The sequence below is a fragment of the Halichoerus grypus genome, chromosome X, assembly GCF_964656455.1.
Source record: "Halichoerus grypus chromosome X, mHalGry1.hap1.1, whole genome shotgun sequence".
Classification (NCBI taxonomy): domain Eukaryota; kingdom Metazoa; phylum Chordata; class Mammalia; order Carnivora; family Phocidae; genus Halichoerus; species Halichoerus grypus.
Genome location: NC_135727.1, coordinates 130,833,902 through 131,122,259, shown reverse-complemented (window position 1 = coordinate 131,122,259; position 288,358 = coordinate 130,833,902). Strand labels below are relative to the sequence as shown.

The 288,358-nt window shown below is 46.9% G+C and overlaps 2 protein-coding genes and 1 long non-coding RNA gene across 5 annotated transcripts; all 3 read right to left on the bottom strand.

Moving 5' to 3' along the window:
* Window positions 1–56,250: 56,250 nt before the first annotated feature.
* Window positions 56,251–81,026, bottom strand: LOC118545117 (uncharacterized). Its single transcript, XR_013444552.1, has 3 exons — window positions 80,911–81,026; window positions 68,527–68,585; window positions 56,251–60,805 (listed from the first exon to the last, which is right to left on the bottom strand). It is a non-coding gene; the product is annotated as an uncharacterized LOC118545117 (long non-coding RNA).
* Window positions 81,027–134,580: 53,554 nt separating this feature from the next.
* On the bottom strand, window positions 134,581–283,413 carry DHRSX (dehydrogenase/reductase X-linked). The gene is made up of 7 exons (XM_078064186.1): window positions 283,280–283,413; window positions 254,435–254,542; window positions 248,129–248,197; window positions 173,158–173,259; window positions 162,110–162,317; window positions 151,803–152,010; window positions 134,581–135,039 (listed from the first exon to the last, which is right to left on the bottom strand). The coding sequence occupies exons 1-7, from the start codon at window positions 283,386–283,388 to the stop codon at window positions 134,836–134,838; spliced, it is 1,008 nt and encodes a 335-aa protein (XP_077920312.1). The 5' UTR covers window positions 283,389–283,413; the 3' UTR covers window positions 134,581–134,835.
* Window positions 273,973–283,421, bottom strand: ZBED1 (zinc finger BED-type containing 1). Of its 3 annotated transcripts, XM_036097777.2 has the most exons (3): window positions 279,541–282,514; window positions 279,102–279,263; window positions 273,973–277,360 (listed from the first exon to the last, which is right to left on the bottom strand). In XM_036097777.2, the coding sequence occupies exon 3, from the start codon at window positions 277,305–277,307 to the stop codon at window positions 275,217–275,219; it is 2,091 nt and encodes a 696-aa protein (XP_035953670.1). In that variant the 5' UTR covers window positions 277,308–277,360; window positions 279,102–279,263; window positions 279,541–282,514; the 3' UTR covers window positions 273,973–275,216. The 3 variants fall into 3 exon arrangements, with proteins under 3 accessions (XP_035953670.1, XP_035953669.1, XP_035953671.1); XM_036097776.2 differs by lacking the exons at window positions 279,102–279,263; window positions 279,541–282,514 and adding an exon at window positions 283,280–283,421; XM_036097778.2 differs by lacking the exon at window positions 279,541–282,514 and having other exon boundaries at window positions 279,102–279,518.
* Window positions 283,422–288,358: the final 4,937 nt, after the last annotated feature.

Genomic DNA, 288,358 nt, shown 5'->3' with positions numbered 1-288,358 from the left:
GTGGATAGAACTGGAGGGTGTTATGCTGAGTGAAATAAGTCAATCAGAGAAAGACATGTATCATATGACCTCACTGATATGAGGAATTCTTAATCTCAGGGAAATGATTTGAAATGCATTCACTCTTCTCACTGTTAAATGTGCTGTACCCATCACATCGCAGAAAGGGTGGTGTTTTAAGAAACCTGCTCTAGTTCAGTGACCCTGTAGGTCGATATTGTTATAATGATGAGCAGCGGTTTACTCAGTGGCAGAAAATGACTTAAAGCTGTTATTCTAGGCAAAATGACGCACGTACATCCCAATGTGTGAAACACACAAATATGTTATCTTTGGAAACACCCTGTTTCCAAACAGGCCCCATGCACATGTTAGGGGGCATTAAGATGTGGATGTACTTTTTAGAGACCATCACTCAGCCCACTCCGGTAAGGAAGGACCCAGACAGAAGCCACTTCTCTCGAGTTCTCAGGCAAATGCCTTCCTCCCCTCGTCCTGGTTTATCTTCCTGATCTCTTCTTCCCCCGTGCCCCCAGAGCGAGCGCTTTGATATTAGCAACACGATCTACAGTGGACATCCCTGCTTACCCCTACGAACTCTCCCTTCTCCTGACGACTTCCCACACATTGGCAGTTCCTTCTCCATGTGTGTGCCCATGGCAGTGCTGCTATTTTCTCTGAGACGGACCAAGGGCTGTGTTGATTTTGTGTTGGAGGGATCGTGTGCCCTGAGCGGGGGTTTGGGGAAACATTCAATATTTGTTGATCAACGTGTGAACTTCAGGGAGTCCCTCATTGTAGCCGCCTTCCAGGCATGCTTACCATGTGTCTGGCTCTCTGCTGAGTGATCGTCACAAAAAGTCTGGGAAGACTTTGTCTTTCCCTGTGAACGTGCCCCCTGACAATGCAAATGAAATATCCCTGACGGTTGCGTCTTCAGCCACAGAGCTCACACTCCCTTGCCTCCTTCTACAGATGTCAGAGAAATGAGGCTTGTGGGAAAGAGAAATTGAGGACAACGGGCTGTAGGGCAGGGTAGAGGGGCAGCAACAGCTCTGCATGGTTGAACGGTTTCCTGAAGTGACATGCTCTCCCTGGCAGGGGGCACTTTGAGGCTGCTCGCTGCTTGCTATGGGCTGAATCATGTCTTCCCGGATGTGCATGTTGGAACCCTCATCCCCAGGTCTTCAGAATGTTGCTCTATTTGGAAGTGGGGTCTTTAAAGAGGGGATTAAGGTAAAATGAGGTCAGTAGGGTGGGCTCTGATCCCATAGGACTGGGGTCCTTATAAGAAGAGGGAATGAGAACAGAGATATACACAGAGGGATGACCACATGAGGACATGGGGAGAACACAAGGTCTACATGTCAAGCAGAGAGATCTCAGGAGGAACCAGTCATGGCCCCATCTGGATCTCAGACAACCAGCCTCAGCCCTGCCTGGATCTCAGACTCCCAGCATCAGTCCCGCCTGGATCTCAGACTCCCAGCCTCTAGGACCGGGAGAGAATGCATGTCTACTTAAGCCAGGGCCATTCTGTGGTGCGTTGTTATGACCGCCACGGGATGGTAATACACTCCTCTACAGCTCCTTTGCTCAGTTGGAGATTTTTGGGGTGCCCTCGGAAATCCGGACCCCAATTCTTTTATATTTCTATTTAAAGGAAGACGGGGACTGTGCTAATTTGCAAGGCACCTACCATTCCTTAAATGAATGCCATCATTCTCAAGCATGTGTCTTTGTGCCAGGATCCGTTTTGCGACCGTGGATCTAAGTGCTAGGCATTTTTATGAGGCTGGTTTAATTAAAAATTCATGTCCCTTTGACAGTTTTTAGTTTAAGAACATTAAAATATGGGGCATTAAAATTTTTAATGGCTTGGCATTTTGAGGAAGGGTGTTTTGTTGTACTATTAACATCTGTTCGGTTCAGCTATTATGGGTTTATTTTATCGCAGAAATGTGATGGGGAATTCGTTTGGACTACATTTATTACCTCAGATTTCATGTCATATGCAGACTGGAATGTTTTTATTCCCCCAAGCCCCATAAAAGCCAGAGATTGAAATTTCATTTCAAGGGCATAAAGTTGCCCTTGAAAATTCTGGATCAAGAGCCCATTATTTTCTTGTTACTGGATTCATCCCAAGAGGTTCCACCTTGTATTTCTGCTAGTGGGATTCGGTGAGTAGTAGAGTATTCCTCATGTTTGGGGGCATTTCCGTTCTTCAACCATTTACAGATATAGCTGCCCTGGCTGAGGAAGATCACGCTTTCCCACTGCCCTGACCTCACGCACCTCAGCGAATTTGAAGTAAGGTGTGTCACTACCTATCTGAAGCTTGAGGACCTGGCACCTGGTTCCCTACACGTCTTGTTCTCTCTCCTTGGAGATTTGCAATGTTCCAGAACTGTGCCGGTCCATCATCCTGGGTCCTGGTCTTCAGATGACATGGACTGGAGCACCCATTGATGAGCAGGTGCATGCATGAGAAACAGATTTTGGTCACATGTGGGCCACTGAGATTTCAGGGCTGTTTGTTACAGCAGCACTGCCTAGTCTATCCTGACCGATACACTCATTGATGGCTCACTTTCCACTGGGTTGCTTTGCTCAGCTGTCTATTCATAAGGAGGGAAATGTCCCCTTTGTGCAGAAAGACTAGCCAAGGAGATGGACCCTTAGGTTTCGATGTTCTTTGTACCATTCATTCTTTGATACATTGAGTTGCTGAATCATTTGCTACTTGCATGAAGGACATTGGTGTAAGGAGGCAATAGCTCCGTATCCTGTGCTTCTCAAGCATCCTGGTCAGGGTGTCTAGAAGGCCATACACCCCAGTGAAACAATTATCAAACATGTGTTTCCTGGGTGTGCTGCAGGGAAGTGACCACATTTAAGTCTAGCAAGAAGAGAGACCAGAGCTAAAAACCACCAGGACTTGAGGGTCCCCCAAATGATTCCAGTTTGAAAACGTCCCATGAAGGGAGCCAGGGTTCTGCCCCATGAGCTAAAATGCATCTTCTTTGGAGGGGATTGGATTAAGCAGCTCATTTGAAGATGTTTCTTTGCGGGCTGTTTGTATGGAAGACTTTGTGATGGAATGCTTGAGTGGAGCTGGTAGTTAAAGGGGAGAAGTTCCCAGGGACAGCCACCCGAGGGCAGGCCTTGCTGGGCACCATGGCGACAGATCTGGTGGCCGGGACTGACGTTTTTAGAACCACAGCGATGTGGTGGAATACAGACTGGGGTGAGGCAAGGACAGTCCAATCTGGTGTCTGCCCCGCAGTTTGGTCAAGCACCAGTCTGAGGTGCTGATCACCTTTGTGGTGACATCAGCTTAGATGGAGGAGGCCCCTCAGTTTTACGGTTCAGAGTGGCTTGGGGAGCTGGCAGCAGAGTCTGTTCTCACTAATAACTGAAAGAATAACAGCGGTGGTTGCCATTTACCGAGCTCTTGCAGTGCCTGAGGGGCCATTCCAAGAGTTTAATTTAGGTGCACCGCCTTGTTTAATTTTACAGCCTCCCCATAATGGCGACACTGTTATTATCCAAAGTTGCAAGTGTGCAAACAGGCCTGGGGAGCTTCATCACTAGCTGTGCGACCCTGAAAAAGTTAACAACACAGCTGGAATTTAGCTTCGGTCTGCTTGGCTGGGAGCTCGTAACCATTTGGGGCTCTGCCCGTCCAGAGGAAACACAGAGCTTTCCCTTGGACTGCAGGAAGAGAATAAACCCGGCTTCATGATAATCTCAATTCCGTGTCTTCAGGGACAATTAAACCAGCCTCTGGCCAAGATGTAGCTTTCATACCCTTTGTAGGGTCAGCTTTTTAGCCATGTTTCTGCCGCCCTTGGAATAGATTGTGTTGTACGAAGCCCTGAGTCACCACCTCTGAGGCAGTCAGCAAAGACCTTCAGAGCTGCTCTGGGGAGCGCAGACAGAGAGGTGGAGTTTGTTTACCTCCTGGAAATGTCAGATTTGGAGGTTCAGTGCATTTGTCAGGGGAAGCTATGTGTCTCTGTTAGATTGCACCTCCTGCCGGCAGACCGCGGTGCTTCTCTTCTCTGTTCTCCAGAGCCTCAGAGACCTAGGCCCTGGTGCAAGTACCACCCCTTAATTTCAGCAGACAGGTTGCCTTCCCATGTCAGGGAAGGACCCGGCTTTCAGAGATGCGTGAACTCTAGGCTGCCAAGGAAGAATTTGGGCTTTGCCAAGTTTTAAGGTCACAACAGATGGAAGCCTCCAGTCTCATTCTACATCATGTTTTAATTATGACTTCAAGGCAAAAGTCACACATTGAAGTATGTGACGGGTGTAAACTCCGTCACTCCATCTACACTGGAGGGTGACTTGTTCTGCAGCAGTTTTATGAGGGGCAATCCCCAAACCTGTATTAACACATTCTACATCAGGATATAGAATTTACCATCTCCAGTACCAGGAGTGTGTGTGTGTGCGCGCGTGCGTGCGTGTGTGCCCTGGTGATCAAGGCTATTGTTAGCATTGTAAGAGAGAAGACATCATCTCAGAATGCAAACTGGGATTGGCACTGAGTGGGTTGGGTGTGGGGGACAGAGAATGAACCTCCATCCTTTATCTGTCTTCACTGCCTGCAAGACCAGCTCATCCTGTTTTCCCCAAGTGGATCGAGCACAGAAAGCAAAGTCTACCCATCGTGACTTGGGTGGGCTTCCCTGTCGGGCTAACATGGATATCAGATGTGCTCTAACTGGGTGTGCAGATGTAGAAGGCAGGGCTGGGGGCAAGCCCCCTTGCTTGGAAGATCACACAGGTCTCTGGTGTAGTTTATTTAATTGCACAATAGGGTCATCCGACCCCTGGATATAGGAATTGTCCTTCATTTTGTGCAAACCAATGGTAACCCATTGGAAGGGATGCACAGAGAGCTCTTTCATAATTTATCAGTGCACCACACATGCAGGAAAAGTTCTTCGGTCCTAAGAGCATGTAAGGTTATTTGTAGAAATAACCTTGAACATAGGGGAAATATTATCCCATTCTGGTGTCTGCATTTTGGAGGGCTTACACTAACATACCAATTTTTTCTAAGTTCTATTATGTTACTTGTTCTAATAAATATAAAATAATACTAATTTTAAATGGCATGGATGCACCAAGATGGGTTATTATTTCCTAGATTATTTCCACACACAGAAGCTACCCACAAACTGACCAGCTCCCAGATGGACACAAAGACCACTGGTTTCCCCTGTGGTTCCAATCACCCCCAAGGACAGTCACTGCCCCCACCCCCCAACCACCATTCTGACTCGTAACATCGCTGATGGTTTTGCCCATTTTCATACTTTACATGAATAAATCATAGAAGATGTGATTTTTAGGGGGTGGGTGGGAGGCTGGCTTCTTCTGACCAACATTGTGCTCTTGAGATTGTGGGTCATTGTGGGGCATTCATCGACATGAACGATGAGCATCCCCTCTAATGTTTATCTCCTCTACTGTTGATGGGTCTTTGGGAAGTTTCCCACTTGGGAATATGGCAGACAAGTGGCCATGAGCGTTCTAGCTCACGCCTTTTGTCGTGCTGGTGTAGGTGTTTTTGTGGGGGGTGTCTACCCAGTGGTTGTGGGGTGTGTGTGCCCTCATGTGTCACTGGGACACTAATCTGAGAAGGGTATTGTAGACTTGTTGAGCAGAGCACACGGTTAATCAGGAACACTCACCTCAGGTTTAGCAGCTGGTGCCTCCATCTGAGACAACTCCTGCCCCCATTCCAACCCCAGGAAACTTGAGAGAAACTTGGAGAAGAATCCTCTTGCCCATGGTCATGCAAACAGGAACCTGAGACCCCTCCTGTTCCCCCCATGCCACATGTTCTAATGGAAGCTCAGGCGAATTCCTGAATAAACAGATTGGGGATTTGATGGGAATGTATTGTGACATGACTGGTGAGTTGTGAAGAATACTAATTCACCTGGGGTCATTTGTTGCCCTAAAATTCTGTCAGGGGCATCTTCAGAGAGCTGGGAGCCATCTGTGGAGGAGGTCATGCAGCCGGAGCATGCTAAGGGTGCCCACTGTGGTGTATCAGCACGTGGGGCAGCAGAGGGCCGCTGGTGGTGTGGACTTGCATGCAAGGACAGACAGTGATGGTTTAGGGCCATGTTCCGTTAGCACCATCTCCTATGTAGTGCGACAATGAGCACCATGGCATTTTCAGAAATTGGGGTGTTGGTCTGGGTGCCCCTAAAGCTAGGCACTGAGCTGGGATGGACTGTGTCATGGGTGTACTGGGGAGGGGCCATCTCTGGGGACAGTAAGTGGTCGGGGGGACTTGGGGGAGCCATCTAATTGAAACGCACATCTGCTCTGACCCTGGGAAGACTCATTGGAGAGAGAAACTGATGGATCAGAAGTTCTGAGCTTGGAAACAGGGCAGGAAGGCCAGTTCCGCTTGCTGTTCTCAGAACAAGCCGGCCACTCTGCCAGGTGGTCCCAGAACCAAAGGTCAGGGGTCCTGTGTGCCCCAGGAGTGGCCCTGCCTCAGTATCCCTCTGGAGTCTGTCATGGAAGAGGTGTGGCCTCTCAGGACGGTGCAGTGATGGGTTTCAGGAGGGCAGCTGGACTACCTGTGATAACCCCTCAGTCTGAGATCAGAGAAGGATCTTCTAGAGCCACCACAATGTGACATGTTTTTCTTTAGAAAATAACCCTTTTTCTTCTTTTGTTAAAAAAAAGACAATGTTTTCCCTCTACGCGTGACTTTGGCAACCTACACTCACAAGGCATGGATTACAAATGGTCATCCTGTTGGTCAACATGCCACACAATCAGAGAAACACAAAATTTAAGAAGACCCCATACTCACTCATAAGTTTGAGACCATACAAAGAAGACGGAAAACAGTGCCAGGTTCAAGGGAATTAGGAGAAACAGTTCTCTATTGAGGACGTAAGCTGCTATAACCCATTCCACACTCTTTCAATGAAATTAAAAATGCACAAATCGGTTGAACCAGCAATTCAATTTTGTAGGAGTCTAGCCTATAGCTCACACACACACACACACACATCAGGGGAATTCACTGCAAGAAGTATTTATTCGCAAATTGCTGGAAACATGTCAAAATCCCATTTATAGGGTGGTGATTAATGATCTGGTTCTTGGTTGCAAGCAACAGAAATAGAGCTGAGCTAATAAGCAGTACACTTCATCATCTATGAGACCAAAACATGGGAATTTGGGGGGCCAGGGAGGTCCCACCTTGTCCTGCATAAACAGTGGGGGAGCATCCCCAAATCTCACCTGAGTCACATGGGAAAGGGGATTCTTTGCAAGAAGACATTTCCTGGAACAGAAAAAGGTTGAGAAAATCATGTCCCACCCTTCACCATTTCTAGGGGTGTGGGGCTCAGGTGAAGTTCAGCAATGTCATGGGCGAGGTGCTTATATCATTTGGGGGCCTTTTTAGTAAAGGAAAAGGAAATTATGCATACATGCTTAGGAAAGTGAATTTCTTTTCTTTAGAATTAATTTATAATAAATTTCAAATTTAAAAAGCTGACAAGTATCCCAAGCATCACGGAATTCAGAGAGGTATCATTTTTATTAATTCACTTCTCAATACTGTTGCACATTCTCTACAGTTTCTGGTGGTGCGTTCTTTGATCTGATCTTGTGTGAAAGAGGATTTGTCTGATCTACACAGGTGTCTCCTCTATATAGGTGTCTGGTCTACACAGATGTGTCACCTACACAGGTGTTTGATCTATATTCTTTCATATTATCTTTATGTGAAAATGAATTTGATCCACACAGGTGTGTCATCTACACAGGTGTCTGATCCACACAGGTGTGTCATCTACACAGGTGTCTCATCTACACTGGTGTCTGATCTACACAGGTGTCTCATCTACACTGGTGTCTGATCTACACAGGTGTCTCATCTACACAGGTGTCTGATCTACACAGGTGTCTCATCTACACAGGTGTCTCATCTACACAGGTGTCTCATCTACAAAGGTGCTAGGAAGATAATATAGTCTTTCCTCTATCCCACATGATTCCTGGTTTATGACTGAGGTTTGGACATGTTTTCTCAAGTGTCATAATGCCTTATTCGTAATGTCACACACCTGTCTCACGATTGCTTTCAGTGTTGGGAAAATCTCCATCCTCTTTCTCTCATATAAGAACCGTAAGATTTCAGAATATTTCAGAATATGATTTCAGAATCATACCAATATTTGCTCCAGAAGATTTCAGAAATATTTCAGAATATTTCGGGGTTTTTTCCTCATGCGATTACTCACCTCGATCCACTTTGAACTGACGGCACTCATTAACCAGTTTGTTTGCGACATTCTCCGAGTGACAGTAATTCATACATTTCACATTATCTGCACCGACGGTGGCGCTTTGTGTTAACATCAGCGGGAAGTGACAGCCATCAGCCAGTGTAATCCTATGACTCTATGACTCATTTTTCATTTACCAGATTATCAAACAACCCAAGGACCTACTAATGACTTCTATTTTAAACATGATTCTTCCCCCAAGTGCATTACTCCTTTTGGGATGACCAGAGCAATTCCAGCTACAGTTTGCTAATCGATGTGAGAGCAATTTCATCGGATTTCCCGGCTCATCTTTATCACTTTATCTTTATATGTATCTTCCTTTTTTTAATATAAACTGAATTTACTCTCAGTTCCTTGGTAAATAGATCTCAAGTTGTAAAAGAAGGTAAGTCCCCGATGCTCAAATGACATGTCATTTCTCACTGTTTTTATCTATGTGCTTCCAAACATCTTTCCGAGTTGTGATAAAATGGCCTGCTTCTGATTCAATATTCCTTTACCTGGACTCCCAAGAAGCCAACGGCCACACAAGGAAATGTGACAGAGGGGTGGTCCTTCCCTAAAGTATGGGCCTGGATAACGCAATGACTAGGACCCCCTGTCCCCACCTTAGATCTTGGTGGGAGGAGGAGGGTGGGCAGAAGGGGACTCTGCATTTCTGGGGATTACCACCTACCTGTTTTGTTGAGCGTTCCTAACTTCTAAGTCTGGCCTTGGGATGCCTCCCCCAATAGTCTGAGGAACTCACCTGCACACACTTGCTCACTGCCACCTCTGTGTCAGTCTGTCTAGAGCAAGAATTAAGAGACAAGGGTCTCTGAGGATGAAGGAGGTGAAGGAACCCATCTGTGCTGTAGTTCCGAAATCTGGAAACCAAAGGGTTTGCTCCAGATCAGGACAGTGCACTTACTGCTACCCATTCTCTGTTTGCTCAGCATCTGGATGCCATCCTTTGTGGGGGGACCCATCCCCATGAGGCTGAGACCCTCCCCCTTTGGAGATGGAAAGTAGCAAAGTTCACTTTTCCAAAGATTCTTGCAGCTAGAGCACAGATGGGGACTATAGTGGGTGAAAGAGTGTCCGCCCCAAAAGATATGTGCACATCCTCACAGCTGGAATGTGTGAAGGGGACCTCATTTGGGAATATGGTCTTTGCAGATGTGACAAAGTGAAGGATCTGAGATGAGCTTATCCTGGATCAGGGTGGCCCTAAATCCAATGACAGGTGTCCTTATAAGAGACAGAAGAGGAGACACAGACACAGAGGAGAAGCCACGAGAAGATGAAGGCAGAGATTGGAGGGACGTGGCCACGAGCCCAGAGACACCTGGAGCCCCAGAAGCTGGCAGACACAGGAAGACCCTCCCCTGGAGCCTCAGGAGGGAGCACAGCTCTGCCCCACCTGGATCTCAGTGGTCCTGCCCCACCTGGATCTCAGACTTCTGGTCTCCAGAGCTACAGTGTTAAGCACCCCAGTATGCAGTCATTTGCTACAGCAGCAACAGAATCTAACACATGCTCTAGAATTAGGACATTGGTATTTGAGTGTCTAGAACTGCCCTGTCTCTCACAGGACCCTCGTGTCTTTGGTGCTCCTGGGAGAAATAGGGCATCAGTCACAGAACATCCCTAGATAAGCATCTTTCAATACACCTGCAGCCCTCAGGTCATCAAGGACCACCCAGAGGATGATAAACCACAGGGCAAAAGGGAACTAACCAGTCACCGATGATGGTTTGGTTTGATGAAAATAATTCTTGATTTGACATTTTATAAAATAGGGCATTTTGGTCTCTATAGACCTGCAGACAAATTCCTACTCTTTCCCGTGTATCATCCACGTCCCCTCTCCTTGACTGACCCAGAGCTCAGAGATGGCTGATTGGCTGATCTCCCCGGCAATATCATAATGGTTTTATGCAATTTAACATCTGTGTGCTTACTTTACTCACTTATGAAATTACTTCAAAATAACAAAATTAAACAGGATCTTCCATTACAGGCTGGCACTGTATGAACAGCAGAGAACGGCGTGTTCCCGTTCATAATAGCTAAGGATGTTTGACTCGACTTTGCCAATGGACGGGAAGACTGGGTTTACCAAGTGATCCAGAAAATGTCCTTTCTGGTGAGGATATGTCTCAAGGGAAAAAAAGAAAAGGCAAAACAAAACAAGAAAGTACTGGGGGAGTCTTGTCCTGATGATATTCTTTTTGCATTTGGCAAAATCCTGCAGTATCGGGAAGGTAGCCCAAGACGCACCTTACATAACTTATCCACAAAGGGGATGATTGCTCCTCAAGGGCAGGGGCACAGGTAAGTATATCGGAGCATGAACATTTGTTCCTAGATGCAGCCCAGCACAGGTCCTTCTGCAGAACATAGACTCAGAGGATCTCAGAGATGGGCAGAGCCTTGGGCACCATCCAGCTCAGCCTCGTTTGTTTAAGAACCTGGGATATCACAGTGGGGAGCATCACTCAAGGTGGCGTGCTCCCTCATGGCATGAGAACCGAAGTCAGCGGTAGAAGGAGCAGCCCCACAAGACGGCGTTAGCCCTGGGGTCTTGCTTCTTCTCCAGGCGTGGCCCAGGTGATGCTTTATTGAAAGCACTGAGGTTTTGCACGGGTCTATAGGAAGGGGTCACATCTGCAGGCGTGCGTAGCTCGAACTCAGCATGTTCCCCACAAGGGTCTGTTTTCACGAGTGGCTCTTGACCGGATCCTGGAAGGTTATGATTTGTTCATCCTTGAGCCACGCTGAACGGGTTTTCCCTAGGAGTTTGGGCTCACGACATGGTTTGTGGTGAGCACCAGCTTTCCTCTGAGGGGTCTCAGTATTGGTAACTGAACCTTGCCCCCAATACCTTGGGATGCCAGGCTCTGGTGAGTGTCCCTGTGGTTGGCATCATTTCCAACATGCTGTCCCAAGTTGATGGCGGAGGAATTAAGTGTGTCCTGGGTGTGTACACTGGCAGAGGGCCATGAACAACTTGTATGAGGTTTTCACTGGACTTTCCCCCAAGCACATTTTCTCTGCTGATTTTGCTCTGTGTCCTATTTTTGGGATGAGCCATAGTTACGTGTACAACAACTTCTGGGTCTCATGTGTCCTTCTAGTGAATCATCAAGCCTGAGGATGGTCTTGGGCCCCCCCCAACACATTGGGGGTCATATGATTTTGAGCCAAGTTAGAAAAAGAGAATACAGAGGACATGGCCTTCTATGCACCCAGAAAAGCCAGGTCTGGAGCTCTTTAAGGGCTGAGGGAAAGGGACATATTGATGGTTCACAGGTGGTTTCTAAACAGTAGGGCTGTGTTCCCTCCTGAGGCTCCAGGGAGGGTCCTTCCTGCCTCTTCCAGCTTCTGGGGCTCCAGGTGTCCCTGGGTTTGTGGCCACGTCCCTCCCATCTCTGCCTCTTTCCTCACGTGGCTTCTCCTCTGTGTCTGTGTCTCCTCTTCTGTCTCTTGTAAGGACAACTGTCATTGGATTTAGGGCCACCCTGATCCAGGATGAGCTCATCTCAGACCCTGTACTTACTACATCTGCAAAGACCCTGTATCCAAACAAGATCCCATTTGAGTTTCCGGATGGAGATGAATTAGGGGGATACTATTCAACCCCATATCTGGAGAATAGGATTTTCTCCAATGTCAGATTCTCAAACCTCCTTATTTACTTGTTTGCATTTTTTCCACTTGTTTTGCTATATAACTGACATGAAACTGCCCTATTTCAACTGTGGAAGAACCCGAGGGGTGATGCACATTCCATGCAGGTGTCAGGCAAATGATTTCCAGGCACAGGACAGAGCCCGGTGAGGGATCAGGAGTGAACCTGAGGTGCATCAGGATCAGTGCAGAGACCTCTAGGGCAGCACCAAAGCGAGCAAGAGGGCAGTGGTGGGCGTCCCAGCAGGGAGGACGTGTGGGGTGCAGCTGCTCCCCAGTCCCTGGTGGGGACTGTACCTGTGGGTACGGTGTGTTGTGTTTCTCATGCAGAGTGAACGCCGGAGCACATGTGTGATGTGATGTGTGTTTTGAAATGGCTCCTTCTGGCTGGTGTTCGGATTGCGGGCTGTATGCCAAGGACCCAGGCAGGGTCTGCAGAGAGGGGTCTGCGGCGCATCCCAGGCCAGAGGGGTCAACAGCTTGGGCCAGGTTGGTGTGGTACAGAGGATGTGACATGCTGGATTCTGCACGGATCGTGAAGGTGGATGTGCTACAAGGTGCAGATGGATTGCCTGTCGGTGTTTGAGGAAGGCAGGGATGGAGGGTGGCTCCAGGTCTTGTCTGGGAAGAAGGAAAGACAGAGCTGGTGTCCCCTATTGGGGCAGGCTCTGGGCGGTGCAGGGGTGCAGAGGAATGTCCCATGTTCAGATGCAACTGTGTCTGGGTCTGACTCGTGTGCTGTGGCATCAAGAGGAGGCTGTCAGGTCGACAGACAGGTCTTTGTGTGCCAAGCGATAGAAAAAGCCTTCACGTACACTGGCTGGGGTATTGTCCACAAATGTCACCATCACATTACCTTTAGGAATAGACATTCTCATGATGCCCATTCCACGGAGGTGCTGGAAGGCCACATGGCCGGGCTTGGCTCATCCTGGCCCAGAAGCAGGTTCTCACAGCCCTGTCATGGGCAGTGGGGTCTGGATGAGGAGCTTGGTCTCGTGACTCGATACCTCCGTCAGGCTTTATGCAGCGTACACTGACCTGTGGCCAATCTCTTGTGTCTTGGTCAGCCACCCGGTTTGTATGGCTCTGTTGTGGCCGCCCCGGGAATTGCATACAGGGTGGTTCATTAACACGCACCTCCTGTTAGAGAGCAGCTGAGCAGAGGTCCCCACACCGGGCACATTGGAGACATTTGTCCAGACAGGAGGGGCCACCACCACCGAGTGTGTTGGGAGACCCCATCCTGCGGGCAGTGAGCAATCACATGTGTGCCGTCATCATGGAGCAAATACTGGAGAAGAGCGGAGCTGCCCCATGTGCCCCTCCCACAGGACACCTTATATTCCAATCCTCCCATGTGGCAATGAGTCCAAACCTCGAAAGGGTGTCCATGCCTTTGGGATAAGACCCACAGGCTTCAGGGATGCATTTTACATTTATGCTGAGGCTCCTCCTGAATCGGGGAGTCCATACGTCCACAGAGGTGGGACTGTGCCCTTGGGGGAGCAATCTGTCTGACCACCCAGGAGCACGGTTTCCCGATCTGGTGGGAGACACAGGGTAGCCGTGGGAATCTGCATGCGGGCTCCGCGGTGCCTCCAGGCCGCGGTGCTTGTGCATCACGAAGCGTCCACGCACTTGTGCACCAACGAACGGAGACCTGCTGCATCCTGCCGCTGGCCCCTGCCTGGCGCTCTTGCCGGGGGAGGCGTGAAATGCCGCGTCTGCAGAGCCCGGCTGGAGGGGAATGACGGGTAAACAGCTGGAAAGGTCACTGCGTAAGCACCTGTGAGCTGAGCAAAGCGCCAGAGGCAGGGGGAGATTTTGAGCAGAGGGACTTTCCCAAGAAAGAGAAATGGTGTTTCCGGTTGTTGCTTGGCGGCATGGATGGACCAGCCACGCTGCCCTGGGCAGCCTGACACGCACAACACGTACAGCCAGGTGGTCCCCTTCTTCAAGACCAGCGAAGCCAAATGCTGGTTTTGTCCCACTGCGCTCAGGGGATACAGGAACCTTGCTGCACCAAGAGCTCACCTCCCCTGCAGGCACTTCTGATTCTCCTGCTGTTGAACCTGGGGTGGGGGGGAGGGTTGCACTTCTCTGAGCCGTGATCCTTGACCCCTCACTTGGGAACGGATAACGATCCCTCCTTTCCCTAACGGAGCAGTGCCCACGAGGCAGACTTTACACCACGCATTATCACCTTGAACGCACATTACCAGCAGGAGCTAGGACATCCGCTGACCCATCTTTCGGGTCAGTGCTTCCATGTGGGGTTGTCTTACGGGGTTCAGAGGCATGCGGGGGGCAGAGGGGCTTTGACCTCATGTGCCTCAGCTAACGGGGAGGCTTGATAACGGACTCCAGCATGTATCCGAATGACTTACAATTATTTATTTGCAGCGGGCTGAGTGGAAGTCGGGTCTGCAGGAATTTCCCGCGTGTCTGCACAGCGTTTTTGTAAACGTGTTTCTGTTTTCTGTTCAGTGATTACTTACTGAAAACAGAAACGCGGTGGGGAGGGGCTATAAAGAGAAAGTCAAATGAACCCCCCTCCCCCGAAAACACCTGTTCTCATAAGATAAGAGCTCTGTTCTTGCACTGGAAACATAATCGTAGTCTGCATGATCCTCATTTAAATAAAAACAGCCAGCTAGGCGGCTCGTTCTCATTGAAATTCCTGAGATCTTCATTCTTTCTTGGTATTTGGTTGAAAACAGACAAAGTTTATCTCCTGCTTTTCCCAGAGGATCAGCCAGGATTAAGTGCCTATATGCATGCACGATGAGAGCCTTTTAGTTCTGGTGGGAATGTCCTCCAGTCTGACTTGATGTCATTATTGCCTCTACTTGCAACGCAGAAGCAGACCTTGGGTCCTCCCAGGTGGAGCAGGAACTCGGGTCTCTCTCAGCTTTCAAATGCAGCAAACACCTGGCTGTACCCAGCCGTTCTTGTGTAAAGCTTTGCTTTGTCCTCAAGTTGCTCAAAAAGTGCCACTCTTTAAAAAATAAATACATAAAACAAAACCCTGCCCGCTCCAACCCTGTTGCAAAGAGGAGAGAGACCTCATTTTACAAGGCTGGGTGCTGGACGCAGGGTCCTCACAGAGGTACTGATCTTAACGCGGTAGGCTCTCCTGTCACCAAGGACACAACCTGTGTCCTTTTGGGTTCACCTGCCAGGAACAGGTGCAGGGCTGCGAACTGAACATGGTTTTGGGAATGGTAGCTTTCTGGAAGCTGCTAAGATACCTCAAGGGGTATTCTTAAATAGGATGCATAGTTAATACCAAAATTGCTTCTGGAACGGTACACGGAAAGCCCCTTGTGTATGGGAACCCTGTCCTCGTGCTCAGCAGCTCTCAGGCGCAGTGAGTCGGGGGTCAGAGTTTCGTTTATTTTTAAGTTTTAGTAAAATACGCATAACGTAGAATGTAGCATCAGTGATATTTGGAACATTCACAGTGCTGTGCAACCATCACCACCAGCTACTTCCAAAACATTTTCACCAGCCCAGATGGAAACCCTGTCCCCGTGAGGCGATCCTTCCCAATTCTCTGCTCTCCCAGCCCCTGGCAGCCCTAGTCTGCTCTGTGTCTCTATGACTTATGTATTCTGGAGACTTTTATATAAACACGGTCACACAATATGTGACCTTTTCCGACTGTCCTCTCTCACTGGGCACCATGTTGTGGCAGGAGTTCTGAATTTCTTGGAAATTCAGTGCCTTGTTCCTTTTTATAGTTGAGTCATGTTCCACTGTATGGACACACCACCTTCTGTGTGGTGCATTCATGCAAAGTGTCAGGAGTGACCACTCTCAGGAGGATGTGTATGCATAATGCAAAGTCCAAGAGGCCACAGTGCCTTTGCTAAGCATTCTCTCTATAACACTGGGGGAAGTTTGGGTGCAGAGGGTTTGGAGGCCTCCCCAAATCGCATCTGGGGGTGCCCCCTGAGCTCACCTACACATGAGGGCAGATCCCTGGCATTGGCTGGGCTCCCAGTGGGGAGGACTGGGTGTCTGGACCTGTGTTTTGAGTCTGTTTGATGGAGCACAGACTCTGGGTGCGGCACAGAGATGAATAAGGCAGAGCGTGGTCTAGGGGACCCATCAGGAGAGTTGGGGGCAGAGCTCAAACCCAGGCGCTGGGAAGTGGACCCAGCCTGGCAGGGGATTGAAGAGTAGTTCTGTACCACAGAGCAAAAACAGCTCAGGTTCACAGGCTGCTCATACTTTTGTGCCTTTCGCATTTATAGAATGATTCTGGGGTGAAATTCATTTCAATTGCAAACAGGTGTACAGAGGCCAGGGGGCCTCGAAGGCATCCCCAGGCCCGGGCAGCGATTTGCTTCATTGCTGACCAGGGCAGCCCCAGCTGTGTAAGTGAATTGGTGGGAGTCTGCATCCCGATCCACTGCTCTTTATGGAGGGTCTGAACCTCCAGGGCCTGACCTGAGGCTGGAGCTCCCTCCCCCGGCATCCACACTGCTGGCCGTGATTTGTAATCCGGTGTTTTCTGGGACGTGTTTCTGAAACACAGTCTCTGGGTGTCTTCTGCCTTCAGGGGCAAGTACGGCTTTTCTTCCCACGTGTGTTTTAAGGTTAATGTGAGCTCTGACCAAGGGATGGGGTGTGTGTGTGTGTGTGTGTGTGTGTAGAGAGAGAGATGATAAAGATACAGATATGAATTAGATTAGGTAGATGATAAATAATAGGTAGGTAGGTAGATTAGATGGATGGATAGATGATAGATATCATCTCTTTATTTATCTATTATCCATCCATCCATCCATGCATCCATCCATCGTATATCTATGTATCTATGTATATATGTATCTATCCATCTGTCTATCCATCTATCATCTATCTACCTGTGCATCTACCTACCTATCATATCTATCTACCGATATGTCTATGTATCTATCATCCATCCGTCCATCTGTCCATCTATCCCTATATCCTCTATCTATCTATCCATCCATCCATTCATTCATCTATCCATCACCTATATACCTATGTATCTACCTACCTACCTCTCATATCTATCTATCTATCTATCTATCTATTATCTATCCATCCATCCATCATATCTATCATCTATCCATCCATCCATCCATCCATCCATCATTTATCAATCAATATGTCATCTATTGATCTACCATTTAGTGTATATGGCTCTCTGTTTATAGATGAGGTAGGCAGATATACGTGTGTGTGTGTGTGTGTGTGTGTGTGACTGTGTGTGTAGGCATATAGTGAGTGTCACAGAAAAAACTGGAAAATACTGCTCTTGATCTAATTATTCAGCATCATTACTTTTTCCTAAGGGAACCCTAAGAGAATTGCCCCCAAATGATGAAGTGCTTTCTGTGTGACTGTAACCATATCTTAGGGAAATACGTGAAAACGGCAATCACTGCATTGCATTTCCTTGTTTGCACTAATACCCGTAAGTAATGAGTATTTCTCCAAGGTCTGGGAATCCTGAGAGCTTATGTGCACTGGGCTGTTACCCAGTGTGGGTTATAACTACGTTTCTCTTCTGTCTTTGCAATAAAACACATCTGTGCATATAAAATTGGTACCGTGCACATATACAACATGTAAGAAGTACGCTCACCGTTGCCCCTCACCTACCTGCCATTTCTGTTATCGATACAGATGTAGGTTGGGATGGTGACCACAGGATAAGGTACAGAGTTATCACATCCCTGTGATGTACATTTGAGACAAATGTAACAGTGTGTGTCAGCTACACTTTAATTTAAAACAGAAATAAAAAAGAAAACAAAACATATGTATGTTCTATATATTATACATATAAATACATATAGGGGTTCAGCATTTTAAATACATGTCTATAATATAAATACATATAGGGATGCCTGGGTGACTCAGTCAGTTAAGCATCTGCCTTCAGCTAAAGTCGTGATCCCAAGGTCCTGGGCTCAAGATTCGTCTTGGGCTCCCTGTTCAGCAGGAAGCCTGCTTGTCCCTCTGCCTGCCACTCCCCCTGCTTGTGCTTTCTCTGTCTCTGACAAAAAAAATACATATAGGGGTTCAGCATTTTAAATATATATAATATAAATACATATAGGGGTTCAGCATTACATATATATAATATAAATACATACAGGGGTTCAGAATTTTAAATATATATATAATATACAGATGCTCTGAGAAACGAACTGAGGGTTGTGGAAAGGGAGGTGAGTGTGGGGATGGGGTAACATGGTGATGGGAATTAAGGGGGGCACATGATGTGATGAGCACTGGGTGTTATATGCAATTAATAAATCATTGAACACTACATCAAAAACTAATGATGTATTATATGTTGGCTAATTGAATTTAAATGTAAAAAGATATAAATAAATACATATAAGGGTTCAGCATTTTAAATATATATAATTATAGAAATACATATGTGGTTTCCAAATTTTAAATATATATGATACAAATGCATATAGGTGTTCAGAATTTTAAATATATATATAATATAAATGTGTATAAGGGTTGAACATGTTAAATATATATATATAATGTATATACATACATATGTGGGTTCAGAATTTTAAATAGATATATAATATAAATGCATATAGGGGTTCAGTATTTTAAATATATATACAATATATAAATACATATATGGCTTCAGAATTTTAAATATATAATATAAATGTATGTATGGGTTCAGAATCTTATATATATATAATATATAAATACACATGTGGGTTCAGAATTTTAAATATATATATAATATAAATGCATATATGAGTCAGCATTTTAAATATATGTAATATATAAATACACATGTGGTTTCAGAATTTTAAATATATATATAATATAAATATTATATGGGTTCAAAATTTTTAATATATATAGCAATATACATATGGGTTCAGAATTTTAAATGGAACGGATTTGAAGGCATGTCGGAAATTCAAAGGGAATTCTCCCTGGGGCCGGTTTCAGAATTTGAAAGCGATTTCAGGAGAGCCGGGACCTCACACAGTAGATCAATCAGCCAGTGGAGGAGCTCGTCTGCGCACGACCCCGGTAGATGGTCCAGAAGGCTGCAGGTGTAATGTTGACTTGGGCGTGAAATATCAATGACTGTTTCATTGAAACCTTTTCAGGGTCTTGAACACCTGACTTATTCATATGGGGGCCTAATTCCCATTATTTTCCATTTATGAAGGTTCTCTCTCGGAGCCACTCATAGGTCTGTTTCTTCTGTTATCGTGCAAAACCAGTTTTCCAAACCTTTTCATCAGCAGATTACTGTACATACTTATTTCTCTTCCCCCTGCGTGCTTCCAACGATGTTCAAAAGAGCCGTGGGTACATGTTGATCCTTTTAATCGTCGTTTTGGGGTGAATCATCGAGCCACCTGGTTCCTTTGGTTTTTCAATGTGTCGGGACTCCGTCTTCTGCCCTTTATGATTGCTCTCTCTCATTCTGTGAAGCCAAGCGGAGTCCGGGGAGATCTGCTCCTTCCGTGCCCGCGTCCAGCTCCTCTTGCAGCCAGCTAAACTCCCAGGAACGTGTGCTTGTCGAAAATGTTCAATTCAGCCTCTGGGGCTCTGCTGTTTCTCAAGCCGGCTTTATGGAAGGAGAGTGAACTGTCATTTATAGGTACATAGTTGTGTGCATTTTGACAACAAATATATAGGGCCGTGTGGCCACCATGATGGAAAGACAATTTCCTTTCCTCTTTTTTTTTTTTTTTTTTTAATTTTCTCTGTTAATTGTGCTGCTTGGGACACCTGCTCTAATTCTGCACAAATAGGGATGAGAGTGTGGGCTTCCTTGGCTGGCTCCTGACCCTATAAGGAAAGCATCCAGTCTTCCCTGCTCCACCTGTAAATATACTATATGCCAGTTTTTGCAGAAGCTCTCTGTAAGGTGATAGAAGTTTTCTCTATTCCTGGTTTGAGAAAACAGTATATATTTTTTTAACATAAATGAATGGTGACATTTCTCAGATGTCTTTTTTTTTTTTTTGCATCTATTGAGACTCTATGCTTTTTAAAAATTTTTTAAAAATTTTATTTTATTATGTTATGTTAATCACCATACATGACATCATTAGTTTTGATGTAGTGTTCCATGCTTTTTTAAAAAGATTCTTTATTTAAATTCAATTTAGTTAACATATAGTGTATTATTAGTTTCAGAGGTAGAATTTAGTCATTCATCAGTTGCATATAATACCCAGTGCTCATTCCATCACGTGCCCTCCTTAATGCCCATCGCCCAGATTCTATGCTTTTCCATGTTTTTGTTCTGTTGTCCTGGCATGTTACTTTGATTTACTTCAAATACGCAACCCACACCTCACTTGTGGGCGACGATCCTTCCTCTTTCTGCTCCTGGTTATGACAATGGATCTCCTTTGTGCCGATGGTTTTGTTTGCCTGGCATATTAGGAAATCATACCCGGACTTAAGAAACACACTGAGACATACCTGGAAACAAAAACTCTTGGCAGAAGTTGCTGATCCTCAAATATGTGCAAATCCTTTGCAAAAAGAACCGAGAAGCATTTCCTCCATTTCTGTTTTCTCAAAGTGTTTATACCACATAGAGATTTTTCTACCATATATATTTGGTAGAATTTGCCTGCAAAGTAATTCGGGCTGGGGGTTTTCTTTGTCTAAAGTACTTACTACAAATTCAATTATGTTAGTCGATATCTGACAATTACATGTACTTATTTCTTCTTGAGTGAACTTTGGCAATTTGTGTCATTTGAGGAATTTGACCATACAATCTAAATAGTCACATTAGTTGGCATGAACGTGTTTATAATGTCTCCTTGTTAATCTTTTAACACAATCAATAGGATCTTAGCGATGTCCTGCCTTCTTCATTCCAGATATGGTTAAGCTATTTATTCTTTTATTTTCTTGAGCAGTTTGGGTAGAGTTTTGTAAATTTTATGGAGAAGTCAGAGAACCAACTTTTGGCTTGATTGATTATCTCTATTGCTTCTGTGTTTTCAATTATACTGATTTATGCTCTTCCGTATTTCCTTCCTTCTGTGTGCTATTTAGTATGCTTTTCTTCATCGAATTTCTTAAGAAGGTGAGAGCACAAAATACTGATTCAAAACCTTTCTTTCCTTGTAAGGATTGGAAGCTGTATGGAAGTCCTTTAAACACTGCTTACAGGGCATCCACAAATTCGTGTTGTATTTCCATAGTCATCCAGTACATAGTATTTCCTGATTTGCTTTGTCATTCCTCTTTGTCCATGGGTCATTTTGAAGTGTGCTGTTGAATTGACCAATATTGGGCTTTTTAGATGACTTCCGATTATTGGTCTCCACTTTAGTCCTGTCCTGGTCTGAGAACATACCTTGCAAAATTCCAATTATTTAAGATTCATTGGACTTTGCTTCATGGCTCAGAACTGGGTCGACCTCGGTGAATGTTCATGGGCACTTGGAAAGAATGTTATTCCATGCTTGTTGGGTGCCATGATTTGTAGACATCGGTTGGGTCAAGTTGGTTGCTGGGGTTGGCACAGAAGCTGTGGAGTTCTTGTGCCAGTAGCACTATGGCAGGTCTTCCGAATGTGGCACTTAGTGAACGGGGAGAGAAAGAGTAACAGATTGAGATGAAGGACACGATCCCCTTCCTGGGCCCTAAAACCCATTTCTGGACCCTAAAACCCACACACCTGTTAACCAGCACAGCTCAGTTTCAAAGGACACAAACAAAAAATGCACAGTGGACCCACTCCAATGGCAACCCATCGGGGGAGGGTGGAGAATGGGCTGGGATAGGGAGATTAGCTTGAAAGAATGAAGCAAGAAGATGGCCTTCGGCAAATTGGGGATACCAACGTGTTCCACTAAAGTACATGCTCAGCTTGATCTAACCAAGATTCACACACCCGTGTGATGATGTTTCCCATGTGTGTAATTCGCGGGGTGAGTCTGGGAGGGTGATACAGAACAGGCATTTTTGTCGCTGGAAACTCCTCTTTCCCTTCCTTGCCCATCAGTAGGACGTGGTCTAGTTCACTAAACACTGATGGGAATGCCCTCCCGGATTGGAAATGCAGTTATTCCGGTCAATGGGATACTCACGTGCACCTGTCACGTCTGATTGGAAATACACAGAAATGAACCACACATGGTCCTGGTGGGTCAATATTGGTTGCATCTGGGTGGTAAGCATGAGGATGTCTCGTGTGGTCATCTGTTTTCCCGCAGAGCATTTAGCTTTTGTGCTGGTTCAATACCATTTCAAGACTAGATGATGGAATTCTTTTTGAAGGGGGTTAAACTATTCATTTCAACAGATTGGCATTTCCCATTTCACAAAAACAACATGTGCAGTTTTTCATCCTAAGAGCATATGGTATGTGCTATGAACGGAGGTTCCCTCCTACCTCCAAATTCATAATTCTAATCCTTAGTGTGACTGTATGTGGAGAGAGGGCTTTTAGGAGGTAATTAAATTTCCATGAGGTCATAAGGCTGAGGCCCTCATCCCATAGGACAGGTGTCCTTGTAAGAAGAAGAAAAAGCAGGAGGAGGAGGAGGAGAAAAGGAAGAAGAAGAAGAAAGAAGAAGAAGAAGAAGAAGAAGAAAAAGAAGAAGAAGAAGAAGAAGAAGAAGAAGAAGAAGAAGAAGAAGAAAAAGAAGAAGGAAGAGGAGGAGGAGGAAGAAGAAGAAGAAGAAGAAGAAGAAGAAGAAGAAGAAGAAGAAAGAAGAAGAAGAAGAAGAAGAAGAAGAAGAAGAAGAAGAAGAAGAAGAAGAAGAAGAAGAAGAAAGAAGAAGAAGAAGAAAAAGAAGAAGAAGAAGAAGGAGAAAAAGAAGAAAGAAGAAGAAAGAAAGAAAAAGAAGAAGAAGAAGAAGAAGAAGAAGAAGAAGAAGAAGAAGAAGAAGAAGAAGAAGAAAGACGAAGACGAAGACGAAGACGAAGACGAAGAAGAAGAAGAAGAAGAAGAAGAAGAAGAAGAAGAAGAGATTCCCTCTCTCTGCTCACAGGAAAAGCCATGTAAGGAATTCAAGCCAGGAAGGCAGTTTTCATGCCTGGATCCCAGACTTCCAGCCCCCAGGACTGTGAAGAAAAGTGTCTGTTGTTTAAGCCGCCCTGACTGACCGTGGCATTTCACTATGGACACCCCCAGCTTGCTAAGACACTGTCTTAAGGAGGCGTGTAGGGTGAAAATGTGCTTATCCAGATTCTGAGGGAAATGTCTCTTTCTGCAATTTTGTGAAAAGCTAGTCAGGGAGGGGCTGTCCCTATTCCAAACCCTGAACCCTAAGTGATGCCAAGACTGAGCCCCCAGCTGGGGATGCTGGCTCAGGGTCACCCGAAGCTCAAGAACAGGCTTCACAGTGAGGAAGCGCCCCTTTCAATCTGTGTGTACAGTGGGACATTTCTACGTTTTCATTTCACTGTTCCGTGTGTTTATAACCGTGAGCTGGAAGGATGCCTTCAAATTCCAGGGGAAGCACAGGATCCAGAAGTTTAAGGCAAGAGAGGGACGCTTTCTCTCATCCTCTTGGAAGATAATGGCATTTTCCATGGTCTTTACATCAAACTTATCTTCCCTGAAACATACTGCTGCAATGGTTTTTCGGGGCCTGTGCTCATGACTCAGATGCCTTGCCCAGTGCCTAACACCCAATTAATATTTTCCAAGCGCCCCATGAGTTGTAAGCTGGCCACACGGCACAGCCCTTTGTGCAAGTGTCCAGAGCCACGTGAAATGCCTGTTGCCCTCATTTGGAGACTTCGTGACACTCCTGACACATGTTTCCAGCATTCGGAGACCCTGCTCCTTCTCATTTCTGTTCAACTCCAAAGCATGAAACGTGTTGCTTCACTGGGCAAATAAATCCATTTCGGCTGCTCGGATTTTGTCCTTTTTCGAGAGACAGCATTAGGACACTTTCCTTGGTGAAGCGAAGACAAAGGAGCACAGTTTTGGGTCTGGTCTTGAGTCATCTCTCCCAGAGATTCTTGATTCCCTGTGGGATGACCCATGAATCTGAAGGTGTAAGGAAAATATGACATGTATGTTGGGCCTCAGAGTCTTGTTCCTCCAGACTCACCTTCCTCACCTACTTAGGTGTGTGTGAAGCGAACGGGGCAAATCTGACACCAGCAGCTAACTCCAAACTTGTCAGTAGGGCTGCCCACAGCTTTTTTTTTTTTTTTAATTTTTATTGTTATGTTAATCACCATACATTACATCATTAGTTAGATGTAGTGTTCCATGATTCATTGTTTGTGCATAACACCCAGTGCTCCATGCAGAACGTGCCCTCCTCAATACCCATCACCAGGCTAACCCATCCTCCCACCCCCCTCCCCTCTAGAACCCTCAGTTTGTTTTTCAGAGTCCATCGTCTCTCATGGTTCTTCTCCCCTTCCGATTTCCCCCCCTTCATTCTTCCCCTCCTGCTACATTCTTCTTCTTTTTTTCTTTCTTAACATATATTGCATTATTTGTTTCAGAGGTACAGATCTGAGATTCAACAGTCTTGCACAATTCACAGCGCTTACCAGAGCACATACCCTCCCCAGTGTCCAATGTGAGACAGGAGTCCATCAAAATCCTAAAGGAGAACACAGGCAGCAACCTCTTCAACCTCAGCTGCCCACAGCTTTTGCACCACATTGTTAGGATGCAATCATTTTAGAGCCCGGGGAAACTTCCAATACATCTACTGCAAGTCTTTTGTTTTGTTCTCCGGAGTTCACACGTCGCCTCCAGCATCTCTTTGCCCTGGCTCATCCCTACCAAAGAGGTGGGGATGCTCCAAGTGGGGGCCAATGGAATCCCCGATAAAAAAGACTGGTCTAAGCCAGTAGTTCTCAGTCTAGGGCAGTTCTGCACCCCAGGGGATACCTGACCATGTGTGGGGACATTTTTGTTGTCACGACTCAGGGTGGAAAGTGGTACTTGCCTCGGCTGGGCTGGGACCAGGGATGCTACTCATTGCCCTATAGTGCACAGAATGGCCCCGTAGAGCATAGAATGAGCCAACTCCAAATGTCAGTTGTGCAGAGGACAAGAAACTGGGTGAAGGTATGGACTGATTACTCAGGCTGGTCCACAGACCTTCTGAGAATATTTTTTTTGGAATTTTTATCAGTCCAGGTTCTATCAGAGAAACAGACTTATACATACATATATATATATATATATATATATATATATATATATATATATATGGTTATATATACAGTTATGTAGTTATATATAGTTACATATGTTATATATATAGTTACATGTATGTTTATATATATTTATATAGTTATAGTTATATTCATGTTATATATAATTATAGCTGTATAGTTATATATATAGTTACATAGTTGTGTATATAGTTACATATGTTATATACATAGTTATATACATAATTTTATATAGTTATACAGTTAGAGTTATATATAGTTATAGTTATATGGTTATGTAGTTATATATATAGTTATGTAGTTATATATGGTTAGGTAGTTATATATAGTTACATATATGCTATATACATGGTTACATATAGTTATATAGTTAGTTATATACATATGTTATATATAGTTATATATACAGTCATAGATATAGTTATACAGTTATATATAGTTACATTATTATATATAGTTATATAGATATATATAATTAATATATAGCTACATATAGATGGTTATATATGGCTATATATAGTTATATATAATACAGTTATATATAACATATTGTATATATTATATAATAATAATGTATTAAACCTATTTATATGTAACTATATATAAAGTGATTTATTTTTAATTGTAGGAATAGCACCTCTGTCACATCACATAATTATCCTTTCTTTTTGTGGTGGGAATAATGAAGATCTAGTCTCTTAGCAAGTTGGAGGATTATAATACAATATCGCTGTCTATATTCACTGTACTGTGCATCAGGTCTCCAGAATTTGCCTATGAGTTGCAGCAAGAGATGTATGAAGATTCTTATTTCAAGGAATTAGCTCATCTGGGTGTGCAGCTGGGGAGCTTTCCAGGACAAGAACAGGGACCCCAGAAGACACTTCTGACTCATCTCCACTTGCTGATGCAGGTGGAATTTGTCCTGGGCAGGAGGCTGGGCATGCCCGTAGGGACCCAGGAAACACTGAAGTTGCCCACCCCCTCCCAGAGCCTGATACGTCAGACTTCGAGGATCCATACTCACGACCTCCAAACTGGCAGGGAAACCTTCATGGATGGGACAGCCTCACCAGCAGCAATGGGACAGCTCCCGGATCTCGTCCCCTTGTTCGCCGGGTTTGGAGAGTGATCATTTCATATGGAAGCTCCTGCCACCACCACCTCCCCATGACTCCTTGTTTGCAACAAGCAGGGGGGCACGTGGATGGCATCAGTGTGGGGCTGCACTTGGAGCCCCTCGTGCAACTTGGAGCTGCACAGATGAGAGAGAGCTCTCTTTCTGAGCAACACGGGTGAGTTCCTGAGACTGGTATTTGTGGTCAGGCTCATCTGCATTTTTTCAATTACGGGGAAACCCATCAGGGGAACCCAAAGGGATTTAAATAATTAACAAACCGAGACACAGGCAGAGCCAAGCTTGGCAGGAATCATAATGCTTGGATGAACTGTGCAATTAATACATTTCTCATCAGGCTGCGGTGTGCCAGGGAAACACAATGTCACTTGTCTGTCACAGGCTTGGCTGGAATGGGTTATTTGCATATCAGATGGTATTGCAGGAAAATTAAATTTAGGGAAGTTCGCCCTGACTTTGGATTATTAAACAGCACTTGTGGATAGCCCCACATTGATGAAAATAGGTTAAAAAATGATAAGATAGAAATAATTGAAAGTAGGGACTTGAACAGATAATTGCACAGCCGTGTTCACAGCAGCCAAGAGGTGGAAGCAACGCGAGTGTCCGTGGATGGATGGATGGATGGACAATGGGTAGACAGGTAGGTGGGTGGAAGGGTGGATGGATGGTGCATGGTTGGGTGGATGGATGGATGGACAATGGGTGGACAGGGGGACAGGTGGATGGGTGGAAGGATGGTTGGGTTCAGGGATGGACAAATGGATGGATAGATAGATGGATGGACAGATGGATAAACGGAACATGGTCCATGCACACGGTAGAATATGACTCAGCCTTGAAAAAGAAGGACATTCTGCACCTGTTACGACATGGATGGACCTTGAGGACATGGTGCTGAGAGACATGAGCCAGATGCACCTGTGATTCCACATATACAGAGACCCTAGAGGAGTCCCATCCATAGAGACAGAGAGTAGATGGTGGGGCCAGGGGCTGTGGGAGGGGGATGGGGACAGACTTTCAGATTGGGAAGATAGAAAGTTCTAGAGATGATGGTGGGGATGCCTACAAGGTAAGGCAAATGTTCCCCTGGGAGGATGCGATTAGCCATTTGAATAAAACTTCCATGGGCCAGCAGGCATAAGCAGGTACCGTGCCCAGTCCCTAGGATTATGAGGTTATTCGGCTATGGGACCTTATCTGCAAGAGCAGAGTAGGGAGAACTTGAGGTTCGAGGCAATGGGGACCTCCTGATCTCCAGGTGTCAGGAAGTATGTGATATTGGGTCTTAATTTTGTGTCTCCTACACCAATGCTCCAGCCCAATCACAGATGCGGAGGATGTGATTCAGGGAGGCGGCCCCACAGCCCCTCAGTCCTGGGCAGTCCTGGTGGATCCATGTCTGAGTTGTGAGGCCAGCTTTGTGGCAGGAGAAAATGGGAGAAAGCTCTTGGAGGAGGTAAGGGCAGGGGATGCACGCAGAAGGATGGCTAGCACGCTACCAGTACCTTTCCCAGGGGCACAGGGAATAAACTACCACATCATCTCTGCTACCTGCTTTGGGAAAAGTCCCCAAATCACTGAAAACCCCTTGTTTCTCATATACATACCCCAATGCACCCACCAATTATTCGCCTTCATTATATACAGAATCCGAGCATGTCTCCCCACACCTAGCAGTGACCTTGCCTGGAGTCTCCGTGGCAATGACCGCCCTGCTTCCACGCATGTGGCTGGTATCAGTCAGGGCAGGAGAGTCCACACCACAATGACAAGCAGCACAAATGTCTTGGTGCCTCAGGCTAGTGGTTTGTAGGTGTTTGTTTCCAGCTGGGGGCTTTGCTCCATGTCATCGCCATGATCCCAGACACATGCTGGGTGAGTAGCTGTCAGCTGGAACCACAGGAAGGAAAAACGGTGTCCTGAGTGTCTCCACGTGGCTTTTAAATGCTCTAGCTCAAAAGAAATGCACATCATTTCCACTCACAACCTGCTATTGAAAATGGAGCATAAGTCCACCCAAGCAGACGTGGGTGGAGATGGACAGTCCTTCCATGCGTGCCATGACTCCAATCCAACCAGACATGGGTGGTGATGGACAGTCCTTCCACGTGTGCCATGACTCCACCCAACCACGCATGGGTAGTGATGGACAATCCTTCCATGTGCGCCATGACTCCATCCCACCAGACATGGGTGGTGAAGCACAGTCTTTCCACCTGTGCCATGACTCCATCCAACCGGACATGGGTGGTAATGCACAGTCCTTCCACATGCCCAGATGGAGGGACGACAGCTGTGTCTTCTCCAAGTGCCATTACACCAATGACATGAGGTGAACCCTTTATTTGTGCCAGCCATACAGAAACTATTTATAATAGCTACAATCAATGCTGCTGTGATTGTCTTTTTTTATTATTATTTCTTGAGTTGGTCATTGGTGATGATTACCTGAAATCATTAAAAATTCTAGTAAGCCAATGGTGTTAGATATTTGAGAAAGATTTCTGCCAGAAAGCCCTGCAGTTAAAATATATAATTAGGTTTTGGTGATCTCTGAAAGATTTATCTCTCAAGGTTGCAATGCTAGTACATTTTACCCAGAAGTTGGGGGCAGGTACACAACCCTATAATACCCTAAGCATCATCCAATATAATTGAAATACTCTCTTCTCATTAGCTTCCATGAGTGTGATTTAAATGATTTGCTGCAGTGTAAATATTTGTCAAATTCTCGGGTTTTGCCCCTTCTACGTCCTCCCATGTACTAACTTAGAGGAACACACGCACACAAACTCATGCACTTTCTTCTCTCTTTCTCTCTCATACATGCATGCACACATGCTCGCGCGCGTGCACACACACACACACACACACGCATGCATGCGCTTTCCCTCATCGGCATCTGCTCTTCTAATTCCTTCATGGATACGTTAGTGACGCTCTTTTCATGATTTAACTGAGCTGCTTAAAATAACTTCGGATATGGAGTTGCTTACCGTCTTATGCAGAGAGCCCTTAAAATAGCTGTAAACCCTCATTATCCACAACGGCAATAACATCAACACGCCTAGGGGTCAGCTCCTTGTCGGGTTAGTGCAGTAATCCATGGTTACTAAATGGACCAGTTGAAAAAAAACCTTTCAAAATAGCCTTACCCCACTGGGTGGCCACTTCATATCCATGCTATTTTGAGACATCTTGTGCAGTGTGGCGGGTTGGCCCACATGTTTTAATTCACATGTCGACTTAATCAGATGCTTTTGTATATAAGAGACAGAGGCCCTAATCTGAACTTACTGGTTTCTCTCTAAGAAGAGGGGATGAGGACTCAGATATGCACAGAGGGATGACCACGTGAGGACACAGGGAAAACATGGGGTATACACGCCAAGGAGAGAGGCCTCAGGAGGAACCAGGTTTGGTCCCACCTGGATCTCAGACCTCCAGCCTCAGCCCCACATGAATCTCAGACTCCCAGCCTCCCAGACTGTGATAATAAATGTGTGTTGTCTAAACCACCCAGTCTGGGGTATTTTCTATGGCCACCTTCATACAGGGAGCTCCAGGGAGTAGTTGACTTTGGGACTTTTCTCTCCCCTCCTATTTGGGGTCTGTTCTCTCTTAGAGCATCACACACCCTGGCTGCCTACTATGAGCTTCCTATAAAATCCTCATGCACTGACCCTGCAGGTCCGAGGGAGCTGTGGGCCTCACGTTTCCAGCCCAGAACATATTTCAAACCTGGATAAACATCTAATTAAAAGAGCCAAAGGTCCTGTTGCACTGGCCTCAGTGTTGGGGGGAAATCTAATGATATTTAGATGCTACACTGCACAGAATACACTGTGCATATTTATTCACCTGGACAAATTGGCTGGATCTTAGCAATGTCTTGACATGACAATCATGTTGCGGTTGGCCGTTCACAGAATGCAGGCGGGAGTTATGTTGTGCTGTGTGGAAATGCCTGTCCTGGGCATAAGTCTATGTGCAGGGTCATTTCTGGATCCTCTGGGACTGCCAGCGAATCTCGGAAGAAACGAGCCACGTTCACACCATGTGGATGTGTGATTATTCTTTCTAAAGTGGATCTGGGTCCTTCCCAGAAATCTCCATTGCTTTTTTTTTTTTAGAGAGAGATTTTATTTATTTATTTGACAGAGAGCGAGTGAGCACGAGCAAGGGGAGTAGCAGAGGCAGAGGGAGAAGCAAGCTTCCTGCTGAGCAGGGAGCCCGATGCGGGACTCGATCCCAGGACCAGATTCTATGTTGGAGGCAAGTGGAGATGGGTTAATAGTGCATGGCCCCAAACAGGACTGGCATAGCCGCTCCGGGAGCTAAAATGGAGCAGCACCATGGACAAGGCTTCCTCCTCTTTTAGTGACCTCTGAAAATGAAGCCACCCCCTAAGGAGCCTTCCGACACCCTGGTCCTCAGCTCACCGTCCCGTGTGCAGACTGGGTGTTGGGCACGTTTGCTGTGTTGTGGGGTCCAGCCTGCCATGCGTTGTGAGCAGAGCATTGAGAGTCATCCTACTTGACATTGCAGAAAAATCCCACCCCATATGCCGGGCGTTGGGATTTGAGCACATGAGGACTGTGGGACTTCGTTGTGGTCACCCCAGAAACCTAATGCCCGTGACTTCAAAGTCTTGGTGCGATTTATTCCTGCACCGAGGAATTGGGACTCAGTTGTGGGTGGCTTTGTGCGTGGCATGCAGCTGTTCTTCCGAGAGTCATCCCCGTCTCTACTGTGGATATGACATCTGTCTGCCTTGTGCGTTCCTCCGGGGAAGCTCATCACAATTTTATAGCCATGCTTTCCAAAAACTGAATGATAAGAGGATCCTCGAGAAAAAGAAACAAGGGAAGTTGGAGCTCAGAAGACACTGAAATGGTCTGGATTTATCAAATGTGCACACAGTCATCCTGCTCCCCTGTGTGCTGGGAATATCTGGTGGGCTTGGTAGGACCACATGGAAAACGCCGCCATTTTGTCATGGAGGTCAGTGAAGTGATGGGTGCCTTTGGGGCCAGGAATGATATGTTCTACTGCCGAGATGTTGCTGAAAGTCATGACTTTTCATAATCGGTGTGCATTTGCATTGTTGGGAGGTGGGGAGGAAGAATATCGTCGCCATTTATAGCTACCTGGCTTTACGGAGCCGCGTGGAGTAATCTGTCCGTTAACTGCGTTAAGTTTTTACATTGAGACAGAAACTGTTGAGAAACAGCGCAATCTCCCACCTTCTCTGCTTCTTTAAATGTGAAGGCACAGTAAAGAAATAAAGAACATGCAAGACTGTGATGCAACCATATCCGATCCTTGGCAGGGGGCATGGAAGAATGGTGTTCATTTCAGCAATCTGTAATAGCAGCTTTATTAACTAGAAAACGCATTCACCCGAGAATGATCTTTTGTGTGGTGCACGAAGGGAGACACTTCTGATGTCATGAAACCCTCTGGAACGAGACAGAGCAGTATGCAACAGAAACGGGGAGAGCAGTAGATCATCACAGTGCTGACACCTTGCAATCCTATCTACATCATGAGGCCACGTGCTTGCACACCACAGAGCACCCGGTGGTGGGTCACCCTGGGGTGCAGCACAAGTGTTGCATGGGTGTTGGAGATGAGGTCTGTTTTCTCATGCACCCTACACAAACAATGGGAAGACTCGGTCACTAGAAATGCCTCTGCATATTTCTTCTTGTGCAAATGTATACGTGGACTTTATTTGGAAGTAGTAAGACCTTATGTGCAAAAAAGATAATTTTGCAGATGTAGCCTCTGATGACATAGGGAGGAATAAAGACTCACTTAATTAACTAGCCCTCCGAAGTGGGTCCTACTGAGATGCCTGAGTGGGAGCCAGCTGGGTCCCGGAGTGGGTGGGATGGCATGGGACGGCTTTGTCAGACCTCGAGGGATGGAACCTATTGTCGGTCCATTCGCAGCCCCCAGCACGTGACGAACTAGTTTGCCACTGTGAGGGTTCCAAGGATGATAAAAAGACCGTGTTTGGACAGGTACCATGTTCAAAGTCAGCATGGCAGAAATACATAAAGGAGAAGGAAGAGCGATGCATGGGACCCAGGGGGAGATGGAGCAAGGAAGCGTGTGCTGGACCTTGTAATGGCCCCTTGCAGTCTGCGTTGGCAGGAGAGACTCTCTGTGACCCCAGTCGCTTGCATACAGGCTGTGAGGGAGCACAGAGGCCTTTTGGCACAGAGACGTTGAGAAGGAATTGGGTGGCTGACGTCTGCAGACATCGCAAGCTAAGGATGTACAGCGGCAGTCCTTGTTTCTGAGAGGTTTTTCTTAGACTTGTCCCCTGTTGTGGCCACAAAGCCTGCCTGCAAATGGACAATAAGCCAGCACCCAAGGCAGTCCCTGGGCCAGGAAAGGCATTTAAGCTCTGGGCGCTTTTCGGCAGTCTTGGCCACGCTGTAATTGCTGCATGCCCTGGGCTGTCATGGGTTGGAATGAATTTGGGAAGGCGGCATTCAAGAACTTTATTGAACTGTGCAACTGGAGATGGTAAAGCTCCAATGGTCATGCACATCGCCCTCCCGACACAACAGATGTTGTGGGAGGTGTTGGAGCCCGTGTCCCCCAGTTTAATTTCAGTGTCGCTGGGGGGTTGTCAGAATCTTTTCCTCTGAAGCCTTCAAGGAATAGGAGATAAGCCAATCTGTGTGCATCACTTAGGTGCTAATTAGGCATTGCAATCCATCTTCCACCTTGCAAAGGAGGTGGGAATGTGCTGCTTTTCTCATGAGGTACAAATGGAAGGTAAGGACAAATTCACCAAAAGATGGACTTTTAAAGCTTTTTGATATGGTTTCAAACTCAGCTATGAAATGTCTTTACATACGGTTTTTGTTTTTTTCAATTACAACAGTTTCTATGAGAGGCTGCACCAGACAGATAAAACCTCAGAAATGTACTCGTGAAAATAAAACTTAGCGTATGGAGATCATAATGGAAGGCATCTACACACGTTTTGCATACTCAGGGCAGGCTTTGTCTTAGAGGCTGCACCAGACAGATAAAACCTCAGAAATGTACTCGTGAAAATAAAACTTAGCGTATGGAGATCATAATGGAAGGCATCTACACACATTTTGCATACTCAGGGCAGGCTTTGTCTTATTTTTTTTGATGATAAGGCCACGGGACAGAAGTGCATTTTTAATCTTGCCACGCTCCATTGACGAAGATTATATGAGTAAATGTAAAAACATGTCAGCATAGATATGGGTTATAGGAACAAGGATATACGATGTGATTAAAAAGCACAAGCAGGGAAGAAAACTAGGAAAATGGTAATTTAACCAGTATCTGATTACTCGGTGCAAAAATGGGGCAGTAGACCGTGTATGCGTCAGCAAAGGGAAAATGGCGGAGGCATCAAGCTTCCTGTTTTCCTTCTTCCTCCCTCCCTCCCTGAAACCAGCACCAACCAAACAGATAAGGTTGTTCCAAGGAAGAAATATCTTTCCCCCGCAACTTCCCACTTCCTTCCACGGTCTTCTGTCATTGAACTCACCGGGGAGCCCAGGACTGAATGATGCAGACCATGTCCATCAGCCCCTTGGGGGAAGGAAATGATGGGCTTTGAATATGAAGGGGGACTTGGGAAATACATCCCCTCCCACCAGGCTTGAGGTTAGGAGGTGTGGTAGGCTGCATTAATTGCTCACAATGTCTTTCTTCTTTCCATGACTTGGCCCTGGCTAATCCTTGGTGCAAAGACCATGCATCCCTAGTCCATTGACTTTGGACTTTGCATCTGGTTCATTTTGGCATGTCGAACACTAGAAGAAATGCTTGAAGCTGAGGTGTGCCTGCGTGGTTTGGCTTGTCCTCTGAATATCCACTCTCTGCCATTACAGGAATATCCCTGGGTTCCAAAATAATGAAATCAAAATCAAGCGGAGCAGACATGAATCTATGCTGACACATTGGGTTCAGCTTAGCCTAGGGCAACACAATCTAGATCAGCCACCAAACACCCACAAACCCACAGGTGTGAAAAATAAGTATTTATCATTGCAGGGAACTGAGATTGAGGGTTGTTTGTTATGCAGCCTCATTCGATGTAGAGCTGACTGATGCAGAAAACAAGCATCTTCCTGTGTGTGGGAAGGTTCGTGGCATAATCCGTACCTTTTAAGAAAATTTCCAAAACCTTGCATAGATTCCTTCATATTTTCAAAGGGGTGTGTGTGAATGTGTGAAAAATCATGGAACTGGTTCCTATCTTTTAATTTTCTTTGTAAATTTGCAAGTGATGATGTGTTACTTCACCCTGAAGTCTCAAATCTACCGTATCATGGTGCCTACTGGAAAATTCAATTTTAACATTCTGTTACAAAAGATATTTTGATGGATGGGATAAGAATGGGGGTGTGTATTTAGAACCCCAAATTACCCTTGACCCCTCTTGTCACCACACATCATTACTACTGTGAAGTTGGGGTGTAGCCTTCGCATCCACGTGTTGACTCTTTCTTTATATATGTGCGTACCGATAAAAATATAATCTAAAATATGTTTCACAGAGAATCCAACCAATATGGCAACCCATTCTTGGATCTATTGACTTGATGTCACAAATAATAACTCAAAATCTTTTTGCCATCCCTGAAACTGCCGTTACGATTCCCACACTTCCTAAATGCCTACTTGATAAATTACATTTTTATCTGCTGAAAGAAAAGTAGGCTAAATTTACCACAACATCCATTTTCATGTGGCAAATTGGAGGCATTTATTTCTCCTCAACTGATGACAATTTTCCAACCCTAGAACTAAGTTCTTTTCCAAAATGATGTTTTTCCTACTAAAGCCAAACTTCCACTAATTAAAACCAAACAAGCGGCTTGATTTAGACGCTGTGTTGACACAGTCAAAACTGTGCATACAGCTCCACTTGTTTATTTTCGACTGGTTGGATGGCTGGATGGCGGAAAGAAACGAGGAGCTTCAAGTGTAAATCCTGTTGCGTACACTTGTAATTAAGCTCTGAAGAAATGCTTTTGTAAATGAGATTGATACCTAAATGTGTTGAAAGAATCCAATTAGATGGGCATTTGGAAACGGTTTAGTGAATGCCGACGTCTCTGTTTCACGAAGGCTCGGGGTGGGGAAAGAAGCTTCACCATCAGGGGTGAAGCTTCTTTGTTTCATGCATGAAGAAGTATGATGAAGCCCTCTATCTCTGTAGAGGGGCATTGCTGGTTGTCTTTGGAGTCGACCCCGGTCTTAGCAGATGTGCCGCCAGAAGGTCTCATGCTTTCAATCTTTGACTTCGTCTTCCGCCCTCTGTAAGTGGAAAGCTCTGATTTTTAGAGCTCATGTGCTTGCATGGGCTCAGCCTGGGTAATCCGGGGGTAATCTCAGCAAGCAGGAACCTTAATTACACCTGCAGAGTACCTGTGCCGTGTAACGTAACACGTTCTCAGGTGTGAGTCCCGAGAGCTGAGGTGAGGTTCGGGGGAGACCACGTTCTGCAGACCATGTAAGGAGATGAATACATGAAGGAGTAAGTGGGCAGCAGGGCCATGAAGAGAGTTGAGAAGAAAAGATGGGGAGATGGATGGATGGATGGATGGATGGAGGTTTGATGTTGGTGTGGGTGTAGGGTTTTCCTTCTGGCTTAACCCAAGAGGAATGCACATCCCGAGTCCACACTGAGGGCGGCCCACAAAGCACAGAAGCAGATGTGCACATCCTATTCAGAGAGGAGGCACGGGGTGGCCGTGGTAGAACCAGTTGTGGGCAGAGCCTGCCTGGGGGGTAGCCAGGCTCCACCACTTCCCAGCTGGGGGACCTGGGGAAAGGTATTGAGTTCCCTGTGCCACAGCATCTCAGTGCAAATGAGGGTGAGTGTAGGGAATGCCTCTCTGGGCTTTGAGAGCCTGAAGTGGGTTACTACCCACAGAACACCTGCAGCCGTGTCTGGTGCGGTGTCTGCTGGTGTCCATGCCGTGTCAGCCTCTGACGCCGTGACAGTACTCACAGTACTCCTACCATGATACCGTAACGATAGTGCTATTGTGTCCGGAGAGGGAGCAGTAGGAGGCTAATCCTGCTATCACGGGAGTAAGACCGCTACCATGACAGGAGTAATGCTGCCTCTGTGATCATGATGGTGATATAATGGTACCATGCCCCTGAGAACGACGGTACCACTCCGTGCCCGTGAGAACGACGGTACCACTCTGTGCCCGTGAGAATGACGGTACTGCTCCTATGCCCATGACAACGATGGTACCGCTCCTGTGCCCAGGAGAACGATGGTACCGCTCCGTGCCCGTGAGAACGACGGTACCGCTCTGTGCCCGTGAGAAGGACGGTACCGCTCCCATGCCCGTGACAATGATGGTACCGCTCCTGTGCCCGTGAGAACGACGGCACTGCTCCTGTGCCCGTGAGGACGACGGTACCGCCACTGTGATTGTAACAATAATTACAGTAATACTGCCACCGTGAGAGTAAAGTAATACCGTTACCATGAGAGTAATCATCATGATACTGCCTCCATGACGACGACATCGCTACCATGATCACAGTACTAGCAATCGTAATAACAGCGTTGCTGCCGAGAGGAAGATGAGAATCATAATGATAATATAGTAGTCCCACAATGATAGTAATTTGTATCATTTAATTTTAATTATTAATTATTAAGTAATTTTATTTAATTATTTAAGTTTATGTTAGTATATGCTACATATTATTTCTTATAAGTATAAATGATTTATTTATGTGAAATGAATATGATTTGTTTATAATGAGTAAAATACCCTTTTATTAACAGCGTGTATGAATGCAATTAGTAATGTGCTTATTACTAATGTAATAATAAATAATTATTATAAGTAATAATTAATAATAAGCAACAATTATTAATAATTATATAATAAATTAATTAATAAGCCACAAGTAATAATAATTATATAATAAATTAGTTAATAAGTAATAAGTAATAATTATATAATAAATTAGTTAATAGGTAATAAGCAATGATAATTAACAATTATATGTAATAAATTAAGTAATAATAATTAATAATCACATATAATAAATTAGTTAATAAGTAATAACAATTAATAATCACATATAATAAATTAGTTAATAAGTAATAATTATTAATAATTATACATAATAAATTAGTTAATAAGTAATAAGTAATAATTATATATAATAAATTAATTAATAAGTAATAAGCAATAGTGATGAATAATTATATGTAATAAATTAATTAATAAGTAATAACGATTAATAATCATATAATAAATTAGTTAATAAGTAATAATTATTAATAATTATATAATAAATTAATTGATAAGTAATAATAATTAATAATCATATATAATAAATTAGTTAATAAGAAATAAGTAATAATTATTAATAATTAAACATAATAGATTAATTAATAAGTAATGAGCAATAATAATTAACATATGTAAAAATTAATTAATAAGTAATAAGCAATAATTAATACTTATATATAACAAATTAATTAATAAGTAATAATTATTAATAATTACATGACATTACTAACGAGACATCTATCCGGAACAGAAAGCGGAGCTTTTCAGAGACGGCGGTGACAAGAAGGGAACCTGGTAATGATGAGGGTGGGGGACGGGCACATGTGTGAGCACGTGGACATGTGCGTAGTGTGAGAACGGGTGTGGATGCACACGCATGTGTGAGAGGTATGCGTCTCATGTGTGTGCGTGCAACACGCGTGTGTTGGATCAGGGCGGGGGGTTGGTGAGTGATGTAGACGCAGGTCCCACACCCAGCGCCTCCCCCACGTCCCCCACGTCCGCCACGGTGAGGAGGAGTAAACCCTCAGCTGGAGTCCCAGGCGCTCACACACCTGGGTGGTGTGACTTCCTCACCGTGCTACGTGGAGGCGTGACTTGTGCAGGTGCCGAGTGTCTCATCTGCGGCACGGACCGCGGCCCTCGTCCTTCTCGAGCTCAGGAAGGGCAAGCGTGCTCATCCTGGCCACCCAGCTCCTGCTCCCGACACCTGGCATCGCCACACGTCTCCGGGGAGTCAGGACCCAGGGGAGACGGGGCCGTGCTCCTCACAGCAGGACAGTGGACATAGGGCTTCGATATGGAGGCGGCAGTGGACAGCAGTGGGGCCAGCCCGCCGTGAGTGTGTCTGGAGTCTTCCAGAACCCGGAGCTTTGTGCAAGCTGAGCGAGCTCCTGTGTCCACCCCGGAGCTGCACCATGCGGGTCTCCACAGGAGTGCACACCGCCCAGCTCAGACACACCCTCTCTGTTCACTGTTGGCCATCCTGGGAGGGCCTTCCGTGGACTGGTGACTGTGTCCACGCTCCCTGTGCATCATCCAGCACCAGGACACCCAGGCTGTGACCTGAGGGTGACTTAAGTCTCGTCCAAAGTGCCCTGTGTGCTCTACCTGCCTCGGTCCCCTGCCCAGGTTGTCAGCGAGGCCGCGGTGGGCATCTCCGAGAATCCACGTGGCTCCGTATCAGCGTGCTGTGGCCGAATCACTCAGCAGCCCTCCGAGAGAGCAGATGGTATAGATGGGCTTGGGGACATGCCGCCGCTGTAGCTCGACGTGCGCCTCATTTGGAGATACGGTCTTTGCAGATGTAATTAGTGAAGATGAGGTTGTGCTAGGATAGGGCGGGCCCCCAATCCAGTGCCTGGTGTCCTTTCAAGAAGAGGGGGATTTGGACAGACACACATTTCTTTTCTCTGTTGTCTCCTGGAATTCACCCGAACAGGTGGCATTTGGCAACTGGGAAGATTCTGATATTTTCCCCTCTTTCTCTGGCTCTGGCTCAGCCCCAAGGCCAACTTCATCACAGATCTTGCAGAAAGTGATACGATAGTAAGAAAATAATAACAAAAAACGTATACCTATCAGTTAAACAGTTTACATAAAATAGAGCAATTCCTCACATCCTCAGAAAACCATGCAAGACGAGATAGGTAACTTGAGTTGTCCTGTATTGATGAAATCAATCAAATTGTTAGCTAAAAGCATTTTTTTTTTTTTAAAGAAAACTCCAGGTCCAAACGGTTTTACTGATGAATTCTCTGACACATTTAGTGATAACATATCACAGATTGTACAAAAATTATCAAGAAAACTGGACTTACAAGTCATTTTATGAGAGCAGACTTATCTAGATGCAAAAACAAAGAGAAGACAAGAAAGGTAAACAACAGATGGATCTCCTTTGTGGGCAAAGATGCAAAAACCCTCAACAAAATATCAGCAAATCACATTTAGAAATACATTTTTAAAGGATTTTATTTATTTATTTGTCAGAGAGAGAGAGCGAGCATGAGCGGGTAGGAGAGGGAGAAGCAGGGTCCCTTGTAAGCAGGGACCCCGATGCAGGACTCGATCCCAGGACCCTGAGATCATGAGCTGAGCTGAAGGCAGACGCTTCACCAACTGAGCCACCCAGACGCCCCCATCACATGTAGAAAAAGCATGACAGATCCTGACCAAGCATGGCTTATGGTGGACATTATTCCAGGCTCCTTCATGACAAGGAATCCAGGTACCCACCTGGTATCAGGTACCCACCCTTTTAACAGGTGGGAGAAAGAAAAACCCACAGGGTCATCTTGATTTGGCAGAGGAAGCCTTTGACAAAATCCACCTGGCACTGACGACCTTCAGCAAGCTCGGAATTGAGGGGGGTTTCTGAATCCCGGGGAGAACACACGCTTTCCCAGCCAGGTGTGCGGACGAGGGAAAGGCGTCTGATCTCATCGGTGCAATTCTGCACCGTACGGGGAGTCCTAACCGGGGCTGTGTGATTGTTAGAGAGATAAACACACAGCATTCAGGTTGAAAGGGGAGGAGTAAACAGGGTACGGGGGGGCACCTGGGTGGCACAGTCGGTTAAGCATCTAACTCTTGGTTTCAGCTCAGGTCATGATCTCAGGGTCCTGGGATCGAGCCCCACATCCAGCTCGTCACTCAACACGGAGTCTGCTTGAGATTGTCTCTTTGTCCCTCGGCTCCTCTACCTGCTCTCTGTCTCAAATAAATAATTAAATATTTTTTTAAGAAAGAAGTAAACATGGACGTAGGTGGCACCCTCAGAAAGGCAAGGCGGTACCACCCGAATAAAAATTGTATTGTGTGCACGTGTGTGCATGTGTGTGTGTTGGGGGGGGGGTCAGGCACCTGCCCGTCCCTCACCGGGACCAGCTCACTGCCTTCCACTGGCCGTCAAACTCTCGGCACCAACACGGGGAGCCCCAGGTTAAAGGACCCGCGGGGACTTGTCCCACCCGTGATTGTATGGCTTGAAATAATAGGTCTTCGAATCAAGGACGAGTAGCTACGCAGCAGAAAGCACCCGAGGGGGGGAGCGGATCCCATGTCCGACTTTAAAATCAGGTCAGCAATCAACGGTGGCGAGACATCCATGCCAAGCTCTCTTCCCGGCCCCACTTCCTTTATTTTTTCTCCTACATTGGAGCGTGCTTGGGACCTAACTGCTCTGTTAAGGTCGTCCGCGCAGAAACGGTTAACAGTGCTTCTAATCCAGAATTGAATCCGACAGCGAGGAGCTGGTTTTTGATATGTCATCTTAAATGCCAGTCATTAAAAAAAAAAACAGTAAGAAAGCTTCAGACATTAGTCCCAAATTTCAGCATGATGTCCTATTACCACTGTGAGGAGCGGCCATAGGTGGAGAAATTAGGAAGAAAATGGTGTCTTCAAAATCTACAGCAAGAGGAGACATTCCCAATTCAAGGGCGCTCATATTAATTAAAAAAAAAAGAAAGAAAGCCCTTATAGGATCTTATAGGATGGCAAGTTCTCTTCTTGCATTTGGAGAGGGTAGCGGTTTTAGAGGTGGAGGGCGGGGCCTGTTTGCAGGGGAGAGAGGGGACATAGTTTGGAAGAGCCAAAGTCCAAAGGCTCTATCATGTTCTCAGCAACACAAAGAGGCTGGTCGTCCCCCCCCAAGAGGGGACAGATTCCTGGTAAGGCGCCCACCCCAGGACGGCTCGTCCCCGTTGTGCCCAAAGCAAAGATCTTCACCAATGACATTGCCGTGGGCAGATCCTTGCACACACAGGAGCTGACTTTGCCGGGCACCATGCGGGCCAATACCTACAGGGGTGAAACCAGAGATTTAAAAAGTCCCCCCTAGGATCCAGCCTAGTAGCTCCCGCCAGGTTAGGAGCCACCTGAACCCCTCATCCCGGTCCCTCCACGTCTTGGCTGGTTCCAGTTGGTCACAAGGATGGCCAGGTCACCGCTTGGCTGTGCATAAGCCGGTCGACACAAAACGTGGGCTGCCCGTGATGGGTTTTCCCAGTGGGCAATGCTCCCGAGACTCATCTTCCGGAGCAGGTGCACAGAAGACTTCTTGTTTCGCTTTAAACTTTACCATCTGAGAGTCCCCGGAAATCCATCCCGCTGTGGTCTGAACAGGGAAATGCACCAGGGAAACGGATGGCCCTGGGTTTGTAAGGGAGTAACGGGCTCGTCGGGCACCGTCCCTGCCCGAGCAAACAATGTGAAAACGATGACTCTGAGTCTAGCACGGTGGGTACCCAGTCTGGTCCGGGTGCTTTCTGTCCAACACGGAGCGTTGTGTTTGCTGCAGCCCACGGAGCATCCTCGTCCACTGCGATTGAAAAACACCGATCACGGGCATGAGCCTTCTCTTTTACGATGAGCCCAGGGATGCAGCTGATACAGTTTTACGAACATAATAAAGTCATCGCGCGTTGGGCAGATTCATGAGGACGTTCAAAATTTTTGGCTTGCAAAAGCAGACAGAATGCCTCAAGAAGCCATAAAAAAAGAAAGAGTAATTTTTCTTTTTTTTATTTTAATCTCTCTCCGTACCCGTCATAGTTTACTGAGGACGGTCAGCACGGCGATATACATCACTGTCTGTTTACAGCAATAAAAATCAGATTACGTGGAGCGTGCCCTCACAAACAGAAACCCGTGGAAATTTGGGAAAGGCAGGAACAGTCAGAGGAGATTTAGGATCTTAGGATAAATTACCTTAATCTTCCACTGCGTTCCCCTCGGACCAACAGATTTTTCAGTTTCCCTTCAAAGTACTTTCATGTGTATTCTTGCTGTTTTGTTGTTTTAATCTTCCTGGAAGGTAAACACGAAGCAAAACGAAACAGATTTTTAAAGACACCCTCCCAAAAAATAAATAAATAAAAAATTTCCCCAGCTTGGTCAAGTGTTTTTTTTGTTTTTTAAGTAAAGCATTTTTTTTTCCCCTTGGAAGTATGTATTGGATCAAGGACATGCATCAAGAATATAGAGAGAGTTCGGGGCGCCTGGGTGGCTCAGTCGTTAAGCGTCTGCCTTCGGCTCAGGTCATGATCCCAGCGTCCTGGGATCGAGCCCCACATCGGGCTCTCTGCTCCGCGGGAAGCCTGCTTCTCCTTCTCCCACTCCCCCTGCTTGTGTTCCCTCTCTCGCTGTGTCTCTCTCTGTCAAATAAATAAATAAAATCTTTAAAAAAAAAAAAAAAAAAAAGAATATAGAGAGAGTTCTTGTGACTCCATAATACAACAAATAATCCCATTTTTTAAAAAACTGGGCAAAAGATAGGGAGAAATATTGTCCCAAAGTAGAGCTCCAAATGGCCCAGAAGCAGGTAAGAAGATGCTGCACCGCAGTAGTCATGGGGGAAAATGCGAATTAAAACCCTTTGCCCCAGGGGGCTGACCGGAGGGGCTTCTGCCTGATTAGAAATCCCCACAAGCTCTCCTTGTGCCCCCGGAAGCCCAGACAGCCTGTGGCTGTTTTAGGGGAAATCAGAACCACCCAGCCTCAAGCAATGGGGTCTCAGAACCAATGAAAATATCTCAGAGCTGGCTTGCAACTTTTCTTTTTTGAGAGCTCATTTATTTATTAAAAAATAATATTGCGTTCATATAATTTGAAGGCATTGAATCAAACACTGGGAATAAGGTGGTAGACAAGAAAGACATGGTTCTTGTCCCATGGGTTGCAACTTTGTATCCAATTCTCTTTAAATGCACTGCTCGATAGGTTGACGAATCGAATTTAAATTTTAAAAAAATATTGAGAAAAATAATAAAATGTGCACAGAGGCTTTTCTGCACAACGATGCTGGGACCTTGAAACACGAGAAGCCAGAGCCCCAGGGTTCTTGCTGGGAAGCAGGATCTGCGTTTGAAGTCTCTGGGCTCCAAGTGTGATGAGTGGGGGGCAAGGCCAGGGGTAGGCAGAGGCGGAGATGGGGGGGGTGTCCACCAGCCAGGGGACGCCGAGGATGGCCAGCAGCCCCACGTACCTGGGACAGAAGCCCGGCCACAGAGGTGCCCTCGGAGTCTCCGGGAGGACCCAGCTCTGCCCACACGGTGGTTTTGGGCGTCCAGCCTCCGGAGCTGGGAGAGAACACACTTCCATCGTGCTGAGCCACCGAGCGCGGGGACATTCATTACAGCCGCCCCAGGGCACCGAAGAAGCAGGTGCAATGCACTCAGGTGTTATCGGCACACGGCACGGTCTGGCCGCGTCCATGTTCACAGCCACCTGATGGCCACGGAAGAGCATCCAACGAGGGACGCCACGCAATTGCCTCGTGTCCTCCGAGACACTGCGCTTCGTGTCTTCATTCAGCTCTGGGCTTATTCCGCTCGCTGAAGCCTTACCCGCGTTCTGGGACCTCTGCAGCGTCTGCCTTCGGCTCAGGTCATGGTCCCAGGGTCCGGGGATCGAGTCCCTGCATCGGGCTCCCTGCTCTGCGGGAAGCCTGCTTCTCTCTCTGCCTCCTGATCATGCTCTCTCTCTCTCTCTCAAATAAATAAAATCTTTAAAAAAAAATTAAGAAGAATTGCAGCTATATGGTTATGGTGAAGGTTCCATGTCTAAGGCTGAAACTGCATGTGTGCGCAGGTTGCGTGTATGTGTGTGTGTGATTTCATAAGCTCCCTGTGTCCTTCCGTGAGGTCCATCCGGATGGATGACTTTGCCGCCCTCTATGCCTCAGTTTCCCCGCTAACTTGGGTCCCTGCGAGTCGTGATTTCCCTCACGTCCCCTGTGTTTGCTATGGGTGCCGCCCCCAGACTCGGGGAGGTGGTGGGTGCCCGCGTCTAGATCACAGAAGCCGCGGGAGAGGGAACTGGAGAGCCAGGCGGCTCCGCCATGGACGCCTCTTCCCAGCTGGCTTTGGACACTTGGGTTTCGGTGACCACGATGGAGTTCACGAACCCCCGTGCCCCCCCACCCATGCACGGTTCAGATGCCAGCATCCACGGCACATTACCGCGGGTAATTGTGCAAAGCGCGTGCACACACACATGGCGACTTCCACACGAGAAAGGACCTTTCCCCATGCAAGGCGATGGTTGCCCATCAGCTGCTGAACCCCAGAGCCCCTGAGCTTGCCACGCCCCAGAACGATCTCCCTCCGAGGGCCGAGAGCTTTCCCACACGATTTGAGAGTTTGAGCGGATTGCTTGGTTCCCAGAACTCCCTGAAGGGGAGATGAATGTTTGCATCCGCCCATTATCTTTAAAGGTAACGCCTGGGCTCTGTGAGATTTCTGGTAAATCCTTGGTAAACGGACCGGAATTTCCAGATGGGCCCCCGTGGACCGAGAGCGACAAGCATGCATCCTGCAGACCCAGCGTAATGAGCCCCACCCCGGACACGGCTTTGGGGACAAGATCGTTGTCAAGCCTGCGTCCTCCTTGACTTGGAGCTGGGGCAAATCCAAGTGGAAATCGAGGCAGGGAGCTGTGGACAAAGACCGGGGGCTGCAACCACGCCGGTGGGTAAGCCCCTACTAACCATTTCACGCATGCTTGGGGACGCTCATGGACCCACCACAAGCCCCCGACGTGTTCCTGAAAAGAAGGCATGATTGGGGCTGCTGATGGAGCCAACCCAGGACATCTCAACCCGTAGACGCCCAACCTGGAACCAGCCTGCTCCATGCACATCCCCATACTGCTGCCCACCCCCCGATTCCCCGACACACGCACCTGCCATCAGAGACCACCCTCCAGGGAAGCTCCTTCTGCTGCTTCTGGAGATGGTGGCCCAATCTTGGAAGCCAAGACCTACGGACGAGGGACATGCTCCTGTGAGCAGAAGGGAAATGCACGGCTCCTGTGGGCATCCCCACTGCACCAAGCCCATGTAGCTTTTTTTAAAAAATAAGCTTTAAAATTAAAAAAAAAAATTCTGTTTTTAGAGTAGTCGGGCTAAGCAGGATGAGAAAAAGGTTGTGAAGATAATTGGATTTCCTGTGACCCCACACTCATTTCCCCTTCCCGTTAACATCTTACACGACTTTAATGCATTTTTTACCATTAATGGACGGACACGGATACATCACTAGTAACTAAAGCCCACACATTATTCACATTTTCTTGGTTTCCCCCAGATATGTCTGTTGTGTCCCAGGTCTCCATCCAGAATCCCATATTACAATGGGTTGTCTCATGTCCTTGGGCTCCTCTGGGCTGGGACGGTCTCTCTGGCCATCCTTGTATTTGACGACCTTGAGAGTTTTGAGGAGTGCTGGTCAGGGAGTTTGTAGGATGCCCCTCAATTGGGGTTTCTGTGATGTTTTCCTCCTGGTTTGGCCGGGTTTATAGGTTCTTGGATAGGAAATCATTGAGATGAAGTGTCCTTCACATCACCTCGTATCCAGATGCATCCATCAACCTGACTCATCACTGTTGGCGTTGATCACCTGGTTGAGGTGTGTTGATCAGGTTTCTCTGCCATAAGGTTATTCTCTGGAAGGAAGTTACTTTGCCCAGTGCACACGGAAGGTGTGGGGAGATTTGCTCCACCGCCCTGAGTCCCGACTATTTAGGTGAATTATTTGGAATTCTTCTCCATGGGAGATATGCCTCTTCTCCCCTGTGTGTTTATCCATTTAACCAACAACCTATATCAGTACGGATTCGTGGTTATTCATTTTACGCTTTGGGTGATAACCTGCTAGCACCTCATTTATTTTGTGCTCAAAATCAAGAGTTTCCAAAGATAGAACCGGATGCCTCAGTCCAAGGCTTGAGGGAGACCAGTCAGATGGAGCGCAGCGTTGCATGAGCCCGGCATCTTGGCACGCTGCATGTCCCATCTGTTCCCAGGGATGGATAAAGTCATCAGTCCCATGGGGACAGCTCTGTGTCTGCGTGGAAAACCTCATCCACCACGTGGCTGTTTCTCATGGTGCCACGGAGAGACAGATATTCCCGACCTTCCGCAGACGAGCAGGTGGGTTGAACACCATCCCGTGTGCATGTCACAGCGGTTTGGGATGACATTCTGGGGCATGTGATACCGGACGAGAGGAGTGGGGTTTTAATTGTGTCTAGGGAATGTCAGCGCTCTGGAGTTCTCATGACTCGACACGGTATGGAAACACCACGTCTTCAGTACCGTTGGGTGGCCGTGTTACCTACAGAATTCAGACGGTGTCACCTGGCCTTCTCAAGGATCTGCCTGTTCCCTTGTCCCAGGCCCCCTCTGTTGGTCACGTCATTCTGTTGTACCCTCAGGGCTGTTTTGAGGGTGCGGAAGAGTGGATGTGCAGGGAGCTGGGCATCATCGGTCGCTGCCCCACCTGGACACCCACCCAGAGGGGAGGAGCGGGCTGGCAGCTGTGTTTCCAAGTGCACACCTGAACACTTTCTGTCTTTCGTTTCATCTACAGATACTTTGTTTAATATGCAAGGTAGGGGACAAATGAAGGAAGGTAAAGGGGTGCATTTATGCTCACCTTCCATGTGCACTAAAACTCTCGAGAACGGCAATCAGTAGGATCACAAGGGATGCCACACCCCACATACTGTCTCCAAAGAAAGTGCTCATTCAGATAAAATCCACAACAAGACTAATTTTTTTAAAGATTTTATTTATTTATTTGACAGAGAGAGACACAGCGAGAGAGGGAACACAAGCAGGGGGAGTGGGAGAGGGAGAAGCAGGCTTCCCGCGGAGCAGGGAGCCCGATGCAGGGCTCGATCCCAGGACCCTGGGACCATGACCTGAGCCAAAGGCAGACGCTTAATGATTGAGCCACCCAGGCGCCTGACAACGAGATTAATTTCAACACCGTCTTACAAGCATAACATTTCTGTATAGAAATGAAAGCACTACTTGGGCTTATCTTTAATGCTTCTTACTTGACTTCGTTTTGCTAACGGATAGAAGGGATAAACACTATCAGGCTCCTTCTTTTGCAGTTCACGTTTAATGAGACGTAATTTACACTCAAGAAGAGCCACCCTTTCCGGGGTACAGGTGGGTGGTTTTGAATGGCGTGGACAGATGCATAACCAGCGCCATGACTGTTACATTTCTATCCCTAGTGTCTTGTGGTTGACAATTTTATTCCTCTACTCTTGGCCACTTTGTATATATAGTATATATACTCAGGTATCTATCTATGTATCTATCTATCTATACATACCCATACTAGAGTATACATTTTATATAAATATAATTCAGACAGTTATATATGTATGTATATGTATATATAGTTGTATATATGTGTATATATACATATACAATTATGTTATGTATTTTATATATACATAATTGGGTATACATTATATATATATATATATATTTGGGCATGTATATAGGAAATAGACATATATACATACATACACATAGCATAACTATAACTTAATGTGTTCACAAAACACCCTAGACAGGTTGACTCAAACAACAGACATATATTATTATCTGGGTTCTGGAGGCTGGGAGTCTGAGATCCAGGCGGGGCTGAGGCTGGTTCCTCCTGAGGACTCTCTCCTTGGTGTGTAGACCCCGTGTTCTCCCCATGCCCTCACATGGTCGTCCCTCTGTGCATGTCTGTGTCCTCATCCCCTCTTCTTCTAAGGACCCCCTTCCTATGGGATCAGGGCCCACCTCTGTGATCTCATTTTACCTTAATCCCCTCTCTAGAGACCCCACCTCTAAATACAGCCCTATTCTGTGATCCTGGGGAATGGCGCTTCAACACATGAATTTTGGGGGTGCATAATTCAGCTCACGGCACTCACATCTTCAAGAGAAAAAGTAATATCATCGTTTCTTAGGAGATGCATGACTTGCACAAGGGCCCTGGCGTTCAGAAGCACGGCTGACCGGCTCCAAGGTCAGAGCAGCTGACTGGCTCCAAGATCAGAGCAGCTGCCCAGCTCCAAGGTCAGTGGTTTTTCTCTTGGGCTGGAAAGGCTGCCGGTTGAGCTGCCTCTCCTGTGACCACAGAGATTTGAAGGTTGGATGTGGAAACTGCATTCATATTGTAGAAACTCCATAAGGATATAGATGTTGGACTGGAATTAAAAAACAAAACAAAACAAGACCACATTGCCTGGGCTCATGATGAATTCAGTGTCGGCTGCCTCGAAATTCACACAGCACTACTTTGGCATGCATTCGCTATCTATTCAGTAATTATTTATCGAGTGCCTGCCTGGATAGGTGAAGGAGAGCCAAAGGTGACCAGAAGAGGCAGTTTGGGAAGCTTGCACTCAGGATGAAGGGAGGGAATTCCTCCACCGGAGTGTATCATCTGTGGAAGAGAAAACCACATGCTCCATGGACGGGCTTAAAACATCTGCTTTACGGGTATAAAGCGGCTCTGGATCCAATCAAATTAGATCATAATTGATAAATAGGCAGCTTATGATGTCCCAGGAAATATGGCCATAATGCATCGCAGTCCACGCGTTGGGTTGCACTGAGCTGTTGGCGATGGGACGTGAACGTGAGAGAGGCGTGGGTTGCCGTGTGCCCTGACGTTTCAACCTTCCTCCAGAGGGCTTTCATGGAGCACCTAAGCATGCCAGGCGGGGCAGGCGGTGCACAAAAACAGCTCAGCCAATAGACTTCAGTCCCGCCTTCACGGAGCTGAGTGTCCTATGCAGGTGCACGCCCAATGGTCAAGCAAATCAGAACAGGAAAAACTCGATATTTTCCCCCACAGCTTCTACTACTGCCTCTAATCTGTCCTGTTCATCAGATCTTCATGAGTGCTCATATCCATTCGAGTGTCAGCAACGCCCCCCCCACCGCCTCCGCCGTCCTCAACACTCTCGGGCTCTCTATGAATTTCCGATGGCTGCTGTCACAATGCACCACAAACCTAGTGGCTTCAAATGACACAAATTTACCACGCAGCAAGGAAGCGGCCATCCGCGAGCCCGGGATGAAACCGAAGCTGCCGACCGCTTCACCGTGCATTTCTAGCCTCCAGGGCAGCAAGAGATAAATTCCCACTGTTTAAGCTCCCAGCCTGTGCTATCTTGTTACAGCAGCCCACGCCGACCGATATGCATGTCTTTATGTTCCGTGGGCTATTGCAAAACCGGACGTACTCATAGAGAACGGGGATCACTGATTGATGACAGAGCAGACAGCGATATTAATTTAAGAATGAGATTATACTGAAAATGGTATTTCATGAGTTGTATGAATTTTCTTAGAAGTGGAGTGTGTATTAGGCTCCCCAGAGTGCTCACCACCAAGCCCTGTGATTACTTTTCTTCTCTACCTTCTGCACACACACACATACACACATGCACACACACACACAAATATACTCATGCATGTACAAACCCACATACATGTACATGCACATACACCCATGCATACACACATGCATGCACAAGTTTGCACACGCTCACATGCACACATGTAGAGATACACATACACAAATATGCACATGCATGCACAAACACACATACGCGGACACACAGACACGCACAAACACACATACATACATACACATACATGTGCACATACAAATATACATATGCATGCACATACACACATGCTCACACAAATATATACATGCACGCACACACACATACATGCACACACATACACACATGCACACACAAATATACACATGCATGCACAAACACATATGTGCATATGCGCATACACACATGCATGCACAAGTGTGCACACGCACACATGCACACATGTAGAGACACACATACACAAATATGCACATGCATGCACAAACATACGTGGACACACAGACACGCACACACAAATACACACACATACATACACATACACGTGCACATACAAATATACATATGCATGCACATACACACATGCTCACACAAATATATACATGCACGCACACACATACACACATGCACACACAAATATACACATGTATGCACAAACACATATGTGCATATGCACATACACCCATGTACACACACAAATACATACATGCACACACATACACACATGCAGAGGCACACATACACAAGCACACACGTGTGTGCACACACAGACACACACACTGATAGACATCTTCTGTTACACTCTCATAAGCCTATCTGTAAAAACAATTGCACTACGCCTTCTGGAATTTTCAGTAGCATCTTCTGAAATCCTTTCCCCCAGTTCCCTTTTCTTTGAACTGGATTAAACTCTTGCTCTTTGCAGGACTAATTTAAATGTTTGGCATGAAAAACCCAGATGTCTCTCTTTGGTAAATGCTGAGACTGTTCTGCTCACAGCACTGTTGGAAACCAGCTCACAGCCGGCTCTTTGTGCTTTTCGAAGATGCGTGTCCCAGCCCATTGGCAGGTCCATGGCAGAGCTCACCCCACGTATTTCCCAGATATCTGTGCAGAAGAAACATTCTATTGAGGAGCGTCTCATGTATCCAGGATCAGCCCTGCCCTTTTCTCAGAGCTCCTGGGATTTATTCTGGTCCTCACACAGCTTGCGGAACAGCTTACTGCCAATCAAGACCCCCGCTCCCTCAGACACGAGCTGTCATCAAGCCCCAAACCTCACTGCCTGCGACCACTGGAATTTCATTGTGTCAAGAAAGCACCCTAAGCCATTGATCCCCTTCCAAGGATCGGCCGTGCCACATGCAAGGACCATGCAGTGGCAGAAGGGCAAGGCTGAGATGCTATAATGCCCAGTTGGGCTCTGAGCTGACCACTCCATTGCCAGGTGGGCTCTGAAGGTGGGCTGACATTCCCTTTCCCAGGGAGCTTTGCAGGATGATGGTCTGAAAGCGTTTATAACTCATTTAGTGGCGACAATCACGGGATGGCATGGGATGAGGGGTAAAGGATACCACAAGCCAAAGATCTCTTTTCTTCGCTGGACTGACCCAAACCGGAGATGGAAAATGTGCATTTTAGAGCAACGTTGGATTTTTAAATACATTTTAACAGCTTTCTCAGACACCCCTCATGATGAGCCAGCTCTTTCCAAACAAATGCTTATCCCCAGTGTTTTCAGCTGGTGCAAAAGAATAGTTTTCATTCAGGTCTATTCTTGAAGGTCACTGCTTTTATCCCCTCCAAAATGGATTAAAAGCAAATCAGATTATGGAAATAGCTGAGCTGCCTTTGGAGGAGTTGGGATGGAGGGTTTAACGTGTGTGCAGGGATGGGGGGTGAGCGGGTAGTTTGCACAGTATGTGGAGCTTGAATGCTACACCGGGATTAGGTTGGGCAGGCACTGAAACCCTAAAACAGGAGTGCTTAAAAAGGACATAAGTTTGATTCTCTCAAGTAAAGGTGACCCTGTGGTACATGGTCCAGAGTTGGTGTGCTGGCTGCGTGTCAGGCTCCTCTGAAGCTAGGCTTTTTGCACCTTTCTGCTTCTCCAGCTGTAATAATGGCCCCTGACCTCATGGTCCGGGGTGACGGTCCCCACATTCGAGGAAGCAAATGGGAGGAAGGGAAGTAGGGTAGGGAAGAAAGGGCCAGCTGTGTATGTCTTTGAAGGAAGGTTTCCAGCATGTTGTAGGGCTAGTAGGCAGAGGGGGAAAAAGCTTTGTATTGGGAGGTACTGGGCATGAATGATGGTGCTGTTAATTATTGGTTTTGTGACACTGGGCGAGGCTGGACTTCTGTGAAGCTTAGTTTTCTCTCTTGTAACATGGCAATGATGATGGTGATGATGGTGGGGATGATGATGGTAATGATGATTGTGATGATGATGATGATGGCAGTGGTGATGAGGATGATGATGATGATCTTAGTGGTGGTGATGATGATGATGATGGTGGTGGTGATGATAGTGGGGATGATGGTGGTGATGATGATGGGGATGATGGTGATGATGATGGTGATGGTGCTGGGGATGATCATGATGATGATGATGGTAATGGTGGTGGTGGTGGTAGGGATGGTGATGAAGGTGATGATGGTGATGATGCTGGGGATGATGATGATGATGGTGATGGTGGTGGTAGGGATGGTGATGAAGGTGATGATGGTGATGATGATGGTGGTGGTGGTGGGGATGATGATGATGATGGGGATGATGGTGATGATGCTGGGGATGATGATGATGATGATGATGGTGATGGTGGTGGGGGGGGATGGTGATGAAGGTGATGGTGGTGATGATGATGGTGATGGTGATGATGGTGATGTGGCCTGCCTCACAGGACTGTCATAAGAGACAAATGAACTAAAGTATGCAGGACCTTGAACATTAGAATGTGTCATACAAATCATACTTGTTTTATTCCTGACCCACTTCTGATGAAAACCATTGTCTTCTTGAAGCCTCACATTACAAAACAACCAGCTCCAATGAATTAAAAGGCAATTATTTACTACATATGTGTTTGTTTATGTGAGTATTTATGCATCAGAAGAGAAATAAATGAATACACACTGAATGAATTTTATAAGAAAGACGGATTTATAAACACCACTCAGGAAACACAAACAAGATTTATTTTCCTAACATGTCCTCACATTAGACAGACTTGGTGAGACTTTATACTATATTATGTGTCCCTCTGTCTATCACACCTTGGACGAGAAGCAGTAATTGCTGTCTCCCTGGTACCTGGCTCAGTGTCCAACACCTCCAGCCCACTCTACCGAAGACTTGACATGAATTACATTCGGATCTGATCTGACCCAGATCAAAGGGAGGGCTGAGAGGAAGAGCTGGACATGGCAAGGTGAAGGAGGGAGAAGAGGCAGGACGATCAAGAAGGGATCAATGAAGACACAAAGGTCAGAGGAGTAGCCTTAGTGAGGAAGCCTGGACAAGCACATCGGTTCTCTTGACTGATTCACGCAGTTCATCAGTAAGTCCCTGATGTGTGTGCTTCTCATCACGCCACCTCTGTGTCCAGTGTGGTCCATGCTGCCATCTCTCCCTGGACACTAGCCTCTACCTGCCCCTACTTCTCTCAACATCCGTTCCTGCGTCATAACCTCAGCACAGAAGTCAGATTGATGATTTTCTTACCTAGGTCAGGGATCACAATGGGGCTTCTCCCAGAAGTGACCTGGGGTTGAAGATTGAATACAGGGTGGGGCAGGGGCTCTGGTAGGGGCGTGGGGAGGTGATACAAGGAAGTAAATTAGCCAACCAAAGGAGACTTATCAAGCCGGCCACACAGAGGTGATTGGAGCTTATCCCACAGTGATGCTCTGGCAAATAGCATAAAATACCCACCTGGGGACTCCTGGTGGAGAATGAAGGAGGCATTATTTATACCCTATGACTATCAGTACCAGGTGGGGGTATGTGAGTTTCTCAGACTTCCAGCCTGCTACTCAAATGGGGATCATGGGATCCAGCAACGAGTATAGCCCTCCAACAGAGAGGCAGGGCTTGCGTTGGAAGTCAGGTCGCTGTTCTCAGAAACAGCAAGGACTTCCTTGGGGGTGTGAGTGGAGCACCCCCACAAGAATCAGCCCCATCAGAGAAAAACCTCCACTGGTCTGTCATTTCAATGAGAATGAAACCCAAAGTCCGCATAAGACAGAAAGATCTGCCCCATCCCTGTGGTCTCCAAACTCATCCCCCAGCCTCCTGCCCACACACACGCATAGCCACTTGAGCTGTATCCATCCAGGCTGGCCCGTAACTGTGCCACCATCCACACCATCTGCTCCCAGCTGGGGCACACATGTCCTTTCCCCCTCAGCTCATCCAGGTATCTGGGCAAACGTCACCCCTCACAGAGGCCACAACGGTGCAAGGGCACCTCTTCTGCTGGCTCTTCTTTGGAGGACTCACGACCACGTTGTATAACACAAGATGAGATGAGTTTCGTCCGTTTATTTGCATCTTGCTTCATGGTCTGCTTCTCCCACTGGGATGGACGCTGAGCAGGAAGCTTGCCTGGCTTGTTGGTGGGAACCAGAATGGCACTTGGCATACAGAAGCGTGTGATTCATAAACACTTGCTGAATTAATGCAAGAAGAGGTCGAATGAAAGAAGGGAGGAAGAGAAGGCGTGTGGGTCCTCAGGAGTCACAGAGTTGATTCTTCCATGCCCCATCTTTGATTTGCAGGCAGGTGGGCTCAGGCTCTTCATTCTTGGGCCGTGGTCACCAGGTGAACGCACAAGGTGATGGTGGCGTCTTCCAGGTCGGAGGAGAAGGTCTACCGTCAACCAGCCAAGAGACTTGACCTGGTTCCTTATTTAATACTCTGAATTTCAGTCCCTTCACCTGTGGAATGGGTTACACATCGTGCTGTCCTCAATGGAGGGTCCTGAGAGTTTAATGCATCCACGGTACTCAGTGGGCACTCAATCCACACTGGTTCTTGTTTCTATAATCCTCCTTGTTGGCCTGCTCATCCATGACCTTCTCATGCCGCTATCTAAGAGGACCACCGAGGGAGCACCGAGAATGGGACACACAAAGCAAGCAGGGAGTGTGCTTTGAGCCAACTTCCAGGCACTGTCTGGTGGGAGCTGGTCTGGGCCTTCTCCCTTTCCTGAGCTGCTTAGTAGTTAACACATAGAAAGTCAGGTGGATCTGGTTCTCATCAGCTGCTTGCAAACCACACCAGAAACTCTTCCAAAGCAAATTCACCCCGACATGCCCATCCTCCCACGCCTTCCACGGACACAGTTCCCAGGGAACACAGACAGGCTCGCACGTGTGTGTGCTCACACTCATCACGAATGTGCCTCCCGGATCTTTCTCACCGGCATTTAATCACCAGGTTATATGCTAGCATGCAGCTATGCCAGTATTGATTTGATATTTCCATCTTCTAAGACATTGAGGATATACATGGATGGATGGATATATATACACACACATATATGAATGTATATGTTATGATATACATTATAGTGTGTGTATTATATGTACTATTACATTTATATTTATATAATATATAACATGCTTATATATGATGTATAGTATACAACACATATATAATGTATATAAAATATATAATTATATATTTGAATTTATGTATGTATATATTACATAATGTATATATAATTATATATTTGCAAATATATGTGTATATATTATATAACATATAATTATATAATTTCTATGTATATAATTTGTATGTATATATTATATAATGTATATATAATTATGTATTTGTATATTTGTATGTATATTTCTATATATGTGTATATATGTATATATTATGTAATGTATATGTAATTATATATTTGCATATATGTTTATATTATATAACATGCATAATTATATAATATATAGTTTGTATGTGTATATTATATAATATGTATAATACATATATAACCCATATATAATTATATATTTGCATGTATATATGTGAATATATGTATACATATTATGTCATATAATTATATAATGAAGCCCTAGACCATACATACATCATATGCAATTTTATATACATAATTATATGATAATATATTACATATACTATATGATATATAATATATAATGCATAATACAATATATAATGCATACATAAATATATAAAATTTATATTATGTATTCTATATGTAATATGTATATTATATATTGCATCATATATATTGTAATATATATATAAATATATATTATATATCTAAGTGAATTTATATTATGTATATATTATATACATAGTATCATATGCATTATCATGTATATGTAAATATATATATCTAAGTGATAGCTAATATACTTATTATGTGCACTGTTATGGAATCCAGAGAAATAGAAATTGGGGTAAACTTTAGGGGTCTTCAAGTCATCGGTGCCAGGTATATGGGCTCAGAGCTGGGCGACTAGCCATGGCCTGGTCCATACAACAAAGGTACATTTGCACACAACACACCAAAGTCTGATTTTGTTACTTGCCCTTCTTTAAATGTGATCACGGGCCAGTGCGATCGGCCATACGTCTGGTTTCTGTCTTCCACGCACCCTCTTCAAGATGAATGCACCGAAACATTCCTGCACGGGCAGGAATGGAAGGCAGGCGTGCACACCACAGGCCCTGTGGTTGGTTCTAGACAATGTCTCGTGAGCACGGGTGAGGGGGTAGCTGGGCGTCATGAACGGATTTGTGTACCCGGACTTTACAAGCAGGTAGGAGTTACTGACTCAAGTTGTCTCTGTTCCCTGGTGGCTTGCTCATTGCCTCTTTTTATGCTGCACTGTGAGAGCATTTTAATAGGGGTGGATGTTTGGGTTGAAGCCTTGGGAATGTGTACATGCTGGCCAAAATGTTATCTCCTGTGGTTGATGAGCCATGCTTCTTGCCTGATTGCACAAAACTAACAGGCAGAAGACTTCCCGGGTGGCCGCCTCCTCCAGCACACCTGACCTCCAGGTTGTAGGCAACACCTTGCTTGGATGATACTCCAGGACTTACAGAAACTCACCTACGGAGATCCCATAGAGACTAGAAATCAAGAAACCTATTCATGCCTGGTTCTGTGTTGTCCTGGATTTCAGAGGATGAAGGTCTATCCACTGATGCCCAGGGGGTGTCCTATGCACCTGCACCAATGACCTCACCTGGGGGCTTGTTAGCAACGCCAAGATCTCAGCTCTGCCCCACACCTGCTACATTAGAATCTGCACTTTTGCAAGATTCCTGGAAACTGTGTGCCCATGAATGTCTGAGAAGCCGTGATGTGCACTCTGACATCTGGTATGATTTCTGCAAAAGTGATCCACAGGGAAAAAAATAATTCTTTGCCACAAAACACACCAAGGCATCATCATATTCTTCAGACTTTCTGTGCAAGGCTATCGATGTGTACAGGGGGACAAAGAACAGATAGTGATGTTTGTATCTTCTGGCAGCTATAATATGCCAGGCCCATGAGGTAGGGAGACATGGGAGTTTTACCAATTCACGTATTTTGCGTGGCAAGTGAATATTTGATTAATGGGGATTAGCCCCTGCTGGTATGGAAAATTTCTGTTTGAAACGTTATGGAGCCTGTCACTGGCTCCCGGTCCTGGCCAGGTCTCCAGTCATCTTGTCACGGATGTCTTCCTGAACGGTGAGATCTGTGATGGTCAATGTTACGTGTCAACGTGGCCCAGCCACAGAGATGTGGTCAAATATTATTCTGGATGTTTCTTTTAAAGGTGTTTTATTTGTATGTATTTTTTGGTATGAGATTAACATTTCAAGCAGTGGACTCTGGATGAAGCGGATTGCTGCCCACAATGCAGGTGGGCCTCGTCTAATCAGTTGAAGGCTTTAAAAGCATAAGCAGTGACTTCCCCTGAGCAAGAAGGAATTCTGCTCGCACAGGGCCTGCACAGCTCAGCTGCAACACCAGCTCTTTCCTGCATGTCTAGCGTGCTAGTCTACTCTGAAGATTTTGGACCACTCAGCTCTGAGTATGGCATGAGCCAATTCCTTAAAAAAAAAAAAAAAATCTGTCTGTATACGTGTACACATCCTACCAGTTCTATTTCTCTGGAGAACCCTGATGAATGCAAGATCTGACCCTACTTAGGGCTGACCTTAGCGCCATCGAGAGGGTGATAGGTATTCCAGCTCATATACAAGCACAGAATAAATCCACCCAAGATTTATGAGCTCTTGCAGGAAAGGAAAAAAAAATACATGGAAACATAAGAAAGCATCCCAGGTGGCTGGGAGCAGGTGTCCGGGGTAAAGGCAGAGAAATGGGTGGTACATTCAAAATGCTTCTGAAGACAAGAATCTAGCTGTTTGGGGGACTTGCAATCGTACATGATTCTTTCAATTATAAATAACAAATCACTTGCAATAATAATAATAATAATAATAATAATAATAATAATAAAGAAGTCCCCATTGCTATGTCTGAACGACGGAGAAAAAACTTTTTGATGGCACCTGCCAGGGTGGAAGGTTTTACATCATTGATATTGCAAAATACGTTGTGGCAAATTGTACGTAGTAGTTTGTAAAGTATGTTGGTGTGTGTGTGTCTGTGCAGGTATGTGCGTGTATATACGTGATGGGTGTGTGTGCGTGTGGGGATGAAGACATATTTATATGTATGTACGGACGTGTGTCTTATACCCACGTAAACACACGTATCCACTAAGGACTCCAAGCATCATGCAGGTGCGCTGATGCAAGCCGAACGATAACTGAGACATAATCGGAGGTGCAAACGCTCAGATGCGTTCCTATCACCCAAATCTGCCATGTTGCTGTCGACACTTGGGTTTCTCAGTCTGAACACGCAGGTCCCCAAAGTCCCTTCCCGGTCAGACCACCTGTCATCCTGGCGGGAAGCCGGAAACAGGATTTAAGTCACGAGCAATCTGCCACGGGAAGGAGCAAACTCCCTGAGGCGCCACCTCCGGGAAAACATAGAGCGAGGCATCGCGGAGCCTAACGAGAGGCGACAAGGCACGCCAGGCAGAGTTACCGCCAAATGCGGGGCATGGGATGCGGCTGGTGGGAGGTAATGGACTGGGCTGCCTGCGCGCATCACTCCTCCTCATGATGCAAAGTGGTCTGTAATCAGCTCCCGAGAGGAGCTCAGACGCGGGGAACAGCCCCGTCCCGGCCACCGCTGACACTCATCCTAGTTGCAAACCTCTCCGGCGCTCCGTTACCGGGGCTGCCGCGGGTGTGTTCTCTGGACCCGTCCAGCTTTGAGGAAAAGAAATTCAGAGGTGCACTGAGATCCCGTCTGGACAAGAGTGCGCTCCAAATGAGCTTTCTCACGAGTGTCCCTTTGCCTCTCAAGAGCGGCAGAGGCACGGCGTGGGGCGGCAAGTCCCCATCTTTTTAACCACTGCCTTGATGCTCTTTACAAGCCTGGATTCAAAGATCTCGTTCACAGTGAACAAAAACTCTGCACACTCTTCCTAGAGTAGGTGCACACATAGACTTACACTTTATGCATAATTGTGAAGGTGCACCTTTTTTGAGGTTCTTTCTTGCACCAACTCTCCCTGGACATCCAAGGACCTCACATTCAAACGTCAAGGTTGGGGAACCCTTCGTGGACAAGGAGCGTGCCTCCCATTTGGGGGGAAGTGCCTTTTTATTCCTTACACCTGCTATGCCTGGAAATGCACGGAAGATTTAGGGATTCCAACATGAGTCTGCCATCTCCCCGCCTGCCATGTAAGCTTGGGCTCAGGGGAGCCTTGCAGGGTCTGGTTGGGGAGACCACTGGGTTGCTAGCATGACCAGCCCTTACCGAAGCTCAACTACCACAAGTGGGACTACCAACCCTTGGACGCTGATTTCTCGGAGGAAAATCCCAAGAATCACACACCAGTGACGTGACAGCCATGGCCACTACATAGATTCCTGTGAGCTCATCCCTGGGCGCTTCCAAGCAGAAGCCAGAGCGCTTCTGGGCAAATCCATTTCCACCCTGGAAGGAAGGTCCTTCTGCCTCTGAACTTCTGAGCCATCTGGGTTTTCCGACAGATGGCAAGCATGTTTTGAAATGGACTCTCGGCCCCGGCACGCCGCTCATTTCTTCTTCGTGCCCCTGACGCTCTGACTGTGTATCCGGGCTCTTCCTCATGAGCTAACCGTGTGAACTTAGGGGAGGTTGACTCGAATGCCATGTCTCAATGTTCTTATTTTTTTAAAAAGTGGCCGGAAGAGTGTCTTCCTCCCAGGGCCCTTGTGGAGATCAAGCAACTTGTTCTAGACATCTTATCTACCACTCATGGATGGCGCATGTCCAGCAGACCCGCCAGGGGCTGACGGAGCTGTTGTCAGCCCAGCTATGACTCGGAACCAATCGGGCTCCAGGTGGCCCAGGTGCATGGTACCCTCTCTCCTGGGTCCAACTGCCAGGGGCCCCCATGAGAGCGTGCTGTAACAAAGTGCTGACTTCAATCTCCATCTCCTGATCTTCAATCTCCGAAAAAAATGGTGTGATGTAGAGGATAAAGATGTCACTGTAGGATTCCTTCATGCAGGATCCACCACAGACGGTGCTCAATATGATTAGCACAGCAGGGGGGCCCCTCTTATGTCCCCCACAAACACCTGTAGGACAAGGTCAACGTCCAGGATCTGATTTTGCAGCAAGTAGCTTATAGAATGCACACGGTACTCACTCCCGAGGAAGTGTGCATGCTCACCAGATTTTCCAGCTCACCTTGAGCATGGATGGTGCAGGCGTAGGTCTCTGAGAGTTTGGTTCACGCCAATGCCATGTCCTACGTGTCAGGTGGGGTCCTCGGTAAAGTAAAAGGAGCATCCCGAATTTCTGAAATTATAAAGGATAACGATGTCAGCACAATCATAGATGCTCGGTTCTTAAAATACCCCAGCTTGTCTTTCCCAAACAAATGTATTTTTTTTTTTTTTTGGTAGCACATGACATTTGAGGGGATTTCAGAAAATACATAAATTCTTAAAAAGGTTTTTCATTCTAAATTTTAATGTGGGAATACTTTCCCCCCACTTGAAGGGGGCACTAAGCTACAGAGGGAAGTATTGAAACCATTAAAATCACCAATTCTGGTTTTGTCCCTCACCAAGGAAAATGCAAATATATTTGGTCATAGTCAGAAAATCCTGTTAAGGGTATTTTGTTCCTGTCCCATGGCTTTGTAGATGTGAGGGCACGGATACGTTCTCTGCACCCTAGTTTTAGCAAGACATTTGTAAATCATCATCTGTTTTGCCTTTTTTCTTTTTTTTTTTTTGAAGCATGGATTAAGAATGAAACCCTCTTTCTGTGTTCTAAGTATTTCGGATGCAATAATCAACTGTGACAAAAACTGTCTGTTTTAGGGGATAAAGATTTCACTGTAGGACTCCTTAACACAGATCCCTGTATGCAACACAGCTTTGCAGCACTGCACAATTACTGAGTGAAATGCCATGGATTGCATAAACTGTATTTGAAATTATTGTAATGGTATTTGGGGAGAAATGGCTCATTCCCCAAAAGTCCCTCTGTGGAATTAATAATGATTTTTTTTTTTTTTTGCCCCCTATCAATGCCAGGCAATCCAATACCACTGTGTCATTTCTAATGTCCGAGATGAAATGAAGCTAGACCAGTTTGACTCTTTTGTTGTTTTATTTTTATTCCCCTGTAGACCCTTGGAGAGTTTTCTTTATTTTATCTGGTTTGAGAAATCCATTAGAGTATGTCTAGGATTGGTTCCATTTTTTTTTGGTCTTGTTTTGTTTTGTTTTGTTTTCAGTTGAGACCTCCAATGTCATAATTTTTTTCTGACAATGTGTTTGGCAGACTACATTTGTCTCCTGTCATTTCTATAATTATTGCTTCTGATCCATCTCTTGGATGCAGGAAGGACTGAGGGGGTCCAAAGAGCCCAGGGAAGTGTGGTGTGCCTGATGCAGCCGGGCAGGTGACAGGTAGGGAGACATGGGGAGGCTGAAGCATGAGATCATCGGGTCTTGGAGGGTGCAGTGCGGTGATGTACAGTTGCTCAGAGCCCGCGGCATTCAAGCGAGTCCCTGCAGATGGAGTCATGGAGGCTCCATCTACATCAGTGCTTGGAGAATGATAAGAAAGAGAGAGTGAACACAGCAGTAGATTGTGATCATGGTCCAGGTTGATGGTGGTGGCTGTGTCTGAGATGGTGGACGCCATGATGGAGACTATGGGGCAGACTGGAAGTATATGCCTTGACAAAGCCTGAAAATGTACTGAATGTGGGGGATGAGGAGAAGGAAGAGTCAGGCATCCACTCCATGATTCTGGTTTGAGCGTCTGGATGATGCTGTTTATCACAACAGGAAGGCTGGGAGCATGGAGAGAATCATGTCTCCCCCCAGCCCCCCAGAATTCACATGTGCAAGGCTTACTCCCCCAATGGGGTGGTTTTAGGAGGTGGGGCCCTTGGGAAGTCATCAGGGTCAGATGAGGGTGGGGCTCCACAATGGGATTACTCTCCTTACAAGAAAAGAGCTCAATCTGTCCGTCGTATGAAGAGACACAAGATGGTCGTGTACAAGCCAGCAAGAGCATCTTCCCCAAAATCCAACCTTGCTGGCACCTGGATCTCACACCTCCAGCCTCCAGAACTGCACGGAAATAAATTTGTGCTGTTAAGCCCTCTGGTCTATGGTATGTTGTCACAGCAGCCTGACCTAAGACACCAAGTGTGGTAGACTGGTTGTTTTTGGGTTTCTTTTAAGGAGTTACTCTTTCTCTCAGAAGCTTCCTTCATCCTTAATAATGCTGGTTATGTAGGATTTACAGTTGGTTACTCAAGCATTCTGACCACCTTTTATCCCAATTAAGTCTGTCTAAATCTATTAAAATAATTGCACCGATGTGCTGGGCACCAGAAGGTATTTGGTGCCTGATGCTTCTCATATTATAACTAGACACAGGTGAGGACAAGACATAGGATGTAGACATGAACTGGCAGGAGGATGATTTGTCACCAGCAGACCCCAACTGGAGAGGACGTGGAGATTTGTTGAAGATGCCTCATTGCCATCAGGATTCATCTTCTGAGTCACCTACATATGAGTTGTCATATTTGAATGTTGAAGAGTCAACTACTAGGATCCAGTTGGCTGGTCATCATCCATTATTCCCCCTGAAAAGCTGCCCTTGCTCTGTGGACAGGAGGTGTTGGGAAATTTTCCCAATATTCCTCTACTGTGAAATATTCTTGCCCCGAGACAGAGACAGAGAATCTCAGTGGGGCTGGACCCGGAATCATTTTCTCCAGCCCGGTGAGATTTATACTCGGTAATGGGTGTTTGAAATAATTATCTGGGGGCACTAACCTGTCCTCTTGTCATATTGAATAGATACACTGGTAAGCGCTGTGTGATTTGGACCAATTTGCACACAACTGTGTTGAATGTTGCACCTACTGGCTATTTGGCTGAAATTCCCTTGAACAGAGATCATGCTTGATATCCAAATCCTTTGTTCAGACGGGTATTCGTTTCCCAGGGCCGCCATGACAAAACACCAAACTGGGTGTCTTTGAATCACAGATATGTATTCTCTCAGTTCCGGGAACTAGAAATCCGAGGGCAAGGTTGGTTCCGTGTGGATTCTCTGATGGAGAGTCTGTTTCAGGACTCGGTGGTTTTTCCAGGGATCCTTGCCATCTCTTGGCTTGTGGATGCATCCTTCCAATCTGCTTGCTGTCTTTGGTTTTCTGTGGTTTTCTTATAAGGACACTACTCATATTGGATCCAATCCCACAATCTCATCCTAACTAATCACGTCTGCATGAGCAGAGGGTCCACCGCATTCTCTTCTGTGCTCCGAGTTCCTGCTGATGTGATGTGTTCTCAATCCAAGGAGCCCCTATGAGTCAGAAGTGATGTCTCTCACAAGGCCATGGACATGGAAAGCTCTGCCCTGGTTAGTTCTGATTACTTTCTACCCTACAGTTCCTAGGAAATGAGCAATTTATGAGTACTGAGCCCAGGTATGAAATGCCCAGCCACCCCATCCTTTATAGAGACCCCAAGAAATGTTCTCTGGTCATCCCCTGCATCCTCCTCCACCTCAGCTCTGCCAATCCTCAGCTGCCGTATTAGCTGTTGCCGTGTAACAAATGTCCCCCAAATTTAGCAGCTTAGAACAATACAGATGCATTATATCACAATGGCAATGGGTCAGGATTCCAGGCATGAGTCACCTGGGTCCTCTGCTCAGGGTTTAAAAAAAAAAAAAAAAAAAATTCAATAAGGAAACAGCTGGGGCTGCATTCTCATCTGAAGACTAAATTTCTCTTATGGTTCATTCTTGTTGTTGGCAGAATTCACCTTCTCTTGAAGGGATCCTCTGATTAGGTCAGGCCTACCTAGGATAATCTCCCTCTGATGAAGTCACAGTTACCTGATTAGTAACATCAGCAGGGGAGGGACATCTGTCATGTCCATGGGTCCTGCTCATACTCCAGGGGAGGGGATGATACAGGGTTGTGCACTAGGGCACAGAAATCTCGAGACCACCTCAGAATCCTGCTTACCATAGCTCCTTCCCACCCAGTCTGTGCCTCTGAGGTCCCAGTGTGCCTCCCAATAGGCTCACCTGTATATCTGGCAGGTGCCTTGCCAAGTTTCTGGGATGTCCAGATCTATGAACTGGGGTGCCCTCCATGCTCTATAAAGGGATTTGATGGGCCCAAGGCTCAAGCAAGATTGCAGAAATTAATTGCATTTTCATGCAATTGGATCTCTCTACTTTTTAAAAGGCACACATAAGCCTTGTTTGCAAGAGGAAGAGTTCTCAAAATATCCCTTAAAATGTTGCACAAATACACACGAGGCTTAAGAAAGCACATTCCTTCCTCTGCCCCTGTCTGAGCCATCTCAGACATTTCTTGTACTCTCTGTTCACGACCATCTGCCCATCTGTCCCCTCCAAATGAGGACACTTATCCTTAGTTTTCCCAAGCTAAAAGAGTGATAATCAATTCACTTGTCTGACGGACACATCACAAGCCTCAATTTAGCCACCATGGCTTTGCGCACCGTATGTGGCTGAGTGTCTGGTGGCCGTGTGACCTTGTCTCCAGCCCCTCAGACAGACTCACAGGGGCTGGGACAGAACACGGGGTCCACTCAGGGCTGCACTGTCTATGGAGGGACTGGGTTTCTACCTTCCAAGGACTAAGTGGTAAATGAAAAACAGCCTTATATACTTGTATTGGGGCTCTCCGATTCCTTGTAACTGAATTAAGACATTTATAACAAAAAAATTGGCCATTTTAATCATGTGGCAATATGCTGTTAGGGGCATGAAGCATATTCACTGTTGTGCAACCATCCCCACCATCATGCCCAGAACTTTCCATCTCCCCAAACTGAAGCTCTGTCCCCATCAAACACTAAGTCCTCATCCCCCCTCCTTCAGCCCTTGGCCCCACCACCTACTCTCCCTCTGTGGATGGGACTCCTCTAGGGACCCCGTATATGTGGAATCACACAGGATTTGTCCTTCTGTGTCTGGTTTATGTCACGCTGCACCATGTCCTTGAGGTCCATCTACGTCATAGCAGGTGCAGAACATCCTTCCTTTCCAAGGCTGCGTCATATTCCACCATGTGCATGGACCCACATTTTGCTCATCCACTCATCTGTTGATGGACACTTGAGTTGCTTCCACATTCCTGTTATTGTGAATAATGCTGCTATGAACATGGGTGTGCAAATGTCTCTCCAAGACATTTGCTTTCAGTTATTTCTGGTATACACCCAGATCTGGATCACGGGATTGTTCTATTTTTAATTCTTGAGGCACCGCCATAACTGTTTTCCACAGCAGTTGCGCCATTTTACATTCCCACTAACAATGCACAAGGGTTCCCATCTCTCTACATCCCTGATAACACTTGTTATATCCTGTTCTTTGTTGTTTGTTTGTTGTGATGGCCGCCATCCTCACGGGGGTGCCTAATTCCAGCCATCGTCCATACTGCCTGGAATCTGCACTGACCAAGGACTACACTGATACCTTCCTTGGTATCTTCACATCTACCTGACATCTACCATTGTGCTCTGTAGAGCTGTTGGCCTGAAATTCCTATACAACATCTGGACTTCTCCCAGGATGAGGACAGAATTAGTATTTACGAGCATTTGTTTTGGTGTTTGGCTGCAGTCAGGGGATCTGAGTTCTGAGAGTTTGGGGCAGAGACTGGTGCCCACTGACAGCTCCATCTGCTCCCCACACTTTCCAGCATGCCTTGCAGGGAAATGCCACGTGAGTGGTCCTGCCTGGTGCAATGTTGGTGTGTGCGAACACGCACGGTGTGTGGCCCACACGTGACTCCCCAGTGTCTTTCTCTGCTCATGTTAACTAAGGAGGGCGGCGTTTTACATAGTGTAGCCACCGTGTCAGCTTGGATCCCTATGTCAGCGTGTAGAGAACATGCATGTCCTGGGGACACATACACTTTTGTTGGACTAAGATCCTGGGGTTGCTATTTGGACCCTGGGATCACGACCCGAGCCGAAGGCAGATGCCCAATGACTGAGCCACCCAGGGGGCCCCCCTGGGGTCGTTATTAAAACTGGCCTCCTCCAACTGATTTAGGGGAAGAACACCGAGCCTAGTTGATTTGTGTTACGTTTTGACCCCTTTGAGGGCTAGCAAATGGTGTGTTAGCCTAATCCAACCCAGCGATGGGAGGACAATGCCTGTGGGTTCACACTGCAATTCTCCCAAATCGAACTCAGCGAACATGCTCTTCTCTAGCTGCCGATCAAGAGTCGGAAGACCTGCTGCCTGATTTTTCAGAGGAGATTATTTTCATGCTCTTTAGAAAGCAGAATAAATTAGTGAATTCTGAGAACGAGTGGGGTAGATACTCCTTGGAATTGTCCATTTCTGTGGCATGTGCAGGTGGTCCACTTTATGCTTGTGTTTTGCCCACTATTTGTGCTCTTATTTATTTAATTCTTTAATTCTACCTAAAATGGAATATACCATTGGCACTGAAATTAGGTTGGGGTTGGCTCACTGGAGAACAGTTACGAACCCAGGATGGGATCACGAGAAATGAGAAAACCCACCCACTTCTTGCATTGGGTCCTTCCACTACCCATGGTGGCATACCAAGTCTGAACTACTAAGATATCCTGAACGGACTCGCATTTAGGATTGTCCCAGGAACATACAGTTCATGGCATATTTCAAGCTTTTCTACTGAGTTACAAAATCTGCTGGGGAAGTACGAAAGATCTCACAGAATTAATTCCATTTACGTCAACATCAAATCTTTAATACAGTGTGCCTGCTTTTCGTGGCGGGAACTGATTCTTTCATCTGCTGTTGCTTGTATCTTAAAAATGTATAAATTGACTTATCTTTATATACATTTCCCTACTTGTCATTGGTCCTATTTTGAGGTCCAAAAGGAGGCCAAAAATAATTGGTTTGAGAAGGGGATGACTGTAGGAAAATGCCTGACCTGACATCCGTGTCTCTCATCAAAAGGAGGCAGCATCACTAGCCTGATTTTTCCATTTGAAAATCAGAAATTGTAGGGCGCCTGGGTGGCTCAGTCGTTAAGCGTCTGCCTTCGGCTCAGGTCATGATCCCAGGGTCCTGGGATCGAGCCCCGCATCGGGCTCCCTGCTCCGCAGGAAGCCTGCTTCTCCTTCTCCCACTCCCCCTGCTTGTGTTCCCTCTGTCACGCGCTCTCTCTCTCTGTCAAATAAATAAATAAAATCTTAAAAAAAAAAAAAAGAAAATCAGAAATTGTAATGTTTCTAAGCAAACTGGAATGGATGAGCTGGGCTCTGTAGGTCAAGACCATAAAAAGTCAAAGCATTTGTTAAAGCTTGAACACAGAGTCATAATTCTGAGCATGCCTCTTCTGAGTTCAATGTACAATTTCCAATCTTTAAGCTCAATTTTTTTTGGAAGAGTGGCCTTCTCTTTCCCAAACAACATACTACCAATTGCACATTCATAGACTTGGCAGGAAATGCCAGGCTAGTTTGATTAATGCTAGCAACCAAAATGGAGTCTCCATTATGTATGGGAATTTTGTGCATGCATTTAATCATCTGGACCTATGCTCAATCCCTGTTGTCTCTCTGTGGTGCCCAGACGGGAACGTCGGAAGAAGAGGGAGCCTTCGTCCTGCTGTGGAGCCGGCGGGGTGCAGGTTTGTGTTGATGGCTCTCCAGTTTTGTTCTGGCTCAGTGCAAAGCTACAGCTGTTTGCTTTATCACCCCAGAAAAGTGAACTTTGAGTCTACCACCCTCATTTACAACCAAAACGAGGCATGGGATTCCCTCCTGGACGATCTCCAAGTGTGAACTTGGTGCAGGAAGATACACGTGTTTGGAGAATTTTCAAAGATATTTGATGAAAAGCAAAAGAACCACTGAGTGCCCACAGATGGTTCTCAGAAACACAGAATCCAATTTGTGAGGCTCAGGGAGCCACTCGGGGAAGCTGGGAGGTTTGCGTCAAGAGTGCTGAGCATTATGCAGCCGACAAAGGACGGATGGACTTACCCATCAGGAGCACAAATGTGAAGGGTCCTCCATAGAATCAATGAAATGCCACCAACCACCTGGAAAATCAAGAGAGAGAGAGAGAGAGAGAGAGAGAGAGAGAGAGAGAGACTTCTTTATTCCCCAGGGAGACTAGAAACCACATAATACAGTAACAGTAACACCGAGTGAATCTGTTTGCATCCTTAGGATAAATTGGTGGATTTTTACAGATAAATCAGAATTAAGAACTCTTACCATAAAGCAAATACTCACAATCTATTTTGGGTAGTGGCTGGGTTTTTTTTTTTTTTTTTTTTTTTTTTTTTTTTTTTTTTTTTTAAGGTGGTCTACCATGCCCCAAATACAAGCTCTGTAGGATCAGATACGTGATTTGCAAATATTTCCTCCCATTCTAAAGATCGTGTCTTTCCTCTGGTGATCATTCCTTTTGCTGTGTAACGTTTTTCTTCGAGGCAACAGTCCTTCTGTTTTTGCTTTTGTTGCCTGTCCTTTCGGTGTCCCACCTGCGAAATCATTACTGAGACGAGCATCAGAAAGCCCTTCCCCTGTGTGTTCCTCTGAGTTTAAAGGTTTCGGATTGCAGGTTTGAGTCTTTAATGCATCTTGAGCTAATTTGTGTGTGTGTGGGGGGGGGCGGTCAGACAAGGGTCCAATTTCATTATTTCGCACGTGAATATCCAATTTGCCCAACAGTGCGTGTTGAAGGGAACCACGCATTCCCCACTGTGCATTCATGGCTCCCTTGTTGAAGACCAGAGGACCACATGACACGGGATCCAAGATGGGGCGATTGCCAGATCATTCTCCGGTGGCCCAAACACATCCAGGCAAGGGAACGCCCAGATGTTTCCGCACGGTCCTTGAACCTACGTCTGTAACTGGAACTCATTAAGTTCTGTCCCCACACCCTCTTCTCCACCTTTCCGGGTCTGGCCCTGGGCAATTCCAGGCTAATGGCTGACTTTGAGTTAACTCCCTGCTGTTTCGAAACCCACACTCATTCCCACAGTCCTGGTTTTATCTCCGTAACACCATTCTCTTCTCTCCACTGACCCTGTGCACTCCCCTAATGCAGGCTTTCCAGAGCCTACGAGTGGTCTCCCACCTAACCCCCTTTCTGAAGGACTGCCAGAGCAGTCTGCCCAGAACGCGCCCCACCCCAACCCAAGAGAGTCCCTCTCCTCGAAAAAACACACAACAACCAAAACATATTTTTTTGAGCAATAAAACAATATTTTTAAAGCAATAAGACAAAACAAAAAATGCCAAATCTCCCTAGTGAGGGGCGCCTGGCTGGCTCAGTCCGTGGAGTATGAGACTCTTGATCTCACTGTTGTGAGTTCGAGACCCATGTTGGGTATAGAGATTACTTAAAAACAGAACTTTTTAAGAAAAGCCTCCCTCCGCCAAAAGAAAACCTTTCTAGTTAGTCCAGCTTCTAAAATTGTTTGTACAGATAATTCCCTTCATTCCATATGGATGGCTAAAGAATCAGCTTTTAAATTGTGCATCAAGAGTGATGGTTTCCCTTAAAATCTTTGTGAAATGTGACGGGGATGTCACTACAAATAGACACGGGAGACACTGAGTCCCCATATTAGGAGGTCGGACTTGGATGTCCAAACCCTGAGTGCCTGCACATCGCTGTTAATTACAGATGAAGGACTCAAGCCTGCAGAGCTGCAAACACTGGAGAGCCAATGAGCAGAGCAGTGGATGGTAGAGGTGCACGAGCCCAGAGCGTGGTTCACGTCTCCCAGGCATCCATGGACAGACCCAGAGGCTCAGAACCGAGGGAGTCATCCTCTGTCATCCCCCGAAATCTATAGCCTCCTTTTTCTCTTGCACAGTGATCTTGCCTTAAATATACCCCAGCCTCTCAGAGCTCCTCCTGCTTCAGAACCAGGCACGGATCTGTGTGTCAGGGGACGATTATCCCCTTGGTAATGCCATCCTCTGGGTCCCTTCCCTCAATGTTTCAAAGGTCTTTCTATTGTGGAGCACCATGCTCACTTGCAAAGCTAGCCGATCGGTCCAGCACTACTGACCTGAAATGAAGAAGGAATCCGGCCATTCCATGGGGCACTCTACAGCCCGGAAATGGCCTCACCACGGTCTGGGTGTTTTGCACAGCACCTCTCGACTGAGCGGGGAAGCTTCACATGACGGTGTGTGCATGTGCGTGTGTGCGGGATGAGAACTCTGTGCGTGGCAAGTGCAGAACGGGGCCATGCCTTTCAACCCCCAGGGTTGCAGGACCTGAGGAGAACCTAGCTCTGGTGGCCCAAAGCCACAAGACCCTCACCAGACGTAGGGGTCTCTAGAAACCTGACATCCGTGCTGGTCTGATGAGCTAGGAAGTCTTCCCACGGTCTTCCGTCTGTTCTGGTATTTGCTTCTGTGTTTCTCCACGTGTGCAATTAAGACAAAGAAGAGCCTCCAAAAGCTTCGTGGGGGATGATCCTCAGAGGGGATTTGGGGAATGACAAGGTACACTGGGTGACCCAGGAATAACCACGTGACTTAGAGATGAGCAGGTGTGCTGGGTGACCTGGGGAAAAGGAGGTGCTCTGAGTGACCCGGGGATGAGCAGGTGCACCAGGTGACCTAGAGATGAGCAGGTGCTGGGTGACCTGGGAACCAGCAGGTGTGCTGGGTGACCTGGGGATGAGCAGGTGCACTGGGTGACCTGGGGACCAGCAGGAGTGCTGGGTGACCTGCAGATGAGCAAGTGCACTGGGTGACCTGGGGACCAGCAGGTGTGCTGGGTGACCTGGGGCCCAGCAGGTGTACTGGGTGACCTGGGGATGAGCAGGTGCACTGGGTGACCTGGGGATGAGCAGGTACACTGGGTGACCTGGGGATGAGCAGGTGCACTGGGTGACCTGGGGACCAGCAGGAGTGCTGGGTGACCTGGGGATGAGCAGGTGCACTGGGTGACCTGGAGATGAGCCGGTGCACTGGGTGACCTCGGGACCAGCAGGTGTGCTGGGTGACCTGGGGATGAGCAGGTGCACTGGGTGACCTGGGGACCAGCAGCTGTGCTGGGTGACCTGAGGATGAGCAGGTGCACTGGGTGACCTGGGGACCAGCAGGTGCGCTGGGTGACCTGGGGATGAGCAGGTGCACTGGGTGACCTGGGGACCAGCAGGTGCGCTGGGTGACCTGGGGATGAGCAGGTGCACTGGGTGACCTGGGGACCAGCAGGTGCGCTGGGTGACCTGGGGATGAGCAGGTGCACTGGGTGACCTGGGGACCAGCAGGTGCGCTGGGTGACCTGGGGATGAGCAGGTGCACTGGGTGACCTGGGGACCAGCAGGTGCACTGGGTGACCTCGAGACCAGCAGGTGTGCTGGGTGACCTGGGAACCAGCAGGTGTGCTGGGTGACCTGGGGATGAGCAGGTGCACTGGGTGACCTTGGGACCAGCAGGTGTGCTGGGTGACCTGGGGATGAGCAGGTGCACTGGGTGACCTCGAGACCAGCAGGTGTGCTGGGTGACCTGGGAACCAGCAGGTGTGCTGGGTGACCTGGGGATGAGCAGGTGCACTGGGTGACCTCGGGACCAGCAGGTGTGCTGGGTGACCTGGGGATGAGCAGGTGCACTGGGTGACCTGGGAACCAGCAGGAGTGCTGGGTGACCTGGGGATGAGCAGGTGCACTGGGTGACCTGGGGACCAACAGCTGTGCTGGGTGACCTGAGGACCAGCAGGTGTCCTGGGTGACCTGGAGATGAGCAGGTGCTGGGTGACCCGGGAATGACCGTGTGTGCTGGGTGACATTACAAATCCACCAGGTTTCCTGCTCCAGGCTTCTCTCTTTCCACAAGCTAGTGGGCTATTGAGGGGGAGAGAGGCAGGAACTTAAAGATTTGGTGACGTCCTTAGCAAGCTCTTGTCAAGGGACCATGTCTCAATCACCTGTATTTTCTTAGGGCTTTTACTTTCTTATCTTATTATGGAGAAACCGTAGTCTTTTTTAACTTATACTAAGTGTGTTCCCCTCCATTTCTCTCTGTTTCTTCTTTCTTCTACGCACACACAGTGATGCACACAGATCATCGTATTTTACTGATTCCTGTTTTTTGGTTTTTTTTTTCAGCCTTACATCCTTAGTACCCAGAGCCTGGTATATACAAAAGGTGCTGAATAAATACCCATTGCATGGAAGCATCAGTGAATGAATGAGTAGTTGCGGTCCTGAACTTGGATTAGAATTCTTTCTGCACCATTCCCTGTGCTCGTGACCTTGAGAAAAGAGCTGGGACATCCCAGGTGTCCATTTCTTCACCTACCAGACAGTGACAACGTTACCCCATGGGACCCTTGTGCAGTACGGACAGAGAACGGAGCCTGCCTCCTTGAGAACACACCGCAGCGGGCAAACATGCCTTCTGTGGGTTCGGACAAATGTATAATGATGTGTATTCAGGATTATGGGATCATACAGAGTAGTAGGGCAGGGAAAACACTGTGTGATACAATGATGGGTACCTATCATTATATATGTGTCTACACCTACAGAACAAACACCACCAGCAGTGACCCTAAGATCAAGTATGGACATTGGTTAGTAACCATGCATCAACATTGGCTCATCCTTTGTAACAGGTGCACCAAATATCCCAAATGCACAAAATGTAAAGAGTAGAGGAAAATTGTGTGGGAGAGTAGTTGGGAACTCTTTGTACTATGTGCTCAGTTTTTCCGTAAATCTAAACCTTGACTAAAGAGAAAAAGACTGCTAATTATGAAAAAGAGTAATTAATGAATTCTGTGAGTGCCATGAAGGGTAGGAACGGGGAGCTGCTCTGAGCTGGGGTCCTGGGTGGGGGGACACGATGTGTGAAGATACAAACAGGTGTTCACAAGGCTGGAGGTCACAGATCAATTCTCCACCACGCCCTGGCACCTGCAGAATTTAATAAAACTCAGAATAAATAGCACGAATTGCCCACCCAGGCCACCCTGGGAGCTCCACAGATAGGAAATGACAGGTGTGTGACCATACCAGTGGGACAGAGGGAGGCTTGCAGACAGAGAAGACATTGCCTTGCCCCCAATGCAAAATGTGCATAAAGGGGATTTGGACTTTAAGCAAAGCCGCACAGGGGAGCTCTGGCACGGAGGAAGGATCCCCTGGTCTTGCAGATGTAATTACATCCGGTGGCGGCCAGATGCCGGCGCCCCGTTGCACATGATCATTCCCATTTGCCAGAATCTGGGTTCCGGTGCTGGCCCCAAAACGCTGGTGTGTGGAAAGCACAGAGGTGGGGAATTCACAGCAAACGCTATCCCGCCCTCCATGACTCTGGACCGCGTCATTTCTAATCTTTGCTACCCCGCTGCGAGGAGGAAATTAATACCGTCCCCTCGCCAAGACCCTGGAAGCCAGAGGATGTGTCCGGGTCCCACGGCTGGGTTTTGTCCTTTGTTGCCACCGTGAGTCTCTTAAACCCGCCCAAATTCTGTACCCAAATATTCGGCACATATTGAGAGAGCATGTGGTTTTGTCCTCTGTGTTAAGAACTCTTTCCCGATTGTTGAAAGCGCTTGCCCAACTTTGCCTTCCTGGCATCAACCGAACTTGTGAGGGATGTTTAACGTTCTGTGTGCATTTGGCGTGTTAAATTTTTGTATGCTTTATATGCAGGGGCAAATAGAAATTTCGGGGAGATATTCTGAGTCTGTGCAAACATCCTGTTTTTTCTGGCTCATCTTGGCTTTCACTGGAGGGTCTGTGCCATAGCTTGCCTGGTGATTCTGTTTCTTTGTGGCGTCTTGCTTCTTTTGCAGTGATTTGTTTTCTGGGTATTTGTTTTCCTGACAAGATACTTGACGTCTTTCTCGGTTTGGCAGTGGGCATTCTTCATGCTGGGATGAAGCCAGTCCCATGCTTGCTTGGGGAGGGGTCTCCTATGACCTGCCTGCACTGGCATTGAGATTAGGAAACACTGATGCCCACCTTTGGCTGGTTCTCCAATGCCCTCAGGGCAACATCCAGAGACCGCGTTCTTATAACCCTTATAGGTTTTGTCTTGACTCTTCCTTGGTTTCCAGCCAGCTCGGTGCTTTAGGGCAATGTCTTTACCTCTCAAGAAACCAGCCAATGAACAATGACCACCATTACTGAGGAATGCTGCCAGTTGGCCCTGAACAATCCCACAACCACACTGGAGTTAGTCCATGAAGGCTGTCACGTTTGCAACAAGGTGGCAGATTTGTGTTTACCCAAATGAGCTAACAACATCCATCTACACCATAATCTGCACACTGATGTGTATAGCAGGTTTATTGTGTCCAACGCGGGGCACACACAACACCAAGCAACCCATTGTTAGCTAGAGTCACCATGCTGGATGCTAGATCTTTGGAACTTACCATATCATTGAACATTTGCACCTTTCGACCAGCATCTCCCCATTTCCCCCCTGCTCCCCCCAGTCCCTGGCAACAACCATTCTAGCCTCTGGTTCCATGAGTCTGGTTATTTCAGATTCCAAGTGCAAGTGATACTGTGCATTATTTGTTCTCTATCTGACTTATGTCACTTCACGTAACACTCTCCAGGTCCATCCATGTTGTTGCAAATGGCGGGCTTTCCTTCTTTCTCAAGGGACTGAATAATATTTCATCATGTATACATACAGATTGGGAGTCTTGACAGACATTCCAGAGTTTAGAAGATCCCACTGGACTGAGGTCTGAGCTATAATCAAATACACACTATTTATATACAAATATACAATATTTATATACCAATGAGCATAAAGTCCCATTCTCTAACAAATGCTTTGTGGAATCCCATTTCATCCTGTACTTCCTCTACTATCTGCCCCCAACGCTTTTCAAAATTCAAACTATATACTTAAGAAAAATGTGAAATGCACAGATGTATCATCAGGACCACGAATTTCTGTAGAAACAGGTAGAAAGTGTGGACAGAGCCACCGCATCTGCTGGCCTCCTGGTGGAGAGAACACAGCAATATGGGAAGTGTGGCTGACAGGAACCACACACAAACCCACGTGGCTGCCTCCCCCCGCCCCCCCCCGCCACACTGGCCTCAGCAAGAATCCAGGGACCTGCAGTGACTTTGATTCGGAATCTGATATGATGCCATGTTTCGTCCACTGACAAGTGACAAATAACATCTTGTGGAAATGGGAGGGGTAATGAGTGGGTGTTTCCGATCAGGGTGTGTACGTGCCAGGGATGACGGTGGAATCATCCTCCCATCGAACGACAAATGCAAAGGTGCAATAGCTTGGTCATTATCATGGGAGGAGATGGGGACCGCTGGGAGAATGGGGCAGGAGAGGGCCTGGGAGCACAGCCAGGACAGCACGGATCATGACAAAAGCCTGTGGTTATGATTACAGCCCTGCCATGCCAGCCCCATCCATCCTCTTCCTGCATTTGTCTGCCATGTTTTCTGGCACCAATCATCTCCATTAAGTTCCAAGCACCACGTGGGTGTTTGGGGCAAATAATCCACAGTCTCTGCCCTCAAAGAATTGAAGGCTTTGGGGGATAGCAAAGGACAAGGAAACCAGGAATATCTGTATCTTCCTGCAAATGAGACAAAGTAAGATTTCAGAGCAAAAACAACTACATTTCACAAAGAAAGCACTTTGATCCTTATCCAAGATCCCTTGGTAAAACTTGACTTTGCTGAATGAATGAGTGAATGAATGAATGAGTGAGTCCAGATAGATGGAGCAAGGGTTTAAATAAAAGTGGTTTGCCAAGATCTGGGAAGAAAATGATACATGAAATTTGCCATCACCAAAGCAGAATAACATGGCACCCCTGTGTGTGTAAAAAGTCAGAATGGAGAGCACCGGGTGATGGATGGAAGTGTTCAATCACTAGATTGTACCCCTGTAACTAATATCACACTGGATGTTAACTATGGTGCCATTAAAATAAAAAACTTGATTAAAAAAAAACACATTCCAAATGGGAAAAAAAAGCCAGAAAGGAAATACAGATCAGAAATCCACATCCTAACTGGAGAGAAGAGAAAATGTGTAGACAGTACTTTGAATGTTCACGCTGAAGCTGGGAGTAAAGCAGGAGCTAACTGGGTCAGGGTGCTTGTTGAAGATAAAATGGAATTGTGTGTTGGTGTTTGAACTTCCCCTTAGAAGGATGAGCACATCTACCTGTGGTGTGAGTGGACACCTGCCGGATGTCCTTTTGAGCTACATAAATAGCGTGCACCTGCTCATATACACATGTTGAAGACATATCCTATACTGCACATTGTTCTAGGGTCTAGAGGCAGGTGTGTGAATAAAGATGATCATATCAGCCACCTCGCTGGGGAGGCCAACCTGGGAACATGCAATTTGAATGTGTTTTTAGAAAGATGGCCATGAATGGCTTCTCAACTGGAGGCTTAGAGGACACAGGACTAAGGAACCACCTTGGAAGGTACTGGAATGGTCCAAGGCATTGGTGGCACAGATAAAAAGGTACTCACTGAGACAGCAGCACCCTGATGACATGCTGGAAGAGGAATGTCGACTTGAGATGTCTTTAGGAGGCAGAATCTATAATTCATGAGAAGAAATTAGTGATGCAAGGGAGACCTCCACAACCCTACATGAGGCACTTAGGGGGACAGTAGGTTCCATTGGCTAAGATCAGGAACACAAGAGGGGAACTAGATTTGGAAGGTGAGGCAGATGACCATCTCAAGGCAAACTATAGAAATAAGCATGTATGATGTTTCTTCTGGGGCCAGGAAAAGACCCAAAAGGGTCAGTTGGTTTTGCATGCAGTGAGTTCCAGGGATAACGTGGGCACGTGGGGTTTGGGACGTAATGGCAACCACGAATGTGAGCATGTGGGCAATGAAAAGATAACAGGACCAGACCCAGGAGCCAGGGACCAGAGTGCCAGGTGTGGAAAAGTGATCAAGACAGAGCTTGCCAGTGCCAAAAACGTGAAAACGTAGAGTCACCCTATGACCCACCCATTCTACTTGTAAATATATACCCGCCCCAAAACTGGGAATAGGTGTAGGAAATAAAACTCCCACACCCATCTTCATAGCAGGATTATTCACGACAGCCAAAAGGTGGAGACAACTCAAATGTCCACGGATGGATGAACAGATAAACAGAATGTGGTCTAGCCATACAGCAGAATATTACTCAGGCTTGAAAAGGAATGACACTCTAGCCCATGCTACAATGTGGACAGACCTTGAAAGCATTAAGTAAAAGAAGCCAGACACAGAAGACCACACATTGCATGGTTGCATTTATACGCAATACCTAGAATAAGGAAATCCACAGAGAGGAAAACAGTACTGGCGTCCAGGGGTAGGAGGGAGGCGGGTGGGGAAGGATACTTGATGGGTGCAGCATTTCCATTTGGGGTCATGCTCTGGCACAACAGATGGTCTTTGCACAACATGGTGCATGTGCTCAACACCGCTGAACACTTTGATTTTTTTTTTATGTTATACAAATTTCACACCAAGATAGAAAAAGAGAAGAAACAGAATGGCTAGAGTAGGTGGACGGGGATCGGCAACCATAAAAGTGACTAAGCTTTAAAGTAAGAATCACCAACATGGGGGCCCCTGGGTGGCTCAGTCAGTTGAGCCTCTGACTCTTGGTTTCGGCTCAGGTCATGATCTCAAGGTCGTGAGATGGAGCCCCGTGTCAGGCTCTGTGCTCAGCATGGAGTCTGCTTGAGATTCCTTTTCCCTCTCCCTCTGCTCCTCCCCACCTCCCCCCCAACTCATGCTCTTTCTCTAAACAAATATATAAATAAAATCTTAAAAAAAAAAGGTACCACCGACGCCACAAGGGGGTTAAGAAGATGCAGACTGGTGCTCTTTGTATTTAGTGATGGCAACATGGTTCACCTGGGTGCATGCCATGTCCTGTGGAGGCAGGAGCCAGTGTAAGAGGCACGTGTGGGACAGGAGGAACAAGGGCAGTGATGGCAGGGAAAGGATGGGCTACAAGGGTGACGTGTTCATTTCAGAAAGGGCAGAACTAGACCATGTGTACAGTTAATGAAGAGTCCATTGGGTGACACACCAACCAACTCTGCAGTCATTGGCCCCAGGATGGACAGCTAGGGCCCCTCTGGGAAGATCAATGAGTACGCATCTCCACCCCCCACCACCATGATCCACCCCCAAGGAGATTTTCAGGTTTGAATCCAAGTGACTTGGCTCCAGGGAACTATGATCTGAATATTGCAGGAACACACAAGAAGACACAGCCAATTGCACCAGCCATGTCAGAGAAGGCTTCACGGAGCGGTGGCATCTGTGTTGGGACATTTAGTGACTTCCCCATGGCTGCTTGCCATCACAGGGTGCCACAAATCAGAGGGCGTAAGACAAGAGATGTGTCCTGTCTTGGCTCTGGAGGCTGGAGATGGGCAGTCCAGGTGTGGGCAGGGGTGGTTCCTCCTAGAGGCTCAGGGAGAGTATTCTATGTGTGCCTTCAGCAAGCATCTAGTGTTTGCCAGCCATTGCTTGTGGTCTTCAGCTTGGGGACACTACACCCCATCTGTGCTTCCAGGTCCACATCACGTCCCCTGTGCACCTATGTGTTCACTCGGACTTCTCTCTGTTGGTGTTTATCTCGGTCTCTTCTCTTCATCTTATAAGGACATCAGTCATATTGGACTTGAGCCCACCCTCGCGATGTCACCTTGATGCGATCATATGCAAAGCCCCTATTTGTAAATAGAGTCACATTCACAGGGCCTGGGGTTTAGGACTTCAGCATTATTTTGGAAAGAGACAGGGACTCAATTCAACCCACAGCAGGTGGAAGGCATACGAAGAATCTGGACAGTAGACAAGTGGAGGAAAGGCATTTCTCCACCAATGAACAAAGTCAGTTTGCTGTGCCAGGGGAAGAGATGCAGCGCAGCATCGGATACTTGAGTGAGAGGGACAAGAGGAAGCGAGTGCCGGACGAATAATGTGGGAGCCATGAGAAGTCTGCAGACACCAGCCTGGCTTCTTGTTTACTACTGAATGAGGAGTCCCTCCCATGGTGTAAAAGCCTGGCTCCCTCTCTACGCCGTTGCTCCCATGGATTTATTGTGGTTTTCAGCCGGCTTGCTTAACGGCCTCTGACCATCTGGTAGTAATCAACACGCAAGGATGGAGTCGTTATTAAAACCGGCAGACTATTATGTGCGGTGTTGTCTTTTGAGCTCTGCATTGTTTATAGGTGTGGGGCCCGTAAGTGTCATACCCCGACAATCCAGAAAAGAAAATCTGGGGAATAGTTAGGTGAGCCATGGGGGGCAGAGGAGGTGTGAAGCAAACAAAGTCATGGAGGCATAGCCAGCCCCAGGCAGTGTGCTGAGGGACGCAGAGCTCACCTCTGTGTTGCCATACCTTCCCGGGTGATGATGTGGATCTTTTCCCTCTGTCCCCTTCCTGGTCCCTGGTATGCCAGGTTCTCAGTAGCCGGGGAGGAATACTATTAGAATGGAAAGTTTCTAAGAATGAAAGTGAAGATCAGGCTTCAAGAATGCTGGTAAACACAACACTAATAGATACATTGCGAAGACCATTCACAATAACTATGGACATATCAGCTGATTAAAAGGAAAAAAATTACTGATCATCAGGGAAATAGAAATCAAAACCACAATGAGATATCACCTCATACCAGTCAGAACGGCTAAAATTAACCACACAGGAAACAACAGGTGTTGGCAAGGATGTGGAGAAAGGGAAACAGTATGGAAAACAGTATGGAGGCTCCTCAGAAAGTTAAAAATAGATCTACCCTATAACCCAGCAATTGCACTACTAGGCATTTACCGAAAGGATACAAACATAGTGATTTGAAGGGGCACGTGCACCCCAATGTTCATAGCAGCAATGTCCACAGTAGCCAAAGTGTGGACAGAGCTGAGATGTCCTTCAACAGATGAATGGATAAAGAAGATGTGGTCCATATATACAATGCAATATTACTCAGCCATCAGAAAGGATGAATACTCACCATTCCATCCATCCACATGGATGGAACTGGAGGGTATTATGCAAGTGATATAAGTCAATCAGAGAAAGACAAATACCATATGATCTCACTCATATGTGGAATTTAAGAAACAAAACAAATGAGCGAAGAGAAAAAAGAGACATACCAAGAAACGGACTCTTGACTCTAGAGAACACACTGATGGTTGCCAGAGGGGAGTGGGTGGGGGATGGGTGAAATAGGTGATGGGGATTAAGGGGGGCACTTACCATGATGAGCACTGAGTAATATATAGAATTGTTGAACCACTATATTGTACATCTGAAACTAATATTACACTGTTGTTAACTATCTGGAATTTAAATAAAAACTTAAAAGAAAAAGAATAAAAAATATTACCTTAATCTCCTGGGTAGACCAGAAGTCACCGTCCTAACTTGTCTGATGCCTGAATTTCCATTATTGTGCAAGGAAACAGTGGGCTCGGGAGACTCTATCCACCGACAGATTTACCTAGGAGAGTCACATTGGAACGGATCTTTTCACAAGCCAGAACACATCACTCTAAGATAGGGTTTATCATGTATGCAAATGGGAATTTACAGTTTTAATGTTGAGTAGAACTCTTTGCTTAAAAAAAAAAAAAGAGTCTCCTTTTTATAAAAGGGATTGACGATGCATTTCACAGGTGTTGACCCTCACTTGCCGACAGAGAAAGGGATGGCTATGCAGGGACATGGGCCCCGGGGGTCAGCACAGTAACCAAGCGCGGGGGGTGTTTATAAGTGGGGCTTCCTATTCCTCATCTGGAAGTCAGAGGACTCTGCAAATGGTCTCCAAAGCCTCCCCCATTCTTATGTTTCAGGTTTTCATGAGTTCTCCATGTTTTTGTGAGTTGGTGCCACTGCTCAAAGCCCAGAGTGAGTCCTCCTGGCCACCAGATGGGGCTCTGCAGACAGGATTTTCTCCCTCTCAGGCTAATTTGGGCTTATTTCCCATGTTATTCATAAATCTTTTCTTAATACTTCTAATTCATCTTTGTCTTTCAGTTTTGAGTGACTGGTCCTGCTGTTCCTTCAAAGGGGTGCACCGTGGGGGTTTCATTTTTCTTCTTTTCTGTTCTTTTCTAGTCCAAAAAGCCCCTCCACTCCCCAAAACATCAGCTTTCACAGGGTCTAATGGGTGCTCCAAAACAACATTTCCTGCACGGATTCCTTGTCTCTCTCTAAATGTTCTAGGATGTTTCTGTTAGGTGTCTTAACTTTCTCAAAATTTCATCATCCCCCAAATCAGGGATGATATCTGTATGTGTGCCCTGGCCCTGGGGCAGCTTTAATCTAGTACCCCAAACTTGGTGCTTAAACTACAGAAGTGTATCCCCTCCGCCAGCTCTGGAGGCCAGAAGTCTGAGATCCAGGCGGGGCAGGGCTGCTGAGATCCAGGCGGGGATCCAGGCCATGATCCTTCCTGAGGCTCCAGGGGAGGGTCCTTCCTGCCTCATCCAGTTTCTGGGGCTCAAGGCATCCCTGGGCTTGTGGCCATGTCCCTCCGATCTCTGCCTCCATCTTCACGTGGCTCCTTCTCTGTGTCTGTCTCTTACAAGGACACCTGTCATTGGCCACTGTCATCCAGGACAACCTCTTCTCAGATCTTCCACTTAATCCCATCTTCAAAGATCATATTCCTAAATAAGACCCCATTCTCAGGTTCCTGAAGGTCAGGATGTGGATCTGTCTTTCTGGGGGGCCACTATTCACCCCACTACAACATTAAACATATGTTGCCACTTCTTTGACATGGGCACTGGGCCCTCAGAATGGGGTCCAGCCATATTGCCAGAGGTAGTCTTCTGGTTTTTGGGTCTTCATCTTTTCTTCCATTCCCTGTATCCTGTCCTCACCCTTTCTACAGGCTCACCTTTGCTGGTCCCCACTGCTTGAAGCCAGAACCCTGCCTCAGTTTCCTACCTGCTCTGTGGGACTCCTAAGACCCTCCCCTCTGAGGTTCTTTTCCTACCTGACTGACTGGGTTTCCCACTGCTTTCTAACACTTCTATTTTTGTAAACTAAGTGGTTTTTTCTTTGTTTTTTTTTTTTTTTTTTTTTAATACGTGTGCCTTGATAAATTGCACAATACCACCACCACCTCCTGCCTCCTGCAAAGTTCTGAATCTCGGTCAATAGACAGCAATGTGAACAATAGAGGGATAAAAGAAGTGTTTCACTTCAGGGTCTCAAAAGCCTGCAGTGACATTTATATTCAGCAGTGGGGATAATGCGGGTCAGCCGAGGCATGGGCAGGTGATCCTATTGTCACTGTGTGAGCCAGTCTAGACTGAAGCATTGTCTGAGTAGTTAAAGGTCACTCACCCGGGTCAAAGAAGTGCTCGGCCTCAGCGTCAGAGTTCACTGAGAACAAAACAAAACAAAAGAGCAAAAAACAAACAATCCACCACCTGCTATTCTGTATATTCAGATAAACCTGGTTCCTACCAGGTCATTGAGAACAAAACAAAAGAGCAAAAAAAGAAACAAACAAACACCCGGTGTTTGTATATTCAGATACCCTGGTTCCTATCAGGTCTAATCCTAAAATTTTCTTAGGGGCCAAATCAGAAAACTATATAAAAAACCAATAGTTTAAAAAAAAAAAAATCCTTCATTGACTCCTACAACTGGGAAGAAAACACCACAGTCTGTTCATGAACTTCATCATCAGTCAGTTGTTTAACAAAAACGTATTTATCCGCTGGCACTTGACGGATATTACGAGAGACCGACAAAGATAGAAATTCTATACCTGGTTAAAGAAATTCACAGTCATGACGGGAACATGCAATTCCTTCTTCCATTTCAAATCAATGTGATTGAAATCGTTTAAGGTGTTTGGTTCATACAGCTGTTCACATTCCAAGGAAGTTTGTCAACCTGTGAATTCATTACGGTCTTATTTCGCAGCATTACACAAATACGAAATAAATACCCTCACGTGCTTTGACTTTTTGACAGTGGAATGCAATCATAATTACAAACGGAGAATAACACCAGTGACTTTTTTCCTGGCAACTGCCCGTATAATGATTTGGGACCTATTAAAGGAACAATGTAGTATAGTGAGAAAAATCCTACATCAAGGCGAAATCACATAGCACTTCTTTATATATTATGGGAAAGACTCAGAGGACTGGCAATATTCTTATACTTGATGAGATGAGAGCATAAGCTCAAAACTGGGGTTCTGTGTTCGTTTCTACAGGGAAGGATATTTCTTCGATCTGCTGTGCTCTTGAATTGTCACTGTGGATCACTGTCTTTCCAGAATTTCTGGGTGCGGAGCGTGCAGCAGGGCAGAAGTCAAGCCGTATTAGCAAACATGCTCATTTTCCAGAGGGACTTTCCTGTGGGCAGATAGGGGTGAGGTGCCCTTCTCCTTCTTGTGCCTGCTCATATTATTTCATTCCCGATTTTGATGCCCTCATTTGACGGTGCACGGCGGCAGGACTGACATGTCAAGCTCTATCTCACCATTAATGCTCAGCATCTCTGCTGTAGCTACCCTACAGATGTTTTCCTGATGTCTTTCCTGCCGAGAAAATACCCATGCAGCTTTGCTCCTCCAAAGGGAATTGAGAAGCAAGGGGTTGACGCGAGCACCGCCCGAGGGCTTGTCCCTTTTAAAAAAGTTGTACCTGCCCCTCCCCGCCTCCTATCTTCATGCTATGTTCATTTCCATCAAAAGCAAGCCAAGTGGAAAATGCCTTCCCCTCTGTTCAGTTCACGGAGACGTGTCAAGACCTGCAACTGACTTTTCCAGCTTTACTCAAGGTTGTGAGGGAGAAAGGAACGGATGAGTCACTCCTTCCGAGGACACCAAGCAAGCTATCAACTGGGGATCTGACCCTTTGAGACAAAGGAAGTAGGCGTTGGGCAAAACCCGCAAAATCCGATCTGAGCAAATCCAGTCCTTGTCTGAAACACGGCCAAGTGGACAGCCGCCATTAAAGTAAAGCAAAAGATGATCTTGACAAGATGAACCCAGGAAACCACGTTTTATGGGATCGCTGCAGATAAGGAGAGAGGGTTAAGGTTTCTTGGAGGCATGACTTTTGTACCAAGTTGGGAAACCACAGATCCCCACGGGGGACCACTCCTTGCAAGTCTGTCACCGAGGTGCAGAAAAGAGCTCAGACCCAGATACCTTCTCTTAAGTCTCTAAATTTGTGTGAACGATGAGATTAAACTTGCAGGCTTTCTAACTGTGGGGAGGCGATGCTGACAGCTCAAATTACGGGTTTTCACAGCCCCGGTGTTGTGCCTTATTTTTGCTTCTCGGAAACAAGAAATAGGCGTGCATAAATTAACCCGAAGAGATATTGCAGCCAATAATTAGCCACGCTTGCAGTGAAAAGTATGGGGTTGGTAGCATGAGTCACAGAATATACAATTTTCTCTTGATCTGGTGCAGAAAATACACCGCAGATTGCTCTTGTGCCAATCATAGCAAGAACCAAATCTACCAAAAAAATATTTTTTTTAATGAGAACCCCCCCCAAAAAAACAAAAACAAACTCAGAACCAAAACAACAGGCACCGTGTGTTGATTAGAAATCCAGATGCGTGTATGTCTTCATGGCCACCTGGGTTTGGGGTCTCCGGGTAACTAGCAATGAGTCCCCTCACTTCCTGTCAGACCCTTCACTTCCTGTCTCTCTATTCATATAAATGACCCACAGTGTGCATTTGAAATTCCTTAAATTAACCTCACTTTTTCAGGTGCACTATTGTGATGTAGTGACTGATGGGCTATTTGCTTCATCAGTGTTCATATTCTTTTTTTTTTTTTTAGAAAAAAAAATTTTTTTTAAATAGGCTCCACATGGGGGCTTGGACTCATGATCCTGACATCAAGACCTGAGCTGAAATCAAGGGTCAGACGCTCAACCGACTGGGCCACCAAGGCACCCCTCAATGTTCATATTCTTTGCAGTGATATTCCTGTAAGTTGGAAGAACCCTTTTCCCATGATATTTAAATAGAATTTTAAATGATTCTTTTGAAGCTCTCACAAATCATTTGGAGGTATTTCTCCTTGCCCCAAGCTCTGAATAATATCAATACCTTGAGGGATCCTTGAAGGTTTCAGAGAACTTAGTTAAGCATTCTATGAGCTGGAGCATTTTTATGCAGAGGTAGATCTTTCCAAATTTCATCATTGAAACTGGTTCAGGGACATTTACTTTGCTAAATTTTGGAAGTGCATGCTTTTCCTGGAATTGTCCCTTTAATTCTGGTTTCCAGAGGCATTTGCATAGACCATCGCAAATCACCTTGATTTTCGTGATTAGTGCACCATTTCCAAGTCCGTTTTGGGTACGTGTACTTTGTCCTTCTTTTCAAATTGCTTCCAGGGTTTATGTGAATTTTTTGTTTCCAGAAAACTAAGTCTCTGCTATATTGCACACACTTCTTTTTTTTAAGACTTATTAGGAACACAGAGAGAGAGAGCACAGAGGGAGAGTGAGAGGGAGAAGCTGACCTGATGCGGGGCTTGATCCCAGGACCCTGAGAAGGCAGATGCTTAAGCAACTGAGCCACTCAGACACCCCTACTGCACACTTCTTAAAAAAAATATTTATTGGGCATCTCTTTTAGACCACGCAGTGTTCTAGAAGGTGGACATAAAGCAATGGATACAATAGCATCCACTTAGTGGCTACTGATAGCGATACAGCTGGTGAAGTGTATCAGTGGGTAAGTACCAAAAATAAACGCGTGTCTGTGCACGTGTAGGAAATGCATAACATGTCGCGATGTGCGCTACCAAATCTTGGTTAAACAGGTTGAAGAATTAATAGTGATAAAGAGTCTATGACAAGATAACACTGGAATGCAGGCGAGAGAGGGCAGGAGTAGCCAGTGATGCTCATCTCTGGGTGTCCTAAGTTCTAAGGGGGAGGGGGGCCTCCAGTGCAAAGGCCCTGAGGTGGATTGCAATCCCTGCACAGCAAGGAGGTCCAAGTGTCTGAAATGGAAGGGACAAACACGTAGCTTGTGTCCATGTCACTCAGACCCCTGTAAGGCTTTGGGAACAAGTTTAGATTTTATATTCTCAGTAAACGATCTATCATTTCTGCTTTTCATCTACATACTCATGTAGTAAATTCCTCCTTTACTAATTAAAAAAATCATTTTCTTGCTTTCTTGAAACTTATGTTTCTCTTTAAAAATTCCTCAATCTGGTGCTCCATTCATTAGATAAAAACTAAATTCATTCCAAAACAGTCAACCCCCCTTGGCGCCCAGTGAGAGTAACTTTTGCCATGTCCCCCAAATTTCTGAAATGGTATTGATTTCCATTCTTTTCCCTTACCCAAAGCCCTTTAAAAGAGAGTTTTAAAACGCCAGTTCCATAGTAGTTTCATTTGTTAATTTCTTGTGATTAAATTCTAACTTCATGACATTATGGCCAAAAATATGGTTAATCATATTTATACTGTTTGGATTAATGATGTTTTGATTTTGAGCTAATATATGGTTTTAAAAAAACCATAATGTGTATTTTATGGATATGGATTTGATTATACAGCCATTAGATTTTCCCTTCTGCTATATAATTTAAATCCTTAATGTCCTTATTTTCTCCTTTGTCTTCTTCAATCTGCCATGCATAAGTGTCTTAATATGAGTTTTATTTCTGGTCACAGGGAAGATGAGGTTATTTGACCCAACACGCCTAGTGAAACAAATTGAATGTGCTGGATGAGCCTATCTTATTAAAAGCATCACTGCACTGATGGGATGGCACAGAATCATCCACCACGGTCTCGAGGGAGGCAGGGATGCAGAGAAGTAATGGGATCCTCAGAGCCACCTTTTCCCAGAGGGTAGTCGGCGACCTGGTCAAAATTAAACCTCATTTTTAATGTCTCCTCACATCTCCAGAAAGAGAAGACAAAGGCTTTATGTCCTTGTCAGGGTGGGGAGTCTAACGGGGGGGATTGTCCTGCACTAAGCTACAATTCTGAGGTTCTACCCCAGTGATTCTCAAAGTGTGGTACCGGGAACCCTGGGGGGGGGGGTTCCTTGAGTCAAAACTATTTTCATAATAACATGGAGATGACATTTATCTTTTTTGTTCTCTTCCAAGTGTCCAGTGGGCTTTTTGGAAGAAATGTGATGGGGATAGAAAGCAGAAGCATCTAAGAGTGTGCAAAAGGATTGGCAAAAATGTAAAACAAAGCTATTTTTATCACTAATATTATCACATTACTGAGACTGTAATACACAGAACATCTATATCCTATAGTGTAAGAATACAATATATTCATCATATAATAAGACTATATGTTTTTCATACAGTGAGAATATAATATGCTTACCATAAAGAATGCATTACTTGTGTTAACATGTAATGGTTTTATTATCACTACTTTTATTTTTTTAAGACTTTTTTTATTTATTTATGAGAAAGTAGAGGGAAGATCAGAGGGAGAGGGCAAGCAGACTCTATGCCCAGCATGGAGCCAGACACAGGGCTCGATCTCAGGACCCTGAGATCACAACCTGAGCCGAAATCAAGAGTCAGATGCTCAGCTGACTGCACCACCAGGTGCCCCATCATTACCTTTAAATATATCAGTCAATAGATCTGTAAAAATCCTCTCAATTTTTTTAAGATTTTATTTTTAATTAATCTATACATCAAATGTGGGACTTGAACTCAACCCTGAGGTCAGGAGTCACATGCTCTACCAACTGAGCCAGTCAGGCACCCCCCAAATCTTCTCAGTTTTAATTGCTAATGCAGTAAATATGAATTGATATAAATTACACAGACAAATTTGGGGTCCTCAACCATTGAGAATGTAAAGAGGTTCTAACCTAAGGGGTTGGAGAAACCCTGACTATACTCTCAATATAAGAGTGGACAAGATGCAAACTTGGGCTCCACTCTAATCTGCAGAAGAGAAACATTGGCACTAAGCTAATAAGGCAAAGGGAAGTTCTTGAGAATTTCTAAACATCCATGTACCCTCTTGCAGAGTATTAGGAGAAATTCACACCACTTAGTTAGCACTCCTCCCCCCAAATCCCAAACTCTAAATTTAGTTTAAAATGTTCCTGAATTGATAGTGTCCAATGGCACAGTGATGAAATTTGAAATATCAAAGATACAATAACTGCTACAGCAAAGGGACCTAACTATTCAGGATGAATAACATCATTATATCATGCATTTGGGCTGAGTTTCAACCCCATAGAGACACCCAGAAGAACCAAACACATATCTTCTCTGGAGGAATGTCCCTTTCTTCTGGGCACAAGGAAAATGAGTAGCTCAAATGTAAAGCTTACTAAACCCATAAGGACTTAAGTCACTGTGAGCCAATTCCAGTGGACATGAGACATGGAACAAACAGAGCAACAAGGATTTCAGAGGTCTGAATTATTGGCTACAGATGGTAGTGTGACCAACTTGAAGAAAGCAAAGCAAGCTTGATTTGAAAACTCACTTTTTCAAATCAAGCTCCAAGAAATGAAAAATACAAACAGTGACATTTGAAACTCAATGGATGGGGTTTAAAAGTAGATCAGACATAACTGAAGAGAGAATTAGTGAACTGGAGGGCTCAATGATCCAGAAGCCAGCACAGAGGGACATAGAAATTAAACATGTGAAAGAAATGTGAAGAATTGCCGAAGGTACAAGAAGAAGAGTTAATGAATGTTAGAAAGACAGGAGAAAGAGTAAGTCAACAGGAATATCTGAAGAGATGATGGTTGAGAATCAACCAGAATCGAAAAGGCAGCAACCCACATGAACAGGAAATAACATCAGTCTCAGGAAGACTAAAAATAAATGCACACATACACATCATATGAAATTTCAGAATACCAAAGACAAAAAATAGTCTATTAAAAGCAGCCAGAGAAGAACAAAAAATAACAAATTACAAAGGCTGGATGGTAAGGCTTACAACTGATGTCTACCAAGCAGTGAAAGCCAGAAATACAAGAAGACAGAAAAATAAAATAATTTAAGGGTTGAAAGAAAATAGACCCCAGAGAAAATATTTCCCAAAAATGGGGGCTGAAATCAATACAGTTGCAAAAAACAATACCCTGAGGACATTTCCACGAGTGGACCATCATGGAAAGAAAGTGTAAAGACTGTGCATTAAGAAAATTGAACCTAGGGCGCCTGGGTGGCTCAGTTGGTTAAGCGACTGCCTTCGGCTCAGGTCATGATCCTGGAGTCTCCGGATCGAGTCCCGCATCGGGCTCCCTGCTCAGCAGGGAGTCTGCTTCTCCCTCTGACCCTCCCCCCCTCTCATGTGCTCTCTCTCGCTCTCTCATTCTCTCTCTCAAATAAATAAATAAAATCTTTAAAAAAAAAAAGAAAAGAAAATTGAACCTAACCCGAGTTGGAACCTGTGAGAATACAAGGGGTGAAGAAATCAGAAACACCGAATGCATAACACAGTATTACTCATGTCTTGTGAAGGTGGAACATCTGGTCATAAAATGAGGAGCCGTGTCTGAAATTAGTGCTTACCAAAGAAAACTTTCCGTGGAAAAAGATTAAAAGTAATTTTCAGGGTGTACAAACCTTATACAAGTGATGTTATACTTGATATTATCAATATGTTAAGGGTTGATAAAATCGATATATCCTACCCTAGGGGTCGTATAAATAGTGATCTTCTAGGACCACATAGCTCCATCTTGGTGCAGGCTCTGCTGCGATGCTTGGGAATGAAATGTGGAGGGTGTCTTAATGGATATCATCTACACCAAAACAGAAATGCCAGGAGGAGTCTTGCAGCAAGTGGGCATCCCTCAGAGCCCTGCTCAGCAGCCTTTCTGCTGCACCTGGCACACACACACACACACACACACACACACACACACACACACACACAGAGCCTGTAGGCAGAATGTTCCACTTACTGTTGACCTAGCGATTGACTTGTTAAACCCAGCATATTTCATTTCCTTTCAGATTGGCAGCAGGCTGCCAATCAATGCTGAAAGCCACCTGGTGGAAAGGTGACGGGGAGATGGACACAAAGGTGTATATGATAAAGCACAAATATTGGTTGCAAAGAATGGGGCTTTGGAAGTGAATGATGGCATTCTACCTGTCACATCAGACAATTCTACATGATAGCTTCTTTCCGTTCGTCTTTCTTTGTGGGAGGAAATATTCTATTCTGAGTATTCCCTCTGTTGGCTCACTCATCGGTTTGTTTATTAAAAGAATGAATAGCAATGAGAGACCAATGTCATTGATCTGCCCTTATATATGATATGCTTATAGCTCAATTACTTTTTTTTTAAAAAACTACAACGCTTTTTTTTTTTTTTTAACTTGGGCGATACAGCCTGAAGGTCTAACCTCACTTCACAACGTCAGCTTTATTCAACTCACACTACCATCTGTACAAGGAGCACAAGAATCCCCATGTCACAATAGCAGGTGGTCAGACACATGGAACCCAGCCCCAAGTCTCAACACTTATAAGGTTCAATTTATGGGAGTTAATTTTGTACATTCCTTGAATCACTTTTGATCACCCAGGATAATCGTATCTGAAAAGATGCAAAATGTTCAACTTCCTTCTTTGAAAACCTAATTTTAAAGGACATTCAACAACTGCTGTTGAACAAAGCGTTTCTCAGCAGAAGTATCTTTCCACGGTGATTTTCACATCAATTTATACAGTCTCATTTCATACAGATGAATATCTTCCTGGTTAAATCTTTGGGGGAAAAATATGAACTGATGGAGTAATACATAAAAGTGGATGACTCCTGAATTTGATTGGCTTTCAATTCTTTGGAAAATCATAGTTAAGTCATCACCACTTTATATATTCAACCAATATTTACTGGATCCTGATGCCATGTCAGCCAAGAAGAGCAGAGACAAGTAATACCTCTCTCTCTCTCACACCCTACCACACACATTCAATAATAGTGTTCAGTTATTGGTCTGTGGTCATCAAGGGATGCCTAGTGGCACTCAAAAAAATGTTAGCTTTTGAAACACAATTCCATTCCTCACAAAATCCATAGCCAAAACTCTGGGAGAAGCATTCCGATATTTGCCTTAAACTGTGTTTATTCAGACCCAAAAGAGATCTTACATGAAAACTCAAAACTGAAGTGTGCATGATCTTATTTTTTTGATATGTGCCTCATAGCTTAGCAAAATGTGTCCTCATCACCACCACCACCACCACCATCATCATCAATATCACCATCATCATCGCCATCATCATCATCACTACCATTACCAGCTGCCATTTTGGGCTTCTGGGAGAACAATCTGATCCCAAAGGACCTTCTCCCTCTCTACTTTATTCCAGGGAGACAGTGGTCTGACTGATTTTTTCCTTCGAGCCGTGGAGCATCCTTGGTGGCCTAGAAACAGCTCAAAGTGATGATCGAACCTCCTTGTGAGACACCGTCTAAGTGGTCTGTTGACAAATCGGTCTGGTCTGAGCATCGTAAATGATTTCCAGTGCAGTTTCTGTTCTTGTACACTCATTTTTTGCCCTGTCACTCTACAGTTCCTTGGGAATAAATTAATGAAAGCTGAACTGAATGTTGTCTTTTTCTCTCCTTTAACTTCTCTTCAACAAGTATTGTTTTTTCTCTGTGGGAACTCACTGTCCTGAACAAGTGTAGGCACAGAAATCCTCATTTTATTACTTCACCCTTCTGGGAAAAATAGCAGGAGTAAGGATGAGCCATCTCTGGTTATGGCCATCTGGATACTAAAATACTCACTTGGCTCCATCAACTAATTTTGAAACAGTGGCTTGAGATGTATGGTGTGCATCTGTGAGAGTAAACTTAGATATAAGTCAGAGAAGGGATCCAAAAAACCTATGCTTGGAAAATACACTAGGAAAGAATTGGAGGAGAAAAACAAAAACAATGGTATTTATTTAGATCAGATGTGGTTGTATCTGACTGGACCAAAGGCACAAGTCTTCTTATGGCCACAGCTCATGCCACACCTGAGTCCCATGGAGGAGCCACAGAAAATCAAGGGTGCCAAATTAGCTGTTTACTTCTGAGCTTCTGTGGCTGACAGTTGCATTTTGGCCCCATTTAGTGAGACCTGGTGGTGTACTCTTAGCAAAGTTAGGGCTTGAGATCCAAACCTTAGTGTATCTGGGAGGATAGCCCACCTGACTGCTGTGTGTCAACCAGGCTTGCCTGCAACCCCACAGTTTCAAATAATTGTTCAAGCAGATGAATGGCATCAGGCTGCCAAGATGAAGTGACAAAACATCCAGGGGGATGGAGCCTGGTGAGGGAAAGGCAGGCAGGAAAACTCTGGAAATTGAGGCAGGGAGACTTTTGTCATTGGATGAGCCATCGATCTATCCATCTATCCATCCATCCACTCATCTCTCCAACCATCCACCCATCCATCTATCCACCCATCCATCCATCTATCTATCCAACCATCCACCTATCCAACTATCCACCCATTTACACATCCACATATTCACCCAGCCACCCAGCATCCAACCATCCATCCATCCATCAATCCATCATCTGTTTCCTCATGCTTGCTTGCATGCATGCATGCATCCATTTAACATGCATGCATGATATGTGAAGAACTTCTCCAGCCTTGGGGACACAAAGAAGGCATAAAGATATGGTCCAGTGAACAGAACTCCAGGCTCCCAGTCAGGGTTGAGGCTCCAGGAAGAAAGAACATGGACACAGGAGGAAGGGCTCAGTAATTGCACTCAGTAATTCAGATGCAGCAATCTCGTACTTTAGAAGACTGATTGACTACAAAGGGCATGGTGGATGATGATGTAGGGTTCCAGTCAGCATCTAGAGATCAGCACCAAAGTGCTCCCTAATCAGGCAGCCTAGTGAGAAAAGGAACATAATTTTACCCTCTCCATGAAGGTGCTGCTACAAGAAGGGCTTTCTCTGTGGTCTGCTTTAAAGCTCCCTTGCTCAAGTCCAGATTGATCTGGGAACTGACATGGAAATGAGCCTCTTAGTTGAGATACTGGGAGGGGGCAGTGAAGGACTCCCTGGATGAAGTTAGAGGCTGGAATGAGGAAAATGAAACCCATGAGCAAAAGTTAAAGAGAAGGTGCAGAGGTGAAAAGAATCTGGAGCAGAGGTTGGAAAAGAGGTAGCATTTGCCCTGGTGAAGGGCAGAAAAGAATATCCAAGACAAGGGCACTTGGGTGGCTTAGTCAGTTAAGCATCCAACTCTTGATTTTGGCTCAGGTCATGATCTCAGGGTCCTGGATCGAGCCCCAGGTTGGGCTGTGCACTCAATGGGGAGTCTGCTTGAGGATTCTGTCTGTCTTCCTCTACCCCTCCCTCCCACTCACTCACGTGTACTCTCTCTCTGTCTCAAATAAATAAATAAATCTTAAAAAAAAGAATATCTAAGGCAGAGGGAATTCTGGAAGCCAGGGCGACTGTTATTTACGAGGGTCTTGTTTGCAGAACAACATGGAATCCAGGCCAGCTGCAGGACACATGGTGGGTCATGGAAGATGCATGGTTGGGGAAACTTGAGGATAGGAGGAGATGGACAGGTGGCCAAGGACTTTGGACTGTAGGCAATGAGACCCCGGTGGAGGCATGGGAAGTAGAAGGTCACTCTTCTGCATCACCCGGATTCCAGCGGGGAGAGAGTAGAAGTGGGGAAACCATTTAGGAGACCATTATAATTGGAAAGAACAGCTCACAGTAGGAGGGTGACAACAGAGAAACAAAGGTGCCAAAGAGATTTTGAAAAGTGAGCTAGGTACAGGAATGTGAAGTGCATGGAAGTTTCAAAAATCGCTCCCTCTGAAGGAGTAGTGGTGGGTGCTTATCATTTTTGTTCTCAGAAGAAATCACTGCATTCCTAAAATAGGATAAATGGAAGATGTTTATTATGAAGATGTTTATCTTCTTGTAGAAGACGTGGGCAATGGGGGTGTGTGTCAATGGTATAATTAAAAGTACTGTGTGAACAAGAGAGGGAAGTTTTACTGAGAACATCAGGCATCCATAAAGATGCGCTCGTGGGAAATTCAGACTTTTAAAGGAAAGTGGCCCCCTCACAATTCAACTTTACAGACTGTAATAAAATCCTGGGGTTTGGCTACAGAAAGCAGTCAACTGTTTTTGACTAGATTAGTTTTAATTTAGTTAAGGAGCAAATATATATATTTTTAAAGATTTATTGAATTATTCGAGAGAGAGAGAGACAGAGAGAGGGGGAAGGGTAGAAGGAGAGGGAGAGGATCTGAAGCAGACCCCGCGCTGAGAATGGAGCCTGACCGTGGGGCTCGATCCCAGGACCCTGAGATCATGACCTGAACTGAAAAAATCAAGTCTGACGCTCAACTGACTTTGCCACCCAGGCGCCCCACAAATATATAATATTTTTTTAAAGTATCTCTTTAATATAATGTCCAAAAGCATGAGGCAAACTCAACCAGCAGAGGAAGCAAGGTGTGCAAAGCTATGGAGTTAACATGAAGAGACTTCAGCACACACATAAGTTCTGACTTCTACTGGAGGAAAAGACAACTTAAATTGGGATTTCCTCTGTTAGCATGCAATCTCCATGATGGAGCACCCTCTGAATCAACAGGGTAACCAATGACAACTGTCATCCTTGACTATCATCAGAGTCAGAATGCTGGGGATAAGGTGCCCGGCTTTCTTTGCCCATAAATAGTTAATTGGAAGGGAATGAGGAAGGTAAGTAGGTCCCTACAGATTGGTGACAGTCTGGATAGGCTGAAAGAAGGAGAGAAATAGCCCCTACAGTCTGTTCGGGATCATGTTTCAGATGGGGGCATCTGTGTGGCATCTTCCCACTAAGAACTTGATGGTACCAGAAATAAGTCTGCCCGAGATTTAAAACTGATAAATCCACACTCACATCTTGCCAAATGGACGTGGCCAGCTATCTGTTGAATGCAAACCAAGAGCCTGTCTATAACTGTTTAATTGAAGAGTTGGGGAACACCCAACATTCCAATTAAGATGACCTGGCTCTGATCTCCTAGAGGCAGGCAGAAACGTGACTGGGATTTAATACGTGGGAATCCAGTTAATCATGTTATTCTGGGTATACAGAAAGGCTGTGTTAATTAGAAGAGAAACAATCAGCTTCCATCACGATTGCCCAGAACGTTCAGGGGAACAATGAAACCTTCATATGATGGATGTGAATAAACTGTATCTATAACTCAATATCCTCAGAGTCTCAAGTTAGTACATATATAATATGAAATGTATTATGATAGATATATGATAGTACATATATAATATAAAATGTATTATGATAGAAAAGTACACCAGTGTATGAATCTATATATATATATAATTTGTACCTGTATGTAGGATATATTTCTATGGCTGAATAGGCTAAGTATATTAATGCATGGGGTTAAACAGTCAACAGGTGTCTATACTGAGGGGCATCTCACAGCTCTAATACAGTAAATGTCCACTATGAACTCCTAAGGAGAGGAAGTCCAACAAGAAATGTCTCTTCAACATTTATAGGTGGAGTCTTGTGATATCTGCTGACCTTCTTTCTGATTTAGTGTTCTGTGGAATGTATTTTGGGACATTCTGGCATAAGACATAGAAAGATGACACCCAAGGGCTGTCCCTTGGCAGTGTTCATCCATCCCTGACTGTGGGGTGCACATGTGGGCCAAAGGATGCCCAACTTTGTAGCAGAGCCTGTCCTGATGCCCACCTAAGTCTCTTTCCCCTCCCCTCACTGTAATGGGAGTTTTAGGTAGACACACTATTCATGTGGCCAAGAAGAGGGAGAAGAACCCAAGTCTGGAGGAATCCTGGCAACTGGGGAAAGAAAAGAGGAAGAAGAGGAGGGAGAGATCAAGAGAACATGAGGCGGAGAAGAAGACGGTGGTCCCAACACTGAGCAGAATCATGGAAGCCCAGAGTGGGAGCTGACAGAGGATGGGGAAGCCAATGGATAGAATGCCCAAGAGAGAGGGGGCAGATACCACCAGGAAGCACATCACATGAGCGTTTGGACTTGCAAGCTTGTGAGTAGAAGCCATCTAGGGAAAGCTGTAAGAAATTGAGTTGAGGTTGGTGGCAGCTATGAGGTTGGCAAAAAAGAGGGCTCTGTCTTCGCTGGACAGCAGCCCTCAACTATACCTGTGGTTTGGGTTTAGAGATTAAGAAGAAATTCCGACTCGTTAGAACGAACTCTGTCTCATAGCATGAATTTCCAAGGGAAGTGTTAAGTTTCATCTTCTGAGTGTTTTGTTGTTTTGAAAAAGTTAGACACTTTCTTCCAGCTGTGTCTTGAGTTCAATCCTATGATGGAGCCACAGACTTTACTAAGAAGGCCCACGCACAGGAGCTTTTGCAAAAAAAAAAAAAAAAATGAATGGCAGGTGAAATTGCTTTGAGCTGCCAAAAACCTAACAAACAGCCCACTGTCAATTACTTGTCATGGGCTTCTCGGTGCTTTGCAAAGGCTTATTTTAGCTTTTGGGAAAATCTACTTATCCCAAAATAAACGCTTGCAGTGGGTTGCTGTAGGAGAAATAGAGCCACATGGTTCAATGGAAGACTGTGCAGGGGAATGATGCTGGTGTAAGTACACCTTCTAAATTACTTTAGAAAATACCAAAGGAGCTAAGCTACCGTGACCCTTCACAATGAAGATGAGCATACAGCACTCTTGCTTTTAGAAACTGCAAAAGGAATTAGGTTCATAAACTGTGTCAGGCACAACCAGAATTGGAGGGTCCTCCTTGAGTATTAGGAATTGTGCTGGACTGACAGCATATACCCACAGATTTGTTTAATTCCGGCAACAGAGAGTTGCATGCAACTCTGTATGAGACATCTGTTCTTATTGTCTTTTAGTTTATTTCTTAGAATGGCCTACGCCATCCAGCAGAAAATGGAATCGGTGAGGTGAAAGTTTGCGACCACTAAACCTTTCCTGTTTTGGTCCGGGTTTGAGATTTTTAAGATGTAGATACAAACACTCAAATGACACCCTTGGATGTAGACATTTCATGAGATCATGTCCCAGCTAGAAATGCATATTTTATGCCAGCCATACCGCTGGTGATACTATTTTAAATCATTTTGGAAAAACATCTCAAACTCTACAGTCTAATTCCCAAACTGATACATGGCCAAAAAGATCCATAGAGACCCAATGATATGACAGATTTTTCTTCCTCATCCCATAGAATCATATAGCTGTCTACCCTTTTGGGGTGCTCTATTACATAAACATTTCTTTTCTTTTCCTGAGCATGTTGTAACTGGTTTTTCCAAGTCCTGAGGCCCCCATGAAAATGTTGATCTTTCTTCTTTACAACTGTAAACTCTGAATCTCATGGACACATTCCTAAAGGTGTATATCACTCCATCTTGACCAAGTTTTGTCATCATGTCAGAAACAGATGATGAGGGGCGCCTGGGTGGCTCAGTCATTAAGCGTCTGCCTTCAGCTCAGGTCATGGTCCCGGGGTCCTGGGATCGAGCCCCACGTCAGGCTCCCTACTCGGAGGGGAGTCTGCTTCTCCCTCTCCCTCTGCCCCTCCCCTGCTTGTGCTCTCTCTATCAAATAAATGAATAAAATCTTAAAAAAAAAAAAGAAAAAGAAAGAAAAAAGAAACAGATGATGATATACCTGCTGGGGTCTTATTAGTCACTTGGGGAAAGAGTAATCCCATGGTGTAAGCCAGCTCCAAAAGCCAGCTTGGCCCATCTCTTCATTGATTTTGGTAGACTTTTGATGACTCATTCAGAGTCCAGCAAAGCAAATAAGTATGGGTGAGGACATTTCGTATTCTATTTTCCAGCATCCTGACAACAGAAAAACTATAGAACATTTCTGTGGACATATGGTTGCCTCCTCTTCTCCAACACCCAAGGTATTTCTCAAGAAACAGAGAATTTAGAATGTTCTATAGTGTTCTAAATGGACACCCCAACCTGAGCCATCTGAGAGAGTCCTATAAGCTTCCTATCTAAATATAAATAGGGAGGTTTGGTGATTCATCTCTCAAATTCTGTTTTGTGTGTTTAGGTGTCTCTTCTCTCCCCCATCACTGGGTGGCAGAGCAAAGCCTTCCTAGCTGGATGAAATGAAGGCTTCCCATGGCAACCAGAAAACATCGGACTCACTCACCATCATCCAATAACCTCATGAGAAGGTGATCAATATCCATCAGCCACAGAGTTCAGCTGCTGGGGCTGTTTAAGGGACCGAAGATGTCAGTCTCCACATAGCCAAGTCCTATCAGGAACCAGAGTGGGATGCGAAGGAGGTAAACATAACCCAATCTGACAGGAAACCATTGAGGAGGTTCAAAATTAAACTTGGACCATGCACAGAAAGAATTAATTCCTGGAGACCACTCGACTGCCATCAGTAGCAGAGATTCATTACTAGGCAGGACACATCCTGCTCTGAGCATCTGCCAATTCATTGCCTCCGTGGACATTGTGTTTATTTAGCATTTTCCAAATGTGAGGAAGGTTACGTAAAAAGTACTAAGACCTCATCCTCCTTCTCCAGGAGTTGACATGTGTGAATGAATAATAAAGTATCTATGGAAACAGAACACATGTATGGAGTCCACAACAGAAGTATAAGAAAGGAGGGTGGCGTTTCAAGTGGTGGAGTGATTCGTGGGGGGCTCAGGAGAGTCCTTGAATGGGAAAAAGAATTGTGCTGTGGAGTTTCTCTTAGTTTTCTGAAAATCCTATGACAAATGTCTACAAACTGGGTGCCTTCAAGCAACAGAGACGTATTCTTTCTCAGTGTGGAGGACAGAACTCCAAAATCAAGGTGTTGGCAGCACTGGTGCCTTCTGAGGGTTGTGAGGGAGAATCTGTCCCATGTTCCTCTCTCCCAGTTTCAGTGGCTGCTGGCCATCCTTGGCATTTCTGGGCTTGTAGATGCATCATTCCAATTTCCGCCTCTTTCTTCAGATGGACTTGTTCTCTGCGTTTCTCTTCTCTTCCGTCTGCTATGGGGACATGAGTCATTGGATTTGAGTCTACCCTATTTTGGGATTCTTACATCAATAGCATCTGCAAAGACCCTTTTCTGAATTAGGGCCATAATCCCCAGGTACCAAGGGTTGGGATGTAGGACATATCTTTCAGGGGAACAATTCAACCCATTATAGACCTTGAGCAGTGTAGTGGTGTAGGAGAAAGAAAAAAGTAGCATGGAAATCCATAAAATCACGAACCCTTTTATTTCCCCATGAAGGATTGCCCCATGACATCTCAACCATCCATAATCTATGTGGAAGGTCAGTTTGTCAACAAGTTCACAGATTCTCATAATGGGAATTATGTCCAAGAGTTTTGAGTATGTTCATTATTGGAGTAGAACCAAAATTTTAAAACCTGGGCCAGTTGGTGTTGACAATATCCCCCATATGAAATGATTCATCAGAAAGGCCAAGAATGTGAGTCTTTTAGGACTATGGAAGAAAAGATTACCTAGGAAGTGCTCAGGAAAAATCGCTTCGAGGTACAGTTGAGAGATTCCAGCAAAGAGTTGGTGTGCTTTTGGACTCTTGAGTTTTTATCTGCCTGGTTTACTTTTCTCTCCTCAACTCATCCTATGGGTCCTTCCCTGTCCTGTTTTTCTAGTTCTTTCTTCTCATTTCTGTGTACATCGGTCATAACAACTGCCTCATTAAGTGCTTAAGGATCCTTAATCCACCTTTCCCCTTGGCTCAGAGCTTCTTGAGTGTCTCACAAAGTGGCCTGATATTGATTATTTTTTGTTTCTCAGCTCTCAGTGAAAGCATCCCATACCTGGAGAGGAATCTAACCATGATCGAGTAGACCCCCCATTCACAGCACACATGCAGAAATAAATGCCTGTCACGAAATTATCTCCGCTTGGAGGAAATAATGTTGATCTTGAAAATGAAAGTTCTATTGAAGAGTTTCAGACGGGGGAATATGATGGAGGTGTGAATGAGCAGGACTTGGCAGCTGCCCTGGGTGCGGACAAATGGGAGCTCAGAGACGCCAACCTCAGAGGTGATGAACTACTTCCATCACCCTGTGGAATTTTCTGACATCCCAAATCCAATTACCCAACATTGGGCAATCTCACTCTCTCTGTTGGCTTTGTCCCCAAGAATGAGCTGTGCTGGGTGGGGAAGCACATAGCAATGCAGGATGTTCTTGTTCCTACCTTTTTTCTGAGTTTTGGGTATTTCTTTGTTTCAGCTTGCCCGCTGGCTTCATTCCCTTCTCCTAGTGCCTCCACAGTATGGTCCTTTAGGAGAAGATGGTAGACACATCTTGACGATATGTCTCGATGATTGAAGCTTGATGAAATCAGCTTTTTATGTATTCAACCAACACCTAGAGCATTAAGTCCATCCCCTTCCCTTAGTTATTGGACTGGCTCTTAACTTTTGTCCTGGTACAAGTCAACCATGGTCATGGCCATGGAGCCACAGGGTGGGTGAGCTGTGGGTGGGACATCACCACAAAACCTGCAAACTCTGCCCACTGAGGTGGTTGATGCATCACTAGGCAAGATCCCTCATGAGTAGGGTGAGGCCCTTTTTGAGACCATCAACTGGGAGTAGAAAAGCCTAAGTAAGCCATGTTGTTGACAAAGAGTTTATATCTTACCTGCTAGCCAGAGAGATGTGATTAAAAAAAAAAAAACCATGATTTACTTATAGTTTGGAGGTGATTTCTAAACAATGGGGCCACATTCCCTTCTGAGGCTCCAGGGGAGGATCCTTCCTGCCTCTTCTAGCTTCTGGGGGCTTCAGGTGTCCCTGGGCTTATGGCCGCGTCCCTCCCATGTCTGCCTCCATCTTCACGTGGCTTCTCCTCTGTGTCTGTGTCTCCTCTTCTGTCTCTTCTAAGAACACTGGTCATTCACTTTAGGGCCACCATGATCCAGGATGGTCTCATCTCAGATCCTTCACTTAAGTACATCTGGAAAGTCCTTGTTCCCATTTAGGGTCACATTCATGTGTTCTAAGGATTGGAGCCTGATATTTGGAGGGCCATTATTTGGCCCACCACACCTGGTAGAGAAGGTGTCCTTGGGGTGGGACCACTCATTCCTGCCATGCAACACTGGGCAGGCTTCAGAATCTGAGCTCTGTTTCCTCTGTTGCATGGAGTCACATGCTAGATAAAGGATCTCATCCTTAACAACCAGAAAGCTTCACTGGAACTCTCTTTCCTAGAGAGTTCTGAGTGGAAAGGAAGCATTTCTGGGAATAAACACAGTAGAAGGGAAACTTCCATTGCTGTGCACATTTTGTGGATCTAGTCATCTTTCTCGATAGCCAGAAAGCAAGGCATGCGGGGTTGCACTTGATGCCAAGATTTACAGAAGGGAAAGGTTTCCAAAAGGCTACTTTAAAAGGTGAACACTAAATTAGGAAAGATGCCTCCCCCCACCCCCCACCCCAGAGTGCGTCAAAGACTTGGTAAGGAAACTTCTAATGTAATTTGAGGTTTTGAAAGTATTGTAAAGAGGAACAAGAAGGTTGGAAATGTATCTGGTCACAATCAGGGAATGATGTAGCCAACTGTCAAGACATGCCATTTTTATGCTTTCCAGTAATTAAAAACAGGTGCTTCTACTGCACGAGTAAAGCCATATGTGTACAGTGGGCTGTTTCCAAAAAGGTTGGGTGAGGCAACAGAGCTTCTCTTTCAAAGCAAAGCACAAGTCCATGTGTTTCTGGAAGGCAGCAAGTTTCCACACCATGGTATTTTGAGATCCCCTTCCCCTAGCTCCAAGCATCTCCTTGAATGAAAGTAGGGATTGTGTAAGTGTCCTTTAACATGGGAAGGTTCCCATAATAACCAATTTCCTGGTTTCTGTATTTATGATACGTTGACATCATGGTGTCTTGCTGACCCTAAAAGGACGGCCCTTCCCAGGGCTAGCCAGTTCCTAGAGACAGCAAACAACACGCGGTGGGGGGGGGGGGGGGGGGGCGGGGAGGAGAAGATTCCTTTCAAATGCAAACGAAGCAGTCCAGAGCCCACGCTCCCCACCGTCTCCTTTATGGGACTCTCATATTCTGGGACACCTGCCCAAATCTCCCCAGGACCAGGTGCCACACAACTGAGACAGCCCCAATGCCCTGGAACCTGCTGAAACTATTCACAGTGGCCAGTGGTAAGCCTGCTCACCCCGTTTGTCCCATTCCTTCCCACAAAAACCACAATAAAGTTTCTTGTCCATGTTTCCCCCATTCCTTCCGCCTCCTGACAAATTCAGCTGCTGCTTCCCCACATGGCTGTGCATGGCATGGTGTGCCCCCTCCCCTTGGGGACTGTCAACTATCTCTACTCCCCCATCTCTATTGAGATAAAATTGACAAATAAAAATTGTATATATTTAAGGTGTACATTTGACATTTTGATATACGTATATATTGTGAAATTGCCACAAGGCAGCTGATGAACAAATATCTATCATCCCCAAGAATTACCAATTTCTTTGTTTCACAGAAAATTTCAAGTATACGATACACTCTTGTTCAGTATAATCACACTGCTGTAAATCTCATGTACAAACCACCTTCTCAATGGCAGCCACCTTCGGATTTGCTGCCCATCCTATACCTGAATGATAATAAAGCCTATATTTTAAAACAGTTTCCTGTCCTGAAATTTCTGGTCTGAGTGTTGCGTAGTTGTGTCTGAAGCAGACGTTATTCTGCGTATCATGGCTCCTGTCATTTGCCATCAAGATTCATCTTGGGAGCCATCTGCTCTAAGCAGTGGCAGACATCACTCACCGTCAACCATATGGAGCAACAGAACTCCTTTTGGATATCAAAAACTTCATATAGCCTCACATGACTGCAATCTACCACAGCGTTCTTAGAGTGGGGACGTACAACGTGCCAAAATAGCTACTACTCATTTTGTTGTAATTTGTGATGTATTTGTGTTTTATCTGAAAAAAAAATTGTGTGTTCATAGTTGGCACATATTATTTATGAGTATTATCTGTTTATGGGCGGCTCTTGGTGTGGATATGGATCGACAGTCCCATGTACTGATACATTACCCTCGGCCCTGTTCACTTCCCCTCACTATAGATCTACAACCTTCCCACTGAGGACCCTTCCTTTGTATGTTGTCCCCTCCCACCACCTCCTCCAACTACACTAGGAATGCTATTCGCTATACCAGCTACAGGTTTTAAAATCTGATAGCCTCAACTCGGAATGTTGGAACTGGAATACTCAGGAAACCCGTCCACGGAGGGCTGGTCTGGAAATCTGCCCTCTGTTACTGAAGGAGGCCATCTGTCCAAAGAGCTCATGAGCACCTTCCTGTGTCTACTAATTACCACCTGGCCTAAGCATTCATTTAGGTCTGTGGTCCCACTCCCATGCCTTGTACGAAGGTGGGTGTTGAAATGCCTCACCAGCTATAATGCTCGGGTGGGTGCTAAAATGCCTCACTGAGTACATTCATTGAACAACAACACATGTTTATGAGATGCCAATTAAATGCAGGATGCCGAGGGGCAAGTGAAAGAAATAAGATGTGCCTTGAAGAGTCTGGTCTCCTTGGACAGAGTTACCAAGTATCATGGGCTGAATTATGTCCCCTATAATTCCTATGTTGAAGCCCTACTCCCCAGTGCCTCAGAATGGGACTATATTTGGAGGTGGGGTCTTTAAAGAGAGGATTAAGGTAAAATGAGGTCACTAGGGTAGGCCCTGATCCGATAGGCCTGCTGTTGTTACAAGAGGAGTAGACGAGGACACAGACACACACAGAGGGATGACCATGTGAGGACACAGGGACAAGACAGTGTCTACACACCAAGGAGAGAGATCTCACAAGAAACCAGCCTCGGCCCTGCCTGGATCTCAGACTCCTAGCCTCAGCCCCACCTGGATCTCAGACTCCCAGCTTCCAGGACTGTGAGGAATGAATGCTGTTGAAGCTCCCCCATCTGTGGTAATTTGTTGTGGTAGCTCAAGCAGACTCATACAGAAGTCAAGGACTACAAAACAAGAAGCACCATGTACCCTGGCCAAGCGGAGGCAGCAGAAGGTGTCAGATGTGTGTCCAGGCAGAGGGAATGTCATTTGCACCATGATTAGAAACTTCCATAGTGTGGAAGTCTTAAGCCCTCCTTTCCTTATTTGCAAAAACAGGGCTTCCACTTGGAGCCCCAGAGCATGTCCATCCTCTGCTCCTTTGCATTTCTACAGACCCCTCCCGAGAGGGATCCCACAGTTGATTGTAATGTCAAGGATGAAGAACTCTACATTCATTGACTGCATGGTGTGTGGTTGGGCCACGGTCTCTTGTCCCTCTCCCTCTTGTTTGTTTGGCCTCCAGGTGGCCAGCACCCTGGGAGGGACCACTGGGCTCCAGTCTGGGTCAGGGAGGAAGATGGTCCCTAGTGGGTTTCTGATTCAGAGAGAATTGGCAACAGAAGGGGGCCTCCCTTTGGCTCCAGGTCCCATCCAGGCCAGGCTCCCATGTAGATCATCACAGTAGCCATCCATAGATCATTCAAACATAAAAAAGCAAAAGCCAGTGACAGGTTGGGGACAAGGGGGGGAATGGGGAGTAGTCGTTTAATGGGTCCTGAGTTTCAGTTTTGCAAGATGAAAATAATTTTGGAGACAGATAGTGGGGAAGGCTGCACTACCATGTGAATGTACTTAATACCACAGAACTGTGCACTTAAAAATGGTTAGGGTGGTAAATTTTGTGTTATGTTATTTTACCACAATTAAAAAAATAATAAAAAGAACAATTTAAATCTCAGATCTGTACCTCTGAAACAAATAATGCAATATATGTTAAGAAAAAAAAAAAAAAAAGAAGAAGGTAGCAGGAGGGGAAGAATGAGGGGGGGAAATCGGAGGGGTAGACGAACCATGAGAGACGATGGACTCTGAAAAACAAACTGAGGGTTCTAGAGGGGAGGGGGAGGGAGGATGGGTTAGGCTGGTGATGGGTATTGAGGAGGGCACGTTCTGCATGGAGCACTGGGTGTTATGCACAGACAATGAATCATGGAACACTACATCTAAAACTAATGATGTAATGTATGGGGATTAACATAACAATAAAAAAATTTAAAAAAGAAAAAAGAAAACAGGGATAAAAAAAAAAAAAAGTCATTGAAAGCTTTGAAATCAGAATGGCCAGAGTAAGGCATTGACGGTGTCTCCAGGGCTGTCTGGAGAAATACCTGCTTTCACCTTAGGGCTGGTATAGTTTCTTGAATCTACTGAGTATGTGTCCAGATGTCACAGAGCGAAGACAAACCATGGACGCATATAGGAAACTGTGCAGAGCAAAGGTATATTATGCAAATTTACAATACTGGTTTCCATTGGGTCCCATATTGTAGTGTGACTTTCCAGGGATGTATTTCACCCAGTTAATGATGAAGCCACTAGAGGGCTGAGAAAATAACATGCCTGCCTTGTGTTTTCTGGGTAGAAAGGCAGAGCTCATGCATACGGAATGTCTCGAAGGCTGCCTTCATTTTACATGAATAAATAGCCTTTTCCAAAGAATCCCTGCGTAGAAGTTTTGGGCTGTGCATGGCATGCCTTTTTCTCTTTGGCTTTCACTGAGGCACGATGAGGTATGTATGATCAGCTCCGTTTTATGTACGGCTGAGCTCCTATTCAAACTGAGGAATGTTGCTCAACTGCTCGGAAGAGCTCTGTGGCTGGGCGGCAGGGAGAATTAAATTGGACTTTGAGTCTAGACAATGAATGAAGGGTCCATGTTCTCTGCTGCTTTCCTCAAAGTGTCTATCACCTGAGGGCTGCTTGGTGGCCTTAGGAAATGAGCTTTTGATGCACCTGTAAAGGATAGAGGTCACCCTGTGGGAACGTAGGGTAGTGTTGGGCAGAGTCTGCCCTGCTGTCCCAGTCCCTACCTAATGAATGCAGGTGTTAGCACAAGCCCCAGGCAACGGATCAAGCAGCCACACACCTAACGTGCTGCTGTTTGCATGGAATTTCTGGACACTTTCTGGGTTTTCAGCTGCTGCCTCAGATTAAAGGCAGCACTGCTGGATGCATGATTTTTGAATATAGAACATGATAAAATAGTCTTACCCGATGCTTTACAGCTCATGTAGTACTGTAGCTGTTTCTACTGGGATTTTTTTTTTCTTGGGTATATCCTTCATGATGCTGAAGATCTGAGCTGGCCATGGATAGCTTAAGATGGTAATGATGGGGATGACGATGATGGCTACCAATAGATTTGGATCCCTTACTACATGTCTGATTCTCACAAACCAGACTTTTGCATCCTTTATTTCATATAACTTTATCTTTCCAATAAGACTGAGCTTGGCCATCTATTTAATTATGCAAATGGTACCTTACTCTAGGATGCATGATCTTTCAAGTCTGATCTGTTTTTTTTTCCTAGAGTCTGATCACTTTCTCTGTTTATTACTCTTACATAATAACATGTAATTATGATGCTTACTGGTCACTATCCTCTGCTAGTCATAAGCAAAATGAGGGTGATGATCTTTGGTTGTTTTGTTCCCAAGCAGCACATAATAGATGCTCAACAAACCCTTGATGACTTGAATCTTCAAGCAACTCCCATAAGGTGGTAAAATTATAGCTCCCATTTACCAGATAAGGAAATAAAAACAATAAAAAGTGGCCATAATGAAAGGTAATGTAAGAACTGGAACCCAAGCCTTCCATTATCCATGTGCTCTTGACAGTATTTTTCCCTGAAGCTTGTTGAGTATGAATCAGTGGCTATGATTACTTGGGGATTAATGCACTTTTCACGCACACATCCGGGTTACCTACATTCCAGAAACCCCAACACTACACAGCATTCTCTAGACTCTTAAAACATGAGTGAGTGCCGATGATGACTTAGGGCAGCTAATCGGATGTGCTCCCATGGGATTTGGACACAATGGAGACCACTGCAATGTTTCCACTGCAACCATGGAGGTGTTTTACTTTCTAGGCCAAAAAAAAAAAAAAAGCCAGTAAGCATTCGAAAAAATGTTCGACATCTTTAGTCACCAGGGAAACATAAATAAAACCCACAAGGAGTCACCAGTTCACACTACAGCAGCACGGGTTTGATTAAAAAGACGTATAACCACATGTGTTGGTGAGGACACAAAGAAACGAGAATCTTCATATGTTGCTGGTACAAAGGTAAAACAATACGGCCACATTGGGAAAAAACTGATAGTTTTCAACCAAAACCTGTACACAGATGTTTATGGCAGGATTAGATATATACTCACAATAACCAAATGGTAGAAATGGTCCAAATGTCCATCAATGGATGAACAGATAAACAAATATGCTATATTCACACAACAGAATATTCACATAATGTGGATGAATCTTAAAAATATTATGCTGATTGGTGGGATGCCTGGCTGGCTCTGTTGGTGGAGTATGTAACTCTTGATCTTGGGGCTGTGACTTTGAGCCCCAAGTTGGGTACAGAGATTACTTAAAAATACTTAAAAATGAAATCTTAAAAAAGTATGTTGGTTGGACATTACACTAATTGAAAAATACTATGCTAATTGGACCTGATGCTAATTGAAAATATCATGATAATTCACATGCTAATGGCTAATCGTGATAAAAATATATATCCCATAGTGAATTTCTTCTACCTTATTCTAGCTCAAATGGACTCAGTCCTAACTTAGTGCTGGCCTGTGCACTTTTTAATTTCTCTGTAATGTGCAGCCACAAAGGTTCAGGATTTGGACGAAATAGTGTCCTCAGAAAGTCTCAAGCCCTATGACCAAATTTCCCCTGTGGAGCCCACATTTAAAGCACATTGAACTAAGTAAATGGGAAACATCTTACACTGTTATAAGGCTATCGATTTCATTTTTGAAATGTAAACCTATGAGTCATGCTTTATGTCGTGTTCCAAATAAAATGACAATTTCCCCCAAAGAAGATGAAATTTATTTATCTAAGGAAACCAAGAGTGGAGATAAACAATTTCAGTAAATTTTAGGGCCCTGTGAAGAGACAGAAGCAGACTACATTTCTGTTTGGAGATATCCAGTTATTTTGTTTCATCGCAGAAATGAAACCCTCTCCTTGGAAACAGTCAGACAGGCAGAAAAGTCCTCAGAGGAACCCAGAGTTGTCAGCATATATAAAACATCTCTGCTGTTCTCCCCAGAAGCAGTTTTGTTCGATGCTTTTCCAAAAGTTTCTAAACGTCTACTGGCAAAATTAGATGCTAGCTGTCTTTAAAGAGAATGCCATATGATTTTCTTGAAAATAGGTAATATTGGGTAACAATGAAAACTTAAACACAAGCAAGAAGCAAGCCTTCATTTGGAGACAGGGATGGCTTCAGGAATTGTCCTTGTAATCACAACAGTGAGCAGAAAGAGAGGTGTGTGTGTTTAAAGCAAACAAAATACCCAGTCACGCGAAACCCAAGCCCCTGGGGATATTAGGTATGTCTGGTGTCTGGTTGGAGAGCATTCTTCAGTCCCGACAGCGGAAAACAAAAAAGCGTTACCAGGGCATTGCTCTGTGTTGGGACCAAGGGCAATTTAAGAAAACAGTGGCTATGAGACAAAAGTAAAGGTGAAGCAAAGGTAGACTGGAGAAGCAGGGACCATGAAGTGGGGAGGGTCCCAACATCTGGACGCACAGAGCTCTCTTCTGAAAGTTGCAAGATCATGAACACAAATACCATTTCTCAAGTGTGTGAGAAGTCTGTTGAAATGAATAAAGAGATCACCACTTTAGACATTTTACTGAACAGAGTGGATTTGGTCATTCCTAAGTAGCTTTGTGAACATAACATTTTTGAGTCTCCACACCTGAAAATGCCAGAATTGATGACTATATGCCAAAGTGAATGTACCATTTTAGAAAACAATTGACCATCACCTGTTGACATCAATGACCTTTCCTTCCTTCTCTGACAGAAAGAGATAGGGGCCAAAGAGGAAAAAGCAAGATGTGTTTTCTGAAACACGGATTTGATCCTGTCATTCCCTTATTTGAAAACATGTTGTTACTTATACTTCAGTAAAAAAAATAAAATAAAAATCATAAAATAGAGAAGAAAAAATGTGTTGGTTCCTCTCTATTATCTGCAGGATGATTTCAATTTCTTGGTCCAGTATCTAATCTGATACCCCTTCTACCTCTTCCAGTTGAATTCAGTGTGGTCCTCCAAATAAATCTTTACTTCATTCAATCCTGTCAGGACCCTAGGCATAGGTATTTTCCACTTTCCCGAGGGGCAACTTCCTCACGTCCACCTGGCTGGTCAGTGGCAGAGCTGGGGACTCAAATCTGGGTCTCTAGGCTCCTAACCACACCAGAAGCCTTTCTTCTCCTGGAAATGCCCCACCATGAATTACTTAAAATTACTGCCTTACCCAATGTAACTCACACACACAACCTGCCTAATGTATATGTTACCAATGGTGGCCATAAGAAATTACCACAAACTGGGGACTTATAATAATAGGAATTATCTTCCCAGCTCTGCAGACCAGAAGACTGAGATCCAGGCGGGGCTGGGCCACTGAGATCCAGGCGGGGAAGGGAGTTCCCTCCAGAAGCTCCAGGGGAGGGTCCTCCCTGTCTCTTCCAGCTTCTGGGAGCTCTAGGCATTCCAGGGCTTATGGCCACGTCCCTCCCATCTCTGCCTCTGTCTTCATGTGGCTTCTCCTCTATGTCTGTCTCTCCTCTTCTGTCTCTTGAAAGGACACTTGTCCTTGGACACCTTAGAGCCCACCCTAGTGCAATGGACTTCATCTCAATCCTTAACTAATTATATCTACAAAGACCCTATTTCAAAATAAGGTCACATTTACTGGTACCAGCAGTTATGAAATGGACTTATATTGCGTATACAATTTCAATCATATATACATGACTTATGTATACCTGTGTATATATACTTATTTATGTCTATGTATATATATACACACAGTAACATATATTTACATGTGTGGATGTGTGTGACTGTTGTAAATAGAATAATAATTAGCTGCAGTGAACATACTTCAAGATTTTATAGAAATTTAAGCAAATGTTTGCTAATTTGAGTTTTGCAACTTCATGTTCATATTTTGGAGAAAATAAGGTTTTTTCAAGTCTGAAGTCCCAAGCAGTCTGCAATGCAGCGCAATATTTTTTTTTACCCCAGGGCACACGTAGAAAGTGTGATGGTGAATTTTATGTGTCAAACTGGCTAGGCTGTGCCACCAAGATTTTTTTTAATTTTAATTTTTTGATCTAACCCTAGTCTAGATGTAGCTGTAAAGATGTTTTTTACATGAGATTAACATTTAAATCAGTAGACTTTCAGTAAAGCAGATGATCTTCCGTAATGTAGGTGGGCCTCCAGTTGGTGGTCTTGAGAGGAAAAGACTAAGGCCCCCAGGAAAGAAAGAATTCTGCCAGCAGATGGACTTAATAGTCAAATTATAGCATCATTTCTTCCCTGGGTCTCCAGCCTCCTGGTCTACCTTGCAGATCTTGGATTTGCCAATTTTCACAATCATGAACCAACTCTTTAAAATAAATCTCTCTGTGTCTCTCTCAGTATCTATCTACCTATCTATCTATCTATCTATCTATCTATCTATCTATCTATCTACCTACCTATCCATCCATCCATCCATCCATCCATCTATCAATTCTATCCATCTATTCATCTATCATCTATCCATCTATCTTTTATCTATCCATTCTATCCATCCATCCATTATCTATCATCTATCATCTATCTATCTCTATATCTATCTATCATCTATCCATCTATCCATCCATCATCCATCCATCATCTATCATCTACCTACTATCATATCTATCTACCCATTCTTTATCTGTCTATCCACATCTATCCATCCACCCATCTTTATCTATCTACTATCATATTTATCCATCTATCTGTCCATCTATTATCTATTATCTGTCTATCTATCTATCTATCATCTATCCATCCATCCATCCATCCATCCAACCATCACCATCTATCACCTACCTACTATCATATCTATCCATCCATCATCTATCTATCCATTTACTATCACATTTATCCATCCACCAATCTATTATCTATCTACTATCATATCTATCTATCTATCTATCTATCTATCTATCTATCTATCTATCATCTATCTACCTTTCCTATTGGTTCTGTTTCTTTGGAGACCCTGACTGATGCAGAAAGTAATAGTAAGACACACTGGGGTAGGTAGACAAAGCTGCATCCAGCCAGAGACCATGAGCTCTGGGATTCTGCCTCACCCCCAGCCCAGCCCATTGACCAAGGGCTCAGAGCACCCAAATCCCAATTTCACTAGAGCCCTTGGGAGCCATGGTGGAGCCTTTGTTGAATGTATGGGTTGCAATTTCTATGGTTCACTACAGAATGACAGGAGATGGTGCTTGCATTAGTCAGTAAGTGAGGTCTGCTTCTCTTGTTCTGCCCTTCACGACTACTTAAGAGAAGGCCTTCCCTGCCTTCCTTCCCTCCTCTGCTTGGGGGATGGAGTGGGTAAGGGGAAGCAAGGGGATGAGCATAACAGGGAAGCAGAACTGGGAGCAGGGACTCAGCTAATAGATTAGTAAAAGGATGTCACAATCTGCTGGATGTGCCCTGGGGCCAGACCTCCTCGTAGTGAAGATCAATGGAGCAAAATCCATCTTCATTGACCTCAAATGAGCTCAGGGCCCTGGGGAGCAACATTGGCCTGTCCCATTGCCCTGACATTGCTCACCCCCTGCCTCTCATGGGCCTCCAAGCTTCCGGGGAAAATGCATTATCACTTTAAAACTTTAACCTCGCTAATAAATGGGAAAATACAAAGTCCCTATCTTGTGGTCTAGAAATAGGAAAAAAAACCAAAAAAACCAAGTTGGTAAAATCCAAAGGCAAATGCATTTTTCTCTGTGGTAGGACTTCCCTCTGAATAGAGACTGGAAGCTCTGGGTACCTTGGTAGGATGGGGCACAGTGGTAGGGCTGCTGGGCTGGGAGCAGGGAGCCAGGCACGGTGCCAGTGAGGGGAAGCAGGTTTCCCCTGCCCCAGAGGAGTGGTGAGACCTCCCTTGAGGCAGATCCCTCAGGCCCAGGGAAACTCCTGGTTTGGGGACGCTCAGCTTGGAGTCTGCAGCAGTCAGTGCTCCCAGTGGGTCAGAGAGTAAGCATTTCTATCCTATAGGAAGAGGATGGGAATTTGTGTAATGTAGTGCCACACCCACCAAAGTGGGCGTCTGCAAACTATTGTGCTTGGCCTTTTGTAAATAAAGTTTTATTGGCACATGGTCAGGTGCATGCATTTACACATTGTCCACGGCTATTTCCCTGAAAGAGTAGTACTGGTGAGTTGCAACAAAGACTTTTTCGCCTGGAAAACCCCAAATATCTCCTGTCTGGTCCTCTACACAAAGAGTTTGCTAACGTCTGACCTTTAGTATCTAAAATCCTTCCAAAGTTATCTTTTAAGGTAAACACAAAACCCTTAGGTTCATAATATCCCATCCATGCTCTGTGTTTTTAAAGACTAATAAAGAAAAAAAAGAAACATTTTAAATGATAAATCATTGCATCCAAAAAAGTCAGGCATTTTTTTTGTGGTTGTTTCGGGGAAAAAAAAAAAAGCTGAAAGCTTTAACTTCACAGTATGCTCAGCCCTGACTTACCATGGATGCCATCGAGTGGTGACAGAGTGATGACGCTGGGGCTCGGGACCTGTTGCAATCCTGCCTGTGGGAAATGGGCTTGTGTGTTTTATGTGACAACCTTGCAGGAGCAAGGTTGAAGCCCACACAGTGGATGGATATAAGAGCCGAATAGAGAAATCGCAAGCAAGACACTCAACCCTGACAGCAGTCTTGATTCATCACCACCCACCCAGAATGAACCTAGTGGCTTTCAACTCCTGGGCTGTCTACAAGCTGTATTTTAGAAAGCTGGAGAGAGGCTCCTTTTGGGGTTCCTACATTCTGTGCAATTGTGCATTCACACTGCCTTCCTGTGCCTTCCTGCAGCTGTTTTCTCAGTATCTACTCACACCCAGGCACACCTACTCACACACATGTGAACATAAGTGCATACAGGCAAGTGCACACGTGCACAAGGCACTCACACACTCATGCACACACATTCGCACATGCATGCATATATATGCATATAAATGCATGCATGGGGCACACACCAGCACACACGTACATTTACTCATCTAGACATAACATGCATGCACACATATGTATAGAAATGCATGCATGTGTTTCTCACGCACACGTCCATTTAATCATGCACACATATCACACATCTGTGCACTCATTCATACACCCATACACACGTGCATGCACATACATGCATATAAATACATACATGCAGCACACACCTACACAGATACACTTACTCATCACACATATTCATGCATGCTTGTACACACGTGCATATAAATGCATGCGTGTATTGTTTGCACACATACATTTAATCATGCACAGCCATTCACACACTTGTGCACACATTCACATGTGCATGTGCACACACTCGTGCACACATTCATGTATGCGCACACCCATGTGAACATAAATGCACAAAGCATTGCACACATGTACAAGGCATCCACACAGCCATGCACGTTTTCACACACGCATGCATACATACAAACCCTGAAACACCTTGCGACATTTACAACATAAAACAAAGTCCAAGTGTTTACATTTGGATGCCCCCTTCAAATGCAGTGAATCCACTACAAAATCCATCTTCTTTTTCCAAACCAGTCCCTCCCTTCCAGCTTCTGCTGTCAGGGGTTACCTCTGCTTTCCTAGGGTGCCATGTGAGGGAAAGAGCCTTCTTTCAAGCTCACAGGCAGCCTTGGGATGTACTGACCCATGACCTGCTCTGTGAGAGGCAGTGACCCACGACCTGCTCTCTGGTTTTATAACTCTGCTGTCTCACTTCCCTGTCCTGTCCCACTAAGGAGAAAAGGCTCAACCACAATGTGACAATGACAGTCACCATATTAATCACCTGTTCCCATCATTTCTCATTACTCTGGGGCTTTAATGGTTTCTGCTTTACAGAACAAGACACCAAGGCTCAGCCTGATTACACATCTCTCCTGGGGTCGCGGGCATAGAGGAAGGCAGCGGCCATGCCATGATGGAAGTCGTGCCATTTATACGGCATGCTGTTAACCATCTCTCTACCTTCATGGCTCCTGGGCCTCCTTCCAGTTCGGAAACACAAGCCTCTGGACCCATCCTCATCTCTGGCTTCCCACTTGTCACCACGAGACACTCTTCTGAGTCAGAGCTCACTTCTGAGCCATTATCTGCATCTGCCCAGAGCTCTGCTGGGCCACCTCCTTGGGCTCCTTTGTGCAGCCCCCTCACCCTCCCATCTGTGCCGGTCTTTCTGGAGCACTTGGTGATGATGAGACATCCTTGCTGGGAAGCCACTGAAAGCCATCCTTCAGGTGGATGCCATAACGGGAACCCCACTGAGCCCCAAATGTGGCTTGTCATGTCACCATCTGTCCCCAGAATCCAGATCCCCACCAGCCATTCTCCACCAGCTTGCATTGATGCCTCTGTGTGCAAGGCATGCCCAAGAGCTTGAAGGAGTTCAGGAGGTGCCCACATGTGATCCTGGATGACCCCATCACCACCCAATGCCCAGGGGTTCCAGCCAAGAATTGTGGCCCTGGGGAGGTTTGAAGGTGTGCTCTGCTTGTTCACTGATGGATGTATCTCTGTTCAGAACCTGCCTCCCAGCCCTCCCTGCTCTCATTAGCTCAGCTCCAACCACTTTCCCACCTTTCTTCCCTTATACTGTGAGAATACCCCCTTGTTGCCCTCAATTCCCACATGCTGGGGCTACTGGAGGGAGAAATCTTTCCAACTTGAGTCGTATCATTCTCCTGAACTTGCTCTCCCAACACACCAGTGACATGAGTCTCCTTTGCTCCTGGAATCACCAAACCATTAATCCCTGCCTCAGGGCCTTTGTGCATCCTCATGGAGCACTCTGCCATCCCAGATATATGTATGACCCATGCCCTCCCATCAAGGAGTTCTTTGCTTAAGTATCACCCCTTCTCTGACCCTCTATCAACTCTCTCCACCTGCTTCTATGCCTTACCTGGCTTCATACTTCTCCTTGGCGTTCATTATTCTTTGTGTTCATGTGTATATCCATATCCAGATCCATTTCTATATGTATTTATATCTATGTATCTATCTATCCTTCCATCCATCCTTCCATCCAACCAATCATCCATCCATCCATCCATCCACCCACCCACCCACCTATCCATCCATCCATCATCCATCCATCTTATCTATCCACCCACACACCCACATGCCTATCCATCCACACACCCACCCACCTATCCATCCATCCAACCATCCATCCATCTTATCTATCTATCCACCCACACATCCACACTCTTATCCATCTACCCATCTATCCGGCTGGCCATCCATCCATCCACCCACCCACTCTTCTATCCTATCATCTACCTACCTATCTATCTGTCTATCTATCTATCTATCTATCTATCTATCTATCTATCTATCTATCTATCTATCATCCATCCATCCACCCACCCACCTATCTATCCAACCAACCATCCATCTTATCTATCTATCTATCTATCTATCTATCTATCTATCTATCTATCTATAATCTATCCATCCACCCACCCACCTATCCATCTATCCAACCAACCATCCATCTTATCTATCTATCATCTATGATAGTGGTTAAGAACTGGGGAAGATTGTACCCCCAAGGGACACTATGCAATGCCTAGAGACACTGTTGGTTGTCACAATGGGACAGGGGAGTGGTACTGGCATTTGTTGGTTGGAGACCAGAGATGCTGCTCAGCACCCTACAGTGCAAAGGATGCCCCACATCTGAGAGTCATCCCGCCAGATGTCAGTAGTCCCCAGGCAAAGAAGCCCTGGTCTAGCAGATGAAGTTATCTTAAGAGACTGAATCTTTGCTACCAAAACAGCAGGCTGGGAACACCCCCCAAAAAGCACACACTCTGGTGCAGAGTAGTCCCTAAATCAGCCTGTGTGTCTGAAAAGCTGCAGTTAGAATCACCACGTTCTCACAGTCGCTCGGGCTTCAGGGAAGGTGTTGTTCCTGGGCAAGCACGGCCATATTGTGGCAACTGATTCAGTGGCATTTCTCACAGGACCTGACCTTTTACAGAAATCCAATATTTGAAAATTCATCTTGCAGACAGCTTCAGAATGTAAGATGTCTCTGCTCCCTGGCTTTGAGAGAGGAAGGTCAGAGAGAGATGATTTGAGGCTCCCCCATCCCACCCAGGTTGTGCTTATATGAGAACCTCTATGCAGAATGTCAGGTGATGCACAGGGGGTGGTGGACAGGTGCTGTCGATCCACAGGTGAACACCCTATGGACAGCCACTGCATCTAAATTGTGCCATTCTATTTCATCTTTAAGGGAAGGCATTTCTTTTTTCTTGTTCTTTTTCTTTTCCTGCCAGCTTATTGTCCCTATTGGCCAATGCACAGACCCAGAGTGACTTGCAGAATTTCCGAGGGACAGAGCCCGAGTCTCTGCTTGGGAAGCTGGCGGCATGGAGCATCAGTTACTAATGTGGTCTGCAGCACAGCCGCGAGGCCCCGACTCACTGCATGCTCAGTGTCTGTGCCCTTGGCCGGGGACTAAGCCCCAGCGGAGTTGGGCACTTGGATGTCAGAAATGGTGTCTCTCTGTGAAAATAGCTAAATTAATGCCCAAGGGACTGGCAGAAGTCACAGTGTGGTGAGTATCAGATGGATGGGAGTGAGGCATGGAGAAACTCAGGAGGATGGAGCATGTACTGTGTGGAGAAGAGAGTACTCTATAGCAAGGGAGACAAGTGGAGGAGAAGGATGGGTGCAGAGACCCATTCTTGGAGACATCCCACTTTGCAAGCCCCCATGCCACAAAAGACGCTCTGAGTGTCTCTGTTGTGATCGATTTCAATTCCCGTCCTGTGAAAGAGCAGCAAAACCTCACAAGATTGCAAAGAATGTCCAGAATCTGGAAAGGTTTGCATTCTCTGCATGCCCGTGAGTGATGAGCATGCATGAGTCCTTGGAAGATGGATCAGTCTCCTGTCACTAATGACCCCAAACTCAGGGACTCAAACCAACACACAGGTGTGGTCCTGCCGTTCTGGAGGCCAGAAGTCTGAAAAAATGGCTCTCACGGGGCTAAAATCAAGGCTCTGGCATGGCTGGGTCCTCCCAGAGGCTCCAGGAGACAATCCTTTTCCCCACCTTCGTGCAGCTTCTAGAGCCGCATTCTTCGTATTCCTTGCTCCCTGGTTCCTTCCTGTAAAACCAGCAGGCTAGTGTCATTAAAACTCTGCTTTTGACATCATGTTGCCTTCTATCTGACCTTCCCACCTCCCTCTTAAAGAGGACCATTATTCAGCTAACCATAGGCAGGAAAAAACATTTGCAGAGCAAGTGGTGTTCGGTGGATTCTGGAATAAAATGGGGTGGTCGGATGTCCCCCCAGGACACACACACTGGCTCCCTGTCCAGTCCTTGTATGGTTTATGTCATTAATGTACGATTTTCAGCAACTCGAAGGCATGATTCTCCTACAAACGTACCATGAGCTGCATCAAGGATTTTTTTTTTTTTTTTTTTAAGTGAGGGAGCTTCGCAAGCATTAAGACATTGATAGAGGTTCTATGGAGGCTGGAGGGGTTGGTAGATACACGGTCAGGACACCGGAATGAGATGCAAAAAAGCAGGTACAAAGCAAATAAATGTCATACAGGCAAAACCCCCATAACTTTAGGGTCATCTCTTCTCTCCAGCAGGCATAACAATAAACTACCCATCATCTGCAAGTTCCCACATCAGTTGGTAAGAGTTGAGCCCTAACCTATAACCAACAGTAATTCATACAAGGTTTCAATTGCTGAGGATCAGGTTCCCCCAGATGGTTTCATTCAACAAATGTTCATGCAGGACATGAAAAAGGGGTATGGTATTTTTCTCTTGCCCATTTCCACAGGCTGCATGATTCTTATTGCCTCTGAGTGTTCCATGTGCCATCTGGTTGTAGGAAAGAAGTAACAGATGCTACAAGTAGGTCCGTATGGTTTCTGCACTGAAATGGTGCAAATGACCTTTCTGAGTGTTGGACTGCAATGGATAAGCCCTTCTCTTGTAGACACTGGGTCCTTGGATACAGGGTATGATGCATCTCCTGTTCAGTCCTTAAAACCAGGTGCACACAAACACCAGTCAAGAGTCTTAGAAGGGAAAGTAACAGGTGGCTTGGAGAATGTCCAGTCCAAAGGCAGAGCAGAGAGAGAGGAGGATCCAACTGAGGCCATGCCCCAGGTGCTGGGAGGATCTGGCTGGATGCTGTCAGACCCTGTCCTCCCATTGCCAGGAAAGACCATGCCTCTGCCAGCTGGAGAGGACCATAGGCCCTACCTGTGCATCACCAGATTTGCATGGGTCTTCTCTGCTAGGCAGGGGTCTCCTTCATAGAGAAGTGTAAGGAACAGAGGACAATGCCTTTGCCACATCCCAGGTAGGTGTGGGACATGGGGGCTTACCATGAGATGGGAAAGGTTTCCCAAACATGGGGTGTCCAGATGCTGGTTGACCTGACTGCACACATGTGCTCATCTACACACCACCAGGTACACCGTTCAGGATTTTACAATCCTCACGTGATTTTATTCCCAAGAAGAAAAAAAAATCTGGTAATGGTATCCAGGTAATGTTTCATTTACAACAGGCTTCTTTCTTTTCTTTGTATTAGGTGAGAGAGAGAAAAATAGTTACTCCCAGTGATATATATATATATTTTTCACATCCCATAAAAGCAACCATTTTAAAGCAAACAATTTAGTTGGATTTAAGTACATTTATCATGTTGTACAACCAGTACATGTATCTGGTTCTAGAATGTTCTCATTCCCTCAAAAGGAGAGCCCATTCCCATGAGCAGTCACACCCCATCCCCCTGACAACCACGGATCCACTCTCTGTTTCTATGGATTCGCCTATTCTGGATGTTTCTTATATAAATGGAATCATACGCTATGTGCTATTTTATGTGTGGCTTCTGTCACTTACCATAATGTTGGTTTAGTATCTATAGTAAAAAAACATCACTGAAAAATACTCATGATAAGCCTCTAGATTACATGAAAAGATGCACGTGAGAAGCACAAGGAAGTACCACGACACAGGTGATGGAATAGCTGAACTAAAAGTACTCATCACACCCAGGGCTGGTGAGGATGTGCTGCAGCTGGGACACTCACACGTGGTTGGCAGGGATGCAAAATGGCAGCATGTCTCTGGAAAACGGGCTGGCGGTTTCTTATGGAGTTAAGTGTACACTTCATGTGGGATCCAGCAATCCCATTGCTAGGTATTTATCCAAGAGCAGTCACAATGCACGTTCACTGAAAACCTGGATGTGAATGCTGAGAGCAGCATTCTGCCTGACTTGCCCCAGAGGGGAAACAACCTAGAGTGGGGAATGGATGAAGCACAGTGGCGTGTGCATACAATGGGACACCACTCAGCCACAAAAGGGGAGGGACCATTGTTGAGTGCACAGCCCTGTTGCTTGTCAAATGCATATTGCTGAGTAGAGGAAGATAATTTCAAAGGGCCAACTACTGCCTGGGGTCATTTATACCATTTTATGGAAAAGGCAAATAGGAGGAGAGAAAACAGAGCAGTGGTTATCCATGATTCTTGCTGGACGAAATGCCAGACTGTATTTTCAGGGGCTGGGGGAAGAGGGAATTGTCCAGGATGACGGAAAAGTTCTGCATCCCACTGGATGAATCTGTACATGTGTTAAAGCTTACAGGGCTGTACTCCAAGATATGGTGAATGTTGTACTGTTTGTAAAATGTTTAGAAGACCTGTAGGTGTTCAAAAAATTGAAAAGAGAATGACCATATGATCCAGCAATTCCATGACTCGGGTATTTATCCAAAAGAAGTGAAAGCAGGGACTTAACAGATTTTTGTATACTTGTGTTCATAGCAGCATGATTTATGGTGGCCAAGTGGAAGCAATCCAAGCATCCATGGATGGAGGGATGGATGGGTAAATGGCATGTGGACCATGCATGGAATGGAATATGACTCAGCCTTAAAACGAAGGACATTCTGCACCTGCTATGACGTGAATGGACCTTCAGGATATGGTGCTCAGTGACATGAGCCAGACACAGAAGGACAAATCCTGTGTGATTCCACGTATACGGGGTCCCTAGAGGAGTCCCATCCACAGAGGCAGAGAGTAGATGGTGGAGTCAGGGCCTGGGGATGGGGAGTCAGTATTTCATGGGGATAGAGCTTCAGTTTGGGAAGATGGGAAGTTCTGGAAATGGATGGTGGGGATGGTTGCACAGCAGTGTGAATGTGCTCGATGCCACTGAGCTCTGCACTTAAAAACGGTTAAGACGGCAAATTGTATGCTGTGTGTATTTTACCACAATTTAAAATTAAAAACAATTTTTCTTTGGTTTGAAAACCCCTAGGTGAAAAAAAAGTCTTGCTCTACACAGAGCATGCAAAAACACTCAGAGGGTTAGGACTGTGTTAGTTGCATATATTTTCATGCCATCCCTTTAAATTGTTTATCTGCAGTGGAATACATAACGGGTCCGTATGATGTATTTGTCCACAGACGTGCACTGGGCCATGGGTGAAACGCTCTGCCTGCTGGGTGTGGCATTGGCCCTGAGAGCCCGCAGGAGGGACAAACACCCAGCGTCCCTCCCCAAGTCGGGCCCAGAGCTCATAACTGGGCTGAAAGCAATCCTGGGAAGGTGGCAAAGGAGGAAGGCCAAGTGTGGAGTTGTCAGTTGGTGCTATAGACACTCTTGCCTTGATCTGCTTACATTCCTAATCACGGTTCTTGGGTGGGTATCAGCCCTGCACAGATGTGGAAGCTGCCTTAGAGAGGGGCACCTGGTCAGAGCGTGCATGCTCTCAGGTGCGGCTGGGATGCATGCCCACTAGCCTCTCCCCAGCATCCCAGACCCTCAGCACTCCGAAAATGCCACCCCAGGACACCTCTCCTCTGAAAAGTAAGCAGCAGTGCTCATGGGCTTCTGAGGATCTCAGGGGCTGTTTAAAAAATTTATTTCTTCATTTTTGGTCTGGAAAGAAGCCATAACTCACTTGGAATGTTAATGGGGACTTCAGCTCTGCAACTGTAAAATCTAGTACACACAGCTTGAAATGCTTGGAACTGCACTGTATTTGGGATGGCTCTGTGGTTCCTCAAAGGGAGCAATTCGACCCCCAGGGGACACCCGCAGATGGTCACAATGGGGGCTGGCACTGGCATGTGGTAGGGTGGAGACCAGGGACGCTGCTCCACACCTGAGTGCCCAGGATGCCCCACATCAGAGTCATTCAGCCCCAGATGTTAATAGTGCTAAGGTAGAGACACCCGTCTCAGCATAACAGATTCTGAATGTCTATCTGTCCATCTGTCTATCTATCTATCCATCATATCTATGTATCATCTACCCATCCATCCACCATCCATCTATGTATCATCTACCCATCCATCTACCCATCATATCTATCAATCATCTACCCATCATATCATCTATCTATCTATCTATCTATCTATCTATCTATCTATCTATCTATCCACCCATCATATCTATGTATCATGTACCTATCCATCCATCCACCCATCTACCCATCATATCTATTATCTATCTATCTATCATCTATCTATCATCTATCAATCATCCACCCATATCTATATCATCTATCTATCTACCCATCATATCTATGTATCATCTACCTATCCATCCATCCACCCATCTACCCATCATATCTATTATCTATCTATCATCTATCTCTCTATCATCTATCTATCTATCTATCATCTCTCAATCATCCACCCATCATATCTATATCATCTATCTATCTATCTATCTATCTATCTATCTATCTATCTATCCACCCATCATATCTATGTATCATCTACCTATCCATCCATCCACCCATCTACCCATCATATCTATTATCTATCTATCATCTATCTATCTATCTATCTATCTATCTATCTATCTATCATCTATCAATCATCCACCCATATCTATATCATCTATCTATCTATCTATCTACCCATCATATCTATGTATCATCTACCTATCCATCCATCCACCCATCTACCCATCATATCTATTATCTATCATCTATCTATCTATCTATCTATCTATCTATCTATCATCTCTCAATCATCCACCCATCATATCTATATCATCTATCTATCTACCCATCATATCTATGTATCATCTACCTATCCATCCATCCACCCATCTACCCATCATATCTATTATCTATCTATCATCTATCTCTCTATCATCTATCTATCTATCATCTCTCAATCATCCACCCATCATATCTATATCATCTATCTATCTATCTATCTATCTATCTATCTATCTATCTATCCACCCATCATATCTATGTATCATCTACCTATCCATCCATCCACCCATCTACCCATCATATCTATTATCTATCTATCATCTATCTATCTATCTATCTATCTATCTATCTATCTATCATCTATCAATCATCCACCCATATCTATATCATCTATCTATCTATCTATCTACCCATCATATCTATGTATCATCTACCTATCCATCCATCCACCCATCTACCCATCATATCTATTATCTATCATCTATCTATCTATCTATCTATCTATCTATCTATCTATCTATCATCTCTCAATCATCCACCCATCATATCTATATCATCTATCTATCTATCTATCTATCTATCTATCTATCTATCTATCTATCCACCCATCATATCTATGTATCATCTACCTATCCATCCATCCACCCATATCTATCATCTATCATCTCTCAATCATCTACCCATCATATCTATATCATCTATCTATCTATCTATCTATCTATCTATCTATCTATCCACCCATCATATCTATGTATCATCTACCTATCCATTCATCCACCCATCTACCCATCATCTCTATGTATCTATGTATCTATCCATCCACCCATCCATCATCTATCCATCCATCCAACCATTATCTATCTATCTATCTATCTATCTATCTATCTATCTATCTATCATCATCTATCTATCCACCCACCCACCCATCATCTATCCACCCATCATCTATCTATCCATCCATCATATCTACATATCATCTACCTATCCACCCACCCATCCACCCATCATCTATCTATCTATCTATCCGTTCAACAGGTATGGCAGTGGTTTGCAACCAGAGACAAGTTTTTACTCCCTGGGGGACACTTGCTGATGTCTGGGGACATTTTTGATTGTCACAATTGGGGGGTTGCTTCTGGCATCTGGTGGGTAGAGACCAACACCCTACAGTGCCCAGGATGCCCCACCCCAGAGAATAAACCAACTCAAAATACCAATCTTGTCCAGATGGAGAATACCTGCTATACCTGGGGGTACCCAATAATATCCTCCCATACAAACTATGCCTATATACGTGTGTCTGTGTATAATTCACAAATTTCACAAATTTGTCTCATGGACACATAATAGCTACACATATATATGCATTTGCATGTGAATACATGAATCAAATTTGTGAAAAACCCAAGGTCTGCCCATATGGTTGTGTTTCCTGTCTCTGTCCAGATCTCAGGCTGGTGATTTATAAACTGCTGTTCCCACCCCATTTCTGCTTGGTTTCTCCATGTCTCACTAGCTGTTTGTACTGGCTGGTGATGCTTTCGGTCATTTTCGTCGGGGAATTATTTTGTGTATATAACTTCACCATGAGCTGTTTTTCCTAACACCCAAGGCATGTCCTGAAAGTAAATCCTGTGCTCTGGCAGTGTCTTGAGTTGCTGTAATCATCTGGGACTGTTTTATAACTCCCTGCAGCCATGAGATGGGCTGCATTTGTGTGGCACCTCTCAGCGTCCTCGATTCTTAGGGAACTGACTGTTGTATTTCACTCCATGTTGGTGCTCGTAAAAACTGCCATGGAAAGAATTTCAGAGTTGTGCAGAAAATGATGAAACCAAACTGGATCCGTTCGTTCCCATTTTGAAGGTTGCCGGAACTCTTCAGTTCATGTGTTCCCCCTTTTCCTCCAGAGATACGGAGCCAGCGTCTTCCAATGAAGCAGGAGTTTCGCTAGAAGGCAGCATTAAAGCAGCTTGCCTTTGCCAATGATGCCAGAGGGAAGGTCAAAGAGAAAAAAGTAAAGCTGCCTGCAGCCATTTATATTCATACCAGGGAGGAGAGGCCAACCCAGGGGTTGAAGAAGGAGGATCTGCTTTCACCCCTCGGTGGTTCTGAGACTAGACTGCCCAGATATTACACTTTCTAAATATGCAAGGATGGAAAACAGCATCAGAATAAGGTAGAAATGTCTTTGAAGAGAGGAGGCATGCTTTTCTTCCCGGGACCTTGATTCTACATGCAAATGAATGATTTGACATATTGCAGGATTTTATGTTTGAAAAGCAAGATGTGCCATCGCCGAGGGTACCTTGAGAGCCATGTTCAAAGCACCTGGTGTCCCAACGTCACGCGTGTTAAGAGCACCTGTAATGGTCTGGTGGACAGAGGCCAAGGGGGGCGCTGCAGAACACCTTTGCCCTCTGTTTTTATCCACATTAATGTGAGGTTGGGATCACCTCATTTGCAGGTGTCACAGAGAGTAAATGAGGTGATGCTGGAAATCTCCTGCCGTGACATGTTGGCTTCCCAGCTAGAAACGACATTTCCCCCTCTATGACCCAACCTTGTTTGAAAAGGAAACTAATACCCCACATGCATTATTTTTGACCAGATGGAACCAAAAATCAAATTACCTTGAGGCTTGTTGGGTCTCTATGACAAGACATACCAACCAAACAGCCCACTGGGGGGCTGCTCCCCGCACCTATGTCAAGCTCTTAGTTTAAGCAGACGGGAGTTGGGCATAATCCCTATTCTGGGAGTTGGGTGTAATCGCTATTCTGGGAAACATAGGACGATCTCTCTAGTTTGTGAGAATTGGTAATCATGCTAGGCCAATGCTGCAATCACCTCACATTCTAGACGTCTCCAAAAACATGGGCTTCTCACCCCATTGGAATTCATGGCTCAGAAGAGCTGCCCCAAAGGGGGTGATTCCTGAAGCATTCTGTGCATTTGGAGAAAAGAAAAGTGGATAGTCAGCAAAACTCACTCTGTGGCATCGGGCAGTTTGGTGAAATTCAAAGCAATGCATGTGGGCACCCAGTGTGTGCCCAAAAAGAAAAGCATAGTTTTCCTTTGAGGTGCTTTGCATGCTCTTCATAGCAAATATTTTATTGATCTGGGATTCAATTAACCGTTTAAAATGTACATTCAGATGCATTCAGCACATTCACCGTGCTGTGCAACCACCACTTCTACCTGGTTCCAGAACATTCTCATCCTCCAAAAAGGAGACTCTATCCCCATTAGCAGTCAAGTTCCATCCCTCTCCTGAGCCCTCGGGAACTACAAATCTTTCTGTGTCTATGGATTTAACTATTCTGCATATTTCATAGAAATGGCATCATATACCATGTGGTCCTTTTGTTCCTGGCTTCTTTCAGTCACGATGTTTTTGAGGCTGGTCCATGGTGTGTGTATGGGTAGTCCATTCCTTTTTCATGGTCAAATAACAATCTGTTGCAGGGATGTATGCTAATGCATTTTTTTAGGTAGGCTTCATGCCCAACCTAGGGCTCAAACTCACAACCCTGAGATCAAGAGCTACATGGTCTACCGACAGAGCCAGCCAGGCACCCTGCTAATGCATTTTTAATGTGCTCCCACTATCTTAAAATGAAATCATAGATACTTACACCTATGGACAAATTAATAGTAGCCACATCATGTCCATGTAATGCAATTTATAATAAAATGATAGGCATTTGAACATGTCAATGCTTGCAGATGATGAAGGACTAAGATGCTTGCCTCTGCATGTCAGATCCCCAAGAAGGTGCCAGCTGCAAACAGAGCCTGCCGCAGGCATGCTGCGGTTTGTAATGCAAATGCCATCTGCGCTTCAGCAAATGGTGAACAATCCAACCAAGGATAATCTTGTATTAAGGCAGTAGCTCCTTGCCTGGAAAATTCAAATGATTGCCTTTATGAGTCAACAGAATTAAGTTCTAGGCTTGGGTTCATGACATACAGGATGTTCACCTGCATGGACATGTGGCCAGACATTGAGAAGTCATGTGGGCAGGGGGTCACTGTACACTGGGTAGCCCTGTCCTGTGCCTTGCAACACGTCTATCATACTGGCCTCCCCCAGTTAAATGTGGAAAGCAGCTTTTTGTTTTGTTGTGTTGTGTTTTGTCTTCAGTGTGCCCTTCTCTACCTTTCCATGAACCACGTAGAGAACAACCAGCATTGAAAACCACTAGGCCATTGGGAAGGAAATCCAACGCATCAGGTGCACGCGACTTGGACCCAACTCACTATGGTGGCATTACTCACATAGGCAAGATCTTCCACAGCCTTAACTCCCTTCTATTGCCCCCTCTCATGAGTGTGAGGACCATAAAAAGACCCACTGAGGAGCACCTGGGTGGCTCAGTCAATTCGAGTGACTGACTCTTTGATTTCAGCCTAGGTCATGATCTCAGGGCCGTGAGATCCAGCTCTGTGTCAGGCTCCACACTCAGAACAGAGCCTGCTTGTCCCTCTCCCTCTGCTCCTCCCCCACACTCACTCTCTCTCTCTCTCTCAAATAAATAAATAAATAAAATCTTAAAAAAAAAAAAAAGACCCAGTGAACATAATAGGACACTCTTTGCCCAAGTCATGGCCAATAGACATTTCACAGTGTAAGTGTAAATCAAAATATTGCACCCTACACATTAAATATATACATTTTTGCTAAGTTATGCCTCAGTAAAGTCAGAAAAATAAAATGAATATTCTCCCCCTGAAAGAATGGTCCTTTTAGTTACCATGCTATGATTTTCTCTAAGATATTTTGAATGAAAACTCATTGAACCACACCTGGCACCGTGGTAGACCAGCTGTACCGCGGGGTCTTTGAAGGACAATATAAGTAGGTCTTGGACGAAATAGAGCAAGCAAAATTTTTAATGCATTGCTGGATTCAACGACAGTAAAATTATTATTTTTAATTCTACGTATCTGGGAATTCTTTTTTTTTTTTTTTAAGTAGGCTCCATGCCCAGCATGGAGCCCAACAAAGGGCTTGAACTCATGACCCTGAGATCAAGACCTGAGCTGAGATCAAGAGTTGGATGCTCAACCAATTGAGCCACCCAGGCACCTCTCTATCTGGGAGTTTTTAAAACGTTGGTTTGAGGGGGCGCCTGAGTGGCTCAGTCGGTTAAGCGGCTGCCTTCGGCTCGAGTCGTGATCATGGGGTCCTGGGATCGAGCCCCACGTCTGGCTCCCTGCTCAGCGGAGAGCCTGCTTCGGGAGGCTTCTGCCTACTTGTGCTCTCTATCTGTCTGTCAAATAAATAAATAAAATCTTAAAAAAAAACCCAAAAAACAAAAAACGTTGGTTTGAGTAAGCCACGGGCTAAAGAGGAAAAAATGAAGACAAGGACAGCACTGCGTATCTATGAGATGTAGACCAAGTCAGAAGGAGGAATGAGTGACACAGAAGGCTTCAACTGGACATATGGAAATAAATAAATAAATGGCATCCATGAAATCAGGAAGTCAGACGATATATCCCAGAATGAAGGGAAGAAATTAGGCAACTGAGATAACCAAAAATGATAAATTAGCAATAACCGCACACGTTGGTAAAGCTCTATTCCTGAACCAGAGAATGTCCTTCCTTGAATAGAACCTCAAACTCTTTACTAGGCGCACACATTTGCGCACCGCCCCTTCAGGGCACATGCTGCAAAGCAGGAGGGACTTAAGGGTTTATGTTTGTGCTTTTATGGCGTTTGGTAAAAAGCTGCGGATCTAGGCCCAATGACTAGGATACTGGTATCCAGATGACAGAAAATACAACTCCAACTATAGCTGACCCTTGAACAATGCGGTGTGAATTGCACGGGTCCACTTAGATGCAGATTTTTTTCAATAAATATAGCACAGTGCTGTAGACGTATCTTCTCTTCCCATGATTTTCTTAATCACACTTTACTTTCTGTAGCTTATTTTTATTGTAAGAACACAGTATATAATACACATATTAATAATATATAATATTATATTATATAATGTTATATATAATATATAATACAAATTAATTGACTACGTTATTTTTCAGGCTTCCGGTCAACAGCAGGCTCCTAGTAATTAAGTTTTGGAAAGAGTCAAAAATTATATGTGGATTTTTGAGTGCATAGAGCTGGGCACACCTAGCCTTGTGCTGGTTCAAGGGTCAAGTGTAATTTTTCCACTTAAATGACAAATTAAATCCAGAGCTTGCATGCAAAACCATAGGTGCATATATTTATTCCTGAACATTCCTCAAGCACAGTGCATACATAGGTTTTGTTGTCTCAGCAAACCTGGGTGCAGACAAGGTTGTATCAGCATCATCATTCAGTAGATGAGGCATCAGAAAGACAGAGACCCAAAGGCTTAATGATGGTGCCCAGTGCAAGACTTCACATCCAATGGGAAATGGGCACGGCATGCCTTCGCTGACCTGTAGACCAATCCAAAAACCTTCCCTCATCTTGCCTCCCAACCTGTCCCGCCTTGGAGGGGGCCCAGTGCACCTTGTATGGTTGCATTTCCAAACAGCCAGAATGAGAGGTGCCCATGCCACCTGTTCATGGTACAGAAACCTTCAGCATCTAGTTAGCATCCACTCCTCCTTGTTAAAAGTCTCTGCTATCCTATACAGTGAAATCTCCAGATTCCAGGGATTAGGACCTAATATCCATGGAGGCCATTATCAGTCCACCACAGACCTCGAGCTCCTTTGGGACAAGAGCTAGGTCCCGCTCAACTTGAGTGAGTCTGTTTCCTCAGAGCCTGGCTTGGTAGAAATGAATGAATGAATGAATGAATGAATAGATGAATGAATGAAGTGGTCCCGCCCACTGCTGAACCCAAACAAAACTCACTGTTGCTACACTGAAGGAACAAAAGAACAGCTTTACTGAGAAGAGAAACACATGCATCTTGAGTCCAACTACTGAATCAAGACTTGCCCGTGGATGGAAAGTCGTCACCCTGGCATGGGCACAGAGACCCTCGTGGCTCCCCTAACATGAGTGACAGGCTTAACCCCAGAATTCCTAGTGTCTGCCAAGCCATGGATTCAACTTTACTCACCCAGAGATCCACATGATTTCTCCAGCTGCTGGGAAGTGTCTCCAAGCACCGAGGAATTTTACAATCACATGTCGAGGGTGCCTGCTAACTTCTCCAGAACGATGTGCTTTTTTTTGTTTGTTTGTTTTTGTTTTTTGTTTTTTTCCTCTCTTTCTCTCTCCCAGAGAGGAACAGCAACATAAGGGCTGTCATGTAACAAGGAGGAACAATCTGAGGCCAGGGTCCTACAAGGTTCAAATTGTTCTTGGAGTGCGTCTTCTCAGCTTGGGGATTGTGGCATCTGTCAAATCCTGGCCTGCTTGTTTTCTCAGTGATGGAGGATGTCAGCCTGGCCAGGAGCCATCCTACCACACTGTCCTGAGCCTCTACTTGGAAAGTACCCTCGTCATAACGATAACAGTTGCTGGCACTTACGTATGACAGCTTCAAGCTGTAGTATGGTCTTTGATGACATAGAAATGCTCCCAGGTTGGCATCTTCCAGAATTCAAGATTCTGCTTTTTGGTGCAGAGTCCTGGCTGTTCAGAAAATCAGATGAGGCACATCTTGATTATGATTCTAGTTCTAAAAGACATTAGTCTGGGCTCTAGAGCTTTAGTGGAACATCTGAACAGTCCGAGGAGGTGCCAACACTCAGGGCTGGAAGTTGCAATCTCAATATGTCTGGCTCAGGTTGGGTCTTGAACTTGGTTGAACAAGAGGAGGGCTTGAGAAGCTCTACAGAAATGCTGATGTCCAGAGGAATCAACTCTGGAATGCTACTGAGGGTGGGGATGAGCAACAATCATTTTCAGATGCTCCCCCAGTGGGCAATGAAAACCCATCAACCTAACTAGAACTTCAGGGAGATTATCAGCATTTTTATTGAGAAGATTTGTTTAGGGTTTACCACCTTGGCCAAGAAAAGACAGAGAACTCTGTCACTAAAAGAGAATCTATCACAGGCATTCTCAAATATCCCAAACCAGAGCAATGACATTCCTTTGTATTTTATTAAGTTCCCATTAAGTCATGCTCCATTCCAGAAGGAGAGCAGATTCTTAAATTCCTTCACGGTGCCACTGCATCCATCCTGGAACAACCAAGAGGCAATCTATAAAGCATCTGTCCCTGTATCCAGTGTGAACCCCACGGGGGAAGAGCTGCTGGCTGTGATGCCAAAGCATGCATGTGCCCAGAGTTGACATCAGGTTTGGGCCCTCGGTGAGATTCTGTCAGTTGAGGGAATGGATGATCAGCTGACCAGCAGTCACTGTTCTGGAAATTCAGAGTGCAGCAACACACACACAGTGTCCTTTACCCTGCATTTCAAGTGGCTAGTCTGTCCACGTTGGAATTGAGAACATCCTCAGAGAAAGGACTGAGCCTTCCTTACCTGACTGGTGGGTGAGTAAGGGTGAGCCCTGAAGTCAAGGATGGTGCCCAGTAAACTGCGGGAGATACTCAGAACCATAGGGAACTGTATGAGTTTCCTGTAACAAATTCCTATCAATATGTTGGTGGCTTAAAAACCGCAGGAATTCATCCTCCCCCAACTCTGAAGACCAGAAGTCTGAGATCCAGGCAGGGCAGGGCTGAGATTCAGGTGAGGCAGGGCTGCTGAGATCCAGGCGGGGCAGAGCTGTGCTCCCTCCAGAGGAAGGTCCTTCCTGCCTTTTCCCGCTTCTGGGGGCTCTAGGTTTCCCTGGGTTTGTGGCCACGTCCCTCCTGTCTCTGTCTCCATGGTCACATGACCTCTTCCTATTTTATAATCAAATCTCCCTCTACCTGTTCTGATACGGAAACTTGTGATTACATTGAATGTAGCTAGATAAGCCAGGATGATCTCCTCATCCTAAGATCTTGATTCCATTGCAAAGATTATCTTTCCAAGTAGAATCACATGCATCGGTTCTGGGGGGTGAGCACGTGGAGGTATCTTTTGGAGGGGGTCATAATTCAACTCCTAGAGAGACCAACTGGATACAATTCCAAAGACCCTCCACCTCTGTCTGACTGCCAGTGCATGGACCACCCTTCATGTTCCTGGCAGACAAGCTGCCTCTGCTTACAGATATGGGAGGAACCAGAAGAAAATGTCCAGCTCAGGTGGGCTCTGATGAACTGTGATCAACACCCATGACTGGGCATCAAATATGTTTATGGCTACTTCAGTACTATGGTTTAACTATAAATCAGGCCCTACAGATGTGTCTAGGAAGGATGCCAAGAGAAAAGTTAACTGACATTCTGAGTGGGGAACAACCCAGGAGAAGGTCATGTATGGCAATGTGATGGTGAGGGGGAAACCAGGGCCCATTCCTTTACCTTTTGCCCAAAACAAATAGTGAGCAAAGTCAGGAACATCCTTCCTTGTCCCACAAGATGTTGTACTGAGTGATTATAGACCCTTCTCCTCATTCCTGTCCTGTAGAACCCCCCTGGGAATTGCCATCCAGACCCCTCTCCTGGTCCCTGTCCTACCGAGCTCCATGGTTGGCTGCTGACCAGACCTCTCTCCTCATTCCTGTCCTACAGAACCCCATAGGGAATGCTATCTGAGACCCCTCTCTTTCTCCTGTCCTACAAAAACCCAGGGTGAGTGGTTTACAGACCCCTCTCCTAGACCCTGTTCTATAGAATCCCATGGGGATTGCTGTCCAGACCCTTCCCTCCTCCCTGTCCTATAGAACCCCATGGGGAGTGCTATGTAAGACCCCTCTCTTCCTCCTGTCCTATAAAAACCCAGAGTGACTGGTTTACAGACCCCTCTCCTCAACCCTGTTCTATAGAACCCCATGGGGATTGCTCTCCAGACCCTTCCCTCCTCCCTGTCCTACAGAACTCCATGCTGAGTGTCGACTAGACCCTTCTACTCATCCCTGTCCTATAGAACCCCATGGGGAGTGCTGTGCAGACTCCTTTCCTCATCCTTGTCCTATGGAACCCCATGGTGAGTGCCGATCAGACCCTTCCCTCCTCCCTGTCCTACAGAACCCCATGGGGAGTGCTGTGCAGACCCTTCCCTCATCCCTGTCCTACAGAACTCCATGGGGAGTGCTGTGCAGACCCTTCCCTCATCCTTGTCCTATGCAACCCCATGGTGAGTGCCGATCAGACCCTTCCCTCCTCCCTGTCCTACAGAACCCCATGGTGAGTGCCGATCAGACCCTTCCCTCCTCCCTGTCCTACAGAACCCCATGGGGAGTGCTGTGTAGACTCCTCTCTCATCCCTGTCCTACAGAACCCCATGGGGAGTGCTGTGCAGACTCCTCTCTCATCCCTGTCCTACAGAACCCCATGGGGAGTGCTGTGCAGACCCTTCCCTCCTCCCTGTCCTACAGAACCCCATGGGGAGTGCTGTGCAGACTCCTTTCCTCATCCTTGTCCTATGGAACCCCATGGTGAGTGCCGATCAGACCCTTCCCTCCTCCCTGTCCTACAGAATCCCATGGGGAGTGCTGTGTAGACTCCTCTCTCATCCCTGTCCTACAGAACCCCATGGGGAGTGCTGTGCAGACCCTTCCCTCCTCCCTGTCCTACAGAACCCCATGGGGAGTGCCGTGTAGACTCCTCTCTCATCCCTGTCCTACAGAACCCCATGGTGAGTGCTGTGCAGACCCTTCCCTCCTCCCTGTCCTACAGAACCCCATGGGGAGTGCCGTGTAGACTCCTCTCTCATCCCTGTCCTACAGAACCCCATGGTGAGTGCTGTGCAGACCCTTCCCTCCTCCCTGTCCTACAGAATCCCATGGGGAGTGCTGTGTAGACTCCTCTCTCATCCCTGTCCTACAGAACCCCATGGGGAGTGCCGTGTAGACTCCTCTCTCATCCCTGTCCTACAGAACCCCATGGTGAGTGCTGTGCAGACCCTTCCCTCCTCCCTGTCCTACAGAACCCCATGGGGAGTGCCGTGTAGACTCCTCTCTCATCCCTGTCCTACAGAACCCCATGGGGAGTGCTGTGCAGACCCTTCCCTCCTCCCTGTCCTACAGAACCCCATGGGGAGTGCTGTGTAGACTCCTCTCTCATCCCTGTCCTACAGAACCCCATGGTGAGTGCTGTGCAGACCCTTCCCTCCTCCCTGTCCTACAGAACCCCATGGGGAGTGCCGTGTAGACTCCTCTCTCATCCCTGTCCTACAGAACCCCATGGGGAGTACTATCCAGATCCCTCTCTCATCCCTGTCCTACAGAACCCCATGGTGAGTGCTGTGCAGACCCTACCCTCCTCCCTGTCCTACAGAACTCCATGGTGAGTTCCATCCAGACCCGTCTCATCCTGTCCTAGAGAACCATACAGGGAATGCTGTCTGGGACCCTGTCCTCCCACCCACTGCACAGAATCCCTGACACATCTGGTTATATTCGCATGACTCACGGGCTTGAGCTCATGACAGCAACTCTGGGGACTACAGGTAGCACCCAGGACCAGGTCACTCTCAAAGTGTGGAGTAGAATATGAGTTGTCACCTGACCCTTAACCCAACAGACTGAGGAAGGCTCATGTCTGCTTCACGGACCCAGGAGTCAAAGCTGGGTGTCCAGAATAATGGGTGAGTGGAAGAACAAAGGGCACAGGGGACCCTGAACCCTCTACAGCTCCAGTGGTTCATACTCCCTTGAAAGAGCTTGCCTCACCTGGAATATGTCTCCCCAAACCTGGTCCCTGCCCTGTGCTCAACAAGGAAGACTGCACAGTTGGGTTAGGCAGCATTTAATTGTTCATAGCACTTGTAGCAATTTGGCAGACAACTTATGGCTCGGGACCACCTACTTGGGAATTACATTTAATGTTCCTTTTGGTCCTTGACTTCCTGCAAAGGCACGACAGCAGACAGGAGACCTCTGGGGACACAGCCCCAAAGGCAGGCAGCTACGAAAAATGCGGACACGGGGATCTGTCACAGACCTGTGTTTGGTGGACTGAAGGCAAAGTCTTCCCTGACGTGGCAACTACCCCGAGAAGGTGTCCTGGGTCATGTCAGTGATGCCGGTCATCTGGCAACTCCTGGCCCACAGTTCTCTTTGAAGATCTAGGTCATACGTGATCTTGAGAGACTTGGTCTCTTTCTCATTGTAAAGGTAGCGGCCGCCGATTCCTTCCAGGTCCGGGGTGACCGCTGCATAGACAGACGTCCAGGCTCCCTCATCTGGGGTCTGTGGGGAGAAGGAAGAAGGCCAGTATGCATCAGTGTTCAGAGTAGAGCGCATGGGATTCTCAGGACCCCCACCGATGTTGTTGGGCTAGACACAGCATGCTCATCACCGGGGTCGGGAAACTCAAGCAGAAAGCCATGTGTACAACCTAGCCGAGCTGATGGGTTAATCCATTTCCATAGGCAAAAATGCGTATTAAAATCCCTGATGTGGACAGTCAAGTTCTGCAACTCCCGATGAAGCCATAATGCATATGAACTGGCTCAAAGGGGATGAATGCTGAGCCTCTGTGTTAAAGCAACACTAGTTGGCAACCGGGTGAAATGTGACCACCTTGCAGAAAGGTTCTTGGCGTCAGCGCAGCACGGTGAGCTTCCCGTGGGGATGGAAGAGTTCCCAGGCTATGGTCACTGCTTAGGGGGAAAGCAAAGTCCAAGTAGAAGCTTGAAACGTAGAGAACACATGAGGACTGGAACTCTTGTTCTGACGGAATGCGGCAACGTGGGAACACGACACACTCTGCATTCTGGGGTGGGAGTCTGAGTGACCAGTGGGTTAGTATGGTCAGTGGGTGCCAGCGAGCTAGGAGGAGCTCAAGAGATTGGAAATGGTGGGAACCGAGGCATCTCCGTCCAGGGCTATGATTCCAGATCCAGAAACCAACAGAATTTCCCCCTCGCTTCTTATTGTCAGGATAAAGACTTTTTCAAGAGCTTATCTTGTTTCATCTTGTGGAAATCTGCTCAATCTGCCCCATCCACTCTAGAGCTTCTTATGTGTCTCTCTAAGTCTACACAGCTGACCCCTGAACAAAACAGGTTTGAACTGCGTGCGTCCACTTAGATGCGGATTTTTTCGGTAAAGGTAGCACAATCCCGTAAATGTGTTTTCTCTCCCTTAGGATTTTCTTAACCACGTTTTCTTTGTCTAGCTTATTCTATTGTGATAATCCAGTGCATAATACATGCAACGTACAAAATATGGGTTAATCTACTGTTTATGGCATCATTAAGGCTTCTAGGCAATAGTAGGCTATGAGTAGTGAAGCTTTGAGGAGTCAGAGTGATACCTGGATTTTCAGCTGCGTGGGGGGTTGGCATTCCCATGCACACACATATACTCCCATGCCACATATATATTCCCATGCACACACACTCATATGCACACACATACTTCCATGCATGCATGCACATTCACAATCATACACATAAACTCACATGCACACATGTATTCACATGTACATGTACTCCCATGACACTCACATATTCACATGTCCACACATATACTCATACCCACACACATGCATACATTCACATACATACATATATACTCACACACACTCATATACTCACATGCACACACACATACTCATACCCACACACATGCATATATTCACATACATACATATATACTCACACACACTCATATACTCACATGCACACACACATACTCATACCCACATACATGCATACATTCACATATATACATATATACTCATACACACACTCATACTCACATGCACACACATATACTCATACCCACATACATGCATACATTCACATACATACATATATACTCACACACACTCATATACTCACATGCACACACATATACTCATACCCACATACATGCATACATTCACATATATACATATATACTCATACACACTCATATACTCACATGCACACACACATACTCATACCCACATACATACATTCACACACATACATATATACTCACACACACTCATACTCACATGCACACACACATACTCATACCCATGTAGATGCATACATTCACACACATACATATATACTCATATATACTCATATACTCACGCACACACATACATTCTCACACACATACTCACACGCACACACACATACTCATGCACATGCATATGCTCACATGGACACACATATATACTCATATGCACACACATATGCTTAGAGGCACACACATGGATGCACACATACACACCGACGTACCCACGCACACATTTACACACAGACATACACACTGTCAGCCAAGGTGGCAGGCAGCTCTGCTGACATACAAAGGGGTAGAAGAAAAGAGCTGTTTCTTGGTTATAATGCATCTTGTGGAAAATTAATCACATCCATTTACCCAACTATCATGTGCTTAAATACATGATAGATGCTAGGTTTAAAAATGCAACCGCTGATCGTTTGTAGAACATTTCAAAGCCTTGGGCTTATAATGAAGACAGAAATGAGATTTCATTTGTATTCTTTAATTCCTAAATGTTTTGACAGCTCATGAAATAGATGCTTTTATTCATTTATTTCTCATTACATCTCATATCACATCCTAATCATCACCCATCAGAGCAATTATAGGTTGTGCCCATGCAAAAGGGAGGGTGCCATGATAAATGCTGAGATACACATGTGTATGTATAAACATGCACACATACACATGCTCACATGCACTCACACACTCATCCACATGCACGCACATGTGCTCACAGACTCACCCACATGCACACACACACATGCTCCCATGCACACATATATGCTCACCCCCACACACATGCTCTCACATGCACTCACCCACACATATAGTCACCCCACACACACACACAAGCTCACATGCACACACACATATTCACCCACGTGCATGCACACTAGCCCATGTGCACACACAGGTGCTCACCCACAAGCTCTCACACACAGTCACAGACATTCGCACACACACGACTTTAGGAATTTTTCATAACCTTTGGGAATTTATCTGCATTCCCTGGAGGTGGAGGAGACACCCAAGGATCTCAGGACCTGGGTTCAAATTTCTGTCACCACCTGTTAACTGTGAGATCTTCACTGAATCATCGTCCCTCTTAAGCCTATTTCCTTTCCTGGAAAACAATAATTGTAGAAATAGTTTTCCCACACAATTGTCAGGGAGAAACGCATGACATCTTACAAGGGAAAGGCTTTTGGCAAATAAACACAATTGCAAATGATAAACAGTAAGCACGACAGGGGTGACCATATTGTGTGCTGGGCATTGTGCCAAGCACTAACACCCATTTTACAGATGAGGACCTGAGGCTCAGAGAAGACTTGTCTTTTCCCCAGGGCACACAGCTGGTGGGTGGAGGAGCTAGGATTCGAACCCAGGGCCACCAGCTCCCTGGTCAACATCCTCACCCATAGCATGTGCTGACTTCTCCAAGAAATGACTCTAGAGGCTGGGAGATGTAGGCAGGAGAGTGGGTTTGGGGAGACTTCTGAGTCCAAGTAGGCTCCTGCAGCAGGAGATGTCTCATGCAGGGAGAGAGCCACCATAGCCGCTTAACCAGAGGGAAGAATGTCCACGGGGCACAGCTCCTGCCTCTGTCTGAGCAGCAGGCTTCCTGCTGAGCTGGAAGGCCGAACATCAACATCAACAATGCCTGAAATGAGCTGGACTATGTCCCCCCAAATCCATATGTTGAAGTCCTCACCCCCAGGACCTCAGAATGGGGCTGTATTTGGAAGTGGGGATCTTTAAAGAGGGGATTAAGGTAAAATGAGGTTGTTGGTGTGGACCCTGATCCAACAGGACTTGTGTTCTTATAAAAAGAGGGGATGAGGACACAGATACCCCCAGAGGACGACCACCTGAGGACACAGGGAGGACACAGGATCTACACGCCAAGGAGAGAGGACTCAGGAGGAACCAGCCTTGGCCCCGCCTGGATCTCAGAGTCCCACCCTCGGCCCCGCCTGGATCTCAGACTCCCAGCCTCCAGGACTGAGAGACAATGAATGTCTGTTGTTAAAGCCACCCCGTCTCTGGTACGTTGTCATGGCAGCCCGGACAGACTAATTCAATGTCCAAATGATTCCTCTTCTCTGACTGGGAATGTTAGCCTATGGAGGGCTGCAGCTGTGCGCACACACCTTTTCCAGGGAACAGGTGCTTACGCCTCTACTCATCTGCTGCATTCAGACTCATGGGAGGGACATGCTCAGGTTCTGCCAGATAGACCTAAGACCAGCAAAGACCCCGACAGGCAGGAGATGCTTCTTAAATATGTGTCCGGTGAAGGCATATGTCCTATTATAGACTGAATGTGCACGCCCCTTCCCTCCAATTCATATGTGGAAGCCCTAACCCTCAATGGCATGGTATTAGCAGGCGGAGCCTTTGGGAGGTGATTACGGTTACATGAGGTCATGAGGGTGGGAGCCCCCATGATGGGACTGGTGTCCTCATAAGAAGAGGAGGAGACACCTCTTCCTCCCTCCATCACGTGAGGACACAGACATGGCCATGCATGTCCAGCAGAGAGGTCCCGGGAGAAACTACTGCTGGCCACGCCTGGATCTCAGATTTTCAGCCTCCAGCCTATGAGCAGTAAGTACCTGTTTTCAAACATCTTCAGTCTGTGGGATTCTGTTAAATCCACCCAAGATGATGAATACATGTCCCAACACCAAGATCTATATTTGAATGACGCTGGGTTCTAGGTTATGAAAAAAACCACAGAGAAGAGACAACCACTTGTTTTTTCCCGAATCTCTCTGAGCTAGAACCCTGCACACCACAGCCAGTGGGAGCATGAGAAACACCTGCACCATACACCGCCTTTTTCTACTCCTTCTCTCTTTGCTTACTTTTCCTTTGTTTCTATTTGTTTTTATGTTATCACCTGACATCTTGCACCTGTGGCTCATGGTGCAGCAATCCACCATCGGCTGGGCACCCGGTCATAGGCTGGATGTCCCCAGGGAGCCACCATACATACACACTGACAAGGAAAGCCACGTGGGTTAACTGCTAAAGGGGCTGGCATAGAGCCCTGCTGCTCTCAAAGATCTTTTGCACTGTGATTCTTCCTTACTAACTCAACGCTTCATGTAGGGATGCCATGTTGGCAAAAAGGCAAGATCAAAAGGCTTCCTCTCCTGCGACCTCTATAGTCCGTCCTTGCATGGTGAACATGTAGATGATATTTCATGACTAATAAGCTCAAGCTTGGGGATGTTCATTCCAAGCAAAGAGAGTTATTAATCCTTTCTTCTTCCCCCGGGATCACTGCTTGGGTCATTCGGTGATGAAACTTCACGTCCTAGAGAAGCTCACTGGAGCCCATGACCTGCCAAGAGCTCCAGGCTCATGAAACTCCAACACACTAATGATCGCCAACCAGAACGGGTTAATGAGGCAGAACCTCTAGCTTAATTTGCCAAGGAGTATCAGTAGGAACACAGTTGATGAAATTCAAAGCTGCTCTTGTCTAACAAGAAAATGGACATTTTGTGCTGGTTTCTATAACCACGCTCCCCTATCAGAGTTTTCTAAGCTGAGCATGAAATTCCACAACTTATTCACTGTTTGTTTTTTTGTTTTGTTTAATTCATCTGTAGGAATTGTCTCCTCTAGGAAAGTACCTGGAATCCAGGTACTCAGCTGTGTTCAAAAATATCTGGGAGGGGCGCCTGGGTAGCTCAGTCATTAAGCGTCTGCCTTCAGCTCAGGTCATTATCTCAGGGTCCTGGGATTGAGCCCCGCATTGGGCTCCCTGCTCAGCGGAGAGCCTGCTTCTCCCTCTCCCTCTGCTGCTCCCCCTGCTTGTGCTCTCTCTCTGTGTCTGTCTCTGTCAAATAAATAAATAAAAAATCTTTAAAAAAATGGGAATTCAGGTCCATGATGATAAGCATCATGGAGACAAACTGGAAAGTATCTAATTAAGATGGATATGCAGAAAGACCCAAATCAGCTCTGTTTTTTTTTTTTTTTTTTCTCTCTCTCTCTCTCTGGCCTCAAGGAGAACCAAGGGCAGATGACCAGCATCAAATGGTGCACCTGCAGATCTACTGAACCCCCCAGCAAAATTTGATCATCTGTCCCTGTGCAGTTGTAGTTGAGATGATCTGTCTTCCAGCTCATTCCCGGGATGATGAAGCGTGTTTCCTGGGTGCTGGGTGCAGAAAAATCAGTCGGCTTCTGAATAGATAAGAAGGTCCTCTAAACAATGCTCCCTCTGGCATAAATAACATATCCCATTTTATCTACAGCTTGTAAAAAAAATAAAAAAAAGATCATCCTTAAAGATTTGTAAGATGTCTAAAATGTGAAACTGAACCCAAGAGTGTATGTGTTGCTTTTATCAGAGGCAGGAGGACCACTAAAGAACCAGATGTCCGCTGGGAGACCAGGGAAGAGGGCTCCGTGTATTTATAGTTAAAGGTTTTCTCTGCATGAAGCCACGGCTGGAGTTGGAAGCTATGCACCCCGTTTCAATTCGATTCAGCACAACAAATGTTTATTAAATGCTCACCAATGTCTTGTGGGCTCTTGGGGCAAAGAAAGGCAGTTTTGAAAATAACCCCCACTACCATGGAGCTGACAATAGGCAGGGACTGTGGGTTGATGGTTGGGCACAAGAGCGTGAAAAAAAATAATAAAATAAGAAGCACACTTAGTAGAAAGAGGATGGAATTTAAAATGTGCTATTTAAGAGCTGCAAGCAATGTATGGTTGGAAGGGAACATGAATGCCTTATAATTACATAATTACATAGGGCTTTACAGTTTTGGAAATGCTTTCACATATATTATGTTAGCAATTTTCACAACAATCTTATGAGATATTATTATCCAGAATTAACAAATTACCAAAGCAAGAGGCATCGCAGAGGGTGGGAAGGAGAAGGAAGGGGTGGCCAGATCTTGGTTCCTCCAGAGACCTCTCCATCTTGGTCCTTAATCTGCCTTCCTATAAGCCCATCCCCCATGCCAATAGCTTCCTTTCTCATCTCCTTCCCTATCTTCACCTTTGAAATGAAAACCTGACCTGGCTCTCCTTTGAGCCACAGACACATTTATGGCAGCCCAGTTGGCATTGGAAGTAAACACCCTACTTATCCACCTCAAGGTCAAGCATCCCCAAATCCCCACCTGGGCATTTCCCATCACCGCATCTCTTGGATAGGCACCACCATTACCCTCACTTTCCTGAGTGAGAAACCCCCGAATTATCCTTGAGTCTTTATTTATTCACATCCCAGAGTCAACCAGTCAAGATGTCTTAATTTTATCTCTGGACTAGTTTTTGGAATGATTTTCCTCCCTCTCCACCACGTCCAGTACCACCTCTACCACTGCAATGGTCTGAAAGCTGACCCCAGGTGCCCCCATGTCCTGCAGTCCATTGGATGCTTTGTAGGCTGGATGGGTCTGATCCTGTAACCTTCTCACTGACATTTCTCAACAGGCACCCTGCCCTAACATCCTAAGGTGGCCATTGCTTCTAACACATGATAAGCTTCTCTCCTTGTACACCTGAAATAGGGCTGGGAACAGCTGCTCTTGGGAGAATTGAGACACGGGTAGCTCAGATCATTTCCCAGTCTTGGGTTCAGATGGGGGACACAGCTAAGAAAGAGGTGGTGTCAGTTTGACCACCCACCATCTTGAACTACTTTCTGCATCACATATAGTTCCAGCATTGCTCATGGACCCTGGCCTAGCTTTCAGTCCACCTTCAGAGGCCCCATCCCCAGCAAAGCCTTCTCCTCCTGCCCCAACACTAGGGCAGACTACTGCCACCATATTTGTCCTTTTGTCACTCATGAAATGCTCGAAGTCAAACCGAGTGATAACTGGTAGAGTTCCCAGAACCCAGGGTGCAACTACGGGACATGCCCACCCTGACGCCCCAGTGATCAGTCTTGATCACTCTACACCTGGAGGAGTGCATGAGATGTCATCAATGCCTGAACAAACATCATGCACTGACTCCCTGCTCCAAGCCTCCTGTGTGAGCCCACCTGATATGATGTAATCTTCACGATATACCTGTGAGGTGGGTCTTATCCCACCAGCTTTACAGGGAAGCAGCTGAAGCCAACACACTGGGCAAAGACACAAGAGGGCGGTCTTGAGAGCTGAGATCCAAGGAAGGTGAACGTAAGAGTTTCATTTGGCTATTCTTGGTGAATGATCAAAAACTTGGTGGCTTAATACAGCACAGATTTATCATCTTAAAATTCTACAAGGTCAGAAGTCTAAAATGAATCTCAATGGTCTAAAACCTGGTGGGTTGGCAGGGGCTGTATTCCTGCTGGATGCTCCAGGTGACAGTCTGTCTCCTTGTCCCTGTCCTTCTCTGACTCGAACCCTCCATCCTCTCTCTTATGAGGATCCCTGTGATGACACTGGGCTCCCCTGGATCATCGGGGATCTCCTACCTCCCAGAGTGGAAGAGTAATGGTGGTAGTTCCCTATGGCATGATAGAAGGTCAACTGAAGGTTGCTGTTCATTCAGCGTGCTCGAATGCTGACGGATGATGGGGAAAAGCTGATGATGCAGAGGTGGGGAGAAGGATTGCTGGACGTGTGTCCTTGAGGTGATTAATTAAACGTGCCACCCTCCTGGCACATCCATCAAAAAGCAATCAAACGACCCTGTGACTGGGTTGATTCAAATGCATATTAAAGAGAACCAAACATCACTAGTCATATAGGTTGTTGTAACGGGGGCATGTTCTACACTGTCGATTTGATCCTTTTTAATTGGAGACTGGTGTATAAAGTGATTTCAAAGAGGCCTGGCATTGTTTGGCATGAGCTCTGCACAGGGGTCCCGATGCACCCAGCACTGAGAATCATGCTTTTTCGTGGTACCCACGGATCCCAAGGCAGTAACGCAGGCAGATAGGGATGACGTCCCAATGCAACGGGACCAACACCTGAGAGATGCAGGTTTTCTGCATCGGCACTGGCTTCACTGGGTCTCACAGCCTCTGAGAAGCTTCGTCTACATGCACACAGAGCCTGACAGAGCACATGCATACAGAGTGGTCTTCATTTGTGAACACGCTAAACCTCTCGTCTTTACAAATGCCTCCTGGTTTCTCTCAAGGACCAAAGTGGCTCGCCCAGGTGAGTGGCTCTGAATTTGCAATCCAGGGCATGATTTCCAGGGAGGCACCGACGGAGGTTTACTGGTATAAAACAACGCCACTGTATGATATAAAAGAACAGATAGACAAACGCGTCCATGTAAGTAATATGTGCATACACGGTAATCATTATAAAGAGGGCATCATAGCCTCGGCTGGGCTACAGATTTTGTTCTGTTTCCTTATCCCATTTTTACTTCATTTCCATGGTAATGAATATTCTTCCACGACTTAGTCTTACAGCTTCCATAATCTTCTCTCTTCTGTACAGAGGCACCATCATGCAGACAGCGCCCTGAGGTTATTTTTAATCCAAAAGGGCAGATGCTGCACAACACGTTCCCAGGAGTTCATGGCCAGGTCTCGGGCAGGCCAAGTGTGGATGCTTTCCTGGCGAAAGAAAATATTTCGAAATCCCTCTACTTGGGGAAGTAGACACCAAATGATGCGTCGGTAGGAAGACAAATTGAAAGGGAAGGAAGGTAATTAAGCCCTAAAGGGAGCTCAGGGACACGGCTGACTTCATGAAAGGTGCTCGGAGCAGGCATGGAAGGCAGACCCCGAGAAGAGGTTCGGTGACTGTCCTCATTAATCCCGAAACTTGAAGAAACAGATAATTATCGAAGGGACGAAGCTGTCAACACTGACTTGAGAAGAAGGAGGAATCCTCAAGAAAGCAATACCCATCAAAGATAATTTTGAAACCTGAATCAGAATCATCCTTCTGAAAATTCCCAAACCCAGAGAGTTTGCAAAGGCTAATACTTCCAGTCTGCAAATGCAGAGAGTTGTCATTATAATTACATTAGGCTGAAGCATAAGAGAGAAAAACACAGGGAAAAATGAGCTTCTGGATTGTCTCATTGTTTGGCTTTTTTTTTTTTTTTTAAACAAATCATCAAAACTTTCGTATCCCAACTTGACAAAAATAGCTGGAAGGGGATCTATAGCGCCGGGGTAAATATCAATACAGAAGTCATCAATGAAGTGGCTGGGGAATGGAATCCTCTGGTGTAATGGAGAATAATGCTCTATGACACCAAGAAGCATTCCAGAAATTGGGGGCCGTTCATTTTAGAGTAACATACTGAACCACGTTATCCAAATAAGGGGGTTAAAGCAAACAAAAACATAATCATCTCTCTAGATCTGAGTCAGCAAACATTTTCTGTAAAGGGCCAGACAGGAAATATTTCTCACTTTGTGGGCCATCTGGTCTCTGTCCTAACCACTAGGCTCTGCCTTTATACCAGGGACAACACGTAAATTAAAAAACATGTGTGTCAATAAAGCTTTATCGACAAAACCATGTGGCCAGCCCATGGCCCGTAGTTTGCCTATGGAGTGAACTGTTTTGTTTTGTTTTGGTAAAAATTCAACATTCATACCTCATTCAAAAGAAAAGTCAAGTCAGAATGATATGTAGCATTGTACATAACAAAGTACAATATGCAAATGCGAATAAATATAAGAGAGAGACATTACATGTTTTGCCCTCAAAATGGAAAATAAGATATGAGTCACCTACACCATCTATTATTTAACTGCCTATAGCATAGGTAATAACATTTTCAAGAGAAGCATACATATTAGAAAGAAGGGGGAATATGATATTTACACATTAATCAATATGGCTTGAAAATTAAATTGAAATTAAATTAATTAAATTAAATGGACTGAAAAATCTATTAAAAACAGGACATCAGTGATAGAATCAATAAAGACTTAAGGCCTGAGGCATTCTCAGTACTTGGAGCATGTTTTGGTAAAACTGTCCTTGAAAGCCCAACGGAATGCTCCAGAAAACGTGGACAGGAGAATCTTCTAGAACCTTCTCATGCCAGAGCCTGTTCCCTAGAGAAACTGGGACAGAAGCAGACATGGAGATGTATGATTGATCCTTTACAGCAATACTGCTGGAAACCCCAAAGAACTGGAAACACCCCAGATGTTCCTGATCCTGTGGATGGATCTAAGCCATGTTGTATATGCATGTGGAATATACTTCACCAGGACAGAACCCAATAATCTACTTCTCCACGTGTCCACAGGGACTGATGTCAAACATTTAATATGGAGAACTGTGTGTTCAATTGGGTCCCCCTCCCGCCAAATACAAGTTGAAGTCCTAGCCCCTAGTATGTGTGAATATGACATTATTTGGAAATAGTGTCTTTGCAGATGTGATGAAGTAAAGGATCTGAGATGAGCTCATCCTGGATCAGGGTGGCCCTAAATCCAATGGCAGGTGTCCTTGTAAGAGACAGAAGAGGACACACTGACATAGAGGAGAAGCCACATGAAGACAGAGGCAGACATGGGAGGGACACGGCCACCAGCCCAGGGACACCTGAGCCCCAGAAGTCGGAAGAGGCAGGAAGGACCTTCCCCTGGAGCCTCAGGAGGGAACATGGCCTTGCCCCACCTGGATCTCAGTGGTCCTGCCCCGCCTGGATCTGAGACATCTAGTCTCCAGAATTGGGGGAGGATGAATCTCTGTGGTTTTAGCCATTTGGTTTGTGGTCATTTGTTACAGCTTCCCCCAGGTAACTAATCTTATATGAGCAAAAAAAGCAAATCACAGATATTACTCTACTTACTTAAGGGTCAAGGAATGCAAAGTTAAATTTCAGAGACACGCGTGGGACATTTATAACGAGAAACAAGAAAACAGTTGATGCTACGTGTGGGTTAGGGGTTAGTTCTTGCAGGTGCATTTGGGGAAAAGGGTGGGCACGTCCACGTGGTGCACTCACTTATCACCGACTTTTAAGTGTTTCACGTATTTTGCTGTATTCACGGTTTGCAGTATTTTTAATAAAACCTATTCGCAACAGAAACAAACATCAAAAGTTCATAAAACAATTAGGAATAAATGCAATAGGAAAGGTATGGGCATTTACTGAGAATTAATAAAATACCCCTGAAAAGCATTAGGATTCTGGTCACCAATTCCAAGATATGGGGTTACTCCCCACACCGCCAAGCAATTTGCAGACACCATCTGGGTGTCCTATAATCCAACTCAGTTCTGACCTATCTACCTGTGATGGGGTTTTGGAATATAAGTGAGGTTCAGTGGGGTGAGGTCCGGAGCCAACGACCAAGAAAGAATTCTTGAGATTCTTTGGTGCAAAACGGTGGTTTATTAAGCACAGGGACAGGACCCTTGGGCAGGAAGAGCTTCTGCCCCGGGGTTGTGAGGAGTGGCTGATTATATACAAGGGGTTGGGAGTGGTAAGGAAAAAGGAAGGTTTCAAGAGGATTTTCATATGTTAAGGAAGACTTACAGGATACCGGAGGTCTGGCCATTGTCAACTTAAGGTCGTTTCCCCCTCTAGCCAGGCATTAACAGCAAGATAGTTGGGAGCTTCCTGGAGGAACACTACACTCTGCCCGCTTCAAGTATCTGCCAATGGACCGCAGGTTATAAGGACATTTAATTGTATTTACATTCCCTTCTGGAAGCTATTGCTAAGGCTTTTGTAAGTAAACTGAGGGAGACTCGTCTCTTGCAGGATTGTGATCTCTGTAAATTAACTATTTGTTTTTCCTTTAGGGCAGCCGGGAGTGCCCGAGGAATGTCACATATATCCCATGGGGGGTGTTGTGGGGTGTCAGCTTCTGCTTTGTCCTCAGTTTCCCTTCTGCTCTCTCACCACCTGGACATGGCGTCAGATCCCCCAGGGATCAGCCCTACGAGACGGCCCTTCACCCCCTGGGTCAGACGCCAATCACAAATCCAGGTTGACACCCGTGGTTCTGACCCACCAGCTACAGATCGGACGTTCTCAGGACCTCCTCCTCGGGTTCCAATAATCTGCTATAGCGACTCACAGAGCCCAAGGAAACGTGTTACTCACTAGATCACGGGTTTATTATGAAAGGCTGTAGCTCAGGAACAGCCAGATGAAGTGATGTATGGGGCCAGGTGTGGGGGGAAGGGCGTGGAGCTTCCATGGTCTCACCAGGTGCACCCCTCTCCCCAAACCCCTATGTGTTCCCAAACCCAGAAGCTCTTCAAACCCTGTCCTTTTCATTTTCTAGCAAGGGAGACTATATTGCAGAGGCATGATGGATTAAATCATTGGCCACTAGGGATTGATTCAACCTCCAGCGCCTCTCCTCTCCCTAGAGGTCAAGGGGTGGGGCAGAAAGTGCCAAGCTTCTAATCACGTGGTTGGTTCCCCTGGCAACCAGCCCCATCCTTGGGGGCTTTCCAAAAGCCACCTCATTCACATAACAAAAGAAACCTCCATCACTCTCCTCACCGGAAATTCCAAGGATTTTAGGAGCTCTCTGCCAGAAACAGGACTAAGACCAAACATATATTTTTATTATAAGTCACAAAATTGCAAGCACCAAGAAAGAAACAAGTGAAAGGAAAGACAACTTATTCTCAGACAAAAAATATCACTCTGTGAAATCTCAATGTCCCCACACTAAATTAAGTTAGAAATCCCTCCCAATTAAGTTTTGTTCTGATGGTTATCCTATCCTATTCTATTTTATCTTATTCTATTCTACTCTACTCTATTCTACTCTACTCTATTCTACTCTATCCTATCTTATTCCAGCCTATCCTATCCTATTCTTATTCTATTCTTTCTTATTCTAACCTGTTCTATTCTATTCTATTCTTCTTTTTTTTCTATTATTCTGTCTTATTCTATTCTACTCTACTCTATTCTACTCTATTCTATCTTATTCTAGCCTACCCTATCCTATTCTTATTCTATTATTTCTTATTCTATCCTATTCTATTCTATTCTATTCTATTCTTCTGTCTTTTTTTTCTATTGTTCTGTCTTATTCTATTCTATTCTACTCTATTCTATCTTATTCCACCCTAACCTATTCTGTCTTATTCTATTCTACTCTATTCTATCTTATTCTATTCTGTCTTATTCTATTTTATCCTTTGTTAGTCTATCCTATCCTATTCTATATTATTCTATTCTATTCTATTCGAATCTACTCTGTTCTATTCTATTTTACTCTATTCTATCTCATCCTATTCTATCCTATCCTGTTATTCTTTCTTATTCAACCCTATTCTATCCTAGCCTAGCCTATTTTACTCTCTCATTCTTTCTTTCTTTTTTCACTTGATTTGTTAATTCAGTTAATTTCTTTTTTTCTATTTTTTTATTATGTTATGTTAATCACCATCTCATTCTTTCTTATCCTATCCTATGCTATTCTACCTTATTACTTCTTACCCTATCCTATGCTATCCTATTCTGTCTTATTCTATCTTGTTCTACTCTATCCTATTCCACTCTATTCTATTCTATTTCTCTCTGTTCTATTCTATTCTAAAAAGCTGGCAACAGCCTAAATGTAGAAACACAGAGAGATTGGATGAATAAACGCATATACCCTCATCATCAACTGTGTTTTCTTCAAATTGCAAATCATCTAAAAGTTGACGGGGGGTGGGGGGAATAATCAGGGCAAAGAGAGAAGGCAGCTAAGAAAATGAAGCCATGGGGGTGGGGGAGGCATCGCCAGAGCAGAAGGGTGAATTCAGAACAGACAGGAACATGCAGGTATTTAGAAAAGGAGAGCCCTTCGCCTCCAGGATCAGTAGAGAAGGATGGGCTTTTGGACAGATGGACCAGCATCAGTCCCTGCAAACACCATCCAGACTGACGACGGATCCGGTTCTAACAAGTAAAAACACTGGCAGCGGGGGAATTTCTAAACAGGACTTCAGCCCAGGAACCTGGGGAAGTCTCAACAACACAACAGAACGAAACTCAACCTCTTGAGAGAACTGACGACCAATTTTAACGCCTGTGACTAGATTTTGGCTCAAAGTACCCCATCGGAGACCTTAAGTGACAAGAAATTCGGGGGCGGGGAGATGTGCAACACAACATACATGGTTAAATATCCCTAATTATATAGATTTTTTTTTTTTCGGAGCCAGCAGCTCCCCATGGCGGGGGGGGGGGGCATGGGAGAAAGGAAGTGCATAAGGAATTCATTGAAAAAGTCATGTCCGTAAAGAGGATTTGGATTTTAAGCAGAGCCGAAGAGGGGAGCTCTGACATGGAGGAAAGATCCCCTGGTCTTGCAGATGTAATTACATCCGGTGGCGGCCAGATGCTGGCGCCCCGTTGCACATGATCATTCCCATTTGCCAGAATCTGGGTTCCGGTGCTGGTCCCAAAATGCTGGTGAGTGGAGAGCCCAGAGGTGGGGAATTCACAGCAAACGCTATCCCGCCCTCCACGACTCTGGACCGCGTCATTTCTAATCTTTGCGAACCCGCTGCAAGGAGAAAATCAATACCGTCCCCTCGCCAAGACCCTGGAAGCCGGACGATGTGCCTGGGTCCCACAGCTGGGCCAGCATTCCCCCATAGAAACAGGACGGCAGCAAATGAACAAGGAATTGTTCCAAGAAGCAGGATTCCTGTGCAGTAAACACGGGATCTCACTGACCATTAAAAAAAAAAGGGGGGGGGGCAAATTTAAATGTGACCACATATCCAAGCACGAAATATAAAAATATCAAGAGACTAATGATGTAATGTATGGTGATTAACACAACATAATAATAAAAAGAAAAAGAAGAAGAGAAAAAATATCAAGAGAAAAGGGTTGGGGATACGAGATTTTAAAAGTGCCTATCCTGTGGGTGAATCTCTGTTTTGGAGAAGTTATTCTAAAGAAATAATCCCAGAAACAGCAAAGTGTCCACCTCTGAAATTACAAGGGTGTGCGTGCACCACGTTGGGCTACTTGGGGGTTAAATGTGTGTACAAGGGCGTTTTGGGCAGCCTGTGTCTTACACAGAGATGGGCTGGACGTTAATTTTTGTTATGGTTATTGCATTTATGGGGGGAAAGGGACAACAATCTGCATTGTCGCAAAAAGGAAGCTGGATACAGAAACGGAGATGCCCACATGATCATCCCTGGCCCTCACTCCACCTGGGGGAACACGGATTGGGAAGGATGAAGGTCAAATCAGAAGCACCAGGGAGCTCCAACGGGTGGGATTCGGGGTGGCTTGTAACGCCTCGTTTCCACGTTGTGTGGAAGACAAACTATCTGCGTGGGGGCAGGTGCACGTCAGGGACCCTCTGTGTCTCTGCAGGATGTACTTGCTGGCCTTGGCCCCACGTGTCACCTGCTCATGCGCTTCTCCCACAATGGGAGTGTCTCGTCTTTGAGCAAAACCTCTGCCATCACCCCGTGGGACGCCCGGGACATCTGGGAGGACCACACGAGTCCTGCAAGGAGCCTTTTGTGCGGCTCCGTGTTGGCAAACTAGCGGCAGCCTGCGTCCTCCTGGTAGGGATGCTGAGGGATGCAGTCAGACCAGGCTCCTTATAGACACAGCTGTGCAAAGCACGTCCAAATCCCCGAACCAGGGGGAAAGCAGAGCCAAAAACACACACGCTCTCACTTTGGGAGGCTGAGGGCAAGACGGTGCCCTTCCCACGCCCTTGCAGAAAGCAAAGGTCGCCGGGATTCGAGAAGCAGAACCCAGGCAACGGGTCTTCCTTGAAGGAACTGCATTCTGCAATCAACCACACTTTGATTCAGAAACACGTGCGTGACGTGGGAATCTCTGGGAGTGGCACAGAGCTGAGCCCTGTCCTCGGTCCCCAAGTCTACTTTCTCCTTCGCAGAAAAAAACACCAACAAATGCTCGAATACACACACGGGGAGGCCAGGCTACTGGCTTCCGACATCAGCGACCGGGACGCCGGGATGCTCACGCTTCGGACTGCTGGCCCAACGGCGTATTAAGTGGCCTCGAGGTGGCCGCCTGCCCGTGGGGCCGGGGACCTCAGAAGCGGGCACAGCCGAGCAGCGCGGGAGGCTTACCTTGAAAAACCACCAGCCGAAGAGCTTCTTGATGAGACGCGTGCCCCAGAAGACGTGTTTGTAGAGGTCCGTGTTGACCACCCCAGGGTCGACCACGTTGGCGGTCACGGGGCTCCCCTGGGCGGCCAGCAGCCTCTGCATGTGGTACGTGAACAGGACAAGGGCCAGCTTGCTTTGGGCGTAGGCGCCGTGCGGAGAGTAGCAGCGGCTGTGGAAGCAAAGACGGACATGCGTCAGACACCGATGCTTTCCTCACCTGTCCGGTCCCTCACCTGCATGGTCCCTACCTGCCCGGGGCCCTACCTGTCTGGGTCCCTCACCTGCTGGGGTCCTGCACCTGCCCGGGTCCCTACCCACCCGGGTCCTTCACCTGCCCGGGTCCCTACCCACCCGGGTCCTTCACCTGCCCGGGTCCCTCACCTGCCAGGGTCCTTCACCTGTCCAGGTCCCTCACCTGCAAGGTTCCTACCTGACCGGATTCCTACCTGTCTGGGTCCCTCACCTGCCGGGGTCCTGCACCTGCCCCAGTCCTTCACCTTCCCGGGTCCCTCACCTGCAGGGTCCCTCACCTGCATGGGTCCCTTGCCTGCCCAGATCCCTATCTGTCCGGGTCTCTACCTGCCGAGGTCCCTACCTACCTGGGTCCTTCACCTGCCCGGGTCTCTACCTCCTGGGTCCCTCACCTGCCTGGGTGTCTACCTGCTGAGGTCCCTACCTGCCTGGGTTCCTACCTGCCTGGGTTCCTACCTGTCTGGGTCCAGCACCCGCCCGGGTCCCTGACCTGCCCGGGTCTCTACTTGCCTGGGTCCCTACCTACCTGGGTCTCTACCTGCCCAGGTCCCTCACCTGCCCGGGTTTCTACCTGCGGAGGTCCCTACCTACCTGGGTCTCTACCTGCCGAGGTCCCTACCTGCCCAGGCCGCTCAGCTGCAGGGTCCCTCACCTGTAGGGTTCCTCACCTGCCCAGGTTGCTCACCTGTCCAGGTCCCTTATCTGCCTAGGTCCCTACCTGCCCGGGTCCCTCAGCTGCAGGGTCCCTCACATGTAGGGTCCCCCACCTGCAGGGTTCCTCACCTGCCCAGGTCCCTCACCTGTAGGGTTCCTCAACTGCCCAGGTCGCTCACCTGTCCAGGTCCCTTATCTGCCTGGGTCCCTACCTGCCCGGGTCCCTCACCTGCAGTGTCCATGGCCTCCCACCTGCTGTCTGCCCCTGGGGTATCCTGAGGTTTGATGTCCACTCCCCGTGCACATGAGGGTTTTTGTAGTTTGCACGACAACCACGGGGCTTCATCGCCCGGGTGTTGTGCGGGCCCCTGACACGATGCGCAGAAAAGGAACGGAACGTCAACCATTTCAGCGGTTGTAAGGATGGGGCGATTCTCCCCGCCCACCTTTAACATGAAGATGAAAACAGCGCCCAGAGCCCCGCTCGGAAAGCTTGGGAGAAGTAGGACCTGCCTGCAGGTGACTTTTAGTTTCTATTCGTTTTTCAACAGGGAAGCATGTAGTTAAGTTTCACCGTAACTACACAGACACGCACATTTGTGTCTACGTAAATGTGTCAACATTGCGATCCTCATAGCTTCATAAAGTGCTAGGATCGTCATCATAGTGTTTTTAAATAGAATTTATGTTTTTAGAGCAGTTTTAGGTTCACGAGGCCGTTAACAGGCAGGTGCAGATTTCCCGTGCACCCCTCCCTGCCTCTCCCCCCATCGTCAGCATCCCCACCAGACGGTGCATTTGGTGCACGTGATAAGCCCGCGGCCACACAACATCACCACCCAGATGCATAGCTTAATGTGCATTAGAGTTTATTCTTGGGGGTGCACATTCTATGGATTTGGGCAAACGTACAATCACATGTATGCACCACTATGGTGTCATACAGAGTAGTTTCACTGCCCTAAAAACACTCCATGCCCCACCTGCTCATCCCTCCCTCCCCCAACCCCTGGCGACACCCATCTTTGTACTGTCTTTATCTATCCACCTGCTGAAGGACAGCTCGGTTGCCTCCAAGTTTCGGCAATCAGGAATCACGCTGCTAGAAACATCCGTGGGCAGGTTTCCGTGTGGGCGCGTTTGCAGCTCCTCTGGGTGAACCGCGAGGAGCGTGATTTCGGAACCGCATGATGAGGGCGTGTGTGGTTCTGTAAGAAACCGCCCAACTGTCCTCCCAAGTGACCGAGCCATTTTGCATTCCCGCCGGGGGCGGAGGAGAGCTCCTGTCTCTTCCCGCGCTTGCCCACCAGCACGCGGTGCTGCCGGCGTCCCAGATTTCGGCCACTCACAGGCATGCCGTAGGGTCTCCCTGTTGTTTTAATTTGCGAGTTCTCCGACGACCTAGGATGTGCAAGATCTTTTCGTAAGTTGATGGTGAGATTTTTCTGATCCACTGCGTGACGGACGCACGGGTGCTTGGCTGTCCACACGTGACCAGCACATCACCGCCCTCAGGGACTCGGTCCTGCCTCCTGCCATTCCCCGGGAAGCAGGTTTTTCTCCCCAGAAACTTGACCTCACAGTGTGGCCTTCGTGCATCCCCCTGTCATGGGAGCCCATGTGCAAAACCCAAGGTTTGCCCACAGGGAGTCCACCCAATTTTTGCTGCAAAACGGACCCCTGGTTCCTCTGTCTTAGGGGACCGGTGCAGGGGGGCAGGTCAGCAACTGTCACCGGATGAACTTGTCAAGGAGCATTGCCCCAAAGAATTCTAAACACGGCTTTTTTTTTTTTGGAGGGAGGGATTCAGAGAAAAATATAGGGCAGTTCAGAGTCCAAACTCCCTCCCTGACGCAAGACAAGCCGCAACCCTCCAATTATTGTCAAGAGATTTGTTTTTTGGCAAATTTCTCCTGTCTGCTTCCCGTAGGGGAGGGGAGAAGGCTCCAGGAAATGGGGAGTGACTAAGTGCAGGGAATTCAATGCCCAGTTTCATCTTGGCTTCGGGCCATGGGGACGCCAGCCTTGAATGCCACATTCTCAGCATTGCTTGGTTCGGGCCCTTAATGGGTGAGAAACATCAATATGCCCATTTCCCCAGCGTAAACCGATGCGGTCTATGACTGTGGTTTTATAGGGTAGCACGGAGAAGGAAGAACCAAAGATCATTAGAAATACTAAATGGAGAAAAAGTGAATATGTTTCTCTACGGGAGGGAGGAAAAAAGTCCAAGAAGGAGGGGGATTTCAGGAGAGGTTCCCCTGGCGGATTTACAGATAAAGAAACATCCACAGCAGAAATGGGAAGAAATCAGAGCAAATCAACAGGAGGACGTGATCCCCCCACTGAGGTTTTCTAAATAAAACCCCAAGGACTAGAAAGGCACTTGGCATGGAAAACAATGAAGACATTGAAAGTTAACAGATAAAAGGGAGCAGAAACACAGAATCAAATTACTATTCTCACTGCGTGAGGATAAATGAACTAATTTAGGAAATGGCTGCGTGGCTCGGTACTACACGGAATTTTTACTTCATTGCTTTTGTAGTAAGGGGTGTCAGAAAGTAGAACCCAAAGCCATAAACATAGATCTTTATTTTCAATAAATAAAAAACCTAATGGCATAATGACTTAAAGAATAATTTGAAGGTCGATCTGAAACAAAAGTTAGAGACGGTAATGTGGTAGCCTTTTAGAGGGGCAGAAAAACTTTTCTCCTATACTTTTGTGTTCTGTCCCTGAGGGCTGCAAATTAAACTGAGAACTGCCACGTTTACAGAGGGAAATCATGCCAATTTTATTTTTAACTTTACATGTATGGCGGTCTTCATAGAAAAGAAGTAAAAACCCCAAAGACACCATTAGACTTGGGTTTATATACTATTTAACAATGCTTCGTAAATGGGGGAGGGGTGAGGAGACAAAGGAAAGGGGGTTTGGGCTTCCAGAGGTGGTAAATTGTGAAAATGTTAATATATATACATATATATATATTTTAGTATATGTGTATATATACATACATTATATATATTATTAGTACATGTATATATATTAGTATATTAGTATATATATTAGTATATGTATATGTATTAGTATTAGTATTATAGATATTAGTATATGTATATATTAGTATATATTAGTATATTAGTATATGTATATATATATTAGTATATATGTAAATATATACTAACTTTAGTACTTTTTGTGACTTTCTTGGAAGTTCTGCTTTTAATCAGATCTGGCAAGACCAGCATACACCTGTCTACACCACATCCATCAATATACTTTCTATGTTGTTTCACGGGTTATTTAACGACTCCCACACCAGCAGTCAGTCCTCCTTCTCAGCAGAGCTGCCCTATACTGCAACATCAATATCTCATAGAACTATTATCATCCCCCTCCGTCCTAGAAAACCACGGACCTTCTGTATTAATTTAACTGTTGCAGAAGGAGCGGGTTTCCTGAAGTCCCCCCACTATGCAGAAATTGTGCAAAGGACCATGGGATTTATCAGACAATATCTTGAGCCATTGAAAAACATAATCTATTGAGTTTTCTTATTTCAACAAAACACACATGTCCCTGAATTTGCATATCGTTCATGGTATTTGCAGCCCACGTTTTCAGCTCATCGTATACAACTTAATTCTCTCCTTGCAGTTGGAGATCGTGAAGTGCCAGCCGACGCTGAGAGTTTATTACAAGGAAGGAGGTCTTCGTTAATTATGTTGATGGATGCTGTGCCCTGTGTGAGTCACCGCTCAATGCCTACCATGCTGGCCTTGCGGACAGCTTCCTTTTATACGGATCCGCAGGGAGTATTAGCCGTCATGATCTGTCCACTGGCCTCCGATAAATGCGTGTGCAGAAGACAGCACAACCAAGGGTGTCATGCTCGCGTCATATTAATCAGCTGCATTATGTCCCTTCTGGGTCATTAATGCATAAGTGCATGACCAACAATGATGGAACGTCTGCCTGCTACCGTGAACCTGGGTGCTCACTGGGTCCGATAACGAGCAGCCTCTCCAGGAGCAGGGATGAACGGCACCTGCTGGTAGGCAAATAATCTCTCATCTCCAGATACAAGCTTTCCCGTGGTGAGACGGACACATGTTGCATTGCCCTGACCCCTGGTTTTCCACGTTTCATATTCCAGAGGACTATGGAAATATACAGTGGCCAGGAAGGGCTCAGGAAATAGCGTGAGCAAAGAAGGGGCTCTGTGTCTCCGCAAAAACAGCCCAGGACGTTGGCGACCACTGCAAATTCCACCCCCATGCAAACGTCTGGTGCGGTTGTTGATAGAACAATTGCGGGCACATCCGTGATCTGTGATGCATCCCAGAACACCGCGTAAATCCTTGAAAGCTTCGGGGAAAACCTGAATCAGCACACGGGAGTTTATTCATAGCATGGGGTTTCACAAACAGTGATGTAAGAGGCCGTGAATATGTGCTTACAAATGGATGGATGGATTAGCTCCCCCCGAAGTTAAAAAAGTTTGGGAAACTCAAACCGAAATAGGTATTTTCCCCGGGATGCACACACATGCTTGTAACATCTCAAGGATTATTGCTCCAAAGTGAGGTCAGCCTGGAAGAAACAGTTCCGAAGAGATTAAGGATCCGTCACCTTGGGAACAATGCATAGGGATCCTTATGGATTGAATTGTGTCCCCCACAAGAAAGATGTGTTGGAGTCCTACCCCAGGATCGCAGAATACGACCTTGCATGGAAATAGGGTTTTTAGAGGGGCAACTGAGTTAACGTGAGGTCTTTAGAATGGGGCTCTAACCCTATATGACTGGTGAACTTATAAAAAAAGGAATTTGGGCACTGAAGGGCATGTGCAGAGGGAAGATCACGTGCAGGTGCACAGGGGGAAGATGGTCCTGTGAGGATGGAGTCAGAGCTGGGGGTATGCATGTGTAAAAATTTGCTGGCCATCACCAGGACTCCGGAGAGGAGCCTGGAACAGATTCTCTGCCAGAGCCTCAGGAAGGCACCAGCCGGGCCCTGCCTGGATCTCAGAGGTCCAGCCTCCAGAACTGGCAGAGAATAAAACTCCTGCGGTTCTAAGCCACGCAGTCTCTGGTCCTTTGTTACGGCCGCCCCAGGACACCCACACAATGAGCACAAGCTGTTGCATGAAATCAAAGTTGCTTGGTATGCAGCCCGAAAATGTGCACTTTCCAGAGGATGTTAATTTGTTCCATCTTCGCAAGAAGAGGGGAAGCGAATATAGAACAAGCAAATCTTCCACCTTGAATGTGAGCCGCTAAGGAGCAAGCTTGTTTGTTTTTTAAGATTTTATTTATTTGAGAGAGAGAGAGCACAAGCAGGGGGGAACTGCAGGCAAAGGGAGAGGGAGAAGCAGGGATCCTGGGATCATGACCTGAGCCGAAGGCAGACGCTTAACGGACTGAGCCACCCAGGCGCCCCAAGAAGCAAGTGTTTTGCGGGGAGAGGAACCCATGGGGAGGATCTTTGTGGACAAGGCCCCACGATACATGGACACCCACTCATCAGTTTTACCCAGAGGAGCATCTTCATTAGTGACACCTGGAGTAGCCATTTCTTGTTCCAGGAGGTTCTGCTACCCTTGCACCTGGAAGCACCCTCGTCTGTCCTGAGGACGGGAACCAGGACAGGGGCACTCGCCTGCTTTGGGGCTGAGGAGGGCAGACAGCATGGCGCCATGTCCTTCCTCACCCAGGGCATCCTAGTACACAGCCACGTGTTTTAGGAGGTGAGGCTCATAAGATAATCAGAGCATGAATTGTCCTCAGCAGAGATGCAATGGGCTTCCCCAGGAGCAGTCACCCTCAGGGCATGATCAAAGCTGGGGTGGCTCAGACAAGACCCATCGAGGACCTCTTTGGTCCCAGGCGGCCGATGGCTGCAGAAGGCTGAGCACCCGGACAAGCCGGGGTGCAGGGCAGGTAGCGGGTAGAGCCGAGTGCGCTACGGTGCCCAACGGCTTGGGCAGACACCAGCCTAGACATTGCTGGGAAGGTATTTTCTTAGATGGGACTAACGCTGAAATCAGAAGATTTGGAGCAAAGCAGGTCACACTCCATAATGTGGGTGGGCCTTGTCTAATCAGTTGAAGGCCCGAAGAGGAAAGAGAGAGTTCTCCTCCAAAGAAGAAGGAATTTGGCCTCAAGAGTGTAGCCTGGAAATTCTGCCCAAATTATCAGTTTTTTGGCTCAAGATGGGAACACTGACTCTTAGTTGCATCTCTAGCCTGCTGGTCTACATTGCAGATTTTGGATTTGGCAATCCCTCCAATCTGTGAGCCAATTCCTTAAAGCAAATCAACCCATCTCTCTGTCTCTCATACATACATATAAAATACCTATAAATATTTACATATATGTTTTTAACTTAAATGATACTTTTACCCTCCTCCTGCAAAATGAAACTCCTTTTTTGACAAAGCTATCCATTTCTTCATGAGTCAATTTCAGCGATTACAAACAATTTTCAAGAGACTCTGCCCATCTTTTCCTTTGGGGAAGTATTCTAGTGGAGGAATGTTCTGGCACAGCCTACCTGAGCACACAAACCTTCTCATGGGTAACAGCCCACTTGGATTCTGGAACGCTTTATAATATTGTGATTTAAGCCTTTACAAGAACATGAATTTCCAGCAAATCAGTCTTGGCAATTATCACTAATCACCAGCGATGTTTACATCAGGTGGAAGTCGAGGACCAAGTCTTTTCATGCAGCAAAGCAGAGTGTTTAAGCCCAAGTGGTTCTCAAATTTTAACGTGCATCAGAATCTCCTAGAGTGCTTATTAGAAGTCTGACTGCCCGGCTCCCCACCCCCAGGGTTTGGACTGAGCAGGTCTGGGGTGCGGTCTCAGCATCTGCATTTCTAGTAACTTTTCAGGGGATGCTGATGCTGCTGGCCTGGGGACCACACTCCAAAAACTGGCACCCTGAGTGATCTCATTCTCTTTTATTTTAATTTTTTAAGATTTATTTATTTTAGAGAGAGTGAGAGAGCAGGGCGGGAGGGGTAGAGAGAGAGGGGCAAGCAGACCCCCGCTGAGTGCAGAACCCAATGCAGGACTCGATCCCACGACCCTGAAGTCCTGACCTGAGCTGAAATCAAGACTTGGACGCGTAACTGACTGAGCCAGCCAGGCGCCCCTCACTATCTTTTAATAAACATTTAGCAAAGAAAGTGATGCAGCTCAGTGCCTGTTATTTGATTTTTTGTATACAAAGCTGCAAGGACATTCATACACACACTCACACACATGCACACACATTCGTGCACAAAGCACGGAGGACTGCACAGCCACACTCACATGCATGCACACATGCGTGCCCACATGCTCACACACGTGCACTTGCACCCTGGTGCACACACATACCTTCCCCGAGCTCCCTTAGGGCATCACAAAGGAGCAGCCCCTCAGCAGCACAGCGGTCCCCCACCCTTGTGTCTTTCCTTCACTCACTTCCTCTGTGCACAGGCTGGTCCTGCAAGGCTGCCTGGGGACACAAGCACTTGGGCAGCCCCTTCCCCAAGCCCCTCCTCATGGAGCCACCTGCCCCCAGGGGGCACAGATGCATTCCCGCCCTCTTGCTCCCAAGGGGAAATCCCAGTGAGGGTTCTCCCTGACCCCACAGCTACAAGCACAGAACCCAGCCATCCACGCAGGAGCCAGGTTGACTATCAGATGGGTGAGAACACCCTGGGAAGACCCCAGACCTGCTTTCCTGGCAGCTGGCCCCTCGCTGTGCAGGAACGCGACACCGTAAAGCACCCCCAGGGCTGCACAGCTGGACCACCTTCCTTCCATGTGTCCGCAGGCCCGGGTGCTGAGGGCGCCCACCCCAGTGCGCATCCCGGAGCTGCTCCTGGAACGCGAGCCCCGCTCGACCAAGCATCCAGGTCCTTCCAAGCACAGTTAGGGCTGCACACACACAAACATAAACACGCACCCCACTCACACTCACGGACTCTTGTATCCTTAAGGAGGAGATAGTGGGAAACACAGATAAGAATGTGGTGCCTCCCACACCAGCAGGAGTCACCCGGATGCACCACACGGAGTTAGCAGGTTGCACTTGCAATTACGAGCAAAGGAGAATGTGTCATTACTTCTGATACCCACTCCGTGCCCCACTTCTGTCTCTCCAGTTTTTCTACCAAAAAAAATAACATCACACAGCTAAGCTGCCCGAGGATACGATGCATGTGATTTGATGATGATGGTTGCTAAGTGCACTTCCTATGGTGATTATTTCAGGATACACGCAAGTAGCAAATCATCACCTTGTACACCTGACACTAACATAATATCATATTATGTAGCAATTATAACATTGTGTTACAACATATATGAGGTCACATTATATAACAATTACATTATAACATTGTAACATATACAATGTTATACTGTATAACAATTAAAACAATGAAGCATTGTAATATGTGTGCTATATAGCAATTATGTTATAACATATATGTTATATAATAATTAGAATTACAACACTATAATGTTATATACATATGGGTTATATATAACAATTATAGTTACACTATAACACGTTATATTATATAACAATTATAATTACAGTATAACATATAATGTTATATAACATATCATTATATAATTATATATAATATCATATAATTACATATAACATCATATATTATATAATTACAACACTATGTTATACATATACGTTATGTAACAATTATAGTTACATATGTATAACATGTTATGTAACAATTATAATCACATTATAATGTTATAACATATATAATGTTACATAACAATTATAATATTGAGATACAAACATAATTATTGAGCTATAGCAATTATACCTCAATAAAAAAATGCTAAAAACAAAATATGCGTTTGAGGACACAGTAACAAAGAACACGACAAAATGTTTGCACGGAGTTTTTCAATGATTCTGATAACAGAGCTGAGTCTAAATCAGTGGTTTTGTACTGTTGTGCTGGGATAGAATTTTGACTCTGAGTGATTGCCTAGTGATATTAAGGAAGATATACATATATATTTTTAAAAAAGCATATGCTTTGATTTCGTCATGTGTAAAATGAGGATAGTAGTGTTTACTTAAAAGCATGTCTGCGCTGTATTCATGGGTGGGTACAGATAAAGTGCTTAAGTGCAAAATAGTAAATAATTAGTAGCTAATAGTCATTATGATTATTCGTAAGACAGGTTTATAACAAACACTGGTCGGTGAGGTGCACCGTTTTCCTGTGATGCTGAGCACCGTGCCCCATGCGTCACCATGTCAGGCTCGCCAGGCTGACGGGCAACCTTGAGCCCCCTGGACGGTCGGCCGAGAGCACCCACCTGCCCTGAAGGTCATCCATGTTCAGCTCCCCAGTGTAATGCGTGGCCGACGAGACGGTCAGCACCCTTGCGCTGCAACCAGGAGATCCAGACTCCTTCATGGTGTCCAGGAGGAGGTTGGTGAGCAGGAAGTGCCCCAGGTAGTTCAGCCCAAAGTGCTCCTCAAATCCATCCCTGGTTTTCCTCTGAGGGACCATCATCACCCCAGCTGGAACAAAGGGGATTTCAGGGAGAGTTATGACATGAGATGGGGGAGCCGTTCCACAGATGGGCTCCAGGGACGGGGACGCATGGCCGGGCGCCAGCCAGGAAAATGGGCTCTGGTCCTCACTGCCATGTCACCTTCCTGGGCCTCAGGTTCCTGCTGCGTACACAGTGGGAAAGGTGCCAGGACATCAAGATGGCACCTGCAATGTTGCTGTCCAGCATGTAGAAGAATGTGAGAATGTCCTGAATCACCAAAAGGTGCCCCCCCGCCGGCCCCGGGAAGTTAGTTCTTCTGGACAGAACAGCTGTCTGTACAAACAAAGACTCCCTTGTTGGAGGAGCTTCCCGGACATGTTGGGACACCGATGTCCTGCGGTCCGCAGGGTGGGGCGGATGGAGCCCAGAGCCAAGTTCCCCAAACTCATGTTGCCATGGCACCCCCCCCAATTCACAGGGCATTCCAGAAATGGATTCATTCTTCAGGGTGCCCTGTGCAAAATACTGACCCAAGTATGCACACTGGCCGTCCCCGCCCCAGACCCCAGTCCAGCCCTGTTATTCCACCAACACCTTCATAAAAATCCACCAACACATTCGTATGCTCTGTGCTTGCTTCTGGCATTCTCCCGCAAGCTCAGAACAACTCTATCCCCATCAGGGCAAAGCTCAGCTAATGCCCCATCCCCACATCCCTTCCATGGATGCTGGCTCCCGGATGTGCAGGAAACATGCCTGTCCCGGATCGGTCCGTGTCCTGGAGCAACCCAGCATGCTTGCATGTGCATCTGTTGGAGTACACGTATGTACTTGTGCTTATCTACTCGTATGTGTATGGATGTAGGTGTATTTCTCATGTCTTCTGTGTGCATCTGTACATTTATTGTAGATATGTTTGCATATGTTGCAGGTGCTTATATGCATTTGCATGTATGTGCACACATAACCACACACAAACATATACAAACATACGTGCTTATATGTTTTCAGGCACATTTGTATGCACATACATATGTATTTATGCAAATATATCTGTGTGTGTTTGCAGATGAAAATGGGCTTGTATTTATGTGTGTGAGCAAAGGTATTTGAATATGCCTCAGTGTTCACAGCTTATTTGTTTGCATACGTATTTATGTGTAATGCATGCATACCAATATGGCCATTTGCACGGCACTCCTGCAAGTTTTTGTGTTGGTGCATATTTTGAATTTGCAAATGAATCTGTATTTGTGTAGGATTTGCATGCACATAGGCATACATACTTATTTGTGTGTGCATTTGTACATGCTCGTATTTCATGTGTATGCATTTCTCTGGGTATATGTATTTGCATCTATGTATCTGTCTGTATCTATGTGTCTTCCATGTGCACATATATATATTTGCATATGTACATGTGTATTTGGTGTGCATACGTAGGCATTTCTACATGTAATTCTCTGTGCTTTTCTATACATGTAGACAGTTTTCCAGCTGGATTGCAGGGTCCCTCGCTGCGCACACAGGTCACAATGCATGCCCCATCACACCTGCACTCACTCAGGATGCACTTTGTGCATTCACGACCTTACACATCCGGCCTCCACGCAGGCTTATCACTTATGGGGTGCTCAGGGCAAAGGAAATGTCTGATCCAGGTAAACACCTCCCTGGTGATGTCATTTTCTTGATTATTATATTCAGCATGATGAAGCCAGATAAGCAGAATTCTGTCCATGCCTAGAGGATTACAGATTCCTAGTTGGGCGAGCCAGGCTCATCACGAACACTGGGCTTCTACGAGGCTGGTTGAGAGGGAACCCAACCTCGAGGCAGCTGTAAACGAGCCTCCACATGGTTTTGACACTTGCTTCCTCGGCAGATGGAGTCTGTGTCCCACCCTCGGATCTTGGCCACCTCATTAACTTTCTGTAATAAGTAGAATGTAGCAGCAGTGTGACAAGGCTTGGTCAGGAAAGACCCTGCGGCTCCCACCTGGTTGCTAGGAATGCTGGGGGGAACCAGTTTCATTTAAGAAGACTGGCTGGAATTTGCAACGACATGGATGGAACTAGAGGGTTTTATGCTAAGCAAAATAAGTCAATCAGAGAAAGACAAGTATCATATGATCTCACTGATATGAGGAATTTGAGAAACAGGACAGAGGATCATAAGGGAAGGGAGGGAAAAATGAAACAAGATGAAACCAGAGAGGGAGACAAACCATAAGAGACTCTTAACTCTAGGGAACAAACTGAGGGTTGCTGGAGTGGTGGGGGGTGGCTGGGTGATGGACATTGGGGAGGGTATGTGTTATGGTGAGTGCTGTGAATTGTGTAAGACTGATGAATCACAGACCTGTACCCCTGAAACAAATAATATATTATATGTTAAAAAAAAAAAAAGGTTGAAAAAAAAAGAAGGCTGGCTGGTGCCCCTGAGACCGCCATATTGGAGAGAACTCATGGGGTCATCTGGTCAACCATCCTAGCTGAGCCCAAGTGGTGGGCAGCACCAACTTCCCAGCAATGAAGCAAGCCATGTGGACATCCAGCTCCAGGTGAGCCGTCAGGTAAACAGAAGCCCGAGCTGCAACTGCACAGGACACCCAGAGCTAGAACCGCCCAAATTCCTGTGCCCCAAAACTGCAAGCAATAGAAATGTTTATTTTTGAGCCACTAGGATTGGGGGTGGTTTGGAACACAGCAGTAGCCACTGGAATATCACTGCATGCATAAATGATCAATTCCTGGAATATCACTGCATGCCTAAATTATCAATTCCTGGAATATCACTGCATGCCTAAATGATCAACTCCTGGAATACCAGTACATGCGTAAATTATCAATTCCTGGAATATCACTGCATGCATAAATTATCAATTCCTGGAATATCACTGCATGCATAAATTATCAATTCCTGGAATATCACTGCATGCCTAAATGATCAATTCCTGGAATACCAGTACATGCATAAATTATCAATTCCTGGAATATCACTGCATGCATAAATGATCAATTCCTGGAATACCAGTACATGCGTAAATTATCAATTCCTGGAATTCACTGCATGCATAAATTATCAATTCCTGGAATATCACTGCATGCATAAATTATCAATTCCTGGAATATCACTGCATGCCTAAATGATCAATTCCTGGAATACCAGTACATGCATAAATTATCAATTCCTGGAATATTACTGCATGCATAAATGATCAATTCCTGGAATACCAGTGCGTGCGTAAATTAGCAATTCCTGGAATATCACTGCATGCATAAATGATCAATTCCTGGAATACCAGTGCATGCATAAATTATCAATTCCTGCAGTATCACTGCATGCATAAATTATCAATTCCTGGACTATCACTGCATGCATAAATTATCAGTTTCTGGAGTATCACTGCATGACTAAATTATCAACTCCTGGAATACCAGTGCATACCCAATATCAATTCCTGGCATATCAGAGCATGCATAAATTATCAGTTCCTGGAGTATCACTGTGTGACTAAATTATCAATTCCTGGAATACCAGTGCATGCCTAGATTATTAATTCCTTAAATATCAGTGTATGCCCATTACCAATTCTTGGAATGTCAGTGCATGCCTAAGTGATCAATTCCTGGAACATCCTGACATGCATAAATTATTAATTCCTGGAATAGTAGTGCATGCCCATTACCAATTCCTGGAATACTACTGCATGCCTAAATTATCAATTCCTGGAATATCTCTGCATGCATGCATTGTCAAGTCCACATTAGAGAGCCCCATCTTGTGGGACAAATGACTGTCACTAAACTCAGCCTTCAAGTATCCAAATTCATTGGAAAATAGCCCATATAATGAAATAGAGGCAACTGTAGGGGATGTGGGGCTCCATAAGGATTATTCTGAATTTTGGGATATTACTCCGCAGTGAGTTCCAGTTCAATCCAGTTAGTTAAGGACAATCTGTCATAAAAGAAATAACTGTTGTGGGTTATTCCCTTCCTTGGGATGGCCTCTGAGTGCCTGGAAGTTGGTAGCAGAGAAAATGGCTAGGGGACTCTGGTCCGCCAAACCTTGGGGCAGGTGCACAGACCTTGGGTTTCACCCCCCTGGGGCTGAAGTGCTGGACTCATTAGTTTTTCCGGGGTGCAAATGGTCCACAGCCTCATCTCCTGAAGGCATACAATATCCAACTCATTCCGTTTCTATTATGGATTATCCATGGTAATGTACATGACAAGCAATGTGGGGTAACTGTTGAGCTGGGGGGAAATGCCAGCATGGATCTTCGTTGGATGCAAGTTCTGGTGACAGATCATGGCACAAACTCATTGACACAGGCTCTAAGAATTTGACAATAATGATGCTCTGGGCCAAGAGCGAGTTCAAGGTTACTCCAGAAATCATAAACAGTTTTTGGAGCACATTCTTGGCATTAACAGCATCACTGGGGAAAGTGTACTTTTAAAGAGCAGCAAGAACATCACTGCCATGCATACAGTTGGTCACCTCTTGGAAATGTCCAATCCATTCTGGGGCTCATGGAAGTGCAGTGGGGGATTCCAGCACTACAGAAGCTGCACCCAAAGCCGTCCTAATCCTAATCCTAATTCATGATTATGTCGCATACCAAGAATCTCCACGTTCCTCTCTGTTCTAAAGCAAAATGTCCCAGACACCTGCCTGTGCAGAGCATCATCGATCTCAGATGATAATACTTACTGAACATCTCACACGTGCTGAGGGAGAAATTTTAACTGCATCAATGGAACTGGATTTGTGTTTTTGAGATATTGCTGTCACATGAGTGCATCGGAGGGTTGTCCCTTCATAGTGAGCATTGCTGAGACCTCAGTATCTCCCTTTGCCTGCTGAAAAGTGGGAAAAGGAAAATTAAAATATCCGCTCATTGATCCATGTGCTGGATTGGGAAGTGGACTTGCATGCAGAACGTGTTGTTCTTTATGCAGCAAAACAATGAAACAGAAAAGGTATGTCCTAATCACGGGGGAGGAGAGAGAGTTGTGTGTCTTGCAGAAGACAGGAAAGGCAGAAAGGAGAGAGAGAAGGGGGCACTTTCTGGCTGGTGGCACGTGGCCAGATGATGGCTTCACTCCACAACATGAGGAACATTTCAGAAATGCCACCATGACTCTGGGGAATGAATGCTCCCCCTACCTTCAGAGTCACTGTCCCTGCCCAAGCTTTGAATTCTGTTGACTTAGGCATTAGTGACACTCACAGAAAACAAAAGCAAAGATGTCTGGAAGCTGGAAACCAGGGTAGTCAGGAAAGGCATACAAAAATGTGGGGATAGGGCAATAGAACATTCTGGAATGGAGCAATGAGCATTCTGATTCTGCCTGTAAAACATGAACAGGGAAGGGGTTGTCCACGTGCCTTGGAGAAGGACGCTGGGAAAATCTATAGGTCAGTGAATGCCTGTGGTTCCAGGCAAGACGGGTGGCAATGAACCCACAGGTGCATGGGTACTGGGGTTGATTGCTCAGGGGTTAGTGAACCCACAGTCACACGTGGGCCAGTCAAAATGTTGAAATCAAAGGCAAAAATACGTGTGTCCAAAGTAATTCTTCAATGTGAATCCAATGGGAAACACATTGGTAAGACCGTCGTGTGGATGGGTCCCCATGGCATGCCCAGGCTCCATATTCCCATTTCCATTCTGGAATAACTTTCTCCATGTTGTCATAAAAGGCAAACATAACGCCCACCCCACACACCATGATGATGGTAAGGATCCAATTGTTTACTGAGTATGTTTCTTAAATGGGCAACGAATCTTGACAGAAAGTACCATCCACTTGGATCTGCCATATGCATCATCGAGGACACCTGAGACCAGGTGCTTTACAACACACAACTCTTGGAAGAGCTTCTGGGTGACATGCTTCCAGGGCATCTGGATAATTGGAAAACCACTGTATTTCTCAGCCCACTTCCTAGAAGCTCATGAAGGGCATTTGGAAGAACAAAGGTGTTCAATGCAGGAGATGCAATGCACACCCACAGCCTCCAGCCTACTGTTCTGGCATCATGGTAAATCACGTCAAACGGCACTGCAAACGCCCACCACCAGAAGAACATCCAACTGCCTTCTGTTCTAGGAAAACCCATCACACAGCAGAAAACGGGGAGGGAGACACATTGGAAAACAAACAGAAGGCATCGATGAGAAGTGGTCTACACACATTCGGATCTGATAATCCATTGATTCATGCATGTGTGGTGGTGATTCACTAGCTTCCGTGTTCCTGGAAGGGAGACCAGATGATGGCAGAGCCTGTTTTGCATAGGGGACGCCAAGTGCCTAAATAGGAAAACTGCTCAGGCATCTGCCCGCCAAGAAACAGGTACCATGTTACTCCTCGCTCAAAGGCTCTGCGGTCTTCTGTGGATGCAAACTCCATCAGTATGTACCTGGCCAGGCGAGAATCGTTTACTTCTCAGGGTTATTTTATTTCTCAAGGGTTACCACTGCCATATTTATTTTTAGTAATTCTTGACGTTGGGAAATTCATCCATTAGAGGTATGGGAAGAAGTCCTACAAGGATAAAACATCAATTCCGTGCAGTTATTTCAAAACTATCTGTGATCAGGTGTGGAGATGAGAGACTGGATAAATAAAATTTTGATGTGAATAAACTATAAATACTGCACTTGCTCTGCAGGAGATATACTATTGATTCTTCTTGTGTTGGATAAATCCTCAGCTTGGATCCTGAGCTTCCAGAAAGAGGCAGTCTGGTTCTATTTTCATCACACTAGCAAATGCAAACACCATTTCCCTTCTGAAGTACTTAACATTTACAACATCTTGATCGCTCTTATCTTTAAAAAAAAAAAAAAAAAGATTTTATTTATTTGACAGAGAGAGCGAGAGAGCACAAGCCGGGGGAGCAGCAGAGGGAGAGGGAGAAGCAGGCTCCCCGCTGAGCATGGAGCCTGTTGCAGGACTTGATCCCAGGACCCTGGGATCATGACCTGAGCTGAAGGCAGATGCTTAACTGACTGAGCCAGCCAGGTGCCCTGATCACTCCTATCTCAAGAATAAAAAATAAGAGAGAGAGAGAAAATAAAAGCACAAATTCTAGTTCCCTTTGGCCCCTGGGAGTCCCCTTTGTGGAGTGCAGTTGGGGCTGTTTTCCAGGAGATGGGACACATGTGGTTGGCTCACGGAAGCGGGTCCCGTGAACGCACATCCTTTTAACCAGGTGCCTTGGTGGGAGGAGATAACATCACAGAGGAGGGTTTCAGGCAAATAGTTTTGGGAAATTCTGCAGACCCTCTTGAACACTAACCATGCCATGGCCAGGGTCCTCTTCTGAGAAGTGCTGTGGTTGGAAAACCTGTTTGCATCTGCTGACTCCTCCCAAATATCTCCAAAAGAATCTTGACCCAGAATTCTCATTGCACACAGCTAGGATGAATGCTCATACACAAACCAAGGTGAGAGACACATGAGAAATGTAAATCAAAGTTAAGTCTGAGCACACTGGGCTGGAGGTGAATCCATCTGCAATCTTGACCGCACAGTCCCAGTCACCCCACTGGCCCCAGGGCCATTTGTCCCTGTGGCCTTCCTCCTATCCTGGGTTCCGTGGGATGCCACTTCAGAAGCCTGGGGCTTTCCAGACAGATCATGTTTGAGATGCAGTCTTTTCTTTCATTTATATGACCGTGTTGTCATATTGCGGGTGGCACTTTCTAGGGTGAGGCATGTCACAGAATAATTACTTGTTGAGTATCTCCTTTGCTAGAGAACGATTTCCATGAGGGCAAGGGTGCTTGTTTATCACTGTATTGTTCCTGCCTGTGAAATACCGAGCTCACATAAAGTGAGTGTGGTGGGCTGAATGATGACCACCCACCCCCAAAGACGTTCACATCTTGAATCCCTGTGTGAGAGACAGAATAATGTCCCCACAGACATCCAAATCCTGATCCCCACATAGTGGACAGAATAATGTCCCCATAGAAATCCACATCCTGATCCCCATATAGTGAACAGAATAATGTCCCCACCAATGTCCATGTCTCGATCCCCATGTGGGAGACAGAATAACATCCCCACAGACATCCATGTCCTGATCCCCACATAGTGGACAGAATAATGTCCCCACCAACATCTATGTCTCAATCCCCATGTGGGAGACCAAATAACATCCCCACAGACATCCGTGTCCTGGTTCATGTGTGGTGGACGGCATCCCCAAACACATCCACATTCCAATCCCAGTGTGGTGGACAGAATAATGTCCCCAAAGATGTCCACATCCTGGTCTCTAGAGCCTGTGAATATGTGCCCTAACATGGATAAAGGGACTTTGCCGATTGGATTTGGTTAGGGACCCTGTGATGGGGATGGTCCTGGAAGACCCCAGTGGTCCAAGATCACCACAAGTACCCTCACAAGAGGGAGACAGGAGGCTCAGAGTCCGAGAAGGTGATGTGTGGACAGAAGCAAACATCACAGAGAGACAGAGTGGGGGCTGCAGACGCCACCTCACTGGCTTCGAAGATGGGGGAGGGAAGCAGCCAGGAGGCCAAGGAAGGCTGACAGCCTCTAGAAGCTGGAAAAGGCCAGTCACTTCAAGAGAAATCAAGGAAATTTCAAGGAAAATCAAGGGATTCTCCCTTAGAGTCCGTGCCATTTGGGGCTCAGGGATTCCACACTGAGCATGTTGTGTCTCCATGCGTCTGGGGCAGGGAGCAGCAATGGTAGGTCCTGAGCACAGACGAAGGTGTGTGTGGAGGAAAGTCTGGCTGCAGTGAAGCCAACGTGGGGACAGGATTCCCTACAGAGGGAAAACGGATGCAGCGTACAGAGGGTCCAGCCTCCCTCGGTCCACATTCAAACTGCGTCCCAGTCTCTAGAGAAATGTTAGACAAGCTACGCATGCTTGGTTTACCATCTGCAGAGAAGAAGAACAGGGGCCATGGTAGGACCACCGGGGTCATCTTGAAAGCGAAGGGCAAAGAGTGAATCATGGCGCATCCATTGATGGATATAACAGAGTCCTGTTGTGTACGTGTCTGTCATATCTCACAAATTCTGGATAAGCGCAACACAACGCTTTCGTCCTGCTGTTGACAAATTGCTCCATAATGAAGTGCTCTGGTCACTAATTATTGAGAGTGTTACGTAGATCAAGGAAATAAGATGTCTACTTGGACTGGATCCCCCATAGTCCTACCAGCTTGTGTCTACATTGGGCGATTCATAATATTCTAATTCTCAACACTTATAATACTGATAAATGCCCTGACCAAGGAAGCCCCCACTAGCGCCAAGACAGAGGAATCCCAAATAATTGATTTCTGCAAATAAATTTAAGGTGCGCCCATTTCAGGAAACCTTGAAAAATATCAAAGGTCCGTGAAGAAAGTGAAATTGAAATCATTCTGAGCCTTCCGACCAGCGTCACCAGCACTAGTAACACACATTCACTGTTTGTTTCTAGGCTAAGTAGGTGGAAGTGGTGTTAGTTATAACTTTGTTCGGCACCCAAACATCATAGGTATATGTGCACACATCCATATGCATAAATAGATCACTGGAGTCAGACCCTCCAAGTCGTATATGCTACCTCTTTCCCTTCACTGAGAAATTTCCAATCAAACAGGTGCATTGGGCAGAAGCCTATCTGCATCCCCTTCCTGTCCACCAACCCCACTGATATGACAGAAAATGTTAAAACACATTAAGACAAAGAGAAAGAAGACAAAGGGACAGCAATCGAATCCTGGAAGCCAGAATCAGATGGACTAATGTGGTGCAGCCTTAGTATGTAGACTTATGCTCCCTCTTCCCTGCAGATTATGTCCATATTATCATTCTTATAATTTCTTACTATGGTACCTTCCATGGCAAAAGGGCTTTGGAGAAGAGAGTCAATTAAGTCTCTTTAGCTGGGGAAATTCGCCTGGATTATTCAAGTGGGCTCAGTGGAAGCAGAGGGGTCCCATGGCAATGTTCTCCCTACCATCCAACAGATGAACAATTTAGCAAATGTTTTACGTATTTTGGAAAGAAGGTGTCATGTTTGATGGCTGTTCCTTTCACCCTGTTAATATTACCATTTATCTCCCCTACACAGGACCAGCTGGTCTCCAAGTCTGAAAGCGATATGTGACATTCCATGGACACGGGTGTTTTCCCACCATGCTTCCGATAGTTTTGGTGTTCTACATGGATTCAGTTTGGTCATGTTAATGGCACTGCCTCCTCACTGTGGAGGGTTTGGATGAACTTCTATGACATCTCTTGAGTGTAGCAAGGGAAGAGAGGAATGTCTCAGGCACCAAGATGTGTCCATGATGCCCTTAAGAGCTGGGCATGGCTGAAAGAAGGGCTCAGGGTCAAGGTTGGTTGGTGTTGAAGATGGACAGGTGGGCAGGGTGAAGGCAGGGGAAGGGGAGATATGGACTCCGCATGTCCATTTGAGGAATGTTGGCCACAGGGAAGAAGTCAAGAGACAGTCAGGCATGGAGCCCACATACTGATGACCCCCATGGGGATGTGCTGAGGATTTAATACGGTAACATTAGTGAAAATGCCCAGCCCTTACACATTCATAACACACCTTACTTATTAGCTCACATGGGCCAGCGAAAATATCAACTCCATACAATGTATTATCAGGCTTACCATCATTTCAAATTGATTATGCCAATGACAAAAGCCGAATGCATCAATGAAGTAAAGCCGCGGTGACCACAGAACATATACTCACGAATATCCATGGAAATCCTGCTTTCCCAAAAAAGGAAAGGACTTCTCTGCCAGGACAGCTAGCATGCATGTCTGCATCAGAGTTAATGTCTGGATTTCCCCAGGACTCACCGTTATTGACCAGGACATGGAGAGGGATTTTCTTCTTCTTGAACTTCTGGACAAATTGCCGGATGGACTGCAGAGATGCCAGATCGCAGTATAAAAACTCCACTGCAAAAGGACAGAAACACCGGATTATCTTCCGACCTACCACGGAAGCTACGATGGTTTCTCAATAAGTTAAGTTCCATCCCACCTGGGGAGTGACACTGGATTTTAAAGATGAAGGTACAAAGCAGGGAACACACCCTAAGAAGACCCTCCATGAGTCATGCCCTTGATGATCCCCTCTCCTTGAGTGTGAATGAGACCTGTGACTTGCTTCTCGTCAGCAGAATAAGGCAAAACATGGAATGTCAGTTCTTTGAGTAGGCTCCGTTATATGGCAAAGATGATGGGATGTCACTCCCATGACTGCATTTCCTTAGGTAAATCCCCTCTTGCTAAGGCTTGCTGGAGAGAGGTTTTCCTGCTGGCTTTAACAAAGTAAGCCGCCATGTTCTGAGAGGCCATGGGTCAAGATCCTTCCAGTGGCTTTAGGCAGCTGAGAGCAGCCCCTGGCCAACAGCCAGAAGGAACGTCAGAGCCTCAGACCTATAACCTCAAGGAACTGCATTCATCAAACAAACAACCGAGTGAGTTTGGAAAGGTATTCTGAGCTCCAGAGGGGAACTCGGAGCACACAGCCCTTTGGAGCTGACATCAGTTTCCTGGGTCATCCTGCAGCATGACGGTGTTTGTATGGTGACATCACTTTGGGTCTCTGGGACCAGCTCTTGGGAACATGCTCACTTGGACATTGGTTGCAAGACCCCAGAACAGAGGGGAACACAGCTCCCATGCCCAAGAACCAGTGCTTACTGCACCACACAACCCAGGGGTGAGACACGTCTTCACGGTTTTGTTGTTCTGTGCTTCTTGTAAAACATTTTAAATATCACAACATGGGGGCACCTGGGTGGCTCAGCCAGTTAAGCAACCGATTCTTGGTATCGGCTCAGGTCATGATCTCAGTGTTGTAAGCTTGAGCCCTGTGGGGCTCCGTGCTCAGCAGGGACTCTGCTGGAGATTCTCTCTCTCCCTTTCCCTCCCCTTACTTGCTCACTCTCTCTCTCTTCCCCCTAAAATAAATAAATAAATCTAGAAAAATAATCACAACACAGGAGAGCCAGCCACAAGCACTAGGTTGGAAGGGTACATATTTTGGAACATACATATTTGCTTTCACGTGGAAGGGGCATTTTAAGCTAATCTACAGTCCCCAGCTTCTTTGGTGTGAAGAACAAAGCCTGTACGTGCCAAGCTGCATGGCCAGTGAGGATGAGGAAGTACCCGTTTTCAATATTTTCTATAAAGAAATGCAGTGGGAGTGGGGGTAGGCATGCTTCTGGATCAAAGCCCCTCCAAGTGAGAGCTACAGATGGGTGCCTTCCTGTGAAGTGTTTGTTACCAGTCTGCCATAAGACAGCCCAACATTGAGAATAGTGTTTAGAAAATATAAAAAAAAAAATCGACAGTCATTTTATGTTTGCTGAATCCAATGACTTAAAAAAAGCAAAATTGGAGGCCCCATTTTGCATGTTTTTAAATTTTATTTTTCTAGTAATTCCTGTCTGCCCCATCTACATCAGTATCAATCTGTGACAGATTTGGGAAAGGCGAGTTTTGCCACAGATGGTTTGGAAGCGCTGTTCTAGAACACAGTGCCATCTGGATAGGCATTCCTGAGACACCATTCGAATACTCCCCTAACATATTCATGAGAATATAATTTTTTTTTTCAAAAAGGGGGAAAGCCTTCACTACGTCCAATAACTGGAACCGATGATAACAGGGTTGGTAGACACACACGCTCAGCTTCCAGAACCAGAGAAATGTTACTGCCTCTTTGTAAAGTCAGAAGATGCTTTTTCTTCGCTCCCTGGAGGAAAGGGTTCCTAACCAGCCAGAAACATGAGAGTCACCTTTCCACTTTGAGATCATTGCCTTGTGAGGCAGCCGAAGGGCTTGGCTCCATTTCTGCATGCTATTGCCATCAACACCTGCTTTCCTACATTAATTCAGGAACTGCTCCCCAAACCCTTACCACTGCAAGGTATCACTGGCAGGAAGGAGAAGGATTGCATGGCGGAGTGGATGATATTGCATAGGGAATATGCGCCCGTAAATCAAGCCCTACCATCGGGGAGGACAGAGCAGTCACTGCAGACTAGAACTCATCACAGGGTCCATCCCTGACAATGCGAACATACTAGGCAAGTTGCAGAGCGTGGGGTACCACCCCTGTTGAGCAGAAGCACCAGGACTGAGTTCAGACAAGACACAGGAAATCACATTTGCTAGGGGATGAGTTGGCACATCCACCTAAAATCTGCATTTCCTCCCCTGCCCAAGCCCCAAAATGTGCATTGGGAAATAGGGCAAGGGTCATTGATCCAGCAGGGCACCTGGGGGTTGGAGGTGGGAGAAGGAGACACGGATGGCATTTTCCATTCTACCTGGAACGCCATCAATGATACCCTCCACTTTTATTTGGATATTTACAGAAATGGAAGTTAAAATGTTTTGAGACTTCAAGGTACCCCTCAGGGGCAAGAAGTACCGTATCTGTCAAACATGACTGGAAAATGTGAGGTATACCAGTCATCCACATAGACAAAATGGAAGACCTAGGAAAGAGGCGTGAGCCCTGAGCCACTGGTCCTGATTCAAAACCAATATGGCGGCCTCCCGCTGTGGGGCGGGGGGGAGGGTGAATTCTTTTATATTGATTATAGTTTTGAAAAGTGAGGATTAGGAATAGAAAGGCCAAAAGTTACCAAACAAACAAGCAAACACAATGGGGGAATGACCCCATTCCTACAAGGTAGGGATAACCAAGATTAAAATGTTAATGGGACACAGAGAATTATTAGGTATGGACTCAATGCTCAATCAATATGATGCACTATGGTAATGCTGTGCCACTTCCTGCCACATCTTCTTCAGAGTAGCACAATACTGAGCTGTATTTCTCAAGAACTCTTGCATACGCAGGGAGAGACAGTGAGAATCCCAATTCTTGGGAGGCTTAGTGAGGGTCCATCTTTGAGCATTTGGCAGATCGACAGACAAGAAAAGAAAGAAGGACCCAGAGAAGGCTGTGATTAAGACACTTGACAAGGCTGAAGAATGCAAATTTACAAATAGGAACGAGTCTTTTGTAACGAGGAAGATTTTATAATTATGGGTTCCTTATTCTCTCTACATTAATATGTGAAATTGGTAACAAAAAGATGAAAATTTCAGGGAAATGAATACTTTTCCATGAAAATACTGATTATTATAGCCTAATCAAGGAAATTAGGAGTAATCAGACCAACGAATACAAGAGCAATAGAAAAATTACAAAAGAACGGCATCCAGAAAAGAGGGGAGGGTGGTGACGGTGTTTTAGCCAATTCTTTCATACTTTCAAAGAACAGACCATTGCACCTCTACTGACTGACTCCAGACACAGGCAAAAAAAATGCTGAGTTGTTTCGTTTGATGAAGTTTGCATTGTTGTGATAGAAAAATCTGCAACAAGGCAGCACCAGAAGGGGAGGAGACAAAATCTGGAAAGCACTTGACCCCACCAGTAACATCTATACACACAGATGAAAAAGTCGCAAACACAAAGGTAAATTAAAAACCCTTGGGATGAACAAAATCAAGTGCATCTAACAGGAGGGAAAAAAGCAGAAGATCATTTCCAGAGAGGTTATCTGTTTAAGATGTTTCCCAGCAGCGAAAGCCTCGTAGAATTGACTCCACTCAGCTGCCTGTAACCGCTACCCCTCACGATGGAATGGGGGTGCATTTAGGAACAACATGCCCCCCGAAAGGCGGAGAGGCACTGTTTGTGGGCAAGGGGCTTCACCAGTAGGAAATGACAGCTCTCAGCCCTGTCCCAACAGCAAACACGTCTGTCCCCTGTGTCCAAGGTCGGCTGGTGCCAGGAAACTGTGTCCTGCTCCCTGGTGGGGAACAGAAAGTCCATCTGCAAACAGGACGTGGGGCACACCTGTGCCCGTGTTCGGGGGCAGCCACAGCCGTCCCGGGACCTGACACCACATTCCGGGAGCTTCCAGCTGCTGTACCACTTCGGGCAAGCCCCACGGCAGGGGGGCAGCTATCAGAGGAACGGGGACCCACAAAGAGCCGGGGTCTGCCCAGAAGGAGGGCAGTTTCCTTAGCACTCCCTGCCCCTCCCGCATTGCTCTGTTTCTCTGAAGAATATATTTGAAGCAGACGTGGGGGCCGGCTGTCTATGCACATACTGCGCCAGTCTGTTGAGACGTGAAATCCTGCTCTCCAGGTGTGCACCACAGATGAGCCTGCCCCCAAGAAGCGGTTGTGACAGGGGGCGGGGGGAGTATTCTGTGTGCATGCACAAGAGACAGAGAGACCAAGGCAGGGACAGGGAGAGACAGCTCAGAGAGACAGAGACAGAGAGACACAGAGACAGAGAAATAGTGCAGAGAGACAGAAAGAGACACAGGGAGACAGACACAGAGACACAGGGAAACAAACACAGATATAGAGGGAGATAGACACAGACACAGAGACAGAGGAAGAAAGAGACAAAGGGAAACAGAGAGACAGAGGCAGAGACAGAGACAGAGGAAGACAGAGAGAGACAGAAGGACAGACACAGAGACCCAGAGAGACAGAGAAACAGACACAGAGGCAGGGAAACAGAGAGACAGAGAGAGACACAGACATAGAGGGAGACAGAGACAGAGAGGGATAGTCAGAGAGACGGATACAGAGATAAGAATAAACAGAGACAGAGACAGGGAGACAGCAACAGAGAGACCATCAGAAAGAGACAGACACAGAGATATAGAGACACAGACACAAAGAGACACAGAAAGATAGACACAGATACACAGAGACAGAGAGATAGTCAGAGACAGTCACAGAGACAAAGAGACAGAGGAAGGCAGACAGCGAGAGAAGCAGAGCTCCCTGGCAGGGAGGGAGCAAAGTGAATGAAAGAAGGAGCATTTTCATCCTCCCTCTGCTGGCTCTGAGGCCGTGCTGTCAGCGCTGGATGCTGGGGCTATATTTCCAGGTGGGGTGTGCAGGGAGGGAAGGTCCCCAGAGAAGTAGGCTGTGCTGACACCGTCCAGGCATAGAACGGCGTCAGGCCTTGGGCATCCATCTGGAACGAGGATCATGCACTTGTCCAGAAGCCTGTCCTGGAGCCCAAGACTCTGTGAGGCACTGGGGTCGCACACGGCCTCTCCGAGACAGGAAGACTGGGAGACTCAGCTCCAACAGTGCGCCATTCCACATGGTGCACCGCCCCCTCTCTTTCTGACACACAGGGTGTACAGTACTGTTTGAAGCGTTCTGTCTGGTCAGTCCTCCTACAAGGACCCAAGCACCACAACCCAGCCTTACGGCCAGCATCTGAGACCTGGGGCCCTGCACTCGGTGGCTCGGGCGCTACAGCTGTCCATCCTCACAGGGACAAGGTGGGCACAGCCGGGCAGGTGCAGCTCGTCCTCAGTCACCTGCTCAGGTTGCTGCTGCCTCACCTGCCCAGCCTTTTGTATTCAAGACGCCCATCCCTTAACCAAAGACGTCTTACAAATCAGACGTTGTCTTAGAACCACCTTGAAAGGGCAACCCGTCACCTCTCTGTGCCCACTCGAGTGTCAGCTCGTCCTTATCAAGGGAAACTCCTCCTCAGAGAGTCCGCCCTACAGAGGGATATAGTCCATGCCTATGCACATATACCCACGCCACCTCCAGGGAAACCCATGTCTCCTGGTGTCTCCGACTGGTTTTCTCTCTCTAGAGATACTTGGCCCAGCCATCCAGCACTGTAAGGCCCTACAGATTTGAGCCCAAGCAGCTCAAGTATAAATGGCAACAACCACAACCCAAAAAGGCCAACAACAACAACATAAGTCATGAGGTTTGGTATGCACTTTTGTTAAAATGCATGGAATTTTCAGATTATAGAGTATGAAGACGGCTGTGTCACCCGCATTTATTAGGAAAGTGGAAATTGACAGAACACACTTGATCAGCCCCAAGACAAACAGCAGGTGCCCCCCAAAGTGCTTTCAACATAAAGAGAAAAGAGCAGCTTGGAACCAACGCATAGACCAGTCGATTAGGAAGCACTCTGCTTGTTGCATGGAAACAGGGGTTTCTAAAGAGCTTGGAAACAATTCCTTCTCCAAGGAGGGGAACCGTCCCCCTGCAGATCTAATTTGCTTTATGCACCCACAGGGCTGCACCAGCCCTGATGCTCATGGGTTGCTCCTTAATGCAGGTGCAGTGTGGATGCTGCACATGGCTTAGGTATTAGAACATCACAAGGATGGTAGCAAGGGCTTCGTGCCTGCTGGTCAGCACGGTGTACCCCTTAAAATTCAATTCCTAAGGAGGAGTTCCCTGATTGGATCCCATGCCAGTGTCTACATAACCAGCCATGGGGGAAATGCAAATCGAAACCCAAGGGGAGGTGACCTCGCACCTGTTAGCATGCCCAGCATCAAAAAGACAAGAAGTAACAGGGGTTGGTGAGCACGTGGAGAAAGGGGAACCCTCGTGCACAGTGGGTGGGAATGCAAACTGGTGCAGCCACTCTGGAAAACAGCATGGAGGTTCCTCCCAAAGTTAAAAATAGAGCTGCCCTATAATCCACCAGTTGCACCACTAGGTACACATCCGACGGAAATGAAAGCAGGGGAGTAACGAGATATGCTCACTGCGGCATTCTTCACAGTAGCCAAGAATGGAAGCAACCCAAGGTCCCATTGATGGATGGATGGATAAGGAAGAGGTGGTCCATCCACAGAATGGAACATGACTCAACCTTGAAACAGAAGGTGATCCTGCCATTTGTCACAATGAGGATGGACCTCAAGGGCATGATGCTCAGTGAGAGAATTCAGACAGAGAAAGACAAATACTGCATGATCTCACTAACGTATGCAATCTAAAAACGTGGAACACACAGAAACACAGAATGGCAGATGGCAGGGGTTTTAGGGACGGGGAATGGGGAGATGTTGGTCAAAGGGTATGAAGTTCCAGCTCCAAGTTCTCAGCACGACGATGATAGTTAACAGCACTGAATTATATACTGGAATTTACTGCGTGGAGATCATAAGTTTGTTTACTGCACAAACAAGGTAGCAGTTACGTGAGATGATCGATGTGTTAATTGAATCGAATAGAGTGATCATTTTGAAATGTATATGTACAATAAATCATCACACCATATGCCTTTAAAAAAATCACTTGGACAACCTAAAATACACAGGTACCTCCATAAATACCTCGGTCATAAAAAAAAAATTCAAATGCTTCAAGGGAATTGCTTGGTGCCCAGAAATGAGGGAAATGGGACCCCAATAAAACGCCCTCCTGTGCCCATGTAACCAGCACGCTGAGTGGTGATATTATGGGTGAGCCAGAGGTGCTAACAGACCAGGTAGAAAAAGGACAAGCATCAGCCACGTGGGATGCACAGTGAAACAGTGGTACATAATCAGGTTTTCAGGACATGAAGAGAATTGCTATCTACAGCATCTGCCCTCCTTCGAGGCTCTCAGGCTCCCCCTCATTGCTCACTGGTGAGAAGGGAGTGTGGTTTCTTGGGTATAGACAGCGGATGAACAGCTCGAACCCAGGGAGTATAGACGCACATCCACATATAGGACCATCTTCCCTCTGGGCGGGACTGAGGGCTTGAGGACCCAGCTGCAGGAGCTAGCTATGCTGTGTAACAACACATCCTACATGTACTGGCTTGAAATGACACCCACTTATTATGTCCCAGTTCTTTAAATGGGAAGTCTGGGTGGGGGAGCACCGGGTCCTCAGCTCAGGGTCTCAGGAGGCTGAAGCCAAGGTGTCAGACGGGGCTGGGCTGTCAGCTGTAGCTCGAGACCCTGTTCCAGTCTCATTCAGGTTGTAGGTGAAATTCAGTTCCCTGAACTTGTAGGATTGGGGTCCGGTTTCCTTCCTTCTCCCTCCCTCCTCCCTCCTTTACTCCTTCCCTGCCTCCCTTCATTCTTCCCTCCCTCCATCCTTCCTCATTCTTCCTTTCCCTCTTCCTTCCTTCCTCCTTCATTTCCCCCCTTTTCCTTCCCTCCCTCCGTCCTTCCTCTTTCTTCCATCCTTCCTTCTTTCCTTCCCTCCCTCTCTTCTTTCCTTCTTCTCTTAAACAAGCTGCCCTGAAAACATCCAGACTCTGATAATCTCTAAATGAACTGATTACACTATTAATCAAGTTTTCAGACATAGGGGACATAATGAAACATTCTAAATACGTCAGATTTTTAAAAATTCTTTGGGCACTATGGGGAACTCCAGAATTTACCACCTCTGTAAATATCACCTCTGGCTTATCATGGTTACACTTCAGGAAGTTTTTTGGACTTACTTCATAAAAACAGAAGTAAAGAATCAATTTCAATAACAGGTCTTGGTTTTTTTTGTTTGTTTTATGTTACCTAAGAACAGGATATCGCTTTGTTTTGTTTCGTTTAGTTTCTTATTTTGGGCTATCCTCTCTCCACCGACTTGCAGACAAACAAGGCATGATGGTGCCTGGTGCTCTGTGTTTACTTTATGAATATTTCATGAAGGCGATGGCGTAGAGTGAGTACTGCCTCCCAAATCATTGTCCCTGAAGCTGTTATGCATCCCATCAAGGGGAAGATGAAAGCATCCCAGTATTATTTGTCCCTCTTGTAAATTACAGCACTTCTCATCCTGAGCCAAACGCTTTGCCCTGCGTCTTTCAGCAGCACACCCGGGGGCCTGATGATCAGATCTGGGAATGAGGTCCCAGCATCCGCACGGTAATGACTGTCATTTTGTTGGGGTGCCACATCGATTTTCCGCATCATTTCCCTCCCGTGCTCATAAAGCACACATTAGGATTTGGCACAACCTGTTCATCAACACTGTTAAACCTTCCCAAAGAGCGCAAGCCATCAAGACACAGAACGTGTTTTGTTTTTCCTCCAAAGGACCGCAGCATTGCCCAACGGTGGACTTCTTTTGCGCAGGGGACTGTCTTTTATTTGTTTTCTTTTTCTCCCAGGAAACTGTTTCTTTCTGCATCACACGGCTGAGACGTGCCCACAGATGATGGAAAAGTCTGGCCAGGGTGCCTTGGACTGACACAGGCTTTGAGGCAAGCTAATGCAAAAGGCGTTAATCACCGTGGGAGAGCACAGAAACCCGGGCTCAAATGGGTGCTGTTGCACAACACTTTGGGGTGCATGCACATCCTCAAGGCACCCTGAAAAAATGTCAGTGCTGCTTTATTATGCTCTCAGATTAATGCAGCCGTAAGACCACATGTCAATTAGAATATAGGGAGATCTGAACCCTTTCTAAATGTAGTGTCACAGACATCTGCCAAACCAAAGGCTATTGTATATATTATTATATATTAAATACAGAACTTTTTTGTTAAATTTTATTTACTTATTTGAGAGAGAGAGAGCACGTTGAGTGGGGAAAGGAGCAGAGGGGATGGGAGAGGGACAGGCAGATTCCCCACTGAGTGCATAGCCTGACACGGGGCTCAATCCCATGACCCTGAGATCATGACCTGAGCCAAAACCAAGGGTTTGGCTCAACCGACTGAGATGCTCAACCGACTGAGCCACCCAGGTGCCCCAAATACAGAAATTATATATATTTGTATATAATATTGTAAAGATTTTATTTATTTATTTGACAGAGAGAGACACAGCAAGAGAGGGAACACAAGCAGGGGGAGTGGGAGAGGGAGAAGCAGGCTTCCTGCCGAGCAGGGAGCCCGATGCGGGGCTCGATCCCAGAACCCTGGGATCATGACCTGAGCCGAAGGCAGACGCTTAACGACTGAGCCACCCAGGCGCCCCTGTATATGATATTTATTGTGGTATATATTACATTACATGTAATATATATAAAATAAATAGTATATAAATATAATATACATTATATAATATATATTATATGTACCATTTAATACATAGTATATATTATATTATGTTGTATATTATGTTTATATATAATACAAATACATAAAGTAAATAACATATAAAGGTATATATCATTTACATACTTTTAGAAATCTTTCCAATAGCAAAAAAAAAAAAAAAAAAATTATCAGCACATTCAAATAACTCCATGACTGGCCTCCAATAAACCTTTAGCTTGAGATGCCAGAAATACTGAAGTCTGGCAAAATGATCTCACATCTAGCCATCAGCCTGGAAACGATACTGTCTACAAAACTGGTAAAATCAAAAGGACATCTGCACACCACTGGGTTTGTAGAAGGTCAACTGGCATCTTTGGCTGGAAACAATGCATGTGGGTGACATACAAGCTCCCAGAAGGAGCATTGCGAAACACAGACATGGCATTCTCAGTGAGGTTAACTATGTAAATAGGCACATCTGTCGAGTCAGGGGAGAGGAAAATTCCCCACGGGTCTTTCCCATTCCTGCATTTCCTGCCTGGGAGCCACTGACTGTCCTTTCTTTGGGGTTATCTTTTGAAGCACTCGCAAAGCAAACAATTTAGAAAGATGGATACAGCATCTCCAGACCAATGGACACACACACACACACACACACACACACACACAAAACGGGGGAATTGCATTGTCTTTTTCTTCTGGGTCAGATCCAAACAGTCAACATGTGCTACAGTCAAAAAAATATTCTCTGTTACCAAAAAAAAGAAAGTCCCTGGTTATCTTTTTAGAAACTAATGTCAACTCAGTCCTTATTTTGTAAGGGTCTGCCAGTGTTTTTAAGGCGCAGACTTAAAGTGTTTGCATTTGTCATAATATTTGACTCCATCCGATCAGTTTTGTTTTGTTTTCTTTTGAGATTTTTTTTTCTTTCTGCCTGCAGCCTATCTGAATTGCCTTTTTCTTGCCAATTTCAAGATACCCAAATGGTAATGATTTTAGCAGTAATGTTCTTCAGAGAATAATGTTTGAATTTCCTGTTGTATGAGTTCGCGAGGTTGGCGGTAATAGTACTGTGATCAGAGAGGCTTACACAACACATATTTATTCTCTCCCGGTCCTGGAGGCTGGGAGTCTGAGATCCAGGCAGGGCCGAGGCTGGGAGTCTGAGATCCAGGCGGGGCCGAGGCTGGGGGTCTGAGATCCAGGCGGGGCCGAGGCTGGGGGTCTGAGATCCAGGCGGGGCCGAGGCTGGGGGTCTGAGATCCAGGCGGGGCCGAGGCTGGGGGTCTGAGATCCAGGAGGGGCCGAGGCTGGGGGTCTGAGATCCAGGAGGGGCCGAGGCTGGGGGTCTGAGATCCAGGCGGGGCCGAGGCTGGGAGTCTGAGATCCAGGGGGGGCTGAGGTTGGTTCCTCCGGAGGCCCCTTTCCTGGGCATGTAGACTCCGTGCCCTCCCCGTGTCCTCACATGGTCATCGCTCTCTGTGTGTCTGTGTCCTCATCCCCTCTTCTTATAAAGACTCCAGTGTTATGGGATCAGGGCCCACCCTACTGACCTCATTTTACCTTAATCCCCTCTTTAAAGGCCCTATAGCCAAATACAGTTCCATTCTGAGGTCCAGGACTCCTACATATGAATTCTGGGGACACAATTCAACCCAGAATGTCTGTGGATGGTGAGATCCAGGTTAGCTGTGCTGAAGTGTCTCCTACTTGGGTTCCTCCAAACAGATGGTCTGGCTTGGTCATCCTTGGCACCAGTGCCCCACAGTGGGAGGATGTATGGACAGGGTGAGCAGGGAAGCCAGCCGCCTTAGAATAAGGTGGTGTTTCTTAGACCACACATGTCTTTGCTAGCACCCTGACAGAAGTGCTAAGAAAACACCATTGCCTTCACTCACCCACACAAAGTATCTGTCAAATTCCAGAGTGAGTATTTCATTCCCCACAGACCATTCAGGCACTGGTGAAACACTTTCCCATGAGGACAGGAGGGGACAGGAATTCTCTGGGCACTTTCCAAAATGGCTACCATCCCCCTCCCACTGCAGGATGGAGTATTTCTCCAATATTCATCATTGGAACCAGGTGGCGCTCCCACAGGGGGGATCTCCCAAAAAGTGCAGCCTCCTCCACCTGGACCAGACTGAGTCCTGGGGATTCCAAATTCTCAGGCTTGTCCACACTCAGACTCGAGAAGCTCATCAATCACTCTGCAAGCGTTCCCACCTGTGCCTGGACCCGTGGGAGCTTCTGCTCCTGCTAACCCGCGATCCTCAGCATCCACCTATGTGCATCTGTGTGTGTGTGTGTGTGTGTGTGTGTGTGTGTGTGTGTGTGCGCGCGCCTCCAGTTTTCAGGACAGCAGTTGGCTCTGTGATTGCCATTCTCTGAGGACCTAGGAAGACTTGCTGGTTTTCAGTCTCTCGCTTTTTTCGCATGAGGACAGAGTGGCAACCAGCAAACTCTACATGGCAGAGCAGACACTGGAAGACCCCCTATTTCTGAGATTCACAACTGTCACCTAGAGGGATATGCTCTTGTCTCTCATTTATAAAGATGCTTCTTCCTGGCCTAAGAGGTTCCTCGTCTCCATGGCTGGAGAGACTTAAATGTTAATGGGAGAGAAAGGCCACCCGCAAGACCCTCCCCTGACTTGGTTCAAGAGCATCCCATGGAGGTTCGCAAATGCACATATTCACATTCGGGCACATGTTCCCACTTGACTGCCTGAGTCTGATTTCACCTCCAAGGCACTTGCTGGTTGGGTAACTTTGGGTGGGTCCCTCCATCTCCTCGAGCTTTGGGGTTGTATCAGTCTGGTGGGGATGCCATAAGAAAGCACCACAGACCACATTGCTTAAAGGTGAGCAGGCTGGAGGCTGGAGGTCTGGGATGAGGCTGCCCGTGTGGTTGGTGTCTGGTGAGAGCAGTCTTCTTGGCTTGTTGATGGCCGCCATCTTGTTCTGTCCTTACATGGCGGACAGAAGCTAGAGAACAAGCTCTCTGGAGTCTTTCTTATAAGGACACCAATCCCATCATGGGGGTCCCACTCTCATGACCTCATGTAATGCTAATTACCTCCCAAAGGCCCATCTCCTAACACATTTGGAGTTAGGTTTCCACATGTGAATTTTGGAGGCACAAACATTCACTCTAATAGCAGGGTCTTCATCTGCAGGGTGGGATAATGCCTTCCTTTTTGGGGGGGCTCATGTGAGCTGTAAATGCAACCGTGTGCCAACCAAGAACACGGTGCAGTGTCTGCAATCTAGCAAAGGGCCTGTAAGCATTAGCTGCAAGCTAAACCTGATTATCATCACCCATAAAGCTGTCTGGCAAACCCAGGGCGGGAGCGCTGGAATCATGCCAAACACTTACTGTTGTAAGTGCTTCCACCACTGAGACACGAGGATATACTTTGGCCTCCCCAGCTTACAGCCATGCTGCAAATACAGGACGGTGTGCGTGTCAGGTCTTGTGTCTGCTCTGGCGTGTTCAGCTGACACGGCACAGAATCTATCAAGGATGTATTTAAATCTCTGTCTTGTCAAGGCACAGGGCTAAGTAACCTTGTGGGTGCCAAGCACTCCAAAGTGCTGACCATCGTATTCTTGCCTTTCTGGGTCATGGATCTCTCTAGCAGGGAGGCCATATACCAACTTGTTGTGGCTTGCTGCTTGCATTCATCCTATTTATCCTTAGAACCTGCTTCTGCACCTGTTTCTAATTTAAAGCTAATGATGATCCATGACGGGTCCTCACGGCGACGGACACTGACTCTGTAAGTAGATGCTGCCACATTCAGCCACACCGGGGTAGACATTCAGGTATACTCTAGAGAAAAACAGAAGTCAGAATACACATTGCTCCACGTCTCCCAGAGTCAGGGCTCCCAGAAAATATGCTTGAATGGGTTTATAAATCACATCAAAATGGATTTTCAGGCTCAAAATCCTTAGGTGGTGTCATGAGGGACCCCAAAGGCTGCTATGTCCCCAGAAACCTATTCTCTTTTTGTGACCTCTGGGTGGTGACTGCAGAGCATGAGTCACCTGAGAGATGGAAATCTGCACAAAGGACGTTGAGTTCCACTTAGGGATGCCAAGTGCAACACATTCTTCCCTTCCCACCCCTCACTTTCTAATAAGGAAAGAAACTAAGGATGCATGGTGTTCTTCCAACAGAGCACCTACATTTTGCCTGTGTATGGTGCCCCACATTCATGCCAGGTAAATGTGTGGGGCTCACACTTCATTTAAGGGATCCAGACGTCATTTCATGAAGACGTGCCTACAGATCACAGTTTCATGATGCTCTGGGTCTTCCGGGTCCAAGCGCCGTGTTGGCTTTTCTCCAGGTCTCTTGTCCGAGCAGTACTGAGGCAGCTGAGTTTCCAAAGCTGGACCAATGGACAACAAGATGGTGGTGGGGACAGCAAAGCCAGGGAAATCCAACAAGATGGTGATGGAGACAGCTAAGCTAAGCAAGTCCTATAGGACAGTGGTGGGGACGGCTAAGCCAGGAAAGTCCAACAAGACAGCAATGGGGAAAAGAAACCCAAAGAAGCCCAACAAGATGGCAGTGAGGACAGCAAAGCCAAGGAAATCCACTTGAGAGCAACACCATGAGCCCCAGTTGTGGAATCTGGTTGTGGACACCTTGTGCAGTTCACCACAGTCACCAACAATGAGCAGGATGACAGGTGGGTAGAGATACATACTCCCCACATTTGGAATATTAATTGTGGGTGGAGAATTTACTGAAACCTAGAATCAGCCCAGCCTGCCTTGACTGCCCCTCTTGTCTATTGATTGGATCACTTGAAATGTAAACCCAGGAAGTTGCGAACAATCCTGGGAGACCGTCATTCTTTTGTTACATAAACAGAGTAGACTGGCTCCGATTCTTGACATTCAACCCTTTTAATGACATTAATATGACTTTCAAATTCTAGACCCCCAAGGAAGCTGCCATTAGTTTTTTGTTTGGTTTGGTTTTCCTGGGCTGCCTTTCTTATAATCCACCAAGCAAATGGCTCATGCCCATCTTATATGAACAACATCCTTTGTAATCTGTGGACCACACAGCAGCCAGCTCTTAGTGCCTACTGTCCCAGAGAAAAGGTTCTCCTTGATACCGATGACACATCGAGCCACAACCGATACAGAAGACAGAACAATCCAAGGGCAAGAGGCGGTTCACACACAATGAGCTAAGAGGGCGCCATTTTGATTGTAGAAGTGTAGACTTGGAAGTCAACAAGAGAGAGGAAAGATGGGAAGCCTTGGGTATGAACCAGAGGGAGGATGAAAGGACACAGTACGGGGCATCCTAAATGTCTCTAAAATGTCCAGAGCATATAGAGGAGGAGGTAGAAGAGGTGCCGCCAAAGGACCCCAAGGTGACGATGGAGGGGTCCACGTGGTTACAAGATGAGAGAAAAGGCTCAGGAACTGTCCACCCATGGGTTGGGGTCCAGGCTTCCACACTTGGAAGCTGGGCCCCCTAACTTGTTTTTCTCATGTGTGAAATGGAGCCAAGAAGAGTACCCACCTCTGGGACATTCTAGAAACAAGCTGTGCAAAGTTCTTAGCATAACACCCAACGTATACTAAGTGCTCGGTAACTACTTCCTTCACCCTGAAATTCCTGTTTTTATTAGGAGAATGACGGATTGTCCGGGGAGGTGACAAGCAAGATGTCACGGAAGGCAGAGAGGAAAAGAACAGACTGATGGATTGAAGGCATCCATAAAAACGAGGTCCCAGGGAGCGACCAACTCACGAGAAAGCAAAGGCACTGAGTAAAAATTACTCTGGAGAAATGTACCAGGAAGGAGGGAAATGGGCAAAAGCAATATAGCCTTGCAGTGGTATTTTCAGAGTGCTTTTTAAATTAGGTTGCTAATTGGACAAATTAGGCATTGGCTGGGTGACATCGTGTGGGGATTAGCTGCCCTGTGTCACCCAGGACTCTGGGTAAACAGATGACGCCAAACACTTGGAGCCTCACACATGGGCACCAAAGAAAGAACAGCACCGTGTGCATGTGAAATGCAATTTATGTCTGCCAGCTGGCCCTTTCTCTCTGGGGCATGACCACCAGTTGGTGACAGCCTATCGAGGTGCAGCCCCAAGTCACCAGAGTGTCGATTTTATGCATCGGTAAAGGCACCTGGATCTTCCTCCTTTGAAAACCAGCAAGAATATTCAACAATACGATTTCTTCCAGGTCACCAACAGGGTAGAGCGCTTCGACTTCCACGTGATTTGGCCAGGAAGGCACTTTCCTATATCAGTACCCTTGGTACTACAGTGGATTGTGGACACGTCTAATTCTCGCAGCAGTGATACACAACATACGTGGAATACTGCCATGGAGGGAACTCACCTGCGTTGTGAAGCACAGGGTTTGTAACGGGCATCAGTCACGTACATGAGGCTGAGCCCCTGCACCACGGACCTTTGTCTCCAGTCCCTCCAGGGATCAGGCTGATAGCACGTGGCCCCTGATAGCACAAAACCCTCACTGTAAGTGTCATTGTTATCATAAGCTATTGGGCATCTCCCAAGGCCCCCAGGTAAACAAAGGCAGGACTTCTCAAGAGCTTAGAGGTGACCTCTCAAGAGCCAGGGACAATGCTAGACCTTTTTTGGGCAAAGTGAATCCTTTAGTCCACACCATCCCCAAGACCGTGCATGCACGCTCACGTTCACAGCATCCCTAACACATCCAGGACAACCAGAGGTCCTGCACTGGACCAGGAACTACCATCATAAACCACACCAAAATTTGGATTTAAGTCGACTTTTTGTAAGGAATCATTTCCTTGACTTTAATTTTTTAACTTACTCTGGTGCCATTTGTTTAGAGAATTCGGTCCATTCATATTTAATTTTGTAATCGTATTTGTGCTTACCCCCAAAGCTCCCTAAATACTCTCTGTTATTATCATGCTCCCATTTTTCATTTCCTTAGGTGACATCAGGAAAGGGACCCAGTGCAGGTCCCTTGAAGTAGGTGTGAGTCACAGAATGCGGTGTTTTTAATACTGTGCTGAGTTCTTGGCTTTTTTTTTTTTTTTTTTTTTAAGTGAAACCTTCTTGGCTGCTTTAGATGCTTATGCTGTCGCTTGGTCAGAGGGTTAATCTGGAGGCCCGGAGTCTTAGTCACTGTCCCCTTTCTCTACAGTCCCCTGCAGATTTTCTTGATAAAGAGCATTTTGTTATGGATAATGCATCCTGATTATGTCAGACATCTGCGGTAACATTTATTGGGCAACAAGGTTAATTGCCTTTCAGCAAACAAAAACAGGTTGTGTTTCCAGAGAAACACAATAAGGAATAAGGAGGGAATTCTGTTTTCTCTTGGATCCATTTTGTCACAACTGTCTGGAGCATTCAGATCAGGTTTGTGGGGTTTCAGGGGATTAATTTATAAGGTTCCATATATGCACAGCCTTAGGATGGACCCGATACCAATGACGGTCAGTAGACATTCTGTTCTCCCTGGAGGAACACGTGTGATGGAGAATGGTGGTTTTCAAACTGTAGGGTATATTGAGTCACCTTGTCGGGGGAGGGGGGGGTGGTGGAAATGCAGGTCGGGAGATTCACCTCTAGAGTTTTGTGCCCCACGCAGGTCTGGGGTGGGGCCTGAGAAGTGGCATTTCTCAGACATTCCCAGTGGATGTTTGATACCACTGCTCCAGGAACCCCACCCTGGGAGCCACCAGATAAGACCACATCCCAAGACATGTAGCAGTCATGGCCGGCCGAGGACATGGGACACAGAGAAAGATGGGCACAGGGTCTCTGTTTCCCTGCAAATCCTCCTTGAGGACCAGCCAGTGTTCTCTATTCTGACTCTCGTCTGGATCCGAGGTGATTTAGCCCTGGCTGGGAGGCTAGTCGGGAAAGAGTGGGTGGTTGTAATTCATGGCAGATTCTTCTGCCCCAGCAATGAAATGACATGTGACAGGTATCACCAGCTCAGGGAGGCTCCTGGTGAGTTTGGAAAAAAGTTGGAGCTGGTTCTAGGAAAATGACTGGGACATGTGAAAACACAGAGGAGCTCCATGTTCCCAGGGCTGTTCTGTAATCCACTTAGTCTGAATTAATCCCCCTGGTGGATCACACTGCGGTCCCTGGAAGGTGCCAGGAAGTCAATGCTGAAATGTGGGTAGCACTTAGAATGTCACCACCCCTGTCAGAGGTAAAAGGAGCCAAATGGGACTGAATAGGATTTATGAAAATCAGGATGAACATTCACTCTGCAAGAACTCCCAATTGCTACATCCCTCAATGCCCCTCCTGTTTTTTACTATTTGACCTCAGTAGTGGGTTGAACTGTGTCCCCAAAATGATCTGTCCAAGTCCTAACTCCTGGAACCTGGGAAGGGGACCTTATTTGGAAATACGTCTTTGCAGATGTGATGAAATGAAGGATCTGAGATGAGCTCATCCTGGATCAGGGTGGACCCCAATCCACTGACAGGTGTCCTTGTTAAGAGACAGAAGAGGAGACACAGACATAGAGGAGAAGCCACGTGAGGACGGAGGCAGCGATGGGAGGGACATGGCCACAAGCCCGACACCTGGAGCCCCAGAAGCTGGAAGAGGCAGGAAGGACCCTCCTCCCCTGGAGCCTCTGGAGGGAGCTTGGCCCGGCCCCACCTGGATCTCAGCAGCACTGCCCCGCCTGGATCTCTGTGGTCCTGCCCCACCTGGATCTCTGTGGTCCTGCCCCACCTGGATCTCAGACTCTGATCTCCAGAGCTGGGGAAGGATGAGTTCCTGTGGTTTTAAGCCCCCCGGTTTGTTGTGATTTGTTATGGCAGACATAAGAAATTAATACAGTCTTAATTAAAGACATGAACAACTGTTCAGGCTGCGGCTCACAATTCTTTTGTCCTGCAGTTTAACCAACTTTCTCTGGATCTTTCCTTCCTGAACCATGAGCACCATCCTCTGCATTTCAGTAAATGCCACGTTCATCTTTCCAACTTCTTGGAACAAAAGCCTCAGGGTCCCGTCACTGTCCTGCATTTTGGCCATGCTCCACTCAATTGGAAAATTTAAAATATATCCCAGATCCTATCGGCTTCTCATCATCTCCATTGTCTGTCCAATGTTTATTTTTTGGATTCTGATGCCTTGACAGCTAGGGTGGTGCTGACCCTGGAGGGATGGTCCCTCCCAGGGCTAGCCAATTCCTAGAGAGAGCAAATGACTCTCCTTTTAAATGCAAGCCAAGCAATCCAGAGCCCACATCCCAATTCTGATCCCTATGGGGCTGCCATTCTCTGAGCTACTGTGCACCAGCCTTCAGCTCCCCAGGGCAGGTGCCAGACAGCTAGGGAATGCCCTGTGCCCCAGAGCTGATGAGATTGGCCAATCCTAAGCCTGCTCACCCTGCCTTCCCTGCTCCCTCCCATGGAAACCACAACAAAGGCTCTTGTCCACAGTCCCCACTCTCCCTCTGCGTCCTGACCAAAGTTGGTGCTTCTCCACGTGGCTCTCATGGCGTGGCATGTCCCCTCCTTTTGGGAGCTGTGAGCCACAATCTTTTCAGTGACACCTGTGTCCTGACCTGTTGGCCTCACCATAATGGGAAAATAACAAATCCTATATCTTAAGACAACCTCACCGCAAGCCGCCATCTTTCCTGTGATTGCCATGGCGTCTTATAGAAACGGGGCACAGATGGGAGGAATCCCTGCATCCATAACAAACTGAGGCTGTTCCTCGGTGGTTTCTCAGCCCTGACTTCAGTTTCCAACAGCCACCCATATTGTTGGAGGACTGTCATTACGTAGAAGTATACCAACGTAATTTAAAAATCAAAGTGCTTTTGATCATGCCTACTGACTTCATAGCATTCCTGTATTCCGTATTAATATGGTTACTTAAGTTTTTACTGCAGTATTTAACAAAAGGTCCAGTCATTAGGGTCATATTTCAAACCATGAATATTGGAATTGATATCCCCTGAAGTGAACACCTCGTTGCTTTTCCTACGTTAAACCATGACAACAAACTTGTAATCACCTGCTTCAAACCTGCATATACATCCTCGCATACAAGCAGCCTTGTTCAAATGCTTGGGCTTTTATTTCTAGGTAACGTGATATAATTATCTTCAATTCTGTGAGTGTATAAGGAGCAAACCAAGCAATGAAATAAAGTGGTTGCTTATACAAAAAAAAAAAAAATCTAGTTTCAATTAAAAATATATATATATTTTTTTACAAACCAAAACACAGAGCTGACTTTGCCAGGCTGTTAATTGATTTCTAGACAAGGAAGATATCCCGCTTTAAGAAAATTCAAAATTGAGCTTGAGACACCTGAGCATTGGGTCTTGGCACACATGAGCCTTACAAGTAGGTGTTAAATTGGGGATAACAACACCAAATTGTGCAGAGATAAAAATGTGTCATGCGGAACTGGGCAGTGTTACTTATACGCCAATGTGTGGAATGAAGGCTTGAGGAGTATTAAAACATGGTTTTAGTGTCCTCTGTTGGAGATGCTACACCTGAGTTGTGGCAAGAAGAGCCTGCAGCCATTCTAATAGAACCATTCTGTGTGATGCGGGTCACAGGATGACCAAGACACAATCTCTGAATGGTGTGCATTTTACCTTGGCGTGCCCAGCTGTCTCCAACACCACTGATTAGTGAGTGCTCAGCCCCTCTGTTCCCAAGAGATGCGAGACCTCCCGTTCCCTGCCTGTTACAGGAGCTCAGAACTCTCAGGAAGCAGGTGCACCAGGTGGACAACAGCCCATGTAATTTGCACAACAGGATGCGGGGTAGCCCTGCAGTTGGTCACATGAGACCTGTGCCCTCTGCGTGGACATTACATCTTGTGGGGGCTCCAGGTTACGGCCAACAACACAGGACCGCCCCCACACAGTACTCCACTCTATGGATGTAGCTCATGTTCCTTATCTGTCCCTCCGTAGATGGACACCCGCGTGTGATTTGGAAGCTCGAACCTCTGGGCATGGAGGCCTAGTTAGAGCTCCAACCCTTGTCATGCACCAAATTGATGGTGGTTTGAGTGGGGATGGCTCTTTGCAGACTCCAGGGCCAGACGATTAGTGCTGAGGAGAGAATTCGAACACTCTAGAGGAACATCATGTTGCCACAGGGTCAAAGCTCTGATCTGTGTCTTCTGTCATTGTGCCAGAAGCCAACCACCCCAACATCCCAGATTCACCTTCATCAGGCTGTACACACTCTGACACTGCACTGGCTGACCCGGGGCTGGTTCTATTTCTAGCTCCTGCACAGGAGGGTGACTGGCGTCTGGCGGTGCCCATCTGGCGGGCCCCTATCTGCCATTGGGCACAGCTTGGCCCTTCTCCCCCAAGCATAAAAATAGTCACTGGATGAACTCACTGGGTGACAAACACATGAGCCATGTGTTCCTCCTGGAAACTTAGAGACGCCTGGGCTGGCCCAAGACACAGCAGTTGGCTTCTGGCAGAGACCAGCTCCTAGTCATTCATGGCTTACGTAACTCCCAAGCTCATGGCTCAAGCTGATAGTGGGCATGACCAAAGTAAGCCCCAGGCCCGTGATGCAACCCACTCCTCACATTGCCAATGGAGCCACACGGCTCTGTTCTTCTCACATGTCCCTTGGAAGTCATATTTGGCCTCTCCCGCCATCTTGTAATTCAAAAAATTCAGTGATTCCCAGGAAAGCATGCACTGGGGATATAAAAACAACATAAGGAGGCTCTTGAAAACGAGGGTCCCAGCATGCCAAGTGGTGGCGACCTTCAGAAGACGCCAATGTTCACTCTTGAACCACTATATTTGAAAAGATGATCCAGCCCACGACAGAGACAATGCCCCAAATGGCATCCCACGCCCCAGCTCAGAAAGCAAAGACAGACCCAAAACCCACTCTGTTCAACCGTTTTCCAAACTGACTCCTGCCTTCTTGAAGCATTCTCGTTCTGCAATGTCAACGGGACAGTCTGTCACCTGGCTATGTTGCCCCCACCGTTGGGACTGTGGGCTTTCAATGTTCCTGGGTCGGGTGGAATCAGCTGACCCGTCCCGGTATGTTGATGCCCTTCACGGATTGCCCCCTTGGCCCTTCTTCCCTACTCAGCCCTCCTTCCCTCCCTGGACAGATGCTTCTGTTGTTAGGGTCTTGCCTATTGTATTCCAATACCCAAAGCTCCGTCCCGGATGTGGGTGTCCCTCTTGAGCTGGAGAAGAGCATTCCTCGCCATCAAACTGTTGAAGCAAGAATCATGGAATTCATCCCGGGTACCATCTACTCTACCCTCATGTTCCCACAGCAGGGGCTACAGAGACCCTCCTCTCTCTCTGAGCCACCAATGCCTTGGCTCAGATCTGGTCCTCGTTGGCCGCCACCTTTATATTGACCTTCTTAAATCTTCTCCCTACTTCTGCCTTGATCTCTAGGATAAGCTGATAATGACTCTCAGACTTATAGCCACAGCTCAGGCTGGGACCCCTTTCTGTGCAAACGAGCGTATCTCGCACCCAGCTGGTTTTCCCGCCTGTGGCTTCCCCTCGTGCCAGCCGTGTTGGTGCTGCTGTGAAGCCTCATCTCCTGACACCTCAAGCACCGACCACCACCTGTGCAACCCCCCTCTGGCTTCACCTCACCATAAATCCATCATGACTCCCAGGACCCCACACTGCTCACTCCCTGTGGTGGGGAGGTAAGGCCCCAAGGAGTCTTCCGGCATCAAATGGAGTTCTACTTTCTAGAGCCGAGCAGTCCACCCACGTTGCTGTATCATGTGCAAAATGCTGGTACATGTCCCCAACTAGGCCATAAGCTCCCCACCAGCTCCCATTGCTAGTGGATGTTCATGGTTCTTCCGACCCAAGGATTGCTCCTCCATTCCTGCTTCACCCTGGGAGCTGCTTCCCTGTATCCACCCACTCCTTTTGTGGGCTCTGGGAAAGTCAATGATGAGGACACCCCACGCTCCCAGTGCAAACCCAGGACCAGGTGTGGGACCCAAACTAGACCAGTCTGAACACTAAAACAGTTTCTCAGCATTGGAGGCAGAACAAGGGAAGGAAAACAGAAGAAAAACCCATCTGGGAGAATAAAACTCATCTACAGGAAAAGTAGACATTGGAGGTTGGAAACAGGTATCCTGGAGCTGCCTGAACCCCCATTCTGGTCACCAAAGGGGAAGTGAACATCAAGTGTGGTGTAGAATGGATTTAGAAGCAAAAGCACCTGTCTTGCGGGTTAGGCTGGTTGCAACTGGGGTCAGTCCTTTGCAACCTTGGGCCATTCACATACTCACTCTGGCTGTATGGGTTTTACTTACTTTCTCTCTCAAAAAAAAAAAAAAATAGTAGCTCAAAGGTGTGTCAGGTGTAGGAAGGACTTGCCAGACAGGAGAAAGAGGTACATGCAGATAATGCATGGGAAGAAGCAGTATCAAAAGGCAAGTGGACATGGAAGCTTCGTCCCATGGCCAGCTGTCGCCTACAGAAACACATTAATGTGGAAAATAGTATAAAAGGTCCTCAAAAAATTAGAAATGGAACAGCTGTATCATCACATCTGGGTATTTACCCAAAGGGTGGAAATTAGGATCTCAAAGAGATGTCCAGCCCGTATTCATTGGGGCATTATTCACAACAGCCAAGAGGTAAAAACAACCTGAATGTTCATCAATGGGTGGATGGAGGAAGAAAAGGTGGTGTACATGTGCAGTGCAATATTATTCAGCCTTAAAAAGGAGGAAAATCATATCATATCGGCCACAGGGGTGAACGTGGAGGATGTTATGCTAAGTGAAATAAGCCATTCATGGAAGGACAAATATTGCATGATTCCACTTACACATTCTATATAAAATAGTCAAACCCACAGAAAGTAGAATGGTGTTGCCAGGGGCTGGGGGAACGGGAAGGGGGGAGATGTTGGTCAACGGGGACAGAGTGTCAGTCATTCGGGATGAAGACGTTCTACATATCTGCTCTACAACAGCGTATCTGCAGCTAACAGTATGGTGTTGTGCATTAAAAATGTGTTGAGGGTAGATCTTATGTTAACTGTCCTTACTACAATTAAATGCCATTTTTTAAAAAAGAAATCAAAGTTTTTATGCCCTAATACACAATTTAATTCAAAATGAGATTGATTAACTTTTCACATCTGCTCTGATGAGTAGATAAGAATACTTGTAATTCACATATTAAGTATTAGAATATAAATTACTGCTCGTAAGAAATGCATTGAGAATATAAATTACTTTGTCTCTGGCCTTTGCCAAGTCACCTTGGGGAGCCTGTGCCACCCTAGCTTCCCATCCAAGATGCTACCAGTCAATGGCCTTAAGCATCCAGTGTTGAGGCTGCTCAGCATGATCAGTTAACATGGCCAAGGGGTTCTTCTGCACCTGCTTTGTCCTCTGGGCTCTGTCTCCTGGGCCATGGAGGACACCTGCTCTTACACAAATACCTGTGCATGTGTGTCCCTTAGAAGCCCCAGTGGGAGACCATGAACCTGAGCTAAAATGAACATCAAGAGACTCTGTTCGACCTGCTTTGCCATTTGTCAACTGCAGAATGGGAACCCTCCATTACAACTTTGAGGATCACCCGTCCCTAAATAAGGGCATGAATCTGAAGAAAAATAGATGGTGTCATGAGGTGTTCAACACAAAAACTGCATGGTTTCGGGAACACCAGGAAGTGAGGGAACTGCATAATGCCTGCTTCCTCCATGGAGATCATGGGGATGAGTCACAGAAACATGGGTGGCAAGGAAGCAGATTATGCTTAAAATAAAACTCTTATAAGACCGTCTGCAAAGACATGAGCTGTCTTGAGATGCTCCATCAACTGTGGTGTCAAAACACCTTCCTACCCGCGGGGCCGCGGCCCCAGACACTGAGGGCTGACTCACCCTTCCGCAGCTGCATTGCATTCTGCAATGGATCCGTCAGATCCCTGAGTCTGTGATATGCAGGATCCACCCAGGATGCTATAAATCACCTCCCACTGCTGTGTGCTGACACCGCTCTGAAGGGCTGCTTCCAGGCTGCCTTGTGACAACTCACTGGGGTGGAAGCCTCTCTGGGGCGAGAATCTCATATTTTGGCATCTCTGCAAGACTCAGCAGGGGCCTGGTGGATTTCCCTTGGGTCACTCCAGGCAGAAAGTCAATAAGAACAAGCAGAGACAGGGCCAGCACGGGGATTCAGAATAGCTCTCCAAACGGAGCCCTAACACTTCAATCCTTTCTACAAGGTATTCAGCCACCTGAACTGGCAAAATCTCAGGGAAACTCAAGCTTGATGGTCCATCTTCCACCTCCCAGAGCTAAGGTATACCCAAAAAAGCCGCAGAAGTGTATTCAGGATCCATAGGGAACCCAAAGGGGCCGGGTGAACTCCGATGCTGGCCTCGTTGATAACCAAGCAGAGTTGCGCAGATAAAGAAAAGCCGGGGGGATTTAAGACATGCTCATCAACCTAGTGAGACACTAAGTTCCACTTATTCACAAAGCCTGCAAAATAATTCCTAGGACAAGGATTCCTTAATAAATCATTGTCTCCTGGGGTCATACCTCAATGAGTTGCAAAATAAACACAATAATATTTCAGGGGGAGATTGGTCATCCAGTTTGTCAATTTTTTTTTTTTTTAAAGAGGTCCTCCCACCCCCCACCACACACACATACATACATTCCTCAGTATAGAAGAAAGATGTATCCAGGTGGGAGAGAGACCAGGGTAGGGACAGGAAGGAAGGCAGGAGTCCTCTTGGGACCCCCTGTCCTGTCTTCTGTGCATGACCCCAGCAAAATGGTGCTAGTGGAAGATGAGGGAACACAGGGCTGTAGCCATACCGGGGTTGCTGACCCAGTGATGAGGATGAGGATGAATAATGTGTCCTGGAAGGCAATGCTGTGCGGCGAAAATGATCCACCATCATTGCATGGCTGTCTACTCTAGCCTGGTACCATCATTAAACATCCACTCTGGCCTACCACCATCAGTAGATGGCTGTCCACTCTAACCTGGTGCCATCACTAGATAACTGTCTACTCTGGCCTTCCACCATCATTGCACGGCTGTCTGCTCTAGCCTGGTGCCATCATTAGACAACTGTCTACTGTTACTTGCCACTATCATTGGATGGCCGAACCAAGCCACATCCTTCAGGGGCAAAGAGAACACATTAAAAAAAACTGCCTATATGCAGGGGGAGAAAACAATCTTGGGACCCATGAGAAAAAAATGGGCAAACACCAAAAGAGGAAATAGAATGCACTATGTAAGTATGTGGTCACAACAGGCACCATGAACATACTAGTACTATGTTAGACATGGATGAGGAGCATCAACTCAAGGGGAGGTTTGCAGAAGGTGGGAGAGAACAGAACAAGCTTTGAGGACCATTCCTTCACCATCTCAATGACACCAAGAGATGAAGGGGTAAGGTAACGAGATCGAGGGTCCTGGTGGTACTCATGGGAAAGGTTATGGAACCATGTTCTGGAGAACCCAGGACAGCACCAGACAGATGAAGGATCAGAATCAAGACTGCCGAGAATTGAGGCTATGACATGGAGAGAAGGCTTAACACAGAATGCAGCAGAAAAAGGTGAAGGGATAAACCAACAGAGGGGAAAATGGAGACATAGAAACAGAAGACGGACAGTGGGGACTCGACGCAAGGGTAGTCAGTGTCTCTGAAGAAAGGAACTAAGGAAAAAAAAATGAGAGTCTATGCAAAGGTCTGTGCAAAGACTCAGATCTGCAAGGGCAAGAGTGACTGTGAGCCATGTAAATTGTTTCTAACTGCACATATGGCCAGCGACCACATCCTATAAGGTGGTTGATCTTCAATGCTGGACAATCCTAAGGGCATCCAGGGCACAAAAGGCAAAGACAATAGCAAATAAGGTTGGGATGCCTCTTCGCCAATGTTAAATTTCACTAAAGAGCAGAGAAACATCCACAGAGTCTTGAATGACAAAAGGTGTCAACATATCCTTGTAGACCCAAGAGACTAAATCCTTCAGGTGGGACAGCGAGATATTGTCCAATACTCCAGGTGTCGGGGAAATGAAAACCGGTCATTTCCTGTTTCCCATGAAATGTGCTCAGGTGCTCCTGCCAGCACTGAGTTATGCTCAAGTCAAGAACTCACCTTTGGGCAAAGATGGGCAGTGCATCAAATGAGGGATTCATGGAAATAAGGGGTTACTGATAATCATGGACCAAATCTACCTACCTGGGGGGAGGAAATGCAGGGGAAACACGATACCTCTTGAGAAAGGAACTTCATTGCTAAACTAGCTGTATTTGTTAAAACTATTAGAGGCATAGAGAAGTTCTTGAAAACATGAACAAGTTTGGTGGAATTTTGCACTTAGGGACTTCCTATGTCTTCAAAGGGCAGAGCCTGTAGTCATGGTTCAAGTCCTGAAAATGATCGATTGAGAAATGTAGCTTATGAGAACTCTGACTGAAGTTATGACAGTTTCAACTAATGGCACGAAAATTACCAGGCAGTTGGGGTGATGACCTATGGGGGCTCCATGGGAACAAAACAAACAGCATACCATAAAAGTCAGGAAAGGGGAAAATCACATAGATACACACACACACACACAAAAATAGAAAATATTAAATAAGAGGAAAGTGATTGGGATAAACATGCCTAGTCAAGGGACTATGGACCTTATCCCATAGGCTGAAAGCAACAAGTAAATATGCAGTCCATCAAAAAATAAATAAATAAATAAAAGAGTGGATTTGTGTTGACAATAAAACGGGATTACAAGTGAATATAAACTAAAAGAAATCCAGGATCAAAATATTATTTTCAGAAAAAAAAATTCAAATGAAAAAAATACTAGAAATTTAATGGTGATAAAGGGCAGACTCTACCGTGAAACTATAATGACCCCGGCATCACCATTCACCCCAGTGGTTGCTTAAGAGTTTATAAACCAGGCGACTAAGATGGCTGGGTTCTTACTGAGTCAGGTGAGAATGTCCTACTTGGTTACTGTCCTAAAACCCACTAGTGGATGTAGACAAATCCTTACTGTTCTTTAAATGCCAAAAACTTAATATTCTGCCCCTTCACTGCCAAAGGTAGATATTTGATGGTAGAATGACTAAAGACCAAATGAATTATCTATAGGAATCTATCAGGAATACCAGGTCTCATGGCACCTTCAGGGGAAGGATGGAGCTGGAATTTGGGGACAGGCAAGAATGGGTCCCTCACATTTAGTGGTTACGAAGACAACAACAGCTCTGCCCTGTAGCTTCTGCCACATGCTGGTTGTAGTGCTGGATTTAGTTAGAGAAAACGCAAGACTTACAAAGGGAACATTTCCTATGCACATTTTAATAGAACTTTCTAAAAGACCACTAGTAATACTAATGATGATAATTGTAGCAGCTTATGCTCTATATGCATTACAGAATGTACTGTCACTTACGATGGTTTTATAGGGATGCTAATCTGTGGTTATTGAGATATTTAAAATCCTTTCAATGTTCATAGAGTTAGAGATTGAATTTTTAATGAGGGACGAAAAATGCCCAACTACCAAGAGGGGTGAACGGGGAACTGAGGTTGAGTCCATTCACCCCAGATGAGGTGCCCTCATGGGTGCACACCAAGCTCTATCCACTCTTCTTGGTGCCTTCCCATCCCATCCCTAAAAAGAACAGAGCATCATTCAAGAACGACAAAGCAGAGCTGGATAAGTACTTTTGATTGACGGGCTGATGAGAGGCACTTTCAACTAAAGAGCCAGAAAATGCAAAATCTAATAAAAATGCTGGAGATGTTCACCCGGTGGCAAAGCATTTAATTTTCTTTCCTTCAAAAATTAATTACAGAGGGTGGCTGCATTTCTGTGAATTCAGAGCCTCTAATTCTTTCTTCAATTAGTGCTGAATTTTCTTCTCTAGGAGAAACGCCGGGTCCATAATACGTGCTTCAGTTAATGATGCTTACTGGGACCACATATCAAAAATGATGGGATTATATGAGTGATGACAACGGACCGTACAAGCATATCCTCAACACCATTGGCAAATAGCTTAAAATAAACACTCTGATGTTTTAATACCATCGGAAGAAATTTCAAAATTCATCCCCAAGTTCCAAGAAGGGAAGGCTGCAGGTGGGTAGAAGAATCTACAGAAGGAAGAACATCAAAGACACTGTCGACATGCTGGTGCTATTGTGGCCGGTGTTGCTGTGGTTGTTGGTTTAATTTAAATATTGTTTAATTTTTTTTTTTTTTAACCACTGATAAATCTGTTTTAATTAACCATTTTCACATTACAACAATGAATTGCCTTTCTAATATCATGAAACTGATGATGATAACATTGTTAAACCATACACTAATATATACTCTGCCCAGGAAAAAAAAAAAGCACTAATTACAGAACTTTTAAAATGCTACATGATTTATATCAGATTTCCCTGAATATTGAGCATTTTCAAAGGTACAAAATCTTTCTCATCTAAACGCACATAAATATTGTTTGACTTTCCTTGGGATCACTCACTTTCAAGGCTGTGGTTTGGGGGTGCACATACAGATGCACTTGCTGTATCTTGCTCTTATCGATTGTCCGCCCACCCATCCATGAGAGGCTCCCAGGGAAGAACCTATCCATCAGCGACACTGGTGTCGTTCTCTGTCCCCAGCAATAGAAGGAGGATGCATGACCGATGACACAGACACATCCAACCACGGGTGCTATGATCTTGGGATCTCTCCTCTCACATGTTGATATCATGCTGCCATTTTTATCACCGTTCTATGGACAAGAACAAATCTGCACCGAGGGGGAGGGGGGCAATGAGCCATCCATGTCCTCACTCATCCGATCAGTCTCAGATGTGCAGCTATTTCCAGTAGGGATGGGGTTGTGCAGGAAAAGTCCTCGCCACATGACTGGCCCAGGGCCCAAGACACAGGGGGGTTGATGAGAAGGGTAAGTGCTCGGTGGGATGGAGAGGTCCCGCCTCTAACTGGAAGTAAATTGTTGTATGTAATACCTGCAGGTGTAAATTTTCCCCAAGGCACTGGACTGGAGCCCCCTTCCCAGAGCCTCAGGGTGCATTCAGGCCTTGGGTCCAAGCCATTCAGTTTTATGGTAGCCATGCTCCAAAGAACTGGACTCAGTATCAGTGGTTCTCAAATGGGGGCCATCCTGCTATCCCCCTTCTGCCAAGAAACAGTTGGCAAGTCTGGAGACATTTTTGGTTGTCCCAACTGGAGAAGGGAGAATGCACTAACTGACATCCATTGTGCAGAGGACAGGATTGATGCTCAATATCCTACAATGCACAGGACAGATCCTGTGACAGATTTATCCAAAACCAAAGGTCACTAAAGCCAAGACTGAGAAATTCTGCTTTAGCATAGATATTGTGACTATATTCTTTTTTTTTTCTTCCTTCCTCCCTTCCTTCCTTCCCATCCATCATATTTATCCACCCATCCACTATCCATCTATTCCTACCTCTATCTATTTACCCATCCATCTATTCCTACATCTATTTATCTATCATCTATGTATCAATCATCTATGTATGTATCTATCCATCTATCATCTCTAACCATCCATCCAACTATCCATGTCTATCTGTATCTATCTGTTTATCTAGCTAGCTATCATCTATCTTCTATTTATCCATCCATCCATCCATCCATCCATCTCTACATCTACTTATCTCCTATATATGTATGTATCTATCATCTCCATCCATCCACCCATCCATTTATCTATCCATAGGTCCATTTATATCTACCTGTTATCTATCTATCTATCATCTTATCTATCATCTATATATCAATCATCTATGTATATATGTCTGTATGTATGTTATCTATCCATCTATCATCTATCATCTCCATCCATTTGTCCATCCATCCATCCATCCATCCATATGTCCATCTATATCTGTTATCTATCTATCTATCTATCTATCTATCTATCTATCTATCTATCTATCATCTATCTATCATCTATCTATCTCACACTGGTTCTCAAGTAGGAGAAATTTTGCCTTTCTAAGGACATCTGGAGACATTTTTGTTTGTTATGTCTTGGAGGGAGGAAGTGGTCCTGGCATGTAGTGGGTGGAGACCAGAGACACTGCTCAACACCCTACAGTGCACAGGACACCCCACATTAGAGAGTCATCCAGCCCCAAATGTCAGTAGTGCTGATGTTGAGAAACACTGGTTTACAAATATTAACGTATATAAAATATTCATATTTCCAAACATGTCCTGTGGATATTACAGAATCCAGAAGTACATTTTACAAAGCAAACTATGATTTGCCATATCTTTGGATCCAGCTTTTAGCCAGCAATAGAAATGTAACCTTCCGGAAGATTCCTCTGTAGACAGGCATATGTAATACACTCTGATCATGAGGATAGCTAGTCTATAAAAGGCACTTTGAATGCAACAGAAACTTTTCAGGTCAATGTTCCCCTCTGATCCTCAAAGCCACTCTGAGGGTTCACAGACAGGGAAACTGAGGGATGTGACTTGGCCCCAGTTCCTACATGAGTGAGGCTCAGATCGGGCTCTCCTCACCACAACTCAGAGCAGACTCTAGGTGTCAGAAGCCAGGAGGACATGTTCTGGAATGAAAGTGTGAGGGTGTCCAGGACTCTGGGACATCTGTCCCTTCCAGGAAGCAATCAAGGAAGGAGGAAAGGAAGAGAAAAGAAGTGACAGGAGAGGTTTCAGGAAACCCTCCTCCACCCAACACGTGTTGCCCTCAACACATCCCACTGAAAACAGGTGTTGTTCATGGCCTTCTGGAAGCTTCTCCATTATAAGTGACCAACACCTGCCATGATGCATGCCAACTCTACCTGTGGTCCCTCTCACAGTATCCCAGTAACATGCCCCAATCCCTCATCTTTCATGGAGGTGCTATCTCATCCTTCATCCTGGAACACTCTACCATCTCAACTCCTGTCCCTTCATAGTCTGGCCTATTGAGACCCATGGTCTGGCCATTTGGGCCCAAGGTTCACCCCGTCTGGAACATTCTACCATCTGAACTGCCTGTCCATTCATGGTCTGGCCTATTGGGACCAAGCTCCATTCTTGAGGTCATGATGATAGTAGTATCAGTGTGCTATGAAGCAGTTAATGGATATGGTGCCTCCTGTTTGCAGAGGAGTGGGGATGTCTTACTGGGGAGTATGAAGATGCCTGGTTCCAATCCCAGCCCAGCATTCACCACCCATTGTAAGGGCATTGTGAGCTCCTTGGCTTATCAATACCTCCATTCCTCATCTATGACATAAAGGTAATAAAAGTGTCTGCCGCAAAGAGTCACTGTGGTGTGAAACTTCTGATGTTGTAAGTCACCGGTGCGTAGAAAGCTCTCAGAACTTAGCTTACTGGTTTTGTGTGCTTAAACGCACATAACAGAATATACCATTTTTAAGTAAATTCTTTAAAGTGGAAAGAATTGAAATGTCTATCCATGGATGATTGAAGAAACAAATGTGATCCATCCATGCAATGGAATACTATACAGCAGTAAAAAGGAAGGGGGCTCGACACAGGCTATGATGTGGATGAATCTGGAAAACTATGTTAAATGAGAAAAGCCAGTCACAAAAGGCAATAAACTATATAACTGCATTGATATGAAATGTCCAGAACAGGCAAATCCACAGAGGCAGAAAGCAGATTAGTGATCTCCAGATGCTAGGGAGCGGGTGGCTTAATGGGGTATTGACTGCAAATGGACATGGGGTTTCTTTTTGGGGGCCATGAATATATTCTGAAGTTAGTGAACATATTAAAAATAACTGAACTTTATAATATATAATTATATATCAGTAAAGCTGTTATTACAAAGAAAACAGTCATTTTTAAGCACTGTTAAATTTTAACAATGAAGTGACTCTGAGCACTGAATCTATATGGAACCCAATACATTTTCAAGGCTCGTCCACATTGTAGCATACGACGGTGCTTCATGCCTTTTAGTGGCTGAGTAGAATACCATCATGTGTGGATGGACCACATTCTGCTCGCCCATTGCTCCGCTGATGGGCACTTGGGCTTCTGCGCTTTGGCTGTTGTGCATCATCCTGCCACAAAAGTGTGTGTGCATGGCTTTGTTTGGACACCTGTTTTCAGCTGTCCTGTGCAGATGCCAAGGACAGGAATTGCTTCTCATTTGGTCACTCATATGTCCAACATTTGTGTTAAACTCCTACCTTGATACATTCATGCACCTGTTTAACTTGTAGATGAACCGGTAGCTTTGACAAGCTCATTTAGTTTGGAGCCCTCCAGCGTGGGGACCCCTGGCATCCCGCTTCCCCCCGCCCACCACATGCACTCCAAACCACACGGACACAGGATTTTTACTCTGTTTACCACAATACTCTTTGACTTAAATACGTCCTGCTTGAGGCTCAGCTGCAACCTGTCCAGAACGCCATGGGGTAAACCCTCCTTGTCACTTTCCCCCTTAATCTCTGTCCTTACATTAAACCCCAGGAGTTATGAAGACACCCAGAATCACCACGGTCTACAGGGAAGTTTGCCTTTTTTATTTTTCCAAATGGCTTGGGATTTTTCTGCAAGATGGTGTCAACCCCAAAGGTGTTCTTATATTTCTGTTGCAAGGGTACTCTAGAAAAAGAGGGGATGCTCCCTAAATCCTTATTACAGTATCAATTTTTGGAAGAGATAACAGTCAGGGGGCAAATGTCCAGTGTCATCAGTATGATTTACATAAATATTAGTAGGAAACACACCACATTTTCTATCTTCCTCCTGATTCCTCAGTTCTTCTTGGTGAGGACACAGTGAATCCGGGTAAATAGAATACCACATGTGTGTGGCAGGACACAGCACACGTGGTGGCTTGCTTTTCCTTTCTGTTCCAAGGCCACAGACAGCACCCCAAACTCAGAGCAACCAACCTTCTAAATGCATAACCCTGTTAAAAGAGTTATAACCAGGGCTGGAGGCATGGGTTCTCTGGGGGAAGTACCTGGGTAAGGACAATGTCGTGATCACCTTCCCCTATCACCAAGAATAGCAGCCATGGTGAAGGCAGGCTCCTCTCTTTCCGTGAAGAGAAAAGGTCATGCAAAGAGTCATGGTTCTCAAGTTCCAAGATCATACGGCACCTGGCTGAGATGTGAGTTTCTTTCTTTCTTCTTCTTCTTTTTTTTTTTAAGTTTGCAATTCAGGTGCAAAGTTGAGTTAATGCAGTCCTCAGTACATAGAACTTCATCAACACTGGTTTCCGCAAAAATCCTGTTGTAGAGACACCAGAATATTTTTACCTCTGCAAAAATGTCTACCCTTATAATTCATGCTACCCACATAATTATGTGTAAAGGGGACTTCGGGGGGCACCTCAAACTGCAAAGTCTCATGGTCATCATCCCATGGCTGAGGCTCCTGCTCATCCTTAATCTTGTGTCCTCGGTATTTTAAAAAAAAATCAGAGAGAGCAACATCTTCTGAGGGGCAGACAGCTTCAAGTCACTCCCTTTCTTGGTTTGTTCACACCTGGTGGGGAGTACAGGCTGTACCGTGGCCACCTAAGTGACCTTTTCACAGGCAACATCCTTGAAAGGGTTGACTGAGTGCCATGACTAATTCCGATTCTAGAAATTCCGATTCTAGAAATTCCACAACTGTCAGCATCCTAAAATACGCCCCAAAGCACCCCAGCAGCTCTGCAGTGAACGGTGCATGATGATAACACAAAACCGCAGTCAGCTTGGACCGAGCCCTTCTCATTGGGAAGCGCCACCATCCTCCAGCCACTGAACCCGGGATGGCTCCGAATTTCAGGACATTGTACAGTTCGTGGAGACTCTGCACTGGTTTCGTACATGCATTTCGAGTCCAAGAGCACAGCCCAACTTCTGGAAAAATGCCCGACGCTTGATGTGCATTGTGGATCCAGGTCCTCATCGGGGACATTAGTTCTGAGTGACACCTGTCAGTCCTCATTCTGAAATACTCAAGTCAATGATTTCTCTTACTCTGTGCAACTGCAGACCATGATTTTGCAAAAGCTCCAGCAAACGCTGACTCAGTGGATTGGTGGCTGAGCACAGACAAAGGGGTGGCTGGGGAGCCAGGAACCAGAAAGGCCCTCTGGAGTCCCCAGTTGCCTGGGGACATTTCAAAGAACGTGATGGGTCTCTGGTAGGTGCCTTAAGCCTGCAAGTTAAGTCCCTTTTACTCTGAGACACAGCCCCAATTATCATGTGGTATTTAGGATACATGTACTTAGGGTTTTTTTGTTTGTTTGTTTGTTTTGGGTTTTTTTTGGTAAGAATTAGACAGCCGACCAAAATTTGAGAAGCTGTATATTAGGTGCACCTAATGGGCTGAGTGGAACAAAATGCACATGGGAAGGGACATAAGAATGGCAAGTATGCTTCCCAGTTGGAAGAACAGACACTAGTGGAACCTGCAGGCATATGGCCCAATAGCAATGTGTTCACCCTGGATGTGGTCGTGGATCAGTATCCGCCAGCTCGATAACGTACCCTCGCAATGGTGCAGGGGGGGACGGACATGCAGTCACAGACCAGCAAGACGAGAAACATCCTAGGAGCTACTCAGTGTAAGCAAATGCCTCAACTGGGCATACTGTCAATGGCCGAGGCATCAGGGAAGACGAAGGGCCAACAAGGTCTTTCCACCATGTAGCCCAAAGCCCAGCCGTAAGAGGACAGGTGCAGACCAAACTCCCAGGCAATCATGGGGACACACACCACACAGCTCAGGAAAGTAAGATAAAAGTCCATTGGTGCTACATGTGAAGGTCCCTGGAGCAAAGTCCCTAGCACAAAATGTAATCCTTGGAAGCACCCAGCTCCTGGTGGTGGAAAAAAATTAAACAATGACAAGATCAGACTCAAGAAGGAAGCATTGCATCACTAAAGCCAACATTGGGTACTTGTCCGCGGTACAACAAAGCTAAAGCCAAAGGGGAAGGCCAACGCTCATGGAACCCAAGGACAAGGCGATAGCCAGAGTCAGTCCCCAGGATCGTGTCCTCCCAGGGAGCATGTCTTCCTGGTGCCCATGAGCAGATGGTGGTGCCGATGTTTGTCCACCATGATGACCATCGGTCATGTTGAACCAAAACGTTCTGTTCATTAGATCAGTGGTTTCTCCAAGCGGGGCCTCATGGCCTCGGGTGGGAGGTGGTGGGAGGTCCATGTGCTCTGGACTATTTTCACTGTAATACTATAAGCCCCCTCCGTATTGTTCAAGGGTCAACTGTATACATGTGTAATGTCCTCCTATGTGAGAAAATGGAAAGTACACAGAAAGCGCATCTACCATGCAGTGACATGTGGTGGCTGGCGGTCTGTTTCAGTTGGAAGCTAAGCTGGCTGCTTTTCCTCAGGAAACCCCAGTTTTGCTTGGAAGAGCAATTGATAGACAAACTATGGTTATTGCGAGTTAGATATCTGGCAGACATTTTCTTGAAAACAAACACAGTGAGCTTCTCACTTCAAGGAAAACAAATGACAGTATTTACCATCAGTAACAACATTTGAGCTTTCAAGAAAAATTCAGAATTCTGGAAAACTTTGTATGTGGTACCAGGAGCGCAACAGTTTCCCAATACCTAGACTTCTCTGATAAGATTGGGGGTTGTACTAACAAACGTGTTTTTTGTTTTTTTTTTTTTGATGTCATATAATGAAATGCGTCACTGTTTAAAAGCCCCTCCGTAAGTCACTGGACCAATATTTTCCAAAGGACCAATGGGCAGATGATCCATTCCAAATGATAAATAGACCGACTGATTTTAACTGAGCAGAATAAGAAAATTTCATTGATAATGATTCCGGATTCGATGTTGCAGCTTGGCCATCGTAAAATGAGGTGGTGCATCTGGGGATGGCATCAAAGATAATCCACAATTACCTGAAGAAGCTATCAAAACAACACTCCTTCATTTTTCAGCTACATGTCTGTGTAAGGTTGGATCTTCCTCAACAGAAACATATTGCAACACACAGAATGCAGACATCCATTGGAGAATCCGGCTGTCTTCTGTTAAGCCGCACGTTTGCAGAAATGTAAGACCTTTGCAAAAAAACGTAAAGAATGCCAGTTCTCTTCTGTGGGAAAAGCCACACCCAAGGAGTCAAATGTGGAATAACTAAAAGCGTTTGCATATGGCGGCCCATGAAGCAACCTCCATGTTGTGTCACGCTAACGGTGAGCATTTGCTGGGCACCAACAGTGCACCAGGCTGCCTGCTATGTGTGCTAGGTACATTGTGCGCATCACGTCCAAACCGCAGAGGCTCCCTCCAAAACACAAGACAGGTAGGGGGGCTATTGTGCAGGTGTGGGGGCTTGGCATAGAGACGTAGGGTCCGGGCCATGACAGGTCTGCCTGGGATGGGGGCACCGAGCCCACGTCCCCTGCACAGGTCCATCCCTCCTGTGCGAGCTCGGGTGCAGAGATACAGGGTCCAGGGTAGGACAGGTATGCCTAGGATGAAGGCACCCAGCCCACATCCCCTGCACACACACATCCCTCCTATGGGAGCTTGGGTGCAGAGATATAGGGTCCAGACTAGGGCAGGTCTGCCTGGGATGGAGGCACCCAGCCCACAACCCCTGCACAGGTGCATCCCTCCTGTGCGAGCTCGGGTGCAGAGATATACGGTCCAGGGGAGGACAGGTATGCCTGGGATGGAGGCACCAAGCCCACGTCCCCTACACAGGTACATCCCGCCTGCATAGCCTCAGCACACAGGTCATGGGGAGGGGACCCCAGGTCTGTCATGTCAGCTGGGAGCTACAGGAGAGCAGGGACTCCAGAGCTGGCTGCTCTCTTGTACACAACGGAGGTATGTAGAGAATACTCAGTGACATTTGTGGGACCAGTCCTGAAAATGCCATCCCCTCTGCCACCTGAGGGGTTCTTAGAACTTCCTCCTTCACTATGGGAAATTGCTCCTGAAGAAAAGATGGGGTGACCCACCCCTGTGATCACAAACCACGGCAGGTCCCCTGGCTGCATATCACAGACACATCATGGTCGCCGCCACTGCTAAAGACTCCAGATTCCACGTGGCAGCTCGCCGTTACGAAACCACCCCTTGTTGGGTTTGGAGCAGCATCAGAGATCCCCCACAACTATCTGAAAATATTCCTCCCTTTCCAACCATGTATGTGGCTAAGGCTGGCCTTGTTTCAACAGGAAGAACCCATGGCAAGAGACGGGTTGCAGAGGTGGACAGCAGAAGCCAGACGTCTCCTCAGCGGCCACACATGGAAAACGTGAGCTCTCTCTTCTGGGCGTAGACTGGGATGTTCAGAATGTCTTACATTTTTGCCAATGTGGGGCTTAAGATAAGACAGCTGGATTCTCCTATAGATGTCTGCATTCCGCGTGTTGCAATATGTTGTTTGTGTGGAAGGAGATCCAACCTCACACAGATACGTAGCTGGAACGTGAAGAAGTATTTCCATAGCTTCTTCAGATAATCGTGGATCATCTTTGAGACCATCCCCAGGCCCACTGAGTGGTTTTTGTAGGATGGTCAAGCTGCAGTGTGGAATCTGGAATCATTGCCAATACAATTTTCTTACTCTGTTAAATTAAAACCTATAGGTCCATTCCACCTTTGGAATGGATTGCTTGCCCAATTACACAAAAGAGAAACAGAAGAGGTAGTAGATCATTCATGAGACTACACACCGTCCAGGATATTTTTGTTTTGTTTCGAATGCCACCTTTCTGTGATTTTTCTTTCTTTCCTATATGTTCAAAGGGTTTGTCTTGAGAGCTTGTCCCCATATCAAATCCAAAATACTCAACCTCCTGTCTTCTATCCTTGAGAGAACACTCAGGGCCACCAAGCGATGATGATGGATGGGCCCAGGAGATCCCCCAAATTGGGATGAGATGGAGAAATCCCAACATGTATGATCCTTAACCCAGTGGGGGCTCAGGGAATCATGAGGACTTGACTACTGCAGGTGGTCAGGCTTGGGGGGAAAGCAGGTGGACTAAAGAGCAGACAGTATGCAAAAAAACCAGTGCGGATAATTCTCTCCAGTTGTATTTCAATAACCCTTAAGGAGATTACAGTTATTATCAACATATGACCGGGATGCAGGATTTAATCAAGAGATCACGGGGCTCTCTGCCTACATTCTGGATTAATTTTATTCGCAATATCCTCCATCCTGTGCATGACTTTGCAAAGCGAAGGTGAGTGCAGAGTCACACCTGGTCCCCAGAGACCTGACTTGGAGTTTTACTGGAGATGCCCATGACTAATTTCTGGTCTGAAAATGGCCATTTTGCAAACACCCAGACACTGCGCAGGCCTCGGATCAAGGCGCCCCATCAGCAAACGGCACAGCTCACCCCGGTGAGCACCAGAAATTGCTAACACCACAATCCAAGCTTTCCCAGAAGAGCATTCTTCGGCACAGAGCCACAGAGATGCTATTCCCTTAGATAATTAATTTTAAATTGAAGCATCATTTGAGAAGTGCAAATAAGAACAGGAGAAATGCATCTTTCCCTTCTATGCTGTCAACGCACAGATGAAGCATTGCTAAACGGTGCAGAACAATATTGACCTAAGCTATGGAATCATTTTTCCATGGAATAGCAAATAATTGGGGAGGGATATACAAGAGGAAAATGGCATCTGAAACATCTTATTTCACACACAACTCACACACAATCTAAAACTCCTGCAGCAAAATGTGCAGATTAGGTAAAACCACACGGCAGGTACACACGTGCTCATTATATTATTCCCCTACGTCTTTCATATGCATGAAATAATTTATAATAGAAAAATTTAAGGGCATATTGAAATTCAAATCATTGCTACAAAACGAAGAAGATAATGTGTTTTGATCTAATGCTTACATGTACTTACTCTTTAAGAATATTTTGAAAGGCACGTTGACTTCTTTGTAAAGTGAAACCATGTGAGAAGCTTGCCGCTTTTCACCGCATCTGATTTCCTTCCATGGAGGCAAACCCACGGCCCCCTTTGAGTGTGGGGAAATGCTCTACTTCCCAATGCGCTTATCAGTGTGCGCGCCAGCCATTAATAAACTTAGCATGCCAGCGTTGCATTTTTAGAGCCGGTCAGTAAACGGATTGGGAGATAAGAGGAATTTTGTCAGGAGGTGGGGGATACGTCCAGCAGAACCATAGGCAAAGGGCAGGGTGGTTGTGCCAACCGTTTCCAAAGAAATGAGCCAATGTGCTGTCCTTCTGAGGAATGCCTGTTAATCAGACGTGTCCTGGGGAGAGGATTCTCCCCATTCGACCTACTTGCTCTCCACAGAGCCTGCAAGTGGGCAGCAGTTGGCAAAACTCCACTGGTGTGTCTGAGGGCGGGTGGGTCCCTGGGCCCCTATGACTATCTCTGCCAAAGGGACATGAGGAGCAGGGCAACAGCGTTCTGTCCCGAAGGACATTCGGGGAGGCCATCGTGGAGCTCGGCTCTTGGTGGTCCCAAGGCTACGGGGGTCACCCTGAGTAGGACGAAGTAGATGCAAGACAGCTCGTCTGTCTTGAGTTTCTCCAAGTGCCAAAAATACTTCTTATACGTTGCCCGTGGGAGCATAATCTCCTGACCTCATAAGGGACTCCAGAGATTGGCTGTCTTTGGCTAGGCGGCTGTAACAGGGCACCCCCAAATGCATGGCTTAAATAACAGATCATTTTTCATGGTTCTGGAGGCTGGGCATCCAAGGTCAAGGCACCTGCAGATGTTGTCTGATGAGGACCTGCTTCCTGGCTCACGGACAGCATCTTCTCATTGGGTCCTCATGTGATGGAGAAAGAGCTCCAATTCCTTCTTCTTCTCATGAGGACACTAATCCCATTGTGGGTTGGGGGGGGTCCCATCTTCATGGCCTCATGTAGCCCTAATGACCTCCTAAAAGCTCCAGCTGCTGATACCATCCCAATGGGGGTCAAGGGTTCCTCACATGGATTTTTGGAAGACACACACATTCAGTCCATAACACCTGTGCTTCTGGAAGACACTGATGGGAGAGAAACCCCCTGCCCCTTTTGTGTTCCAGGAGACATTTTCCCCCATCCTCACCTCCCTTAGACAAGACTCATGATGCCCAACCTGGCCAGACACAGACCTCCCTCTGATCCCCATTTCTAGGCTCATGAATGAGCTGTGTACACCCCGCGAGCCATCTGGGCAAGATGCTTCCTCGCTTGACTTGATCCAACTTTGTTTCAGCTTCTCTCCTTCCCCACCCCCCACCCCCGGGACTTCAGGCCACCCTCAGCCTGAGTCTGAGCGGCACTAGAATGCAGAACGACCCCTCCAAAAGTCAGCTGTCTGCAAAGAAAGAGATTTGCTGCTCCAACATTTCAGTCATGGCACCCGTTCATCCCGCATGGTGCACCTGGTTCTTCTAGGCTCACAGGTAAATGCAAAGTCCTTTCTGCTGACCTTGAGTTGCATGCATACCTCCCAGTCGAAGCTTGCTCCTTATTACGACAGCCCCCTCCTCCTCCTCCCATCTTAATAACTGGCTTGCAAAGTCCTTCAAGCTCTATTGCTTTGCCTTATGAGCAGGAAATCCTTGGCACCCCATCTGAAACCTGACAGCTCTAAAGCGTAGCTGTCAAATTAGGTTGTGGCTGTATAGAGTCTCCATGGACATATAAACCATCAGGGGTAGCAGAAAGGGGATGAAGCTGAATCTCAAGGTGAGGTCTCCAGGGCTTGGCCACCAGGCAGTCATCGAGATGTGATCCCTTTTGAGGGGCTCCCAGGTGCCTGACATGGCATGGATGGGGTGCATTCTTTCGGAGTCCACAGGCCATGGGAGGATGCAGGATGCTGGACGCACGGCAGAAGTGCATTGGAAAGGTAAATAGACATGGAAGACAGGGGCTGGATTTCATCCAGGATCCCTGGGAGACTTCATGGAGGAGGTGTCTGGTGGGAAACAGAGGTAGCATGTTGACAGGTGAAGTGGGGAGAAGCGAGTCCAGGAGGAGGAAGTGTTGAAAGCAGGGCACCCAGTTGGAAAGTGTTGGAGGAGGATGAGGACAGGGAGGAAGGGACACTGACAGAGAGAAAAAATCAATGGCACCTCAGCCCAAGGAGGTTTCCATCCAGCGTATGAAGCAGAGCAAGTCTGAGAGATCTGGGCAGTGAGTAGGGAAGAAAAAGACCTTCCCTGTGTCTGCGCACCTGCCCCTCCCATGCACCTGTCCAGACCAGGTGACAGCCCACCATCCCCCCAGGTGATGAGCATTCTTGGCTCTAAAATATCCACATCTGGTTTCACTTAAAAATAGAGTGTTCCAAAAATAGAGGGCAGCACCTGCATCTTCTTGAGAAGATGCTGACCCCAATGAGGACAGCTGACTGCACGGTTGTGGAAAATATTGAGCAAGTTTCAAAGGGGATCGTGTGAGTGCACGCAGTGTGCACCTCCAGGTGGGAATGTGATCTCCAGGCACTAGACAAGCTCTCCAATCTCCAGCAGGTAATAATGCACACAATACAAAGAATAAGCTTCCAAATAGTCAAGTGGCGTTGTGCCCCCCATGACTCTCAAATACTTTTCTGTGCTTCGGGTATTGGGGGCCGCACTGACAAAATAATGACCTACTTCCACTGCAGAAAAGGTTGGCATTTTCCAAAATGCTCTCCTTCCTTCCTCGAGCTATTTGTATTTGGCTGGAAAGCCCGGTGTGTGTCCCCACTTTCTACCCCTGCGGGGAAAATCCTCAGGTATTGTATGATTTTGGTTTTGTGTGTTTGTTTGCTTTTTGGTTTGTTAGTCTATGTGAAGTCCAGGAAGGTCATAGCTCAGTGGGTCTTAAAAGAATCCACACTATTCCCTCCCGGGACGTAAAATTTACCTCTCTGTGATTTTTACTAACTTGCCCATAGCCACCATTGTCATGACAATGTTTTCACCAAAACACGAATAAAAGGCAATTTTCCTGGGGTCTTGTTTTCTTGCAGAAGAAAAGAGTTTCCTCCTCCTCCTTCACAGGTGCCTCTGATTCAGAGGGAAAGATGGAATTAGCTGATCATGTGACTGTTTTCTTCCCAAATTCTATAGGGCCACGGGGGCTGAATGCAGCACAGAGCTGAGGCATTGTAAGTTGTACGGGTGTGTGTGCCTGTGTGTGCCTGTGTGTGTGTGTGTGTGCATGCGTCTATTCCTGCCATAAACCAAAGTACAAAAGAGAGTTGTCAGAAAGGAAGAACAATGTAAGCCAGCATCCTCCGCAAGGCTGCTGTTTTTTATCTAAATAGGATGATGGCTTTATGACGAATGTGGCAGGCCCTGGAAATAGGCTGACTGTGCATTTGCAGGTCAAGAGCCTGATGATCTAATGTCCACTCTGATTCCGGCTCAAGACCTGGGTGCACTGGGTTGAACTCTGGTCCCCAGGGAGATATGTCCACTCCAGACTGGGGCATGAGAATGTATTTGGGAAATGGGGTCTTTGAGGGTGTACTGAGATATGATGAAGTCCTATTTGATTGGGGTGAGCCTTAAATCCAATGACTGGTGTCCTCATAAGAACAGGGACACAGACATGCAAGGGAGAAGGCAAAGTGGAGGCAGAGAATGGAGTGATGTGTCCACAAGACAAGAAACACCAAGCATTGCTGAGAGAGAGCAGAAGCTGGAAGAGGCAAGGAAGGACCCTACCCCAGAGCCTTCAGAGGGAACCAACCCTGCTGCCATCTTGATTTCAGACTTCTGGTCCCCAGAACTTGGAAATAACTTTACATTATTTTAAGTCCCCCAGTCAGGTGGATTTTGTTACAGTAGGCATGGGAAACCAACACACCCAACCTAACCAATAACATGAAGGAGTGGCATCTTATCATATCTCTCACCCATCTCTAAGGATCTAGGGATCATTTCTTTGACCCTCCATGGGCAGGTATTAGGATGAGCTTTCAGACTCCCTTTTTCAGATGGGTTCTGGAGGGCCAGGGGCTGTTCATTTTTCTATTGGACTTCCCTCCAGATCTGAGAGAAAGATGAATGAGACAGGAGAACAACCATCCCAGGAGAGGACAATGACCATCCCAGAACAAGACAATGACCAACCCAGAGCAGGACAATAGCCATCCCAAAAGAGGATGCTGACCATCCCAGAACAAGACAATGACCCACCCAGAGCAGAACAATGACCATCCCAAAATAGGATGCTGACCATCCCAGAAGAAGAAGATGGCCATCCCAGAACAGGATGATGACCATCCCACGACAGGATGGTGACTGTCCCAGAACAGGACGATGACCATCCCAGGACACGCTGATGAACGAGACAATGAGCATCCTGGAACAACATGATAAGCATCCCAGAACCCAGAAAACCAGACCTCCAAGAAGAGATCGCATTTCCTCATTAAACAAACCAGGAGAGGACATACCATCCTGGGGCCATGAGCAACATCAGGATGCACCAAAGTGAGGAACATGTGGCCAGTTCCACTGGAAGAGCTGCAGGAAAGGTTCTCAGGTAGATTGCAGGCCAAGCACAGAGGTGGGACGTGCCCAGCCTGTGCCCTTGGGGACACTAGTGATTAGGCCACTGTGGGGAACAAAGAAAGGAAGGAACCCAGAGGGAGAAAGGGTGGTAGGGAGGGCTGGGTTGGGGTCAGGCCATCTGGGAGCCAGTGGGGTGTTTGGATAGTGGGTGAGTCTGGGTTCTCCAGAGAAACAGACCAATAGGGTTTGTGTGTGTGTGTGTGTGTGTGTGTGCATGTGTGCGCACGCATGTGGGGAGGCATTTATTATAAGGAACTGGTTCATGCAACTATAAACACCAAGCAGTCAAGATCTGCTGGCAGGCTGGAGATCCAGGAGAACCAACGTGGTGTAAATTCAAATTTGAGTCCAAAGGCAGAGAACTAGGAGCTGACAGTGTAAATTTCGGCCCAAAGGCAGCCAGCTCGAGACCCAGGAAGAGCTGATATTTCAGATTAAGTCCAAAAACAAGAAAAAGCCAATGTCCCAGCTGGAAGGACATCAGGCAGGAGGAATGTCTCTCCTAGTCAGCCTTTTTGTTCTATTCTGGCCCTCAAATGATTAGACGAGGCCCGCCCACATTGGGGAGGACCATCCACTTCATCAGTCCACTGAATCGAATGCTAATCTCATGCAGAAAGACCCTCAGAGACACATCCAGAATCATGTTTGGCCCAATGTCTGAGCACCCTGTGGCCCAGTCAAGTTGACACATATAATTAACCATCCCAGAACATCATCTATAGATCAGGGCTGATGACACCTGCCACTCAAGTGGCCATGGGACATACATCGAGTAGTTAACACAGCCTGTCACAGCTACCACCCACTGAGCAGTGAGTGATGGCATCAGGAGCCTGACATTCTAGAAAGATGTGTCCTTCTCATCATGCTTCTTGCAGGTCCCCTAACAACCTACGGGATGGATCAACGCAGTGCTGCCTCTGGGAACCCCACAGTATAAAACCAAGGATAGAAGCACGATCCAGACACTGAAAATTCTCCCACGGTGGCTGGGCATTGTGTCAAAGTGACAAATGCACAATTAGTGCATAGTATGTTTTATATTAGATGTTAGAATCTTCTGGAAAACAAGTATCAAGGTGCGTTTGAAAGTATGGGTGCTCCCTTAACTTATTTCCAAATAAGGTCATATTCACAGGAGCCACAAGTTAGGACTTCAACGTGTCTTTTGGAGGGGGGTGGCAGACACAATTTAACCCCAAAGAGTGGAATAGAATGAGTCTTAACTCTGATGGCATCCTTAAGTGTTTCCAGCATAGGATGGAGGACCAGCCTAACTAATTCTTACAATCACCTGTTTTCCTGAGACCCCATTACCTTTAGTTCTTAGTATAGCAATGAATCTCCCGGCGCCAACAGTCCTTGTCACTTAGTAGGGACATGGTTGCATAATTATGGGATCAACTGTTGTCTTAATGAATGAGCCTATTATTGAAAGAATGAGCTCTCAGACTGAGCAACGTGTAGACCACCATTCCTCATTCAGTGTGTTTTGGGGCACCTTCTTGGAAGAGGAAGCCACAGAAGACAGTCTAGGTGTTGAAATGATAGGCTTGGCATGCGTTCAAGCCTTGTTATTCATAATATAAGGCATGCTTTTAATGCCCAAATGCACTTTGTAAAACGTTTTTTTCTCTCGCATCTATAGAAACTCAAAATGGGGAAATGAGCTCTTGGGGGGATATAATAAACACGTGGGAGCAGAAGGAGGTTAACCTTCATAGAAAGGGCAGCATGACTTTGACATGTTTGAAAATACCTTTATTCTCCAGGACGTAAAATCTGGCCACAACGCACAGATAATCCTCATTTCTGGATATTCTTTCTCTCTCTCTCTTTTTAAAGAAACATCATTACCTCTACTTTGGAAGTAAAATTTTTCCAGATACTTTAGGAAGCAATTTTTTTCTTGGCCTATTTCCAAAGTTCTTATGTGATGCATTCAGGGAATATGTGACTGGCTTGTAAAAATGCTGAGCCTTTCTTCAGACGGGGCCAAGAACAGTGTGTGGATGCATCCTCGGGCGGCAGAGCCAATTGAGTGGTCTTCCCAGCTGTGCATTTGTCGGGTAAGCAAAGCTTTCCTCATTCATCACAAAGAAGGTGCCCTTGTTCCCTGTAAGACCCTAAGTTCTCAATCAGAGCATGTGTGCCCCAAGGCCACATCTGCATGGGCAGATTCATGCATAGGGTTCTGATTCCCTACCCACTGGACCACAGGATCCATTATGAGAGCTAAGTATTCGGACCCACCCCATCAAAGGCCAACCAGCAGCTGCCATGTGACCAGAACCCACAAACTGTTGAATAATAGTTGAAGTATCCCCATAAAGATGTGTCCATGTGTCAACACTCAGAACCTATGAATGGGATCCTATTTGCAAACGGGACATTTGCAGATGTGACAAAGTGAAGGATCTGGAAAAGAGCTCATCCTGGATCAGGGTGGCCCTAAATCTGATGACAGGTATCCTTAGGAGAGACAGAAGAAGAGACACAGACACAGAGGAGAAGCCACGTGAGGACAGAGGCAGAGATGGGAGGGACGCACCACCAGGCCAGAGATGACTGAGCCCTGGAAGCTGGAAGGAGGAAGGAGCCTCCCCTGGAGCCTCAGGAGGGAGCACAGCCCTGCCCCACCTAGTTCTCAGCAGCCCTGCCCTACCTGGTTCTCAGCAGCCCTGCCCCACCTGAATCTCAGCAGCCCTGCCCCACCTGGATCTCAGTGGTCCTGCCCCACCTGGTTCTCAGCAGCCCTGCCCCACCTGGATCTCAGCAGCCCTGCCCCATCTAGATCTCAGCAGCCCTGCCCCACCTGGATCTCAGACGCCTGGTCTGCCCAGCTGGGAGACAACAAATCTCTTTTGGTCTTAGCACCCAGTTTACAGTAATTTCTGACAACCTTAGGAAGACTAACATACCTGGTTACAGACATTTCAAATTGCTATCAAAATTATCTCCAATGTTCCGGGCGCCTGGGTGGCTCAGTTGGTTAAGCGACTGCCTTCGGCTCAGGTCATGATTCTGGAGTCCCGGGATCGAGTCCCGCATCGGGCTCCCTGCTGAGCGGAGGGTCTGCTTCTCCTTCTGACCCTTCCCCTCTCATGCTCTCTGTCTCCCATTCTCTCTCTCAGATAAATAAATAAAATCTTTAAAAAAAAAAATTATCTCCAATGTTCCTTTAAACTTTAAAATTGTATGATTGTCTAAAGACCTATGGTTAGGAGAGACAAAAACTCAGTGATGGGCAATGGATGAAAAAGGATGTTGAGTGTAACTTTCAATATACGGAATGATAAAAAAGGGTGGCCAGGGATTGATGCTATTTTCATAAAAGTCAATGTTGTTATAGTTGGGAGGATGTAAAACGTAAGTCCATACCCCTGGCTGTACCTTCGCATCAAGACTTTGGTGCCATGGATGGAAATTGTCTAATCAACTCACTTGGAATCCAGAGACATGAGGCTCTCCCAATAAGCACTCAACATCTAAAAAATAGGAAGAACATGGGCGGCAAAGACCCCCTTTAAAGAGAATGTCTAAATGAGGCAGAATCCTAGAGCACTGTTCATAACCGTAGGAAGGAAACAGAACAGAACACAGTGTGGAAACACCACAAAGTGTAGACCCTTTCTGCGTGCATCTGGATCTTCCCACCGAGCTGGGACAGAGAAAACCCGAGGGACAGAGAAAATGTCCTCATCATTACAGTCACCCTAGGCTCTCTGCAACCATGGAGAAGCATGAGCAGAGGCAAGAAGGTCAGTGGGACCCGCGTGAAGAGGAAGGTGTTTTTCACAAGTTGGCACATTTATTTATGAACAACTGATCACGGCAGCAGAGGAAGATGCTGCAAATAAAATCTCATGGGCATTCGGCAAGGACAATGGCATCAAACCGGGGCGTGGGGGTCCTTTGCAGCCTTGTTCTCCCAACCAGGTTTATTAAGGCGTCGGCGATATACAAAGAAGCGCACATGCTTGGTGTGCGCCGTTTGATGAGGGGTGGACGTTCGCAAACACCCATGGCACCATCGCCACAGTCCAGGGAAAAACATGGACAACACATCCCAGAACATCCTCATGTTTCCTTGGCTTTTTTGTTTGCATCTCCGCTTGTCTTTTGGGGGTAAGAACACATCACATGAGATCGGACGCTGTAAGTGCAGCATGTGGTAGTGGTAACCAGAGGCGCCATGTTGTACAGCGCATCTCCTAGAACACATCCATCCTGTGGACCTGAAACTCTGTCCCCCATTGACCACCATCTCCCCAAGTCCCCTTCTCCCAGCCAAGGGCAACCAGCATTCCACTCGTTGTGTCTGTCTGTTCGACTTTTCTAGGCACTCACAGAAATGGAATCAGCCCCGCTTTAAACAGAGTGATTCTGTAGCTCACAGAGACTGAGACACTTGCCCACCCCGTGCCTTCCTGTCACTCAAGGGCATGGCCAACAGTTCAACCCGACAACCTCATGGCCATCAGCCTGTCATGCTTCTTGTCACTTGAACAGCGTGTGCCACAGGGTCACAGAACGTTTTCTAGAAACGTTAAATTTAGGATAGTGAGGCATGTGATCTCCGTGGAAGAAGAGTGAAGAGTGACCTCTACTAATGGGATGTCTTTTTAAGAGTTTGGGTATGTTTAGAAAAGGTAACTTTAGCGAAATTGGATGGACTTCTCTGGGTCCCTTTTGCTGGGAGGGGCTATATAAAGGTGACAGAAGATTCCCTGTGTCCACGCCCATCCCCCATGCCTCCGCATCACATCACGCGAGCCCCAGAGCTCATTCTGTCTGCACAAAGTATGGCCGGCCACCCCCCTACAGTACCACACTCTGAGGGGTGGACTTCCCTATCAGCGTGGTGAACTCAGGGGTAATGTTGGACCCGAGATGCACAGACTTCTCCATCATTGCAAAAGGCTTGGAATTCTGCACCCAAGAGTGGACTTTCTTGTGGTTGACTCACTGATGACCCTTTAGCACCTCATCTCCTAAGGAAATGGTGTGTTCTTCATGAATTCCATCAGTCTACCCATGTTGACTTGTTTACGGGATGGAAAGTGAAGCCCAAGACCCTTGGGGCATGCGTCCCTGGTCTTGCTACTTCTCAGAGTGCATGTGTGAGTGTGCATCTACACGTGGGAGTGTCTGTGACTTTTCAAGCAAGAACCGTACAGAAAATGTGAGTTTGTTATGCAAAGGATTCTGTGCTTTCCAAGTCTAGGGGACGGAGGGATTCACAGGTCTTTGTGGGGCAAGCCGTGTGCTCTCTGAAGAGAAATACCTTCCTGCAGAAAGTAGCCTGTAGCCGACCACTCACACCATGGGTCTTTGAAGTTGTTTTCACATTCCATATGGATTTTCTTCTTTTCTTTTTTTTTTTTTTCGATCACATTCCATATGGATTTCATGCCAGCAACCTCTAGAGTCAAAAATCTTGCATCAAACAAAGAAGCTGCCTCTGAAAAATCAACCCTTTTTTTTTCCTGGCCTTCCCCTGCTTTGGGGACCCGCTGCTTTTTACTTGGGAGTGGACCCCCACTAGAAGCCCCAGACAACCTCTCCGCCCATCTGCTCTTCCTCCTAAACGTGTTCTGGGAGGACACAAGCCCCACCCAGCCTGTGAGTCAGGTGCGGGGAATCCAGCACTGGACCGGCTCTTGGGACGAGCAGAATAAGGAGTCTCGAATCCAGACAACAGAGACGGATCATGGCTATAATCCCCAAAAATCCCATGCCATCAGTCTGTCCATATTGCCTGAGGACCCGCCAGATGCAGGCCCATTTACCACACAATAAAGGCAGCCATGACCAAGGCAGATGCCCTTGGCCTGCATACAGGCCAGCAATAAACAGAGGAGAACCAGCCATAAGGTGGATGAGATATGTCACGTGTTAGGAAGTCTAAGTGCCAAGGGGGTGGCATGGGATGAACTGGATGTTCTCATCACTCCGCAAGAAATGGTATCTTCAAGCCCGAACCCTCAGGACCTCAGAATGGGACCTAACTTGGAACCAACGTCATGGCAGATGGGATTATAGTGAAGATGAGGTCATCTCGCAATAGGGTGGCTCCTAAATCTAGCATGACAGGTGTCCTTATAAGAAGAGAAGAAACACAGCTACACAGACACAAGGAGAAGGCCATGGGTAGGCAGACGCAGAGATGGGGTGGTGTGTCTACAAGCCCTGGGATGCCAAGGATGGCCGGACACAGATTCTCCCTCTTGGAGCCTCCAGAACCTCACACCTTGGTTTCAGACTTCTGGTCTTGGCAACTTGAGAAGATTCATTTCTGTCATTAAGCACTGCAGTTTGTGATGCCTTGTGATGGCAGTCCCAGGACCCACACCCCTGGTCTGGCTCACTGCATGCCGAACCCTGTGGACCCGTGGCTCCTCGTGGCTTTGTCAGCCTGGGGACACGTCAGGGTAGCTCAGCTCTGCAGCCATGTCTTGCATCACGCTAGCTGTTCAAGAGCAAAAGGGCACAGAATTTGCTCCAATCCCACCAAACAGACCTAACCCTGGGCCAGTGAAGACCAAAGAGGAAGCACAGTACCTCACAATGGAGTGAGAAAACACATCACAGAGGCTATTCACCCTCCTGTCGCATGTCACAAGTCCACGGCCGCCCTTGTCCTTCATATCACACCAATGCCATGGGACCCTCTGTTGATTGCTGACAACCAATTACCCATCCATGGCAAGCAAGCACAGAGTGGATTAATCTAAGCCTGCCTGGATGATAGGTGAACAGTGACCAAACTGTTTGGAAATCATCTTCAACGGGTCAATGGGATGATCAATGACAATATGAAATACCACCGTACAGAACATCTTCATGCAGCTGGAAATCCCTAATTTCTATGAATAAAATTAGGGGTTCATGGGCTGACGCTGGAGGCCTTCTATTACATTGCTGTTTCGTAGAGTGGGCTTTGACCTTCTGTGTTACTCTATCAAGGAGAGCCCCTGAAATCACCCTGTACCTTAGCAGGAATTCAAAGCAAATTAAGGCAAGACGGACACAGAAAACCCTCTTCTGCCAAATGAAAACGATGTCTGGATGCATCAGCCTGGCTTCCTCAAATCAACTTGAGCTAAGGCACAATTGCAACACTAATGAATCCAGAGGAATATTTGCAGGATAAAAGCAATTAGACCAATTAGGAGGGTCATTAACTGATGGAGACAATGTCATCCCATCTAGCAGGCATGCTGGAATCTGAGACCAAAGCTCTGTCTTTTCTAATGGTTTTGGAATCTTGGGTGGTTTTCCTTCCAAAAGATGGCATTGTGAGACTGAGGGTCTTTGAGAAAAGGAACCATCACGAGTTGCGGAGACACAAGACTTGAGACAATCAGAAGTGAATTCAGCTGCCACACAGAAGGTGGTGTCTGCACATCATGGGAAACCCACGGTTTGGAAAAGATACCTAGTTATTATGTATGGGTTTCCCATGGCTGCTGCGACCAATATCCACAAACTGAGTGGCTTAAAACCACACAGGGGTGTTCTCTTATGGTGCTGGAGGTCCAAAGTCTGATATAAGTCTCACTGAGCTAAGACCAAGGTGTTGGCACAGCTGTCTTCCTTATGGGACACTCTACTTCCTTGCCCTTCCAGCTTCTAGAGGCTTCCAGCATTCCTCAGGCTGTGGCCCCTTCCTCCATCTGCAAAGCCAGCAGTGTTGTCTGACTGTGACCCTTCCTCCATCCTTGCCTCTCCTTCTCCAACTGGTCCTTCTCCCTTCCTTTTAAAAGGACCTTGTGATTACAATAAGCCCATGTCATAATCCAGGACCATCTTTGTATTTTAAGGTCTGCTGACTAGCAACCTGAATTGAATCTAATCCAATTCCCCTTGGCCGTGCAACCTAATATATTCATATGCCCTATAGATTAGGATGCAGGGATCTCCTGGAGCCTTTATGCAGCCCACTTGTGATCCCAAAGAGGCACAATCATGTCTATACTTGAAATTCTTAAAATGCCATGTTAGCAGAGGTAGAGATGCTCCATGTTGGAACTCACCTATGTTCACTGGCAGATGGATACATCCTATTTAGCTTGTGTAGGAACAGGATTTTAGGACCCGCCCCCAAGTGCCTGTGCATTGGTGCAGATGCCTCAGATGGGTGGGACCAGTGTATAGGATGAGATATCACTCCCAACAGTAGGTTGCATTATAATGTAACATAACTTGGACTCTTCAGGTGTAAAGTTGGCTTTGAATTATCCTGTGGTGGTCCTCACCTGCTCAGGTAAGCCCACAGAGACAAGAAGTAGCAGCAAAGAGTCCCCTGATGGCCAGAAGAAAGCAAACAGCACAGATGTGAACGGCCCAGGAGAAAGAGCCACACAGCAAAAATCCAAGGGCATTTTCTAGGAGATGAGATAAAGGAAGTGGGGACATCAGTCCCTAGATGCAAGGGACTGAATTCTGACAACAGCCACATTCTCAACCTCAGATGAAAATGCCTTCCTCACCCACACCTCAATTCATATTTGTGGGACCAGAGGGTCCAGTAAACCTGTGCCTGGATTCCTGACTCATGCAAAATGTGGGACCATAAATGTGTGTTGTTTCAAGATCATGAGACTGGGGTACTTTGTTACACGGCAATAGAAAACTCATGTATGGCCTGTGACAACCTGCAAACATTGTTATTGGTTATAAAGCAACACATGGTTACAATGTACCACATGGTTACAACCCACTGCATGGCCACAGTGTATCCAGCTCCTATCATGTATGACATGGCTACAATGTATCACATTGTTGCAGTATATAAACATGTTTACAATGTATCACATGGGTTTGGTGAGCTCCCTCTTCTGAGTAGTTGACCCTCAAACAACATGGGTTTGTACTACACAAGTCCACTTAGACCCAGATTTTTTTCAAGAAATACAGCAAAATAGTGTAAATGTATTTCTTCTTCCTTATGATTTTCTTAGTCACATTTTCTTTTCTCTAGCTTATTTAATTGTAAGAACACAGTACATAAGACATATAACATACAAAATATCTGCTAATTGACTGTTTATGACAGTAGGGCTTGCAGTCAACAGTAGGCTATTCGTAGCTAAGTGTTGGGGGGCTCAAAAGGTACACATGGATTTTCAACTGCACAAGGAGGCAGTTGGGTGAGCATCCCTAACCTCTGCATTGTTTGAGGGTCAAATGAGTCTTTAAAAGTCAGCTACTCAATGAATTTCTTGTAGTAACTTTTACTTTCTATACATCCACAAAATATGGTGGGATGTCTTTAGATGCCAAATCTCCTCAATGTGGCAAATGATTATTTCAAACACAGTTGTTATTAGTGATTTCTACAATTACTTAATACATATAATGGTCTTATATGTTGCTCCATCACCTGGAAATTTCTTTACAGGTCTTCCCGCTTATTTTTTTTAGTCAGACATACTTTATGAATGGTATAAATGTCTTGGTCTGTGTGGGCTGTGATAACAAATTAGCAGACTGAGAGGCTTATAAACAACAGATACATATTTCTCCACAGTGCTGGAAGCTGCAATCCAACAGGTCTGGTGTTCTCTTCTTACCAGGACACTAACGCCATCATGGGGATCCCAGCCTCGGGACCTGATCCAACCCTCATTACCTCCCAAAGGTCCCACCCCCAATACCATCCCATTATGGTGTAGGGCTCCCACAGATGAGTTCTGGGGGGAAACAGAAACATTCAGTCCAGAAGAGGTATGCACTCATCTCGACCCAACTTCTAACTGAGTGAGAGTACACAAAGGTATATAAATAACAAAGTGAGGAGACAGGAAGAGAAAATTCAAACTGCGCCATTCACAAAGCCACATCTACAGCTGAAAATAATGATGTTATAGGGAGAGAAGTCTTTTGCAAGTGCGCATGACTTTTATTGCAAATTAGCAACATGCATTTCTCTTGAAATTGCCTCATGTGGTTTTGCAGGACGGTGGCTGTAGATTACTTGGGGCAATGAGATGCAAGGAGGGAATCTGGCACAGGGGTGACTGTTGTGTTTTGGAGACCCATCCATGCACACAGGGGCTGTCCAGAGCAGCAGGTGGGACATCAGCAAATGTCCGCCTCATGGGAATGATGGATGAAAACCCAGCTTTCAAAGCCATTTGCCATGGAAGAACCAAGACATGCTGCAGGTAAAAGTTATTCATCCCCGGTTGCCAATGTTGGAACATCAAGAGTTTTAAAATCTCAAGGGTTTCGTCAGACGCTGCCAGAACTTGACAGATAAATAAGAGATTCTACTAATAATCTAAGGAACATCAAAAAAGGATTGGAATGAGTTTATCAACTCATTTACTTGTTTTCACTCACAGGATGTCAGCCCAAGTCCTAACTTTTAGACAATGAGAACATAAAATGGCCCCATAACGCACCCTATACTCAATAAACCCCTCATGTGCCCTAACTATTCTCAGTCTCATGTGTTGGCTCCAAAATCCCAACTAAACTTCTCTGGACAAATCTAGCAAAGCTAACTATTCTGATATTCTGAATTACTTAAAACATCATTTTACAATAAAAAAAATATACAAAATAGTCTCTCTCTCTCTCTGTATGTGTAACCATCTATCTATAAATAAACAGAAATGTATTCATTTTATAAATATTATATATACTTTTATTTATACTTAAAATGTATCTATTTTTATCTTATCAAGAAATAGGTAAATATAAATAAATAGATATAAACAGATAGATATACACAGATGCACCCAGACTCATACAGACACACACACTTTCGGCTTTTTTTTTTTTTAAGTATGTTCTGTGGCCAACATGGGGCTCAAACTCATGACCCAAAGATCAAGAGTCACGTGGTCCTCCAACTGAGCCAGCCAGGCGCCCCACAGACACACCCACTTTTGCTAACGTGAATGTCCAAGGTTCTCCTTGAACAGCTACAAAGAAAATGAGTTCACACGTAATGAAAATGAAGTCTGGCATTGAGAAAAAAAAAATCATCGAAATCATCTGAGTATCTCAGATTATTGCCTGAGGTAGGAGGAAGGGGTTGCAAAGAGGTGAATAATGTACCTAAGGAATGGTTTCTCCCCATTGATTGAAGCAGGTGAGCAATGTTCCCTCATTTGCCTTCTAAGGGATATTGACTGTATTTGATTCAACTTCATATCCAGGCTAAATCAATGAACAGGAATCAGTGACTTATGTAATTTGGGGAGGAATCTCCCCACCGCATCTTAATTTGATCCCTTTTTCATCTTCCCATGTGTCTTGGTTAGAGGGCTAGCCCCCCAGAAGACAAGTTCCCTCAGAACCTCAGAATATGGCCTTCTTTAGACAGTCTTTATAGAGGTGATTAAGTGAAGGATCTGGAAATGAGCCTATGCTGGATGGCCAAGAATCCAACGACAGGTGTGCGTATAAGAGACAGAAGAGGAGAGACGGAGACATGGAGGAGAAACCATGTCGGAGAGACGGAGGCAGAGATGAAAGGGACGCGGCCACAAGCCCAGGGATGCCTGGAGCCTCCGGAAGGAGTGCAGCCCTGCCCCTCCTGGATCTCAGCAGCCCTGCCCTGCCTGGATCTCAGACCTCTGACCTCCAGAACTGCAACAGGATGAATTCCTGTTGCTGTAAGCCACCCCAGGTGTCCTGATTCCTTTCAACAGCCCCAGAACACTCATGCAGCTCCTAAGAAAGAGGTGTGATGACATTGGGCATTCATCCATATGTTTCTGAGAATATCTGCTGATTTCCAAACAAGGGGCATTCTGCACTGCACCTGACACAAGGTGTGTCGTTTTGAAATGTTTAACTTGTTTCAGCCCCTAAAGTTTAGCTATTCTGCACAGGGACATAAGCAAAGAAGGTTGAAACCAGAACCAAAGGGAAACACGAGCAGGGCATCTGGATACCAGCCACAAGATGCTGCACCCACCTGCCACATACCGTCATATATGGGAGACCAGGATGAAGATGATTTCTCAAGTGGGTCTCAGTGAGCTCTTGAATGCCAGTTTTATGGATGTCTCTTCTTCAACCCCTTTGGTTCTCAGAAGCTGCTCTCCAGCCATGGCCCAGCATTAATACCGGCCCCAGAGGCGTTATATAAAGTACCCAACCCCAGACGAAGCCGCAGACGGAGGAGAAGCAGGTACCTATGGATGTTGCCAGCCAGCAGGAAGACAATGCATGACACGACCATACAAACGCCCACACAGGGGTCTCACCAAGGGACACAGAGACACCTCAGGCAGGCAGCCTGGTCTGGTTTTGTCCACCACATCTGGGACAGCTTGACACACATGCCAACTCACAGAATCAGAAGGTGCCAAATTTAGAGCATCTGAAAGCCACGTGGGTGGCAAAGGACTCTAAAAACTGGAAAGGTGTAATAGGAGAAAGCAGACTTGGCATTAATGAATTTCTACAATGACAGGGTCAGTGCTGCAAGAAGAAGTTGAGTCACAAGGCATCTTTGTTATGCCAGCGACAGGCCAGAGCATCTCAGATGCCCAGAAAGGAGCCACAGCCAAAGGGAAGCAAGCAAGACATCTGGCATGATGGGAATTCTCCTAGAAAGGAGAAGTCTCCTGGTAGGTGCATGAATTAATTCATTCAACCTGGAAGGTGCATGTTATTGATTGTGGATGTGGAGCATTGGAGTGGTGGCAGGTGGCTGGAGTGTGGCATTTTCCCCAAGCTGCTCAGCTCGACGGGGAAGCACTGTCTCTATGTCACCCATGGCTTGGATGGCCAACAGCAACGCTGTCACCTGCAGAGGACAGAACGCTTGGAGAGGTCCTATGGACTCTCTTAGACTTGTCTGGCTTAATGAAAATATTTAGTAACACAATCTCCACTGCTTGGAGAAGTGATCTTGGAGGCCCCTCAACCACAATCCTTGGCCTGTCAGTCTACTGGCATGAAGGCTGGCATCAGCTGCTCAGTGCGGGTGGGGAGGGCGTCAGACCCAGCCAGCTTCCCTAGGCCCCCAAGGAGGAGGACGTGGCAGGGACCGAGGCTCGGATGGACAGGCCACAGAACAGTCTAGAGACAGCTTCCTAGAGCAAGATGTTTCTAATGAAGAGTGGACCTTATGAATTATCCAGGGAAGTGTGTGAATCATGAACCTTACGTGCCATTACAGGGGTCCCATCCCAGCTAGGAGATGTAAGTACTTAAAATGTGGTTAACCGACATAGGCAACGTTTCTTTCCCCGAAGAACACTTCCCACAGGTAGGAGACAGGGAGGTCTGATGGGAGGAATGTGCTTATCAGAATTCACAGAATTCAGACTTGAATAAAATAGGAGGGAGCAGAATGATCCTTGCCCTCGAATCTCTTTACAACCTTCACATCGATCCTTCCCTGGACAGAATGAAGAGAAAATCAAGTCTCTTTACTTATATTTCCTTGGAAGTGTGGTGTCTCTGTGCCTTTCTCCACAGGTAAAAGTGAAATGGCACGCAACCGACTTCACCGAGTAAGGGCTTTCAGAATAAGTGTTTTTGTAAGGTGCAAATTCCAGCCACCGGAAGAAGAGAAGTCGGGTTCAATTGCAGTTCTAATATAACAAAATTGGAAATGATTGAGTAGTTTTTAATGGGATGTTGCCTGGAGAGACTGTATTTTAATCAATGCAAAGCATATCCAGCTTCCATGGTGACCGTGAGGATATCTGACGAATGCTCTATGCAAAAGCAAGGCTGTAAAGTGACCAAGGCAATATTAAGTATGATTTCTTACCGGAAACCTCCATCCCAAGTGACAGAGGTATCAATGAAAATGAATATGAACACGAATTAATTAGTTTCTGGTAGCGTCAGGGGAAAAGACTGTGCTCTCAGTTAGAGTAAAAGTTGCAAAATTTTAGCTCAGGAGAGAAAGCTGAAAATTTAAGGAAATAGAGTGTCCAAGGTCAAATAGACAATGCAGATTAGTTACTTCCAATATTCATTCAGACAATTATCTTGAATTAAATATGATCCCAACACAGGGCATGGAGTGAAGCCACAGAATTAATGAGTCTCTTCTATAGCACAGCAGGAGAAGAATATAGCAGGGGACAGACATGAATGTGAAATTCAGTGCCAGCAGCTAGCTGGGCATCCCTGGGGAGCCCAGTAGAGTCTTTGGGTATCACTTCCCAAATTCTGTGATGTTATATGATAATAGCTGTGCTGAGCAAGAGAGCATCAATCACCATCACCTCCATCACCACCACCATCAACATCATCATGTGACATCATCACCACCATCACCATCACTATCACCACCACTACCCCTATCACCACCAATAACAACATATCACCATCATCACCATCACCAACAGCATCACCATCACTACCACCACCAATACCCCCAACATATCACCATCATCACCATCACTAACATCATACCACCATCACCAACAACCACTATCACCAACCATCACCACCATCACAATCGCCACCATCATGACCATCACCACTACCATCACCACCACCATCATGACCATCATGACCATCACCATCACCATCATCAACACTACCATCACCACCATCATCACCACCACGACCATCAAGGTCATCATCATAGCAGTTGCCCTTCACTGAGAGCCCCCGATGTACAAGATGTTCTCCAACACTTTTTTTTTCTGTTAGCCAGTGTTTTTCATGTGCCTCTGATGTGCCAGGGACCATGTTGTGGGACAGGGACATCAGTGACATAGCTGGACAAACCACAGTATTATGTGTGAGGTGGGTGATAAGGGAGAGGTTACAGGAGCAAGGAGTGAAGGCACCTGACTTTAGGACAGCTCCTTTAGGGTCTTCTGTGGACACTGAGAAGTCTAGGGTGAGTAGGATTTGGATGGTCAGGAAGAGAAGAACAGCCAAGAAGCAGAGGCAACATGTGCACATTTGCAGCCACAGAAAGGAGGCGTGGAAGGTTCTCTGCCCATATGAGTCTACGGAGGTAAGGTAGTAGCATGACTCTGGACTACAGGGTGGGCAGTCCCGACTGGCGAGAACCTTGGAGCTGGGAGGCCAGCGAGGCGGCTGTGTTATGAATCAGGACAGGTATGACCGGGGGTGGGGTAATGGCAGCGACACAGAAACAGAATGGGTGTTTTTGAGAGATGCTGATGAAGTGTTAAGTTACTGACTGAAGATAGAAAGAAAAATGGAGAGGTGGAAGAAACCATCAGGGAAACTCCAGGGTCTCACCTCCAGCTGGGAAGTGATGGCGCCATTGACTGAAGGAAACAGGGAGGAGGAAGAGGTCAAGTTCAGTCCTGAATGTTTTGAGCAGGCAGAGAGCTCCAGCTGGTAGGACTTTTGGAGAAAAATACATCCGTGCAAGCTAGCACCATGATCATGGACACAATACCCAGGGAGAGGTGTGTAGTGTGAGATGCTGGGCTCAAGCGCTGAGGGATGTGGCATAAAAGGGACAGTGAAGAAAGAAGAGGCTGCACAGAAGTGAACCAATTGGTGGCTGAAAAAATCACCACCAGTGATGCAACCGAATCTTTTAAGACACCTGCCTAGAGAACATGGTTGTAGAGTGTTTATCCTAATTCTGTTCACTCAGGTAAGTAGGCTATTCTTGCATTAATTCGCCTCTCCAGCTAGAATGTAAATTCCATGTGGGAAAGAACCCAAACACATCTGATGGTATTAAAAAGTATTTGCCGAGTGCCCGAGAAGCGTCAGCAGTGCCTACACCTTGGGAATGCCTCCACAACCCATCCAAAGGGTCAGAGTGGTTGCTGGTGGTTGTTGATGCTTTAAATGACTAATGGTTCATTGAGCTTATGAGACAACTCACCAGAAGGGCAAGAATGTGGCATATGACCAAAATCCTTCCCCCATAACCACAAACTAATCGATTACAGTCACCCTTACTTCTGGACCATTCTCATCTCATCTCAGCAGGCAGAACCAACCCACCAGCCTTAGGGTTGCAAGGAAATCCATTTGTTATCCATTCAATTCACGCTTCAGATGTAGACAGAGCACCTCCTGCCTCCCAGCTGCTGCTACGAAATTAATTTCTTTAGAGGTTTACCAATTAATGGATATGGAATTATCCCAAATGCTTTACTATTATCTTCTGAAATGTATTACTATTATAGTTTGGTAAGTGAATGAAGATGTATTTGCATCAAGGTGCATTTTTCAACCTGGAAGTCTACTCAGTAGCTAACGTTAAGCTAGATACTCTGTGTCTAGGTTGGTTAGCAGCTTTGGTCTATGACTTTGCTTTGGAAATTGCCCATTTGGGAAGAAAATACATAGAGTTTATTCTATTTAACATATTGAGTAAGCTTGGAGGCTCTAGTCACTTTGAATGGCATAAACCAAGGGCTGGCAGACTTTGGTCATAAGGGGCCAGGGAGTAAATATTTTTGGCTTTGTGGGCTGAACTCTTCAACTCTTGTCCTAGAACAGACAGCCACAGATAATAAGTAAATGAATGAGTACAGCTGTGTATCAATAAAAATTTGTAAAAACAAGTGGAGGGCCAGTTTTAGCCCAGGGTGGTAGTCTACAGACCCTTGGTCTAGATCACCCTTGGAGGTTTACGAAAAGGGTAAAGGAACTCCATCACAGGCAAGAAGACTTTTTGGTGGAGAGCTCTGACATTTGCTATATCAACAGATTGCTGACCTGTTTGTGATTTCCATTTCTCTCTGCATCAGTTTGGGAAAATTCCTTTTTTTTTTTTTTTTTTTTTTTTGGAATGAGACATCCTTTTCTAACTGGTAATCAAAGATATTAGCCCAGAGTCAAGAATAAATTGCTTTTCGTCCAAATTTAAATCACATTTTATTAGATGTTATTTCCTCTTTCTTGTTCCAAGGCATACTTAATTTGTTCTTGTTCTTCTTGCAGGGTGGAGGATGAATAATGGTTTGGTGAATTATTACTCTTTCATTTTTTAAAAGGAAATGATTATTAATCTTGTTTGTGGCTTCTTTGTTCCCACTTGGTGTTTTATTTCTGTACAAATACTTCCATTTCCCTATCCCTCATTTTTACTTCAGTCCCAGGGCACCCAGACACAATTTTTTTCCCCTGATTTCTTACTAATTCAAGAACTTAGAGCTGTATAAATTCTCTCAATGTTTTTTGGTTATATTCTTTAGATGGCAGCATGGAATAGAAATGCCACAGATTCCATTTTTATTGTTTATAAAATATTGTCTTACTGGCTGCGAGTTCTCTGCCTATGTGCTTTAGAAGGGCAGCTTTCAAAAATTAACATGTTTGGGCATGTGGAAATCCCAAGTTTTAATCATTAAAAGTAAATGTGAAAAGGAAGCTCCTCCCACCTCACTGTTGACTGGGGCACCAAGGTTATGAATAAAGGGATATGAAGTGAGAGTAGAACTTACAGAGGAAAGGTGGGGGTGAGGCGGGTCCCCCAACTCAGAAACCTCAGCCAGACCAAAGACGTGCAAAGGGACCAGGATGAGGATGGATTCCTAGAAAAGAATCATCTGGAGAAAATGGTTGCCTGCTCGATACCCCCATTCTCCCCTTGAAGGGAAGGAACCTTCAGGGACCCCCAGAACCTGAATCATGTGACCTGCCAGGGCACCATCCTCAGGTGCCTGGCTTACTCCTGAGGAAGACCCTGGCCATGTGGGGGCAACAAGTCTGTGCACACTATAGGTGAGTGAGTTCTGTGGGATTATTATTGGTCCCATTCAATGGGGCCACCAGGCTGGGAGAGGGACCCCATGGCAAGAAGCTTGTGGTAAAATACACATCCATCTCCAGAACTTTCCATCTTCCCAAACTGAAGCTCTGCCCCCATGAAACAATAACTCCCCATCCCTGTCCCTAGTCCCTGGCACCACCATTTGCTCTGTTTCTATGGATGGGACTCCTCTAGGGACCCCACATACATGGAATCACCCAGAATTTGTCCTTCTGTGTCTGGCTCACGTTACTCAGCACCATGTCCTCAAGGTCCATCCAAGTCATAGCAGGTGCAGAACATCCTTCCTTTTCAAGGCTGCGTCATATTCCATTTTATGCACGGACCACACGCCATTTACCCATCCATCCATCAATGTTATCTTCTTGGGGGCCATCAATCAGCCCAGAGGAGCATCTACAAGTAACTCGTACCTTCTCAGGTACATCTGCCACCCCACCGAGACTCTCAAACATGCCCAGACCCCACCACTGTCACCATCATTCCCTAAGAAAATGAAAATAACACCTGGAAATTTCTAGCAATGGGAAATGAACAGGGCACGGTCTGAGACGTTGCTCTTTTGCGCAAAGGGGGTCAGCTTGCCTTAAGCAAGGAGCACCTTAATGGGGACCTTTCCTCCTTCCCGTTATGGGTGCCTCCCAGGGCATGATCCCCTGCTGGAGGTATATGGGGGCTCCAGACTGTGAGAAACAGAGCAAACAGCCCCCAATTTCTACCTTGCTGCCATTTTAGAAACTACAGCTTTATTAATGGTCCTTAATAGTTTTCAGAACTATAGCAGAATACAGAGGTGTTTGCTGAATAAAGGGAGAGGCTGAAAAGAGCTGGATCTGAGAGCCTGATACACAGCAGAGGAAGGGGCAGTTGATAAAAGTTGTATGGGGTGGGGGGTGTTTGCTGCAGGAGTGGGGCGTCTCTTTCTTGGGGCAAGAGAAGGCCCCGCAAGGATGGGCCCAGCATTGCTTGTCAGACCTGAGTTCTGTGTCACAGAGACCAACACACCAGAAGGCAGCCAGGATAAGGCGCTCTTGCTGAGCTGACAAAGCCACCTTGTGACTGTTTGAACGAAACTCATTATTTCTTATCTGTTAAATAGTGCATACAATAGGCACCGCTAACACCACGCGATAATCTTCTGGGTAATTAACTTGTAAAACAACCCCGTCCTCAGTCCCGCTGACACTGAGACATGTTCCCGACAAGTCCCATTGGCAGAGATGATGATGCCAGATTAGTAACTCAGCTCCGAGCACATGCAAACGCTACCCCGGGGGGCTGAGGCTGTGGAGGGAAGGGGAAGCCCTCCACCCAGGGAAGAAGGTGAGAGACAGAAATAAACTCAGAGCCCAGAAGGAGTTTCTGCGAAACAGGGGTGCATAGCAGATTCTCGATATTTGGATATAAGACACATGTCCAGATATGATGTCACGAAGAATATGCAGTCAAATACCAGGCAGAGATTCACCCCAAAGTGGGATCAGACTTTGACAGTCAAATTAGAGCACCTGCAAACTCTCACTTCTAATCTTACACTCACCAAAAACTGAGGCTAGCCTACCTCCACTCTGACCTAAGCCTGGCTATACCCCCAACCCTGAGCCATACCTCACTTCAAACCTAATCTGATGAAGAGCTTGAGAAAAAAATTAATTCCAACATCAATCCCCAACATCTAAATTCTAAACATACATTAACCCTGAACCTGAACATGACCCTAGCCCTAAAATAACCCTAACCTAACACTACACACTGTTGACTGGGGCACCAAGGTTATAAATAAAGGGATATGAAGTGAGAGTAGAACTTACAGAGGAAAGGTGGGGGTGAGGTGGATCCCCCAACTCTGTCACCTTGTGGCAGACCCAGACCCAACCCATCACCAACCCTAATGTTAACCCTAGACCCTGATCCTAACCATGACCCTGACACTGACCCTGATCCTAACCCTAACTTTAACACTAACCCTAGACCATTACCTTGACCATAGCCCTGACCCTGACCATAATCCAAACCCGAACCCTGATCCTAACCCTAACCTTGACACTAACCCTAGACTCTAACCCTAACCCTGACCATAACCCTGACCCTAAACCTCACTTGGACCCCGACCCTAACCATCCTTCAAGGTAACACAAGAGCTAGATTTTCAAAAAGTGAAAACACCGTGCATGCCCGCTCATCCTCATTTGTGTAACCCCCCTACTGCCTAGCTCTGCATGTGCTTACTCATGAGCATTCAGAATCCTGTGTAGAGGGCAGTTTGTCCTTAATAAAAATATAGATTCAGCGTGAAAACAAAGGAGCTCTCAAGCCATGAAAAGATACGGAGGATTCTTCAATGCATGTTACTAAGGGAAAGAAGCCGGTCTGAAAATACTACATACTCTATGATTCCAGCTCTAGGACATTCTGGAAAAGGCAAAACCATGAAGACCATAAAAAGATCAGTGGTTGCCAGGGGTTCAGTGAGGAGGGATGAGCAGGTACAGCACAGAAGACTTTTAGGGCAATAAAATGACTCTGTATGGCACCATAATGGTGGGTCCATGTCACCGTACATTTGTCCAAATCCAATAGAATGCACAACACCAAGAGAGACCCTAATGTAAACTATGGATTTTCGTTAACAATAACGTGTCCATATTGGTTCATCGATTGTATCCAATGTGCCCTAAAAATGCAAGATGTTAATAATCAGCAAAACTGGGGAGGTGGGAGGCACATGGTTGGGCATTCCCTGTATTTTGTGCTCAATTTTCTATAAGCCTGAAACTCCACAAAAAATTAAAGTCAAATTTTTTTTTTGTAATAACAGTAGATATTCAAACAGGTCTGGCCATAGCTGTCAGGTGAACAATTTTCATGGTGATGCCTTCTACCCACCCCGAAGTACAAAGAAAGAATGTGTGTTACAGGTAAGAGGGCTTTTGGTAACTTGTTTCCCAAAAGGAAGTTTTAAAAATGCATTCTCACCTTTAATCTTACAAGCAGAGTACATATAGAATTTGCTCTGCAGTAGAAGTGTCATTCGGAAAGGTGAGATTCCTATAGACAAGTGCGCCCCGGGAAACCAGAAATAGGAAGCCGACTCTAAGATGGCAAATTTAGGAAATCCTCGCCATCCTGGGGTATCACATCAACCTTTCACTATTTCTCCAGCATCGGACAGGTGAAAACATGACATCAACTGAATACTCAAAACAGGAACACTCAAAGGACGAGTCAGGGCAGGTGTCTGATGGGCAAAGCCCACACCGGGGGTGGTAATGATGTAAGTGACTGAGGGACAAGCATGCCAAGCACTGAAACCCCACAGAAAGCCCTCCCCATCCACACCCAGGGCTTATCAGCATGTTCCAGGCTGTGGAGTGATGACAAGTAAGTTAGGGAAAGAGAAAAAGGCTGAACCAACCCCATGGTGTAACGTGCCAAGTATTTGTAGGTGCGCTCCAGGTTAAGAAGGCTAGCTCAGGGTAGCCAGGCAGAGAGGCATCTCTACCGCGAGCTCCCAAAGCAAGGCATGGTGATATCCACATCTGGGCTCATTTCACCCTTGTCAGTCCTCTTCAGGCCAACACAGCTTCATCAAGTGGCCTAATCATCACCCAGATGAGCAGTTCAGCATGAAAACACACAGCGGGGGACAGCGTGATTGGTGCTGGCATCCTGGACAGCCCCCTGCCAACATCATTCCATGACTGTTCTACTCCTCATTCTGCGTTTCAGAATACATCTCAAGGGGAACATGACAAAGTGTTCAATGATAAAAATCCAAGGGCGTGGAGCATATATAATAATAAAAAATGTGCATTGATAACAAATGAGGCAAATGATTTGGTGTATCTCCACAGTGGAAGAGGAGGTAACCATAAAAATAAGGACTTCTATTTATTAACAGAGAAGGATGTCCCACAAGACAGAATGTGGACAAGCAAGATGTTATAGGCAGAAGGGAAAGCAGGATCTCATCTTGGTTGATGGATATGTACCCAGAACCCAAGCGGCAGCCGGGTCATGCTTCTTCCTCGGGTGATGTTCTGGATTTGAAGGATCCATGCCCTCGTCATGGGTTGTGAAGACCCTAGAGCCCTCCCCAGCTCTTAGGGGCATTTTCAGGGCCCTTGGGGAGTGTGTGGTTCCCTCTGCTGAGTTGCTGCTAATAGGAAGAGGTGGTCACACCACCGTGTCTTTCTTGCTGTCATTTTGCCCCATTAATGGAAGCACGGAATGCTATCTTTGTCCTCATACACACGTGCACTCACAGCACAGACTCTACCTACAAGTCGGGTGTGTGTGTAACAGGTCTTCCCGGGGACAGAATACACTACACTATACAAACCAGTGTTCCTAGAAGACCCTGGCTGAGGGACACTCAACTCAACTTCTGTCTGCTGATTTCTTTCTCTTCCTCTTCCCTGCCGCTCTCCACCTCTCCCCATCCCCAAGAATCCCACTTATTTCTGAGTTCATTCCTGGACACTGAGTTCAGATTCTAATGTCTCCACTTATTAACTGCGTGAAATTGAGCAACTTCCCTAAACTCTTTATGACCCCCACTTTCCTAATTTGGAAAATGCATATAGTGATGATGCCCACTTCAGAGGACAGAACACATGAATCCACACACATAGTGAATTTTTACAACATTACCTGGTCTATCGCAAATATCCAACATGATGCTGGCTGTTTCCCTGATTATGACAACTGCTAACATAAAGGACTTTAGTGGTTTCTTTTGCTCAAACTTTTCATTGTAACCTCACTAGCTTATTAGAGTATGACCACAAATCCTGGTTTGCCAAAGGCAGTTCTCATTTATCCTCCCCCCACCCCAGGATACTTCTCAGATTACAAGGTGCACTGGTGCAGAGCTCAAGCACAAAATAGTAAACAGATGAGCTGAGGAGTCAAAGGTCAGAGTTTGGGGCTGTTGGGGCAGCTAGAATTGATAGTACAATGCCAAAACTGAAAGGTGCACAGGTGTAGAGCTTGAGCAGAATATAATAAATAGATGGGCTAAGAGGACAGTGGTCAAAGTTTGGGGCTGTTAGGGCAGCTGGAATCGACAGGTACAATCCTAAAACTGAAAGGCCATGGGGGGGGTGGGGGGCAGAACACCAAAATGTGAGTAGAAACTCCTGTGGACCCCTTGGCTGAGTACTGAGTTTCAAAGGCTCCAACTTGAGACACCAAGGAGCTCAGAAGCAAACAACAGGTGGAAGGTTGAAAGGTGAGCAGAGAAATTTCAGCTGCTGCCTGGTGTTAGGGAGACAAGATGACATTTGAGTCCTGCCAAGTTGGAAGGACCTGGTGAACATCTTGGACTCTCACCTGAAACCGGAGATGGTCTATCTCTTAGAAGAAAGGACCATGTCTCAAGACTAAGAGCTCCGTCCAAGGCCCAAGGGCAACAGTGAAATAGACTCATGATAACCAGATCTTCAGCTGAGCTTCCACAAGATCTAGGTATCCTGCAAGTCATACCATTGCTTGCTACAAAACTCAACATTCTTCAGAGGAAGATAACAGAATCCAAAGTCTGTATCATGAATCAGTCACAGTGTCTAATAAACAACAACAAAAAAATCACTTCACATGCAAAGAAACATGTAACCTGCTGTCAAGAGGGAAAAAAAATCAATAGAAACAGACTCAGAGATGATGCAGATGTTAGAATTAGCAGAAAAGGACTTTAAAAGAACTAGTACATATTAAAGAGGCTACAAGAACAGATGGGCGCCAAGGAGGAGGATATGAAGAACATCAGAAAAGATAGGTAAACTAAAAATAACCAACTAGAAACCCTAAACCCGAAAAATGCAGTTTGTTTTGCTGCAATCAAAAATCCAATCATGGGATTAAAAGTATAATAGACAGAACTGAAAACACAACTCGGTGAACTTGAGGTAGGTCAATAGAAATTATCCAAACTGAAGCACAGACCAAAATTTTTTAAAGCTGGGATAAAATTCATCTGCTCGATGAACTAAATGCCAAAGAGCACCGCGGTATCTAATATATGTGTAATTGTAGACTCATAAGAACAAGATGGAAAGAACAGACCAGAAAAAGCTTTTTGGAAAAAAATGGCTGAAAATTCTTTAAGTTTTATCACATCCAACTACTCACAGATACAGAAAACCTTTTACACCCAAGCAGGATAAACATAAGGGGGAAAAAGGAACCACACCTATGCATATTCTCAAACTTCTGAAAACAGAAAATAACAGAAAAGATGGGAAAAGACACTTATATTCATGAAATATTGATAATAATTGTAGCTGACTTCTCATCCCAAATGACGAAGGTCCATGTCAGAACACCTTTAATATCCTGGGGGGGGGGGGGTCAGAAGATGTTTTCAACCTGGAATTCTATATCCACGGAAAATATCTTTCAAAAACTGCAGGCAGGGCGCCTGGGTGGCTCAGATGGTTAAACGTCTGCCTTCGGCTCAGGTCATGATCCCAGGGTCCTGGGTTCGAGTCCCGCATCGGGCTCCCTGCTCAGCGGGGAGCCTGCTTCTCCCTCTGCCTCTCTCTCTCTGTCTCTCATGAATAAATAAATAAAATAAAATCTTTAAAAAAAAAAAAAAACTGCAGGCAAAGTAATGACAATTTTAGACACAGGAAAGGTACAGAAATTTGTGATGAGCAGACCCCACGGTTAAAGAAATGCTAATGGAAGTTCATCAGGCAGAAGTGAAATGGCCCCAGACGGAAACCGGAGGGAACGGGTGGGTGAGGGAGGGCATACAGAAAGATTGGGAGTAGAGAGGGATCACCTTATCTGCAAATAAATACTTAGGACCATGCAAATCCCAGAGCTGCTCTTTGGAGAGAGTGCAATGTGGCTCCATGAGAAAAGCCTTTAAGATAAAACCTGCAAATATACGAAATATAAATATTTATCTCCAAGGCCCTACAGTACCTTACCGAGACTCTCCTGGCCATAAAGGTTTACAGCATCTGCTACAAGGGGATCTAATGGATTTCTAACTCGCTAACACGATGGGTTCTGCCTACTTAAAACTACGTATCACAGAGAACGGGTGGTTATTCCTGTGGATCTAACTGACATGTATGAAATATCTTCATATAACACTCCACATTTTATTTTTTAAAAAGCCAACCCTTTCTTACTGTATGCTTCTCTTCTATAGTAACTAAAGTCTACTTCATTTCCCCCAGAGTGAAAAATATTATGGAAGTAATGTTTCTGGAATAATTTGTTGAAACTGTTACATGTGTGAGGTCCCATTACTTAGCTTAGATGCACAGAGCATCTTGAGATGTGTTCAAAGGAACCATCTGAGATGTGCCCAAAGGAAAAGTGAAAATAAAAAAGCCAATGACCTTGCAGGGAGTGAAAATATTCCATAAATTATTGTTGGGGGGGAAGCAGAATGTGGCAGGCAATCTGAGGATGAAAATTCTTCCTTGTGGGATTTTTTTTTAATCCTCTAGGTATTTATAGAGGAGCTAAGGAAACCAGGCAGACAATCGCCCTCTCTCATAGCATTCACCTTGCCAGTGTTTCAAAAGGTTAAAATTAATCGTTGCAGCCTGAGAAATGAAGAGCCTTTTAATGTAAGGAACAAGGTGAGAGCGAGCTATAATAGCCGATTAAATTTTCAGAAAGTGCTGAGCTTCTCCTTCCATGCTTTTAGTAAAGACTCAGTGACCTTCTAAACCTTCTAATTACCCACAGGAAATCAGCTGTCTGTCTGTCTGCCTGGCTGTCATCTAGCTAGGTAGCATGGCTGTTTATTGCCTACCTCGGGACACTAAATTAAAATTGAAAAGTAAAAAAAAAAAAAAGGACTCTAGTTTGAAAAATTCATGTCAATAAGGGCCATTTTATATTAAGTAAGGAAGATTAAGTAGTCTTGAGTATATGCCGGACCTAATTATACATGCAGAATATTGTTCGAACTTCTCTTGGGGATTTCGTTGACTATTGGCCAAGAAACTCCCATCAAGTGCTTCACTGTAGGTACTGGGTGTTGAGAACTCTAGGTCATAAAGAAAAAGGATACACGGTGGAGGGAACAAAGAAATCCATGCAGTCAACATTCACTCAAGTTTTTCCAAATGGACCAAGCTCCAGAAGGATCATTCTGCAAAATCAGAGAGTCTATGAGTAGAAGAAAAACAGTAGGTGTCTATTCATCTCAAGGTAAGCCTACATTCAAGATATGAATCTCTCGGATGACGAAGACTAGTAGATTGCGATCCAGAGACGCTATTACCTATTCCCATAATGAATACCGAGCTGACGTCATAGTATTTTTTGCTTCCATGACTAATTACTTTATAGTCAGTTCGATAATCCAAACATTATAGTTCAAAGATGTATTTCTAAGGTGAAACTATCTCACCAGTAAGTGCACACAACTGACTTTTCCTAGCACAGGAAAAGTTCTCTTTCAACAAAAGCAAACCGGACATAATACCTGAGCAAAAAGCCCATGAATCAAGCAGCTGGCCCTTCTTCCCAATAAAGACGGAGCAAGCTACTGCTGGTGGAACAATGTTAGGAAAGACGGAAACTGGTCAAGAAGATATTTCCGAAGAACACAAAGCAAAGCCTTTTAGAGAAGATTGCAGACTCTGTATTTCCAGTGGGATCACACTGAAGGTTTAGGATTAGGAATAATAATTACGAATTAGGAATTAATGCTATGGTTTTGCGTGAGTCTATGGCGAATGTCCAAAACAGAATTACCTTCTCTAAATCCTTTTAAGAGTATTTAAATTCTCTATTCCCATTTGGGTTCGCTGGGATGCTGTTATGTCTTTCTGCCATTTATTTTTGTGGTGGTGTTGGGTTTTGTACTTTTATTTTCTCTTTCATTTACTTATTTATTTATTTTGGTCCTAGAAGCAAGAGTATTTGCTCCAAACAAGACAGCTTTCTTCAGCAGTTATTACTCAAGAGCAATAAAGATTTTGGCGCCACGGATACATGATGATAAGGTATTCAAACTCTTGTCCCTGGAAAATCTCTCAGTTGAGAAATGAGCCATATCGCCTCGGTTCCTGAAAACACTCATAAATTTATCCTTCTAAGAGCTCAACTAGTTGAAGGTTGGTATGTGGGCATCCTCCTACCCCAACCCAAAGTAGGCTCTCAAGTGACCATGACCTCAAAGGCAGAAAGTACCAGAAAGTAAGAAGGATGAAGCATTCAACTAAGAACTTAGTTTTGTTTTTTTTTTTTTTTTTACTTACATTAAGTCCAGAGAAGAGGTGGAGGTAGGCTGGAGTGAGAAATCATTGTGTTCTTGACAGGAACCTACACTTATGTTGTTAGGATGTGTGTTTGCTTGCTCAAAAAAAAAAAATCTAAAGAATCCACAGAGACACAATTACCCAATGCAGGAATCACAGAAGAGCCATATTCCATGAGTAAGTGTGGCTCCCATGGGCCTCAACCCAAGTTGTGTTGCTGGTGGTGCGTGGGCAAGAATTTCGGAGGCTCCAGTGGGTGCAGGCTGGTCTGGAGAGAAGTGTCTCCATCTGAACTCAGCTCTGGAGAGCATCCTGAGCTAGACTTGCAGTCGCAAGGAGATGTGCCAAGAGGAAGGGGGCCTGCTAACGCACCTGCTGTCCCATGGCACAGGGAGTGGCTCCGGGTGGCCTGTACGGTGTCTCTGGGGGCCCCTGAACCTGGATGCAGGTTCAGCCAAAGCAAAACTCTGTTCTAGGACCACCGCCCCACTGCCCCTACCCGGCCAAGTCCCAGCATCCTGCACCTAACATGCCGGGAAGGGGGCCCTCCACTGACCAACTCTTCCAAAGGCTCTGGCTTCTGATATAAAATTAATACGGTGTTGCTTTCTCGTTTAATTCAATGCACACAAGATTTACTTAAAATGTGTCTGTGTGTGTGTGTGTGTGTGTGTGCATGCACACATCTGGCTCAGACCTCTTTCCCCCCTGCTCATCCTACCAACCCATTCGGTCATAATGGACACAGGAAACTACCATGAATGGGGTCCCCATTTGGAGTACCCATGCTGCACACTTCAGGGCTTGCCCAGCTCGGGTCCAGACACCTCCCTTGCCCCACATGTCAGCTCCCAGGCCAGGCTACGCCCAAGACCCAGTGACCCCCCTCAGGGCCTTAGTCAGTCCTGTTCTAAGGAGAAAGGACAAAGCAGGGCCCACCACCCCCACCAAGGATGCACAACCATGCTTCTTGTACACACAAAGGGTCTGCCCCTTTCATAAATGGAGATGCCCAGAAACAGGGGGCCATGAGGGAGTGCAGCATGCACTGAGACAGGCTGAGTTTCCTGGGACTGCAAGTGTGCACCTGAAGGGTAATCCACCCCAGTGCCTGGATCTCCCAGGTGCTAATTCCATGTGTCTACTTGGTGGCATTTGACAGGAAGGAAGAAACAGGAGCCACCAACAGGGAGCACATCATCAGCTCTGATGAGAGGGGCGTGCCTGCTCTCAGAAGTGAGCGCACCATCCTGTGTGATTAGGAATCATTGCCTTCATTGCCTTGCAGAACCCAAGACCCTTGGCAGCCTCCCCTCCAGCACAGAGGAGCTGACAAAGAGCTGTCCCTTGAACGCACGGGCTTTGCACACCCACACCTGAATCTCAACACACAGCACGGGAGCCAGCATTAGCCGTTTCTAACATTAGAAACAGCTTCTAGAACATTCTTTCCTCTGACAAATCAGGGCTTTTGCTTACAGCTTTGTTAGAACACGTGAAACTCTTAAACTTTATGAACGAACCTTTACTCCCTCCTTGGGTTGTAACCTAAGCAAGTTTTGGCAAACTATTCTTTAAACTACCCTTTTTTAAAAATTTATCCAGAATTTTTCAAAAGTCACAAAGAACACATGATTTGGTGGTTTCCCATGAAACTCCTCTTTGGGTCTGGAAATCAAGGGCTAGTGCATCCATGAGGCTTCAACCAGAGGGAAATGCAGATTCCTGGGCCCTGCTGTCACAGGCTCTGGCTCCGGACAGGGCTGGGAATCTGCATTTGTAACCTGTTCCCTGCGATGCTACAGGGCTGGAACACAACTGTGTTGGAGAACACCATCTCCTTGAGCCACAGTAAACGGGGACAGGGACAAGGATCATCTGTCATGATCATTTCTGTGCAGGGCAGGGGCAGAAGGAATCGGCTCCCATCTGCAACAGATGCCTGGTGTTACACAAAGAGCCGGACTGGCTCTGGGCTATGGGGAAACTCCCCTCCATGTTCTGTCCCAGGATCAAAGGAATCATGCCACAAAGGTCAGAGACAGCTGGGACATACCCCCCGCCATGTGCACAGGGTAGGAAATGGCAAGTTTCACAGCTGCCTTGCACAAGCTAGGTGGGGAAAAAGGGCACCACAGGACAGATGCTAACTAGACTTGCCATCTGTGGCTTTCCTTCTGTCTCCTGACTTTTTAAGAAGAACCACCATTGGGGAGCCTGGGTGGCTCAGCTGGTTGAGCTACCAACTCTTGGTTTTGGCTCAGGTCATGATCTCAGGGTTGTGGGATCAAGCCTCAAGTCAGGCTCCATGATAGTGTAGAGTCTGCTTCTCCCTCTCCCTCTGCTCCTCCCCCTGTTTATTCTCTCTCTCTCTCTCTCTCAAATAATCAAATAAAATCTTAAAAAGAAGAAGAAGGAAGAAGAGGAAGACAGGAAGAAGGAGAAGGAGGAGAAGAAGGAGGAGGAGGAAGGAGAAGAAGGAGGAGGAGGAGGAGAAGGAGGAGGAAGGAGAAGAAAGAGGAGGAGGAAGAAGAGGAAGAGGAGGAAGAAGAGGAAGAGGAGGAAGAAGAGGAAGAGGAGGAGAAGGCGGTGAAGGAGAAGGAGGAAAAGGAGGAGGAGGAGGAGGAGAAGAAGAAGAAGAAGAAGAAGAAGAAGAAGAAGAAGAAGGAAGAAGAAGAAGAAGAAGAAGAAGAAGAAGAAGAAGAAGAAGAAGAAGAAGAAGAAGAAGAAGAAAAAGAAGGAGAAGAAGGAGAAGAAGAAGAACGATCACGATAAATTCAGACAGGAGAAGCCCCAGCATCTGGGACATGCTCAAAGCGCCATCTTGGTTGGATCTAGTCCAAGATAACTGATGTGCATCTTCTTTTCTTAAACATGAGGCCCACGAGTGCTCAGAAAGCACTCAATAGCACTTGCAACTGGGACAGATGTTACAAACAGGTGTCCACTGCTCAGGCCGGACAAGTAGAGAGAGCAAGCACTACAGGATTTGCTACTGAGCAAGGTGGCGCCAGACACATCCGTGTTGGAATTATCTGTAGTCCAGAACCGCCAACCAGTAGATGCACCTGCTGGCAGGTGCATCTAACGGTTCCTGCGTGAAGACATGCCGCCGAGGGCCCCCCAGCCATGGAGATGGACACGTAATGGAAACAAGGTCCTGTTGTCACAGGACATGCAAATCAACTGGCACATTCGAACGCCTCCCCCAGGAGATGCCTACACAGACCAATGCTATCACAGGGACATGCTTGCTCCCGTTCACCACTCTCCGGGGTGGCGGACCAGAAATCCCCAAAAGAAACGCACAAGAGGGAGAGACATCCCCCACCCCCAAGTACCACCTCCACCACTCACGCCCGCAATGCCACATCGGAGTCTGTGGCTCAGCCGCCAACATCAGCTCGGACCAAGGACAAGAGCCGCGTGGCTCGCAAACACTACCTTTGTCATTCAAAGTCTCTTCTTGTATTTGTCTCACAACTTTGTGGGCTTTGCCGGCATTATTTCCAGCTACAAGGAAAAGAAAAGATACAATCAGTGGCAAGGTCATCCAGACATTATTGAGCGCGAGAAAATGTTGTCTTGAGACACAAAACACAACCCCGGAGGGGGCTCTTTACAGCTTGTCATTGAGCCCTGGTGTGGAATGGGGTCACCAGAGAAGTTCTTGCCAACACAACCTATCAATTGATGAAACCTTGCCTTTACTTGGACCGGTGAGAAGGAGACTTTCCCTTTTGATGATTACTGGGGCGTGAGGCATCTAGTGGCACAAAGAACATGGGGTGGGGGTTGGGGAGAGCCAAGGATTGCCTAAGCATAAAAATGGTGGCGGGAAGCTCAGAGCACACACAGAACTTTCTAAGAAACTTTAGTGGATGCCCGCCTACCCCCACCCCACTGGTGGTCAGAGCTACAAAATGATCATGGGCCATTCCCGCTATGTACCTGGGATTTCCCATTCCCTTATCAATGACTCCGTACAAATCCCACAGGTATGACTCCAGGGAAACATGAGCTTAGAAGAATGGCCACGCGTGTTTCATGTGTGAGGGACATCACCCTTAAAATACAGACTATGCAATTTGGGGTTAAGATAGTGAATGAGGTTTCTTTAGTGTCTTACTAGAAGACAGTGCACTGATGTTTGGAGGAAGGCATCTCGTTTTCCAACTGTGTCCCTGAGCACACGGTCCGAATTTTAAGGTGTGCCAAATGGGGCTGCTATCTGGGGGAGAAGCCCAGGACACCCTGTCTTCCCACACACCAGCGCTCACGATAAACTGGACCTCAGGCAGATGTTCAGCTCCTTTGCGGGGTGAGCCAACCCCGAAACTCCTTGCAGGGGTGAGTCATGGGAGCACTTCCACACAAGGGGATTAGACCTGGCATCTGAGGAACACAGGCATGGGCATGAAGCTCCTAGAGCCCCGAGAAGTGACAGGTGGCGTGAGGACACCAGGAGAGACACCTGGTCTGGCAGGACCAGGTTCCAAGGGGCACGGTGGCTCACATCACCCTCCCGCCTGCATCCAGCCCCCACTGGCCAGGTGTTCTCTGGGGTACAACCTCTTGAGATCTCAAGGAAAACATATTACCAAGCAATCCGTTCTGGAGGCATTTCTGCATGCTGTTTTCCTCCATTTTGTTTCATTTTTATATTTGGACTAACACGCAAGGGGCCCTGCTATGGATCCCCTGTGACTGTATCCTACACTCATTACTCTGTGTCATTGACAAGTGCCCCCCCCCCACAAAAACCCTGAAGGAACACCCTTTCCAAAAGCAAAAGGGTTTACAACAAAGAGTTAAGGAAACACAGACAGCAGAAGCAGTGAACGTCGTGAAATCGAAAACGTCTTTGGCTCCAGCTGGAGATGTATCTAAGATAAATATGGCAAAAGACATCTTTAGGGGGTGAATTAAAAGATTATATAATGCACCACCACCTTGAAGGAGTTCAAAGTTGCAGACATCAAGAAAACGCAGCTGTGAAAATATTCACACCTTCAGCTCCCTTGAAGAAAGAGAGTATTACATGGTTGTTAGATTTTTGCTCAGAGAGTCTTCCTGAGTTGCGGGGTGCACAGTCAGGCAGGATGCCAGGAAAGTTATATTCCATCTCTAAATGTTCTAGGCATCAAAGACAACAAAATAAAATTCACCTTTCTTTAAGCTGGGGCCATGTACATGCATGAGCTTATTTCAGAAATCCCATACAATTTTAAAATATTCAAGAGCCATCCACTGCCAGGCCACGCGTCTGGCATTCACCATCTTGGCATCAGGGATGGGTGGCCCAGTGGAATCTTACATGAAGTGGGAGAGATGCTCCATATTCCCAAAAAAAGATATCAACAGCCAGAGAAAGCGGAGGTCATCAAACCAGCAGGGGAAACTGGTCATGGTAACAGCTCCCCTTGATGGGCAGCTCGCTACTCTCCCTAAGGCATTGTATTAGAGGTATGGACACAGGCACATTTTTTGGCAAAGGTCATCTTTATCAGCTGGATATGGAACCTTGACCCTTTGCAATCACTAGAGATTTCTTACATTTACTGAGCAAATATTCCATGAGAGAGAGCACTGGACCAGAATGGAAGGTAGGCACAAGCAGAGTGGGTCTGCCTTCTGCTCATGCTTTCTGTGGGGGCCTAAGTTTAAAGATGCTGAACCCAATCCAGGGTCAGCAAACAAGGAACCTGGGGCCACACTGGACGATCTCCCGGATGCAAAAAGAAAAAAAAAAAAGATTATTGGAAGAACAGCCATGCCCGTAGCTTTAAATATTGGCAATGGTGCTTTCCTGCTATCAAGGCAGAGCTGATCATTGAGAGACACACCCAGGCAAATATTTATTATCTGGTCCACACCAGAAAAAATTTACTGGCCCCTAGTCTCAACCTTAGATGGCTGTTCATGAAGAATTATAAAGAAAGATCCTCCACCAAAACAGTATTTTGAAACTTTAAGAACTGAGATATTGTGAGATGAGAAATTTAATAATTAATGTATTTATAGCAATATTAATGTGCTTGGGTTGGATCCAGGTTCCCTTTTCAATTCTTCAGCAAGTAACTGATTGCTCTTTAAACATTAATGGACGCAGGATTGGGAAATTTGAAATTGTATACACATCTCTTAGTTTTTATTTAGTATGAAATTTATATTAAAGTGTCCAATGATAATATTTCATTAAGTGGCCTTGTATCAAACTGTCACACAAGATGAAACATTGTCCCTCTCAGAATATGTGCAATTATGCCCTGAAAGACTCGGGGAGGAAGGAACATTCACACTTGATTAGACTGACTGAGAGGATCAAACTGTGACCCATGCAGACATCAAAAGCTCTGTGGGAAAGAAGATGCAGGAGGTGAGGAGCACAGGTGGTGCTTACTCTCTTTGACTCAAGAGAAGGAGAACTTTGGTGCTGGCAGGACTGTTCCTGGTCTCAACAAACATCACCTAAATGAGGAGATAATAGGAGAGACAGGGCTCCAGTCCTCACATGCATGAGTACCACATGCTCGCTCACATGTTTTCACTGCATTGTGTCTGCAGTACATACTCCTCACTCAAGTAGACCTCAGCATGACCTAACCCCAATCTGACTTCCTAGTGACCTACCCAACTAAACTTTGTCATGACCTATCCAACTAAACCTCATCATCACAGAGACCTCCTCATCACCTAACCCAACTAGACCTCATCATCACTTACCCAATTAGACCCCACCATCACCTAACCCAATTAGACCCCATCATCACCTAACCCAACTAGACCCATCATCACCTAACCCAACTAGACCTCCTCATGACCCACCCAACTAGAACTCATCATCACCTACCCAACTAGGCCTCAACATCACCTAACCCAACTAGACCTCATCATTACCTAACCCAATTAGACCCCATCATCACCCACCCAACTAGACCTCATCACCTAGACTTCATCATCACCTAACCCAACTAGACCCCATCATCACCTAACCCAACTAGACCCCATCATCACCTAACCCAACTAGACCCCATCATCACTTAACCCAACTAGACCCCATCATCACCTAACCCAACTAGACCTCATCACAACCTACCTAACTAGACCTCATCATGACCTAACCCAACTAGACCTCATCATCACCCAACTGAACAAGACCTCCTCAGGATCCACCCAACTAGACCTCCTCATAACCTAACCCAACTAGACCCCATCATGACCTAAGCCATCTAGACTTCATCATGACCTAAACTACCACATTGAGGCAAAAAGCACAGAAATGGAACTTTTTTTTTCTTTGCATTGCAATATTGCCTAGTTTCACAAAGAATTAAGAAGATGAAGAAGACAGATGCACTAGAGAAGTCACAAGGGGCAGAGATAACCAGTACTGGACACTAGCCCCCATCTGTTCTCAGACTGGAGGGTCCCTCCCCATCCTGCTCCACCAGCTTCCTTCTGCCACTAGCTCAGGACAAGCGGGCCCTCAGAGGGGACCTACTGCTCCTTTTGTTCACAATTTGACGTCACTTTGTTTTTTTAATTTTTTAAAAATTTATTCATTTGAGAGAGAGAGCAAGAGCAGGGGGCCGGCCAGAGGGAGAGGGAGAAGCAGACTCCCCACTGAGCAGGGAGCCCGACCGGGGCTCGATCCCAGGACCCCGGGATCATGACCTGAGCCAAAGGTAGACGCTTAACCGACTGACCCACCCAGGCGCCCCCTTGACATCATTTTTATCAAGTCATCCCAGATGGTGGCAGAAATCCAAGACAGGGCAGGGGTCTCCCAGGGACCCACGTCCTTCTGCTCACATGCCTTGTCTCCCTGATGTGCTCAGGTCACAGGGAGAGATAAACACATCACAGGGATGCTAAAATGGAAGAGGAGTTCCAGAAATGCACACTCAGATGGGTCCCCTGTCCTGCAGGACCCCCACATCTGTGAACAACTGCTCTTCATCTAGGGGGATAGATATGGATGTTGGTAAAGACTGTCCTTGCAAGGACTTGTCAAAAACTGATCTATCATTTCCACATCGATTCAGACAATGGGACCTGGACACATCCCTGAAGAAAAAAACACTGGTGAGGAAAAACAACAGTGAGGTCAACCAAGAAGTAATCGTCCCCTCCCAAAGCCTGGCAAATATACACCATTCTACAGACCAGGTTGCTCATGAGAGAAAGATGCCTACATGGGTCCATGAGGGAGGAATCACTGTAAAAAACTGCACTTTTTCAAAAGAGTGACACATGGGAAGGGCCATGCAATACAAAAATTTTAAATTGTGGAGTCATGTTTTGCAAAAGTGAAAAAAAAACTCAAAGTTAGGAGCATGAGTTCATTTGATTACAGGAATGAAGGAACAGGTAAGTATACCCACGTGAGCCATGCCTCTCTGAGGACAACAGAAAGGCCACACTGGCTAGACCTGGGGGTTCCCCATCTGGGTTAAGAGCCCCCTCGGAGATCCCCTCCGCCATGGAACTCAGGGGGTCTGTGAGTTTTAACACCAACAATCAACATCATCATGGTGGCCAACCCCCAGTAGAATGTGGACAAGACACAGAAGTATGGGCAGGGTCTATGACTTGGCCACCGACACAAACCAGAGATATTTTCAGACCCAAGTTCAGGTGTTGAAGCTGTCTCAAAATAAAGTTTAAGATCATCACAGCTTCCAATCAGTAGGAGTTACTGAATCCGCCAGTAAGTCACATTATTTGTCCTATAAACATTTCGTGTCTACGATCACATGGCAAGTTTGTGTTCTTATATATTTTTATATCTGCATCTCAATATCATTTGGTTTATAATACTACAGATTTAGTTTGTGCATTTAGGCATCACTAGACACCAACGGAGTCCAAGGACCAAGCTTGTCAAGAGCCAGGAAGAAGTGGAACACATTCATATTTAAGTACCCAGCTCCAACTATTGCTTCTGACCCAAAATTATCCTTTAAAAAATGATGGCGGAGAAAAGTTGGAGGAAAAAAATGGGAGAAAGGAAGAAATAAATCATTAATGAATAAGTAAAGGACCATGGGTAATGTTACATAGAAAGTCTTAAGTGAAAGCAATCCTTAACAGCTAAAACCAGACGTATAATATGATTTCTGTAAAAACACAACACCATAAAAGGTATTAATTAAACGCGAATGATGTCAATGGGGGACATAATTAGCATGAAGTGTTTTTTTTTTTCTTTTCCAAAGGTGATGTGCACCATATTATTTTTCCCAGCGGATTAAAAATTCTACCTCCAATTCACTGGGAAAATTAACAAAAGTACAATGGGTTCATTTGAACTCTGTTCCCTTCCCCAGGCAAAGAAAATCCCTTCATTTTCCAAGAGGAGTTACACCAGGATAAGGAACAGAGAGAGAGTCTCAAAAAGAAGAATGGACAATGTAGTGTCTATGGGATGCAGTTGCAGAGGAAGCCAGTCTTTGAAAACCTGTTCAGAGTCTACACTGGGCTATGTTCTGTCTTCCCCAAATTCATAGGTTGAAGCCCAGACCCCATAAGTGCTCTCAGAATGTGACCTTATTTGGAGAGGGAGTCTTTAAAGAGGTGGTTAGGTAAAATGAGGTCAGTGAGGTGAGTCCTCATTGCACTAGGACCGGAGTCCTTATAAGGACATCCTTAGGTGTTTCCCAGATCTGTTTTACCTATAAGGAAATCACTGTTTCTATATAAGCAAACAACTGGGTATCTTCCATTAGCCAACAATACAATCATCACCTATGATCACATGCATGCCGAGTCTCGCCAGATGCTTCGCCGTGGAGTAGCCGATTCCATCCGTGCCTCCGGTCACTATAGCAACACGGCCAGGTTGTGGGGCCAAAACTGCAGAAGAAGAAAAAGAAAAAACAAATCAAAGTGAGTTTTAGAAGTGGAGTCCACGTATGGAAGAATTCAGCCACAGGAGAACGCCCCATGGGCCCTAGGTGTCATGGTTCAGCATCTGTAGTTAGATTCCTCGTGGATTCCTGCAGGCTCCAGAGGCAGGAATGTAATAGGGTGGATTAGCCCTGAGTCATTCCAGCCTGGTCAAAGACACCTGATAAACGCTTGCTCATCCCCAGCCAAGGGCTTGGCAGGAACCGACTGGAGTATCAGCAAAATGACTGGCAGAAAGGTCGGGAGCAAGCGTGGGAGTAGCGTTTACGAGCGCAGATGAGAGTCCAGGGTCAACGCTCCCAGGCAACATGGGACAGGATGTAGGTTTTACTATTACTCAGGTATGGAGAAGGACAACAGACCAGGTGATGAGTGCCTGTTGTTGCAAAGCTAGTTTGTTGCACACAGTTCCCAAGACGAGGGGGCATGCCGTGCCACGACGCACCACGGGGCCACACGGGGAAGCAGCAGGGTGGGTCAGGAGGCAGAGGGACACAGAAATGTGGACAGGAGTCTTTACTGTGGGAAGAAATGGGTCAGGGAAGCAGGTTCAGCAACTTCAGCATGGGCTGGTGTGAATAATTTCAGTAGATTCTGGGTCACAAAGGCTGTCCCTACGTGTGTGTCCCTGGCCCTGCGGTGATTTGCGTGGGTAGGGTGGACAGTGGCCAACAATGTGGTCACGGACGTGGTGGGCCGAGGGCTGTGGATTGCCTGGTTTGCACTGGAGAAGCAGAGGGAGAGGAAGAGAAAATCTCAAGCAGACTCCATGCTGAGCACAGAGCCCAATGCGTGTCAAGAGTCAGACCCTGAGATCTCAAGACCCTGAGATCATGACCTGAGCCAAAACCAAGAGTCAGACGCTTAACCGACTGAGCCACCCAGGCGCCCAAAGATGAACTTTTTAAAAACGGTGTTGGGACACGTAAATAGACATTTGGAAAAAAGGCAAAATTAGACTGATACCTCATATAGTACACATCAAAATTAACCAAGGGGTAGAAGTTACACAATGAACATATTAGGGGAAAAAAGCATGTATCCATCTATCTTTAACCTCAGAGTATGAAACAGCTTCCTAATTATAAGTCAAAGTTGAGAAGAATAAGTAGACAAATTTCCCTACTAAAATAATTTTGCATGGAAAAAAAAAACCCACGCCCAAAGCAAAGTTAGAAGTAAATGATAAATTAGAAAAAAAAATTTGCAACCCTGATCACATGCAAAGGGCTATTTTCCTAATATGTAAAGAGTTCTTACAAATCAAGAAAAACAACACCCTATCAAGAAAATGGGTGAACATAATTGTGTATATGAAAACATACAACATGGTCCTTACAAAGGTGTGTGAGTTTTTACCCAAAAAGAGAGATGTTCACAAAAACTCACTGGACACCATCGGACTTGACAAGCCCAAGCACTGTGACACCACACTTCTCTGACACAGTGCTGGTGAGCAGGTGCTTGTGTATGCCATGGGTAGGAATGCGAGAGGGGAAAATCCCAACGTGGGTAGGGATCCTCGGGCAATATCTAGTGCAACCTGAAACGCATTCATCCATTGATGAAGCAAAATCACTTCCAGGAATGTGCCCTGGAAATCCACAGTGGACCCCATGTTTCTCACTGCAGCCATGTCCCTGGTGTCCACAGTCACAGAGGGAGCAGTCCTGAGTGGCCCAAGCGCAGGTGAGAAATTCCACCTGCAGTCACGATGGGCCGGGAAGACATCCATCACATTGGAAAGGTGATCATTTCGGGGTTCTCAAGCTCACGGTGGTGCTCCCGGCTGGTACGTTCATGACCCCTACGATAAACCATGATGGTATTAGGGAATAATGCTCTGAAAGAGCTCATGGTTTTGTGGGACATCATGCAAGCACTAAGTGCTTGTGTGCGCTTCTAACTGTGGTATCCACACCCATGGAGGAGGCCTCTCCACTGTTGGGAAGAATCCCCATGCAACATGGAGGCCATTCACAGTCAACACTTAGTCTCAGACATATGGGCCCAGGGGTGGTCATCTGTGCTCATGGTCCCATCTAGACAGCTTTTGTGTGCCCTACGTGGGAAGAACAACCCTCTGCACCTACATACTTTGGCTGGCCTCCTCCCCCCTCAGCCAGTGTTGCCCAGGCACACACACCTTGTCTCAGGTTCCCTGTTCCTCACTACCTGGCCCAGTGGCAGGTGCCAGGCTGGTGTTCCATGAATGTTCATTGACTAAATTAATGAGCTAACCCATCCATTGTTGGATCAAGCAGAGATGGAAGGCCACTCCCTACCCTGAAACAGCAAAGGAAATGTGCCACGATGTAAATGTGGGTGTCTCCTCCCCTAAAATTCATATGTCGAAGGCCAACCCTCCAAGGGATTGGATTTGGAGGGTGGAGGTGGGGGTTCTTTGGGAGGTGATCAGGTCACGAGGGCAGAGGTGGGGTCTTTGGAAGGTCATCAGGTCATGAGGGTGGAGGTGGGGGTCTTTGGGAGGTGATCAGGTGATGAGGATGGAGGTGGGGGTCTTTGGAAAGTGATCAGGTGATGAGGGTGGAGGTGGGGGTCTTTGGGAGGTGACTAGGTGATGAGGATAGAGGTAGGGGTCTTTGGGAGGTGATCAGGTGATGAGGGCAGAGGTGGGGTCTTTGGAAGGTCATCAGGTCATGAGGGTGGAGGTGGAGGTCTTTGGGAGGTGATCAGGTGATGAGGGTGGAGGTGGGGGTGTTTAGGAGGTAATCAGGTCATGAGGGTGGAGGTGGGGTCTTTTGAAGGTGATCAGGTGATGAGGGTGGAGGTGGGGGGTGTTTGGGAGGTGACCAGGTCATGAGGGTGGAGGTGGGGGTCTTTAGAAAGTGATCAGGTGATGAGGGTGGAGGCAGGGGTCTTTGGGAGGTGACTAGGTGATGAGGGTAGAGGTGGGGGTCTTTGGGAGGTGATCAGGTCATGAGGGCAGAGCCTCCATGATGTAATCAGTGTCCTTATAAAGGAGACCCCAAGGAGGCCCCTGGCCCCTTCCACCGTGCAAGGACCCAGCCAGAAGAACACCATCTACAAATCCAATCTGCCAGCACCTTAATCGTGGACATCCAGCCAGCACAATGGTGGGAAGTAAGTGTCTGCTGGTGAAGACCCCAGTCCATGGTGTTTCTGCTATGGCGCCCCAAATGGGCTAAGACAAGATGCCCTCATCCCAGGCAGATCCCTTGGCTAATGCTCAGGACACATTGAGAAACAGATGTATGGGAGGAACGGGCATGATGACAGAGCACCATCTACACCCCCTGCCCCAAGAACGGGGGTCAGGGGGACCAAGAAACTGCAGTGACCCCTGGACCCGGGCCAACCCTTTAGCTTATAAGTGAGAAATGGGCACAGGAACCCTGAAGTAGCTCCAGTGCTAAGAGCAGCAGGTGATCTTCCAGAATGCTCTCCCGAGGACAGCATTGTCTTCTTCACAAAGAATGCTCCTTGGCCTTAGGTACTAAGTATGAAAGGTACTTGCACGGATCAGAGACAGGAGGTGCAGAACGGAGACCCTACTCCAGTCTAGCACCACGTTTCTGGGTTGACAGAGCGAGGCAGCGAAATGTCTTTCAAGGCCCGTGGTTGCTTGTTCCATACCCCGAAGGTGGTTTCCTACCCCACGTGTCTGTGTCCAGTGTCACCAGAACCTTCCATTCACCTGGATCGAGGATGGCACAGATCCTCAGATTGTTTTCTCCCAATGCCATGATGCATCAAGCAAGTCTGATCGGCTTCCCGCCAAGCGCGGTTCAGCCGACTCAAGGGTCCCTGAAGTTATCTCCCAGCTGATACCGTAATTCTGAGTCCCAAGTGCCATAAGTGAGTTGACCCTGGAAATCTAAAAAGATTTTATCTCTACGTAGCTCATCATGTGTGTTTCAGGACGTTGAGTGGAAGAGCCCACAGAGCACTTGGACCACAGGTGAGAAGCAGGAGCTCCAGGTCATAATCGAGGGTATGGATTTCTAATAGGATTACAACGCCTCTCCAAGAGGGCATCGGTGGGCCATGGCGGGAAGGAGCACAAGGCTGAGCTAGCCAGGACTCCAACCGCCTGCTCAGCCTGCCAATCAGTCCTATCATCTACGATACAATCATCCCAAACACAGTCAACTGTCCAATGACGGGCATATGGGACGAGTCTGTCCCCTCTCCCCAACCTGGCTGGATATCCATTGAGAACCAGCGCCACCCAAACACAAACGTATTATCCTACAGTTCTGGAGGTCACAAATCCCCATCTCAAGGTCATCTGATTGGCAATCTTAATTTCCATCTTTAATTGTTATTCCCTTTTAGCCTCGTGAGGATATGACATAGAGTTTCCAGGGCTTAGGACACCAACATCTTTGGGGAACATGATTCCATCCACCAAAATTGGAAACCAAAATGACTGTGCACATGACTCAGATGGAGAAGCCTAACCTTGTGTCAGCTCATTCTATTAAATGGCCCCAAAGTAACAACAGGAAGACATGGGATTGGAACCAGAACACCCCCTATCAGGACTCGGCATGCAGGAGATGGTTCTCAAAATGGAAAAACGCGCCCCGTGGAAACAAATCACACCAAAGACAGGCAGTGGCAAGAACGGGGTGCTCCAAAGCCAGTAATTATTGGCCGTACCCTGGAAATATATGTCCTTGTTGGTAAAGACAGGAGGGGACTGGTTTACAGGGAAAACCCGCACAGCCGTTTCCATGCTGATCCATAAATACACGGATGAATCTACACTTCACAAACAATTGTGATTTACGAGACACAGAAATCACCAAAGTGGGATAAATGGCACCAACTGCTCGAGGTCATGAGTGTTGTTTCTGGACATAAAAACTTACAACGGAAAACTTAATTTTGCAAGACATTACTAAGCCTTCTCCTACTGCATATCACTTGTCCTTTAGAAAAAGAACACTTGTATTTTCCCAACTTAAAACTTTAAACATACGCATTCCCTGGCCGTTAAGCTTTCCAGGATTAACCGAAATAGAAATGATTTAAAATTTAAAAAAATTTCAGGTTAAATGTTGAACACGCCAAAGTACAATGTATAAAAGTTGGTTATACAGTGCACGTGAATAAGGGGTGGGGGCAATCAAAGAAATCCTACAACTCAGTCCCTGAGTTAGATTTGAACCAGCCGGGAAGATTAAAAATCGTCTGCACCTCTGCTGATCATAAGACCCCTCCCATGGAGCTCCGAGCGCAAATTCAGCTCTGAGCTTCCTAGCAGCCAAAGAGAAAAGGGAAACAATGTCAGAGATGGTTCTGAGCAGCTGACCCAGTGCCTCCCCCCAACACTGGCCTCTTATTGGCCTAAAACCCACGCTGTTTTATATCACAGGGCTCCAACACGGGCATCCCGTCCAACGGAAATGCTCACCCGTGATGGGAACCCTCCATGCTGGACCCTCACCAGCGAGAGTGGGAACATGGCAGCTATCTGATTCTGGATGAAACAGCTCTCACCCGTCCAAGCTCTGGGCTCGGTGCACACATGGCTGCCAAGCCATCCAAGCCGGACTCGGACGCTGGCCTCCCCAGATGGCACCACTGACCCTGAGGGCCCATGCAGCACGCCCACGCTGGGTCCCACCCCGTGTCCCCTCCATGGAGCTCAGCGCAGGGCTTGCAAAACCCCAGGTCAGGAGCAGAATGCAGAATGGGAGCTCCTGTTGGAGACGCACCGCCAACGCTTCCCGGCGCTTTCCAAGTCCTGAAAATGAGCACGCTTTCTTCTTTCTTTTCTCCTGAAACGTCCTGCGTGCGCCTGTCGGGTTTTCTTACAAAGGAAGAGAAGTGTGTCTGCCATTGTTTTGTGAAGGCATGAAGGTTATTCGTTGTCAATTTAAGATACGGCATTGGAAGGCATTCTTGAACTACGATGTGCACTCATGTGCATGGAGGATTACCGAGAACACGAAGGCATGGGGCAGGTCAGAGACGGGTCCGCCCCTTGTGGACGGACAGACGGCATAAGCCCCTCCCAAATGCAGGGACTGCCCCAAAACGTGGAGGGTGGTGGGGAGGGCACTGAGAACATCTCCGCAGGGACTTTAAAATTCCTCCTCCCAGAGAGGAGGCAGGAGGTGAGGACGGCCTGCATGCAGGCACACAGGGGTCCTGGGGAGTTCAGCTTGCTTCCAGAGGAGGGGGGTGGGGATGTGAGCTGTGTGAGGTGGGGAAGGACCTGCAAGCATCGTGCAAAGGGGAGGGGAGGACACAAGGCGGGTGCAGGAGGAGGGAATGCTGAGGAAGCGTTTGGAAACAAGACTGAGGGCCGCTTGGCCCAATGGGCAGGAGAGATGGAGGCAGACAGGTGGTGGGCGGGGCCAGAGCTACCTGCTGTGGGCCCCCCCAAGGTGTCGGGGCTCATCCCTGCATGCCAGGGAGACCCCATCCCTGTTGACCTGCTACGTCCACGTCCTGTAAGCCCAAATGTGTCCACCATCACCGTGCACACCATGCTTTCCCGATAAATGCAGTGAACTTCTTGTTCTGCAATGTGCATCCCAATTCCTCCAGGACCAGCTCAAGAGGAATCCCCACCAGTCCCCACGTAGGATTTTTTTCTTATACAAGCCCAAAGCCCTGCAGAGCCCCACGGACACCCAGTAACACCACTGGCCGCACCATTAGGAAACTGGTGGACGCAGACACGAAACCAAACTGCCCTCGGAAGACTGGTCTTGATCGCTCACCCTGCACATAGCTGCTGAGGTTTAGAGACGCTGAATCCTATACGTTTATACACACGTGCACTGAAATGCACCCATTACACGCGTCTCAGATGCCGGCTCCCAGTCTGCATGAGGCAAGGGCATCACAGGGAGGAAGAGAGGCTGCTCCATCCTGGATCCCGCATGAACACTGGGGTCTGCACCTGCTCCATCGGCATCCTGGAGTTTCCCAAGCACACAGAAGGTTGAACAAGTCATGGCGGCCAAAACCCAAGGAGGAAAGGAGAAGGTACACCCGGTGCAAAGTGGGTGGAGAGACTGCCCAGAGAAAGGCACTGGAGTCGAGGTCAAGGGACTCAATTCTCTGGAATCCACCCATGCCAAGGGTGAGCCTACACGTCCTGATGTCTGGTGAGGACACTGGCTGTGGGCCAATCCCAGTCTCTCCCAGAGAGCTGACTTCCAAAGCAAGACGCCGACACCACCACCCCGCCCCCCGCCACCTGCCCAAGAGGGTCCAGGCGTCACACTGTCAAGTCCTCAGTCCCCCACCTTGCAGCTGCCTTTCCCTCCCGCCGAGCCCGGAACAACCGTATCACAGGTGTTAATGTCACATCTTCCGGAATAGTTGATTTTATGTGTCTAATTAGCTGGGCCACGGTGCCCAGAAACGCACTCGAACATCATTCTGGGTGTTTCTGTGAAGCTGGGTCTTTTTATTTATTTATTTATTTATTTGGATGTGATTAACACTGAAATCGGCAGTCTGTGAGTAAAGCAGATTTTCCTCCCTGGTGTGGGTGGACCTCGTCTAATCAGTTGATGGCGTTCATAGCGCAAAGACTGATACCCCCTGAGCAAGAGTCCATTCCCCAGCAGATACCCTTCAGACTCAAACTGTAAATCTGCCCTGGGTTTCCAGCACGCTGGTCCACCCTGCAGATTGTGGGTTTAACAAGTCTCCATAGTTGTATGAGCCAATTCCTTAAAATGATTAAAATTTTAAAAATATACATATGTGGGGGGGATGTATATATACCTATATATAGAGGTGATAGATATGTCATATATATATGTTTATATATATATATAAAGAGAGAGATGATCAATAAGATGGGTGGATGATGGACTGATGGATGATGGATAGAAGGATGGATAGATGGGTATATGAATGGGTAGATGGATGGCTGGATGATGGATGGATGGATGGATGAATGGATAGGTAGGTAGATGGATGGATGGATGGATGGATAGATAGATAGGCCAGTGCTGGTTCCCCCCTGAGGACTCTCTCCTTGGTGTGTAGACCCTGTGTTCTCCCTGTGTCCTTACATGGTTGTCCTTCTGTGCATGTCTGTGTCATCCCCTCTTCTTATAAGGACCCCAGTCCTATGGGATCAAGGCCCACCCTACTGACCTCATCTTAACCTGACCATCTGCAGAGACCCTATTTCCAAAAAGATCCCCTTCCCTGGTACCAGGGGCTAAGACTTCAACATACCTTTTTTTGGGGGGGCACAATCCAAACCCTAGAAATCGGTGCACATTCATGCACACAGCCGTGCAAGGACACCCCAGCCTGGCTAGCGGGGCTCCCTAGGAGCACAGGTGAGCTGGCCACTCTCCCCACTCCTTTATCTCCCAGATGCTAGTCAGTTCCAGCCCAGATGCCTTCTACGCTTCCCCCCAAAACCCGGTTGCCAACAGATGCATGGGATCGCTGTCCATCACCTTGCATGCCACCATCTGTCCTGCAGAGCAGCGTCCACCACTGGCAGGTCCCACAGGCCAGCTCACCTCCGACGGGGACCAGAGGGAGCTGTGGGGAGGTGCAGCTGTCACCCGATCTGCACCACACCAGGCTGCACCGGGACAGCAGCTGCCCGAACGCACGGCGAGGCCGCCCGGGGACAACGCTCAATGCCTGTTGCTTTCGTCCCCAAACCACCCAGCTCGGCAGCCTCACGGTCCAACGGTGCACCTCCGACGTGTTTGGGGGGCAAGCCCACAACTCAAATAGCAAGAAAAGCAACAAGCACCTCCCAAGACTGCTTGGCAAAGGCAAGATGTTTGCAGGCTGTCCTGAGAAGGAGCTCCCATCCTGAGCCCGGACTATGTTTAGAGCCCTCGTGGGTCATTTTTCTTTTTTAAGAACTCCGATGTGGAGGGTTGACCTCATGCCTCGGCGAGGGCCAACATGTAGGGAAGCAGTAACATGACAGCTCCCCGCATCCTCAGCTCACTGACCACAGCACAGGAAACAAGACACAGCCCCAATAAAGATTTGAAATATTTAAAAATATTATTTAAATAATTTACATATTCAAACACTTGGAATATTTAAATATTGTTTAAATCATTTACAGATTCAAATATTCAGATAATTTAAATATTCAAACATTTGGAAGATTTAAAATTATTTAAATATTTGAATTATTTTTATTCCATTACTTACGTATTATTTACTTTAATAATTCTATTTGAATAATTTAAATTTTCAAATATTTGAGATTTTAAAATATTGTTTAAGTAATTTACAGATTCAAATCCTTGAAATATTAAAATACTGTTTAAATCATTTACAGATTCATGGGGTGCCTGGGTGGCTCAGTTGGTTAAGCAACTGCCTTCGGCTCAGGACATGATCCTGGAGTCCCGGGATCGAGTCCCACATCAGGCTCCCTGCTCAGCAGGGAGTCTGCTTCTCCCTCTGACCCTCCTCCCTCTCATGCTCTCTGTCTCTCATTGTCTCTCTCGCAAATAAATAAAATCTTAAAAAAAAATTAAAAAAAAAAAAAAAAATAAATCATTTACAGATTCAAATATTCAAATAATTAAATATTCAAATATTTGAAAGATTTAAATTATTTGAATTATTTTTATTTATTATTATGTATTATTACATTTTGAATATTTGAATTATTTTTATTTATTATGTATTTATTACTTATTTAAATAATTTTATTTAAATAATTTAAGTTCTCAAATATTTGAAAGATTTAAAATATTGTTTAAATAATTTACAGATTCAAATACTTGAACTACTTAATATATTTTTTAAATAATTTACATATTTTGATACTTGAAAGATTTATAATATTGTTTAAATAATTTAAATACTCAGACACTTGAACTGTTTAAAATATTGTGTAAATGATTTAAATATTTAAACATCTCAAATATTTAAAAATCCGATAATCAACACAGAAGGGAACGCGCTGGTGGCTGGTTTTCAGTGGATGATCTCTCCACGACCATGTCTTTTCTAAGGACCACGCAGAATTCGTGCAGGGAGACGTCGGATAATGCGGAGCACATAAAGAAAAGGTCTCGTTCTAAAGAGCTGAACATGCATCAGGTAATATCAAAAGGCAAATGACAGAGTGCAGGGCGTAGAAGAAAGGGGGCATTCTTCTCCCATAAAGGGGTCTTGTGAAAGAATATGACCATCTACTCTCCTCCTCCCCCCAGAAGAGACAAAGAAAATGAACAAGGGAGTCCTGGACAGTGAATTAAAACATTCACGTGTAAAACACTCTGCGGAAACACAGTCCTTTAACGAAACACGATGGAAGTAGGCAGGTGACTCGCGCTCATCCATCACAACAGCTGGGTCCGCCCCTACACCCCCAGGATTGCTTGGCCCCTGGAAAAAAAAAAAAGTGCATGCTTGCACCAAAACGATGCGTTTGGCCCCAAGACTGTGTCTTTTCAGCAGACGGGCTGCCGAGGGCCGTGCAAAGTGGGCGTGCGTGCGTATTCTCTTTGACCCGGCACCTCCTGTGCTGAGAACGCATGCCACGGACACACTCCCACGGGTATGCAAAGATGCTCGAACATAAAAGATGCAATGCCCGCCTTGTTGACAAGACAAAGATCTAAAAAAATAAAAATTTTAAAAAAATTTTTTAAAAATTTTAAAAAAAGACAAAGATGTTCCGTGTGAATGCCGTTTTATGCAACAGTCTTCACAGGTGTTCTTGCAAAAGAAAGCCTTATTGTTCTAGCGACAACGGGGAGGACCCTCCAGGGAATTATGCTGAGTTTGGCAGGGGGTGGGGGGGAAGCAATTTTAAAAGGGTTGCATTGTGCGTGACTCCGTTTATGTGACATTCTTGAAATGATCACATTGTGCAAATGCAGAATGGATGAGTGGTTGGCCGTGGGTGAAGGACGGATGGAGGTAGGAAGGAGGTAGCGAAGCTATAGGAAGGGAGCATTTGGGAATCCAGTGGCGGCAAACGCACCCTGTGTTTTGACCATGATGGGGGATTCACTACCCTCCACGTGCAAAGAGATCCCAGACTGCCAACCCCACCAACACAGAGGTGGCTCCCCACGAAAACGAGAAATGTGGATAAAAGAGCAATGGGTTGCCTCCCTGCTGACACGTGCGTTGGGATCACGTACTATATAGATTTGCAAGACGTTATCCCTGCGGGAAAATCAGGGAAAGGGTACACGAGATTTCTCCATATTCTTTCTCGCAACTGCACGGGAATTACAGCGATCTGCAAAAAGTCTAATGAGTTCGTGCCATAGGATACAGTCCACTTTTCAAAACACAGATTTAAAAACAAAGAAGTCTTTGCCGTCTTGGCTCCTGTCCCGTTGTGTTGGAAATGCCCGTGTGTCTTAGGGCTCCCATCGGAGCTGCTGTTAATTGCACGCCCTGGTCCTTTTCTCAAATGCTGAGGACTGCACACACCTGCTTCCGTCTGCCGTCAAGACACAAGGTGGACACCAGGGGCAGGTGTGGTGCGAACCCAGAGCATGGGCACCAACACCAACTCTGTTCGGATGCTGATGGATGCTACATGTTTCCTGCCCTAGGCAGACCTGTGCGAGCCACCTTAAATTCCTCGTGGACGCAGGAGGGTCTCATGTGCCTTCCATCCCCTGCCATTAAATAATATGTTCGCATTCCCCACTGGGAAATGAGAATGGCACTCTGTAGAGCAAGCACCCAAAATGATGCTCAGCATCGTCCTCAAAAGGGAAACGCAAACCAAAGCCACAGGCAGACACTGCTTCAGGTCCGCTAGCATGGGTCTTATTTTGGGGGGGAATAAGAACATCACCGAGCAAAGGCTGACGAGCAGGGAGGGAAATTGGGACCATTCTGGGTGACTGGTGGGCACGGAAAATGCTGCGGGCACTTTCGAAAAGCAGCGGAGAAAGCACATGGCCCGGCGATCCCACTCCTCGGTGTCCTTCCATCCAGGAGACACGGAAGCAGGTGTCCACACACATACACGTGCGGGGAGGCTCAGAGCACCAGGGAGGTGTGAACAGCCCACGTGCCCACCAGTGGATGAATGGATACACAACCCGGGGTCCATCCGTGGACGGAATAGGACTCAGCCGTGAAAAGGAACAGAGCTCTGATACCTGCTGCCTCATGGATGGACCGTAAGGACACGATGCTCAGGGACAGAAGCCACACTCCCAAGCGCACATAGGACATGGATTCCGTTTCTATGAAATACTCAGTACAGGAAAACAAAACAACCACCGTGTTGAGAACATGCCCATGAGCTTTCCGAAATTTTGTGCAAGCACCTCTGCCATTAGACGTGCACAATGTCTTGCCAACTAATCTTCATAAAAGTGGGGGAGAGGGACGCCTGGGTGGCTCAGTTGGTTAAGCAGCTGCCTTCGGCTCAGGTCATGATCCCAGGGTCCTGGGATCGAGTCCCGCATCAGGCTCCCTGCTCAGCGGGAAGCCTGCTTCTCCCTCTGCCTGCCGCTCCTCCTGCTTGTGATCTTTCTCTCTCTCTGACAAATAAATAAATAGAATCTTTAAAAAAAAAAAAAAAAAAAAAAAAAAAAGTGGGGGAGAAAATCCAATAATAGGTTCATATGCACTACGAGAAAGGGAATGACCTGGGGGCCAGGTCAGTCAAGCTTATATTAGAAACAGTGTTTAGGGGCACCTGCATGGTGCAGTCGGTTAAGCGGCCGAGTCTTGATTTCGGCTCAGGTCGTGATCTCAGGCTCCGGGCTCAGCAGGGAATCTGCTTGAGATCCTCTCTCTCTGTCTGCCCCTCCCCCCAGCTCTTTCTCCCTCAAATAAATAAATAAATCTTAAAAAAAAAAAAAAAAAGAAAGTGTTTATAACGTGACGGTCAAGAAAGGGACCATCCAAACAAAGCCAAGTATTTTCTACGCACATATCCTTGGATTCCAATAAACCATGAAGAAAGGATCCAAAGGAGAAAGATAAGATACAAACTAGTACGTAATATAGGATTATGTTTGAAAGGTATTCATGTTATAGGGCGATAAATCAAAGCGTCACAGCAATATAAAAAAAAAAAATCACATCCACCAGCAAAGGGGAGGTCAGACTGTTTTCTCACAAAGCCTTCAACTGATCGGACAAGGCCCACCTGCACTACAGAGGCTCATCTGCAGAATTCAAAGTGAAGGCATTGACAGTGGGCATGGTGACCAAAGGTGATGCGTGTTTTGCACGAGGTGGAGATGCTTGGCACTGGGGCCCTACCACACAATGCAATAAAAGATTTGTAGATATGTGCTCTCCAGCTTAGAAGGGGTCCAGCCCTGTGTCCCTTACACATAAAGGATGTATTAGTCAAGGTTCTCCCAAGAAACACATCAAAAGACTATGTGGAGAGAGAGACATAGATTTAATTTAAGGAATTAGTTCATGTAACTGTATATATTTTAGTCTCTATTCTGCAGGGTCGACCAGCACGCTGAGACCCAGGGATGAGCTAATGTTGCAGCAAGAGTCCAAAAGCCGCCTGGAGACAGAATTTCCTCTTCATCCGGAGAGGTCAGTCTGCTTTCTCACAAGCCTTCAAGTGATCAGACAAGGCCCACCGATCCAAGGGAAAAAGATAAGATACAAACTAGTATGTAATGTAGGATTATGTTAGAAAGGCATTCATCTTGTAGAGCAATAAATCAAAGCGTCATAATGAGGTCAACAAAAAAATCACATCCACCAGCAAAGGGGAGGTCAATCTGTTTCTCACAAAGCTTTCAACTGATCGGACAAGGCCCACCGACCCTAGAGAGAGTCTCCTGCTTTACTCAAAGACTACTGATTGCAGTGTTAACCTCATCTAAACATACTTTCTGAGCAACATCTAAACTAGTGTTTGACCACATGTGTACACACATGGTCCAGCCAAGATGACATAAAATTAACCATCACAACATACACATCGTTCCATGCAACAAAGGTGTAGACCAACAGCTATCACCCAGAAGCTTGGAGCCCCCTACGTGAGTGAGCTCCTTCGTGAGCGAAGCCACTGCCTCGAGCGAGGACAACGGGGGGACCAGAACGGTAATCCCCAAAAAAGCACTGGGCGGAAGCCAAGACCCAGACGCCCTGTGCATGGCAGGCTCCCTGGAAAGGGAGGACCTCCTTATTGAACGTGCTGGTGGAGCGAAGCCTGAGGTCAGCAACAGAAATGGCAGGGACCCAGGTGGGGGACGGCCAGCTGAGCCAGAGGAGTGTGGATGATGCACCAACATGGCGCCATGGTCATGAGTGGAGGACCGGGTGTCCAGCGCATACCAGCGCATCTCAACACCATGATACACCAGCGCAGATGTCAGGCAAATAAGTCCTTGTGCCTCCAATGGTGGTAGAAGAGGGAGAACTGGAGCCAGACGCTGGGCTGTCTTCCGCCCAACAAGCTTGCCTTGTGTGGTCATAAGCCTTCCGTCCCAGAGCCGCCTGCCTCAAACAGCAGGAAGACAATACCGTCAGAAAACTGTTTTTCACATGTTCTGACCCCAAAGGGACCAGGGCATAATGTGCTCTCTTCGGAAAGACGATGCAGGTGACCTTCAGCAGGTGGATGGCTGATGCGTAAGGTGCAGTCTGTTCAGGCAAGGGGAGTATTATTCAGTGCTAAATAGAAATGACCTATCAAGCCATGAGAAGCCACAAAGTTACCTTATGTGCATCCTGAGAAGGGAAGGAAGCCGGTCTGAAAAGGCTCCATCCTGCGTGATTCCGGCTCTAGGACATTCCAGAAAAGGAAAACCACAGAGACAGAAGAAAGATCAGTGGTCGGCCGGGGATGGGGGACGAGGGATGGGCAGGTGCAGCACTGAGGATTTTTACGGAGGTACCAGTCATCTGCGTGACTCAGTAATGATGCACACGTGTCATTGCACATGTCTGCAAACCCACAGTATGTACAACCCCAAGAAGAAGCTCTAACGTAAAGCATGCATGTGGGTGCAAATGATGTGTTCGTGCGAGTTCATCGATTGTAGGAAACGTACCATCTATGGGGCAGGTATGGATGCTGGGGAGGCCACGCATGTGTGTGGTCATGGGGGCACACGGGAAATTTCTGTATGTTCCCCTCAATGTTGCTACTGGATATATTTAAATGCATGCCGGGTATGTTTTTATTTTAGGCTGTACCTAAAACCGCTCTAAAAATAAAAAATAAAATCTATTAATTAAAAAACAAACATGATGTTGAGGAAGGGTGAACACCCAAGGACACGGCTGTCTGGGGGGATCCCCGGTGGTGTGAGGATAAACGGGAAGAAGAAAACATGCCCCATGTGGAAAACACAGGGTGTTTTCCGGGCGTGTTGTTGGTATTTCCAAGGAGCACCGTTGTGCAAGTGGGTATGAGCTCCACCCCTACTGTGCGCTGGGAGCAAACCGTGAGCACTTTGGGAAAGCAGTGTGGTTCCTGGGGAGCATGGATGGGACCCAGCCCAGCTGCACCCACTCAGGTACTTGTGGGAACCAACTCGTGTAAGGGTTCATCACACATGGATTGAGGGAAGCTCAGAGAGCTGGTTACACATTCCTCCTGGGTGTGTCTGTCTGCGAGGGTGTTTCTGGAAGAGCCGAGCATTGCATCCGGTGCAGAGTAAAGCCAAGGGCCTTCTGCACTGTGGGTGGGCCTCATCTAATCAGTTGACGGTCTGAAAAGCATCAGAGAACGTGCAGGAAGGGGGAGAATGCGCCATACGAGCTCTTGGTTCTGTTTCTCTGCACATCCCTGACTCACACAGCCTGCATTAACACCCTAGAAAAGAGCGGCTTTAAAACAACACACACTTATTTCTCAAGGTCCTGGAGGCTGGAAGTGGGAGATCCAGGTGCCGGCTGGTTCAGTGTCTGGTGAAAACCCACCCCCTGGTTTGTCAACGGCTACCTTTTTGCTCTGACCTCACATGATGAAGAGGCAGAGCTCCAGCATTTCTCCAGACTCTTTTCCTCCACGAGCATCACTCCCTGCTCTGCCCACCATGACCCCAATTGTGTATCTGCACCTCCTGTCCTCCCACGTGTCCAGGCTTAATGCATTCAAACTCCCTACTGGGGTGGCCAGGAAAAGACAAGGCCAGGGAGGGGCTCAGCCAGCCTGCCACCCACACCCTCGCCAGCCCCTCCAAGGGGGTGTCCTTCATGCTGGACACCAGCCAGGCAGTCTGTTTTGGCTCAGATGCCCGCACCCTGGTGTCTTTGCCCTGCCTGGACCTCCCCATGTGTGCCCCGCTGGAGAACCCCTCTCCAGGCTCACAGCCCAGCCTGTAAGGAACAGGCTCCTCTTCGGGGAGGTCCCAAGGCAGCCAACATCCACTCTGCCCATGCCCTGCAGGGCCCTGCCTTAGTGTCCCCTCCAGGTGGCTGACTTTGCAGTCTGTCTGACCCTAATGTCTTATCTCCCTAGCCAAATGTGTGTGAAGGGCTGGGAGCCACGCCAGCCTGAGTGCAGGTTGGTGCTCTACCCAACTCTCCTGGCACAGAAGCTTGAAAGGTCCAGTCCTTGGATGTTCCCTGTGACCTGCGGAGGCTGGACTGTAGGAATCACATGGTTCCTTCCAGCGTGATTTAGAAAGTGAGCAAAATTGCAAATCCGTGACACATCAATTGATGACAGCTGTCCCATAAGGAAACATCATCAACCCATTAAATGTCATGGAGGTAGAATAAAAGTCACTCAATGCACCTTCAGTTTAACCACAAAAGGATAGTATGGATGGATGGATGGATGGATGGAAGGAAGGAAGGAAAGAAGGAAGGAAGGAAGGAAGGAAGGAAGGAAGGAAGGAAGGAAGGAAGGAAGGAAGGAAGGAAGGAAGGGAGGGAGGGTGAATGGATGGATGGATGGATGAGTGGATGGATGGATGGATAAATGGATGGATGGATGGATGAATAAATGGATGGATGGATGGATGGATGAGTGGTTGGATGGATGAATAAATGGATGGATGGATGGATGGATGGATGGATGGATGGATGGATGGATGAGTGGATGGATGGATGGATGAGTGGATGGATGGATGGATGAGTGGATGGATGGATGGATGGATGGATGAGTGGATGGATGGATGGATGGATGGATGAATGGATGGATGGATAAATGGATGGATGGATGGATGGATGGATGGATAAATGGATGGATGGATGAGTGGATGGATGGATGGATGGATAGATGGATAGATGGATGGATGGATGGATGGATGGATTGACAAATAATAGGTACATGATAGAAAACACATAGAAACATAGACAATTGATAGGCAGGTAGAATATACAATAGAATATACACACAAAGAGGACACAGACAGGAGATATATATATATATATGGCATCCATTCCACACAGGCATGGAATCACAAGGCTTACTACATATGTAACCTGTTCGCCAGGGACATAATCACAGTGCAATTTCAAGCTGCCCACGAAGCACAGTGCTGATGTCCCCAGTACTGTGCACGAGGCACCATCTTTCGTGCCTGCTGCGCAGTCAAAGGGTCCTTTCCAGGAAAACCCAGCCATGAGCTTCCTAGGAAGAAAAGCCTCCTCAAGTACCATCTCCCAGAACCCTGAACCTCTGAGACGAGAAGCAAGGGTGCTGTTCACCCCACAATAAAAACTCTCGGGAAGCACCCTGCTTCGGAGACAGGTTCTAACAGAGAACAGGATGGCCCGTTCCCACCAAGAAGCCCCTCCCCCAGCACGTGTCATCTGCTACCTGCGAGATGCACACCTTGTCTCATGTCTCCACGAGAATGCAGCACATCTGGGACAACCAAGAAGCCAAACCGCCCTGGAATCAGGAGGCTTGACAAGCATCTCGAGCTTGCCTATCGCCAGAGGTCTGAGTGCCGAGCAGATATTCTGAGAATCCTCCCAGAATAATGAAGGCCAACATCCCCTACAAGGGGCTGCACAGAGCCCCCCAACCTTGGAGAAACAGACTACAGGGTCCTGACATGCAGGGGCACCCGGGGAACCCAGGGACGATGCAGGTTTGGAATCACGGATCCCACGAGGGAGCTTGGGTCTGTGTTTCTGGCAAACAGGGCTGGTCTACACGGTGGCTACAGGCCATGTCCTGGGAAGTGGGATGTGGGCACAGGATTATGTCAGACGGCTGAAATGCCAGTGTGCTAACGGGATGGGGCTGGGGTGCGTGCCTCGGGACCTCCGAAGGGAGGACGGCAGGCTTCATGGGACTGTTGTGCTAAGCCCTATACGAGTCTCATGTTTGCAAATGGCTGGAACAACGTCAGAAGGACAGGAACATTGCGTGGAAGATGCCACATGGGGATTGGGGCCTGGAGCACGCTGCCTGGCACCCATGCTGTGTGCAGATCTACGGGACCACAGCCACACCCTGATGGGACCGCATGCTCCACAAAGACACAAATACCTCCTTTCTCAGGGACAACAGGAGCCAGATCTGCCCTGGGTTCTGAGAGCCACTGTCACACAGACCAACGCTGAGCGGGATTGAGCCTCTACGGCACCCAAGAACCAACTCCAGGAAGGCCCCCCGGATTAACTCCAACAACAACAACAACAACAACAACAAAAACCCGGCTCAGACTTAGGGCTTTAGAGTAAGACGTGAGCATAAATCCCACACAGACGCACATCTGTGAGGAAGCTGAGCAGGGTGCAGACCCAGAGAGGAGAACGCATGCCGGCCAGGGGCTGTATGTGTAGCAGCCGTGCTCAGGGATGGGCACAGCTGGTGCCCATCATCGGACACAGCCAAGGACGTGCTCCCCGGGGACCATCAGACATTGGCCATGTCAGTCACCGTGGCCGAAAGTGGCCCATCTCAACTCCGCGTGTCTGTGTGTGAAACGGAAATATTTAGTTAGCCCCCACCCAGCAACAAGGCGACCAATTCCCTGCAGGAAGAGAAGGCCGGGCCGGTGCAGATCAACGTGCCGTGTCCGTTTGTCTGTCCGTGTGGTGCCTTGTTTTGTTAGAAGGAGGAAGGACAGGATGGGCAACAGTCAACTGTCTGTACAAATGAAAGGTCCACGCTCACCACTCACAAAGGCTCGGGCTCATAAAACCATTCGCTGAAGACAAGCCAGTGAAGGAAAATGCAAAAGGCCTGCTCCTGGGCAGCACGTCACCAAGTGGCGGCTTTATTCACATGAAGGAAAAGGCAAAAGGCCCCCCGCCAGACAGCCCATCACCAAGTGGTGGCTTTATTCACATAGAATTTGGGTTGCACAAATACCTAGAATGGATCAGACTCTTTGTCATTTGCAAGGACCCCAGGACAAAGCACCATGGACTCATTCTTTGTGGCCCGGAAACGTCTTTCAAGAAAGCAACAAAAGCCCCTCCCCCCCCCACCCCGTAACTGGAGGGATTCTGTCGCAATGAACACACATCAGACAAATAAATTAGGAGCTCATCTGCTTCTTGGGTTTATTGAACAAGAGTCAAATTTGAAAGCGTTAAATAAGAAAAAAAAAAAAAAAAACACATCCCATGAGGAAGGCTCAAACCCAGTTGGATGCGTCAAGATACAAGTCTCACCCCTCTTCAACACCAGGGGGGGGTCACCCTCCCGAGAAAATGGACACATCCGCCTCCTTAAATGTCCATGATGCTCTCGGAAGTGCTCAGCCAGCAGAACGTCGCCAGTGTCTCGGGTTTCTGAGAACAGCCGGAGCAACCCCGAAATCAAGGCCAAAATGTCCCATGGTCCGTTTTTTAAAAAATCAGCGGGCCCCCGCGGTGCGGCGTTGAAAAGACAAAAGCCAAGCGTCCGTGGCCCCCTGGAGAAACTGAAATCACCCTCGGCACATTTGGGCCCCTGGTAATTTTGGAAAGCAGGGTTCCCGAGGGTGGGGGGCCTGGTGGTCATCCTGGGGAAAGGGCCCCTTTTAAGCATGGGACACGCGCACACACCCACACGCACGCATAGGACCCAAGCGCCTCAGGGTCACCAGGACCACGGGCACAGAGCGAATTGCAGCGAGGGGACAAAAGGCAGAAGACAGCGCGTCCAATGCCCCTTTTCCTGCGTTGTCCCCACGGCCCGCTCCCTATTGCTGTTTTCATGCTTTGCACCAAACCTAAAGCTTGTGCGTCTCCCACACGTGGCGCGTGGGCTGGAGAGGGGTGTCTCCGGCCGTGCCAAAGGCAAGGTGCGTGCTCCCGCTGGGAAGTAAACACGGGCTCCCGTGCACAACAGGTCCGGGAAGGCCTATGGAAGGCGTGTGGGCCAGGAAGGATGCGGGAGTTTGGATGTTTTTCTGTGGTTTATGGAAAACTATCCCGCGGAGAACAGGACGGCCTTGGGGGTGGAATTAATTTATGTAGGAAGCGAACGGGGCTCCCTCCCTCCGACCGTCCGTTCCTGCTGGCTGCGCGCTGCTCCAGGAGTTCGTTATCTGCAACCAGCAGCCAGCAGGTGCGCGTGGGGACTTCTAGAACTTTCTCCGTCGATTTCTGCCACTTCGCTAGGACGCGAGTGGGCTCCCAGAGGAAAGACGCGCACAGCAGCCCCATGTTTCCCTCCTGTGCCTTTGCTCTCTTCAGCCCGGCCACCCACGCGCACGCACTCGCGCAGTGGGTATTTACAGCGGAACATCCCGCGGGGGCCAGCGCCACGGGGACCCCACCCCCACCTCGCCGGCACCTACACGAAGCCGCTGTCCCTGATCCCAAAGAAGCCGGCGTGCACAGCGTCCCCTAGGGGGAACACCTGCTCGTGGTCCAGGCCCCATTCGCCCTCGTCCTCGTCCTCGGGCTCGGCCTCGGCACCGCTGCGCGCGTTCTCGTACAGGAAGATCTGCTCGTCCACGTGCGCCGGAGCCAGCCGGTTCCTCTTGGCGCTGACCACGTTGGCGGAGGAGCCAAAGAGCCGCTCCGGGAAGACGCGCGTGGCCGCCACGCACCAATATTTCTGCAGCACCTTGGGCAGCACGGGGAAGAGCGCCAGGCGGTCGGACCACCACTTGAGGGGGTCCTCGTTGAGGCCCAGCACCTTCTGCGACTTGAAGTTGCTAAGCTCCTCCACCACCTGCGCGTGCCACTCCTCCTGGTCCTCCACGCCCCCCGTCTGGCAGAAGATTTCGGCCAGCATGCTGTTGATGACGCTGGTAGGCGGCGGCGTGGACGCCAGCACCAGCTTTTTCACCGGGGGCTCCTCGGGCAGCGCGTACATCTTGTCCTCCGCCGTCCGGTAGCCACCGCCACCGTCCTTGACCTTGTCCAGCAGGCCCTTGGCCTCCTCCACCACCCTGTTCTCCACCTGCTGCCTCTCGAAGGCAGACAGGAAGGGCAGGCGCTTGTAGCGCGGGTCCAGGAAGGTGGCCACGTTCAGGAACATGTCGATCTCGGGCGCCTCCTGGTAGGTCTTGGACAGCTCCTTGGCGATGACCTCCTTGGCCATGCTGAGCTCCTTGCAGTCGGTCTCCTTGATGTTGAGCGTGGTGTTGAGCAGCATGTGCAGCAGGGGCTTCACCATGCTGATGGTGGGGTACTTGGAGGCGGAGAGCATCTCGGCCACCTGCTTGAAGGGCTGCAGCAGCTCCACGAGCCCCTCGATGGTGGCCCACTCGGCGGCCTCCAGCATCAGGTGGTGGTTGTTGCTGTCTTCTACCAGCACGCCCGCGATGACAAACTGCTGCTCCTTGAGGCGCTGGAGCATGGCCAGCGTGCTGCCCCACCAGGACACGCGGTTGCTCACCAGCATGCAGTGTGCCATGTTCTGCTGCTTCTGCTTCTCGTACAGCATGTACATGGCCACCGTCGACTGCTGGAAGTACTCCACCAGCTTGCGGCAGCGGGCCAACAGCCCGGCCAGCTTGGGCAGCTGCAGGGCCTGCTGGATGCCCGCATTGAACGTGTGCCCCAGGCAGGGCATCTGCACCGAGATGTCCAGCAGGGAGCACGCCTTCACGATGTCCTTGCCGCAGTCCGTGGTGGCCCCGAACACCTTGGCGCTGATGCCCCACTCGATGAAGGCCTCGTACAGGACCCTGGTGATGGACTCGGCCGTGTTGTCCTCGGGGACCTCGAAGGTCTTCAGGCAGCGGGAGCCCACGGACAGGCAGCCGGGGGCCCCGCCGCCCAGGAAATGGGCGGCCAGCGTGACGTAGGCACGGTTCTGGTTCTCGCTCCTCCACATGTCCGTGGAGATGCCGCACCAGGACGCGTCGCTGAGCTCCTTGAGGACGGCCTCACGGACAGCGCCATACTTCTCGGGGATGGCCTTGCTGCAGAGGAATTTCCTGCTGGGCAGCTCGTACCGGGGGTCGGCCGTCTTCAGCAGCACCTTGAACGTGGGCTCGTCCACGATGGACGCGGGGTACAGGCCCTCGCAGATGAGGCCGATGACAGCGGCCGTGAGCTCCTGCTGCCGCTTGCTCTCGTGGCCGTGGCCGGCCTTGGCGGCCAGCGTGTCCGGTGGGGTCAGCTGCGACGCCTCGGGCTTCAGCTTGGAGAAGGCGGTGGCGAAGGCCTCGCGCATCTGCTCTGTGTTGCTCTTGACGAACTCACAGAATTCGTCGGGGTGATTCTTCTCCAGGTGGTAGGAGAGGTTGGAGGTGTTGCCGGAGTAGGCGATCTGGGCCATGCAGATGCGACAGTAGATCTTCTTCCACTGCAGGATGCATCCCTCGGCGTTGGTGTCGAAGCCAAAGTACTTCCACACTTTGCTCTTGGCGCGCGGGTGGGCCACTAACTTGAGGTCTGTCTGGGACGGGTCCAGGCCTTTCGCCTCCATGGCTTCTGCGCCGCGGCCCGCCTGCGGGGCCTCCACTCATTCCTGCGCACCTGCTGAGAAGCAGCAAGACAAACACAGCGTGAGAAGGGGCCCAGGCACAGGAGGGGGGTGCCCTGCGAGGAGCGAGCGCACACCACACGCTGAAGCAGCTCTGTCTCCAAGCCACGGTGCAGAGGGACCCCACGGGGGCACCTTTCCGAGTGCGCGCGGCTTTTGCAAAGCGGAGGGTGCGCTCTGACAGGTGAGCGCCTCTTCCCTGCAGGTCACTCCTATGCGCAGTGTGCGCAGCGACTCCACGCGTCTGAAAACATGCGCATCTGCGCTCCTAGGGGCGCAAGGACTCCACGCGTCTGAAAAACGTGCGTATCTGCGCTCCTATGGGCGCAAGGACTCCACGCATCTGAAAAACGTGCGTATCTGTGCTCCTACGCGCATGACTCCGCGCCTCTGAAAACGTGCACATGTGCGCTCCTACGTGCGCAGTGGCTGAAAACATGCGCATCTTTGAGTTTCTCGGTCCTTAGAGCACCTGGCCCATCTCGGCTGTTTACTGTTTCCTGTGCTAGGCGGTCCACCAACCCGGCACCAGCCAGGCAGTGTCACTTTCGGGGCAAACGAGCTGCTGGCTGCGTGCGGAAGCCCACATGCCCCAGCACGGGCGCCAGCCCAGGAGGACCCACCGTCACCACAGCAGCATCTCAAGCCTCCTTGTCGGCAAGAATGGGAGGCACCACAGCACCCGAGGTTTGTCACGGGCATCCAAGAAGCAAAATCGAGATTTTAATTTGGACAAAGCAGTCTTTAAGCTGGCTAAGAAGCATGGCTGCTTTTTTTTTGTTTGTTTTCCCCCAAATTTTACGTTTTAAAATGACGCCTTTTGGAACGTGGCATGCAGTCCTTTTATCTTTGGCACATCCGTCATCGGTCACCTTAGTGGGGCAGTAATGGACATCTTGATTCCTGGAGCTTCTCAAAATGCCCACCGTGGGCAATCATACCAGTACGCACAGATACACATTCGCTGTGCACGGGTTTCAGCATCACCAGGCTCTCGGAGGGGAGGCTTTGTCGACCCAGAAGCCAGCCCCAAGGGTTCCCGTTGTCCCTGATGGCCCCACGTTGGGTCCCTCGGAGCCGCCAACCTGGGCAGGGACTCCCCAGAACGGCAGCTGGGTTCTGTTCAAAGGTGTCTGTTAACTCTGCAACTTTTCAAGCCGCTGTACAGTGCTCAGGGGGTTAAATAACAAACTGCACCAACCAGGCATTTTCTGAGTATCGGGAATATGTTCAGAGCAAAATCTCCATGCCTACAGGGGATCGCAGAGTGCCCCCCACCAGAATTCAGGTACTCCCAGAACCTGTGAATGGAACCTTATTTGAAATAGGACCCAGGTGTATTAAGTGAAGGATAAGGTCATGGGAAGGATGTGGCCACGAGCTAGGAGCCCCCAGAAGCTGAAAAAAACGGGAAGGACCCTCTCCTGGTGCCTCTGGAGGGATCGTGACCATGCCCCACCTGGATCTCAGCGGTCCTGCCCCGCCTGGATCTCAGACTCTGGTGTCCAGAGCTGGGAAAGGATGAATTTTTGACCTTTTAAGCCAGTAGGTACTAGGGTAAAGCTGACCCAGGGCATTCTTTAGACAAGGGCCAAACCTTAAAAGATACTGAGTGTCAACATCATGCCCAAAATGCCCCCCGTGTCCTCACAGACAGCCACACCCCGCCAGGCTGGCCTGCATGAGGCTTTTCAGGAAGACGTCACAATAGGCCTGATTAATGGGGCATTACGGTACCTGGGCTGGATGGAGGACACTGTTCTGTGGGCAACTCTACGTAGGGAGCAGAGACGAGGCCCAGAATCTCCAGGACAGGTGGAGGGAATCCAACACAGCCACGGCTTGCAGAAAGAGGAGACCCCAAGGTGCACGTTCTGCAGCCCAGTCAGGATCGGGCACCTGGACGTGGAATGGCCGTCGAGGGACCGGGGAAGGAACCCACAGCGCCGCACCCTGGCTCTGGAGTATGAGCGGGTCCATCCTACCCCAGCAGCACAATTCGGCTGTATCAGGTCTTCCTACGGCATTATTATCACGGTTGTAATAGTTATCACTAATTTAGCTGAACGAGGTCACAAGACCCTGAGCTACGTGTCGCACGTAAGGAACAAGGACTCCCCAACTAAACGGATTCTTATGGAGGCACCAGCCTTGCTCTCCTTGGGTGCACACTTACGTCAGGATCTCTGGGGGCCCCCAGGAAAGCAGGCGACGAGCAGGGGTGTTCCCGGTGAGCCCCTGGAAGGCCCCTGGGCAGGGCCGCCTGCCACCACCATCTATGCCGCTCGGCCCACAATGGTGTCGGTCATGGTCACCGGTAAAGGTTTCTTCAAGGCAGGCTTCCTCCGCTCGTCCTTGGCAGGTGGTTCGAGCACCTCTGGGGGACCGTCCCCAAGCCCCTCCTGAGGGTCCTGAGACGTCCTGCCTTTTGCACTAAAAAAGCCAGTTTCGTCCCACACTGCCACCCCAACAGCGCATCCTGGGGGGGCCGACGCGGCAGGACGGAGAGCCCGCCGCCTTCCCCGCGGCCTGGAGCTCAAGAGGCCAGCAAACGCGGACCAGGGGGCCACGGCGCCCACTAGCCTACTCTGTGTCTTGGAGAATGGAGTCGTTCAGCGTCTGAAAAACCCGCATCACTGCTAGTTACAGGCAACTGGCTTGTCTTTGTTATTTGAAACACGATCTTAAATGCGTTTTTAAATTTCTGCTTTAATTCCTAGCAGGCAAAACCTGCCTAAACAAACGCTCTTTTGGGGTCCTCCTATTTTTGGAGAGGAAAGGGACCCTAAATCATGAAGTTCGGATACCCGGGTTTCACCTCCCTGGAGCCACGGTCCGTGTCCACATGTGCACAAAAGCAACAGGAATTCACTTTCTGTGGATAGGTGTTTTAACCCCCTGTAGTCTGGAAACTAGGAGCCCTCCCAAAATAGCTCGGAAAGTGGGCTGGCTGACATGGTTTGGAGTGGGTATGGCCTCCAAAGGTTCCGCACGTACAAGTGAGTCCACTTTCCGTACCAAGACGCCTGCCCACTTCTAATGGGATTTTTAAGATTTTATTTATTTATTTGGGAGCGAGAGAGAGAGCACAAGCACAAGCAGGGGCTGAGCAGGGAGCCCGATGTGGGGCTCGATCCCAGGACCCCGGGATCATGACCTGAGCCGAAGGCAGACGCTTAATGACTGAGCCACCCAGGCGCCCCCCGCAACGGAATTTTTAAGGGAAACTCTGTACAATATCAGAACTAGAAAAAAACACATCAAGTAGACCTTGTCTCCTTTTCAAAACGCACCGAAGCGTGGAGACATTTAATTTCCAACAGATAACCCCTTTGTTGGTCCTGCACATGTGACCACGTGTCTACAGAACACGGCAACTTGGAGCAGCTTTTAGGCCAGTTTTGGGGTGGACCTTCGGATACGAGATACAGTTAATTAAATCATGTACTTTAAGATGTGATGAGCAGACACAGCTCACCGTGTGGGCCACCTGGACAGTCTTCAGAAGACAGAGAATCTGCAAACCAGACCATCAATCCTGAGTCTGTAAATGGTCTTGCTTTTGGATAAATGTTAAGAAATTAGGACATCTTAACATTCAGGAGAACTACACTCTTATGTCTTCCTTTCTTCTTACAACCTAAGTGACCCCAGACATCATACCTGCCACATGCATTCCCCTTTCCTAAAAGGTCCAAGCCCATCCTCCTGGTCACAGTGCTCAGAAAAAAAAAAAAAGTCAAGTTACTTCCAACCGGAAATGGGAACTGGGTCTTTGTTCCTGTTTAGCTCCAAGCCCGGGGCAAAGTTCAGTGGCTCTCGTCCAAACACCCAGTGCAGTGAGGAGCCAATCAGAAAAGCTGTACAAGGCAAAGCAATGGGTTCGCCTCTGGGGATGTGGGCCACCAGCAGACCCAGGGCGGGGACGGGCTCCCAGCTGTATGTAAAACCATTTCTAAGACGACAGACAGACTGGGGCTCGTGGAGGGCCAGCAAGCAGAAGTTCATCCTTCTATATAAGGATCCTCTTCTGGAACACACAGAAGGATTCGTCTGGCGGGCACGTGACTTCATGAGTACTTTGTATTTCCACAATTTTGTTTGTTTTAAATCAACAGGTAGAAAGAACAGGGCCACCGTGTCAACACACTGCAACAAGTTTTGCAAACACGCGTTTTGGTGTGCCCGGGCAGGGTCACCACCTCCAAGGCTAAGTTCCTTTCCCAGATTGACCGGGGAGCTCCCGGCACGGGGCTCCTAGGCAGGTGACGAAACCCAGCTCAGAGCGAGATCGCGGGGTTACGTGTAAGTGACACGGGTTTTGGCTGATTTCTCATCGTCCCTCGGTTTACAAGCTGATTGAAAAGGCCACGTGTTGACTTCCCTGTCCCCAAGCCCCCCCAAGCCTGCGGGTTCCTACTCACCCTGCATTCACTTCTAATGCATATAAATATGTTTAAAAAAAAAACAACAAATTCCAGTGTTATCAGACAAGTTAAAGGCTTGCTCAAGTAAAACAAAGATTCACTTCCCTGGGTGGAGGTTTGGAGGGGGAGGTGCGCTCACTGAAAAATGTGTTCTTCCTACTCAGAGCTGAGGTTCTCCAAGTGCGGCCCAAAGGGGCCCCCCTCCCACCGTTAGTGGGGAGACAGAGGAATTCAAAAGCACAGTGGACGCTGGAACCACGTGAGGGTTGCCACACACTGAAAAACCCACTTGTAACTTTTGAGGGCCCCCAAAACAGAACTACGAAAAGCCCACAGTTGTTCAGAAGACTTACCGGGCATTTGCCCGTTATTTTGTGTATTATAAGCACTGGATGCTGTATTCCTACAATGAAGGAAGCTGGACAGGAGCAAGTGTGATTAAGAAAATCCTAAGGGAGGGAAAAAAGGGCACTTATGGGATCGTGCAGTGGGCTGCCAAAACAAACAAAAAAGAAAGAAGAGAGACATATAAGTGAAGGTGGGCATTTCAAACCAGTGTCGCTCAAAGGTCAAGTGTGTTTGGCCTGGATGGGTGGTACGTGTGCGGCTCACCTCAGCACACTCTCTAATTGCAAAAGGAGAGCTGAGAGTCGGGGTCTCCTCTCAGGCCGTGCAGAACGAGCTTAGCTACAAAGTAGCACCCACCGCGGTTCCCACTGAATACTCTGTTTGGGAAAACACTGATTTGGCACCTAAAAATAAGCTGCCGTTTCTGCGCCCACAGACCGGGGCTCCTGGAATTCCCCGCGCAGGGTGCGCACAGGAAGGCCTCCCGGATTCCGGCTCTGCGGCCCCGGAGCACGTCCACGGAGAGCCAGGGCGCGCATCCACACGAGCCCGCCGGAGGGCCCGCCGTGCTTACCGGAGCCGGAGCGGGTCCTGAGCCGAAGGCCGGGGAGTGCAAGCGCCGTTCCGGCCAGGCGGACGCAGAGGGCCCCCGGCGGGCAGCGCTCCCCCGCGCCCCGGCCGCGCGCTGGGCCCCGCGGCGCCTTGGCCAGGCCTTCCGGGAAGCCCAAGGCCGCCTAAGCCCGGCTGACGGAGGGAGGGGCCTCCGGGGCGGCGCGCTCCCGGCCTGCGCGCGGCCTCCGCACGACCCCCGCGGGCGCACACAGCCGTCCGAGGTCGGGGGGCGCGGGGGACTCGGGGCGCGCGCGGGCCCGGCCGTGACCCGCGAGCTTCCGGGAGACCCCGGCCCCGGGGCAGGCACGAGCGAGCAGCGGGGCGCGCGCGCACGACAGGCACCCGGGGCGCGCCTGGCCTCCACCGCCCCCGCCGCGCGCCTCCCCCGCCGCCAGCCCGCCCGCGCCCCCCGCCCCGGGTCCCGCCGAGCGAGGAGCGCGCCTCCCGCCCGGTGTCGCCAACGCCCCCGCCGCCCCCGCCGCCCGGCCCGCCCGCAGCCCCCCGCCCGCGCGCCCGCGCCCTGCTGACCTGGCTCCGCGAAGCCCCCGCGGCAGCGCCGCAGCAGCTGCGCCAGGACCACCGCCGCGCCCGCCGCGTACACCCGCAGGGCCGCCCGAGCCGCAGACAAAGGCGACATGGCTGCCCGGACGCCGCTTCCGCGCCGCCCGCCGCCGCCCGCCCCCGGGACCCGGCGCGACACCGGCCGGCGGAAACGCGCCCGCGAGGCCCGCCCTCCGTGCCCGCCCGCCTGCCCGCCTGCCTGCCCCGGGCCCGGAGCCAGGACCCCGCCCAGGGACCCCGCCCCGACCCCGCCCCGACCCCCGGACCCTCCCCGGGCCCCCCCCGACCCCGCCCAAACCCCGGAACCCCGCCCCGACCCCGGGACCCTGCCCGGGGACCCTCCGCGACCCCGCCCAGACCTCCGACCCCGCCCCGCGACCCCCCCGACCCCGCCCAGATCCCCGGAAGCCCTCCCGGAACCCGGACCCCGCCCCGGGACCTCTCCCCGACCCCGCCCAGATCCCCGGAGCCCCTCCCAGAACCCGGACCCCGCCCCGGGACCTCTCCCCGACCCCGCCCAGATCCCCGGAGCCCCTCCCAGAACCCGGACCCCGCCCCGGGACCTCTCCCCGACCCCGCCCAGATCCCCGGAGCCCCTCCCAGAACCCGGACCCCGCCCGGGGACTCCTCCCCGACCCCGCCCAGACCTTGGACCCCGCCCTGGGACCCCCAGACCCCGCCCAGACACCGGAACCCCTCCCGGAACCCGGACCCTTCCCTGGGACCCCTCGCCGACCCCGCCCAGACCCCCGGAACCCCGCCCCGACCCCGGTCCCTGCCCGGGGACCCCTCCCCCACCCCGCCCAGACCCCCGGAACCCCTCCCGGACCCCGGATCCCGCCCGAGGACCCCTCCCCGACCCCGCCCAGACCCCGGACCCTGCCCATGGACCCCCGTCTGCCCCGCCAAGACCCCAGAACCCCTCCCGGATCCCGCCCAGGGACCCCACTCCCACCCTGACCTGACCCCAAACTCCCACCCCAGGACCCCCCGTTGCTCCTGCCCAGACCCCCAGACCTCTGCACATTGACCCCTCCCCTGGACCCTGGGACCCCTCCCCGGCCCCTCCTGACTGCACTCTGCACTAGGAACCAAGCGGGGACTCTAGAGTAGGGACCCCCACCCGGATCCCCCACCCCTGCACAGGACCCACCCAAGACCCCAGCCCTGGACCCAGCAAGACCCTGGGCCCCACCGCACCCCACCCGTGACCCTGCGCAGACCCCCCATCATTGGGCTTCCACTGAGACCCACCCACCCCCCCAGATCCCTACCCAGAACCCTCCCAAGGGACACCTAAACCTGGCCCCACAAGGACCTCAATACCTGCCAGGGCCCAAGACCCCCACTCATATTCTCCTCCATTGTAACAGCCAGTGGATTCCAGACTCACACCCCTGCACCCACTCGCATCCCCAGCAGAGACCACGCACCCCTGCCAAGATGGGACACGCAGGATCCCACACTTCTCCAGAACCCTGACCCCTCCACTGGGACCCAGGATCTCCCCCCACTCACTCCCCTAGGACCTGAACCCAGCAGGCCTGATTGCAGGGGGCACCCTAGCCCAGCACTAGCCTGACCTGGTGGCTGTACCCCTTTCCTCAGGTCAGGGGGACTGGCTTCCGATGGGGATCTGAGACACTAGGGACCCACCCCTGCTTGGTGCGTCCCCCGGCTGGGTTAGGAAGGCTCCTTCTGGCCTTTGCAACCCTCTACAGAGAAACTGAGGCCAAACAGCCTTCCCAGGACCCCCTGCCAGATGGGAGAATCATCGGTCAGCCCTGCTGGGCCAGGTGCACCCAGCAAAGAGCATCAGGGACAGTCATACTGTCCTTGCCACCCATGTCCCACTCCGCAAAGGGTTTCCCTCATGAGCCCCTGCTGTGTGGGATGGGCAGCTCTGGCCCACTGTGTTCCTGGTGCAGGAGGGGTCCACGGGTGGGGGTCCAGGGTCTGGCAGAGGTCAGGGTGGGGTCTGTGGACGGGGCTGGGGGGGGGTTGAGATCCAGATGGGGTCCCTGGGCAGGGGGTCCAGCGTCTGGGTGGGATGTGAAGGGATCCGGCCGGGAGTCCCCTGATCTAGGGTCTGGGCTGGGATTCCAGCAGGAAGCAGGGAGGGTGGGACTTCTGAGAGTCTGAGAACAGAGACAGATGACAGCATGTTATCCATGGCCAGCCAATGCCTGGGGGTCACACTGAAGACCCCTCCTCTCCTCTCACCCTATCTCCCCCAACTGTCTATATTCCCAGGAGGTTTCTGGAGCCATGAACTGGGGAGGGGCTGCTGATAGCTGCAGACTTTCTTAGGTGCTTCCAGCAATGGTTTGAGGGGACCCCCTCCCCGAGTCACTCTCCTCCCGTGGAACCTGTTGCATATGGTTTTTATCACACTGGTGATAAGTCACCCCAAATGCAGCAGCTCAAACTATACAAATTGTAGGATCTCAGCGCTCTGTGGGTGAGAAGTCCCCAGTGTGGGCTCCACTGGAGTTCTGCTCAAGGTGTCATAGGGTCCAAGTCGGGATGTCCGCCCACTCACGGGGCCCCCCGGGGCCGTGGCCTGGAGGAGCCTGTGCGGGAGCTCAAGGTGGTCGTGAGCAGAAGCTAGGTCCTGGTGCTTGTGGGGCTGACGTCCCCATTTCTGGGAGGCTGGCTGTCGGCAGGGGGCAAGCCTTCAGTCCTAGGGCCTCCTTGTTGCTCCTAGCAGGTGTCCCCCTGCATCCCATTCTTGGAATTCCTACAATTTCCCCTCATGCCACGTCTCTGGGACCCCCGCCGCACCCAGTTCTCTGCTTTTGAGGGCTCACGGGATTAGAATGGTCTCCCCAGGTCAATCCAGGATTACCTGCCTATTTTAAGGTGCATACCGAAATTCCACCTGTAAAGTCCCTTGTGCTGTGTGGCGGTGCATACTCACGGCTGCTGGGGAGATTCGCGCCCGGATGTCTTTGGGTGGCCCACCCCTCGTTGGCCGACGCCACCACGGTTTAGGACTTCTTGTCCCTTCGAGGATATGAGGACCGCAGCAGATAGAGGTAAATTTCACCTGCACCCCAAGAGGAAGATGAACCCCAGAGCTGACATCCTCTCTAGAGAAAAAGGTGAGGCAGGACCCGGGAGGCCCAGCAGGGCGCTGAGAGCCGCTAGGTGTCTGCCTCTGGGCCACGAAATCCATGCAGCAACCCCTGCACACCACAAGGAGCTCATGATAATCCTAAAAGCCCGTGACAAAGTTTTCGGTGGTCCTTCTTTCAAAATCAGGGATGGGGGAAAATACAATAAAGATGACTATGAATAATGCACGCTGTCTAGAAAGGGTGTGCAACCTACAGCATGGGGTATCTATTGGTTTGTCATGGGAGAGACAAAGGGGCCCATACAGAGCATTACTGGGGAGACCAGAAGCATCCTATAGTTCCTCTAGGCCCCTGACCGGTGCCACACAGGGCCACACGGGCTTGCCTATGAGGACACAGTGAACCAGCAGGCTTTTTAGTACCCAGAGTGTGCGTAGCCCTGGTCCCCGTGGCAGGACGTGATAGGCTTGTTGGAATAATCCCACAAGCCGGCAGGGACCTCAAACCTACCAGTCAGGGGGAAGCAGGCTCCCAGCCTGGTCCCCGGGATAAGAAGGGTCATCTGGTGTGGGGACCTTATCAGTGGGAGCAGCGTGGAGTGGAGAATTCGGTTAGGCTGGTCGAGGACTTCTGGGTTTTCTCCAGACCCCAAGGAAGCATATGATGTTTATGATATGGGGCCTGAAGATTGGTCTTTTCACCACAGTGTGGTTGGGAGTGTGGGGTATGGAGAGGTACTGGAGGGCAGGGGGATCCCAGGGTTTCACGGATGGCCAAGGGCCGGCAGGAGCCTACAGAGATGTGGTGCGTGCACGACTCAGGAGGTATAAGGACGTTTCCCCACGAGTCAGGGGACACTGGTTAAAGCCGGTGTCCTGGAGGTACCATCCAAACTCGCCAGAAATGACCAATGAAATGAAATGAAATGAAATAAATTAAATGAAATAAAATGAAATAAAATAATAAAATATAAAATAAATAAAATGAAATAAATAAAAAATACAATGAAATAAAATAATAAAATATAAAATAAAATAAAATGAGATGACATAAAATAAATTAAATACAATAAATAAAATAAAATAATGAAAAATAAAATAAAATAAATAAAACACAATGATATAAATAAATTAAATTAAACTAAATTAAATTAAATAATCCGAGGCACCTGTTAAAAATGCAGATTGCCAGAAATCGTCTCAGGCCAACAGAGTCAGAATATGCTGATGAGTCCCTCAAATGGAAAAATAAAATTGGAGAGAAGGCTGGTGTGGACTTTAAGGTGTGGTTTTGGGGGTTTGGGTTGGTTTTTTGCTCTGTGTGACAAGGGTGTTTCTAGGTTTGCTTTTAAATTGTTAATATTAGGGATGCCTGGGTGGCTTGGTCCGTTAACCATCTGGCTTCCGCACTCAGGACACACGATGCTTCTGGGGAGGGTTGCCCAGGACGATATCACCTCCGATAGTTCTTGACGTATAGCAAGTCCTTGACCTTGCTGGTCCAAATCTGGAATGTTCTTTGCATGCCCAGGTGTGCAGTAAAGAATCCACTTTGCACAAAGTCAGCTCTGGCATGGGCCCCTTGGGTTCTGGGAGCAAGACTCTGAGCCCCGGGACATGCAGGTGGAGCATGCTACCATGGGATTTAGGGTTGGGGGGCTTTGGGGCACGTGGTCTCCGCTTGATGGAGGTCAGGTGCCCAGGAAGTCAGCCGTGCAGGTTGGCAATAGCTGGGTGTTGTCACCTGTCATGGCTGGGAGAGGTACATGCTGTGTATGAGCTCACTGCAAGAGGCCGCTGGAGGCTCACGCCTCGTTCCTCCTGGACCCTGCCCCGTGTACCTGTTCCCTTTGTGGATTTTATTCTGTGTCCTTTCATGTGAATAAACCATTAGGATGAGCATAGCAGCTTGGCAGAGTTGTCTGTGTCCGTGTAGGGAATCTGTGTACCTGGGGGTGGCCTTGGGG

Bases quoted from the DNA above. Each gene is read 5' to 3' on its own strand.
- ZBED1 (XM_036097776.2), bottom strand. From the start codon at position 277,307: ATGGAGGCGAAAGGCCTGGACCCGTCCCAGACAGACCTCAAGTTAGTG.
- DHRSX (XM_078064186.1), bottom strand. From the start codon at position 283,388: ATGTCGCCTTTGTCTGCGGCTCGGGCGGCCCTGCGGGTGTACGCGGCG. The intron at 173,260-248,128 runs GTAGTGTTTGCG...GTCCTTTTGCAG, and splicing joins AGAGACTTTGAATGACAAAG to TGGAGTTTTTATACTGCGAT. The intron at 162,318-173,157 runs GTGAGTCCTGGG...CCTTTGTTCCAG, and splicing joins CCATGTCCTGGTCAATAACG to CTGGGGTGATGATGGTCCCT.